The sequence below is a fragment of the Microtus pennsylvanicus genome, chromosome 3 (genome assembly GCF_037038515.1).
Source record: "Microtus pennsylvanicus isolate mMicPen1 chromosome 3, mMicPen1.hap1, whole genome shotgun sequence".
NCBI lineage: Eukaryota > Metazoa > Chordata > Mammalia > Rodentia > Cricetidae > Microtus > Microtus pennsylvanicus.
Window position 1 is genome coordinate 65,987,702 of NC_134581.1, and position 288,358 is coordinate 66,276,059.

Here is a 288,358-nt window from a genome sequence, read left to right on the forward strand (position 1 = left end):
GTCACTCAAGTTGCATCTGGTATGCCCAGTCTAATTTGGTGAGGGAATGCAGCCAGCCCCCTCTGACCCTCCCTCAACCCATAACTCCCAGTCTCCAAGGAAGACAAGAGCTAGTCCACCTTCCTGAATGCCATACACTGGCCAGCTCCTGAGTGTGCGAAAGTTCAGGGCCAACATCCTTAGCCTCAGATCGCAATGGACACACCCAGTCCCAGGTCTCCCCTTAACTTGGGTTCAGTGCCCTGAATGGGCGGGACCCACAGCTGCTTCCCAAGCGGGCGCGCACGGGCTCCCCTGGGTCCTAGTGCTGCCTGTCAGATAGACTGCCGACCCGGACAGTCGCTTATTCGCAGCTCCAGTGCAGGGTGACCCGCAGCCACAGGACCGGCCATGAGGGGCACACCCCTGCTCCTCGTCTTTCTGTTCGCCCTGCTTCGGTGGCGTGGTGAGTTCTTTTCGGGGAAGGAGGGAGGGACAAGGGTCGCGGTGTGGGAGGAGTGGCCCGACCGGCTGGAGCGTGGGCGGGGCAAGCCCGGTGGGGTTGCAGGCAGGCCTGGGTGGTGGTCAGGTGAGGTTTGGGGTCCCTGCCACCTTCCTCTGCACTGCAGGTCACTATTGATGGTGAGTGTCTTCAGGCCGGGCATTCAGCTCTGTCCCGGCGCTAAGAGGTCCCCACCAGGCCCGTAGAGGATCTTTTCCTCTCCAGTGAAGTGACAAACTTGCTAAACTGTAAATGTGTGGGAACAAACGTGCTGTTTGGCTAGAGAGGTCATCCCAACACCACCATCCCATATGTGGGAAGTAGTTTTTCACTTTGGGAAATCACATATTTGGCAGGCACTGCCTCCTCTAGTCCCCTAACCCTGCTTAGCTGAAGGCAGGTTAGTGAACTTGGGTCTGCATTCACAAACCTACCACTGTCACTGGAAGACAGACCTCCTTAGCCTTCATCCCCAGGTTCAGCTCAGACATAGTGAGAGCTGTTTCTTCCAGACTCAGTTGCCCCACCTAAATTCCAAGGTATTCTTCTTCGTCTCCCACCACCACCACCCCCTGCCCACACACCCTCATCTGGACCAGCTTGTCTTCTGAGCCCCAGGGGACCCTGAGGACCAAGGCTGCATCTTCTGCCCACAGAGACCACCTCCAGAAGGTTCTAGAACTGGGAATAGTGAGCCATTCAAGATTCCCTACTCTTAACCATTGGCACAGTGTGTATTACGGCTTTGCGTCCCTGCTGGGTGCCCTTATTCCATTGCCCCCTCTCAATTCCCCTATCTGCTCCATGACAACAATCTGCCTTGCCTGTCTTCGGGTGAACATTTGCAGTATTTCTGAAGTGCGGTCCCACTAGGCTGTCTGCGTCTTCCTGTACAGACTCCTGGACCTTGAGCGCGAGGGATCCGAATCTCTGGAAATAGGGCTTGGGACTCTGCTTTTGTGTAGCCAGGTGATTCCTACCTGTGATTGGAGAAGCACTGAGAGTCTACGGCAAATCTCCTCTAAGACACGTTTGGCGTTTCTAAGATGCTACCCTTTAAGAGCACACAGCCTCACCTGAGGAGCCCTGCCTTTCAGATACGCACTTGCCAATGAGATTCTATTAACCATGGCATCCCCAGACAGGAAGATAGCTTTCCACTTCTTGACTGGATATGCATTCTCAGACTGGACATGCCACAAGTGTTCACAGTTCCACTACGGTCTCTATCGGATCCTTAACCCCTTCCGTCGAGGGAGCCCTCTTGCCAAGGAAAACCTACAAAGGCAAGACCCTGGGCCAAGGCCAATGGGGCCGCTTTTTATCAGCATCATTGTATCGTGATGACCTCTAGTGGTGGCTTCTCTGCTTAACCGTTTAAAAATTTGCTCCAAGGAAAGCCCAACTGAAAGCCCTGCCAATTCCTCGGAGGCTGGGGGTGAGCTCTGTCTTTTGTCTAACAGACTCTGGTGAGCATTAAGAATAGAAGGCAACTCCCAAGCATGTAATATTTGGGTACCCCTCTACTTTGTGGGTGAAAAGAAGAGGTGCATTCCAGCTGTACCAGCCCTGCTGGTAGCCGTTCCACCCCTCGGTGTATCCACAGACATACTAACAAACATGCACTGATGATAGCCTTAGCAGGGCAGCCTCACTCCGGGGCAGGCTAACAGGGTCAGGGAGGGCCTCTGGGTTAAAGACTTCCCTGGACATGGATGGCTTTGTCTGACTTGCTAGGAGTCCTAAGTGGTCTAATGCAATGGCTCTCAATCTTCCTGATGCTGAGATCCTTTAATGCAGTTTCTCATGTTATGGTGACCACCCCCCAAACATAAAATTATTTTTGCTGCTACTCCATAACTGTAATTTTGCTATTGTTATGAATCAATTATGTAAACGATATGTTATGTAAATATCTGATATGCAGGATATCTGATATGTGACCTCTAGAGAGGTCATGGCCCACAGGTTGAGAACCACTGGAGTCCATAGCTGGTCCATGAGATGGGAAGAGTCTGTGAGTCAGGTGAATACTAAAGAGGATGAATTGAAGTTGACAAAGCCAAGTACTCTAGGTGGGCTCAGAGATCAAGCATAAGCCCCCCCCCTCATAACCCGCCAAGCAACCTGGAACCTTCTGTCCAGTTGCACCAGCCTCCTGGGGCAGCAAAGATGGATCCAACCTCCCCTGGCATTGCAGGACTGGAGGCTGGGAATTGCAGAGCCTACCCCAGTGCTGCCAGAGAGTGCCAGGTGGATCTAGACAAGTCAGATTCCTCTCTATGAGATGAGAGGTCATCCTAAATAACCCAAAGACTGTGAGAGGGACCAGGTATCTCCTGTAGCTACAGACTGACCCCAGGGGTACTCAAGCTGGTGGCTTGTGGAGAGGGAATTCAAGATGTGAGGAGCCAAGCTCAGTCTTGAGTCCAGACATCTGCTGAACAGCCCTCCCACCCGACCCCCCAACTCAGCCTGGGGGAGGGGCAGCAGGCAGCAGGTGTGCAGGGAGCATCTTTCTCAAGGCACTAAATATTGCATCTGTTCTAGATAGGCAATGAACTGGAAAGTGCATGGCACAGGCAGGGCAGCGGCTGCTCACGTAAACATGTGGCCAGCCCAGCCCCCACCCAGAAGTCCACCTCACATCTGCTAGACTGGAGTGATTCATATCCTAACTACTCTGGCTCCATCCAAAGAGGGGGGACTTTTGGAAGATGTGAAGGCTCTTTAGGGAAGATATAACCAGACTCCTGGGCTTGGTGAGACAGGCAGCCCCTCACCAGTACCGCCATCCCCGCCTCTGTAGGGCCACCTCCTCTTTTAGCCTTCTGCCTGCTCTCCTGCTCCAACAGTGTTTCCTCTGTCCACTCATCTCTTTTCCTGCTCCTGGGCCCCCTGCTCATCCAACTCCCATCTCCCACCCTATCTGACACAGTCTCCTTAAAGATACCATAGCACACAACCAAGTTCTTAAATTTCACCTTCCCTCCCAAACACACGAGGGGCAATGAAACAAAGGCCCAGGTACCACTTGGCAAGCAAGCGAGGATGCACAGGGAAGACAGGGCGTGGGCTGTGAGTGCTCCGAGGGATGACGGCTGCCTGGGGCTCCCTGCAAGAGGCTGTGCTGGAGCTGGTCCTGAATGTGGCTTAGAGCCAAGAACTCTGTCTTACCAGAAAACAGCTGCCAGCTGAGCCACTCCGTTTGGTGTCTCAAAGAGACCTTGTGTTCTCTAAGTCAAAGTTCAGATCCAAAACAGCCTCCCCTAGCCCCACCCTGTTTTCTTTCTTATTTCCTTATTTGTGTGTGTGTGTGTGTGTGTGTGTGTGTAGTGTTGCAGATATATATTGGTGTCTTTCTCAAGCATTCTCCACCTTTATTTCTTTGAGACAGGGTCTCTCACTGAACCCCAAGCTCACTAGTTTGGGCTTCCAGCCAGTAAGATTCAGGGACCTGTGTAGTTCTGCTCCCCCACCCCCAAGGCTATTTTGTGTGGGTTTGGGGATTCACACTTGGGTCCTTCTGCTTGCGTGTCAATGCCACTCAACTTACCGACAGAGCCATATTTTCCAGCCTCAGTTTGGCTTTTTATCCCCCTCTGGGAAAATGCTACCACGTGCCCAGTTCTGCAGACAAGCCCACATTTCAGGAAGTGTCCCTGGTACAAGCTACCCACACACTTCCCTTGGGGGCCGGGAACTGCTCCTGGGATTTGCACAGCACCTAGTACAGACTCCACTCAGACCTTTGGGTGTTGGTGGGCTGGGAACAGTCCTGGCAGAAGAAAGAGTGTGCTAGAAGACCCAGAAATGAGATGGGGGAGAGGCTAGCAGTGGTATGGCCACTGGGGTCAGTGGAGGTGGAAAAGTGAGGAAAAAATCTTAAGGCAAGTGAAAAGAAGCCATTGCTAAGGGCAAAGGCCTCAGGTCAAGCTGAAGCATTCTTGGTTTAACCACCTTTAGCTCAGAGAGGCTGTATTCTGTAGGAAGACTACCTGGCTACGTAGGGGTAAGCTAGGGCAGGTGATGTGGGAAGAACAGGGAGACTGCTGGGACCATCCAGGGCAGGAGAGGCAAAGGAAGGCAGCCAAGAGGGAGAAATGGGAGGGCAAAGGGGGAGAGTTGGGGAGTAGAACAGATAGGGATATGTAGCCCTATTGGGACGGTAGGAGGGTGGGGGAAGGACAGGGAGAAACAGATGCCCGAGCTTGGGCCTGGGTGTCTGGAGCATGGAACACCATTCACTTCCAGGAAGAGCTGGAGGAAGTGGCCTGGCCCAGAGGAAAGAATGACCCCGGCAAGCCTGCTGGCAACTACTCCCCCACCACAGTCCCGAGGGCTCCTGCTCTCTGCTTCTCACAGCCCCTCCCCCCTTCACAGCTGCAGTAGGGTTCCTCCAGACAAGGGCCCAACAGGTCTGACTGTATGATTTCCCAGGGGACTGCCGCCTGGCCAACGCAGAGGAGAAGCTGATGGATGACCTCCTGAACAAAACCCGCTACAACAACCTGATCCGCCCAGCCACCAGTGCCTCTCAGCTCATTTCCATCCACCTGGAGCTATTACTGTCCCAGCTCATCAGTGTGGTAGGTGCCTGTGCGACTGTGGCTTGGGACTTAGCAGAAGGGGCAGGGCTTGTTTCTGGTTGCCCTCGGAGTCTTGGGGAAAGCAATGGATGGCCGTCAGGGTACAGGACTGGGAATTAGATGATTAAAATGTTACTTCTGACCTTGCCAGATGGGTAACATCCCAGACTGCTAATATTTTCCTCTACTATTTCTTAAAATATATAGTAGTATATATATTTGATAGACACAGAGTAATTTTCTTTCACGGGATACAGTGTGACACTGCATTCATATGTGTAATAACCATGTGCATACCTAGAACTTCAGGCATTTATAATTTCTTTGTGTTGGGAATATTCCAAATTCCCCCTATTGCTATTTTGAAATATCCATTTAATTCTTACCAACCATTGGTACCAACTGTGTGTCTTGCTAGCCAGCCCCTCCCCCCCATTGCCCATCTCTCCATCCCTCCTCCCTGGCATGGCCTGTTGTAAACAAACACTCAACACTACTTTTCAGACAATCAGGCCTTTCCCTCATAGGTTTAACAGTTTACCTAAACTACTAAAGTGCTGAGCTGCCTTCCAGGCTAGGATCCTTCAACCAAAAATGTATTGCCTATCCACATGCTGTTCTTCTTGCCTGGGGTGCCCTGCCCTGTCTGTGCCCCTATGACTCATAGTTGAAGCCATTTGAAAACCCACACTCTCAATAGCAATAAAAGACGTCTTGGCATCCAGTAAGAGGACATCCAGCCTAGAGTGGCTACAACAGAAAGGGCGTCTATCACAATCACATAACCAGGAGCAGACCAATGCTTGTGGTGTTGGCTAACTCAATAGTTCAATGATGTCAGGAACCCGGGGTATTGCCAGTGATGCCAATAGCTATGGGAAATCTTCTGGATCCCTTTGGGACAACAATAACAACAACAAAACTCTGTCAGAGTCCTGCCCTCTTGATAGACACACCTCATTGACCAGGGTTAGTAACTCACATCCAAGCCTAACCAATTATTGGCCAGAGGAATAGAATTAGGCTGGTTTAGATCTGTCAGTATGTGGCAAGGAGGCTGGAGAAGGTCCATGCTGTGTAGTTGTCAAAGAGGAAAGGGTCAGGCATCCTGTGGCCCCGTCATGGACTCTGCTCACCGGGTCTCCAACACTCACTGACTCCAAGCTTGCTAGGGATAGCCTCCCACATCGCTTATTTAGTGGGGGAAATAGGAACAAGGCCAGGAGAAGTGCTGGGTACAGAGGCTCAGGGGTGGGGCTGAGAAATGTGGATGAGGGTCCGAACAAGCACAGGAGGTGCTACAGGTGTGGTAGAGAGGCTGACAGCATTCCAGGTGTTGAAAGCTGGAGTAAAGCAAGAGGGGATGCTAAGGAAGGTGAAAGAGATTGGAATTTCCTCCCCTGCTCCTCACACCTGTCTCAGAGTAGGGGTGTCTGAAGGAGCCTCCCCAAGTCCCAAAGGTTAGAAGCCTTGCCCCTGGAAGCAAGTCTGAGGAAGTGAACGCAGAGGTGCTGTGTCCAGCCATCAGGAGCTAACTGAAGAGGTGGGCCTCCTCTGGGCAGTGCCATCTGCCCTCCCCCTCCCTGAAGACCATGAGTCCTACATGCTCAGATTCTACCATCCGTAGTGCTTAGGAAGGCTTTGCCCAAATTGGTGGCTGCCTCTATCCCTTAGGAGGAAGCCTAACCCCAGAATGGGGAGGGGAATACACCCTTTCCCCACCACAGGAAGCTGAAAGCAGTGAGGGCTTCCGGCCAGGCCAAGCCAACACTACTGTCTGAGCATCCCTGACCTGCAGAGAAAGGCCTTGTGCTTAATCAGGCAAGGCAGCTGCCTGCTCTGGCAAAGGCGGACAGGCAGGCAGTTCTGGTCACACTGCTAGGCTCAGGCTGCCCCTGCCAGATCTGAGCTGTGGGCCCTGTGGAGTGATAGAGGCTTCCAGAAACAGGAGAGAATACAGCTTTCAGCTTCCCTTCTGCAAGCACCCATGTGGGCTGTCATAGTCCCAAAAGCCGCGTCTAAAGGAGACGCTCGGCTGTAGGAGGGAGGGCTCCTTTCTGGATTTTTGGGAGGTACTTGATTGTGAGGAGGGAGTTCAGAGATGGAATGTCTAGGGAATAGACGAGGGGTTTGTACTGGAAGGGCAAGCGGGCTGTCCCTATGCTTCCTTTTGTGGAGTGACAGCCAGGGTCCTACACCAATATTCTGTCACATGCAGAAGACACTAGTAGAAATGTAAGGGACAGGGCAAATGCACAAGAGAAATTTCTGGAAGATAGAAAAGTCTCATATCTTGAAATGAGGTAAGAGGCTGGGGAGCCAGCTCGGTGGACAAAGTTCTTTGCCAAACAGTATGACAACCACAATCTGGATCGCCAGAGCCCACTTAAAATCGAAGCAGACACAATGTCTACCTCGGGAAGCAGAGAGAGAGGATTCCCAGGGCAACTGGACTCCGTAGAATAGCTTGAATCAGTGAGTTCCAGGTTCAGCGAGAGACCCTGCCTCACTAAGTAGAGACGACGTCCGTTTTGAAGCCCGCACGTACACCTGCACATGTGCGCACTCATGCATGCACACACAAAAACAAAACAATGAGAGTACCCTTGATGGCAGTGTGTTCACCATGGAAACCATGGTTCCACATAAAACTGTTTTGTTCAGGGAAAAGCGCTCTCTATGCAGCCCTGTCTAGACTTTAACTCAAGAGCCTCCTGACTTGGCTCCCCGGATGCTAGGATTATAGATGTGCACTAACATGCCTTGCTTAAAAATATTTTAAAAAAATAAATTAAGGTTTCCAGCTTTCATTGATGGTAGAGATGCTGGGAGATTAGCTCTTCTGGAGAACAATTAAAAGGACTGGACAAAGTGCTGGAGGGCCAAAGGGATCAGCTTTAAGGTAATTGGAGGCCCCAGCCAGGACTTGAGTGGCTCGGCCCCAGGAGACTACCATGGCGGTCTCTGGGACTCTTCCCCACCCTTGATGACTGGCCAACAGTATCTGGCCAAGAAGCTAAGACCTAGAACAGTAAGTGGCAGCTGAGGAGCTGGGTCATCCCGGGCTGAAAGGATGCGAGATGGCGGTCTGGGTCTGACCAAGGACGTGGGACCCTGACAGGGCTTCCAGCAGGGTCACCCTAGTACTGAAAATGAGCAACAAAAACAATAGAAGCGCAGCCCTCACAAAAGACAGTGTTCCTTCCAAACTGGCTCAGCCAGACTAGATTAAGATGGTACCCTTTGCTGCCTGCTGTAGAGCCTTGGGAGGTAGGTGTAGGGAAAGGGAATGGGGAGATGGTGCAGTCAGCCACGCAAGCACGAGGACCTGAGTTCAGATCCTCTGACCCCCACTCTCATGTCATGACATGCACATGTATGAGCATACAAATAGATGAATGTAATAAAAAGTTTAAACATTTAAGTTTTTTTTTGTTTTTGTTTTTTTCTTTTTTTTTCTTTTTTTTTTAAAAAAATATGAAGGGGTACTTTTATTATTGTCTTACATAACATCTTAATGAATACACCAGGTGCATTTTCTCAGCTGGCAAATAAGACACACAGCGAAACTTCCTTATGCCTGGGAAGTCAAGAGACGTCACCTGTCTCTGGGAGGATTCGGTTTCTTACGATGTCTGTGATACTGTCCATGCGGGTACCAGCGGTGCTTCGTGGTGAAGAACACCTTGCTGAGTTGTTCTATCATGGGCCCTTGCTCAAGCTTCTCACTGTTTATTTCTAATTTAGTTTTCAGCACTTGTTCGTGTGTTTCTTCATTATTACACAAAATGTCTGGTTGAGGGATAGGCTTGGTGTGTTCGTACGGGATGTCCACAGAAGGGTGGTAGCACACTGTGGTCCGGCCATCGGATGTCAAAGCAAGCTCTACCTTGCAGTTGTAATCATCTGGAAGAGGAGAGTAGGTAGACTTTCGACAAACACTAGATAAGGCTCCATTCTGGATTGGAAATAAATGTTTCCAGACAGTCCTGCTTGATGTCACCCATTTCACCACGGCGGCCATGATCTTTAGGAGGTGACGTGAACAAAGATATCGTGAGGAGAAACCGCTTCTCACATCTGTTTCTAGGCACACAGATGTTCATTCCGCAGGACCGCCATCTTGCTTCAAACATTTAAGTTTTATGCTAAGTGTACTTTGCCATAATTTAAAATAAAAAGGACATTTTTTTTGTTTTTTGAGACAGAGTTTCTCTTTTTGTTTTGTTTTGAGTTTTTTTTTTGTTTGTTTGTTTTGTTTTCAAGACAGGGTTTTTCTGTGTTGCTTTGGAGCCTGTTCTGCAACTAGCTTTTGTAGACCAGGCTGGCTTCGAACTCACAGAGATCCGCCTGCCTCTGCCTCCTGAGTGCTGGGATTAAAGGTGCACACCACCACCACCCAGCAAAAAGACTTCTTAAAATGAAAATAGCTGTCATTAATATGTTCAAGGAATGATAATGGAAAATTTCTTCAGAGAGCTAGAAATTTTTAAAAAGAACCAAAGATTATTTCTAGAACTCAAAACATATAAGAACTTTAAAACTCACTGAAAAAAAAACTTATCAAATATGCATCTTTTCTTCCTCCTCCTCCTTCACGACAGCCTGGACCATGGGCAAGGTGACTGGAATCCCACTGGCCATATCAAACTTGTAGCTGAGGGCCACACACACCCTAGTGTGAGCAAAGAGAGCTGGAAGGAAGCTGGATAGTTTTGTAGAGCAAACACGCATATGTGTGAAAAATATCACATCATGTACCAACCTTTGTACTGATGCAGTTACCTAGTTGAATTGCTTGAGGAAGTACCCTGCTGCAAGCAGAACATCAGAAGTTAGTTATTGAAGCAGGGAAAAGTATACAGAGAGGACAAGATACAGTCAAAGAACAAAGGAAGGCCAAGAGGGCTGGGGCACAGAGTAGGGGAGTCCAGCACAGTAAAATGAGGCTGGGGAAGTTACCCTGGAGAAGAAAAGTGACCTAAATAGAGGTAAGATTGAAGGGGAAACAGGAACTTTAGCAAACTCATTCTTGCTGCAGAAGAAATTAAATGGGGGGAGTGTGTGTGTGTGTGTGTGTGTGTTGTGTGTGTGTGTGTGTGTGTGTGTGTGTGTGTGTGAGAGAGAGAGAGAGAGAGAGAGAGAGAGAGAGAGAGAGAGAGAGAGATGCAGAATGGATTTAGATCAATTAGATTGTTCAGTGGTCCAGGTAAGGGTAGATGGTACTGGACCATATTGTGATAATAGAATTAATTTATTCATCCAGAACTATTTATCAGGTATCTCACATATCCCTGTTGCTCTAAGCTTTTGTTGTCTCCTCAGGGTCCTTGGATCCTAGTGGGAGGTAGGGATAGTACACAGGATGGCCGATGGTGTCCGGGTAGGAGTATTGTGAAGACAGTGCAGGGTGTGCGTGGTGAGGGAGGTAGGGTGCTAGTTTATGTAGGAAGGCTGGAGGTTTCTCTAATAAGGTGACATTTCTGAGACTTGGAAAAAGCTAAGTCAAAGCTGCATGAGTCTCCAGGGAAGGGAAAGAGTGTGTGCCAAGTCAGAAGTGAAGAAACAAGCAAGGCCACCGTGGGGAGTCAGGTGTATCACAGATCCTGGGTAGGACTTCGGCTTCTACTCTGGGTAGGAACTTGGGAAATAGTAGATTTCCCAAACACAGAATCCTAGTCTGAGAAGCTGAGATTCAAGGGACTATGAGAATACCAGCTGGGAAGCTATAGCCGTTATCCAAGCAACAGATAATAGCAGCAACGGAGACAGAGAGAAGTGGACAATTTTGAGTTGGAGGAAATACACCTGAAAGGTTTGATAGACCAGGAAATGGTGTACCAGAACTTCTGGGGGCAGGAGTGGGTGGGTCATGAGCTTCGTCTATGATGTGCTGGGTGTGAACTATCTTTGAATTATCTAATATGGTTGGAGTGTGCAATGGTCATGTGTAAGAACACTTGGTCTCTAGCTAGTGACGCTCATTTGAGCATTTGCAGGACATGTAAACAGTAAGGCGTGCCTGGCAGAAGTGGGGCACTGAGGTGGGTTGTTTACAGATGTTAGCCTGGCTCTCGCTGTGCGCGTGAATACCTATCATCCATTACCACCACATCCGGAACCAGCCACAGTTTCCACAGGAAAGCCAAAGCCCCAGCTGTTCCGCCTCCCTTGCCATGAAACTGTTCTCCCCTCTTAGCCACTTGTCACACATTTGGTGACAGTGATGAACAAAATACCTAATACAGAAAATTGGAACTGGGAAGCGGGCTTATTGCTGAGATAAACCTGACCAGGTTGTTCATAAGCCCTTGGAACTGAGTTACACGGGGATTTGGGGGCGGTATGCATAGCTACAGAATGAGAGAAGCCCTAGCACGCTGTAAGAGGTTAGTGGATCATTTGGGTGAGCTTGTGGAAGACCAGAGGAGGGAGGGCAGGGGGAGGGAGGGAGGGAAGGAAAGAGTGGGGGGACTGACAGGAAAAACTAGGTTCATGTCAGAAGGGAACAAAGACTCAGACTCAGTTGGGAGCTAGACTGCAGGCTATTTGTGCTATATTCTGGGGGGGGAGGGGGAATCTGGCCTGTTTTGCCCGTGTCCTAACAATTTGAATTTAGCTACGTTAAAAAGTTATGGGCTACGTTGCTTGGCAGAGGAAATATGGAGGTAGTATAGCCTTCCTATCATGGCAGGGTTATTGCTTACTGTGTTTAATGGGCTTTATAATGAAAATTCAAGCCAGGAAGATCTGAAAAACATACTTGGGAGCAAGACTCCGCCCACTGAAGGCCCCAGCAAGTTCATTTGAAAGTAGAGAGCATGAACTAAAAATGCTGAGAGATCATGAAGCCTTGAAGAGGTGAGGAGATAGGTTGTCCTGAGCAGGTTTGTGGGGATCCCTTCTTTCCACCTGCCCCTATAGTATGGCCAGGCACAAGCTCCACATGAAGTCCAGAGCCCCAGCCAGCACACCACCCTCACCAGGAAACTGCAAAAATCAACTCCTCCCCCTAGGCTTCTTGTCAGCATATGGTTGCAGCAATGCAAAAAGTCACCAATACATTATCTAAGAGATATTTCGGTGACAGCTGGTCACACAGGCCAGGACCTCAGAACCTTTTTGTCTGAGCAAAATTGTTGTGGGGGCCTCTCTTTCCACATGAATTGATCCCCATCCCCTCGTTTCCCTCCCCAGAATGAGCGAGAACAAATCATGACCACCAACATCTGGCTGAAACAGGTAAGCGCCTTGGAGGGTCCCCAGTCTAGGTGATGTTTCCTCTGGGGCTGCTCTTTGGTGACAGAGCGGACCCACAGGTGATGTGGCCTTGTCTGTGTTCTCAGGAATGGACTGACTACCGCCTGGCCTGGAACAGCTCCTATTATGAAGGGGTGAACATTCTGAGGATCCCCGCAAAGCGTGTCTGGTTGCCTGACATCGTGTTGTATAACAAGTGAGTGGTGGGGTAAAGTTAGTGGGGGTCAGGCCAGAGCAGCAAGCCAGCTTCCAGGGCCATCGTCCATACCTGAGTTCAACTCCGTCCTTCCTCGTCTACACTGCACTCAGACTTCTAGGCCATGGAGCTAGAGGACTAGAGTCGGTGGAGACAGAGACTTCCGAGTGGGAGGCTGGGTAAGGAAGCCCAGAGACGAGACAGGCCTTGTCCTGCTCAGGACAGCAGGGAGCGAGCCAGCCTTCAGACCCTTGGGCCAGTCCCTTACCATTCCTGCCTAGCTGTTTTTTCTTTTTGTGACTGGGTGGCTTTGTCAGAGTTGGGGGGTTGCAACATTGACTTGTCAGATCTCAATACCGCTGGTACACTAGTGAGGTAGCAGTTATTTGAGAGGCTGAGGCAGGAGGATGAGGAACCCAGGAGTTTGAGATCAGCATGGGCCAAAGGCAGCAAGTGTGAGGGAGAAAGAATAGACAGCCAAGGCTGGAACAAGACGAAGGTTCATAGCTCATCTCTGCTGCTTACTAGTCTAAGGAGCTCGATAACATCCTCCAGTTTCCCCAAGCCTTGCTTTCCGAGCTATAAAATGAGGAACACAATAGAAGCGTTGCTTCCTTGGACTCTCATGAGGCCTTTGGTGCCTCATGGTAGGGAGTCACTGAGAAAAGCAGACCTGTTTCAGTGAGGACGGCAGATAACCCCCAAGGACTCTTTGGGGCTTTTGAGAACAAGCCAGTCTTCTATAGATCGGTGACGTTCTCCTCTGTGCCCTGCCCCACCCCAGTGCCGATGGGACCTACGAGGTGTCCTTCTACGCCAACGTCATCGTGCGGTCCAATGGCAGCATCCAATGGCTGCCCCCTGCCATCTACAAGAGCGCCTGCAAGATTGAGGTGAAGCACTTTCCTTTTGACCAGCAGAACTGCACTCTCAAGTTCCGCTCCTGGACCTACGACCACACAGAGATCGACATGGTCCTTAAATCGCCTACGGCTGTCATGGATGACTTTACCCCCAGTGGCGAGTGGGACATCGTGGCCCTCCCGGGACGAAGGACAGTGAACCCACAGGACCCCAGCTATGTGGATGTGACCTATGACTTCATCATCAAGCGCAAGCCGCTCTTCTACACCATCAACCTCATCATCCCCTGTGTGCTCATCACCTCGCTGGCCATCCTGGTCTTCTACCTGCCCTCCGATTGCGGGGAGAAGATGACGCTCTGCATCTCCGTGCTGCTTGCCCTCACATTCTTCTTGCTGCTCATCTCCAAGATTGTGCCTCCCACCTCCCTTGACGTACCGCTCATTGGCAAGTACCTCTTGTTTACCATGGTGCTGGTCACCTTTTCCATCGTCACCACTGTGTGTGTCCTCAACGTTCACCACCGCTCACCCAGCACTCACACCATGGCTTCCTGGGTCAAGGAGTGCTTCCTGCACAAGCTGCCTACCTTCCTCTTCATGAAGCGCCCAGGTCTCAAAGTTAACCCAGCCGGGATCCCTCATCCCAGCCAGTTGCATCTGACTGCAGCTGATGATGCCACTACGTCTGCCTTAGGCCCCACCAGCCCATCTAACGTCTATGGGCACTCCATGTACTTTGTGAACCCCGTCCTTGCCGCTCCCAAGTCTGCAGTCGGCTCCCACACAGCAGGCAACCCCAGGGATGCCCGCCTGAGGTCCTCGGGGAGGTTCCGGCAGGACCTACAGGAAGCTTTAGAGGGCGTCAACTTCATCGCCCAGCATCTGAAGAGTGACGACCAAGATCAGAGCGTAAGTCACCAGCCCTTCCCCCATCACCCGAGTAAGCCACTCCAAAGGGAAATGCTTTATTATAGCTTCATAGGTGAGGAAGAAACACCGATCTTTCTGTGTTGCGCCTGGGTTCTCTCAAAGCCAAGTCTGAGATGGGGTTTAAGTATAGAGAGCTTACTTGTGATGTAACCCTAGGAAGAACACTGAGGGTGTAGAGAAAGCAAACCAAAGAGAAAGAGGGGCCCTGCTGTAGGGTATCAGTGAGCCTGCTGCTGTGGGTGCAGCATAGAGACCCCCAAGGGCCCAGACAACTGGCCTCAGGATCATCTGGATGGAGGCGGGAGTCTTTATCCCCCAGCTCCCATCCCCCTCCAGCTGACTGGAGCCCTGGAATGTGATCTTCCCTATCTTCCAGTCATGCCAGAGCAAGCACCCTCTGTGGTAGAGAGAGCCCTGAGGCGGAGCAGAGAAGAGCTGCCTGCCCTGGAGACGAGGGTTCTCGGTGGATGTGAAGGCGCTTCAGCCATCCTAAGAGCACAGCTTGGGTTGGGTGGCATGGGGCATCTGCTCCCACCTTTTCAGACTTGCAAAGAAGCCCTGTGAGAAGCCCAGCTCCCTTTCAGGAGCATAGAGACATCAGTTAAAGTGTTACTGCTACCAGGCTAATGCATTATGATGTAGGGCGACAAGAATTACAGATTTTCTAAACTGAGGTTAAGCTCTCCTTCGCAGGACCCTTTGAGTTCTGGTGGCTGTGCTTCTCAGACAACTCCTCTGAGCCAAGGGCGTGTGTGTTTTACTTTCATTCTGTTGCTGTGACAAACACTACAATCAGCAGCAACTTCAGAGAGAAAGGAATTTATTTGGCTTATATTTACAAGCCATAGGAACTCAGGGCAGGAGCCTGAAGCCAGGCCTGCTTGCTATTCCAGCAGAATTACCCCTGGCTCACTAAGAAGAATAACAAAAAACCTTGGAGGAAGGCTGTTTGCTGGCTCACTCAGATTCATGCTTAGCTAGCTTCCTTATACATCCCAGGCCACCTGCCCAGGGAATGGTGCTGCCCACAGTGGGCTGGGCCCTCCTCTATCAGTTAACAATCAAGACAGTCTCCATGGACATGCCCACAATCCACTCCGGTCAGGCCAATCCCTCAGCTGAGACTACCTTCTCGGTGATTCAAGGTTGGATCAAGGTGGCAATGAAAACTAACTAGAGTTGGGCGGTGGTGGCACACGCCTTTAAGCCCAGCACTTGGGAGGCAGAGGCAGGCGGATCTCTGTGAGTTCAAGACCAGCCTGGTCTACGAGAGCTAGTTCCAGGACAGGCTCCAAAACCACAGAGAAACCCTGTCTCAAAAAAAAAAAAAGAAAAGAAAAAAGAAAAGAATACTAACTAGAATAATGTATAAAGGAGATTTTTATAATAAAAAGCTACACGGAGACCATCATGGTTAGACCTTCCTATGCATTTCTCTACCTAAAAAAGCACGCATCATAAGCCCGAGAATGTTTCCATTTCAAGGCAAATCCTCTCAGATTCTTTAAACATTTTATGTTGCAACATTGTGTCTCCCCACCGGCAGCTGCAGGAACAGAAGAGGACTTCTTCCTTCTTGCCCTTCTGCAATCTCTTCCCACCAACTAGACTCTCAGGAGAGAACTCTGGTGTTCAGTTAGTCAGCACCAACTGTAGCGCAGAGTCACACTGCGAGGAAAGAAGAGAATGGCGAGGAAAAGGGATAGCGGGCCTGTGGGTCACCAGCCTGCTGCTCAGAGAGGAGCTCCCAGTCCTACAGCAGCCTCACCTAGAACATGTTAGACACCAAAATTCCTAGCAGGCCTCCAACTCGGAATTTTAACCAGATCTCTGAGGCCTCCTGGGCCTGTTGCAGTCAGAAGCACAAATGTAATTAATAATGCTAGTCTTTCCTTCATTCCCCCCCCCCATCTCTGTCTAGCCTAGGCTGGACTTGAACTCACTACATAGCTGAAGGTGACCTTTGAAAACAACATTACTAACTCTTTACCCTTAGAGCCAGCCTCATTGTCAACGCATGTTCACTCCGAGCTGTGCTGAGCATCGCAGTCCTTCTTGTGTGCATCAAGATTCATGCTGAGTCCTGAGTTCTCACCTGTTTCTGTGTCCTCTACCGCTTCAGTCAAAAGCACACAAAGTGCTAATGTGCTTTTTGTTTGTTGTTTGTTTGGTTGGTTGGTTTTGTTTGTTTGTTTTTGAGACAGTCTTTGACAGACCCCAGCCTGGTCTCAAACTCACTATGTAGCTGAGGATAACTGTGAAGTTAATTCTACTCCTCCTGCCTGTGCGTCCCCAGTGCTGGGGTTTTAGGCTTGCACCCCCACCTAGCTTTGATTCTGGTGCTGGTGATCAAACCCAGGGCTTTGTGCATGCCAGACAAACAGCCACCCCTAAGCCACATCCCCCGGACTGACCTTGGACTTGATCTTCCTGCTCCCGCCTTCCCAGTAGCTAGAATTATGTCTTCGACTGAGACAGGATTTCTGGAGGAAGCTTTAGGAGCCACCTCTCAAACTCCTGTGGGGTCCTGAGCACATCCTGGTTGAGAGGCACTGGTCTCTTGCACTCCTGACTGAGCGAGCAGCCCCCACCCTGAGCTCTTTCCCTGAGGACCTCACCACCCGCTGGCACTGGCAGGCCTCCTCAGTTAATACGGAGCCCTGAGAGGGAAGGAGCCAGACAGAGCTCGGTGGGATTATAACCACTTGTGTGCCTGCGGCGCCAGTCACATCAGGTGCTCTGGTAGGAGTGGGCAGACAATCCCAACTTCCCCAGGAATCCTGAGAAGTAGCTTTTACTAGAGCCCTTATTTCGCTAATGGGAAACCGAGGCAGAGAATAATCCTCTGACTTGTCTGGTCACATAGCTGCCATCCTGAAACTCTGGGCCCCCTCTGAGGGTCTTGCTCTGCCCTGTGAAGAGCTTGCTGACTAAGTGATTTCCTCATGTGTAGTTAGAGATCTGTTTTTCCTCGCACGGCAGGCCCACTGCTAAGCCATCCCAGGCATGGTTTCTTATCTCCAGCATTTCTGCTCTCCATAACGACTAACTGGTCACTGTAAGTAGCACAAAAACAGGAAAAGATGGGAGCGTGCTTGACGCGAATTCCTCCAACCCTAATATCACAGTGTGCAGTGGCCCGCTTGCCTTCCCGACCTTAGGAGCAGGAACAATCCGTGTTTGAGGGAGTGGACTTTGATCTGATTTAGGATTATCCTGGAATGTAACACACAACGTTGATGAAGCCCTGGCAAATTGGGTCACTGACGTCAGCTTGCCCGTTGCTGTGGGTTTCTAACTCCTGAGTCTTTACCTGAACACTCTCAGCCTGGAGTGGAGGAGGGAGGGCAGGATGCTGGTCACATGACCACTCTCTGGGGGTCTCAGCCCACCGCTGGGTCTGAGGAGAGGAAGTGTGTGCAGAGCGAGAGGGTGGGAATGCCAGAGAGTCAGATGATGAGGCCAGAGGAGGCGGAGCCTTGATCACAGGAAACAGCAGGTGCTGCTGGAAATGAGTGGAACTCATTAAACTGCGGGGTTTCCAGGTGTTCTGCAAGCTCTTGTCAGGCAAGTGGACCCTCATCTCCCTCTCTCCAGAGCCAGCCAAGATAGATGCTTTGGGGTAAAAACAAGAAAAGGAACCTAATGATCCCTAAGCCACAACCTCCTTTACCCATAACCAGATTTGGCTTTAAATTCACCATGTGTGATGTCTTTGGGTCTCTGTTTCTGCATCCATGGATTCCTCTGACGGTGGTAAAAATAATGGGTAGAAAATGTGTCTGCACCAACATGTGCGTTCCCCTCCTTGTCAAGTCCCCCAAATACAGGACACTGACTACTTACATAGCATTTACATTACGTTAGGCATTCACATGGCCTATAGGCATTGTAAATACAGGGGAGGATTTCTTGATGTCTTAGGTTTATATTGCTGTGATAACCTCCATGACCAAAAGCAACTTGGTATAGAAAATCTGGCTTACAAATTCTGAGTCATAGTTCACTGAGGAAAGCCAAGGTTGGAACTCCAGGTGAGAACTGAAGCAGAGCCTTAGAGAAAAGTAGCACTCTCTACTTGCTTGCTCCTCATGACTAAATCAATCTGCTTTCTTCTGTGACCCAGGACCACCTGCCCAGGAGTGGCCACACCCACAGTGGGCTGGACCCTCCCACATCAATAATTAACCAAGAAAATACCCTACAGACTTGCCTGCAGACAAATATGATAGAGGCATTTTTTTTTTTCAGTTGAGATTCCCTCTTCCTGGAAGACTCTAGCTTGGATCAAGTTGTCCAAAATCTAATTAGGATGCCTGAGCTGTGTGCAGATATTGCACCCTTTCTGTGAGGTCTTGAGCAGCATCAGGGTTGCGGCGTTCAAAGGGGATCTAAGGAGACTGAGAAACAACCGTCCAGCCCAAGTTCCATGGTTCTGCTACTCCCTCCTCCAACCCTGGTCAGGTAGGGTGGGGTTGGAGAACACCAGGAAAAGCACCACACTTGCCCGATGGAGGCCAGCCTTGGATTCAGAGGCTGCACACCTGTGTATGATTCCAAGCCCCGTATCACCTGTGGGGGCCTAGCCAGCAGGTGAAGGTGTGATTCGGAGGGAGGACGTGCTCTGTGCTTGGCACCTGTAACCAGTCCCCTTCCCCCCGTCTGTCTGCAGGTCATTGAGGACTGGAAATTCGTAGCAATGGTCGTCGACCGCCTGTTCCTGTGGGTGTTTGTGTTCGTGTGCATCCTGGGCACCGTGGGGCTCTTCCTTCCTCCCCTTTTTCAGACCCACGCACCTTCCAAGGGCACCTAGGCTCCCCAGCCTGCCAAGGGCCCCTGGGTTACAGTAAGATGATGTGAGAAGCCAAGTGGGCAGTTTACTGCTTCCTCTGGGTCCCAGCTAATGAGACCCCAAGTAAAGACGTGACCACTGGCAGTCAACCCCATGAAACAAGGCACGGCCGTGAGAACAGGATGTCTAGCTGCACTGCCCCCTCTGATGCCTTTGAGTAAGTCCCCGAAGGAGCAGATAAGGCTGTGGACATTCAGCCTGGCCTCCTTCCTTCCCCGTGTCTGGCCCTGGAGTCAGTCATCCGAGCAGCACCTGCTGCGCCATGTACCATGGCATCATACGCCAGCCTGCTTCCCATCCATCTCCCTCCACCCCCAGCTGCCCAGTAGATTCCTGCCTCTTCCTCCATCTCCTCACACTTCCAGATCCCCAGGTCAGAATCTCCATATCTGCTGTGGTTCCTGCCCAAATCCTCAGACTCTTCCTTCCCAAGCTTTTCACATGGCTGTACTAGTCAGGGTTCTGCTCCCATGATCCTCTGCTCCATTATCTTGTCTTATAGAAGCCTTCCCTACTCATGCATTCTGAAGTAGTGTCTCCCATAACTGCATTAAACTTCCAGCCTGCTTGAATGCCCCCATCAGTACCTATGGCTTTTAGTTGGTGGCACACCAGTCACCTATACCTTGCCCGTGAGAGTGTATGCTCCACAAGGCGAGGGCTTGAGACAGTGCTCTGCACACAGACGGTGAAAAATAAATGTTTGTGGAATGAATGGGTGTCTCCTGTTTTCCTCCAAACTCACGTGCTCCCTCTGAGTAGCTGTCCTTGGTTCCCACCTCTAGAAAGAGTGTCCTCCTCCAGACAACACTCTGGCTGCTTTCTGCCTTCACATCGTGGTTGGTTCGGGCCTGTCTCTGTCACACACACACACACACACACACACACACACACACACACACACACGATTGGTTCAGGCCTGTCTCTGTCACACACACACACACACACACACACACACACACGATTGGTTCAGGCCTGTTTCTGTCACACACACACACACATAGTTGGTTTAGGTCTGTCTCTGACACACACACACACACACACACACACGATTGGTTCAGGCCTGTTTCTGTCACACACACACACACACACACACACACACACACACGATTGGTTCAGGCCTGTCTCTGTCACACACACACACACACACACACACACACACACACACGATTGGTTCAGGCCTGTTTCTGTCACACACACACACACACACGATTGGTTCAGGCCTGTCTCTGTCACACACACACACACACACACACACGATTGGTTCAGGCCTGTTTCTGTCACACACACACACACACACACGATTGGTTCAGGCCTGTTTCTGTCACACACACACACACACACACGATTGGTTCAGGCCTATCTCTGTCACACACACACACACACACGATTGGTTCAGGCCTGTTTCTGTCACACACACACACACACACACACGATTGGTTCAGGACTATCTCTGTCACACACACACACACACACACACACACACGATTGGTTCAGGCCTATCTCTGTCACACACACACACACACACACACACACGATTGGTTCAGGCCTGTTTCTGTCACACACACACACACACACGATTGGTTCAGGCCTGTTTCTGTCACACACACACACACACACACAGTTGGTTCAGGTCTGTCTCTGTCACACACACACACACACACACACACACACACACACACACAGGTTGGTTCAGGCCTGTCTCTGTCGCACACACCGATCTCACAGTACTAGCCCCATTGTTGGCACGCAAGATATTTCTGGAATTAAGGAGAAGATTTAAAGTTTTAAAATTTGAAGTTTTAAAGATGTTTTGTCTTCATGCATTTGTGTGAACCATGCACATGCCTGGTGCCCCTGGTGGGCAGAAAGGGACTCTGGAATCCCTGGAACTAGACTTACAGACATGAGCCACCATATAAGTGCTGGGAATCTAACCTGGATCCTCTGGAAGGCCAGCCAGTGCTCCTGACTATCCCTGAAGGAGAATATTTTAAAGAATTTTGTTTTCAGAATTATCATAAAGTTGACTTCCTTGTATATAATCCTTTCAATTTTAACAAAGTATATATTTGCCTAACCATCACTGCCACTAGGGCAAATGAAAGGTGTCTCACTCACCTTCCCTACGGTTCTGTAGTGTATCATGTCCTGCACACTTAGCCCTGGCACCCCATACCTTCCCTCCATCACTCTAGTTCAGAACCTTCTAGCCTACTGTTTGAATAGAGACCTTCAGAGACTAGCTTCTTTCTGCTGCATCTTTAAAAAGAACTTCCTGGGGCCAGTAAGACAGCTCAGTGAGCGAGGGTACCTGAATCTCATCCCTGGAAGCCCTGTAAAGATGGAAGGAGAGAACAGACTCCACAAAGTTGTCCTTCGGCTTCCTTGTGTATGCACACCCACTTACCCGCGTGCGCACCCATGTATGAGCATGCGCAAACACCCATGTATGAGCATGTGCAAACACACACAGTAAATAAAAATCTTTTAAAAAGAAACACTTTTATTGAAGTATAATTTACACACCATAAAATCCAGTCATTTTCAGTGGACAGATCCGTGCGCTTTAGTATGTTCATCATCTCTCTTTCACACTAACAAGGTCCCTAATAACCATCAAGGAAGCCTCCGAGTTCCAAGCCATCCCTGGTGGGTGGCCAGAGAGGCCAAGGGACCCCAGGGCACCTACCTTGTCACTGCCTATTCCTGGGACACCCAGGCTAGCAGGCGGCTGTGAGACAATGGAGGGTCTACAAGGGTCAGGTGGAAAGCCAGATGCGCTCTCTCTTTCTCTCTTTCTCTCTCTCTCTCTCTCTCTCTCTCTCTCTCTCTCTCTCTCTCTCCCTCTCTCTCTCTCTGCTTCACTTTCTTATAAAAGTATTTATTTGCTATACGGGGGATCAAAACCTGGGCTTTTACTAGGCAAGTCCTCTCCTGCTGAGCAGGAACCTCCAGCGTTGTTCTATGTTTTATTAAGGAGCATTCCTAGCATAGTCTAAATAAAGAGAAAAATATAAGACCTCCCGTATGTCATCACCCGGCCATAACTCATCGCCAATATTGTTTTGACTCCAGCCCATCTATTTCCCCTTAACTATATGCTGTGTGTATGTATTACACACCAGTATCATACTGAAAATAGTTACTTTAAGAACATCAACTTCCACAGTCTCCTTTTGAGTTGCGCTAGAGCCAGCACCGCCTTGTGGTGGTCCCCCCAGCCGTCCTCGGAGCTGCACGTGCCCGGGAAGCCCTGGTCAGAGATTTGGTCCTTTTATCCTGCCACGGTGACAGTGCCTGCTCCAGTCTGGTCCTTTGCCTAGCGGTTTCCAGATCCAGGGCTGCTCAGGGCGAGGCAGGGACCCGACGCCCCTCCCACCTCGGCGGGTGCAGCTCCCGCCTCGGCCTCCCCGCCCCGCGGCAGCTCGCAGTGTTTAGCTGCCCGGGCCTCGTGCGTTTCGGGGGCTCAGGTGCACCGGAGCTCGGCTACCCGAAGCCGGGAGGAGCCCCGCGGTCCCCGCGCCCGCATAGCTGGGCGTCGGCGGTCAGCACCCGAGTGGATCCCGCCCTGTCCGCGAGGTCTCCAGCCATGGACGCTGTACCGCTCTGGTCGCCGCTGTCATTGCTGATACTGCTGCTACTGTCAGGTACTCGCGGAGAACGGTCGGGTCAGGAGCCCGGGCGGGTGGTGGGCCAGGGGCTCGCACTGCAACCCTGGCCTCTGCTTTCCCCACACCGCTTCGGCCACCAGCCCCTTAGAAGTCTAGGCGCCCATCTGCCTTGGGTCTCAGCGTGGTCCCAAGCTTCTGACAGTGCACGCGCATCCCAGTCCCTACCTCGCTGAGCCCCTTGGGTACTTCCTTTGTTCCCAAGCCTCTCAGTTTGAGGAGGCGCGTGGCGAGCCCAGAGCCGGCCCTCTAGGTCTGAGCCGGAGTTAGAGGTTTGCGTCGCGGTCCCGAACGTCCCGAATGTCGCCCTGCTGCAGGGACCCGCAGCCCCGCTTCCAATATCTGCCTCTTGCTCACCGTTTGGTTTTGTGGACCGTGGGAAAAACTGTGCCAAAGAAGAGACTTGTTTGGAGCTGGAGCTGGACCAAGGCTCTGGTTCTGGTTCTGCACAATGACAGCGTTGCCTAGAGATCTTCGACGTGATTGTTCCTCCCAGGCCATCGCAGAGGCTCTAGAGGAGCCTGTTAGGAGGAAGCCCTTCCAGAGACCCTAGGTGGATGAGGCAGAAAGCAGTTACAATGTCCCCTGAAAGCGGGTAGGACCAGCAATTTAAGCGGGGTGGGGGGAGCTTGCATCATTATGGTCTGCACTTCTGTGAGGGGCCCACCCAAATCATGGCCTGAAGAACGTGGGTTATACTTCCCCAAAAGACTGTCCCTCGACTGACACCCCCCCCCCCCCCCCAGTACTGTAAGTAGGAAGCAGCCGACAGCTTGAGCCAAGATGTCTCACTTAGTTGGAATGGGCTTGTGAACAAAAAGGGTGCCCGGGAGCCTCCGAGGTAAGGAGTTGGAGTGAGGACGTGAAGACAGCACTGGCAGAAACCCGTGGGCACCTTTGCTCCTAAGACGTTCATAACCAAACCCCTGCAGATTGTGGGAGGATGGAGGAAGGGGCTGCAGTCTTCCACATAGTGGGAAGCAGGTCTGGTCTAAGGAGACCCTAAGTGGCCCCGCCCCCGCCCATGGGTTGGGTGAGTCATCTTTCTACCTGGGCAGCAGGGGTACCTTCCTTGGAGTAGCAATAAAGGTTTGAGCCTCTAATAGTTCTTTCATTATTATTATTATTATTATTATTATTATTATTATTATTATTATTATAGAAAGCAAAGTTGGGTGACTTATGTAAAGAAAGGTTAGAGTTTTACTAAGAAAAAAAAATATCTGGTTCAGCTAGTAAAGACACTCGCCACCCTGCCTGATGTCCTGAGTTTGATTCCCAGGACCCTCATGGTGGAAGGAGAGAGCTGAGTTTTAAAGGGTGCCCTCTGAACCCCACACACATGCACCCCTCTCCTGTAATGTAATAAAAAAATTAAAGAAGAAAAAAGGTAATCTTTCCTTAAATTTAAGAGAGAGGAGGAGAGGGAGAGAGAAAGCTAAGAAAATGGCAGTAACACACACACACACACACAAGTGTGGCTGTCAAGAGAGTCCCACCAAGCTAACAGTTCTTGAGCGCCTGCCACAGGTCCCTAAACCAAGCACTTTAGCCCCATTCTTGAGGTGCATTCATGCATACTCTTTATTTTGGTAGATTCAAAGAAAAAAAAAAACAAGGTTCAGAGAGTTTAAGTTACTAGCCTAAGCTTACACAGATTCCCACGTTTGCAGGGCTTCTAAGCCCCTGAATGTGTGTGACCTGGTAGAATTCTTGTCCCTCCTGAGCCCCAGTTCCCAGTTTGTAACTGGAAAGCATCATTAACCTGGAAACCCGGGTTAGCAGAGTGCCCTGGCGGATGGGAATTTGTAGGCAGGATGTCTTTGCCGAGAGAGGTAAGCAACCATTTCCCCAGAAACTGACAGGAATGCCTCCCTCAGTGGCCAGTGCCTCAGAAGCAGAACACCGCCTATTCCAGTACCTGTTCGAAGATTACAACGAGATCATTCGGCCTGTGGCGAACGTGTCCCATCCCGTTGTCATCCAGTTTGAGGTGTCCATGTCTCAGCTGGTGAAGGTGGTAAGTGCTTGGAGCCACAAGATGTGGCCGTGGGGATCTCTGGAGCCTGCCTGGAGTCAGCCTTATTTCTATCGTTCACCTGTCAACTTCAATCTCACTTTCTAGGATGAAGTAAACCAGATCATGGAGACCAACCTGTGGCTGAAGCAAGTACGTGGGCGCAGATTCTGTGTACTGCTGCCCCCTGGTGGTAATCGCTTTATTTGCTGATGGGAAACAAAAGGAGCTGCCCTCTTGCTGAACCTGGAGCTCGATGATTCTGCTGGTCTAGGGAGCCAGGTTACCCTGGGAATTCCTTCTCCACCCCCCTGGGATTGTGAGATGGGAAGGTTGTGTGGGTGCTGGGGGTCCAGTTGTCACATTTACACAATCATTGCTTTATTCACGGAGCAACCCCCTCTTGTCCCATTTGAGACATTGTAGCCCAGGATGGCCTGGAACTTCCTGTACAGCTTAAACTGGCCTTGAACTCATAACCCTCTTGCCTCCACCTCCTGGCCCTCTGCCTGGAGTGGAGAGTGAGCTCAAGGTATGTAAAGAATAGGAGTTTAATGTAGGGAGCTCTCAGAAGTCCCGAAGGCTGAACCTTGGTTAATGTATTCAGAGAAGGCACCGATGAATGGCTCCTGATTGGTTGACAAGGGTTGAACTCCCCTAGCCGTGAGGTCTGACTTCCTAGGACAGGGGCAACCTTCAGACTTAGCCCATGCTGTCTGCCCTGCTACCCCCAAGTTGCTCCCTTGGTCCAACATACTTTGCTGCAGGGAAATGGCTCAGTGACCCAAAGCAGAGGTGACCTGCCAGCCCGTCACTGTGATGGCCATGATGCAGTGTCAGGAGAAAGCCTGGCTGGTCCTTCCACTACCTTCTACCTCCCCGCCTCCTTCCACCAGATCTGGAACGACTACAAGCTGAAATGGAAGCCCTCTGACTACCAAGGGGTGGAGTTCATACGTGTCCCCGCGGAGAAGATCTGGAAACCAGACATTGTGCTTTACAACAAGTAAGGAGCTGGCTGTCCCAACCTCTGGTCGGGCAGACTGGGCTCTGTGTCCTCCAGCCACTCAATGGCCAGCCTTCCTTGGCCTTTCCCTCTGCAGGCTCTGGGCATCCGTTGTGTACTGGGTACCATGGATGCCAGCGAGCCACAGAGCGGCAGGATGCGGAGTGGTTCCTAAGAGAATGATGTGTGGCTGGAGGAGGGGAAAGGTCACCAGGGAAGCCGCTGGGAAGAAATGTCATTAAAGTGGGCCTTGAAGGTCACATGGGATCTGGAACAGGGGAACAGCAGCAGGAAGGTCCAGGGAGGCAGGAGAATGTGTCATGGGTAGCTGCTGCACTGTGGGGTAGAAGGCTGAAGGATCAGGGAGAGCCCAGTCTATGGGGGTGGGGATCTGGGACGGCAGGGGAGGGCCTTGCATGTGGCACCATTACTAGCTCCTTGGCAGGGATGGGAGTAGATGGCCGTCTCGCCCTATTTAAAAGAGGATACTCATGGGAGGAGAGAAGGGCTGGGCAAGACTCATAGATTGTCTTAGGTTCCCGAGCTAGCAACCAGCTAGCCACCGAGGAGCCACTAAGCACACAGCTGCTCCGAGGTTAGACTATTTCCTTTTTTGTGGCTTGTTCTTCAGCATGGCTACGCACCGGATTTTTACCTGCCTCAATTCATCCCAGTATCCGCCATGGGCAACTTCTTCTGCATGGTTCTGAAAGAGAGTTTTGGGGGAGGGGGTGTTGAGAGTTCTGAGAGCCCCAAAAACTGCCCCTAGCCTTGGCTCATTTCTCCACAACCCTCTGTGCGTTCTCACTGTAAAGTTTGATTTTTTTTATGTTTATTTATTTGTGTTGGTGGTGGAAGGAGGTAAAGATGGAGGGAGGGGGGAGGGAGGAAGGGAGGGAAGGAGGGAAGAAAGGGGGAAGGAAGGGAGAGAGAGGGTGAGCCTATGTGGAGGTCAGAGGACAATTGCAAGGGTCAGTTCCCGGATTCCACCATGTAGGTCAGCGGTCTGAGAACAGATCCCAGGCCATCAGACTTGGTGGCATCTTTACCAGGTGAACCACATTACCAGGCCTCTGCCATTGTTTGAAAAATTCCCAAATGCAAATTTCAGTATTGAATCAGGTCATCTTTTTGAGACAGGGTCTCACTGTGTAGCCCAGGTTGGCTTCAAACTCATGATTCTCCTGCCTTGGTGTCCCATGTGGGATTCTAGGGCACGTATACCATACCTTCCACATATGATCCTTGTCTTTGATGGGCAGGTATTTCTTCTTCGTTTCTGACCCTAAGATTAACTCCTAGGGTGCTGGAACCCCATTTCCTCCTCCCCGGGCCCCTCCAGTCAGCGGCCATCCCTCTGGCCTGCAATTCTCATGGTTCTCCAGCTCTGTGCTCTTGTGTGCTGATGTTCACGGGACACTGAAACCCCCACTGAAGGCATGGACAGTGGGCTTGTTCTGCTATCCGAGGTGCCCCATTTTTCTGAAGGAATCTTAGTTTTTCCCGAGTTTCTGCTGTTTGGAGGTTTTTCCCACCCTTGCCCCATTTCCACATATAATTTTCTGCATATGCATGAGCAGCATGTCAGCGGGAGGGCGGGGCGCCCCTCTGCATATTCATGAGGATCGGTGGGTGGAGCCTCTGCCTGTTCATTAGGGTTAAAGAGGGGTCAGAGAGTTCACAGAACCCTGGGGCTGGGCGTGGTGGCGCTGGTACTGAGTCTGAGTTCCCCTGGAGGCTGAGGAGAGCTCTCTTTCCTCGTACCACTCCTTTCCTCTGGAGTCGTCAGGGATTAAGGTTCTGGAAACCCAGGAAGGAAAGTCAGCCAGCTGAAGCAGACACGGGTAGGGGCTCAGGCTCTGAGTTGTCACGTGCAACAGCTGTGTGCCCAGTGGAAGGACAGAGACCAGCAGGGAGCAATGATCTCCACAGAGCGCTGCCTTTCCAATAGCAACACAAGGCCATCCTGAGGCTTTAGAATTCTGACTCTTTCAGATTTTCACCTGGCCACCAAAAGGGCCATGAAACCCAAGGATGCCTCCCACTGTTGCAGGCTAAGAGACCCAGGGAGTTGGTTCCAGAGGTCAAGAGTCTTCAGTGGGGATGCATGCTTGTAATCCCAGCATTCAGGAGGCTAAAGCGGAAGGATCGTGAGTTTGAGTCTAGCCTGAGCTACAGTAGCAAGTCTTTATCTACAAAGGAAGAAATCCTTCAGTGGGTGGGACGCTTGTGAGAACCACGTGACCTTGCTATCAGCCGGCTTCCGTGGGTCAGAGATAGATTGCTGAACGCAAGCTCTGCAGGGAACTGAGAGTGTCACCAGTTCTCCTGTGAAGACCTCAGCATATAGACATCAACAGGACGACCCTCAGAAAAGTGTGTTATCTAGAGAAAAAGAAGCGAGGTGCATAATAAGGCTAAAAAAGAGCAGACACGGGAGTAAGTGGAGACAGACAGGGAGGGAAGTGAAGGCCAACCAGTTCGCTGAGTTTTATTTGAAAGTGTGTTCTTTTTTTTTTTTGATTTAGTTATTTATTATGTGTACAATATTCTGTCTGCATGTATTCCTGCAGGCCAGAAGAGGGCATCAGATCAGATCAGATGGTTGTGAGTCACCATGTGGTTGCTGGGAGTGCTCTTAGCCACTGAACCATCTCTCCAGCCCAAAAGTGTGTTCAATGAAATCAGAAAACTTGTTTGTTTTTATTGGAGAACAGTATTGGGAGGAAAGGGGGCAGTAGAAGAACTGGAGAAGGGGGCAGGGGTAGAACTGGAGGAGGGGGCAGGGGTAGAACTGGAGGAGGGGGCAGGGGTAGAACTGGAGAAGGGGGCAGGGGTAGAACTGGAGGAAGAGGGGGCAGGGGTAGAACTGGAGGAAGAGGGGGCAGGGGTAGAACTGGGGCCTGATGGAAGAGGTGAGCTTCCTTGCAAGGGTGAGTTTTACAGCATCAGCACCCGTGGCTGATCCATGAAGCCATTTCTCCATCTGCTGTGGGCTTCCATACATGTATCAGGTAAGGTACCCCGCGGAGACTGAGAAAGGGATGTTGACAAGGCCCTGCCTGCTAATATCCCCAAAGGCTGCTGAAACACCCACCTCCAGGATAACATTCATCACAAATTCAGAGCAGCAGTGGGTCCCATTTTTGGCATTTAGGAGTCTCTATAACCATCCACCTGGGAAGTGTACACTGTGGAATGTACTGACCATATGACCAGCATGGCAGAGTGTGTGATGGAGAGGTCCTGGAGGTGGTGATGATGTGTGGGCAGAGTGTGTGATGGGGGGTTCCCGGAGGTGGTGATGATGTACTGATGCCTAGGCCTCAGTATCTCCCCTGGAGAATGGGGTAATTGACCCAGTGACCTCTTATGGTCCTTTGAGCTCTCATATCCCACTGTTGACAAGTCATTACTTGTCATTGTCCTGGTAACCACGTGGGAAGCCAGGCTGAGTGGCCATATGGTGGTGATGGCGAGTTGTGTGCCCCACTGTGTCTTCACAGCGCTGACGGGGATTTCCAGGTTGGCGATAAGACCAAAGCTCTACTCAAGTACACGGGAGAAGTGACTTGGATCCCTCCAGCCATCTTTAAGAGCTCATGCAAAATCGATGTGACCTACTTCCCATTTGACTACCAAAACTGCACCATGAAGTTCGGCACCTGGTCCTATGACAAGGCAAAGGTCGACCTGGTCCTCATCGGCTCCTCCATGAACCTCAAGGACTACTGGGAAAGTGGCGAGTGGGCCATCATCAAAGCCCCGGGCTACAAACACGAGATCAAGTACAACTGCTGCGAGGAGATCTACCAAGACATCACCTACTCGCTGTACATCCGCCGCCTGCCGCTGTTTTACACCATCAACCTCATCATCCCCTGCCTGCTCATCTCCTTCCTCACGGTGCTCGTCTTCTACCTGCCCTCCGACTGTGGCGAGAAGGTGACGCTCTGCATCTCCGTGCTCCTCTCCCTGACCGTCTTCCTCCTAGTGATCACCGAGACCATCCCTTCCACCTCGCTGGTCATCCCCCTGATGGGGGAGTACCTCCTCTTCACGATGATCTTTGTCACCTTGTCCATCGTCATCACGGTCTTCGTGCTCAACGTACACTACAGGACTCCGACCACCCACACGATGCCCACGTGGGTCAAGGCCGTGTTCCTAAACCTGCTCCCCAGGGTCATGTTCATGACGCGGCCAACCAGCGGCGAGGGAGATGCTCAGAAGCCAAGGGCCTTCTACAGTGCTGAGCTCTCAAACCTGAACTGCTTCAGCCGCGCAGACTCCAAAAGCTGCAAGGAAGGCTACCCATGCCAAGACGGGGCATGCAGCTACTGCCACCACCGGAGGGTGAAGATCTCAAATTTCAATGCTAATCTCACGAGAAGCTCCAGTTCTGAGTCTGTCAACGCCGTGCTTTCCCTCTCTGCTCTGTCACCAGAAATGAAAGAGGCCATCCAAAGTGTGAAGTACATCGCTGAAAACATGAAAGCTCAGAATGTAGCCAAAGAGGTAAATATGTGGTTTTTATTACAGCTTCCTTGTGCAGCGATGCATGGGACAGAGGTTAGGAGATTAAGACTCTTGGGGGCTGGCAAGATGGCCTAGAAGTTAGAAGCACTTGCTGCTCTTGGGGAGGATACAAACTTGGTGTATCCACATCGGATGACCCCCAATGCCCATAACTCTCACTCCAGGGAATCCAACACCTTCCTTTGGCCTCTTCAGATACCCACGCACACAAAGAGAGAGAAATTATTTAAAATTTTTTTAATTTTATTCTTCTAATATGAGCAATTTATTTTTCATAAAGAATTGGACTCTTGAGTCAGCAGCTCCCGTTCAGGCCAGTTGGACGTCCTTGGGTATGATAGTTATCTCACTTGTAGTCCAGGCTGACCTTGAACTCACTGCCTCAGCTCCCTCCAGTAGTGGGACTTCAGGCCCATGTTGTCATTGTATCCAGTCTCAGATTTATCCAGGGATAAGGGCCACTTCTTAAGTCAGCATCGATAGTAAAAGTATTCACTAAGGAGTCTGCAGAAGCAACCCTGAGATTGCACTATCTTTAGCCCCATTTTTCAGATGAGGACATTGAGATGAAATTTACTTAGATTCTTTTTTTTTTTTAAGATTTATTTATTTAAGCCGGGCGGTGGTGGCGCACACCTTTAATCCCAGCACTCGGGAGGCAGAGGCAGGCAGATCTCTGTGAGTTCGAGGCCAGCCTGGTCTACAAAAGCTAGTTCCAGGACAGGAATCAAAAAAGCTACGGAGAAACCCTGTCTCGAAAAATAAAAAAAAAAAGATTTATTTATTTATATTTATTTATTTATGTACAATGGTGTTTTGCTGCATGTATATCTGTGTGAGGGTGCTGGATGCCCTGGAACTATAGTTACAGACAGTTGTGAGCTGCCATGTGGGAGCTGGGAATTGAAACCAGGATCTTTAGAAGAGCAGCCAGTGCTCTTAACTGCTGAGCCATCTCTCCAGCCCCTTACTCAGATCCTTACGCCTAGAAGGCGCAGAGCTGGAGTAGAAACAGTTTGTCTCCAGCTGTTTCCTACCTGCCGCCTCGCAGAGTCACTGGAGTGGCGGGAGTGGTGTTATGTGTCCTGCAGAGGGGCGGGTAAGACTCGGGCTGCGGACTTGAAATGCTTACAGACAAGCCTTGGATATTCCCACAGAGTAACATGTCAAACAGCGCATGAGGAGTCTAAGTTTACCATGACTGTGACTTTCAGGGTGCCACGGAAAGAACACATTTACTCAAACTCAGAAAGAGGAAATAAAACCCACATCTCCCAGCCCCTTTTCAGGGTGTGTAACTGAATTATAAATTACGCGCTGCTTCTTCATTATGTGATTATTGCTTCAAGATCATGGGCTCTCTCTCAACCCAGTTGCGGTTTCTTTGCTTTCCGAATTGTCTCGGAGTTTAATTACCGTAGATTCTCCTTCCTGTGTCAAGCCTAATTTGAAGCTCATTATATATAATTATTCTTGCTCTTTCACTCCATTGTCAGCCATTACGTCTGCTGTTTATCCCGTCTGGCCTTACAAATGAGGATGACATTTGGTCAGGTGGGCAATTTTGAAGGGGCGTGCTGAGAAAGAAAAATGTCAGACTCACCCGCCATGCTTACTCCACTTTGAAACCGATGTTAAACAGAAATTAGTATCCCAAAGCAGACATGAATGAGTACTTTTAAACAATGTCAGACGATGTTGGAGTGTAGTCGCCGTCCTAACAAAGACTCCAGATCCTCCCGTAGAGGCACGCAAGCTTTAGTCATGGAATTCAACTCAGAAAAAAAACAAGAGATATATATGCATATATTTAGATGTGTATATACGCATGTATGTACATATATACATACATACTTCTGAGTGGTGATACATACCTGTAATCACAGCCCTCAGGAGGCTGTGACAGGATGATCAATAATTTGAGGCCAATCTAAACTGTTTGGACATGAAGACCATACCTTGCTTTCCTCAAACAAAAGTTCTCATTTGAAACGGAGCTAACATGGCCATATTTTACACCTGTTTCTCCAAACACAACATTAGAGGTTGTTCACTGTACCAGTACTTCTTTAACTGCTGTGACCATCTGCCTGGAAGAAGCAGCTTGGGGATGTCTGTTCAGACTCACAGTTGCAGGAAAGAAGGTCCATCGTGTGGAGAAGGCATGGCGGCAGGAGCTGCCAGGCTGCATCCACAGTCAGGAAGCAGAGAGATGAATGCCACATCTCCACTGACTCTCATCTTTACTCAGTCTAGAGCCTGAGCACACGGAGTGGTGCCGTCCACAGTTGAGGTGGGCCTTTCCACCGTTAGCAGTCCAGGCAGTCCCTCAGAGTCACCCCCGGAGGCTAACCTAATTCAGATAATCCTTCACGAGCATGCTCGGCAGCTCATCTCCCAGGGTTTCTGGATCCTGCCAAGTTGACAATCATTATTAATCATCACCATAGATTTCCTCGGATCACATCCGTAAGAGTCCCTATCTATGACATCAAATGGTTTCTCTACCATAACAGGATTTAATACTGAAAATGGCCTCTCCTTCATGTTCTTTTCTTTCATCGTTTTTTGTTTTTCAGATTCAAGATGACTGGAAGTATGTTGCCATGGTGATTGACCGTATCTTTCTCTGGGTTTTCATCCTGGTGTGCATATTAGGGACAGCAGGATTATTTCTACAGCCCTTGATGGCCAGAGATGACACATAAATCGTGATTGGTGTTCCCCGAGGCTCGCGGGTGCTGATGCGGGGCACCGTCTCCATAGCACCACACTTGACCCAGTCACCAGCTTTGGGTTTGCTATCTCAAGGGTTAGTTACTCAACTCATCTTGATTTTTGGCAAAAAGAAAAAAAAACAATGTAGAAGAAAAATGTCTAGTTATTTACTATGGATAAATGAACACTTAACTAGCCTTGCTGGTAGAACATGGCAGAAGACTCCTTTTCTTGTGGTTGAAAATTAACTAGATAGAAAATCTTCCCATTCACAAATACTAAATCCACTAGCTCAGTATCTCTCTAGATGTCCTCATTTCTTTAGCCCATAGTCTCCTTGAAATTGTAGGCTATTTCAGCAGTGCCCACACCGATTCCTGTTTCTTACTGTCTCTCCAAGCCCAAGGGCTGGTCTTCCATTTCAGTGTTTGTGTTGCTGTTAAACTGCATGGTATTGCACCCTGAGGATCGCGCCCGCTCTCACCCTCATTTGCTAATAGGCCACCCTCATCTATTCAAGTTGCTAATTTAGGAGAACATCCTGTAGAGCCCTGCATGGCTTTAATCTCAGCACTCAGGAGGCAGAGACAGGGGCAGGTGGATCTCTGTGAGATATGAGTTTTGACGCCAGCCTGGTCTAGACAGTGAGTTCCCAGCTAGCAAGGGCTGCATAGTAAATGCTATCTCAAAACAACACAAATCCCACAAACTGGACAACTTAGACACAAAGATTTTTCTCACAGTTTAGGAGCCTGAGAAGTCTAAGACCAAGGCTCCAGGAAGACTGTCTCGGGAGGAACCTTCCTCATAAAACGTACCTTCCAGTGTGTCTCCAAGTGGCTGAAAGGGCTGGATTTTCTGGAGTCTTTTACAAGAGCACTAAGCCCACTCATGGGGGCAGGACCCTAGAACTAAGAGCCTCCCAGAGAGCACTGCATGGGAAGTTCACATGTGAGCTGTAAGGAACCATCCAGACCACAGGAGGAGCCGTCAGAGCAGGGCTTCACCACTTAGCACAAGGCTTTGGGTTCAGAGTTGTGCCAGGGACTTAGCAGCCCTGTGGCTTCTGCCCCTGGAGCCAATAGCAAAGCTCCCACCTTAGCAGTGGGGATGCCTGGAATGTAGAAGGGTGTCATCAGAATTGGTTCTGCTTAAGGAACTGATTTGCACCAACTGAGTTTCCCGTATTAACACTTCTGACTTGGAACCACAACTGGGAACAATAATTCACAGAGACCATTGGAGTATTCTCATTAGCTGTGTTTTTTCTCTATGCAAAATAAAACCTGACCATTTCAATTCACTGTGGCTCATATTTCAATAAATCAAAAGGAAGAGTTCTATAAAATTTGTTGGGTTAAAAATATCTTAACAGGGCTGGAGAGATGGCTCAGAGGTTAAGAGCATTGGCTGCTCTTCCAGAGGTCCTGAGTTCAATTCCCAGCAACCACATGGTGGCTCACAACCATCTATGAGATCTGGTGCCCTCTTCTGGTGGGCAGGCATACATGCAGACAGAACATTGTATACATAATAAATAAATTTAAAAAATATATTAACAGTAATGAAGATATAAGAGATGATCAATCTATACAAACTAGGGTAGCTAACAAGAGATTTATCTCAAACCAGATTTTAATAGCATTCCCTCATGATAACAAAATGCCTGAGATAATCAACTTAAAGAGTGGAAACCTAGCTGGGTGGTGGTGGTACACTCCTTTAATCCCAGCACTGGGGGGGGGGGGGGGCAGAGGCAGGTGGATCTCTGTGAGTTCGAGGCCAGCCTCGTCTATAGACTGAGTTCTAGGACAACTAGGGCTACACAGAGAAACCCTGTCTTAAAAAAAAAGGAAACAGATTATTTGGGCTCATGGTTTCAGTCCACACACACTTGGCCGTTTATGATGAGACAATACATCGTGGTGGAGATGATACAGTTCATCAATGACAATCCCCTAAAAGCAGCCTGGAAGCAAAGTGAATGGGGAAGAAGCTAGGCTTTGTGCTTTCCATGAAGGACACATTTCCAATAACTGAACTCCTACCCTCCTGAAGGTTCCACCTCCTCCTCCGAGCACCAACAGGCCGGTGACTGAGCCTTTAGTATGCTGGCCTTTGGCACTTATTCAGAGTGTGACATTCTGCCCCTGCCCCTAAAGGCCTATGCCCATTTCATAATCTATTTCTGCAAGAGTTCCCCAAGTCTTAACTGCTTCAGAGCCATTCACAAGCCCATGCCCAAAGGATGCTTTGAGACTCAGGGCAAACCCAGCTGAGAAGCTGTAAAAAGTAACAAGATTATCCATGTTCAGAGTACAAAGATACAAAGTAAACATTCCTGTCCCACAAAGGAGACATGCGTAGAAAGGATCAGATCAGCGCCAGATTCAAATGAAGCAGGGCAAACATCAAACCATACATCTGCACATCAGGCGTCTGGTACAGACAGCAGCAGCATGTGAAATCCCAAGGGCTCAGCGGTCCTGCTCCTACAGACTCGCTGACTGCAGCCCACACGCCTGCACTCTGCGGCTGGTTGTACTCACCTCATGAAGCATCCCTTGGTGGCTGTCACCTCTTGCTGGGGTCTCCATTTATGGGTTCGGCTTTAGTCTCCTGTTTCCCACACATTGCCAGCTGGAGAGCTGGTGATGGAGACTCCTGCTCAGCCACACAGTGCTAAGCATCCCAGGCCGACTTCTGAGATCTTGACTCCGTAACTCTTGCATTTTGAATGGCTGTAAAACCAGCATGTTGTGAATGACGCCAAGGCCTGCCACTGGCACAAGCCGTACAGGGTCCACGTGACCTGCAGCTGCAGTCATCTGCGTGTCTGGATATGAGGGAGGCGTTTGGGGGCAACATTTGCCAAGTGGCCCTGTGGAAAGAGGCTGCCCGGGGTCTCTTTAAGAAAAATGTCTGAATCCTATGAGGAGGCAGTCTGACCAGTTCGTTCTTGAGGTGCCTTCAAGGTATTCTATTATTCTGGTGCCAAGTACTTGGCTTTACTTTTTAAATATATTTTTATTCATTCTTGGAGAATTTCAAGCACATTTTCGTCACACCCACCCCTCCTCTACTTCTTCCCAGAACCACCCTCCCTTCCTGACCCATTCAACTTGGTATCCTTTTAAAAATAATAATAATAATAAATACATCTATCAAGACCAATTTGTGTTGCCCAAACTATCTTGGAGATGTGGCCCCCCACTGGAGTATGATCAGCTTCACAGGGGCTACACTCTTCGAGAAATATGACTCTCTGCCAGCGGCTAACAGCTGCCAACAGCAGCTCATACGGGAGTGGGAGGGACTTCCCGCCCATCACTCCTCTTCATGGTAAGAGCTGATCTGTCTGGGGCTTGCACGGGTCTTGTGCATGCTGGCACAAATACTGTGAGCTCAGACGTGCAGCTGCCCTAGCCGTCAGAAGCCACGTTCCTCATAGTCATCTGCTGCCTCTGGATCTCACACTCCTAGCCCCTCTTCCGAAGTGATCCCTGAGCCTTGAGCCCACTGGGGCCTGAGCAGCCTGCAGCCTCTCATTCCCTACACCACGTCCAAATGTAAACCACCATCTACTGAGCATGGAGGCTTCTCAGATGAGAGCCGAGGATGCATCATCTATGGGTGTAACGGTAAATCGCTAGGTGTCAGTTTAATATTATGTCCATTTAGCAGAGTAACAGTAATAGATTCTCCCCTAGAGCCTATGACCTCCCTATGACCTGTGTAGCCATGGTTCTTGGTCTTCTGATAATGCCAGGTGTAGGTTCTATCTCATGGAACAGGATTTAAATTCAATCAAAAGTGGCTGGCTATTCCTATGATGTTCACGTACTATCGTGCCAGAGGGCATGTCTGGCCAAACCGTCATTATTGTAGCTCATTAGGCTCACAGCCAGCCAAGACTGATGACGACTTTGCTCCCCATAGCGTGTTTAGCACCTCTTAGCACCACGAAAGCCAGTCAGCAGGGATGAAGCTTCCAAGTCAGCACCAGCTTCATTTTCCCATGTCCGATGACTCAAGTATATGGTACTTCAGGAACAGGGTCTTACCCTCAGGCTCTAGACGGTGGCCAAAGCATAGGTAACAGCCTGGGATGTCTGGCCTTAGTCCTTACAGAAGATCCTATTAACCCATGCTGACACACCCTAGGCTTTCTCTAGCTTGCTTCTTCAGACTTTTCCAGATTCCTTCTACAAATTGATTCTAAGGGCTTCAGAGCTACACTGCCAATCACAATAGCTACCCTGCTGTGTGGCTTCAATTTCATCCAAATTGAAACATTCCCTCCTGGAGGGAAGAGGGAAGCTCAGCAGATTCATGAAACCCACAAGAGACTAGTGGACTCCCAAGGTTCACTCCTGAGTTTATAAAAACAGAAACGACGGCCTGGGAAGAGGAAACTTCCCGGTACTGTGTCCTGCAAGTTGCACAGGTTACCCAGGCTAGGGCAGGCTTTCCATGATGTAGCTTCCCAAGTCACCCATGGTCCTGGAAGAAACCCCTCCCCCATACTCCTGTAAGTAGCCACAGTGAACTCACTGGTTCTCCAAGCTGGATTCAGGCAGAACTGTTTCTTTGTTCTATTCCTACCCTTTTATCTAGGATGACTAGAAGCAGACTCCCTGGAAAGGTCACACAACAGATTCCACTTTGGGGAACTGATAACCTATTAGCTCTCTGTTCTTATGCGAAAATATTCGAGATAACCAACTTAACCAAGAGAAAAGTTTGTTGTAGTTCATGGTTTCAGAGGCCATGGTTGGAGGGCCCACCGCTTTGAAGTCAGTGGCAAAACAGCACATAATGCTAGGGAAACACAAGGGAGCAAAGCTGTCTACCTCATGGTGGCTGAGAAGCAAAAGGAAGGGCTACAGTCTCAAAATCCTCCTCAAGGGCACACCACTAGGGACCCAACTTCCTTCTGCTAGGGCCTACTCCTAAAGGTTCCACTGCCTCCCAAAAGCACCTACGTCCAAGCATCCAAGCTTTCAACAGATGGGTCTGTGAGGGACATTTATCTAGAGCACAGACCTTCACTTACTCTAACATTATTAGAAAATGCAAACTCTTACAGGGTCCATCCTCCAGAGAATGCTTACTTGAGTTTAAGCAGTGAATATATTAGCAATAAATGAGGATTTTGCTAACTTAACAGCTAAGAGTTTGAAAGCAAATGCAAGGTTTTGGGAGATAGGTGAGTTGGGGCCTTTGGGATGAAGTTGAACTGCTTTATCCATGATACAGTATACTGTCCTGACTGATGACATACCTGGTAATAGGCTAAAACTAGATTATAACTAAAGCATCCAGCATGTTGTGGGATATTATTTTAAGATGTGTTACATTTGTTTATGCTGTGGAACATTTGTTTAATGACGCACAGCTGTGTTGCATTCTTTTATGTTGCATTTGTTTAACTCTGTGAAGCTGTGATTCTTTGCCTGCCTAAAACACCTGATGGGTTAATAAAGAGCTGGATGGCCAACAGCGAGGCAGGAGCAAGGATAGGTGATGCTGACAGGCAGAGAGAAGAAATAGGAGGAGAAATCTGGGAGAAGAATGAGCAAAAGAGATCAAGGAGTAAGGAAAGAAGGGGCCAGCCGTGGAGTAAGACTGAAAGTAAGATTACAGAAGAAAAGGAACAAACTCAGAGGCAAAAGGTAGATGGGATAATTTAAGAAAAGCTGGTTACAAACAAGCCAAGCGGAGGCTGGGCATTTATAAGAATAAGCCTCCGTGTATGGTTTATTGGAGCTGGGTGGTGCCCCCACCCCAAAAGCCAAAAGAGTAAAACAGCCAACAATACCAGCTCTAAGATTTTATGATTATAATCGCTAGGGTGAAAGATAATAAAACATTATAAGATATGACAATGTGCTTACCTCAACTCAGAAGAGCAATTTTTGTTAGCTTTTGAAACAGGGTCTCATAATGTAACTCAGACTGACCTAGAACTCACAGCAATTCCCCTGCCACTGCCTCCTAAAAGTAGAGACGACAGGTGTGAGACACCATATCCAGCTGAGAATACACCTTTAAGCTTGGAAGATGGTTCTTCCAAAGAATTATCAAAGCAAAGATATGCCCCCTTTGAGATGGGATCGACGTAACTGCAATCTGCTGTTCTGGGGTCAGGGATAAACCATGCACACAAACAACTCTATTAACCAGAGAATGTCATTACGAAGGATATGTCACTGTGCATATGAAGTCATTACGAAGGATATGTCACTGTGTCTGCAGGAGTTACTTACCTGTTGTAAGTTTACAATGGAAGATAGCTTCAAACTTAGATAACACAAGAGCCATTCCACTTGAGCATCTAAAGAATAAAGTGACCTAGGGAGTTTCTAGTCACTCTTTTTCACTTATGAAAAAGAAAACTGTTGGTAAAGAGCCAGACAGTGGTGGCGCATGCCTTTAATCCCAGCATTTAGGAGGCAGATACAGGCAGATCTCTATGAGTTTAAGGCCAGCCTGGTCTACAAAGCGAGTTCCAGGACAGCCAGAGCTGTTACACAAATAAACCCTGTCTCAAAACAAAACAAAATAATAGCTTCGTATTAAGTGTGGTGGTTTGATTAGGAATGGTTCCCATAGACTCACAGATTTAAATGTTTGATCACTAGGGAGTGGCATTATTAGGAGCTGTGGCCTTATTGGAAGAAGTGTGTCACTGGGGATGGACTTTGAGGTTTCAGAAGCTCAGCCAGGCCCAGTAGCTCATTCTCTCTTCCTGCTGCCTGCTGATCCAGAAACAGAACTCTGAGCTACTTCTCCATGCTGCCATGATTCCCGCAATGACAATAATGTATTAAACCTCTGAATCTGTAAACCAGCCACAAATAGATGTTTTCCTTTATAAAAAGTTGATGTGCAGGGCTGGAGAGATGGCTTAGCAGCTAAGAGGACTGGCTGCCCTTCTAGAGGTCCTGAGTTCAATTCCCAGCAACCACATGGTGGTTTACAGCCATCTATAGTGGGATCTGATGCCCTCTTCTGGCATAAAGTCATACATGCTGATAAAGCACTCTATACATAAAATAAATAAAGAAATCTTTTTTTTTTTAAAAAAAAGTTGCTGTGGTCATGGTGTCTCTTCACAGCAATATTAACTAAGACATTAAGCCATTATTAAACCAAGTAATTGGCTTAATTCATATAGAAGTATTATGTATCACACATCCATGAATACAGGACAGATAGAATTTTAAAATATATATATGAGTTGGGCAGGGTGGAATGCACCGATAGTCCCGGCTACTCAGGATGCTGAGACAGGAGGTTCACTGGAGTCCAGTTTGAGGCCAGCCTGGATAATTTAAGAAGGCCCATTCTGAAAATACAAAACCACACAATTATAAGCTTTTACTAAATTTGGAAAAAGTTCTAAACGGTCTTCAACTATAACTGTATTTGCCAACCTCCAAAGAGGAACTTCCTCATGGATTCCACATTAGTAGGCGCTCACCAGTGCAACTGGACAATGTTCTGTTGCTACCTGCAACAGTTCTAATGGACAATATTAAGCCAGGTTAGAAATTACTAATCTGTTACAGCCTATATCAAATTGAAAATAATTTCACATTTTCATAACTGTATACATGTCCTAAGGGATGTGTGGTTGCTCACTAAACCCATAGTAATTTCTTGGCTTCACTTGATTGTATTTCCGATGTGAACCGGGACTATGATATTGGCCCATTTATAAATAACAGGAACAAAAAGCCCCAGAGTCCCAATGACCGAAACCAGAAGAAAAGTCCACAGAAACATCCGGTCAAGAACTTGTGCTATGAATTTCCAGTCTTCAACAACCTGTTAAAAAACAAACATTAAATACAAATATCAAACTTGTACACATTTTAAGAATAAAAAAAACACAGAAGATAATCATTTGCTGTCTTCAAAGCATAAGCAATCCTGTGCCCAGGTCTCTAAGATAAACTGGTATAACTTATTAAATTCCATTCCAGTCTAAATCATTAGCTGACAAATATTCTCACCTTTTAACAGTCCACTAATAGTTAAAACCCTTATAATGATGCTTTAATTATACCACCACCACCACATACTACAGCCAACAAGTTAGTTAGAAGTGAACTAGGCAGGGTGGCACGTGTATATGGTACCAGCTACTTGGAAGACTGAGGCAGGAGGAGCCTGAACAAGTGGGACCACATCTCAAACAACAACAAAAAGTTAACTCAAAGTTATTCCCTGGACATAGTGGTGCTTGCTGTAAACCCAGCATTCAGGGGGCTAAAGTAAGAGGATTGAGAGTTCAAGGCTAACCTGAGCTACATAGCAAAACCCTGTCTAAAAAAAAAACAGTCTAGGGGAACAGGGGATGGGGGTTCTCAGTGTAGAGGTGGTACGAGCCTTTAATTCCAAAATGTGAATGAATTTCTGTTAGTTTAGAGTCAGCCTGGTCTTCACAGCAAGTCTCAGGCTAGCCTCAAAAGGGGGGGGGTAGGAGGGAGGGAGGGGAAGAGAAGGAGAGGGTAAGGAGAGAAGAAGGAAGAGAAGGAAAGAGAGAGAAAAGAACAGAGGGAGGGAAGGAGGGAGGGAGGGAGGGAGGGAGGGAGGGAGGGAGGGAGGGAGGGAGGGAGGGAGGGGACAAAGGCTGTCAGGGCAAGGGAAGCTGGGAGCTTCAGACTATGAAACAGTAGTAAAGACTGCACTGCTATTTTATCAGATTCATTGCATCTATGACTTGCACCTGATAGAAAATCTCCATTTAAAAAACTTTAGAAATTAGAATTTGGGAGCTGGTGAGATGGCTCAGCAGTTAGGAGCATTTATTGCTCCTGTAGACCAGGGCTCAGTTCCCAGCACCCACACCGTGGCTCACAAGCATCTGTAACTCCAGTTCGAGGGCCTCTGAAGCCCTCTTCAGACGTCCTCAGGCTCCAGGCACACATGTGATGCACATACAATCAGGCAGAAAAACACTCATACACATAAAATAAGGAAATAAATCTGGAAAAGGATTAATAGAAATATATTAGAATTTACATAATCTTAATGGGACCATTAAATATAAATTCAGTTATAAAATATTAATAGGCATAACTTTAAAAATATCATATAATAGAAAAAAGGAAAATAGTGGCCATTGAAAATCAGAAAAAAACCCAGCAGTTCAACACTATAAATTGATAAAACACATGTCCAATATTTGTATCTCAAATGTCAATTAACCTTTACAAGCCAACCAAACTTATTTTCTGTAAGGCTTTAGACAAATTTTGTTTTAAGCACATTAGATACTATAATTGCCTCACAGGAAAACCTTGACGTATGAACATAACACATGAGAACACCTAACTCCTTTTCTCTTTTTATGGTTTTTAAATTTCATTTTGCTTTTATGAGATGTAGTCTCCCTATGTAGTCTAGACTGACCTTGAACTTGCTAAGTAGCCCAAGACTTTCTCAATCCTCCTGCCACAGCCCCTGAATGGTGGGATTACAGGTATGCACCTTATTCTTTCAATTTTACTAATGAAAAACTTTACTAATTTTGTAAATGAGCCACAATAAGATGTTTTTCTAGAAAAGTATCTTGCCTGTACTTATAAAACTAGATTAGGCTCTTTCTTCAAAAAAAAATAACTTTTGATAAATTATAATGCCAAAATTCAGAAACAAAGTTACTAAAGAGAAATCCAAATCAGTAAATCATCCCATTCCAGAGCCAAAAGTTATGGCGAAAAATTACTATCCCCCCCCCCAAAAAATTACTATCCCGTCAAATGCATAGCGAAGCTTTCTTTATAGTCATTCAAGATGCTCTGGGGAAATGGAAAAGTGAGACGGGCAGATGCCCCATTTTGGCTTTGCAGGGCAGCAGACTGAATACCCGCCACAGACCTCTCGGACGTCGTTCTCCTTCCTGACATGTCTCGTGATGTAGCGGATGCAGCCGAGCGCAGCTTCCAAGGTGTTCCTAGACTTCGGTCCGCTGCCATCCTCGGTTTCTTCCCTCTGAGTGAAGTACCTGTCGACATGACTTCTCATGCAGAGCAGTTTGGGGAGCTTGTGAAGAAATATCTTACGGACCCACGGTGCCATAGCATTGTGTGTTGAGGAAGAGCGGTGGTGGATGTTGATGGCAAAGACAGTCACCATAATGGAGAGTGTCACGAAAATCATGGTAAACACCAAGTACTCCCCAATCAGAGGTATGACTTTGGATGACGAGGGTATGATCTCTTCAATAACCAGAAGGAAGACGGTCAGAGAGACAAGCACTGACGTGCACAGGCTGATCTTTTCACCTTCGTTTGACGGGAGATAGAAGACTACCACAGTCAGAAATGAGAGCCCGATGCAGGGGATAATGAGAAATAAGGTATAGAAGAGAGGCAGCCGTTTAATCACAAAAGAGTACGTGACGAAAGGGTACCAACAGCAGCTGTCTGTTCTGTTCCCTTTGATCCCCATGGCACTCATGATTTCCCATTCTCCGTTGTCAAAAAAGTCAGTTCTGTCTACATTTTGGTCCTCTAGGATTATATCAACCTGGGATCCATCATACGTCCAAGAGCCGAATTTCATGGAACAATTCTGGAGATCGAATGGGAAAAACGTGACATCGATAGTACAGGAACTTTTGTAGTTTGCTGGTTGTGTCCAGGTGACAGTGCCATTGTACTTGACAATCGTCTTCGTACTGGCCCCTTCAAAACGTCCATCTGCACTAAGAGAAACACACAGTAATGGTGCCTAAATCAAACAACCCGAGCACACATTTTATAAGCCCAATATAAAAGGAAACCTGTGGGTAACAGCATGAAATAAGTTTGAAATTACTAAGTGCCCAAATGCCTGCTCCAGCCACGGGTCGTCGCTTTCTGGACATCTTCCTGACATGTATGATTCTGCTGGAACTGAGCCTACTCTCCCCTTTGTATTGTGAGATGAGCAAATCCATGTTTATCAAAATGCTGAGATTTTTATAGTTGAAAAGACCTTACTTGACATACAAATAGAATCAGGCTGTTTCTATACCAGGCATGCACAGAGGCAGAGCCTGACTCTTTATCTCCAGACTTCCTCTTCCACCAGAGAATTTGCACCAGGCAAGGCCCGCCTGGACCTCCTGCACTAAAGAGGCACAGCAGCAGGTAGAAGCCCCAGCCCCCGAGTCCTTCACAACAGTCCTGCTGTGTATCCTCAGGTTCAATTACAGAGAGCAGCCAATGCTCAGGGAGCCGCCCCGTGCTACATTATAAGCTTTCTTCATCCTCCCACATTGAGGAACACGGGTGTAAAAGGATCCAAAAGATCGTTTTTGCACGGCATTTGCTGTCCTTATGCCAAGGCCTTTGTGCAAACAGGACAGAATGCTTTCAGCTGCTGAGGGAGCTGATGTACAGGGAGCAGCCCCGTGCTACCTTTCACGCTTTCTTCATCCTCCCATATCGAGGACCATGAGGTAAAAGGTTCCAAAAGATCATATTTTGCATAGCATTTGTTCTAAAAAGCCTTTGTGCAAATAGGAGAGGTGCTTTAGCATAAATGCAAGCAAGCTCTCCCATTTACTCTGAGAGGGCCCTGGGTGGGGAAAATGCAGCTGGTACTGGCAATTACCCTCAAAACACTCCTAGAGAGGCTGCCCATGCATGGGTTAAAAATTAACCCCGAGCTCCTCACCGTGGGAAAATGGCAATATTGTGCTAACGGACGGCATCTCTAGAAAATATTAGAAGACAGTGTTGAACATAAACTGTAACCTCAACTAAAAACAAATCCCCGCAAACGTGGAAGTCTGACTTGAATAAGGAAGCAAATGGGGACATCACAGTGTCTTGGGGTGAAACCTCTCTCTGCCACATGAGAGCTTTGTGACCCTAGCAAAGCGTAACTGCCATAGGTCCATGTAAGACAGTCGGCACACCCAGCATTTAAAACTGCTGTGAACACACCGCCAAGCACGTAAAAGTTTCCTGTCTATGTAAGCTAATCACAAGCATGACCTCTCTCCTCACCCTTCCTTATTCCTTTCTATGTTTGCCAAGTCCTTTTTTCTTATTTCAGAAACCAGGTGACATGTTTCTGATAAAAATAACACACTAAAAAGACAAAGGATACACAGCACCCATGAAACAAATAAGCACAAATCCAAGTCATTTGATTTCATAGCTAAACAATTTGCAGACGTGAGGGGAAAAGTTACTAGTGCCTGGTAGCAGCGGAAGTTTTCTTTTGGAAATGTAAGGTAATATTTAGAACATAACTTACTTGTCAAACAAAACGATGTCTGGGATCCACAGAGAGTCTGAAGGGACGCGTATAATTTTTATTCCACCATAGTCATCAGGATTCCATCTTAATTTTACATCTATCCATTCCTGTAAAATGAGAAAGTCAACTCCATTTCAATCAATACATTATAAAATAAGTGAAAGATATACTTCCTGTCATATCCAGAACCTTTAGACACGAATCATTTCTGTCCCCAATTCAGAAAACCTTCTCAAGAATAACATCCTGCCCCTCTGTGCACTGACTCCAGCTGTGGTCCTGATGAGGCACAGGGGAGGACCCGTACTGATGCATTCACGGTTCTCTACTTGTCAGGCACAATCAGAGACAGAGAAAGAATAAACAATGGAAAATATTCAACAACAGCTGGAGACATACGTATCATGGTCCATAATTAAAATAATTCATTACAGAGAGATCACTAGGGAATGGGAGGGGTGCTGGAAGAGGAGGGTCATAACATAGGGATGGAGGGACATACATGCTGTATGTATGGATGACGCTGTCACAGGGAATCCCAATAATGTGTAGTTAGCATGCTAATAACTATAACAATGACTAGTTGCATTCCTGTCCATTCCTGTTGCACTCAAATTAAAAGCCAAATCCTGGGGCTAGGCAGACGGCTCAGTGGCTAAGAGCACTTGAAGCTTTTGTAGACAGGTCCAGTTCCCAGCCTCTGCATGGCAGCTGACAACCCTCTATAATGCCAGTTCCTGGTGATGCAATGCCCTCTTCTGGCCTCCTTGGGCATTTCATGTACATGTATATTTAGATGCATGCAGACTAAATGCTCATAAATAAAAATAAACATTTTTTTTTAAATAAAAAGTAAAAATCCACATCCTTGCAGGGTCCTGTAAGTTACTATTCTACTGGCTTCTCATTGTTCCTTTGACCCCCCATCTCCACGGGGCTCCCCATGGCTCACACACCTTACCCACAATTACTAGATACAGTTCAGCCTCTGGACCTTTCACTTGCTGGTCCTTTACCCAGAACACTCTTCTCCCCTAGATGCCCATAAGGCTTGCTTATTCTCCCCTGAGACTTTCTATGAGCTTTGCCTTTTTGGCCACAGAGGACCTAAAATAAGGAGTGGGCAAGCTGCTAGCTGGGCACCTGCTTGATTGGCATACACACCTGTTTCAACCAGACGTTTGTTGTCATTAGCTGGTTTTTCTCATCCTATTTAAAAAGAAAGAGAAGAAGAAAGGTTGGTTGTTTCCATTCCACAGCAGTAATTCCTTAAGAGCTTGAACACGGTGGCAGTTGCTGACTGTCACTGCTAAGCCTGAGCTCTAACTCAGAAAAGGGACCTATCTTACCCTTTTATTTCATCTTTGAATATCAGCCGAAACCCCAAGTATGCTTTTCCAGACACTCTGGCTTCTCAGTTTTTCTGAAGACCATACCCACTTTCTATAGCGGCTGCAGTCTTCCACGGCTGCCCCTATCTCAAAAGGGGTGGATTCCGGTTAATGTTCCTCCTCCTGCACTCGCTGAGATTTACAGCTTCCTTGCCTAGCTTGTTTGTGCGCTGGCGCTCTCTCTCTCTCTCTCTCTCTCTCTCTCTCTCTCTCTCTCTCTCTCTCTCTCTCTCTCTCTAATAAGGTCCTTAAGGTTTAAAAAGTTAAACATTTCGATAAAAATGCTCCTTTCCATATAGAATGAACACCTGCTAATTGTTCTCACTCTAAAAAACAAGATTAAGCTCATATTATTACTCTAAACATTCTGTCGTTCAGGTAAACTTCTCCAAAGCTTATCACTTGTGATTCTATATTTAGTTTTCATGGCCTCAACTACTACAGTTTCTCAATTTTTTTCTTATTTTCCGAGACAGGGTTTCTCAGTGTAGCCTTGGCTGTCCTGGAACTCACTCTGAAGACCAGGCTGGCCTCAAACTCACAGAGTTCTGCCTGCCTCTGCCTCCTGAGTGCTGGGATTAAAGGCACACACCACCACTGCCTGGCACATTTCCTCAAACTTAAGAAGATCTAAGATGTGAGAACAACATTATTCACTTTGCCCTAAAAGGGTGTGAAGACACACACCATGTACTCAACCCGCCTTTCTTAAAGGAGGGAGAAATTCAGACATTTGTGCACAAATGTCATTAGAAGAAAGCTGGACAATTTTCTGCCAATAGAAATATGAATAAATTATATGAGGATTTTAACATAACTAGGAGAAAAAGCAGTAAGCAAAATGATATCAAAAATACATTCCAGGGACTGGAGAGTTGGCTCAGTGGGGATCGCTTGGTCCTGCCTCAACTTGATAAAATGTTTAATATCTTTGAATTTGATTAAGGACAGACCTAGCATTAGCAAATGAAATAAGATTATTTACTACACAACAACATAAAAACAAAGTATCACTATACCTGTGGCACACTAGTCACTGTTCCCTAGTCAGCTCCTTGTGGCAAAGGGCTACGTCTGGTCACCTTGGTAACCTCTGGTGTCTGACATGCATCTGGGAAAAAACTGACTTTACCTAAAATCGATGTGAAATGGACTTCGTAAGAGCAGGCAGACTTACCACGTCCACCAACTGAGATATTGCAAGGCCAAACTTGATCTTTATTTTGTCACTCAGGTGTTCCACAGGACGAACCCACCTTTCGTAGTCTTCAAATAAATCCTTAAATAAACGGTCTTCGTGTTTTGCAGCAGAGGACAGTTCAGGCAATCCTGCATAACAAGTTTTAAGAAATTAGTACGCTGGGCTGGTCTCCGTAAATACCTATACTTTAAGAAATCAACACTGTTAATGATCCAATTAAAATTTAAGTTATTATTGTTTTAGGTTTGTTTGTTTGTAACAGGATATCATGTAGCCCTGGCTCCCCTTGGATTCCCTATATAACCAAGTAACCAAGTACAGCCTTCAACTCCTAATCCTCCTGCCTCTATCACCCAAGTGCTGAAATTACAGGCATCCACCACTGATTTCATCCAGCTAATTTTTAAGATTTATTTTTATTTTAAATTGGGGTGTGTGTGTGCACCCCCATGAATGTAAATGCTCCAAAAGTTCAGAGGTGTCCGATTTCTCTTAGAGCAGGAGTTATAGGCAGCTGTGAGCTGCTTGATGTAGGTGCTAGGATTCAAACTCAGGTCTTTTGCAGGAACAGCATGTGCTCTTAACAGATGAGCCATCTCTCTAGTCCCCTGATGTGGCTTTCAAAATGAAATATTAACACAAACGCTATTAGAGATACTCTGGGTCAGATATAATTCTTAGTTAATCATATTACTCACTATAGAAATATGCTGAATTTTTAAATAACACTCAGTACTTAATACAGAGCAACTTAATAACATTTAGGTACCAAGGGCTGCGGGGTGTTTTTCTGTGGTGGACTGCAAGAATCAGCCCCGGGGTCAATCCCTCACACTGACAAAACAAAGAGTAAATGCCTTTCAATTGTCAGGGCTATGGATGGGGTCGATATCAAAATCCTAGAAAACAAACACATCTAATAAATTCTAACTGCTTCATAAAAAGAAAATAGATATACTGAAGTAAAATTCATCTATTAACTGGAAATATAAAGACATGTACTTTACTTGACATAATTTTATATATAAAATATTGAATGAATTATTTAGATTCATATTGCTGTATATTTGTATAAAACTACTTTAGGCCCTAAGTCTTAAGGAGGCGCTGCAGTGTTGGAACTTCTACTCAATCTATTTATAGAGAGAATTCCATGAGATCATTTCCAAGAGCATAATCATAATCCCCCCCCCCCGGTCAGTTTTTCCCATCACAGTGAGTGGCTCTATCGCCTGTCTGGTTCTGTCATCTAAAAATTATGACTCACACTTGACACCACTTTCTCCCTTACAGCTGCATACAATCCACAAGCATGTTGTTGGCCTTGCCCCTAAAACTTCATGCCCCTAAATGCATGTATTCCCTACTTTCTCTGTTGTCACCCGCCTACCACAAGCTAGCTGAATCCCTCCCCAGGACTAGGAAAAGTCTGTCGCTAAAAGTAATCTCCAGGGGCTGGAGAGATGGCTCAGCTGTTAAGAGCACTTGTTACTCTTGGAGGAGACCTGAGTTCACTCCTCAGCACTCACATGGTGGCTCACTCCCATCCATAACTCCAATTCCAGAGGCTCCTACGCCTCTTCTGACCACCCAGGACACCAGGCACACATACGGGACACATACATACATGCAAACAAAATACTCATAAACATATTATGTAATAAATAAATCTAAAAATAACCAAACTGTACTCTAGTTGTTCCAAATGAGGGGCCTCCCCATGTCCTGGGGCACTGAGCGGCATTAAGTGCTGTTAAAGTCAGTTACCACTATTAGTTAGGGGCAGGGTCTTCAAATGTATATTGTACGCATCCCTTCTGCTCTCATTGTCGGATGAAATAAGCACACACTGGGGCATGGGGATAGAGGAGGCCCTAATTAGCAGCTCCTGGATGCTGCCTTGATCCTCTGGATGTCTTAAACGAAAGAGCTAATGGGACTGACAGCTAACCAGACTGCTCTCAACACTCTACAGATACCTCCAGAACACAGCTGGATGACGCAGCTGATCACTGCGGCTCCTGACAGCACTGTTTGAAACAATTTGTACCAGATACTTTGTTCCCATAAGCCTCAGAGAACTCTAGCCCACCCTTCTACCGCTTCCACTTTGGCCAGAAGGGGAGAACTCCCACTGTTACTTTAGCAGAGGGATTTTGTGACTGGTCAGATGGCCTGGGAGGTAAAGGCACAGGCCACCAAGCATAATGGCCTGAGCTCCATCCTTGGGTCCTGCACAGCGGAAGAAGACAGACTCCTGAAAGGTGTCTTCCTGAGTCGCCTCCACAAGCATCCCAGACAGCATCACTGGAAACAGGCACCATGAATGGTCCCAGCAGAGGCCGAGCTGTGGCAGCCAAACTGGAGTAGCCAAACAGATCAAGAACAGCCAGTAAAGAAAAACAAACAAACAAAACAAAGAGAGGCAGAAACAGAAATAGCAAGAGAACAGAAAGCTGAAATGAAGAATACAGGCTGTAAGGGGCCGAGAGGAGAACCTGCAGGCTCTGGTTGGCAGAAGAGGTCCAGAGAACTCTCAGGTCTCAGAGCTAAAGTCTGTCAGCCCCTAGCTGAGAGCTGTAACCACAGCCATTGCCAAGGGCCAAGAGTTCCAATGTCTGAAGGAGGGAGCACTAGCGGATGGCGCTTGATATCTGAAGGATGGAGCACTAGCAGATGCCACTTGATATCTGAAGGATGGAGCACTAGTGGATGCCGCTTGACTACTGCTGCCAAACATTGCCAGGAGTGAAAGCTGCTCGATGCCAGCATTTGAGGAGTTCTCTGCCTGCTGCAGGCTTCTGTCCAGGTAGAGAAGAGAACCATGAGCCAACTGAGATGCGACAGAGCCGGCTCTGCAGCTCCTCGCCTGCTCACCATGGCTTGGTTCTCTGCAGAGATCCAGGCAATCTTTTCAAAACATGGACTGACTGATGCTAAACGTTGGCCTAACGGATTTCTTCAGCTTTCCAATGTCCCTGGCCCCTGCTGGCATTGCTCTCCTTGGTTCCAACTGTACTGAAGGATCAGCTTCTGCCACACACGTTCCCATCAACGAGGCACATGCCCTCCCTTCCCCTGCCCTGGCCAAGTCACGCATTCTTCAGACCTCAGCAGACAGGTTTTCCTGAAAACCTCTTTCCTACTCCAGTTCACACTGCATTAGCGCCATGTCCCTCGTCTTTACCGTAGCCATGTGGATCTTGTGTGGTTATGATTAAAGTCTGTCTTCTTCGCTGCTTTTCTCACCACTCTCTCTAGCCCTGAGTAACAACACTTCAGGGTTCAGTCTATTCACTGAGTGAATATATGGCTGGATAAGTGATCCGGTATTCACTTATTGCCATATGCTAACCCTCATCTTTTTTTTTTTGGTTGTTTTTGGTTTTTGAGATAGGGTTTCCCTGTGTAACAGTCCTAGCTGTCCTGGAACTAGCTCTTGTAGACCAGGCTGACCTCAAACTCACAGAGATTCACCTGCCTCTGCCTCCCGAGTGCTGGGATTAAAGGCATGACCCACCACCACCGGGCCGCTACCCCTCATTTTTCTCTAATGATTTTAGAATGTTATCTTTGGTTAGGGAACAACGGCATGAGAGCCGTCTTCATTTTCTCTGAAGTTCACTAGACTCATCTTAAAATTAGAGACGCTGCCGTACTCAGATTTGAACATAAAGAGCAACGTAACCCAGCCGATAAGAGTTGAGAATGGTATCGTGGCATTAGGGACTCAAGGGAGAGATTCTCAACCTTCCTAATGCTATGACCCTTTAATACAGTTCCTCAGGTTGTAGTGAAGCCAGCCATAAAATTATTTTCCTTGCTACTTTGTAACTGTAATTTTGCTACTCTCATGAATGTAAACATCTGATTTGCAACCCCTGTGAAAGGGTCATTTGAAGCCAGGCGGTGGTGGCACACACCTTTAATCCCAGCACTCGGGAGGCAGAGGCAGGTGGATCTCTGTGAGTTCGAGACCAGCCTGGTCTACAAGAGCTAGTTCCAGGACAGGCTCCAAAACCACAGAGAAACCCTGTCTCGAAAAACCAAAAAAAAAAGGGGGTCATTTGATCCTCAAAGGAGTCAAGACCAACAGGCTGAGAACCACTGCTCAAGAGGCTCAGGCAGGAGGATCACTTGAGCCCAAGGGTCATCCAGACCCCATCTCAAAAGCAAAACTTGGAATTTTAAAATGTCCAGGCTAGATTCTATTCTGGTTCCTAATATTTATGAAGTGATTCAAGGCAAGTCACCTAGCCTGTTTGCATCTCGGTTTCTATGCCCATGAAAACAGACACAGGACAGCAGCACCTATAGGGCTGCTGAGAAGGCTGTGCGTGTGTGACAGGCGCCTGCACCAGCTCACTCTTAATATTCTGACGAACAATTGCTACGGCAGTGGAAAGTTCTAGGCCTGCAGAGGCAATCACACAAAAACACTGTAATGAAAGCAAGCCACCCCCGCAGAGACTATCTGAAGCCTGCCGTAGTCCAACCAAGATAGTTTCCTGGCAGCCCAAGGCAACAGAACCTTGCAAATATGCAGAGGAAAAAGTGCCTGTGGCACAAGGCACTCTCAATGTACAATGACAGAGCTTTCTCCAAGTCTCCTGGGTGAGGGTGGTTGCTTAGGGGTTTTTTTTGCTTTGTTTTAAATTTTGAGCCAGTGTCTTACTCTGCAACCTACGTTAGCATTCTTGTTCTAGCCGACTCTACTTCCTACCATTAAATGAGCCTCTACTCATTAAAGCTAACAAGTATATTATCAGTGTACTAATTGCTCAGAAATCACATATCCTGGAAAAGAACAGGGAACCAAGTAGTTAAGCAGACTAGAAGGACATAAACATTTCATGGGATAATTCTCCTGAAGTCTTTAAGAGAACAACAAAAGAAAAACTGAGCTGAACAGCTAACACGTGGAAATCCACGTATCACTAACACCTTGAAAGATTTAGATTTTGGTTTTATACAGTCAGTTTTAATTGTGAATACCAACTGTGTCAAGTTGGAAGAATTGGAATAATATTTAAATTTTTTTCATAAACCAGGGATGGTGGCACCTGTAGGCACTGGGTAGCTAAGGTAGGAATATCAAGACTTCCAGTCCCACACAGTCTACACAGCAAGTCCAAGGTCAACCTGGGCTGTCTAAAAGCAAAAGACAAAGTCTCACAATTCAGTAGAACTATATTTATTTTCAAAGAAATGGTCCTGCTCCTTAATTTTACTATGGTGAAGAAGAAAGAACACAGAGCTGCAGAGCTGAAAGCCTCCACGGAAGGCTTGGCATTCCTCCAAGGCTTTGACCTCTGCATGCTACAACTTCTGATCTATACAAAATAGGGACATCTCATTGGCAAAATAGTTAATCGTGTACAGAAAGAACTCTGAATCCATCACACCAGACCTTCCCTTTCCCTCAAGCTGGCACGCCCCAGGTACAGAGACTTGATCTAAGACCTTCTACCTGCTAGAAAAGTGTCTGTCTACCACTGAGCCACACCCCGAGCCCTCCTCTTGCTTCCTGAGACAGGCTCTCCGTGAATTACTCCCACTGAGCCTTAAGACTCACTCTGTAGCCCAGGCAGGCCCAGCCCCACGAAACCTCTCAGGATTCAGGAGGATTGCTACAGCGGGCAAAAACTGGCTAAAGCTATCTGAGGGTGAGCAAATACAATGTTAGCTCACATACGTCTTTTTATCATGTTCCATTTACTCTATGCTCTCTCGATATTCCCCTTATGATGGTCCTGGCTGTTCTTTCTCACTGCTGTTCCTCTCGTCCCACAAGCTTTCCAGTTTACATAGACATACAGAGAGAGCTAGCAATTCTATAGGCGATAACAATAGTAACAAGCATGCTTTTTTTTTTAGAGTTAACTGGATGAACAAAGAACTAACAAGGTAGGTGCCTTATGTCTCAGAATGGGAGCAGCTGTGAAACGCCCCAGAAGATATCAGAAGGATTAGAATGGAGCATGCCCCTGGGCCAAGCATCCTGTGCTGTGTCTGCTGGCACCCAGGTGAGAAGGAATTTCTTTCTCTGGAGCTGGTTTAGCAACCCAAGCTTTTTTCCTGTATATTTTAGGGGTAAAGGCACAAACAGTTAATTTCCTAGACTAAGACCTCATGTCAAATGAAAGGTAAAGGTAAGTGCAGAATATTAATAGCTTGTTAGGGCAGAGCAAAGACCAGCAGGCTATACTCTCCTGACTCGGCTGTGAGAGAATTCAGGGCCTCCCAGACCTGTGTAGGAGCAGACATATTGTCTCTCTGTTCAGTGCCCCCTGCTCAAGGCTCCTTTTTTGTCAATAAGTTCTGTCAATGAGGACAATTGGGGTGGTCCAGCTTTTTGTAGATTTGACCATTAGAACAAGGGTTTGGCTGAGTGAATGCTTTCACACCATGGCCCCATGGTGTCAGGGAAGGCATACAGTTGCCAGTACAGGAGAAGTCAGGTTTAAAGAATGATTTATACACTGCTGGGGTATTTCAGGATGAATGCCATTATGGAAGGGAGAAGTGCCATGATTCCACAATATTTCTACAGAATTGACAGTGACTATCCAAAAGACAAGTGTTCCCGAAGCTCTGCAAACCGGGTTGCTCATTAGAGTGGACACTCCCGTGAGTCTGTCCAGTGCTCTGTCAGCTGTACTTCTGCTGTATAGGACTTGTGGCTCACATCAGCCTCCTGCCAAAGTTTCTCATACGGCTGATACTACAGGCCTGGGCTACTTAGGACTGACTACACCAGACCAATTTTTATAAGTTTTAATTTTTATTATAAAATATTAATAAGCTGGAGTGGTGATACACACTTTTTACTCCAAAATGAGGGAGGCTGAGGCAGGAGGATCATGAGTTTAAGCCCAGTCTGGGCTACAGTGTAAGACCCTGTCTCTAAATAACATTAATTTGGGCTAGAGAGATTGCTCAGTGGTTAAGAGCATTGCCTGCTCTTCTAAAGGTCCTGAGTTCAATTCCCAGCAACCACATTGTGGCTCACAGCCATCTGTAATAAGGTCTGGTGCCCTCTTCTGGCCTGCAGGAATACATGTAGACAGAATATTGTATACATAATAAATAAATAAATTTTTTTTAAAAAAAAGAGCCGGGCGGTGGTGGCGCACGCCTTTAATCCCAGCACTTGGGAGGCAGAGGCAGGCAGATCTCTGTGAGTTCAAGACCAGCCTGGTCTACAAGAGCTAGTTCCAGGACTGGCTCCAAAACCACAGAGAAGAGAAACCTTGTCTCGAAAAACCAAAATAAATAAATAAATAAACAAACAAATAAATAAATAACATTAATTTAAAAAAGGATAACTTATGCGTAGCTGTTTCACTGTTGTGCAAATCAAATAAAATTAAATACATTTTCTTAGTCTATCGGGTATTAAGTAGTTTACATATTTATTTAATTAGTTTTCTATATGGCTACCCAAGTGCACAGCTGTGAAGTGTGTGCAGTGCCTACACAGGCCATACGAGGGCAGTAGATCCCTGGAAGCTGGAGTTACAGACAGCTGTGAGCCACCCTGTGGGTGCTGGACATCAAATCCCAGTCCTCTGGAACAGCAGCTGAGCTCTTACCACTGAGCCATCTCTCCAGGTCCATGTCTGAGAAATTTCTTAAAGTTATATCTTTTCCTCTTTGAGTCTACATAGTCAAAAAAAAATGGTAGTAGGATTTTTAAAAGCCACTTCTAGGAAGGCTTGATAGTATTCTTGACTGGCATTTTTTTCATAAAGAATAATGATTTTTCTCATTAAAAAGTAAGAATTCTGGAAAAAGTTACCAAGATGTTCTGCAACTAAATATGGGTTTCACCAATTTTTTTCCAACTTCCAGGCAGAAATGAAGACATCTGCTGTCATGTTTAGTTCCTTCCAAAGGTTCTTACATCGTCTACATCTGCAACAAATTGGAAATCCCAGAGCACAAGGTGGTACCTCCCTCAGTGTATCCATTCAACAGAGGCTGCGACCACAGTAGCCTTTGCACTAGGGGCAGAACAGAACACAAGGACAGGGGGCTGGAGAGATGGCTCAGAGGTTAAGAGCACTGATTGCTCTTCCAGAGGTCCTGAGTTCAATTCCCAGCAACCACATGGTGGCTCACAACCATCTATAATGAGATCCGGTTCCCTCTTCTGGCATACAAACATACATGGAAGGAATGTTGTATACATAATAAATAAATAAATCTTAAAAAAAATCCAAAAAAAAAAAAGAACACAAGGACACAGTACTTGCCCTCCTGGGACATGAACCTGTACATGTCAGATAAAGGTCTGTTGCCATGCAGAAAGCACCCACAATGAGAATGACACCCCCTGACATTAATCCAATAGACAACCTGCAAGGTTAATCATGGCTATAACCTTCTAATCTAAACACATGACTTCTGAACTTGGCATTACTGACATTTTGAGACAAGTGATTCTTTGCTGTGTGGGAGCTATCACGGGACCTGTATATGTGTGTTTGTAATTAAAATCTGTACACCTGAAATTTACCAATGATTAGCCCTCAAATCGGGAAGAGAGAAGGGAGGACAAGATTCCCTACTAAACGAGCTTCTGGGTTTGTAACAGTGATGATGCCTTATTTTTATAGTGAAATCATCATTTGGAGAGCGAAGTACCAACAAACTGGGGCCAATTCTGCCTCTGCTTCTCACTCAGTACTGTTAGAGCAGCGCTTCTCAGAGAGGAGTGTTTTGATGCATGTTCAGAGGAAGAACAAACGCTGCCCTTTTAAAGTTCTATGGCTTTTTTTTCCATGCAAATATGTTAGTGGTTATCCATTCATCTCTTTCCTTTCTTCATAAGCACATAGTACATGGGTAATTTATGGACACATGTCATACTTGAAGCTTTCACAGATGAGCATCTATGTGGTGTCCATTTTGGATTATTTTTAATAACGGTACTATGGAAAATGCCGTAGCATCCTTGTCCATTTGTCTTTCCCTTCTTGTGCAGGCTCTGACTCTCAGAAGTGGGACAGCTGAGTCAAGGGTATGCACGCTTTAAATTGGGAGAGGTACTGCTAAGAGCCTTCCCTAACCTTTTCACAGGTCACCATAGGAGTAAAATAAACCATGTATCTAAAAAGATTTGTAAGAATGATAGATGTATCTCCGATCTACAATGAAGGCATTCCTGGAGTAGTTAACCCTCCTCTAAGTCTCCTTGTATCGTTTTCTACGTTAAGGAAAAAGTGACTTTATAACCTTTAAAAGTTCTTGCTGCAGTCCTACAAGAGCTATTTTAGGAGACGTCAAGATAAAGCAGTGAACAAAACCATTTAGTTAATTCGGGGAAATAAATAAGTTCTCGCTCAGCACTTTCCGTGTGACAAATCGGGAAAGGATGCTTACTAATCGCTACTGCAGAGGGCGTTGTTCTCGCTCTGTATTGATTCCTAATGGAGAATTACAGCACAGATACGCTGCAGCTGCCCTGCTTTCCCTGACTCTCAGAACAGGAGGAGCAACACACCGACCGTAGGCAGCATTAAATTTAGGCCCAGTCGATAGTCCTCAAGGAGTTCAAAAAAAGTTTAAGCATTATTAAATCAAATAAATGCAGAGGTCACTGTTTTAATTTGACATCAGAGATCTTTCGGTAGGTAATAAATACACCTTTAAGTCAGTACATTTACAGCATTAGGAAATATAACAGGTAATAGCGTCAAGAAGCCGTGAAGCCTACATGACCTTGATAAGACTCTTGCAAATTTCTTGCCTAGAGCCAAGGTAGGGTACAGCCCTGTGACCTCAGCATTTCTGAGGTAGAGGCGGGGCAGTCAGGAATGAAAGTCATTTTTGGCTACAAAGCTGAGATAGGTCTGGGTGACAGCAGACCTTGCCTCATAGATATTTTTCAGAATTGTCCAGTTATGACAAATAATGCCTCAAGGAAACACAAAAGGTTGCAGATAAGAACCAAGAACAGTGGCATATGCCTACTACCCCAACACTCATGCATGGGGCTGATGCAAGGAGATCTTTCAGAGGTTTTGTGGTTGTTTTCTTGGAATTTAAAATTTTATCCGGGCAGTGGTGGCACAGGCCTTTAATCCCAGCACTCGGGTGGCAGAGGCAGGCTGGTCTCTGTGAGTTCGAGTTTGAGACCAGCCTGGTCTACAAGAGCTAGTTCCAGGACAGGCTCCAAAGCTACAGAGAAACTCTGTCTCAACAAACCAAACAAAGAATTTAAAATTTTATTTGTATGGGAATTTTGCCTGCATGCATGTATGTGCACCACATGAATGCCTGGTGCCCTTGGAAGTCAGAAAGGAGAACTGGATCCCCTGGAACTGCAGTGTGGAGGTTGCAAGCCACTATAAGGACCCTGGGAGTTGAACCCAGGTCATTTGCAAGAACAACTGCTCTTAATCAATGAACCATCTCTCCAGTCCTTGAGATTGAGGTTGGCCTTGGCTACCCAGTGAGTTCAAGACCAGCCTAGGCTACAAAGTCACAGTGAGACCTTGTTTAAAGAAACAGAGAAAAGAAAAGGGGGGGTAGCAGCTGATTTGTGTGAATGGGGGTTGATGCTTATTTTCTGGGTTTCTATGAGTTTTTTCAGATTTTTAAAACAATCTACGTGTAGGTGTGTGCCACACTGTGAGGGTGTCTACAGAGGCCAGAAGTGAGCACTGGATTCTCTGGAGTTTGAGTTACAAGTGATGACTACTTGATGTTGGTGCTGGGAACCACAGCCCCAGGTTTATCCCAGTTTGTTGTCGTTGTTGTTGTTTGTTTGTTTTCCCCAGACAGCGTTTCTCTGCCTAGCCCTGGCTGTCCAGGAACTCACTCTGAAAACCAGGTTGGCCTTGAACTTACAAGTACCACCACCTGTAGCTACCTCCCTAAGCCCCAGGTTTGTAGTACTCTTATGTCATTTAGGAAGAAAAAGCTACTTGCATAATTACTTTCCTCAGATCCTGCAAATGACAATAATTGACACGAATGGGGGATTACCTTCCTGCTTAAAGTGTGTTACTTTCAGCAACAGTGGCTACATATACAAACAATGTCAACCTGGGCTACCAGAGACCTGACCCTGTCTCAAAAAACAAGGAGGCAAGCAAGCAAACAAAACCCAAGTATAGCCAATACACCATGAATTTCAGACTTCCCTTAGAAGCATCTGAGACATGAGAGCCTCAGGCCCTGCCTCTGACCTTCTGAATCCCCATGTATCCTTAACAAAACCCCAAGGGATCCCCTTACACAGTCAACTATGAGAGGCTCTGCCACAAAACCACAAGGACCCTACATAAAGTGGGAAAGAATAATCGGTCCCATGGGAAACACTTGAAAATCTCTGGAGGTGTTTTCAGTGGGGTTCTGATTGTAGCTCACAAACAGAGGTCAGGGACACTGTAAAAACAGTAGAACACCAGAACCCCTTTCTACAGGGATGCTGTATGTTAACACTAGGTGACCAGGACCTTTTCCTTCAGGGATGCTGTTAACACTAGATGGCCAGGACCCCTTCCTACAGAGATGCTATATGTTTGCACTAGATGGCCAGGACCTTTTCCTTCAGGGATGCTGTGAACACACTAGATGACCAGGACCCTTTCCTACAGGGATGCTGTAAGCACACTAGATGGCCAGGACCCTTTCCTACAGGGATGCTGTAAGCACACTAGATGACCAGGACCCTTTCCTACAGGGATGCTGTAAGCACACTAGATGGCCAGGACCCTTTCCTACAGGGATGCTGTAAACAAACACACTAGATGGCCAGGACCCTTTCCTCCCAACAACAAATACTTTCCGAGCCCAAAGTTTTAGAGGTTGAGAAACTTCAACACAGAAGAAAAGTTCTACCTAATTCAACACATATCACTAGCAATTTTAAAGGAAATAATTTTTAGTTAAAAATTTCATAATTATCCCTCCTGTCAGATCATCTGAAGTCGCATCTGTTTCTACTGGTAAAGGGCTTATCCCCTTCTCCTCAATCTTGCTTTACAGAAAAGCATGTAAGGTTATGGAATTCAAGGCCATTGGCAAAAAGATACCATGTTATCTTAAATTACATAAAATAAAACTTAAATTAAAATCATAGCCATGCATGGTGGCACAAGCCTTTAATCCTGGTACTCCCAAGGCAGGTGAATCTCTGGATTCAAGGCCAGCTCTGTCTATAGTTTCAATTCCAGGACAACCAGGACTACACAGAGAAACCCGGTCTCGAATAAAAAACCAGAACCAGGGATTAGTTACTTGCCTCTCTTCTAGAGGACCTAAGATTGATTGCCATCACCCACTTGAAGGCTCACAACTGCCCATAGCTCCATCTCCAGAAGACCTGACACCCCTGGCCACTTTAGGTACCCACACTCATCTGCACATACACAGACAGACAGATACACACACACACACACACACACACAGACACACAGACAGACAGATACACACAGACACACACACAGACACACACACACACAGACAGACACACACACACACACAGACACACACACACACACACAGATACACACACACACACACAGACACACACACAGACAGATACACACACACACACACACAGACAGATACACACACACACACAGACAGACAGATACACACACACACACACAGATACACACACACACACACACACACCATTAAAACTAGATTTAAAACATGATTTTTTCCATCACACTGTTTCCACTGTTCCAGAGAAAACTCCAAAAGAAACAAATTCTAACTTCTTCCTAAACTATTCTAACCTCAACATGTCTGTGTCAACTTGCTTATTTAATTTTAAACTAAAAATACCATTATCTAAAAGAATTCAATTCTGCTATAAAAAGAAAAACAATTGTACAAGAAGAAAAATGTTATGCTGAAATTACTCTAGTGAAAGCTCAGCCTAATTTTTAAAAATTGCTTGATATAATTTGTAATTACGGATGAAAAGGAACAGTCTATCTGACAATCATATCAGAGTCCCATCAGCAGCCCTTTAGTAAACCCAGGCACAAGCACAGTGAAGCACAGCTGCAGTCCCAGCATGTGGAAGTGGAGGGAAGATGAGCCAGAGTCCGAGGTCATCCTGGACCATACGTCAAAGTGAGGCCAACCTGGCCTCCAGGAAACCTGTCTCCATAAACAGATACTCAGGTACAACGGCACTCTCCAGTGGATCGTGATCCCCACCTTCCAAGAGTTCATACTCTAGGTCATAGTGCATATTCAGCATTTTCAAGAAAACTGTTTTCTTTTTCTAAGACAAGATCTGCCAAGCCCAAGTTGACCATGAACTTTAAAAAGCATTTTACTGGTGTACAGTCACTGTGCAAACATTTCCATCCAAGTATATCATGTGCATCGACCACACCCATCTCCAAAGCCTTGTCCTCCCCAACCCCTCTTGCTAGCCCTTTCCTTACCCCAGACAATCTCACTTCTCTTTTCACGGCTGTCTTTCTCACACACACAATTTTAGGTAGATTTTATCTATATAAAATTGGGAATAACAATGAGAGAAAACACGCTACTTGTCTTTGTGAGTATGAGTGTATTTCAATGTGCTCTCTGGCTCCACTCATTTTCCTGCAAAGGACACAGCTTGCTTAGTTTTTAAGGCTGGAAAAAAAATGAGACATTTTCCTCATTCATCTGTTGACTGAACACAGGCTGATTACATAACAGCCACTGAGATCAGAGCTGGAATAAACACAGAAATGAATGTTTCTCTGAGATATGTTGATGGAGAGTCCTGCAGTAAACACCTAGGGGGATCTGGATAATATGGAAGTTCTATTTTCAGGTCTCTTGAGGAATGTCCACATTGATTTCCACAGTCATTGGACTAAATTCCATTCCCATATAGGGTCCCGTGTGTGTGTGTGTGTACAGGTACCTGTGGAAGCCAGAGGAAACCATCATATCCTTTGGCACCAGAGTTACAGGTGGTTATGAGTTTGCTGGAAACCCTGGTCCTCTGCAAGACTGCAAGCATTCTTAACTGCTGAGTCTTCTTGCCAGCTTCCAGCATCCATACTTTTCTTAACAACTCCCTTCTAAATAGAAAGGGTATCAGTATAGTTTTAATTTGTGTTTCCCTGAGGAAATGTGGAACATTTTCATATGTGTGCTGGCAATTTATTATTTCATCTTTTGAGAATTAAATGCTCATTGAACTAGCCCATTTATCAACAGGATTGAGTTTTTTGTATTTACTTTTTTTTTAAGTTCTTTGTACATTTTTGGTCTTAATCTTCTATCAGATGAATAGCTAGCAAAACTTTTTTCCATTCTTTATGGCCTTGAACTCTTCTTGCCTCAGCCTCTCAAGTTCTGGGAATACAGGCAAGTATCACCAAACCTGGCCAAAAGAAATTTTACTTTAAAAATTAACCGTGTGAAAGGTTAGATATAAGCATATGTACAAACATGACAAAAGTGGCTCCCACCCTGCATCCCTGGGTCTCTGCTAAACCTTGGTGCAGACCAACTACGCTTCTCTCTTCAGACCTTCTCAGCCCTCCCCTCTAGTTCATTCCCATTCCTCTGTCAGCTCCATTCATTGGAGACTCCAGCTCTTGATACAGACCCAGGAAGCCCCTGCCTCTTGGTGTGGACAAGATCCCCTTAGCTCTTTCCCAAGGACCCTCTCGGGGCTGTTCCCATAAACCACCTCCATTCCTCTCCACCACCCACCAACCGCAGAAGCACTCTCTATCAGGGAACCCACAGCTACCACATTTTCCTGAGATCTACATAGAGCAATAGAAACCAAGGAGTGGAATTCCCAACCAAAACACACACACACACACACACACACACACACACACACCCCAGATATCAACACCTAGAATCACCTCTATCATTTTTATCCCATACAAGTATGAAAGAAATCTAGATAGAGTCACTAAATAACAGATGTTCATCTAATTGAGTCACTGGCTAAAGGGCCATCATGGAAATCCCCAACTATCTCAGGCTATTGCCAAGGCTGCGGGTTGTTTTCCACAAAGCGATAGTAAGGTCTTACTGCTGAAGACAGCATTTACATAACTCACCGAACACAGAGAAGTCCAGCTGGTGCCTAATGAGAGCCTCACCCCCACTGACTAATGTTCACGGTACTGGAAAGTACTCTGCAATCTACCAGGGGAGAAAGATAACCACACCCTGCACTCTGCAACAGTGACCTGCCTGCATGATATGCTAGTACAGTAGGGCACAAACATTGTAGGGGTTACTAATCATTCCCCTGCTCCACAAAACAGAAGCCATGCCTAATACTTGCTCTGGTAGCCAAGAACCTGAGACTGCACAGGACACTGGCCAGGACAACACCAAATACTGTAATTCTGCTAAAGGAATGTAGCAATAATGATTCCTATGACGTTCTACCATACCCATAGATCAGTGTCTCACTCTGCTATCATCAGAGAAGCTTCCTTTTGCAGTAGATGCGAACTAACACGGGGACCCACAGATGAACAGTGTACAGAGACAGAGATTTGGGGACATTCAGTCCAAACTGGGATGTCTCTGTCAAGCTCCTCCTGTGGTAGTTTGAATATAATTGCCCCCATAAGCTCATCAAGAGTGGCACTATTCAGAGGTGTGACTTTGTTGGAGTAGATGTGGCCTTGTTAGAGGAACAGTGTCACTGTGGGGGCAGGCTTTGGGGTTTCCTATGCTCAAGATATGCCCAGTGTCTCAGACCACTTCCTATTGCCTGCAGGTCAAGATGTAAGAACTCAACTCCTTCTCCAGCACCATCTCTGCACGCATGTTGCCTTGCTTCCTGCCACAATGGTAATGGACTAAACCTCTGAGCTGTAAGTAAGCATTTTCCTTTAGAAGAGTTGTCATGGTCATGGCATCTCCTCACAGGAATAGGACCCCTTCCCTAAGGGCTCAGGGAACTATACAGAAGTGTAACATGAACGGCCAGGCCTTGCTTGTTGTTGGGGAAAATCATATACATAGTTTGACTGCTTCATCCATGTTGACTGATTAAAATACGGAGAATATTGCTTAAAAGCAAATCCCCAAGCAGACTACCCAAGTTCAAATCCAGATTCTTTCATCCACTAACTGTTGCCTAGATCAAATCATATAAATTACTTGTATGTCAACCTCATCATCTGTTAACTCAAGCTCTAAAGGGCAGAGACCTGTTTACTGTCCTATCACCAACACTTAAAACATTGACTTGTCAATACCACTCTTGGGAATATACCCAAGAGAGGCCTTATCATACAACAAAAGTATATGCTCTACAATGTTCATAGCAGCATTGTTTGTGATAGCCAGAACCTGGAAACAACCTAGATGCCCTTCAATGGAAGAATGGATGAAGAAAGTATGGAATTTATACATATTAGAGTACTACTCAGCAATAAAAAACAAGGACTTCATGAATTTTGCATACAAATGGATGGAAATAGAAAACACTATCCTGAGTGAGGTAAGCCAGACCCAAAAAGAGGAACATGGGATGTACTCACTCATATTTGGTTTCTAGCCATAAACCAAGGACATTGAGCTTATAATTAGTGATCCTAGAGAAGCTAAATAAGGAGAACCCAAAGAAAAACATATAGGCATCCTCCTGAATATTAACCTTCAGCAAGCAATGAAAGGAGACAGAGACCCAAATTGGAGCACAGGACTGAAATCTCAAGGTCCAAATCAGGAGCAGAAAGAGAGAGAGCACAAGCATGGAACTCAGGACCGCGAGGGGTGCACCCACACATTGAGACAATGGGGATGTTCTATTGGGAACTCACCAAGGCCAGCTGGCCCGGGTCTGAAAAAGCATGGGATAAAACCGGACTCTCTGAACATAGCGGACAATGAGGACTACTGAGAACTCAAGAACAATGGCAATGGGTTTCTGATCCTACTGCACGCACTGGCTTTGTGGGAGCCTAGGCAGTTTGGATGCTCAACTTACTAGACCTGGATGGAGGTGGGGGTTCCTTGGACTTCCCACAGGCCAGGGAACCCTGATTGCTTTTCGGGCTGGGGGGAGACTTAATTGGGGGAGGGGGAGGGAAATGGGAGGCGGTGGCGGGGAAGAGACAGAAATCTTTAATAAATAAATAAATTAAAAAAAAAAACATTGACTTGTCCTAAATAAATCATGCAGGTGGAGTCAGTGGGAATACTTCACACATTATGGTTGTTTCATGGGAGTCAAAATACACAAAGCACCGGGCAGTGGTGGTGCATGCCTTTAATCCCAGCACTTGGGAGGCAGAAGCTGGTAGACTCTGTGAGCTTGAGAGGCTAGCCTGGTCTACAGGGCGAGTTCCAAGACATGCTCCAAAGCTACACAGAGAAACCCTGTCTTAAATAACAACAACAAAAAAGACAAACATACAAAGTCAGAGCACTGAGAGCATGGCCAATAAATGTCAAAAGTGAATAAATAGGGGGCTGGAGAGAAGGCTCAGAAGTTAAGAGCACCGACTGCTCTTCCAGAGGTCCAGAGTTCAATTCCAAGCAACGGCATGGTGGCTCACAACCATTTGTGATGAGATCTGATGCCCTCTTCTGACCTTCAGGAATACGCGAAAGCAAAACACTGTATACACGCAGGCAGAACTATACACAATGTCTTTAAAAGGTGAGTAGCTGACTTTCGTGAAGTCGATGGCCACCTTATGCATCTCTGTTAGTGTCAGGGAGTGTAAATGAGAGAACTAAAGATGAGAAGAATACGCATTTAGAGCTCAAACTCTCTATGGATTATTTCATCTTCCTTTGACTGAAGATCATACACTAAAATGTCACACAGCTAAGAAGTATACCTAATGACTGACTAATTTCCATGAACGTCCTCGTCGCAGGTCAGTTCAAAAGGCCCATATTATCTTAATGTCTAGCAAATTATATTCCACTGCAGACGAAATTGCCTTCCAGGCTACTTTCCACAGCTCTGTGACCTTCAGTCGGCCAAACAGGTATGGCTGGTGGCTGACTAGACAAGACTTTCTGTCTGGGAACTGGTTCATAGGAAACCATAAAAGTCATGTTGAGACTCTAAGACGAACATGAAAACAATAAAACATAAAATCAATTTCCAAAAAACATCCACCTCTACTCTACTATCTTAAAGGGAGAGAGGGAGTCAGCCAAGTTGAATATGCCCCAAAAAACAAAGCCAGTTAATAATAGGCTTCTCCTCTCCACACAGCACATCAGCCACTGTGAATTCAAAGGCGGCAGAACGCAAAGGCTTATTATTTGCCAGTGTGCAGTTATATCAGCCCGTATCACTATCTTCTTCACGATGCTTACACAGAACTTAAGATTAGAGCTGGAGACAGGAACAGTTAACGGCCTTTTCTTATAAGTGAGAAAATATCCAGGGAGATTATGGCTCTATTCATTCACTTATAAACATCACCAGTCTCCTATAATAAACTAGGTATTGAGGACACATAAGGCATCGCAGCTCTTGGAGGCTGGAAGCTAACCTGTAAGATGCCTGTGGCACAAGAACAAAGACCTGCATTTGACCCCCGTAAAATGGAAAAGGTCTAGCAAGGAGCCTTTTCAATGTAACAGATGCCCTGGTCATTCGACATTAGGAAGGCAGAGACAGGCAGATCTCTGAAATTCAGCAGGATTGTCAGCAGCCTATCCTAATCCATGAGCCCCAGGTCACAGTGAGAGACTGTCACAAACAAAAACCAACCAAAGTGGATGGCCCCGGAGGGACAATACCCACGGCTGACCTCTGGCCTCTTCTAGCATATGTGAATACCCACACACAAAGGAAGCTCTTAAGGCGCTCACATGGTACAAACAAACCAAAAAACTGTAACACAACAAGATGGTTATTATTAAAGAAATACCACTGAGTGGCAGCCGAAAGGAGAAGGTCATCCACCTTGGCTAAAACCCCAAACCCTGCACAAGAGTTAGCTATGTACACCATCGGAGACTCAGCAACAATGATTTATCTTAAAACTGAGAAACCTGCTCAAATTCCCAGCACCGTCAGAGAGACAGGGACTACCATCTTCTAGGCTGCCAGACACTGCCTGGCATTTTATACGTACCAGTCAATCCTGAAAACGGCTGGGGAAAGTAAGCTGTGTTGTCCTCAGTTTCCAAATAAGGAAAACTGCGGCGAGAACCATGTTCTAAGGCACATTGGAGACATGTTCTGAGACCGGGACATCCCTCTCTTTCCCTAAACTGTAAGGCTCTTTGCAAAGATTTCACTGCTTCAGTAGACCCACCCTGAAATCGGGAATTCTAGTCCACAAAGTTACCACTTCCTAAAGAAAATCAGGACTCACAGTTTAAGAATCTTAACGAAGCCTGGGGCACTGGTGTCCCATGCCTTTAATCCCAGCACTCAGAAGGCAGAAGCAGGTGGATCTGGTGGTTCTCTGTGAGTTCGAAGCCAGTCTGGTCTGCAAACCAGAACAGCCAAGGCTACACAAAGAAACCCTGTCTCAAAAAAACAAAAAACAAAAAAACAAAAAAAACAACAACAACAAGAAAATCATAACGAAAGAAAGACAGGTAAAGGTCCTCCAGTCTTCCTCTTCTCACTAAAAGCGAGCTTCAGGTGCAGCGACCCTCTGTCGCCCCTGCTCTAGTAAAGGACACATCACAGGAGCTCCAGAAACAGCATTTTTCTACAAAGTACTGAAAGGGGCTAACTAAAATATGTTAAAACACTGGAAATTCAAAGTACTAGGCTCTGCTTGTTTGTTTGTTTCTTTTGTTTGTTTGTTTGTTTGTTTCTATCCCAATCCACAACATCTTGAAACACTGACGGGGTGGGAGGAAGGGAACACCATGCTCCAAAGAAGCGAAGAACCCAAAAGTCAAGCGATGAGTCCGGAAGCCAGGGGTGTGGACTACCTAGCATTTCTTCAGCAAACGTTTGCATCTCCTGGCAAAAGGAAAGATGCTGCAGAAGTGAGGTAGAAGAGGGTGGTCTATAAAGTCTCAAAGACCATTAAGCCCCTAGTCTCCACGCCGTGAACCATCAGGGAAGCGGGAAGCCCTATGACAGCGGCTCGCTCTAAAGAGAAAGTTGTACCGAGGCACACCCTACACCAGCCGCCCCAACGACGCGAGCCACCAAGCCCCCAAACTGGCCTTTTCTTTGCATCGAGATGAACAGAGCTGGGCGCTAACCTGGAAATCCGCACCCGTCCCCCCGAAGAAAGGGCAAGGCGGCGGAGCCCCGCTGCGCGACCCCGCGGCCCGCGACCCCGCCCGGGCTCACCTCCCCGCGCGCCCCGCGCCGCCCCGGCCGGCCACCAGCGCCCCGCCAGCAGCTGCACCACCAAGAGCAGGCGCAGCGCGCGCCGCCGCGACCCCCGCGCCGCCATCGCTCGCCCGTCGACGGCTGCCTTTCGGAGAACGCGGGCCGCCGCCGAACTCCGCTCGTGCCTTGAGAGCCGCCAGCTGCAAGTTCTGCTCCTGAAGGAAGCCCACCTCGCAGCACGGCGGAGGGGCGGAGCCCGCGGCGCTTGGCCCCGCCCCCGGGAGGCCGCACCCAGTTTGCCTAGGCTCCGCCCCTGATCCAGCCCCATCAACTCGTAGCTCCGCCTTTTCCACACCTGGCCCTCTTTTGTCAACCGGCGCCCCCCGACACACACACACACACTCCAGCGCGAATTCTGACAGGTGCGAAGGCTGTCCTGACTTTTGTTTCGGGGCAGTTTGTTTTCGTGTTGTACTGTAACTCAGTCAGGCTTCGAACCCACGGTAGCCCTCTTGCGGCAGTCTGCCGAACGCTGGATTCCCGCGTGAGCCAATAAGACCATCCCTACCGCTGCCTCTCACGCCCCTGTTGTAGATTCTATATGATCTGCAAGGCCACCCTGGTCGAATCATCCTTCCTTGAGGGTCTATTTTTCTCTTCCTTTTAAATGAGATGGATAACTAGAGTTCTCTGAACGACAGTTGTGACAGACAGCTCTGGCATTCATTCAAGCCACCCAGCGAAATGATAGACAGTTGCTTCCAGAGTAGTCTACGCTGTCCGTGCTGTCACTTAGCATTGTAAATATTAGTGCCTTCGTAGGCCACAGCCTCCGAGCAATTTTGATGGCGATTGATGCTGACTGGGTCTCAAAGCCCTTCGCACCCTTACACTGTATCTCATTGCTTCTGTTCATAATTGATTAGAAAGCTTCGTTTGGTTGAAGAGATTCAGGCAAATTATCTTTCAACTTCAGTGGCAGAGTGTGCCAGATTTTTCACAGAAAATTATGGAGTTGGCACATCTACAATTCATTATAGGCAGAAATCTCACTCCATGCTTCAGCCTGCATCAGTCTGTTAAAAGTGAGATCTGGTTGAAAGAATCTCAGAGGCAAAATCCATTTAAGACTTTTTCCCTGGGTCCAAGTATAACAAGGGAAATGGAAACAATATTCAAAGGAGTTCATTGGATTAAGCAGGTGGGCGAAGGAGCCAGAAAATAAAAGATGTGCATGGTGCTAATAAGGCAAGTCGCTAAAGAGACCTGCGCAGAAATGGGACGGTGCCTAACCCTACACTGCACATTCACACTTTGAGGAATGTATGGAACTTAAGGCCACATCTACCATTTGTCCTAGCCAGTGTTTGGATGACTTGAAATTGTTGATTCTACTTTTACGGCGAAGGGATTTGGAGACAGGAGTTAGATAACTGCACAATACCTGTCAGTGGTAAAACTGGGATGAAATGGTTGTTAGCTCAGCCACAGGGAGTGTAATTGGAACTTCTGGACCGTGCCAAAGTGTTACATCCACAATGATGAGAAGACAGTTAGCTACATCATCTCTGCAAAATGCCGTTGTCAGGTGAGCAACCGCGCAGCGTGTAATGTCTTGGACACACGAAAACCCAGGCAAATAGTCACAAGACATAATGCATTCGTCTTGGATGGTTTCCCTCCAGCAAGGTGCGCTGATTCTTCACACTTGCCAGGTGTGTGGCTGCCGCTAATTGTTGACAGGCATCTCCACATTGCTAGGAACGCTGGCTGATCAAATGACAATAAAAGCTGCTGTTGTTGCCAAAGCCATCACCAAAGTATTTATCCACCGAATGTCTAGGATTTAGCTAAAGGATATCATACAGCTTATTCTTTTGTTTTGTACTGCTTTGCTTTTATTTATGTCTATGTCTGTGTGTATTTGATTGTGCATATGGATGTCCAAGGAGGCCAAAAAGAGGGAGTTGGGTACCTTGGAGCTGGAGTTATAGGCCGTTGTAAGCTGGGAATGGATTTGGCTGCTGTTGAACTCTAGTCTTCTGGAAGAATAGCAAGTTCTCTTAAGACCTGAGCTTGAATCCCAGAAGCATCATAAAAAGCTGATGTGACTGCATGAGCCCTCCTAGAACTCCAGAACTGTGTGGGATGGAGACAGGGGAATCGCTGAGGCTTTCCGGACCCTAGCCCTAATCTAGGTTCAGTGAGAGACTCTGTCTCAACAGAAAAGGCTATGGGTGATAGAGCAGGACACTGATCTCCTTCTCTGGCTTCTGAAACTCTCAAGCATCCACACACAGATTCACGTGCATATACCCAGAGCCCAGAAAAGACATGAAGTAGAACTTAATAATTATCATATTGACCCAGCTAAGTATGAGGATGTAATAAGTATTTTTAAATATGCAAGAATTTACTGTCAAGGGCTGGAGAGATGGCTCAGTGGTTAAGAGCATTGCCTGCTCTTCCAAAGGTCCTGAGTTCAATTCCCGGCAACCACATGGTGGCTCACAACCATCTGTAATGAGATCTGGTGCCCTCTTCTGGCCTGCAGACACACACACAGGCAGAATATTGTATATATATAACAAATAAATAAATATAAAAAAAAAGAATTTACTGTCAAGCAGCACTACTGGGAGGTACAATTATTACCCCCATTTGTCTTGATTAACTCTTTATCCCTTTGCATGTTCCTCCCATTCAGAAGCCTGTTGGTGTCGGAGGCCATGTGAGGGGACCAACGAGCAGCTCTGGACCTCATAGAACACAGCTGGGCTGTTGGCAAAGCCACACCTGAGTGAGCCTTGAGCAGGCAAAGCCCTGGGGACCTCATGCTGTCGGAGCATAGCTCTGATTGCTACCTTCATGCTCATCATATCCCCATGGGTTGTATGAAAATTCTCAGGGGGGTTTCTAACTCCTCAGTGGGCAGTGTTACTGGTACTTACAATAATAGTGATTGACTTTTTCTGAGCATTGCTGCTGGAGCAGATTAAGGATTCAATCACCACCCTTATAAAGAATTTAGACACATAGAATTGTTAGTGAGGTTAGGTTAAGATGGTTTTGTTAATGACTTTGAAGTAGAAAATGTTGAGAAACCATTTAAAGTTTATAGAGACACACTTTTAATAGTGGGACAAGGGACTCGTTGAGGTCAGGGAACAGAAACAATGGCACCCTGAGGATTGCTGGCTGCTGTAACTTTCTTGTTAGGATGGATTAATGATCAAGGGTGATATTAATTGCCCTCAGCTTCCTGATATAAAAAATAAAATGTTGATAAGTAGGTCTGCACCCTCAGGATTACAATAGAGCTGACTGGTTGTTTTTCATATATAAAAGTTTATATTTGTGACTTTTTTTTATAATATTACCTTTTGAACCCAGGTGTGATGGCACAAGCCTTTAATCCCAGCACTCAGGAGGCAGAGACAGGCAGATCTCTGTGAATTTGAGGCCAGCTTGGTCTACAAAGCGAGTTCCAGGACAACCAGGGCTGTTACACAGAAAAACCCTGTATCAAAAAAAATAAAAAAGAAAAAAATAAAAAAAAGAAAGAAAAGAAAAAAGATTACTTTTGGAGGTAAATAAAAGTGATTGATCATTTCTTTGTAACCACAAAATGCAGTCTGCCAGTAAAATCTGGCTGAAAAAAAAAATCCCTTGATTGCTTACACTCTGTTAATCAAGTTGCTTGGGCAAGAATGTGTGTAGGGCTGGGCAATGGTGGCGCACACCTTTAATCCCAGCACTCGGGAGGCAGAGGCAGGCAGGCGGATCTCTGTGAGTTCGAGACCAGCCTGGTCTACAGAGCTAGTTCCAGGACAGGCTCCAAAGCCACAGAGAAACCCTGTCTCGAAAAAAAAAAAAAAAGAATGTATGTAGGTTCTTGGAGATAGTTTGTTTTTCACCTGTAATACATAAATGCTTATTCATGTAAGGGATATGGAAAACATGTTTTTTACTTGTATTCATTGTAATCATTCACATAAAAATAGATTGTAACCACACTGAAATTTTTATACTGCTTGAAAGATTTTGCTGAGGTATATAAGCTGTAAGGAGAAAAAGTTAGAAGGAAAAATCAAGAAAGATAGAAAGGATACATCTGGATAGAGGGAAGAAAAATAAAGGAGAAGATGAGGGAGAGGCCCTATGTATATTTGTTTCTTCCCTTTTGCTCTTTCCCCAGAAAGTTAAGTTTTGCCTCCTTCACCAGCCCCAGAGTTGTTTCACTCCCTCAGATAGAAGAGTCAAGTTGAGTGATTAGCTTGCCCTCTCCGTGGCTCCCCCCAGCCCCTGCGCTGCTGCAGGCTGGTCCTTATAGCAGCAATACATTGGCTTCAGTAGTCTTCTCTGTTTTCCTAGATAAATGCCACTACAAACATGCTGGGCAGAGCGGTGCATGACGACTGTAACCTTAGCACTCAGGACTGGCTGAGGCAGAGCCATCGTGAGTCCATACTAGCTTAGGTTGCACAGGGAGAAACACACACACACATACACCAAAAGAGACCAGATCAATAATTACCATTCTCAGAAAGACAATGCCTACCTAGATGCACACTCAGGTGTTGATCTTACCTCGGGCTCCAGTGAGCCTGAGTACACTTGAAATCATTAATGTTGAACATCACTTACTGTATCCCAAACTGTTCTTTCCTGTTGGTCTTCCCATTACCACCTAACTGTCACACTCAGAACCTGGGAATCAACCTCTCCCTCCCCTGCTTCACTTACTGAGTTACTCTCAACCTTAAGTGCAGGGGGCAGCACCAGAAACATCTGAGAAACTACATCCTAAATTTTTGCTGTGACTTTTGAGAGAGTCCTGCTGCCTTCGATAACTCTGCATCAATCCCTTTCCCCTGCTCTAAGCTCCAGCCACATTCACTCCTTCTGTGGCCAGAAGAAGCAATCCTGATTCTGCCAGGGGACGTCCACAGACGCTGGGAACTCTGCCTGGACCTTTCTCCTCTTGTTCTTCCTGTTCCCTGCTTTGCCTAATTCCTAGTCCAGCCTCCACCCTGGCATTACCTGCCATCCCTTTAAAGACAAGTCAGCCTGTCTAAGTTGAGTCTTCTGCTCCCTCTGGCTGACTGTCAGTCTCTATCATGCTCCCAAGTTCCATTCTTCACTACTGTGTGAGTCAGACTGCCGTCCTTGTAAGGAAGAAGAAAGAAGGAAGAAGAAAAGAAAGGAGAAAAGGAAGAAAGATGAAAAGGAAGAAGCAAAAAAGAAAGAAGGAAGAAGAGAGGGAGCAAAGGAGGAAGGAAGGAAAGAAGGAAGGAGGGAGGGAGGGAGGGAAGGAAGGAGGGAGGGAAGGAAGGAAGGAAGGAAGAAAGGAAGAAAGGACAACTTGAAAGGAAAAAAGATGTGTTTTGGCTCCCGGGTTTCAGAGGCTTTGGCTATACACGCTGCATTAGGTCTATGTCAGCACATCACACCACAATGGAAGCAGCGCTGGGAGAAAGCTGCTGAGTTCTGATGGCTGCAAGCAAACTGAAAGAGAGGAGGGGGCCAGGAGCCCAGCATCCTCCTCAACAGAATGCCCTCAATTACATAGCTTTCTTTAATCAGTCTCCCTCTCTGAAAAGCACTGTGAGGTAGGGACTAAACTTTCAAGAGTCTTTGGGGGACATTTAGGATTCAAACCGTAAAATCCACATTTGTTACAATTTATAATTCTCTGAGCTCTTGAGTGTCTGATTTCCCCTGATGCCTCCTGATAGGAGCAGCTGTGCCTGCCTTAGTCGCCAGCTCATGCCCAGCATATTGAGCACATGCTGGATGCTCCAAATGTTCATTGGATGAATAAATGAATGCTAATTGGTTGATCCGCTGTTTCAGAGCTGGGGAGCAAGAAGGCTGGGTAGCAATTCCGATCCAGGTGACCTGAGTTCAAAGACTTCACAGTTTGATGAAGTGAACTTGATCTCTCCCCTTAAGACCTGTTAATAATCTTTAACATGGTCCCTTAAAATGTGTTCTATGAAAAATAAAATCTGTAGGGTGTTTAGCACAGCATCCAAGGGTTCAATAGATAGTAGCTATAGTAATTTATGTGACGATTGTTTTCAGATGTGCTTTTACACTTACCAAAATCCTAAGCAAAGGGAATTTGGTGCTTAAGAGTTAAAATAAAATGGAAATGGAATTAAGAGGTCAAAAAATTAAAAATATAAGAAGTCAAAAATAAACATTGTCATATGCAAATGGTATGACCTAATGAGTTGTCTTTTATATTGATGGTATTGTTGGCTTTTCCTCTCTATAACAGGGTCATCTGAGCTAAATTCAGAGCTAAGCAGTGTCCTCAAATCTTTCATTCACTGCTTTCATTACAGCTTGGTGATAAATTCTGCTGTGAACCTCTAAAATGAAAGCCAAACTGAGAAGTTAATTAAAGATAAAAATGGATTCTGTCTACTTTATTGCTGAAAGTAAATGAGTTGTCTCAGATTAGAGAAAAGAAGATCAAGAATTGATAGGATATTAAAATTCAGCTCCTCAAAACAAATGCTGTAGGAAGCAAAGGCGAGGGTTATTTCAATACCACAGTCAAATGTTAGATTCCAAACATTGATTCATGTAGAGATCTTGATTTTATTATATTTATCCTTGGTTTACATGTGTGTTCACACAGCATAGATGGAAGTTAGAGGGCAAATTGTCAGTTCTCTTTCTAATATGTGGGTCCCAGGGGACAAACTTATACTTTTATTAAATTGAAATAACTATATTTAATTATGTTTAATTAAATATAAGTATACTTATATGATTAAATATATAAATTAAATAAATATACTCAAATATATTTTATATATAAACCATCCATAAAACCCAAGTATCCTACTGGAATAATAATCACATAGCATACTGTCATAGATTTGATTGCCATTAGAAAAATAAGTATTAACAAGCAAATGGTAACTCACCTAATAGAACAGTAAGTTATAATGTATCTTGAACAGAAGTCAGCTCTTGCTTACAATGAAGAGACTGGGGAAGTGGCTAAGTGGGTAGAGGTCCCCTGTGCAAGAATGAAGAGCTGAGTTTGGAATTTCTGCCCCACAGAGGAAGCTGTGCGTGGTAGCACAATCTGTAAGTCCTGTCTTGGGCAGGTAGAGACAGGCAGGTCCCTGCAGTAGAGACCCCAGATAGCTGGCCAAATAGTCTAGCCAAAATGTTAAGCTTGAGACATAGAGAGACCATCTGTCAAAAAAGAATTTGGAGAAAGAAAAAGAGAGAGAGGAAAGAGACCTGACATGAACCTCTGGCTGCACTGTGTAATGAGCACACGTGCACATAGATGGCACCCACATAAAACACACACACATGAGTGAAGATGTTATTCCCACATTAGGACAATACAATATTCCAATATTCCAAGTGTTAGGATCCTTTAGATTGGCAGTGATGAACCATGTCATGAAAGAGTTTTTCTTTTAAGATCAGTCTGGTTTCCTGTAGCTAAAGTCTCTCAGCCGATCTGCAGTCACAGTCCTGCGCTGCTTAACCACAAAAAGCTGTTCCCAGGAACGTACTCCTAGGTAATTCCTTTATCATGCGAGCACCATAGAGTGCGCTTTCACAAACGAAGGCAGCCATGACACCTTGACATCATCTTGAGGGATTAATATGTCACATGTGGAGTCCCTTGTTAATGAGGACATTGCTTTACTCTGGGTATGTTGTCTGAGGTTTTCTGTCCTGTCCAGTCCTTGTTCTGCCCGGTTCCTGCAGTAGTTAAGTTCCAAAAGATTCACACAGAGGTCTACATTAACTATAAACGGACTGGCCCATTAGCTCAGGCTTCTTATTAACTCTTATAACTTATATTAGCCCATTATTCTTGACTATGCTAGCCACATGGCTGGATACCTTTTTTCAGCGAGGCAATCACATCCTGCTTCTTCTGTGGTGGGCTCACAACTTCACAAAGAGCTTTTTTCTTCCCAGAATATTCCTGTTCTCATTGACCTGCCTCTACTTCCTGTCTGGTTGTCCCGCCTATACTTCCTGCCTGGCTACTGACTAATCAGTGTTTATTTAAAATATAATTGACAGAATACAATTGTCCCACACCAAGGGTATGAATGGGTTCAGTATTTAAGAACCCAACATTTATTATTATTATTATTATTATTGGATTTTCGAGACAGGGTTTCTCCGTAGCTTTTGGTTCCTGTCCTGGAACTAGCTGGAACTAGACCAGGCTGGCTTCGACTCACAGAGATCCGCCTGCCTCTGCCTCCTGAGTGCTGGGATTAAAGGCGTGTGCTACCACCGCCTCGCTCCAGCATTTATTATTAATAAAGACAATTTATTGCAAATATTTCGGATTAAAAGATGGTTCTCCATCAATGATACTGTTATAAATTTAAACAAAGATATCAGTCTGTTATTTTAATCTGTACAAGATGCCAGTGTAAATATGGAGTCTGTGTAAAGGATAGAATTTAAGTATTCTTACCAAGTGTATACCCTGTCTCTTTCTCCATCTTCTTTTTCTAGAGAGAACATTTATCTATAGCTACTACTATGTATGTGAAAAGTGAATCCAAAGTAGCCATTATACTGCGAGTGTAACTACAGATGTTCCAGTTGTTTGCAGTTGCACACCAGAACTGCCATCTCAGGATGTAACTCATGGAACCAGGCATGTGGGTGCATGCCTGTAATCCTAATGTGTGGTAGGCAAGAAGATTAAGAGCTCAAGGTCGTCCACAGGCTTCAAGATAGCCTGGGTTGCATGAGACCCTGTGCAAAATGAAAGACTGCCTGCAAGGTGACTCAGTGGGTAAGGACACAAGCCTGGGAACCCGAGTGTGATCCCTGGAGCCACACCCATGTGGAAGAAGGAGAGAACTGCGCCCACAAAGCTCTCCTCTGATTTCCACGGGCACACTGGCACACTTGCTCCCACTCCAACAATAATAAACAAAAGTTTTTAAATTAATTTGGTTGCCAGTTTAGTTCCCAGAGTATTCCCATGGTATTGATTTACTTATTTATTTACTTACTGTTTTAGCGTTTATTTATGTTTGTCTGTGTTTGTGTGGGCGTACGGTGCCACCACAGCACATGTGGAGGCCAGAGGGCAACTTTTAAGGAGCAGCTCTCCTTTTCCACCTTGTTCGGAGGCTGGGTCTCTCTTGTTTCTGCAGCCTGTTGCTGGATTTCTGATACATACTGTTGAATCTGGCTTTTTATGTGGGTTTGAGGATTGAACTCGGGCCTAGCCCTTTAAGTTGCTAACCTATCTCCCTGGTCCTAAAATCTGATCTTCAAAAGGCCACAAAAGTTACAATTAAACTTATTTCACTTACATGTGCAATGTGTAAACTATCTGTATCAACTCTCCTTGTTGCTCTCACCAGATACAGAAATGAGCAGCCGCAGGAAAGATTCAGTTAGGTGCATTAGATACAGTCCAGACCGGCGGGGAAAGCATGGCTGCAGGCAGCCCCAACAGCCAGAACCCATCCCTGGGACGGCTCGCCCACTCAGCAGATCAGGAAGCAGCGAAAGCCGAATGCTTATCAGGCTCTCTCCTTTTCTCCATTGTATTTGGCCCCGGCTTCCAGTCTCTGCAATGGTGCCGGCCATATTTAGGGTGAATCCTCCCGCCTTCACTTAAGCCTCTCTGGAAATGCTCGCACAGATGCTCTCAAGAGATGTCTTCTGTGTGGTTATAAATCTGGTCCGGCTGATGACGAAGTTACCATCACATCACACTGTAACTCTTGCAGGGAAGTCAAGATAAGAGACCCAAATGCACCACTTCCGGGACCTGCTTTGAATCTCCTCTCGTCCACTCCTCTAATTGATTTAGCCAGGGTTCCTTTCCTATCTAGCTTCGTTTCCTGTGGAATAGTAATTAACATCAAAAACAAACACTCCCTTGCAAGGTTGGAGTAATGGATGGCATTAATCGTTCCGGTGAATTGATTATCTTTAATCCAATTCAGCCACCTGATCCAACGATCTTAAAATTGGAAATTAGTTGGTAATTCCCAGTCCCACAGCAGCCTCGTGGAAGGCAGGTCCCACCCCCCACCCCCCCGCCGTCTTCTGATAACCTGTCCCATTAATTTGAGGTGTTTCTCATTATTTTTTGAAAAATGACAATTTCTTGAAGTCACCTATAGGAAGAAGGTTATTTTAATATTTATTTTTATTTGGTCTTTTTTTTTAAAGATTTATTTGTTTATTAAGTATACAATGATCTGCCTGCCTGCAGGCCAGAAGAGGGAACCAGATCTCATTATGGATCGTTGTGAGCCACCATGTGGTTGCTGGTAATTGAACTTAGGACCTTTGGAAGAGCAAGCAGTGCTCTTAACCTCTGAGCCATCTCTCCAGCCCCTTATTTGGTCTTCTCAGTTGTTGGTGAAGCAAAATAACAATTGTTTCACACACACACACACACCACACCATAGTCTATATCTATTTATCTATCTAATTCATCCATTTATCTCTCCATCTGTCCATCCATCCCTCCATCTAGCTAGCTAGCTATCCATCTATCTTTCCAATACTCTGTGGGTTGATACATTGGAAAAGACAGCCCTTTCTTGGAGTATTAGGAACTGTTCAGCCTTTACTCTGACTTCTGATAAACCTGAGTTCGCATCTTCACTCTCTCACGTTCTAGCTATTCATTCACTCAATAAACATTTGAGGACTACCCACATGACAAATTCAATGGAGGACACAAAAGCGAACAGAAAATGATCCTGCCTTCATAGGACTATTGCCTAGGGGAAACCAAGCCACGCTGGTGTCCAAATCTGATAAACATTGAGGAAACACACATAACGCACTGAAGGGAGAATAAATAGCCCTTGTGTGGGGTGGGGGTAGGGGCGTCTACTAGAGACTGCAGTTTTTAAAAAGCCTGCCTGACAAGGTGACCTGATCTAGAACTGTAGACGGAAGAAGTGCTGTCCACACAGAATCCAGACGGAGGGAAAGGAAGAAACTTAATAGGAAGAGCAGAGAGGGGAATCCGGTGATGTCCGCTTGCAGGTTCAGGTCAGGATGAAGAGAATGAACTCTAGTTCAAGGACAGTTGGAAGCAGGTAATGGTTCAGGTTTACATGGAAGATTGTGTTATTTGAGGGTCCACACTGCCACTGACTGTAAAGGGCAAAGGCCAGAAAGCCACTTTTGCGGTGGTGCCAATGACTGCAGACTCACAGTTGAGACACAGAGGCTTCTGGGACAGCCTCCCCACCCCCACCAACACACAAAGAAACAGTTTAGACAGGACGCCATTGAAGAGAACTGTTAAAAATTGTGATAAGGAATGCTGAAGTTTAGCTCTCCACACTTGACAGCTTCTGGTGGGGATGGGGAAAGGACTCCAGTTACTTTAAGTGCCTGACCACTGAGAGTTTGACCGTGCTCCAGTGAGAATATGGACAACATGGACTTCTTCTCTTACCCCTTTTTCTTTTTTCTTCTTCTTCTTTTTATTCTTCTTTTGGGGGGAGGTCAGAAGGGTGAGGGTGAGTCTGGGAGGACTGGAAAGTAGGCATGATGGGTGCATTATATGAAATTCCCAAATAACAAATAAAAATATTATGCTGAAAAGAAAGTTGATTATTGTGTTCTTCAGGACTTAGGAGACACATGCCCTTGGATTCTCCCAGCTGTGTGACTGTGAAATTTTCAGAGAATGTTATTACATAAGGTTCTGCCACTGAACTACACCCCCAGCTACACAAGGTTCTTTGGTGCAGAATCAAAGACTTGGCTTCCTCTAGTGCCAGGTATACAGGAACCTGGAGAAGGAGCCTCCTGCCAATGGGAAAGGAAGTGAGAATCCTCTCCAGAGCTGAGAACCACTCAACAACTGTCAAAACTTAGATACTTAAAGAACCAGGCTACTTCCCATTTTTATTGGCTACTTTAGAAACAATAGAGGAACACAAATTCATATTATAAACTGTAACCCTTACATGAGTGTAAGACAGACTAAAATAAACCAAGACAGGGTGAGCATGGTAGTAGATACCGCTAATCCCAGCATTTGGGTGACAGAGGCAGGAGGATCTCTGTGAGTTCAAGGCTGCCTGGTCTACAGAGTGAGTTCCAGGACAGCCAGGGCTATGAAGGGAGACTCTGTCTGGAAAAGTAAATAAATAAATAAATAAAGATAAAACAATAAACCAAGATGGGCCTGTGAGATTGCTCAGCATGTGAAGTTGCTGTCGCAGGAGAGAGGGACTCCCACGAGTTGTCCTCTGAGTGCTGAGTGCCACTGTGGTACATGCACATGTGCCAAACACACACAATGTGAGTTAAAATGCAATAAAAATGTTATTAATACCAACATAAGACTCCAATTCCATTTAGGGATATTCTCCTAAATAAAGGAAATATATGTGCACATAAAAACTTGCACCTGATTTCATGTATATGAAATATCTAGAATAGACATCTGGAGAGACCGACGGTAGATTAGTATTTGCTCAGGGTGGGCAGGGGCGGGGATGATGGCATAAGGTTTCTTCCTGCAGTGAAGAAAACATTCTGAAGTTGGCTATGGTGATGATTATTCAATTCTGTGACTATTCCAAAGGAGACTGAAGTGCACTCTTTTTTTTTTTTTTTTGATTTTTCGAGACAGGGTTTCTCTGTGGCTTTGGAGCCTGTCCTGGAACTAGCTCTTGTAGACCAGGCTGGTCTCGAACTCACAGAGATCCGCCTGCCTCTGCCTCCCGAGTGCTGGGATTAAAGGCGTGCGCCACCACCGCCTGGCTTGAAGTGCACTCTTTTAAAAGTCAGAGCTGCATCTATACAGTGGCCTTGAACTCCAGATGTGGTATAGGATAACCATGAACTTCTGGTACCCCTATCCCCACCTCCCAATGCTGGAATTATAGCCGTGTGCACTACTCTCAATGTTGTTTGGTGCTGGGACTGAACCAAGGGATTTGTTCATGCTTAGCAAACCATCTGAGTTGTATCTCCAGGCTGAGCAAGACATGAAGAACAGTTAGCAAGCCACCCCTCCATGGCCTCTACATTAACTCTTGCCTCCAGGTTCCTGCCTTATCTGAGCTCCTGTCCTGATTTTCTTTGATGACAGTGACCTGGAAGTGCAAGATGAATAAACCCTTTCTTCCCCTTACTTTTTGGTCATGGTGTTTCATCATTGCAATAGAAACCCTAACTAAGAGCCAGGCAGTGGTGGCGCACGCCTTTAATCCCAGCACTCAGGAGGCAGAGGCAGGCGGATCTCTGGGAGTTCGAGACCAGCCTGGTCTACAAGAGCTAGTTCCAGGACAGGCTCCAAAACCACAGAGAAACCCTGTCTTGAAAAACAAAAAAAACCAACAACAACAACAAAAAAGAAACCCTAACTAAGGCAACATGTATGTCAAAAAAAATAATAATAATTAAGAAAAAACAACTTCAAATGATTGACAGTGTTGCCTATACAAACAAAAACCACTTCAGTATGTCGGCATATAAAACTAAAATGCAAAAACTAAAGTAGGGAAATACTTGTAACACAGATGGCAAAGGGGTCCTTAAAAGAGCCTGGAAATGGCGCTCACAGCCGGCATGATAGAAAGATTAGTACAGTCCTGCACAGGGCTGGCATGCACATCCATCAAGCCTTACATACTTCCGTAAGGGAAATGTGCTCCGTATTCACAATGGATCTTTCTCAGCCATAAAGGAAAATGAAATCAAGACATATGCAGGAAAATGGATGGAATGGAACTGGAGAGTATCAGGTTAAACAAATTAAGCCAGACCCAGAACAATACCTTCAGTATTTTTCTCATATGTAGAATCTAGATTTAGGTGTATGTATGCCATTCCTGAGACTGCAAACTAAGAGCTGGGGTCTCTTTATCACCCTCCACATGTACCCCGATACCAAGAATTAACCAGAAATGTACTTGTTCAATAATTTAGTTTCCCCCACTGTGAGAGCTTTCTTTAAAGATTTATTTTTTAAGTGGATATGTGCCTGAGTGTATTATGTGAACCCTGTGTATGCTGTGGCCACAGAAACCAGGAATCAGCTTTCATGGAATTAGTTATGGGCAGCTATAAGTCACCCGAGTGGGTACTGGGAATTGAACCTGGGTTCTCTGCAAGAGCAACAAGTGCTCTTAACCATTGAGCCATCACCTCTCCAGACCAAGGGGATTTTTAGCTCTTGCTCTTTCTTGTTTTTTCCTGCTAAAATAAATGCTTTCATGGAACTTTCAAAGTGCTAGACTAGAAATTCCAGATTTATTTCTGATGAAGAAAAACACCAGAAGTGGAATTATACACAGGAGCATACAATTTGCCACCACATCGCTATTTTTAAAAGCATGATCTCAAACTCTCTAAAGTGAAATCAAGAGTTTTGATTTTAAAGTTTGATTCATAATTTAAACCTGAGCTGTCTTTGGGTTCCTAATCGTTTCTGTCAGAGGGCTGCTGTGTTGGAGGTGCCCCGTGAGAACCATCCAGTTCTGCCCATATGAGAATTAAATAATTGCTATTGGTGAAGGGTGCCTGTTAGGACGGGGGCAGCTAAGGCTACAATTGGGATGCATCAGGCAACCCTCTAGAACCAGAAAGCCCTGCAACTGGGATAAAAATATGCCATAGAGCAGCTGAAAGGAGGCTGGGTGAGATACGCTAATCCCAAAGCAGGGGAAAGCATCTCTGTTACAGCCTGGGCTGCCCCCACCACCCTTGGCTTCCCAGTATAAAGCTGTCAAGAGAGTCTTCCCCAAACTCGGCAGATGCGTTCCTAAGGTGGTGGCAAGTGCCCTGGGCTCTCTTATATACTGGTCTATGAGGTGTCCTAACTTCTGGGATGTGGTAGGGGTTTGTCACAACATGGAAAACCCACTGGTCCTTCTAACCTAAGTAGGAAAGGGTTTTTCAGAATTTTACATAGCATATCAAGAAGGGGCACTATTTATCCATTCATCGGTGTTTATTTGTTGCTTTGAATGTGCCAGTTCCTGTTTATGGAACTAGGATATGGCTACTGAAAGAAAACGAAGTCCTTTCTCTAGAGATGTATCCGGGAGATGGACAGCAAATGTGACCACAGCTGGTGAAGAGCGCTGTGGAGAAAGCACGGCAGGGCAGGTGGCTCTTCCAGAGGCACCGAGTGAGAAGGGAGCAGACAGAGGTAACAGGGGCGGGGGTGTGGGGGTTCCAAGGCAGAACTGGCAAATGTATGAGCCGTGAGATAAGGACCAAGGACCGCCAGATCATTCGGATGAACTGGAGAGGGGAACACAGGCGGAAAAGGCAGCAGAGGGCCAGAGTACAGGGTGCTCTCATGGGCCAGTGTAGAGAACTGGACTTTTACAGAGGCAGTTGATTATGGGGAAAGAAAACCAGTTCAGGCTGCCGCAACCCAAATGAGAGATCATTCCTGATCCCTACAGTGCTAACTGGCTGGACTCTGAGCACAAGCTGGAGATACAGCCAAGACAGTTTTTGGACTCACTTTTCTACCCAGTCCAACTTTCAAGTTTAACAAGACAGAAGAAACAGGATCGTTTAAGGATAGACAGCCAGTCCTATCAAGATTTGGGGGACTGTCTACTTACAAATATGTACTTATGACCCCAGTATCCTGGCTAGTTTTACATCAATTTGACACAAGCTAGTCACTGGAAAGAGGGAAACTTTCAAATAGGAAAAAAAAATGCTACCATAAAATCAGGCTATATAAGCAAGTCGTTGGGCATTTTCTCAGTGATTGATGTGGGTGGGACCAGCCCATTGTGGGTCATGGTATCCTGGATTGCTGGTCCTGAGTTCTGCAAGAAAATCAGGCTGAGTAAACCATGGGGAACAAGTCAGTAAGCAGCACCCCTTCATGGCCTCTGCCTCAGCTGCTGCCCCCGGGTTCCTGCCCTGACTTCCCTCAGTGATGGACTATTGCCTGAAAGTGGACAATGAAATAAACCCTTTCCTCCCCAAGCTGCTTTTGGTCATGGTGTTTCATCATCAAAATAGAACCCTGACTGAGACGCAGTGCTTCCCCTGCAGTTTGTGTAGCCTGTTTTGAGTAGTTTGAGGAGTATGTTCCTAGCGGAGGGCCACAAGGTGACCCTTGACCTTCTCACATCAGCTCTACTGATGCTGAGCCTACTAACCATCTTGCATCACGTTTTCATGCATAAGTGATTTTTGGTTGAAAATGACCTTCAGACACAGCGCTTGCTCATCTGCTAAGCGCAAGAAGACTATGATGTACCTTGAGAAAAAACATTTATCCCTAATGCTGTTGGTTGGGCCTTTTACAACTGTGTATAGTGCACACACCTGCTATTATCTCAGCACTTAGAAAACTGAAGAAAGATGGCTGTGAGTTCCAGGCCAGCCCGGGCTACAAAGACACAAAGACACATATGTCACATGCACATACACGCACCAAAAAAGGTGTCTCTTAAGTAGAAACGTGTATAAAACAGGTATGAACAGATAAACACTATATATAGTTGATCTTAGCTAACAGGCTCCAAAGTGATAATTAGCTGTATGAACAATACAGTAAATGTTTCAGAAAAGTCATTATTAAGACATCTCGAGGACTGGACAGACGGCTTAGCTGTTAAGACAGTGTAACTGCTCTTGCAGAGGAATGGAGTTCAGTTCCCAGCATTCACGTGAGGCAGCTTGCAACAACCTGTAACTCCAGCTCAGGGGATCTTGGATGCCTGGCCTCTGTCCGCTCACACACACGTAGATATATATAAATTATTAAAAATAAACTAACACACATCCTGCAAGAAACTGCTATTTCCAATGTACTTTGGAGATTTAAAACTGGGATCCTGTTGGGTGGTGCACATCTTTAATCCTAGCACTTGGGAGGCAGAGGCAGGTGATTTCTGAGTCGAGGACAGCCTGGTTTATAGATCTAGTTCCAGGATAGCCAGGGATACACAGAGAAACCCTGCCTCAAAAAAAAAAAAAAAAAAAAAAAAACCAAAACACTGGACCTTGTATTTGACAGACACTAGCTAATGAAATCAGTTCTCATTCTGCCGTCATGGAATACCCCAGGTTTTTAAAGCCATGCCTATGTCTGGATCCCCTGGAGCTAAGGGGCATGGAGTTCAGCTTGTGCCCAAGTTTGAAAAGCCAATCAGGTGATCCTAGTGTGCCAAACTTACCTCTCCAACTTTAACAAGCGTAAGAATCCCAATCTACGGCTTGTCAAACCAGGTGAGGAATGCATCTTTGTGCTCAACTGTGAGTTCACCATGCCCAAGACTCTAGGTCCAGTGCCCTAGGGTGGAGGTGGATGCAAGTGCAAGGACACAGGATGGGACTGGGTTTCAACTGCAGAGACTTAAAGTCAGGTTCTACTCCTGTGATTCTATTCCTGCTGGGAGTCCATGAACCACATTTTAACAACTGCACTCCACTCCTTCTGCCAAGCCACAGAAGAGCGGACAGAATGAGCTAAACCTAGCAAGCGCGCTCCCTCCGGCCTCACTGGAGCTGCTCTTCCTTGTTGGTCCCACTTCTCAGGCTGCCACTCCTCCCAGGCTATCTTCGATGAGGCTGGGGCTGCTGACTGTGGGCAGCCTCAGTTCCAGTGTCAGGACTCAGTATTCCTTACAGACATGCAGATATACCCTAAGGTGCTGTTTAGTCTAACTGTTCAGTCTCAAACCAGTCCCTGGAGACAGCAGGTAGCCTGCCCACTTTGTAAAATCCGGGTAAGTCATAGTATACATACTTCATCACTCTAGCAACCCTGGTGTTCTTCTGTTTACTCATTTTTATCATATGTGTCTGCATGTGGGTGGGCTATGCGTGAGTGCAGACACCAGGGGCACTGCATTCCCCGGCAGATGAAGTTGTGGCTGTGACCCACCAATATGGGTGCAGTGAATTGAATTTAGGTCCTCTGCAAGAGTAGTGTGTGCACTCTTAATTGCTGAGCTATCTCTCTGGCCAACTGCGGTATCTTCAACAATTATTGCTACAGAGAAATTTTTCCTTCACCATAACCAATCTTTCTAAATTTTATTCCAAAAAATTATGTGTTAAGATTAAGATGTCTATAAAGATGTCCATCATTACAATAAAGATCCAACTGGACAGATACGACAAGGACCCAATTCAGTATGTAATGTCCTATTTCCCCGATGGGCAAGTTAAAGAAGAAATAACAAAAAACCTTTCCAGGGTGGAAGGCCAGGACCATGCCTAACTGAATTGGTGCCTCTAAGGAGTTATAAAATCCGTGACTTTGTTTATTTATCCTTTTCTTTCTGTTCTTTTTCCTTCTTCTCCCGCTCAGCTTTAGCTTCTTCCTCCTCGTGTTTTTTGATCAACTGTTCTACTTCCTTCTGCTTGAGGACTCTGATCACGGTCTTTCCACTCTCTCTTGTTAGTGTGGCGATTTCCACTAAAAACACAAACACACACTTGTGTCAGAGGCAGAATGGCTTACTCTCTCTTTACCTGCATCTTGACCTTTTTCTTACTCTCCCATGTTTTATACTTTTAACGATACACTCACATTTTTACAGGAAGAGAATACCTTTGATCCTGTGATACCCTGATTACCATTTTTACCTAAGGATCTTTTCTTCCCCCAGTAACTTTCTCAGCAAACATCTGTGTTACCCAGTAAGGCCAGGTCAGAAGTTGTTCTGACCCACAAGCTGAGCTGACCAGAAGGAACAAGCCAGAATATCCAAACAATACAACACTATTTTTAATTAACTTTCCTAATTTCTTTTTAAAACAATGACCCAAAAAGCAGTTTCCATCAGGCATGGATGCACACCTGTAATCCCAGCACTCTGGAAGCACAGGCAGGGATCACTGCTAGCTTGATACCAGCTTTGGTCTAACAGTGAGGCCAAGGCCAGCCAGAAGCACAGGATCTCCAAAACAGGAATTACATTCAGGCTCAAATCCTTAAGTCTGCCCTATGACAGTGGCTCTACAATTCATCAAGGCTAATCTTAGTCATTTAACAGCATGGAGTCTCCAGTATCCCCTAAGGTGACTGCTCCAATAAACTAAAACTCATTAAAGACCTAAGGCTGTAGCTACTCAATGAATCCCCTCACTCAGTTAGACAAATCAGGAGGACTGGGCTTACCTTTCTCAGCTGACAGTTTACTAACATCCATGGTCTTATTTAGCACCTTGATAGCGAGAGCAAGTGCCGACTTCAGAGTCATCTCTCCTTCTTTGTAGTCTTGTTTCAACATTGACACGGCTGCCTACAAAAAAAACAAAGAATCAACACAGAGAGTTTCCTTCAAATTTCTGCATTTAGGGGAGAGTACGACGGACTGGCCTAACACATCAACTGCCTAAATTCATATCAGCTTTGTAACCGGTACAAACAATGTTGACAGTGGGAAGGGTAACATGGACAGGGAAGGGACCAGGGTGACCAGTGTTCTGAAGGCCTTGAACCTGTGACCTCCACCGAAAGAGTTCAGAGGTGAGCAGGACGGTGGTAATGCACACCTTTAATCCTAGCTCTTGGGAGGCAGAGGCAGGTACAACTTTGAGCTCCAAGCCAGCCTGGTCTACAGAACAAGTTCTAGGACAGGTTCCAAAGCTACACAGAGAAACCCTGTCTCTTAATGGGGAACAAACAAACAAACAACACAGGGTTCAGATGTGAATTAACACATAAGAAAAAAGTTCTTACAACTTATAATTGAAAACTATCACTTAGCTATAAATATCATCAACAAACTACAGCATATAGCACACACTGAGACCACACTGAGGCCGCGCTGACACTGGTGTTAAATGCTGTTAGACACTCTTGCACTAAATGCTACTCCAACAGCACAGACCTTAGCCTTCCCTGCATGTCAGCATCACAAAGATACTCACCGCACTGTTGTTCCCGATACACGTGGCTTTCCATCCCCCGTAATTTCCACTTGGGTCACTCTGATAGAGCTGAAAGCCATAGTGTTTATCCCAGCCAATGTACAGTAGAGAAACACCAAAGGGACGCTTTCCTTTAACAAAGAAAAAAATCAATAATCTCAATTTTAAAACCCAACCACCTCAATTTAGAGCTGCCCATGGATGCGGCCCAAGCCTGTCTGTGGAGTTAGGCAAGCATAAATTGCTTTTGTGTTCTGGCCACCACAGATAAGCTTAGTCACAAATGCCACTTGTTTCCAGGAGCTGGACTCCGGCTAGGGGGGAAATGAGGAAACTGAAGCCCCCCACCCCCGTGCAGAATTTCATTATGTAAAAATAATCGGTTTCCAGACTTGAAAAGGCTACTCTGGCCACGAAGCATCCTGTTGTGGCATATGGAAGCATATTTTCATGAACAGGCGGTATCTGCACCCCAGGGTTCAGGAGGCTGTGGCAGAAGGATGCAGAGAGCTCCAGGTGAGTCTAGGCTACACTGTGTGAATGTCTCACAAACAAAACATGTAGAGAGTAAGAGACTTCAGAGTGCTTATCCCTAAGCTGGGCATTGTCAACACCTAGTGATTGCGGAAGGGACAAAGATATTGTAAGAGCCAGAGGTGGCAGATGACAGGACAATGTTTTCCAGATACAACAGGGAATTCACAAACGAGCTCGCAGTAGTTGTGACAACATGCTCAAGACCCATGCACATGGGAGGAGGGTTAGGGGGGTGGGAGGGACACCAAAGGAGGAGGGATACGGGGGGGGGGGCAGGAGGGAAGGGATGGGGATCCGGATACTGAGGGGAGGAGGGATACCGAGGGAGGTGGGCATGATGTCCCACCTCCAGCTGATGAGTTTCTAGAATTGGCAGCTGCTGGGAGAGGAAGTCATTTTCTTTACAGGTGTGGCCCTTGCTAAAGTGACAATGCTATAGAGCAGGTCCCACACCCAGAGCGTTTGTTTAGCACAAACTGGACTGCAGGATTTAAAAGAGGAAAGTGGCAGGGAAAAAAGAACATAAAGTCAGGCAGGTTGGCAGGTGGGGGAGAGATTTGGAAGGAAATGGTGGGTATATATTATCAAAATTCACTGTATGGAATTCTCAGAGAATAAAAATATATTTTTAAAAATATATTTTAAAACCCCCAAAAGAAACCCAACAAAGCCAAAATATCAACCTCAAAAAACCTTAACACAGAACAAAACAAAGCAAAAGTTTATTCCTTATAGAATGTTTTAAGTTTTCAGAGTATTCCCAAAGAAACTCAGTACCTCCAAACTGTGTATAAGCCTGTTTGATATCGCACAATGCTGTAACCAACTGCTCACACGGAATTGGCTCCTGGTACTGTAATAAATACCTATGGTAAAGAGAATGACATATTAACAGGCTTCTCGAAAATATATACAATGCAAGGAAATGCCCTCTGGGGGGAGAACATATATATGTGTTGTAATAAGAGCGGTGGGGCTGCGACCCGCCATCCGGCTAGCTTTACCCAGAGTAATTACACGGAAACTGTATTCTTTTAAGCACTGCCTGGCCCATTAGTTCTAGCCTCTTATTGGCTCTTTTATATTGATCTAACCCATTTTTAATATTCTGTGTAGCACCACGAGCTGGCTTACCAGGAAAGATCTTAACCTGTGTCTTTCTGGAGTGGGAGAATTATGGCGACTCCTTACTAGGCTTTTTTCTCCCAGCATTTTGTTCTGTCTACTCTGCCTACCTAATTTTCTGTCCTATTAAAGGGCCAAGGCAGTCTCTTTATTTAACCAATGAAATTAACACATTGGTTAAAAAAATAAAGAAACTGCTTGGCCCTCATAGGTTAGAACAGAGGTGGGTGGAGTAAACAGAACAAAATGCTAGGAGAAAGAGAAAGTGAGGTAAGACGCCTCAGACAGATCTCCCGGGCGTAGGCTAAAATCTTCCCGGTAAGCGCACCTTGGGGTGCTACACACATTATTAAAAATGGGCTAGTCCAGGTATGAGAGTTGACCGAGAAGAGGCTAGATATAATGGACCAAGCAATGTTTAAAAGAATACAGTTTGTGTGTTGTTATTTCGGGGCATAAGCTAGCCAGGTGACCAGGAGCTGGGGCGACAGGAACACAGCCTGCAGCTCTCACAACATATATGGGGTAAATGTAGCAGTGACTTATATTCTGAAGAGGACAGAGGGAGAAAAATACTAGTATTCTCATGTGTACCAGTATTTTATAATTTTATAAGTTTGTTTGATTAGGAAGAATACACTTTTCAATTAATGGACACCCCCCACACACAGGGTATCTCTCTCTGTATAGCTCTGATCATCCTGGAACTCACTCTGTAGAGCAGGCTGGCCTTGAACTCAGAGATCCGCCTGCCTCTGCAGGGATTAAGGTGTGCACCACCGCCGCCTGGCCAATTAGGGGGTTTTCTAAACAACTTTAAACCCTTCCTTGGAGCCACGGGACGTGCTGGGTGTCCCACTACTCCATCCGTACCTTTGAGCAATGAGCCTTAGTTCATTAGTCAGGACGTTAGCATCAGATGTGATGCCTGCCACACTGCAAGCCATGTCCCTTGAAGGAAAAAAAAAAGACCAATGTAAGAGGAAAGATGCTTGCTAGGGCATTTCTGAGTGTTAAGAAGTACCTAGATCTATGAAGGATTCCCCAACTTTCCTTACAGGACCAGCCTCAGGGAAAAGGCTAGAAGATCATGATCTTGAGAGATGTTTAGCTAATGTCATTCAGCACAAATGATAAACAAACGCAGTCTCAGTTCTTCAGCAGACACATTTATTATTGCCCTCGGGGAGCAGGCAAGAGAAGGAACACTAAGTAGCTAAAGCAAGGGCGCCCAAGAAAAGGCTATGTTGAGTGGACAGACCACTCCACTGGGGTGTAACTCTCACTGCCTGGCCTGACAGGTGTGAGGGGAAGAGACACAGGGTGGGGGTTCACGGGCTGTCTAGGCATGCACTCCCTTTTCTGCCAGTTCCCAAAGCTTTTCCTGGGTCTCCAGTCTAGCTACCTGCTGGGACTATGCCTCAACAAGTGCTCCAGTCACTGAGTAGGGCCTAAAGTGACTGTGGGGGAAGGACACTGTGTCAAGTGAGTGTGCCAAAGGCCCGTGAGAGCACAAGGCCCATGCAGGAGTGTCTTTCTGGTGCTATGTAACCTGGCACAGAACCCAACTGCCTTCTAAGTACCTATACCTTTCCTCTTAGACAAAAGTAGACCCCAGCCTTAATCAGAGAAGCCTCAGCTTAAGTGCTGGTAAGTGCATATCATGGATGTCTATGACGCTGGGGATAAGTGACAGTTGTGGGACAGCCCTAAAGAAGTCGCTTACACCACTGCCTCTCTAAGGCTTTCAGACAAGGCCTGTGGGAAAGGGGCTGGGAAGACAAAGAGTGGGCTGTAGACTACACTAAAACCATCAGTTCACAGCTGCTTTGGGCACAGGCAAGACCGGATGCTGTGGGATATCTGTACACTGTGTGAAGATGAATACAGGACTGGTGTAATACAAAGCTGAACGGCCGATAGCTAGGCAGGAGGTACAGGCAGGATTTCCTAGGAGACACCAACAGAGACAGAGAGGAAACAAGAGGGACAAGATGGAAGAGAGGTAACACCATGTGACAGAATGCAGATTAATATAAATGGGTTAATTTAAGTTATAAGAGCTAGTTAGGAACAGGCCTATAGGCTATAGGCTGAGCTTTCATAATTAATACGACGTCTTCGTGTCATTATTTGGGAGCTGGCTACCAGGACAGAAAAAGACTTGCCATAATCCTACCAATAATCAGTCGAGAAGGGGCTCATAGGATCCTGTCTTTATACTGCAACTCTTAGCTGCTGACAGATTCTGACAAAGGAAGGATCACTGTCCTTGGTTATGTGCCAACTGCTAAGCCCACCGGCCTCCAATAGCTTTCAGCCCACGGTTACACAGATGGCCCTGGGAATGTCAGTCAATCTGTAAACAGACTAAACGTAAGAAAGATTTGTGGGGAGGGAGAAGGAAGACGGGGAGGGTAGGGATAGGATGTGAAAAGGGTCAGAATGTACGGTATACACCCCACAAGGCAAAGTCTCTATGAAGCACGGCCAATCCTCCACGAAAAACAAAGTCCCAAGTACTCAACCTGAACAGAAACTAGATGTACTATGTGGCTGACTGTGCCCGGATCTCCAAATCCCAGTTCTTTGGTAAAGAGTCAATATAATTCTCCAGGATCTCTACTGTCATTCTAAGCAATACCACTAGGGCTTGCTTTATGCTAGGCACTGTGTGAGTTTATTTCGCTCATTTATTTTGTTTCTTTAGATTTCTATAACCACTCTGAGTCCCCAAGAAGTCAAATAATTGGTACAACATCACACCTTGTATTGATGGACGTTGAATTGTAAACCGAATCTGTGTGACCAGTAAGTACATACTTTTATCACTGCACAATGCCTTTTTGCACTGTTTAGCTTTGCACTCGAAGTGAATTACACACATACTGAACATACTGAGACATAATACAATAAATGGGCTTCGAGGAGGTTTCAAGCAAAATAAAGCAAATACACATTTTCACAAGAAAAGAATTAATCTACTCCCTTCAGTTCTACCATCTCACACAGAAGACTCCTTTCCAGACATACCAATCCCACTTGGGCTGGGAAGTGAAATAGTGCAAACTCTCCCCCAAGATCCACTTACTCATTAAGTTTGTAGATTTTTTCAGAAAAAAAGACTTCGTCCAGAAGCTTGTGGATGTTGCGCCGCTCTGCGGCAAGCAGGACTCCATCATTGGCTAAGATCCCCAAACAGGTGCCCGCGTGTCCGATAGCTTCCATGGCATACTCCACCTGGTATAACCGACCTGCAAAACAGCGAGACCCAGCGTCCCTCTGTGTTCCTACAGTGCTGAGTCAGAGAATCCAGCAGAATCCAGCAGACACTAGCGGGGCACAGTCACAGCCTTAGTTTCACTACTCAACCTAGGGACAACAGCTATTTCAAAGTACAAGAAGAATGAGCCTAACACCAAAAGACACACGTGTAGCTCCCCCTCTCCCCCGCTAAAAGTATAATACTTAAAAAAAAAAAAAAGCTAAACAAAAACTTTCTTTGAAGCAAGTTAAATTTTCTAATTTACCTTCTGGAGAAAATATTGTGGTCCTGGAGTCATATCTTCGAGACTGCAAAGGAAAAACAGAGCGATGATGCCTGTCACTGCAGTCAGTCGGCTTCTGGAAGCCCACAAACCTACAGCTGTGTCCCGGTGCTGAGTTCAGGGGAGGAAGCCACCATTCCACCCCACCCCACCCCACCTCCACCTGCTTCTGCTTCACTTCTCCTGTCAGTCTCTTGGCTGCAAACAAGCCGTAGCATTCAACAGGCACGAATTAAACGAAACGTGTCATGAACTCACCATGGCTTCTGAACTTTATGTAACTCCTGTGAAAAGAAAATAGGATCATTAAAAAAAATCATAATTTAAGAAGTATCTTCTAGCCAGGCACACGCCTTTAATCCCAGCACTTGGGAGGCAGAGGCAGGGGGATCTCTGTGAGTTCAAGGCCAGCCTAGTAGACAAGAGCTAGTTCCAGGACAGGATCCAAGGCTACCCAGAGAAACCGGGTCTCAAAAAGCGAAAAGTGTCTTCTACCTTTTAAATAGTTTGCTCCACACCCTCATTCAGCTAACACTATGCATCAGACAGCCATAGGGAACTATACTGGATGCTGAAGGTGAAAGCCAAGTCTGTCTTAAGAACTCAAATCGAGAGGCCAGAGGAGAGGGACACAGCGGAAGAGGCGCCGAGGGTGGGGTGGGAAGAAGGGATGGACAGCAAGTAAGTTTTTGTGAAACAAAAATCAAGAATGAGAGTGAACCACAGATGGGAGAGACAAAAGTAAGTAGAAAAGCCTCAAGTCGAAGGAAAATTGGCAAAGGGTGAAGGGAAGGACATTCTAAGTAGAGCGGGATGAGAAAGGTTAATGAAGTGGAAGTGAGCGGATAAGAGACAAGACAAATTGCCTAAGCCTGATATGGCCCTAAATTTCAGGGTGTAGGGGCAGGTGGTAAACCTGGGCCTCATATCTTCGAAATACAGCAATGGAAGCTCTGCCTTTGTGGAAAAATGGCACCCTGAGTTCAGTTCCTATACTGCCAAATAATGGGAAACCAGGAATCGTGGCTGAAAAGTTAGACAGACATCTGAAGGGTCTGGGTGCTCAGGTGAAAACTTAATCTCTTAATTCCTGACGGCTCCGTCGAATGATTGGGCGCAAGGACCCAAGAACTGACATTTTAGGAAAGTCATCGGCAAGCTAACCTGCCAGGAGTCGATTCCAACGTGTAGGAGAAACAGAAAGGTGGCCCCGAGCACAGCAGCCAGGCCACGCCGGGTTTCGATTAGGCTGCGAACACAGCTCTACGTCCACGCCCCGCGCCGGCGCCACAAGCGTTGGACTTTCCCCGCCGCTCCACTTTCCCGAAGGGACTCGCAGGGCCGCCCCACCCCTCGCACCGACACGGGGGGTCCCAGAGCCCGGGCCCGCCGTCCAGACCGCGCGGGGATGCCCGACGGCGGCCGGCGGGGTCCAGTCCCTGGCAGGCCGGTCACCGAGGAGGCGGGTGCAAAGTCATCGTGCCCACGGCTCCTCGGTGGCGGCCGCCCCCGCCTGGGCCGTCGTCTCCACGCAGATAGCCCCCGCCCAGGACACAGCGACCACGCTTCCGCGGGCCGTAGGGGACCGAACCTCACCGGAGGAAGACAGTGAGGGGTGCAGATCGGCGTCGCTTTACTCAGCTGGAGAACCAACCCGGATGGCCAAGCATCCGCGGCGAATATGGCTCCCGAGCATGCGCAGAACTGCCAGGGGGCGGGGCGGCGAGGACGCGGAAGTCCTCCTGGTGGCGGGGCGGAGACAGGCTGCCCCCACGTGGACATTGGAGGAGAACAGCCTTGTCTTAGGCTGGGGTCGGAGTTAGAGGTGGATTGGAGGGAGGAGGGAAGAGCATAGTCTGCGGAAAGTGGAACCAAGTTCGTCGTACACTTTGCTACACTTTGCGCTCCACTTTCTGTTTCTCTTCCGGACCATCCTAACGAAGCCCAGCGTAGCAACTATAGACAGAACCGAATCACTTGCTATTCCAACCTTGCCCCTTAACAGCTTTTCCTTCATCCTACCCTGAAGCCTCATTTTCTCCTCTCTCTGATCCAGCTCTTTCATTGGGAGAATTTCTCTTCATCCATCCCGCCTTTCTTACGTGGTTTCTGTGCTCATGTTGGGGTTGACTGTGCCTGGTTTAATATTGAAGTCATCTCAGCCCACTGGACAGGGCTTTATCCTCTGTGTAGGGTGCAAAATGATTTGGATCTGTTTTTGTTGTTGTTTGTTTTGTTTTTAAAGGGGGGAAGCTTAGAAATTAGTGGCATGTAGTCTGGGCCTGGCCAGTACTCAGCAGGCAGAGGTAGCAAGTTCAGGGCCAACCTGGTTTGCCCTGTGAATCCCAAGTCAGCCAGGGTTGCATAGGGAGACTGTCTCAAAAATGAGAGAAAAAAATAGTAAAATATCCATACAGTGCAGCAGGTGTTTATTATAACAGAAATCAGCAATATTTACATTAGGAATTTAGTGAAGGGAATCCTCGTTAGCAAGAACAATCCAGAAACTGCAGGTTCCACTGTATAACAGGATGAACGCCGAAGTTTCAGTCCGTTTTTCTGGTCCCTGGTTTCCTGATTAGCCAAGTAAAACAAAAATCTTAAATGTGAGAATCCCAAGTGTTTCACATGTGAGTGATCTCATTTGTTCTCGTTCTCTCCGTCTCTCTCTCTCTCTCTCTCTCTCTCTCTCTCTCTCTCTCTCTCTCTCTCTGTGTGTGTGTGTGTGTGTGTGTGTGTGTGTGTGTGAACAGGAGAGGAGAGGCAAAAGAAGTGTGGGATTCTGTAGTAATTAGAGCAAGGGTCAAAATCCAAAGACCTAATTTAAGATCTAAGCCTGGGCTCTCTTTTGAGTCTATTAATTCAGCTTTTAAAGGCTCTATTTTCAGACTATCTGTATGATTCTGTTCTGGATTAAATAATGTTCAATAAACATCGGGTGATAATATATATACTGAACAACTAATGGCGCAGGAAAGAGGGCTGCTTCAGATTGTTGACCTAAGATTCTGATTTGTTAAAGCAGCAGGGCTCACTGGATATGGCAATGAGAAAAGCAAGCAGCATGTCACACCAGGATTTTGAGCTTGGGTAACCTGGAATCTGATCCATTATTTAGTAACTATTTATTGTGCCTCTGCTATGTGTGGAGTCTATGCTAAGAGCTTGTCATATTCTCTTACAAAACCTGAACTCTCTGGCATAGGTACAACCATTACCTTGATTTTACAAAACCCTAACCCTAACTCTCTGGGATAGGTACAGCCATTACCTCAGCTTTACAGAAAGGAAATCACAACATAGAGAAGTTAAAAATGAATTCCAAGTAAACTCAGAGAAATGCCTAGCTTGGGAAATTTAGACAGGTCAATAGGCAGACAGACAGACAGACAAGCAATTACAGTATCGTGGCCTACTCACACAGACAGATAAGCACTGATGAGGTGTGTGAATGGCCAGGGTTCTGACCTGAGCCATCTGTAGAAAGCGTGGTTAAACCCAAAAAAATGGACCGAGTGTGGTGGACACGCCTACAGTCCCAGCTACTGGCTTGGTTGCATGAAGCAGGATTATCACTTGAGTCCAGCATGGACAACACAGTGGAATCTGGTCTAAACATAGAAAAGAAGCCCACCCTACAAGAATAAGTAAATAGCCACTTACATTAGACAGTCATGGAAAGAAACCATTTCATTTCACTAACTCTACAGATTCCTATAAAAAGACAATCAGTTATAGAGAATGAAGAACATTTGGTGTAAGGCTAGGGGCCTACACTGGGAGGCTGAACAGGACTGTGAGAACCAAGGGGCTGAAGACCAGCCTGAGCAGTGTAGGGAGCACCCATCTGCTGAGGATCCTTGCTGCTGTCAGGGTTTCCATTTGCTTCCACGCAGTTCCACTGTTGTCTAATGTCGACCTCTGGTTCCAGCTGCAGCTACTCTCTCAATGTTCTGAAGTGTTTTCCCATGACTCCCACCTGTGTTTTCTCCTACGGCACCATAGCATCTTTCCTCTGGCGTGCGTTCGTCTTGTGAATGTGTCCAAAGACTCTTCTGTGGGAAAGGCACTCTCACAGGTGCAAGGAGGGACACCCAGACATAAGTGTCTCATGGCTCTGCCATGGTCATATTGACAGGCTAGATGAGCAGATAAGACAGTGAAATGCTACGGAAAAGACAGAATCCCATGGGATGCTAGGGAGGTGAGGTCAGAGTACGTACAGTTAGTGTTGTGTAGACTAGGTGTTTAAAATATGTGGATTATTTAAAATATATAAATATAGTTTACATATGTATTCCTTTCACAGTTTAGTTATTGATTTGCCGGGTGGTGGTGGCACACGCCTTTAATCCCAGCACTCGGGAGGCAGAGGTAGGCGGATCTCTGTGAGTTCGAGGCCAGCCTGGTCTACAAGAGCTAGTTCCAGGATAGGCACCAAAGCTACATAGAAACCTTTTCTCAAAAAAACCAAAAAAAAAAATTATTGATTTAAGGCCTGGAATAGACTTTGAGAAACTGATTACAAATCATATATAATCATGCATGATTGAAAGAAAAGACAAACAAAGCCCACAGAAAGACATGCTTACTTGTGTGTTTTTCTCTTCTAGTGCTGAGGTTAAGCCCAGGGCCTTGCACACTAGGAAAGAGTTCTATCTAAATGTAGTACTTTCTTAAGAGTAGAAGGTAGTCCTAAGGTTGCTGTAAAAACTAGACCTTCCTTCGCCTCTTCATATTCGGCATGGATTTGTTTTACCATTTCATTTTTAATTCTGCAGGAAAATCCTTCATGAATTTGATCTGGGCCTAACTGAGTTTTGATTGCCAAGGAAATACAAACTTGTCTCCGGTCACATGGAGATCCCGGATTCATAGGACTTGGCAGTTTCGAACCAGATTTCTTCTACGGCCTTCTGGCCCATGTCGAACATCTGCTGTAAATGCTTCCACCCCGTTTTTGCTGTAATCATGAGGTACTCTCTGTTCTCCGGGTACAGCTGGCAGGAGTACTCAGCCATGACAAGAGACTGACTGAAGCGACTGCAGACAAGGAGAAACAGTGCGCTCCTCTCCACAGCCGTCAGAGGGATCACGCTTTCAAACCCTGCAAGGATGTGGCCTCCGACTTGTATGGGGTTTGTGCTTTCAATCATCATGTACATAATGGTGATTGCCACTTCAAAGACATAGTAGCCATAGCTCATGTCACCAAAGTCTAAAATCCCAGAGATTCGATACACAGCATCTCCAGAGGCTGGCTCGCTGGAGTCTACTAAGATGTTATGGTCGTTAAGATCACCATGATTGATACCTGAAATTAGAAAAATCACATAAAAAGTTATTTCACATGCCAACTCATTCTCTTTCTATCTAAAGCAAAGCCATCTAAAGAATTTGATGAGAAATAAAAAGATAAAAGAACAAACTCTTATTTTCTTAAAGCCATTTTCCCTGGAAAGGAACAGGCAGCGTTTTGGCTCCTTTGCTCTTGCTTCTCACCAGTGCAGAGGGTAAGGCTGAGACTGCAGTGCTCGCAAACACGCTGGAGGACTGCTCAAAGCCAGAGATGTTTAAAAGGAACAGGAGCACATTCATATCATTACAGGAAGCAGAGTCTTACACGGAACATATGCACCTTTATTTATATCTAGGCTTCAACACGTCCTTATGGCCCTCGTGTGATGATGCACACCTTGTATCCCAGATTCAGGAGGCAGAGGCAGACAAATCTCTGTGAGTTCAAGATCAACTTGTTCTACATACAGAGTTTCGGGCCGGCCAGGGCTGTAGAAAGAGACCCTGTCTCAAAACCAAAAATAAACCAGAAACTGAAAGTGTTTAGAAAATGTTATAGCAATTTGACATCCAAGAACATGATACATGGCCTGATTGGTTATATCTAGTGTAGTTAGCTGCATGTGGTCCAAGCTCTGACCCAGGCATACACAGCAGAACCATGCATCAAACTTTAATATGTTGGGAAAACAGAAAACCCCTAACTTGTCTTTATCATGGGCAGTTTGAAAAACACTGATTTAAGCTACTGTCTAGAATTTCGATACTGTCAGTTTGTTTCCAGCAACCAAGCACTGAGACCCAGATACCTTATAACTAGGTGATACAGAACATGTCTTTTTAACTTACAAATGTATTCTTGAAGCGGGATCTGAATCTGTAGCCAAAACTGGCATAAATCTCATGACAGTCTTTTTGCCTGGGTCTCCCATGTGTGGGGAGTAGAGGTGTGAGCCACCATGCTCAGCTTAACTTCCATATGGTTAGGTTTACCTAAATTACGCTTAATTAACATGTATCACAGTAATACCAATGAACAATATTGTAAACCATAGATTCTATTTATTTGTTTATTATGTATACAGTGTTTTGCTTTCGCGTATCCTTGCAGGCCAAAAGAAGGCAGCAGACCTCATTACAGATGGTTGTGAGCCACCATGTGGCTGCTAGGAATTGAACATGGGACTACTGGAAGAGCAGCCAGTGCTTTTAACCTCTGAGCCATCTCTCCAGCCCCTAAACCATAGGTTTTAAATTAAACATTTCTGAAATAGGAATGCAGCATAGAATTAATTCAAAATATAGCAAAATTAGACAGAAATACAAGGGACAAACAGAAAATCCACACCACAGGAAGAGATTACAGCAAGTTTTACTTAGTGGTTGTGAGGAGAGACAAAAGTGATCGGAAAAAGATACCGAAAATTTCAACAACCTGGGAGACAAACCTGACTGAATGGCCATACACCCCAAAATTACAGATACAGCTTCACTTTAATCAAACATGGAACTTTTATTTTATTTTAATATTTATTTATTTATTATGTATATAATATTCTGCCTGTGTGTATGCCTGCAGGCCAGAAGAGGGCACCCAACCCCATTACAGATGGTTGTGAGCTACCATGTGGTTGCTGGGAATTGAACTCAGGACCCTTGGAAGAGCAGACAATGCTCTTAACCTGTGAGCCATCTCTCCAGCCCCCAACATGGAACTTTTATAAACATGTAACAAACATCATATCATAAAGTATTTAAGATAAATGTCAATGACTAAAATCATATAGACTTGTCCTGTTCAAATTAATAGCCACTAACCACAGATGGCCATTTCAATTCATGAGATTTGAGCCTGGAGAGAAGGCTCAGCAGTTAAGAATACTGACTGCTCTTCCAGAGGACCTGGGTTCAATTCTCAGAACCCAAACGGTAGCTCATAACTGTCTATAACTCCAGCTCCAGAAGATCTAACACTCTTATACAGACATTTATGCAGACAAAATACCAGTGCATGTGAAATAAAACAAATAATTATTTTTAAAAAGATTAAATAACGTGAAATGGCCCAGTTCTTTTGTTACACAAACCATATTTCAAGTATTCACTAACCACATGAAGACTGTTTTACTGAACAATACAGATATACTTTTACTTATTTATTTATTTATTTGTTTGTTTGTTTATTTATTTATTTATTTATTTATTTATCGTATTGGCCAATAGTGATATGTAGTGTGTTTTATTTCGGAGTGTTTGTTTATTGGTTTGTTTGTTTAGAACAGAATTTCTCTATGCTGTCCTAGAACTCCCTATGGTGACCAGGCTGGCTTCAGACTCACAAAGATCCTCCTGTCTTTGCCTCCCAATGCTCAGATTAAAGGCATATGGCACCATGCCTGACTAACATGTTTCTTAATCAAAATGCAATTACAACTGAAATCAGCAATAAAAAGATAACTAAAAACTTCATCATATTGTGGAGGAAATAACTTATATCTCTAAATATTATGAAAAGAAGATGTTCAAAAATGAATTACAAAATATCTAAAACTAAATGAAAATTATGTATTAGGACTTGGTGCGCACAGTTTCTCTTATAGCTGCAGATAGCTATATTTCCAAAAACAGTTCAAATGTTCGCTGACTAAGACACCCAGGCAGGCTGATGAAAAGAGGCTTCAGCAACTGTGGAGATCACGTAATGGGAGCGGCAGAAAACAAACAGCACAGTAAGAGACAAAGCAGGCGGAATAATCTAATATCGCCTCCCCGCTTGGACAGAAAAAGAGCCAAACAAAAGCTGGCTCCCATATTTTCTAGTTTAAAAGCAATAGAACTGACTGCTACCGGGTACAGGATTTCTCACTGTGGAAATGAAATGTCCTATAATTAGATAGTCAACGTCTGCGCAACCCTGTGGATATATAAAATCGTGGAATTGTACAAATAAAGGGATACGTTGTGTCTTCAGTGACTCATATCCCAATAAAGCTGTAAAAGAATAATGAGAAATATTATCTTCAATTTTAAAAGGACTAACAACATATTCTTTGATAAATAATAAATATCTCAAAATAGAATAAACTTTGCTTTTTGAAACATGCTCTTACCATGTGTCCCAGGCTGGCCTCAAAATTCCTATCTATCTTCCTGTCTCAGCCTTCGAAGGACTGGAATTGAGGTTGTGGCCCACTATCCCTAGTTAGAATAGGTTTTTATAAAGTCTTAAGCCAAACAGCGCCTTTTCCAAATAAACAAACTAAATTTGAATATCAGTATAAAAAGAACTGGGCATGTTGGCACACGCCTTTAACCCCAGCACTGGGAGGCAGAGGCAGAGACAGATGGGTCTCTATGAGCTTGAGTTCAGCCTGGTCTACATAATAAGTTCCAACACACACGCGCGCACACACACCCCCTCACATGCTCACACACATACGCACACACGCTCACAAAAAAAGAGGAGGAGGAAGGAAAGCTAAGGAAAACAGCTTCCACATTTGTAACAAAATGGGTGCAGGTCATCACAAATCAAGTCTACACTTAGTTAATTTCATGTCTGTAGTCCAAATAAGGGCAAAGAAAAAAACACAAAAATACCATGAGTTAAGCACCCATTTCAAGAAAATTTTTTAAAGGCAAACAGAAACATTTAGAAAAAAAAAAGATAATAATATAAGTTATTTAGTATGCAATAAAGAGGGCCTTGAATATGCCCTTCCCCAGAGGATGGTCTGGGGAGAGAATCACTGGGGACACACAAGAAGAGTTGCTGGGAATCTGCATTCCGGACAAAAGGATCAGTATTATTAGAAGCTCTGTAAATAGGGCTGGGAAGACGGCTCAGGGTCAAGGGCCCTGGCTGCTCCGCCCAGATTCCATTCCCACCACCCTCTCGGCAGCTCACAACTGGCTCTAACTCCAGTTCCAGAGGATCCACTGTCCTCTTCTGGTTTCCTTGGGCACTGCATGCATGTGCTGCATGTACATATATGTAAGCAAAACACTTTTACATATAAATAAAAATAAATAAAATCTCAAGAGAGTAGGTAATAATAAATGATAAATACAATTTTTAAAAGGTATGTTAAAAGCTTATAGCTATGAATACAAAATTTTAGTTGAATTAGGTAAATCTCTATAAAAATACAACTCATTAAATATGGCAAAAATCTAAATAGTCCTATGTATATTAAAGAGATCAAATTTCTAATTTTAATAATTTTCGGGACTTTTTGTTAGAGACGGGGACTTGTGTAGTTAAGCTGGTCTTGAACTCGCTATGTAGCTGAAGATAAGCTCAAATTCCTCATCCTTCCATATTCACTCCCAAGTCCTGGGATTACAGGTTGGTGCCATCATGCGTTGTTTGCTGACTTTAATACTTCCCTAAAGAAAACTACAATGCTAAATTGACTCAGTAAAATTACCTCAAGCAGTACAAAAAAGAAAATGTCATACTTCTAAAAATATATGTATTTACTTCGTAAATTTGTATTTGAGTGAGTGTATGCCACATATGTGTAGGTGAATGCACAGGCCAGGAGAGGGAATTGGATCTCCTGAAGCTCGAGTAACAGGGGTTGTGAGCCACCTACCATGGGTGCTAGAACTGAACTCCAGTCCTCTGGCAGAGCAGCAAGTGCTCTTGATAGCTGAGCCATCTGGCCATCCCTACTCTAATCTTATAGTAGCTAAGATAGAAAAACTCCCTAAATAAATTTTACGAGTCTAAGCCCATACAAGGATATTATAAAGGAAATGTCTCTTAGGAATGTAGATGTAAGAAGTAATAAAACATCAGCAAACTGAAAAAGATGATACATAATAAAAAGAGAGAAATGAAAACAATACAGTGACCACATTGGGTTTACATTAGGAATGCAATGTTGATTTAATGTTAGGTACAAACAATATAATTCAACATACTTACAGATGTAAGGAGAAATAAGCATGCATTTTTATATGAATTCTCAGTGAGCCAGGAATACACGAAAGCTTCCTTAACCATATAGACGGTGTTAACCACAACAACTAAAGCAACATCACCATTAACAGGATTTTGAGACAGACTTTCTCTGTGTAGCCCTAGCTGTCAGGCTGGCCTCAAACCCACAGAAGTCCGCCTATCTCTGCCTCCCGAGTGCTAGGATGAAAGGTGTGTGCCTCATGCCTGACTATCACAGCCAAGAGTTAAACACTGAGGGTTAGCAAGAAGGCTCACAGGGTTAAAGTGCTTGCTGTGCAGTCCTGATATCCTGAGTTCTGGAAGGACAGACCACTCTCTAAAGTTATCCTATAACTTCCACTCAACATGCCCTGGTACGTGCATGCCCAAAACACACACACATGCGCCTACACAATAAATAAATAAAATAATTCAACACTAAAAATGGATTATACACTTGTAACCTGAGTTTGGAGACTGAACCTAGAGGAATGTGGGTTTGATGCCAGGCGGGTCTATATGCTTTTTTTTTTCTTAAGGAAAAAACATTTCTTCCTCTACAGGACATTTCAGATGATTTTGTTATACACATGTAAGTTCTGAAGCATCTTGAGATAAATTACTTAAGTAATGTGTTTGATGTTGAGAGCTTGAGAGATAGCTCAGTGGTTAAAAGCATTTCCGGCTCTTCTACAAGACCTGAGTTCTCAGCACCCACATGGGGTGGGTACTCCAGCTACAGGATCTGATATGCTTTTACAGCCTCTATGGGTACCTGAATGTGGCTTACACACACACACAATTTTAAATAAAATGTACGAATGTGTTCAGAGCACAGCATGAAGATCCTCGTGCCCATAGTTCTCCAGAGAAACCAGGAATGTTAAACATGAAGGATTGTTTTTCCAATGGGAAAGATATAAAACCCGTTATTCCATCCAGAAAGCTGGGACTTGGAAATGATTAATAGTCTGGTGACCTGTGTTATCTGCTGGGCCAGGCCATATCTATCAAGCGCCTATAATCAGGACTGGAAGTGGCTAGTAATCTAAATGACCTTACACCCAGCCTTCCCCACCCCTGGCAAGCTCCCACAACCAGGATCTGAGATACCTAATAGTCTAAATGACCCTTACATTATCTGTATAGCCAGAAGCTCTCCCAAGCTCCCCAACCAGCACCAGAGGTGCCTAATAGCTCAAACGACTTTTATGCTATCTGTATGACTGAGACCAGGCCAGACCCTTTGTTAAGTCCTTAAGCTAATACAGCTGTAAGCCAGTACAGGTGGCCCATCTCCAGAACCCTTCTTTTTAGAAGAAATGACATGTATTCTGAGTTAAGTTTTGATGTAATAATGTTTCCTTGTGCACTGGGGATAGTATTACACCAGAAAACTTTTTCCAAATTATACGGTGTTTAGATATACTGACAACAAACTGCCTGGAATCAGACTCCCATAGGTTTGCTCCAATTTGACAAAGCCAATCTCAACCGAATTTTCATCCTCACCTGTTGTGGCCTGTATCCCTGCCTGACCCCTGCAGAGACCCCCTCATGGATACAATAACATATCACTTTGAAACATCAGCAACACACAAGAAGTGGAACATGAAATACAATATTAGTACGTTTTAAATTTTAAAATTGAACACATTAAATGAAGAAAGGAGTGTAGTCGCATAAGCTCGAGATGTATAGTTGAATGATAGAGTAACTTGTCCGGCATGTGCAGAGTCCTCTACAGCACTGTCGAAAACATATACAGGGCGAGTGAGCTGGCTCAGTGAGGGAAGATGCTGGTGCCATGCCCGACGAGCTGAGCTCAACCCAGGCATCCACAAAGCAGAAGGAAGAACAAACCCCTTCAAGCTGTCCTCTGACCTCCACGTACGTGCTATGGCATGTGCATCCCAAAATAAATGAGAATATTCTAAAATGTTTCATGTGTAGCTCCTCATTAGGGACATTTATAAAACTTGATGTCTATGTGTTTACTTGTCTATCTACACCTTAAGGATAAAGATCTCCTATGGGTATATGTAAATGGAGACACTGAATTTATTCATAGATTAGATTAGTTTCATAAACATAAATATACTGTAATTACCATTTCTTTCAAACTTAACTACAAGCAATTGAAATCCAAAGTATCAATAGACTTTTTTTTTTAAAGAGGTGGCGTGGCATGTGATCTTTCTTGGTTATTGGCATGTGAACATAAATGATTAATACTTCAAAGCAACAGTTTCAAAACCAGTGTACACAAAGGTACTCTCCATGTTTATTGCTGAATTATTCACAATAGCTAAGACATATGACTGCCCAAGATATCCACTAACAGATAAATGGATAAAGGAAACATGGTACACATAGATAATGGAATTTTATTTGTCTATAAATAAAATGTAATCATGATATTTGCTAGGAAATGGATGCACTGAAGATTGGTTTTGTTTGTTTGTTTGTTTTTGAAACAGGGTTTCTCCGTACAACAGCTCTGGCTGTCCAGGAACTCACTCTGTACACCAGGCTGACCTTGAACTCACAGAGATCTGCCTGCCTCTGCCTCTCAAATGCTAGGATTAAAGGCATGTTATGTTAAATTAAAGTAAACCAGACTCAGAAAGATAATACTGCATGTTTTCTCTCATGTGTAGACTCTAGATTTAATGTGTGTGTGTGTGTGTCTCTTGAGAGACAGAGTCAGGCAGATCTCTGTGAGTTCAGGGTGTGGTGGCACACACTTTTAATCCCAGCACTTGGGAGGCAGAGGCAGGCAGATCTCTGTGAGTTCAGGGACAGCCTGGTCTACAGAGTTCCAGGACAGCCAAAGATACACAGAGAAACCCTGTCTCAAAAAGCCAAAAATTAAAAATAAAAGAAATAGAGTTTAAAATAAAGCCACATAAAGATGAAAAATATAGGGCTGGAGAGATGGCTTAGCAGTTAAGAGCATTTCCTGCTCTTCCAAAGGTCCTGAGTTCAATTCCCAGCAACCACATGGTGGCTCACAACCATCTGTAATGAGGTCTGGTGTCCTCTTCTGGCCTACTGACATACATGCACACAGAATATTGTATGCATAATAAATAAAAAATATTTTTAAAAAGATGGAAAATATACAAAGAGTCTGGATACTGTATGTTATTGTCTTTAAATTGTTAGATGGCTGAGGAAGGAGCAAAAGCTGCTAAAAGATATTTGATTATAAATGCTGCTAGATTAATTTAACATATATATTTTGAAAATGCCTTGACTCCAAATTTAAGTCAAAAGATATGTTACTTTGGAGAAGGGGTTTTGCTTTTGTTTCCACAGGAAATGGGAAGCTGTGGATTCATTCTGAGTAAAGAAAAACCAGGTTTGATCAAGAAAGACCCCCTGAGAAATCGCTGATAGAAGGAATGGCCCAAATATCTGAGTTCTACATCCAGAACAGGTTCAAGACTGCTGGATGAGATGATCAAACCTCACAGGATTCTCCAGTCAGGACTTGACCATAATTCTAAATTTTCTTTAGGTCCCCATATAATTATCAGTGCCCCCAATCAGCAGGAAGTAGCCTGGAAAACTACACTCACATTCCCAAAATATGGATTATGGATGTTTGCCTTTGTTTAGATTGTTGGTTACAAGTTGTTATAGATAATGGTCAGTAGAAAAGCTAAACAAAGGAGATTCAATTCAGAGTTCTTGTTTAAAAAAAAAAAGGGTGTGTGTGTGTGTGCTGTGGGACAATGGTCTGTACCCTGTCACTTGTCTTTTAAATAAACGCTGATTGGCTAGTAGCCAAGCAGGAAGTATAGGTAGGGCAATGGAGACCAGGCTGGAAGTAGAGGCAGGGCAACAAGAATTATGGGAAGAGGAAAGTTTCAGTCCGCAGTCATCACCCAGGCTCAGAGGAAGCCAGACATAGAGCAAGCAAGATGTGTCTGCCATGCTGAAAAAGGTACTAAGCCACGTGGCTAATATAGACAAGTATTATGGGCTAATATAAGTTATAAGAGTTAATAAGAAGCCTGAGCTAATAGGCCAATCAGTTTATAATTAATGTAGCTCTCTGTGTGTTTATTTGGGACTAAATGGATGTGGGACCTGGTGGGATAAATATCTTGGACAAGTATGTTTAGAACTTTCATCTATAAATGAGACAAAAAATACCAACAGAAAAATAGGCAAAAGACTCGAATAGGCACATCCAGCCAAATAGAGAAACTACAATGTATTTTAAAACTATAATGAGAAACTAGAATGTGAAAATAAGATTTAAAAAAATGCATCATCACAAAGTCAAGATGTAGTGCAGTGAGGACATCTACACCCTGGTAACAGCACGAATTCATACAGCCTCGTTTGGAAACTGGCATTATTTGATCAAGCTGAATATAAGGAGATTGATGCAGGAGGGTTTCTGTAAGGTCAAGACCAGCCCAGACTACACAGTCCAAATGACAACAAAAGCAAACTTCAAATATGGCAATTTTAAGAATAGTAAAGATACTATTCTTGTAAAAGTAAAAGGAACAAACAAGAACATCTTATAAGGTGGAAATCTAAGTTGTACCTCCATGTTTTCCTGACAGTATGAAACTTGCCAGTTTAGAGGTTGAGAAAAATAAGTACTTTGATTGGGAAAATACTCACATTCTCGAAAATGACTTAATTTGGTCATTACTTTTTCCTTGAACAACTGAATGACCTGTTCAACAATCTCCCGGTTTTGATTCTGGCTTAGAGCACCCATGTATTTCTCCAGAAGAGGGATGTTTTTCAGATTCCAGATGAAGTTCTCCCGATGAAGAAGATTTAACTTCGGATGACGAAATTCCTAGATGAAGAGCAAGAAACAGGAGAGGATGTAGCTTAGGCGGTAGAATGCACAACGCCCTACCTGGATCCAGTAAAAACTAGGCATGATAGCATTTGCCTGCAAACCCAGCCCCTGAGAGGTGGATACAGGAAGATCAGAAGCTCAGAATCATCCTTGGCCACATAGTGAGTCTGGGCCTGCCTCAAAAATAGAAAAAAGTAAATAAATAATTTTTTTAAAAGCAAGAGACAGCCTGTTGACACCTTGACACCCTATATCTCTATGGAGAGATCAGTGTCTTGCCACACTCTCCTCTCAAAAGGTGCCTACAGGAGGCAGATGGCACTCAGTTATGCCAACTATCCTGCCTCATTTATGGTAACCCATAAAGCAAGGTGGATGAAGTGACACCTCTTAAAATCCAGCCTCATGTGGGGTTCCCCTCTGTATGCTGTGAATACCATTGGTGAATAAAGAAAACTTCCTTGGCCTACTGATAGGGCAGAATTTAGATAGGTGGGGAAAAACTAAACTGAATGCTGGGAGAAAGAAGACAGAGGCAGAGAGAAGCCAAGTAGCTCTCCTGGAGACAGATGCTGGAACTTTACCCGGTAGGTCACAGTCATGTGGCGATACACAGATTACTAGAAATGGGTTAAATTAAGATATAAGTGTTAGTAAATAAGAAGCTAGAGCTAATGGGCCAAGCAGTGACTTAAATAATATGGTTTCTGTGTGATTACTTCAGGTTTGAGCTGCTGGGACAGTCAGGAAACAAACAAGCGAACTTCTTACAAGACCAGCCCTTGGAAGGTTGAGGTCAGATGACCTTTCTTTTAAGGCTAATATCTCTCTTTCTTTATAAATCCACAAAATATTAAGTCCCTTTTTATTTGATCAAGACCTTACAGTTTTAGGATCATAGTTTCATTTTACTTGATCTTCATTGGTGTGAAGACAATTTTTTCCTTGTTTTAAGTTTTTTTGAGACAGGGTCCTACATAGCCCACTCTGGCCTTGAACTCCCTATGTATTTAAGGGAGACTTTGAACTCCTGATCCTCCTGCCTTCACCTCCCAAATGTACTAGAATTAGAAGCATATGTCACTGTGTTGGGTTCTTAGAAAGGGATCTCTAACTAGTGTTTTATGGTGGTTTGAGAGAAAATGGCCCCCAAAGGGAGTCGCACTATTAGGAGGTGAGGCCTTGTTGGAGGAAGTGTCACTGTGCAGGTGGGCTTTGAGGTCTCTTCTCTCAAGTTTCACTCAGTGTGATCGTCAGTTGACTTCCTGCTGCCTTCTGGTCAAGATGTAGCCAGCTCCATGTCTGCCTGCATTCTGCCATGCTCCCTGTCATGATTATAATGGACTGAACCTCTGAAACTGCTGTGAGCCACCACCTCAATTAAATGTTTTCTTTGTAAGAGTTGCTGTGGTCAAGGTGTCTTTTCACAGCAATAAAAACCCTAAGACATGCTTACAAAAGGAATTGGAGGCTGCTCTCAAGATCATGGTGCCTCACACCTGTAATCCAGCATCTAGGAGGCTGAGACAAGAGGATCACTGCAAGTTCAAGGCCACCCTGGCTACATGTAATGGTTTGAATGAAATGAATGAAAATGGTTTGAATAAAAATGGTTCCATAGCCCCATAGGGAGTGACACTTTTAGGAGGTGTGGCCTTGTTGGAGGAAGTGTGTTACTGGGGGTTGGGTTTGAGGTTTCAGAAGCTCAAGCCAGGTCTAGCGGCTCACTGTCTCTTTCTGCTGTCTGCTGATCCAGATGTAGAAGTCTCAGCTCCTTCTCCAGCTCCATGTCAGCCTGTGTGCTGCCACGCTTCCCACCATGACTATAATGAGCTAAAACTCTGAACTGTAAACTAGCCCAATTATATATTTTCCTTTATAAGAATTGCTGTACTGGGCGGTGGTGGTGCACGCCTTTAATCCCAGCACTTGGGAGGCAGAGGCAGGCAGATCTCTGTGAGTTCAAGGCCAGCCTGGTCTACCAGAGTGAGTTCCAGGACAGCTAGGACTGTGACACAGAGAAACCCTGGGGGGGGGCACAGTGAATTCCAGGCCAGCTTGGAAGAGTCTGTCTCTAAAACAAAAAATAGGACCAGTAAGATGACTAACTGGGTCCAGGTGCTTGCTATTAGGTCCAATGACCCCAGTTTTGATCCCTGAATCCCACAGAGTAAGAGAGAACTGACCCTAGAGAATTATCTATCACCTGACCTCTACACTTCTAACACACCACACACACACACGAGAGATGGGGGTGGGGGATAAATACTTTTGTTAAGTATCCAAATCAAGAGATCTGTTTTCACCCACTCGTCTCGTCTGAGCCTGGCCCCTCTGTTATTTCTCAGTGCATCTTCACTCACTTGGTTCCACCACTCTGGCCTCTCCGGAGTCCAGGGGGCCTCAAGGCCTTGGTATATGCTGTTTCTCTCCTCCAGGATGCCCTTTCCACAGTGATGCTAGAGTCTTGCTTCCACTAGGCAAAAAGCACCTCTGTACAGACTTCCTGACCACTCTTAAAATTTCAACCCCTTCCCAGCATTTCACAGCCCCCTCTATAGGAATATATTCATGGGAGGTACTGTCCCTTAAGATGATTTCTTGCCTCTCATATTCCCAGCAAATATAAACAGATGGGATTATATCGATCAAAGCTTCAGCATAGGAAACACTCAACAGTCCCTGGGGCTGGGGAAATAGTCAGTGCGGTGATCTGATGATAGGCACAGGTCTGTAAACACTAACACTGGGGCTTGCTGGCCAGACAGTGTAGTCAACTTCAGGCTTAGTGAGAGACCTAGCTCCAAGAATAAGGTAGAGGGCCGGGCGATGGTGGCGCACGCCTTTAATCCCAGCACTCAGGAGGCAGAGGCAGGCGGATCTCTGTGAGTTCAAGACCAGCCTGGTCTACAGAGCTAGTTCCAGGACAGGCTCTAAAGCCACAGAGAAACCCTGTCTCGAAAAACCAAAAAAAAAAGAATAAGGTAGAGGGCAAGTGAGATGGCTTACCTAGAAAGAGCATTTGCCAAGCCCCATGGCTTGAGTGTGAGTCCCGAAATGTAGGAAGAGAGAACTGACTCCTGTAAGTTGTCCTCACCGCAGATTTCTACACATGCACTATGGTACGCATGGCCACACACACAGACATGCATGAACGCATGCACACACACAACATGAAAAGTTAAATAATAACAAAAAGATGGAACGCAATCAAGAAAGACATTGACGTCAACCTCTGGCCTTGATAGGCACTTGCGCAAGTGTAAGTGCATACCCACACAACATTACATGTATGTAATGTTGAACATAGTCACACACAAAGTCAGCGATTTTAATTTTTTTTTTTTGATTTTTAGAGAAAGGGTTTCGGTTTTTGTTTTTTGTTTTTTTTTTTTTTGAGACAGGGTTTCTCTGTGGTTTTGGAGCCTGACCTGGAACTAGCTCTTGTAGACCAGGCTGGTCTCGAACTCACAGAGATCCGCCTGCCTCTGCCTCCTGAGTGCTGGGATTAAAGGCGTGCGCCACCACCGCCCGGCTCGAGAAAGGGTTTCTCTGTGGTTTTGGAGCCTGTCCTGGAACTAGCTCTTGTAGACCAGGCTGGTCTCGAACTCACAGAGATCCACCTGCCTCTGCCTCCCGAGTGCTGGGATTAAAGGCGTGCGCCACCACTGCCCGGTTCAAAGTCAGCGATTTTAATCTCAACCAATAGTTCAGGAAAAGGGTGTAGGGAAAGGGCTAGTGTGCAAGATTTGTAAAGAATTAGTAAACTCAAGAACAAGAAAAACAATATAACTCAATTAAAAAATGAACAAAAGACTAGAACAGACATTTTTTTTTTTTCCCGAAGACAATACAAAAACAGTCAATGGGCACATGAAAAGGTGGTCACGACCAACAACCATCAGGGAACTACAAACTGGAAGCACCATGAGCTATCACTTCACACTCGTGAAAACAGACACGATCAGAAATATGAGTGGTAACTAGTGTCGGGAGAGTATAGACAAAGAGAAGCTCTGTATACTGTTGACAAGAGTGTAGTTACTACAGAACAAAGCATGGGAAGTTACTAAAGAAATTAAAACCCAAACTACCATAAAGACCATTATAACCGTTACAAAGTTTTTTCTGGATAAAATTAATATATGGAGAAAAATCTTCTAAAAATACACTTAAGCCGGGTATGATGGCCTACACATATAATCCCAGCACTCAGGAGGCAGAGGCACAAGGATTGTTACAACTTTAAGGCCAACTCAATCTACACTGTTTCAGCCATTGAAACAGAGCAAGACCTTGTCATGGCGGCTGGAGAGAAGGCTCAGTGGTTAAAAGCACTTGCTCCTCTTGCAGAAAACTGGAGGTTTTTCCCAGCATTCAGGGTATCTAGCTCCCTCTTCTGGCCTCCTCAGGAAACGGCCCATGCGGTTCACACAGATGTAGGCAAAACACTCACACATAAACTAAATAAATCTTCAGAAAGACCCTGTCATAGCAAATAAAAGTAAAATAACTACTTAAATTCCAGGTATATTGCTATCCATAAGTGGATATTGTGTGTGTGGTGTGTGTGTGTGTGTGTATGTGTGTACATGGGTACATGACTCACGTGTGCACGTGCATACCTAGACACCAGCACATCTTCCTCAGTTGCTCTTCATTTACTTTACTTTTAAAATTACTTATTTACATGTGCATGTGTGTGCGCATGTGCGCATGGATATATATGTTGCACATATGCATACAAACACCCATAAGAAAATGTGTGTATTTATTGTGCCAGGGCATGAGTGTGGAGGTCTGAGGACAACCTGTGGGAGTCAATTCTTTCCTTCCACCACGTGGGGCTCAAGCTTGGTGGCAAGAATCTTCACTGCTAAGCATTTTACCAGACCCTCTATCTTATTTGTGGAGACAAGGTCTCTAAGTGACCCTGGGACTTCCCTATTTGGCTAGACTGGCTGGCAGAGAGCCCCACAGGATCGCCTGCCTCCACCTCCCCAGTGCTGGGAGATACGCTGCCATTCTTCTATGTGGGTATTGGGATCCTTATTCATATCCTTGTGTTTGTGACAATGGAATCATCTTCGTACGCCCATAAATGGGCATTTTAGTGAACAAGCACAAATGGAATTGCTCACACTTAACTGAAAGTGTTTGGATTGACATGCTTAATATGTGTATTACCCAAAGTTCTATGCAATACAATTTTTGTTGAATATGTAAACAGAGTGCAGTAGAAAAAGTTTATAAACACTAAACATCAATTCCAGCGAATGGGATTACTGATAACTTTTAATTTTTCTTTGTAACTTTGCTGGTTTTTTAAAATGAGTCACTAAAGCACTTTTGTTTAACTAGGAAGTAAATGAATTATTTCTGCTTTGGGATAGCAGGGTCAATTATTGCTGTGTAGATGGTCATATGGCCTTGACATCTGGCCAAGAGGAGTAACAGTTATAAAAGCTAAAGCACTAAACAGAATTTAAATCACTGGCATTAAGTAATGAAAACAGACAAAGTAAAATGAGTTTGTCCCCACTCACTACCTTGACAGAGGACTAAGTGCAGAGAGAAGACCCAGGAAGAGCCCAGAATGTTCAATGAGTTGAAGAAACGGAGATGAGAGTCCAGGAAGACCAAGGCGTCTAGAGTTTGCAGGACAGACTTCCAAGGTCAGGCTGCAGAGAGAACACCAAGTCCTCCTTGAGAATTTGAAGGATTGGTATATACCCCACGTGCTAAGTCTGAGGAATGGAAGGTCTACAAGGGATTTGATTGGGCACAGAAGTGAGGCTGGGAGCAGTGTCTGCAGCTACCCACCACTCTGGATGTTATAGGATGTTGGGTAGAGAACTCAGAAGGGGCTTGCATTACATAATTCTTAGATTTAAACCCCCACCTGTCAGAAGTTACATTCAAGATACAAAAGAGTCAAAAGGTTTACAATCAACCTAACTGTGTCTACTCCGGAAAGTTCAGTGAGTACCAAACATGAGAAACATGGAAGCTGGACATGATCACACATACCCCAAAGGGGAAAAAAGTAAAATGGCCTAAATATGTCAACTAAATGGCAAAGACTCTCGGTTTCTGCTGGGCAGTGGTGCATGCCTTTAACCCCAGTACTTGGGAGGCAGCCGCAGGCAGATCTCTGTGAGTTCGAGGCTACCCTGGTCTACAGAGTGAGTTCTAGGACAGGCAGAGGTGTTACTTGGAGAAATCCTGTCTTGAAAAACAAAAACACAAAAGAAAAAAGAAAGACTCACAGTTTCTTTGTTTTTAGTCAGGATGTCAGAAAATAGCTATGCTTGAATTATCAGCAATCCTCCTGCCTTAGCCTCTTAAGTGCTGGACTAGAGACATATACCACCACGCCTGGTAAACACCGTCAGATTGCATAACAAACAAACGAAAACCCCAAAATAAGACACTAAAATTGTTTTCCTGTAAGGAACATTTCAAGTGTGATGACTGCCCATGGAACAGCACTGTTTTCTGTTCGCTAACTTCGAGCCGACTACAGATACATTAACTGAAGCCCTTGATCAGTTTTCATTAATTATTGATTATCCAACTGCTGAACTAGCGTCCTGGATGTTCCCCACCTTTCTGGCTCTCGGAGTGCTATAATCTGGTTTTGCAGGTTAAGAAACCCTCCCAAGGATCCTTACTGCCTGTAAGTTACAGTTCCGACTGCTTACTTTCACGGGAGCAGGGGGGAAAGGCCAGGTCTTAGAATGTAGTCTAGGTGGCCCAAACTGAAGAGATTCCTGCATCTGCCTCCCAAGCGTTAGGGACAAACCAACTCCTTACTGTCACAGAACATGTGTCTTAGAATCTGACTCCACCTTATATGTTCAGTTTTATCTCTTGTGCGCCTCATTTATAATCCTTATATATCACAGCCGGAGGTTCCTGAACATGGTCCTTCACTGTACTTCATGTGCTCCGTCCTTCACCTGGAAGGTCCTTCTTTCACCTTTCCTATGGCCAATGCACTCCTAACTTTAGAACCAGTTTGGAGTTACTTTTGGACCCTCGTCTTCCAGTGTGTCAAATGTGCAGTGACAGATGGATGTCAGAAATAAAAGCTGAGCAAATACGCTGGGGAGGCAGCACCGTTAGCAGGATGCTTGTCTAGCAGGCGTGGAGCTCAAGCTCCAGGGCCATATAAACGAGGCGTGGCACATGCCTATGATTCCAGTACTCAGGAGATGGAGGCAGGAGGAGCAGAAGTTCAGGTAATCTTTGGCTACACAGTGAGTTTGGAGCCTGTACTGTATGAGACCTGCCTCAAAAAGCATGAATATATGAAGCACATTGTTCTTAAGAATCTCACTGGCCGGGCGATGAAGGCACACGCCTTTAATCCCAGCACTCAGGAGGCAGAGGCAGGCAGGCGGATCTCTGTGAGTTAGAGACCAGCCTGGTCTACAGAGCTAGTTCCAGGGCAGGCTCCAAAGCCACAGAGAAACCCTGTCTCGAAAAAACAAAAAACAAACAAAAAAAAAAAGAATCTCACTGCTAGCCAGACGTGGTGTGTGCATATCTTTAATCCTTTAATCCCAGCCCTTTTAATGCAGAAACAGGAGGATCTCTGTGAATTTGAGGTCAGCTTGGTCTACATAGTGAGTTCCAGGCCAGCCAGGGCTACACAGTGAGATTCTTTCGCAAAGCAAATAAAACAAAAATCATAAGATAAACAAACACAAATTCCTCACAAAATAAGGCCCCAAATCTTACCTCCAATGTCTTATCCAGCTGGGCAGCTAGCCTTCCTATTTCATATAATTGCTGGTGGCTGATGGCAACCTGGGCTATGGGTCTTCCTGGGAGGTAAGTGAGCATTCTCACCAAGTAGCTTTTGATTTCAGATCCACTGTCTAGATTGAAGGAATGACATATTCTGTCAATCAGTCTTGAGGAAACAATAAAGCTACTTTTTCTTTAGAATTACTATTGAAAGGGAAAGGAATTTCACGGCAAGAGGGAAAGTACACAAAGCTAAGACTATGCTGGAATGTTCTGCGAGGTAGGGCAGAGGGGGTCAAAGCAAACAGAAGGATAAACCATTTACACACGCAAACAGCCCCAACTATGCAGGCCTTCCTTAGCTCCAAGGAGACATTTACTTACGAGGTAAATGAATGCCTTGAACCCGCATTTTCATATACACTTGCAATGAGGAAAACAAGGTGTAAAAAAAGGGCCGTTCCATAAGTCATAGGTTCCTTTGTGGCAAATTGAAGCACATCTTGTATCTGTAACACAGCTCTACTGTCTATTCCTCAGGGACTGGAGTGGGTCTTTGTTGTTAGGAGCAATACAAATTAAAAACTAATAGATAAACAAAAGAAAAGATGATGGTGCACCTCATACTTAAAAAAAAAAGTTCCAAGAAAAGGGAACACTACTGCATTGCTGGTGGGAATGCAATCTGGTACAGCCCCTTTGGATGTCAGTGTGGCGATTTCTCAGAAAATTAGGAAACAACCTTCCTCAAGACCCAGTAATGCCACTTTTGGGTATATATCCAAAGGATGCTCAATCGTGCCACAAGGACATGTGCTCAACTATGTTCATAACAGCTTTGTTTGTCATAGCCAGAATCTGGAAACAACCTAAATGCCCCTCGACCAAAGAATGGATGAGGAAAATGTGGTACATTTACACAATGGAGTACTACACAGCAGAAAAAAGTAACGACAGCTTGAATTTTGCAGGAAAATGGATGGAGCTAGAAAACATTATTTTGAGTGAGGTAACCCAGACACAGAAAGACAATTATCACATGTACTCACTCATAAGTGGTTTTTAAACATAAAGCAAAGAAAACCAGCCTACAAACCACAATACCAGAGAACTTAGACAATAATGAGGACACTAAGAGAGACTTACATAGATCTAATCTACATGGAAGTAGAAAGTAGAAAAAGACAAGATCTCCTGAGTAAATTGGGACCATGGGGACCTTGGGGGAGGGTTGAAGAGGGGAGGAGAGAGGCAGGGAGGGGAGCAGAGAAAAATGTAGAGCTCAATAAATATCAATAAAAAATATATAAAAAAAAGGAAAAAAAATCTAAGAAACTGATCTTGAGCTCCTGCTGGCTAAGCTAGGCATATCTCAGCACTCTTTAAAGGAAAGGGGTCCAGTCCCACAGAGGAGAACCTGCAGCTTTGCATTCAAGCATTGTACCCGAGGTCACACATGTAGCAATGACAAACCAGGGTTTAAAACGCCTGAATGCTCGTTTCATGTTCTTTCTACCACACCACAGCACTAGTGTGTGCAGCCAGTCTAATAAACAAAAAGACGTCCTGAGGCTGGAGAAATGACTGGCGAGTGCCTGCCTAGCATTTGCAGGGGCCTGGGTTCGATCCCTAGCAACACATATAATCTTTTTGCGTTGAATAAGAACAGAAGATATTCTCCGGATTTTCGCAGTTCCCTTAGTCACTATTTAGTGGGACATCTCTAAACAGAAAATTTTAATTTATACTGGCTCTCGACAAAAACCATTTCCAAACTATATCTCCAATTGGAATTGTCTTTGATACCACGCTTCTACCTGTAGCCAAAATGCAACAATATGACCGCATCAGGAATCGCTTACCAATGGACATGAGCGAGATCGTGTTGCCTCCTTTAGTTCGGCACACGGAGCCCGTTGGAAATCCAGCCGCTCTCAGAAACATGATGACATGGTTCTGCATTTCAATCAGGTCTGGAGTTTGACTAGACTCCGCGTTGCTTATTTTGAGGACATAGTCAGCGGGGTCATCGGTAGTGTCTGTGGTTCTTGAAACGTGAACATGAAAGTTTTGGTCGTCATAGCTAGGGAGGGGCCGGATCTTAGAAACTTTGAACCCAAATACTGATTCTACCAGAGCAGAGGCTTGAGCCTCAGTAAAAGTGGGCTTGGTTAAGGCGTGGGACTGCTGACCGTCTTCACTTGACATCATGTCTAGAGGAAAAATGACAGTCAGAAGAGAGACATATTACAATGACAGTTATTTGAATGATTATTCTTAAGACAGACCAGTGTTTCTTTATAGTGAATCCATGCTTCTTGATTTTTATGTGTAAAGTTTTTTGTTTTTTGTTTGTTTGTTTGGTTGGCTGATCAGTTTTTCGAGACAGGGTTTCTCTGTAGCTTTTGGAGCCTGTCCTGGAACTAGCTCTTGTAGACCAGGCTGGCCTCGAAATCACAGGGATCCGCCTGCCTCTGCCTCCCGAGTGCTGGGATTAAAGGTGTGCGCCACTACCTTCTGACTTCTTTGTAAAGTTTAAAAAAATCAAATTAGTGAATGAGATCATGAAGATGTCCTGGGGATCGAGAGGTGACTCCGCAGCTAAGAGCACTTGTTTCTCTTTCAGGAGACCTAAGTTTGGTCTCCAGCACTCACAGTAAGTGGCTTCTAACACCTGTAACTCTGGTTCCAGGAGGATCTAACACCCTTTCCTGGACTTTGTAGGCATCTGAGGATCTGACACCCTTTCCTGGACTTTGTAGGCATCTGCAGTTACACGTGCACCCTAGCCACGCAGAGACATTTAAAAATTAAAACAAACTTTAAAAGAAAAGCAAGTTGATGTTCTGTCAGGGCAAAATGGTCCATGTGTAGAATCCCGGCACTTGGAAGGCAGGGGCTTGGAGGACTGTTTCAAGTCCAGGCCAGCTTGGTCTACCTCGTGAGTTCTAGGCTGGTCAGGCTGTCTAGGGAGATGTTGTCTCAAACAAAACAGAAGTGGATGTGTTGGCGAGTCAATCCTTGTGTCGTAAATTATTTTTGAACTCCCCTCCCAAATTGAAGGGACAATTCTAAGGACAAACACGGTTCACAGAGGCATTTTTTTTAATCATCCAATTCAATCCTTTCTCTTGTCTATCAACTTTACAGGGAAATTTAGGTGAAACAGAATTAAGAGATGGGTCAAAACTAGTACTATGTTCTAAGAACCCAGCTCTGTGGGCTGTGAAGATGGCTCACAGGGTGGCGGACCAATATGTGAGCATGAGGTTTGCATCCACGGCAACCGTAAAAAGCCAGGCTCGATGGCACATGCCTGCAATTCTAAGTTATTGCATTCTTTCATGTTTTCATTTTTTGGGAAAAGGTTTCGTGGCATCATATAGCCTGGACCTTCTGATCCTTCTCCTTTGCCTCCCAAAATGCTGAGATTACAGGGAAGTACCATTATGCTTGGTTTATTTGGTGCCGGGGATCAAACACAGGGCCTCATACACGCCAGGCAAGCACTACACACACCAAGTGAACCACGTCCCCAGCCAAGCTGTGGTATTCTTGACAATCACGTCTCACGTTTACCTTCGACCGTGATATTTGCTTTCAGAAGCAAGTTAAGCCTTTCAGGTTTTGTTCGCTAACATATTGTCACAAAGATTAAACAGGGTTTCAAAACAATCTTTGCACCTGAAACTTCTGGAAACTAATATATTCTGTCACATTGCCTTTGGCCTTAAGACTTAACAAGGAATTTTAAACATTCCTTCTGAGTATATATATAACATAAGGCCAGTGTTCATAATGTAATGTGAACTGAAGCATTAATTCCAAGGTGCAATCCTTTCCAACTCTGAAAGTTTTTACGCGTTTTAAAGCAAACATGATAGGAATTTGATAGGGAGCTGGGTGTGGTGGGGCACGCCTGTTGTCCCACCGACCCAGAGAGAGCAACAGAGAATGCTACTTGCTGAGAGCCAGTCCAGACTGCCTCTCAGTTCCAGTCTAGACCCGGCTACAGCGGAAGACTCCTCTGGAAAAGAAAAAGTTCTTAGAGTTGAAAAGACTGTTAAAGGCCACTAGTGAAGGCCAATCTCCAGAAAACGTTCCCACGACCTTAAATGGGGTTTGTTAGGCATCTTTTTGCAGAGCCTTGCTTGCTAAAGCAGGGCAAGGTATTATTGGCAGGTCTGGTCACAAGACAACCTGGTGCACGACACAGGTGCTAAGTTGCAAAAGTTGTCCAAGTGCCAGCTGCGCTAACAACCTCTGAAACTTTAGCCACGCGGCCTCTCAAAGAGCTCAGCAACGCCTTCTCTAAAAGTCCCTTCTAGCATTAATATCTAAGCTGTTTTCGCTGTTGTTGTGTACCCGAAGAAAAGGTACACACTGAAACCTGCCACGGCAGCAAATACACGCAAAGGAAAGTCTTTATCAGAGATTTCCATCTTAACCAAACGTGCCCCGTGTGTGGAGAGGACGGAGGGCGAATCCAAATCCTATGAAGGTGTTAGTGTACTTCTTGCCAACAACATTTAGCTCCTGAAAAGACTCAAACGGTACGGGCTTCTAACTGGGAGGTTGGCGCCATATTCATAATTTTTGTTGAACGAAAGGGGAACGAAGAAGGAGTGGACTTACACTCTGCACTTTGCGCAAAGTACACCAGAAAAAAACCAACAATAAAACCAGAAACCAGCGTTTCCTCTCTTCCTCTCCTAAAGTGTTACAAAGTCCCGTGAACTCTGCGCTAGCACTTCTTCCAAGTGGGTGGGTCTTCAGCGACCCTTCTGCTCTGCGCTTCCAAAGCTGGGAAGCAGGCGCTTGCATTCCCTGCATCTATTTGGTACACCAATGGTTACCACCACTCGCAGTACACAGGCTGCAGGAACTCTCTCTACACGGTCATTTTCCAAGGGCGATTGGAAGCAGCAGCACCAGCTGCTCCAGTGGGTCTAGCTGCGGAGAAAGGACAACGATGGGAGGGGGGGCGACCCATAGCTGGGTTCCCACCCTGTGTCATGTAAGTCCAGGGGAGCATATAGGATGGCTTCCATCCCGCATCGTGCAGGCCCGCGAAGGGTGAAAACCTCGGGATTGCGCTCTGAGATTTCAGCCCAGTTGGGGCTGGACAGTGAGCTGCTCGGTCAACAAGCAGCGAGTGTGAGGAGCACCAGGGCGACAGGAGCCACCCGCCCGATTTCAGCGACGTCCCCTTCACGGAGACCCCGGGCTCGTCTAAGCCTCCCCCAGCGCCGCTCACCCGCCGAGACCGGTCGTCCCAAGGCAGACCTGCTCTCCTGGTTCAGCAAGCCAGAAGCCACGGTGCTGGAGGTGGAGGATCGACCCGCGGCCGCAAGCCCCGCTCTGCTATTGGTTCCGCCCACATTCCGCCACCCAATCAACGCACACTACTGACCGCCCATGCCCAACCCTTTCCCCGCCCCCATCGAAGGGACCCGGCTTATGATTGGTTGTCTGCAATTCGGCTCTCTAGTTAGGATTCAGAACTCTTGCTTATGATTGGTCCCCGAGTAGCCATTTAGTAGACTTTGGGCCCTTGGGCGGCGTCTGTCAATTCAAACCCGGTCGGCTTAGTCCCGCTTCGACTTAGAGCGCGCCCGTCTGGAAGCTGCCTCTTGAGAGAGCTCACTTCTTGGCTTTCTTTCCTCAATCCTTCCCGCTCTTCCTGGAAGCGCGTCTCCTGGAGGCCATCTTCATAGATCGCGGCCAGAGCTCCATTCTCCCCAGAAGGGAATCCCTAGTCCTGAAACCTCAAGGGTCGGTCCCCCTCTGTGAGGCAAGGGGGCTCGCTGTCTGGGTACTGGAATGTTCCAACCCGAAACAGCTGTATAAGCAAGCCTATGCTGTCTGTGCTGACGGGAAAACTAAAGTCTAGAGTGCACAGAACAGTCAGACTGTGGGTACCAACTCTCAGTTCAGGACCTTGGCCACAGCGCTCGTTTTGAAGCGAAGTAACTCAATACAACAGAGGGAGAGAGAGAAAGCTGTTAGCACCACAGTTCAGAGCTGGGGTGACAAGCGATTCTTTCTTTCACACCGAGGAACAGAGATGGCAGTTGGGCTAGAATCCCTACTTAGGTCAACGGGAAAGTGCTCAAGAGCTTGCCCTGGATTCTGGGACAAGAAGTTAGTTGGACAATCTTAATTTTTAAGGACACAAGACCACATAGCTGGACGTCCTTCTCCAGCTAGTTCGACTCCTCTGATCGGTCAGAGTACTCTCCTGGAAGAGCCTTGTCCGTCTCTCACTCGGGTTGGCAGTTTGGTCTCCGTCTGATGTTTTGGTGTGTGCAGTTCTCATGTTTTTCCCGTCATAGCAAACTCACGGGTGCGATAGCCACTCTGATTTATTTATTAACTTGCCCGTTCTCCCCAATTCCCACCAACCACCTAGCGTCATGAGAAATTTGTTCCCTCCTTTAGATATAGGATTCTTACCTGTTTCATTTCTAATCTTCAAGTAGCAAGGGTGTTTTCCCTACACGTTAGGATGTCAGTGACTTTGACTTGGATTTCCTGTAACCAGAAATGAAACACTCTGCGTTCTAAGGCCCCTCTGCAGAATCTGAATTCTTCTCACCTTCTCTCACCAGTCTGCTTCTACTGGCCATTTTCTTTCTCCTCAGCACTAGGGTTGCAGAAAAGCACAGTAATGTCTGACTTTTTACGTGGGTTCTGGGGATCTGAACTCAGGTCTTTATGTGTGGGCTGCAAGGAGTCTAACCCACTGAGCCATCTCCTGTGACATTCTTCAGAAATGCATAGTCTGGTATAGTGATGGCTGTGCAATCCTAGCACTTGAGACATCGAGACGGGATTCTGAGTTCAAGGCAGCCAGGCTGGGCTACATAAGGAAGCCCTGTTGTAAAGGAGTAAAAAAAAAAAATGCTTTCTGTAACTTGTCATTTTCACTTTAAGTAGATATTTTCCCATTTTAAGGGTATCTTTATACATAAACTTTTTGTACATCTTAAAATTTTGGTTGAGACAATCTCATGTAGCCCAGATTGGATTCCTGTTGTCACCTCCAAGTGCTGAGATGATAGTGCACGCCACCTTGCCCAGCTTTTGTGTACTTCAGATTGTCTTTAGGATGAACTGTTCAGTATTTTAAGATTTCTAATGTGTGCTGCCAAACCATTTTTCCCTCAACATTGGAGATTTTGTGTGTGTTTGCATATGATGTATCACACACACACACACACACACACACACACACACCCCTCCAATTTGAAACAAAGACAATTTGTAGTGTCAGGGCTCAGTGTCTAACATGTATAATGTTTTGGGTTCAACCTCAACAGAAAATGTGTTCTAGAAAACAATCTTGTAGTTTAAAAAATATATTAAAGCTGGGCATGGTGGCATGCACCTTTAATCCCAACACTAGGGATACAGAGGCAAGTGGGTCTCTTTGAGTTTGAGGACAGCCTGGTCTACAAAGCATGTTCCAGAACAACTAGGGCTGTTACACAAAGAAACCCTATCTAGAAAAACCAGTGTGTGTGTGTGTGTGTGTGTGTGTGTGTGTGTGTGTGTGTGCGCACATGCGATCATAGGCAACATTGTAGCCTCAGTTCTCTCCTTCACCTTTGCATGGCTCTGGAGACAGAATTTGTGTGACCAAGTGTGTCCAGCAAGCACCTTCTATTGCCCTGGGGCAACCATGCAGTTTTGTATTTCCTTTATATAACGGACATTCAGAGTTTAGTGCTAACACAATGAATACATAAAATTCAATGGTCATATGAGCAGACTATGAGGATTGTACATATACATCTGTTTTTGCTATAGATGACTAATTTTTAGGTACTAATATGATACTGCTGGTACATGTTCTGAGAAATGCATCCTAAGGTGATCCCATGTGCAAGTGTCAATGAATTCATATAGACTAAAATGGCTACTAGGAGACATCTTAGAAACCAGTTCTATGTGGTCTGTAATTCACTGGTAATCTCATTTTGCAAATGTCAATGCAATTACACAAACTAAAATGGCTTGCTGTAGGAAATCCTACAGCCAGTAGCCCTTAAGTTAACTGCCCATTGGGGCGTGGCCTCTTAAACTATTTATGCCAATGTAAAGCGTGCATCTGGCCTCTTTTCCGGCTGCGGGATTTGGTTGCTGTTCTCCATTCCAGCAGAGAATATTGATTTGTGAGTCTACCCCCATAAATAACCATCTATTATTCTCAATTCTGAGCTAGTGTGGGATTTCTTTCAAGTGTCCTTCTTCAATGGCTACTGAGTGACATCTTAGAAACCAGTTCCATGTGGTCTGTTATTCACTGAAAAGTTACTATGTGGCCCAAACATAACCTGAACACCAGTGGATAGCCTAGCAGTTGTAAAACCTATCCAAACAACTCTCATCAAAACAGCAAAACTAGCTGTAACTGGTAATTAGGAAGCAAAACTGAAATCAAGTGATAAATGCACCAAGGCTGTTGTTTCCATGAAGTCTGAATATCCCAACTACCAGGATGCACTTGTGTTGGTATTTGCTTTTGTGACACTACCCTAGAATCTGAAATTGTAATCACTTTAGTCTTTGAATGTCAATGTTGGAGAATATTATTTTAAAGTGTGATGCATTTTTCCTACTACTTTTGCTAACAATTCAAAGGTGTTTGATTAAAGAAAATTAACCTGTGAGCAGGAGGATGTGTCACCAAGTAGCTGACAAGCAGTGGTAAAAAGGGACCATGTGTAGCAAGGCAGAGAGAAGGATGGTGGGTTTTTTTGTTTGTTTGATTTTTGTTTTTGGAAGATGCCAGCAAAAGGAGGTTAGCTACTTGCTATTCTGTTTGCCTCTCTGAGTGAGCAGAATCCCACCTCAAACCTTGAATTCTGAGTTCTTTAGATTTAGATAGTTTCCCTTAGTGGCTTTAAAAGATTTGAGACCTGCGGGAACAGAATCCCCTCAGACTGCAGGCCTTGCAGCTGAAGCAGTGCTTAAGGGGCAGCCACTGCAGATAATTAAAAAAAAGTCAAACAAACATAAAAAAAAACCCAATTGGCACCCAGTGGGTGGTAGAACCATACAGGAGGGGTCACACCAGCCAGCTCTTCTGGACCTCCCTATGCTAGCAGTCCACTGTGATTTGCCTGGAGAAGTCAACAGAATTGGGGAGAGATTTGGGAAATCCTTTAGAAAAGTAGGAGAGAGTTAAATAATATTAAAAACAACTTCTACATTAAGAATGGGAAAATAACAATGCAGGATGCTAGGGATCTCTATACTGTACTTTAGAAGGCTTGAAGTTAGAAGCAGAATATGGGAAGATCAATGATTTAACCAACACTGATTTAATACTGTCAGTATGGTATTTAATGCCTTATCAATAATAGCCTTAGTGGTTTTTGTTCTAATAATGATGAGTGGATGGATAGGATGCAGACCTTGGAAAGATATACTAATGAAAAAGAAAAAAAAAATGCTCAGACATGGGCAGAGGAATTTAGAGCAGAACTTACCACACAAGTACATTGTAAAAACTGGAGAGGAACAGCCTAAGGTTATTAGAACACCAACTTTAATATATCTGGTTACTTACTATTCAACAACAACCACCAGATGATATGCATCCCCAAAGCTATGCAGAAGTTAATTGGAATTTTGTAGATATATTAGAATTAAAGAGATTTAAGGAGCAGTAGTTTCATATGACATGCATTCACATGCATTCATGGGCAACTGGAACAGAATTATTCCACAAGACTGGAAGGACTTAGTTACCGCCATATTATAATCTGGTCCTCAATTACAATAGAGAACTTGGTGTAAAGAGGAAACCAGGGCTCTAGAACAACGAGGTAGGGCTAGAGGTCATGAGATTTCCCAAAACCAAATTATTGGTGAGGGTCTGTATGCTGGTTTGCAAAGACAGTGTATATTGAATGATAACACCCTGATTCTATGTTGTATAGCAGCTTTGAATGCTTGGGACAGGATTGAAGAATCAGGAAAGAGGACTGAGTCATTTACTAAAATTTTACAAGGCCTGAAAGAAGCTTTCACTGATCTTTTTTTTTTAAAGATTTATTTATTTATTATATAACATTCTGCCTCCATGTATGCCCACATGCCAGAGGAAGGTGCCAGATCTCATTACAGATGGTTGTGAGCCACCATGTGGTTGCTGGGAATTGAACTCAGGACCTCTGGAAGAGCAGCCAGTACTCTTAACCGCTGAGCCATCTCTCCAGCCCCTTCACTGATCTTTTATACAGATTAACATCAGCTTTAAATAGAAAGATTCTGATCCAGATGCTTGACAAATATTAATTGAAACTTTGGTTTTTGAAAATGCTAATGCAGAATGTAAAAAGGTGATAAGGCCTTTAAGGGCAACATCAGCACCTATAGAAGAATGAATCAGAAATAAGTCAATATTGATTCTAATGATGATACCTGGATAGGAGCACTGCTTTCTAAAAATATGAAGAAAAATCAAAATATTAGGTGTGTTAATTGCAGTAGACAAGGTCATCTGAAAAAGGAGTATAGGTAAGGTGCTCCTAGAAACAATGCTTATTCTAGAAATAATTCAAACAGAAGGCCCCAGCCCTCTGGAGTATGCAGAAAGTAGGGCAAAGGCCAACATTGGACTAATGAATGCAGATCAACAAGTGATAGGCAGGGTTACCCTTTGCCATTGGGAAATGTCCTTTGGAGCCTCTCCAAGGCCTCAATATCAAATGTAGTTTAATCTTTGCCTGCCAGCATTGGGAAAATCTTCCACAAAATGATTAATGGCCTGTTGTTAAAAAACATACTGAACTGGATGCCAGAACAGCTTTAGAAGATAAAACAAAATGTTCACAAGATATCATAAAGCAAATACTTTGGCAAACTTCTATAAATGACCAAAGGTAGAATTTGAATAAACAGCATAGAAATTGAGGGTTTAGTAGACACAGGTGTAGATGTAACAATAATTGCACTAATTATGGCATCCAGGTTGGCCTCTTCAGGAAGTAAATGTTCAGCTTTTAGGGCTTGGCAGTTTGTCTCAAGTAAAACAAAGCGTGAGATGGGTTGAATGTATAGGGCCAGAAGGACAAATAGGAAAATTGAAACCAAATATGGCTAACATAGCAATGAATTTATGGGGACATGATTTACTGCAGCAATGGAAAACAGATTAACATTCCCCCAATCTCAGAAAAACACTATAAAATAAGGAATGCTTATGAGAGAAATATCAAAAGATACTACCAAGAACAGTAACAGACCATTCAAATCATAGATAAGCAGGGCACCACAGCTGTTGGTATTCCAGAGGTACCAACAGCCCTACCTTTAAAATGGCTGATCGACAAACCTGTTTGGGTGGAACAATGGCCTGTGACATCCAAATAATTACAGGCCTTAGGCTAGTACAGGAGCAGTTAAATGCCCAACATATTGAAGAATCAACCAATCCTTGGAATTCTCCTATATTTGTTATTTAAAAGAAATCAGGAAAAAGGAGAACGGTAAACACATCTAAGAACTGTTAATAAGGTGATTCAGCCAATAGGCTGTGTTTGGAATTTCCCTGCCTTCTCTATTACCTGAAGGATTGAATATTATAGTTATTGAATTAAAAGACTGTTTCTTCACTATACTTTTACAAAAAGGATGAAAAATTTGCCTTCACAGTGCCTACTTATCATGATTCTCAACCCATTAAGAGATATCAATAGCCGAGCTAGCTCCAGGACAGGCTCCAAAGCCACAGAGAAACCCTGTCTCGAAAAACCAAAAAAAAAAAAAAAAAAAAAAAAGATATCAATAGAAGATTCTCCCTTGAGGGATGTTAAATAGCCTAACCCTGTGCTAATGTTTTGTTAGATAGTCATTGGAAATAGTTTGTGTACAATGTCCTCAATCTCTTATTGTGTGAATTCATTGTGCCAATAGCCTTTTGGGTACCAGCCCATAAGGGCATGGTCTGATAAGAGCTGATGAAAACCATGCTTGCTCTCTTGGATGGTGGTCAGAGTTCTGTTCTCAGCTTCCGGTGCCCAAAGAGGACCACAGCTCTCTACCATTAATGTTTTTCCCAAATAAATACTTGGTATACTTTATTCTGGGCTATCATGGACCCTTGTTAATTACACCTACAATCTGTAATTTTTCATTATATAGAACATTTTACTAGCTGGTTCAAATATAGATACTTCAAAAAATGTTTGAAGAAAATTTTGCCTTGGTGTGGATTACAAATTGCTTCTGAAAAAAATACAAAGGGGATATTCTATTAATTTAACTTAGGATTTAAAATAGGTTTACAAAAAATTCAACCACAAAAGGTACGAATCAGGAGAGATCAATTTCAGAATCTTAATGACTTTCAAAAATCGTTGGGAGACATTGCCCATGTAGGGCCCACTATTAGAGTAACAAATAAAGAACTAAGTAATTTGTTTCAAACCTTAGAAGGTAACATGGACTTAAATAGTTCAAGAGAATTATCTGATGAAGCTGAGAGAAAGATGACTTTGGCGGAAAGGAAATTACAGGATGCTCATGTGGATCGTTTGAATCTGGAGTTTGATTGCATTCTGGTTATTTTACCTTCTACACATTTCCCTACAGGAATTTTAATGCAGAGGGAAGATAGTATCTTAAAATAGATATTTTTTTTACCACATAAACAGAGTAAAAAATTAAAACCTGTTACATTAGAAGTAATGCTCATTGTGCAGACAATATACAAATTAAGACTGACAGCATATGTATCGAGTAAAGTGGAACAGTTTTGGCTCAGCCTGCTCTTCCCACAGGGATTTGAATCCAAAGCTTGATCCTGCTAGACACGTGACCTATCATTGCCCTAAACCCTAACTCCTGGACTATCCTTTCCAATCAGTGGAAAGCTGACCATATTTACAAAACCTTGATTTAGGCAGAGTGCTGTGGTCCTAGCTCCTGGCCGTGGAAGACTTGCTTTGCAAAAACATCAATAAAATTGTAGCACAGTGAGTGACACCATTAGTAGGACCTGCAGTGTGAAGTTTCCAGAGCATATGACACCACTGTCCTATAACAAAGCCCTTTCCTCCTGTAATAAACAATTCATATCAATGAGCTTTCCAAATCTGTCCTAAATGTTATCAGTTACCGTAACAAAGATCTATGGTATAAAGGAAACATGCAATGCCATTCTAGTAGCTTCAATTTATAAGTAACTATGTATTTAAATTAGTTATTAAAATGAGGGACAGATTAGGGAGAAAGAATCAAGGAATATCAGCTACGAATAGGAGATTTCAGCTTGAAAAAAAAATTTGCTTTGGGACAAGTAGTTGGCCACAGTAGCGGCCCTCAACTCAACCAATCCTCCTTGTTTTAGCTCCATAGCACTGAAATTACAGGCATGCAACACCACACTTGGTGAAATAGTTTTTAAACATCCAAATGTCAGCTCAGCATTGAAATTGCCTGGTAGAATAAACAGTCTCCATCCCTTGAATGTTAAGTTGCCTGCCATGCCTTAAGTGCATGTACAAAAGATCCTGGCTTAGGTCAGGTTAGTCCTTTCACACTGAACTGATTCTATTACTTGACTATGTTGGAACACTCCCTGAATTAAATCCATTTACTATTTCTTAAGTGGGTCCTAACCATATTTCAGACTTTCGATTAAGTCTAAGCATAGAAAGGAACTTTGAGATATAATGGTGAGATTAGCTGGTTCAAATGCTGGATGGGAATGAACAAAGGCCAAACATTACAGAACATATTTAAGGAGAAATTTATGGATAGCATTTTATTTCATAAGTCATGCTATTTTATTCTGTTATGACAAAATACAATGTGAGTCAAATGTGGTAATACAATTTCTTTATTAAAAATAATTTACAGCATCAATAACATATACACAATTTCATTAACTGAACTTTACCTCCAATATATTTCTATACAATACTTAACATTATTGAACTTAAAACTGTTATGCTATTTTGTTGGCTTTAAATAACAATGATTTGTAGTTACTTAAGATATATATATATGGTTTTATAGCCATGTATTATGCATAAAATTGATAAAACAAAAACAAAACAAAAAGATCACATCAGCACAGTCACAGTTCCCCTTGAAGGGGAAAAAAAATTCCATTGAAAAAAGTCAAAGTCCACTTCCTTTCCCTGTTTTTTTCCCCAAAATCAAATCTAGTATCATTATCCAGTATCTTAGTGTCTTCTCCCTAGACTCAAAAGCAAAAAGGAAGCCGGTTTTCAACCCCTGAAGAGTGTCAATTTTTCTCATCTTGTCACTTACCACTGAGAAGAGGAATGCACACTACATTGTTATCACATATGAAAATAACTGGCTCTGGCTTTGCAACATCTAGTTCAATACCAGTAAAACCCACACAGTCTGGTGAAGAGATACCTCATCCAAGTGCTAATACAGAGACAGGTACCTGCTGGAAGTCTTTCCTTCATTTGCACGAGCAGCACAACTAAGGCACACAACAGCATGGAACACAATGTTCTTGAGATTAAAATGCTGCTGTTGGTAACTGCACTATGTTCACAATACTGATTGCTTTTTTGTGTTCACTTCCTTTCCCAAAAATTGGTAATGTTTAGAAAATAACACAAAAATACTAAAAATAGTCAAAATAAAGGAAGTAACACATTAAACACAGACCATCACATTTTTGCATCATTTGGCTAGAGGCAGAATTATAAAATATACGCATTGAGACATGCGCTTAATTTCCTTCCCCCATTTAAAACCATGCTTATCAAGAGTTTAGTTCACTGTTTATAAGCAAGAGATCGAGAACCTTGACTTTGTTTCTGAAATACAATTTTTTACACCATTCCTGGAGGGTGGACTGGAAATGTAAATGTTTGATTCACAGCATCTTAGATGTTTATATCCACACCTTTAACTCAGATTATTGACAGAGTGTGCCTTCAAAATAAGACACCCCCCATATAAACATCCTGAATTACCATTTCTTCAAAGCATGTACCAGTATTTTAATATTCAACTTGTAACTTCCCCATTCCTAACTCAGGATTCCACCAGATGAACACAGATGCACAGACAGAAGACACATGGCTTCTACCAGAACACAATATGATTTCAAAGTAGCAAAAAACACTAATAACGAGACTTTGTTTTGTCAAATTCTAGTCCAAGTAGATATACATATCTGAAAAAGACTTCAACAGACTGTATGACTGATTATGTGCAAAGTTCAGTTCCCAGTGCTCCTTACTCACTACTGGTTTGGTAGTTCCTGAATTTTAGCATAAAACAAGTACTTTTTGTTTTGTGCTATGCTCAAAACCAGATCAGAAGAAGAAAACATTTTAAAAAATCATTGCACTTAATTAACATTTTGCTGCTAAGTTTAATTTCTTAATTAAAAAGAGGTATAGGGCCTTTTAAAAGTAATTACCAACCCTTTTAAAAACGATTTAAAACATTTAAAACATGGACAAAAACATGTGATGTGGTATAACAGATATAAATGCAACTGGGGGAACACATGACGTACAGACAGCAATGATCGCCAAGTGTCTTATCCTCATGGTCAGTCTTGATTAAAAACAAACAAATCACAATGAAATGAACAGAGTGATGTATCCCAAATATTCAAATAGCAGTAAGTCAACTTAAAGGACTGTAAAAAAAAAAAACTTTAAAAATACTTTGGATGTATAGCCAAGTAATTTTGGGTAGATAACTTTTAAGTTTAGAGGAAATATAGAATTGATTCAAAGTTGTTTTCAGCATTCATAAAAGGAGTGTGGAATATCAGCTAGTAATACCTAATTGAGGTTACAGAAGTTACAGCATCATGTAAAATGAGTAAAATCTAGCCCAAATTAAAACACCAGAATTTGGGGCTTGCCAGAGGGGTCACAGTGGCAAATTACTAAAAAATTAAAGAGCTGTATCATAGCATATATATTTGACCTAACACATGGTATCATACAATCATCTATATTTTGCAGTTTTTTATCTTCAGGCATGGAGCAAACTTTGGTTGGACTGGTCAGAGGAACTGTGATCTGGGGCAGGTTCTAATCCTCAGACATATTGAGACTAAGGGTAAATCTGACTTATATTACAAATTGGGAATACCAACTGTGTCCAACTCAATTCTGGAAAGAAACACACTTAAAAATTCACTTATAAATTAGGGTCTAATCTGGATTCTTGTATTTCAACTTGCTATTCTTAAACCAACAAACAGCAATCCAAGTTTATAGGGCAAAACAAAACAAACAGCTTCAGAAAGGCTACTCATATGAATCTTCAACACAAGTTCAAATTCTATCTTTATTTACAAAATGTTCTGATAAAATATAACCCCCATACTTACAGGTCTCTTCCACAACACACTTCACACGTTGATTTTTAGCAATGTTAATAGCACCATTCGTATATTATTTAAGATCAAGATTTCATTTCAGTTACTACACTGATTCATACTCATTTACATCCATGGATGAGAAAAACGAGTTTACTGGAATTATCTGCAGCTCCATGGCAAGGGTTCCTGGCTCCAGCACAAAAGGCTTTGCAGTTACCAGTCACGGAAGATACCACGGTGAGTATATACTATGAGAATTTTCGAGCCACAAAGTTTAATAAGCCTCCATGTTTGTACAAAGTTATCTCCACATCATTTTCAAATGATGCAATCACGCGGAATTCTTTTCCAGTACTCGTCTTCAAACAAACAAAAAGATGTGTGAGCGTCAGAGTTTCAAAGTGTTACTTGGTTAAGATCATTTGTATCCACATCCACTAACTACCTGATTTATTGCCTCACTTTCCCGGTTCTAATTCCTACATTTCATTGCCCCAAACCCTTCCGATATTTAAAAACATGAGACCCCTCCCAAAGAGCTAAGGGGAAAACCAGGTAGTTTGCTCTCTAATTCTAAAGAACTCTGCAATTCCACAGCATGACGCGGATGCTGCTTCCCTTAAGTCATTACTCATTATAGACATTTACGAGACATAAGTGTCGGACCACATACAATCTCTACTGTCCCTGACTTTCTTCCCTTAGTTATAAAGTCTTACTATAACACTGAGTGATGAACTTTTGCTTCTCTTTGGAATGGATTATTGCCTGGGTCAAATTTAGATAAAAACACAAACAGCTGAAAATCCAGCACAAGGAACTGAGCCTCAGTTCTCTATCAGGCATCTTTTCCTAGACTAACCAACCAGTTCCTTCTACCTTTCCTCAGACACGAGCTCTATTAATAACACATATTAACAGGAGAGAGCTACAGCTAACATGCACTGACATTAACATGCAATGAGAAACAGTTCTTACTCAACTAACAAAAGCCCATTTGAGTACAGAGTACACAATTGTGTATTTGGAAATCTTCAAGATACCTTCATATTTAATGTAATTCCAGGAGAGAGTTCTTCAGGAAATGATAAAGAAAATACTTCTCTACCAGAGAGGCCCAAAGTGTCTGCATTTTCTCCAGGAAGGTACTCAAGTGGAGCGATGCCAATTCCAATCAAATGATCTTTGTGTATTTTTTCATAACTTTCAGCCAAAACAGCCTTTACACCCTGTAACAAATATGCATTTTATTTCCTCACTTTAATTTTCATTTATCACCACCATCATCTTTATTATGATTATTTCTGAGACAGATCTTGGTTTGTAGCCTATACTGGCTTCAAATTCATAGCAATCTCCCTGCTTTCTGGCCTGGGGTGCTAAATTTGCAAGATGTACAATCATGCCTGTTTTACAGGGAATATTTTAAAGAAAAAAACTAGATCTTTGGGCTTTGTTTTCTATAGTTATTTTTGATGGACTATACTATTACTGAGATTGTAGTTGTATATGGTATCTACAGAAATCTTTTCTAGATTCTTCTTTAAACAAAAACAAAACCGAAAACAAAGAAATCCTACAACACTCTTAAAACTGAGTGGTGATGGCACACCCCTTCAATCCCAGCAGTATGGAGGCAGACCTCTGAGTTCAAGACTAGCCTGGTCTACAGAGACAGAGAGTTCCAGAACAACCAGGGCTACACAGAGAAACACTGTCTCAAAACAGCTCAAGGGTTAACACTCTGACTCGAAGTAGAACTCTGGGGGCCTTTGGAGAGGTAGAAGGAAGTGGATCTGTGAGTCTTAGGCCAGCCAGAGCTACACAGAAAGATTCTGTCTTAAAAATAATAATAAAGCAGGGCGTTGGTGGCGCACGCCTTTAATCCCAGCACTCGGGAGGCAGAGGCAGGCAGATCTCTGTGAGTTCGAGGCCAGCCTGGTCTACAAGAGCTAGTTCCAGGACAGGAACCAAAAGCTACGGAGAAACCCTGTCTCGAAAAATCAAAAAAAAAAAAAATAATAATAAAAAGGTAACTGACCTGTCAAAAGAATAAACTAGAAATAAGACACTGCTATCAGCATTAAGGTCTGAGTCAGTCTGCAAACTGAGCCCATGAGTTTTGAGATCTAGAAGAGTGAGGACCCAGGAACACTGGAGAACTAATATGCAGTGAACTATAGCTCTACTCTGAGCTAATGTTTATTCTCTAGAAAAAGTGAGCTAGAGAGGCAGTTCTCAAGCTGTGGGTCATGACCTCTTTGGGGTTGAATGACCCTTTCACAGGGGTCTCATATCAGATATTAACATTACAATTCAGAACAGTAGCAAAATTACAGTTATAAAGTAGCAATGAAAATAATTTTATGGCTGGAGGATCACTACAACATGAGGAACTATATTAGATGGCTGCAGTGTTAGGAAAGTTGAGAACCACTAAGCTAGAGGTTCCAGGCTTAAAAATAAGGTTTCTTCACTTAAAAAAAAAAAACAAAACACTGCCTCAAAGTCTTTTAGGACATTTCCCCCACCTCCTTAATCATGCATTCTTCACCATCTTTGCTCTTCCAAAATTTGAACTGCACAAATGTGCTGTATACTTGTTCAAGTACTGCATGTTTACCTTGTACTTATACAAAAATATAACTTGTTCTGAGACAGGGTCTCTACATAGTCCTGGCTGTCCTAGAATTCACTTTGTAGATCAGGGTGTCCTCAAACTCACAGAGATCCTGCCACTGCCTCTGGAGTGCTTGGATTAAAGGCATGTGTTACCATGCCTAGCTCAAGAAAAAACATTTAAACAAAAACGAGGCACAGTGGGGTACTGGGGGGTGCATGTGACATGAGACAGGGATGACAGATGAATTGATAACACCAGACTGAAAACAGAGACGGTGCTAACCCATGCCTCCTGTGTAGGTCACTGTCCTGGAAGAAAATGATAGACTCACAGAAAATATAGACAGGTTTCTTACTTGGTCAAGGAGTATGATATTTGGCTACCTGAGTCTCTTGACAGAAACGAAGTTAAAGAGGGGTATTACACATGATAATTTTTTAAGACAGACTTCTCCTTTCTCTATATTGCCCCAAGCAGATTTCCTTACATATAAAAAGATTTGAGGTTTTATCAAATTCAGAGTAGCAAAATATCATCTAAAATTATTGAAAAAATGTGAGATCCAAATAAGCATATAAAATTCAAATAAACCAAATAAACTTTGAAAATATGTTACCGAGAAAAGAAATATTAAAAATTCTTTTAAGTTTAAGAATATAAAATGATATCTTGCATATCACCATAGAACCTTCATCTGGCGATGGATGAAGACAGAGACCCACACTGGAGCACTGGACTGAACTCCCAAGGCCCAGATGAAGAACAGAAGGAGGGAGAACATGAGCAAGGAAGTCAGGACCGCGAGGGGTGTGTCCACCCACGGAGACGGTGGGACTGATCTAATGGGAGCTCACCAAGGCCAGCTGGACTGGGACTGAACGAGCATGTGATCAAACTGGACTCTCTGAATGTGGCTGACAATGAGGGCAGACTGAGAAGCCAATGATAATGACACCAGGTTTTGTTTCTTCTGCATGTACTGGCTTTTTGGAAGCCTAGTCTGTTTGGATGCTCACGTTCCTAGACTTGGATGGAGAGGGGAGGGCCTTGGACTTCCCACAGGGCAGGGCACCCTGACTTCTCTTAAGACTGGAGAGGGAGGGGGAGTAGAAGGAATGGGAGGGAAATGGGAGGAGGTGTAAATTTTTAATTAAAAACAAGAATATAAAATTTGAGAATCAGTACCAGCAAATAGGGTCCTTTGGCAGCCCAGTCTCTTGAATTTCCTGAACCGTATTTTTTCCCTGCTAAGATTATCAGTGGGATACCTTCTTTCTGGTATAGTTCTGCAGCTTCAAATACATCAAGCTGTAGATTAAACAGACAGAAAAATATTTAATAGAGAAATTGATCCTGTGAGCAATGGCCAAGGCACTCTGTGTACACCCTTACCGTCTGTCCTGATGGAAAATGAATTGTTTTGGGAGCTGGCTTCCCAATAAACTTGTTAAAAAGCTTAATGTTGGCAAAGGTGCCTCTCGTCATCACAGCATCGTTACCTCTTCGGGCTCCGTAAGAGTTGAACTCTCGAGGAGTAAGGCTACAAAAGTTATAAAAGACAGTTTTCATGCCAGACAGAAAATAAAACAACTGAGTTGTACAAAACTGTTAAAGGCTGTTGTCCACCTCCCAACCTTAAAATATCTCCAGTTAGTTTAAAACTTGAAAAGATCTCACGAGTTTACCACCAATCTACAAAACCACACAGTTTCTTAGGTAACTGCCCCCACTAATCTGAAGCAAATCTCAGATCTCATTTTCTTTTTAAAAGGCAAGGTCTTAGGTATGTAACCCAGGCTGATCTCAAACTTGCAATACTCTAGCCCAGCAAGCAGTTTTAGAACAAAACTATCTCAACAATCAACAACTGATTTTGATTAGCCTCTGATTTTATCTTTTATATAGAAGTATCAATGCTCTGAACTTGTACATTTGTTTTTTTCCAAGGCAGGGTTTCAGTGTGTAGCCCTGGCTGTCCTGGAACTTTCTCTGTGGACCAGGCTGGCTCGATCTCACAGAGATCTGCCTGCCTCTACCTCCCAAGTGCTAAAGGCATGCACCACCTCTACCTGGTTTTAAAAGAACTTTTTACTTCAGGATATAGTGGTGTAGACTAGCGGTTCTCAACCTTCCTAATGCTGAGACCCTTTAATACAGCTCCTCTTATTGTGGTGACTCCCAACCACAAAATTATTTCTTTTGCTATTTTATAACTATAATTTTGCTACTATTATGAATCATACTATAAATATCTGTGTTTACTGGTGGTCTTAGGTGAACCCCATGAAAAGACTGTATGACCCCCAAAGTGGTCTGGACCCACAGGATGAGAAGCACTGGTGTAGATTCTGGGTGTCATATTTTCAGGAAACTTTAAAGTGATGAGAACTACTAGATTAGTAATACAAAACTATATATTTAAAAGAAGTGGTAACTGGCTTTCTTTGTGGAAGATACATCACCAGGATGGAAATCATAGTCAAAAAATATTAGGAGGAGAGGGCAGCCAGATGGCTGAGTAGGTAAGGCACTCGCTGTGAAGCCTGACTAGAGTATGGGTTCCCAGGGTACAAGGAAGAGAACTGACTTGCACATTTACACACAAATATATATTAAATAAAAATACAGTAAGAAATATTAGAAAAAACTTTGTAATAAAAGTTATAGCATGAATCTGTCAAATCAAGCTTCATAGCTCCAATTTTTATAAAGCATTTCAATAAAAAACCTTATCATTTCAATCTCTCAACAAATAATGTCTAAAAGCTAATCAATACAGCAAATAAGTTTTCTATCTGACACCAAAATAGTTGTTCAGTGAGAGCAACTCCACATTATTTCTCATACAGAAATGAAACAATACCTTTCTAGTTTTAAATTTTATCTCTGTGGCTCAGTAGTTAAAATTGCTTGCTGTTCTTACAAAGACCTGAGTTCAGTTTCCAGAAGCCAAGTCAGGAAGCTCACAGCTGTAGTTTTCAACTCCAGCTCCAAGGGATTCAAAGTACCTTTTTCCTGACTTCACTGGCAATACATAAGTGGCTCAGGCATAAGCACGTGCACGCGAGCGCACACACACACACACGCGGGCGCGCGCGCACACACACACACAACAGCTTTAAAAAAATTAGCAATTCACATTTGATTCTGACAGTCTTTGTTACTGATACACGTCAATCCTAGCCTCACTACTCCATAGCTTACAGCCCCACAAAGCACGCATTTATCACACTTTAATGATGGAAAGTTGTTTAGAACCAAAAGGTCAGGGTCCATTTGGTGAGTCAAACTAAGCTTGATTATTGTATCTAATCAGTTATGTCTTTAGACTATAAAGGCTTTGTTTGTCTGAATAAGGGCTCAATTAAAAACAGTGACTTCAATTTCTAACAGTATAAGGAAAGAGCTCCTGCTGAAGACAATGTGCTAACAAGGAGGTCCTTAAGATAGTATGTTATTTACAGGACATAGGAATAGGACCAAAAGAAGTCTCTTGCCGGGCGGTGGTGGCGCATGCCTTTAATCCCAGCACTCGGGAGGCAGAGGCAGGCGGATCTCTGTGAGTTCAAGACCAGCCTGGTCTACAAGAGCTAGTTCCAGGACAGGCTCCAAAACCACAGAGAAACCCGGTCTCAAAAAACCCAAAAAAAAAAAGGAAAACAAAAGTCTCTTAATGACTGAGTAAGAAGGTAAAGCAACACAGGGGAACCGTGGACACACATACCCTCTGTTTGTTAAATACTTAGCGGCAGCACTACTTCTAGCAATACTTCCAGCAGGTGATATGTGATCTGTAGTGACAGAGTCTCCCAAATACAGTAAGACATGGGCATTTTCAATAGGCTGGAGTATAGATGGCTCTTTGGTCTAAAAAGAGAAAATTCAAAACTCTGAACTCTTCTTCTTTTAAACTGTAACAATCTCTAAAAGCTCGAGCAGTACACTAGTACTTACAAGTTTATCAAAGAAGGAAGGGCATCTGATGTAAGTAGACTTCATGTCCCATGGAAACAGCACCGACTCTGGTGCTTCTAAGGAATTCCATCGTTTATTTCCCATCTGCAAATGAAGTTTGGATGAATGGATCAAATTAGGAAAAGAGACTTTAAAAATATTCATAGATAAGACTGAAGGAAAACAAGTCTTGTCCACTTGAAGAATCATGACATTTTTGGACAGAATAAACAGACTTCCTTTAAAACTTTCAACTCACCAAATTTTCAGGAGCAATTTTGAGAGATAAGTTTCAATGTAAACAAATATAAATACTTCATAGAACTGCCCCATCCCCACTAAAAAACTGAAAAAGACATATATGTGTATGCATATTCACACTCTGCAAAAAATTTGTATGTACGGTATAACGTTAATCTTTAGAAATGTCACAAAAAAAGGTTTTTTTTTTTATTTTGGTTTTTTTACTGTTTAAAGGCAAGACTAGCAGGTAGTCTTAGTATTTTTTTTAAACTCCATTTCTCATCAATCTCCACTGCTACCTCAATGATTCATTCAACCAAAAGCTTTGACTATTTGACTTGAACTTTCTGATACTACATTCCTTATCAACTCTCTCTCAAAATAGTAGGCTGAGTGGGTTAGAGACAACTCAGAGGTTAAGGGCACTGGCAGCTCACAGCCATCTGTAGCTCAGGTCCAGGAGCTGAGAGCCCCATCTTCTGGCCTTTACAAGCATCAGGCATCCACATGCTACACAAACATGTACACGGGCAAACACTCAGACATAATTTCCTTTTTCTATATACATTTAGCATAATGTTCAATTTACATAATTCTTTTCTTTTCTTAGAGACAGACCTCTGCTATGTAGTCTTGGGTGACCTGTAGCTAACTCACTACATAGAGCAGGATGACCTCAAACTCACAGTGATTCACTTATCCCTGGTCCAATACTATGAATAAAGGTGTAATTCCAGCACGTGGGAGGCAGATGCAGGTGGATCTCTGTGAGTTCGAAGCCAGCCAGGTCTACAGAGCTAGTTCCAGAACACCAAAGGCTATACAAAGAAACCTTGTCTAAAAAAAAGAGTGTGTATCACTACATCCAGCTTTCTTTTTGAGTCAGCCTCTAGCCGAGGTTGGCCTGGGAACTAACTCATGATGTATGCCAAGCCAGCTTGAAATTTATGGTTATCTTCCTGCCTCAGCTTCCTGAGTGCTAGGATTACAGGAATCTGCATAGCTGGCTCCCAAGTATTCTTTCTACAGTTCACTGCCTCTCTGCTGGGAAAATTCTTTTCTTTGTTCAATGATGTGTCTAAACAGCTAGAAGAGGAACTGCCACACAGCAAGGCATTTTCTGAATGTTTATATACTACTTTGAACATAAAGTCTGCATAAATGTATTTGCTCATTTGTGCACAAAGGCAAGACAAATCTCAAAAAAAAAAGTTAGTTGTAGGACTAACTTTTATAGTTATAGGACTGCTCTCTGTCCTATAGAGGTAAAGCAATGGCCAGGATTTTAGTGACAGCAAGGTCCATTATTTGTTCTTGCTTATTTTGATTTTTGAACTATCTGAATGGAATGACAAACATTTCCATAAGTAACTCAAAATCAATTAGAATATTCTAGATATTCCTCTTCATAATTAGCAATTCCAGATATAAAATAGCATTCGAAACTATGAATTCACCAGAGATATTTGCACGTCTATGCTTACTGAAACAACAGTAGCCTGTTTATAATAGAACTAGCCTGGATGACCATCAACAGATGAAGAAAATAGGCTTTTTATAACAGTTGTATTTTTATTATGGCGTTAAAAAAATGGTTAATTGTGGGGAAAATGGATGGACTGATGATCATCATTTTAAGTGAAATAAGCCAGGCTCAGAAACGGTAACTAACTTATTCTCTCTTACATGTAGAATCTAGATTCAAATATAATAGTAGAAACAGGGCTATGTGAAGGGGCTGAATACGAGATGGTGATATGAGTAAAAATAAAGACAAATATCACACATGTGAAACAGACTTATGTGCGTGTGTGTGTGTGCGTGCGTGCGTGCGTGTGTGTGTGTGTGTGAGGGGGAGGAGAAATTGTTTAGAAAATGGCACTAGAGCTGGGCGGTGGTGGCACACACCTTTAACCCCAGCACTTGGGAGGCAGAGACAGGCATATCCCTGTGATTTCGAGGCCAGCCAGTCTACAGAGCAAGTTCCAGGACAGGCTCCAAAGCTACAGAGAAAAAGAAAAAGGAGCTACAGACCATTAAGTTAAGAAAAGTAAGCCAGATTCAGAAACATATATATTTCACATTTTTTGTCTTATGTGGAATCTAGATTTCAAAATAAAATACATGTCAAAAGCATGACATTCAGCCTAGTTTGAGGGGTTCAACAGATAGAAGAACATGCTATAGTGTCTATGTTTAAAGCTCTAAAAGAAAAGGCAGAGGTAAGAGTAGGAAGATAGATTAGTAGGTACGTCACTTGACACTGATTCTGAGTTTGGATCCCCAGAAGCCATGTAAAGCAGGACACAGGCTGCAATCCCATCAGTCTTATGGATCAAGTAGGAGGTGGAGATTAGAGAATCCATAGCTTGTGGGTCAGTTAGGCTGGCAGAGGCAGCAGCAAATCATGAGCTTTTCTCACTATGGTGGAAGGTGAAGACGAACACCCACGGTTGTTCTCTGACCTCCACACGCCGTGGTCCACACAGGCTCACATTCATACACACGAACAAACAATCACCATTCACACGCAAGATTTTAAAATGTCTGCATGAACACATATAGATATGAAAGAGGGGGTACTGTGTGGGGGGAGAAAGGAGACCAGCAGGAGACAGTGGGGACAAAAGAAGAGTAGTGCACGAGTAAAGTCCAATGATACAAACATGAAAACATCATAAAGAACATTAACCCCTTATGAAACAGAGTCTCACTGTGCAGCCCTGGCTGGCCAGGAACTCAGAGATCCTCTGACTTTGTCTTCTGAGTGCTGGGATAAAAGGCCTGGTGTTTTTTTAGTGGTACACACGCACACACACATGCTTTAAAAAAAAAATTCAACCATAAAAAATGAATGTTCAAAATTTAAAATTTTCATTCTGCTTAGAAAGCAAAGACACATAGCTCATGCCTATTATCCTAGCACTGAGGAGGCTGAGGATTGCTGAGCTCACAAGTTACTGTGGGCTATTAAGGAGTGGGTTCCCAGCTAGTATGAGTTAGTGGACCTTACTTCAAAATAAAGAACAAAACTAAAAACAAAGCCCCATAAGACTCTTACCTCTACCTTCTCTTTTAGAGCTCTAAACATGGACAAAACAACATGTTCTTCTTCTATCTGATGAACTTCTTCTCGACTAGGCCAAATGTCACGCAGGTAAATTTCCTTGCCCGTAGAGTCAGTACCTGCTCAAAATTTTAACATGGTATTCAGTATACATATTAGAACAACACAAAACCAATACCTCAAAGTACTTCTATTTTTTCATAGACAAGTCACAGAAATCAAGTAGTTAACAGGGTGTGCTTCAGGGTTAAATATCGAGAACTAATGACATACACAGCTGAAGTTCTCCACATCAACATATGCATTAATAACAAGATGGATGGTGAACGGAAGTAACAAGCATTGCATGTTTTCTTTCATATCAAGACTCTGGTTTTAACAACTCTGGGAGGAAGTACGCACAGAATACATATAAACACACAGATAATATATAGGAAAACACACCTAAAGGCTCTGTCTGGAAATCTATATTCACTGTGCCTGCTATGGCATAAGCCACCACTAAGGGTGGAGAGGCAAGATAATTGGCACGAACACAATCACAAAGTCGACCTTCAAAATTTTTGTTTCCAGATAAAACTCCACAGGTAACCAAATCACCCTGAAGGGAAAAACAAATATGCTTGATTCTGAGAGCCAGACAATCAAAAAACAAATCACTAAGCTTTAAGTGCACAACTATAAATCTTATAAATTCTAATGATTCTTTACACTACTAAAGAATTATTATAAAAATATAGAAGTAATTCTTTATATCAATTTAAGATCCACAAGTTACTCATTCCAAGAGTTGGAAGTATAAATATCAACACACACACCAATGCACACTTTCTCTAACTTACTAACAATATATAGTAAAAACTAGTTGGGGCAACTCTCAACGCTCATACCCCTGCTCTTCAGTGTGTCCTAATTCTTGTTTCTTTTACTTAGCACCTCTTTCTTAATCTTGGTGCTTAAGCAGATATTAAAGTATCTTTTTAAAATTAAACAAAAATAAAAAAGCACTTAGATGTGCTAATCCACATTTTACCTGTTTTACTGCACTCAAAACAGCTTCTGATAAAGGTGCTGTATTTCCCACACATGTTGAACATCCATAGCCAACTATGTCAAATCTGCATTTAAAAAGTGAAGCGTGAGTGGAGAGCACATCATATTTGTAAAGAAAGGACAAGATTACTCAAAAATTACTTGGAGTAGAATAATTACCATCAACACATTAATTTCACAACATTTTGAACATTCAAGCCTCACTATTTCATGTTCTTTGTACTGAATACAAATCTTAGAAGAGCCAACATATCTACATCACCTGTACTAGATCCAAAGTATTTATCACACACCAGATAGCTCCTATAAGTATGCTGTGTTTCCACTTGGAAGGCATATTTAAAACTCTAAAGTGTCAATATGAACTCACTATAGCAGGTCCATCACAGGCCCGAAAGGGTAAGGAGGCCCTCTAGTAGAGTAACTTATTCAATTCTGAACCAACTAGACCTAAAAAAATACCTGACTCCAATTCCAACATAAGACAACAAACATAGTCCTCTAAGTTACTTTAGTTGCTGTTCTAGAAGCAAAATAAAGAAATCTAAAATTTATAAGGCTTTGAAAAAAGCCCATAATTTACATAAGAATATTATGTTCTAAAATTAGACTACTGTCAATTTCTTTATAGAAGAAACATAAAAATTAAGTTTAAGATTCACAGACAAATTACCCAACATATTGTAGACCCAATAACTTTGTAAAATCTGAATTAAAGCAATCTGTTCAATTTTTTTTTTTTTTTGAGACAGGGTTTCTCTGCATAGCTCTGGCCATCCTGGAACTCGATCTATAGACCAGGCTGGCCTCAAACTCAGAGATCTGCCTGTCTCTGCTTCACAAGCGCTGAGATTAAAGGTGTGTTCCAACCACCGCCCAGAGACAATCTTTTAATTAAAATCAATGCAACTTGTATTATTTTACTCTTTTCTGAACTGCAGATGACTCATGAGAATTAGGCATTCCTCACTGTGACTTGGTTTCCCCTGTCCTGACTTCCAAGTGTCTTGCTCATCAGGACATATTTGCAATGAACATCTGAGTGGCAGGCATGAGACTGTGATAATGGCAAGGTAAAGAGTGAAGCGCTCTAGACGGGCCTGAGCATGGCAAACATGGCACCGAGGTTTTGCCTTTCATCTTTCCTTCTCTCCCTTGCTAAACACCGTTAAACTACACTCTAAAACCTAGAACCCAAGGTCTGTTCCCTTTATAATGGCCACTGGCTCATTCTAAACACCAAAGTCCAACAATCGAAATTCATTATTTGTCTAGTACATCTAATCAGGACTTAACAGCTCACCCAAGCACAGACTCCCCCTTTTTCTCCTTAAAAACTCACTTTTGCAATAAAATAAAATAAAATAAAAAAATGCTTGCTTACTGCTGCTTGCAGTCTGCCTTTGCAGCCCTACCCCCACCACTTGCCCCTCCAGGTAATAAATCTGATGACTTGTCTGGATGTGTCCTGTGCTGACTTAAGAGGGCCATCTTCTCTTACAAGTAATTTTTTTTGTCTTTATCTTCTCTTGTTGTTTCTTAAACACATTTAATACCTGGTGAACACCAACAGTAAATGTAACTTACCCCAGCTTGCTAAGATAGGGTAACACTCCACTTGAACTGAGGTAATGCGTAACCATCCCACTGCCTGGAGATAAACTTGTTCTTATATAAGGTTTAACTCGCAAGCCAGTTTCAACAGCCTTCTTAGCCAAAAGACCTGTAAAATCAACAAACAATGACTAAGACAATATACCCTTTCCTCCTTCACATTAGAATAAAAACCAAGAAAAGGGTGTGATTACTCTCAGACTACAATTTATAGTAAAATCTCAAACTCATAAACTTTCCATCATTACTACTGTACATTTTAATCACTGAAACCGAATTGAAATTTTTAGTAGATAAAATAGTCACCACGTTGTTAAGTTATCGGGATGGGCAGACACCTTGGCGTCACAAAAAAAAAAAAAAAGAATATTCACATACAGCAATTGACTGAATCAAAAATGCCATAATCATAGTAAATAAAGAGCAATTTAATATCGATTATACATAGTTGTACAGACATTAAGAATTGTCACTGTAAGCTGGGCGGTGGTGGCACACGCCTGTAATCCCAGCACTCGGGAGGCAGAGGCAGGCGGATCTCTGTGAGTTCGAGGCTAGCCTGGTCTACAGAGCTAATTCCAGGACAGGCTCCAAAGCTACACAGAGAAACCTTATCTTGGGGGGCGGACGATGACTGTCACTGTGTATACAAACTGACATTAATTGCTAATGATCCCTCACTTGCATAACTTTGAGTGGGATCAAGTATACTGTGATATTACGTGGTAGGAAAAAGTTCAAGCAATACCTGTGGTACTTCTAAATTTACTAAAGACAGATACAATTTAAAATTAGTAGATATGTAAACTACCGTTTTCAAAAGCTACCTTTTGTGTAATAAAAAACACTATACATCAAACTCAAGGTCCTAACAACTTAATTAAAAATTTCAGTGCCTCTCAATATGGAAAACAAATATGGATACATCATCTAAGGAAGAGAAATAAATATAACAGAAAAACAAACAGTAGTTTACAAGAGAGAATAATTGCGGTCATAAATACCAACCTACCTGCAGCAAGCATGACAGATGGGTTACAATTATTGGTACAACTGATAACTGCAGCAATGACCACGGATCCATGGGACAGCTTATACTCACTTCCATCATAATGAATAGAGACAGTGTCACTTTGTTTTTCTGCTGCAACTTGAAAACCTTTAAATCCAACCTATAAATTTGCATGTAGATATTATTGACTTTGCAGAGGAAAGAGTGACAGAGAACACAGCGTGGACACCTGACACCTCAGCGTTGTAACAGTTGAAATTCTACTATGACACAGAAAGTCTACACCACTCAGAAGTGCAACTCATCTTAAGATGATCTGAATAGTTACAAGAGGAGCCTAGTGATGTTCAGAAGCAACACTTTTATATCAAGTGACTGCAGCCAATCTCCCAGAGCCAGTCCTAACTCGCATGTTCCCTATTCATTCCTGTTTACAGGCGTTCCCAAAACATGGTAGAAACTCTTCCTATTCTAAAGATCTGCACCAGAGGACTCAAATGTGTGAGTGCAGAAGAGAGGAACAAGATTTGCTAAGTTAGTAAGTACTGAAGCTGCCCAACTGGAACACATCAATTCATCAGAGAAATTTCTTCTGAATGAGTTTAATATATTCCAAATAAAAAGTAAAGGAACTATAAAACAAGGTGTGGGAGACAAGGCCAACCCTGGCTTTTCCTAATAAAACAGAGCAAGACATAAGACCAAATATGTAACTCTCAAGACAAAAAATAGAAACCCCCAAAGCCAGGTTATTCAGTTTTTGTTTTTTTGTCAGATTCTATGAGAATAATTACAGTGTGGTGACATCTTCCTAGCACTGACACCGCCCAACAAAATGTCTTTCACTGATGGAGATGGTCAGACTGTGCTGACAGACTCAAGGCAGGCCACATGTAGCTGATTGATAGTGAAAGGTGACTACTGTGACTAAGAAGTATAACTTTATACACTTTTGATTACTTTCAATAAATATAATCCAAACTCCAACCCTCAGAGCGGAGTTGAAGAATAAGCTCAATGAATGACTGACAGAAGAAAAAAGAGGTTGTTGGCATATGCCATAATGTACACTGAATATGAAATAGTCCCAAATCCTGATGGTCCTTTACTACTTAGCACACAGCATAAAAGTAACAATAAATAACTTACCTTTTCATTTAAGCAAGCCTGAAAATCACTTTTCATATCTGTTATAGCAACTCTATCCTGAGGCCTCTTTGGACCACTGACAGATGCAACTATTGAATTCAGATTAATCTGTATCACCTGGGAAAAGAGAGATTGTAGGGACAGAGATCAGAATTTCTAAGTAGAGATATAAAAGCAAACGCTACTTTTTAAAATAGATGAGTACATTTACATTTTTCTTAACACAGCTTATGAAAATCATGGTTCCTCAAATGTCTTTTTTTCTCCTACAGATATAAATAGTGTCAAAGGGGCTGGGGATGCAGCTCGGTTGCTGGAGGGCTTGTCTTAGCATGCGTAAGGCCCTGGAATCCACCTGAGGACCACACGGGATCAGACTTGATGGTGCACTGTCTGTAATCCCAGCACTCCAAAGGCAGAGATAGGATGATCCTAAATTCAAAGTCATCTTCCTATATAACGAACCAGCCTGGGCTACATAAGACTGTCCTAAAAGAACAACAAAACCAAAACCACTGTCACAGCGGATGCCTGCACAATACTGAAGCAGAAGCTCTGCTAATCACCAACTCACTGCTTCTGAGTTCTGACTCCACACGTGCCTTACTCTGAGATCACAAAGTTAATGGTGAGTAAACATTGCCCCCAGTCACCTCACATGTGATGGCTGGTCAACAGAATGTGTGCAGGACCAAAGCACAGAAAGGTTTTTTTTCTCTCCGGTTCTAGATGACCTTGCTGTTAGGTTAAAAATCATTAGTTTTGTTAACATCTCAGTTGCACATTAGCTATTTCCTTCTCCAAATATTTATCGTTTCTTTTGTGTACTTTATTGTACGAGGTTAGATAAATTTGAAACTTCCTCTTCATGACAGCCTCCTCACTGTTTAATAGCCAAGCTTATTCTGACTGATCCTATTTTGATTTAAAGGATTCAAATAATCCTAGTCTTTGATCTAAGTAAGCACCAAAGGAATTTATTATTTTTTAAAGATTTAGTTTTATTTTAAATGTATGACTATTTGCCTGCACTGTATGTATGTGAATCACATGTGTGTCTGGTACCTGCAGACATCAGTAGAGGCTGTCAGATCCCTTGGAACTGGAGTTACAGTTACGAGACATCATATGGCTGTAGGGAACCCACTTGGGTCCTCTGTGAGAGCAGTAAATGCTTCTATCCACTAAGTCATCTCTTCAGCCTCAAGAAGTTCCTTTTGAAATCAACATCTTGATGGATTTTAGCTTTATTTCCAACTACTGTCAAGAGTTTACATGGTGGAGGAGTTTATTTTTTTAAAAATGTTCATGCTATGCAGCCCAGGTTGGCCTTGAACTATGTAGCCCAAACTGACTTTGAATTTACAATCCCCCTGTCACAGCTTCCAGAGTCCTGGGATTCCAAGTGAGAGAACCAGTACCTTCTGCACAGCTAGGTTTTTTTTTGTTGTTGTTGTTATTTGTTTGAGGTATGGTCTCATGCTGTGCTGGCTGACCTTAAACTTACAATGTCTGAGGATGGCCTTGAACTGATTCTCCTGTCTCCAGCTCTTTGTAGGTGTGGGTAACCAAGTACTGGCGACTGGACCCAGGGCTTCATGCATGATAAACACTCTTATCTTATACTAACGGAGCTGCATCCTGCCGTTAGCTAGAGTGTTTTTCAGTAAACAATCAATACAACTTTACTCTACTTGTCATTTTTCAGAACTGTGGACAATGCACCAGATTTAACAGAAATCAAAGGAGAAAGAAAATGTAAGAGAAGTTAAAAGATTTTTCCAGAATCTTGAAAATTCGATGTCTAAGTCTTTTATTCTGGCTTTTACGGCTGTTCTAAAAAAGCCAGCTGTGGTGGCTTACACTTCAAATCAAGAGACCATGGTAATAGAACAGCCTCAAACATGAGAACAGCCTGGGCAATTAGTGACTTCCTGGTCACTCCAGAGGGAGACCCTTCTGTAGACAAACCAACTTCCTCATGCATACTTGCATATTCTGCTCTCCCCCATCTGACTTTTTCTCCATTCTACAAACTAGAAAAACAAAGCTCCTGCCTTCATGGAACTGACTCTGCTCTAGTTAGGGGTAAGACAGATATGTAGGTATTCAAATTGTGTAAAATAGCAACATGCTGGGAAGAAAACAAAGGTGAGTGAAAAAGATCCCCACCCCAGGAAAGGCAAAATCATAATGCCAAATTGTTATAAATCCTTGGTATATTGTCCTTAAAAATAATTTTATTAAAACTAACCTTCCTGCACAAAAAATATCCAATAGATAAGAATTAAAAGTATCTTTAACATTTAAGACCATATAGCAATAGAATAGTACAAAATATTCATAAACTAGACAAAGACATCACAAAAACTGAAATTGGCTGAGCAGTGGGAATATTAACAGTGTTCATCATGAAGCAGAAAAAAAAAGAATTAAGAGTTGATATTTTGAATACTTAAAAAGTTAGACTGGGAGCTGGAGAGATGGCTCGGTGGTTAAAAGCATATACTACTTACTCTTTTATAGGACCCAAGTTCTGTTCCCAGCACCCATGTAACTCTAGTTCCAGGGTATCTGGTATTCCTGTGGGCACCTGCACTCAAATATATATTTGCCCCCATAATTAAATATAAATCAAAATGGTAGATTTCACAAAATGTTGCAAAATTTACTACCACCAGAATCTATGTAAATGTCATTATAAAATAAAAATGGGTCACAAATGGGATTTCGTATTAACAGCTATCACTCATTGAGTCACAAGTGGCATTTCTTATTTGCAGTTAGCACTCGTCAAGCACTTACTACATGACTGGAACTGTTCTACAAATCTGCATTTAACTTAAGAACTCTAAGGGGTACAGCACCCAGTTACCTAGCTACTAAGTACTTAGAACTAGGATTCAAACGGAAGTGGTTATGCACAAACACTCATCCTTCTTATTACTCCTAGGAAAGTCACTTTCATATACCTGAGAATATTCAGGTTCTGAAGAAGTCTCATCATTTCGAAACAATTTCACAGCTTTAAGGTATTTTTCCATTGACTCAAGTTTGGTTTTGTCAAAACCTAAAAGAGAAAACAGTCAAATAAGATGTAGTAAAGAATCCCGAGACCCTAAAGATAGGATGTGAAACTACACTGGTGGGCAGGGGCCACTTACTTACCTGTTTACTTGACCTTGTCTTCTGCTCTGCTTACCAGAGTCCAGACTGCATGAGGGAACCGCATGGCACACTACACGACACACATGAACGGATGGGCTGACAACCCTCCCTGAGCCCACAGCTGACATTCATGTAAGTAAAGTCTTCAGGATTCCAGGCCTCAGCTTGTGAACTGGGCAGCTGAGGCCCTAGACACAAAGCAGCAAGTTCTTCCTGCTGTGCCTTGTCTGAACTCCTTGACCCACTAAAACCATGAGGCAATAAATGATTATTGCTAAGTTTGTTTTTGAGTGGCCAGGACCCCGTGGCATAAGACAAGTGCTCTACCAGAACCAAACAGCCTGACCATTGTTTTGTAAGCCACAAAATTTTAGGCTTTGTTTGTTTTTTTAACTATTTAGCAAACAAACAAAACAGTAGTGTCCTACCTCAGATTAGTAAGTGAATAATGAGGTAAGCAGAGCTGGGGTGCAATGAGACAGTTCAACACTAACAAGGGTCAAGGGAGATGTGCTCATAAGGAACACACCTGAGAGTAGGGTACCATCTTTCCCAAATAAAGCATTGCTTTTCTCGTGAATGCTCTACATCAAATCCTGATGAAAAAGTTTTGCACTTTCCAGAAAACCCTCTTTTCAAGGGCCTGTTGATCCACTCACTGTATCATTCTGAAGGTAGCTTCTATAGTCATCAGGGTGACCAAAGACCCTCGCCAAAGATCTTGAACCTGAAACCCTACCCTAATTCACACTCGAAAACTCTAGTCTGGTTGCTCCTCTACTAAATATAGATAGCAAGGTTGTTGTTTGTGAGGCAAAGGTGAAGTGAGCATCAATGTTTAAGTACTTCCTTTACCATGTTGTCTGTGGCTCATAAGGGACTAGGGTTTGAGGACTCTTTAGAGGTATCTATTGAGATTTAAGTGTTACTGTTTCAAAACAGGACAGTTTCATAAACACTCACTAGCACGTATGACTGTAATTTGTTATAAAGTACTGTCAAGCAGCTATTGTGCAAATACAACCATTTTATATTCTCTTACCTGTATGTTCTAAATGTCGTAGTGTCACATTGTCAACAGGGAAAAAGCTGAGGATAGCACCATACTCTGGACACATGTTTGCTATAGTAGTTCGATCAACGATAGATAATTGTGAAACTCCACTTCCAAAAAACTCAACGAACTTTCCAGCCACTCCTACTTGCCTGAGGTGCTTTTAGGGATATACAGAAACAACACAATATCAGCAATGATAAAATCAGCATGGATTTCTAACCAATACTAATGATAAGGTCTTTTATCGTATGGAACAAACTCATTTCAGTTTACTGGTATTTTAAGATAAGCAGTAAATAGAAGAGTGGTCTGTGTTTAAAAAAAAAAAAAAGAGCTGGGTATGGTGGCCAGGCACACCTTTAATCCCAGCTCTTGGGAGGCAGGGGCAGGTGGATCTCTACAACAGCCAGAGCTACATGGTGAAACATTGTTTCAAAAACATAAAAAAAAAAAAATCCCTAAATGCTCAGAAAAACAATTTTAATATTAATGTCTCTGAAATCAGAGATATCTTAGATTCCTCAGGATGCCTACATAGCTGGCAAGCACTTTTTCTTCATAACAGTACATAAAACAATGGTGTTCTAACCACTGCTGGCATCCTATAAAGTTTATGAAATAATAATATACTTACGAGAGACACCATATAGTGGACTTAAAACTGTATGCTGCTATACAAAATTCTTCAAATTATTAGTATTGGATCAAATATTTACAGCAACACTATTATAAGTAAATTCATTTTGGTCAGATTTAACATGATTTAAAACTGAATTCCTCCAAAAATTATTCTTCATTACCACCAAGTAACTAAAACAACTTCTAATCTTAGTTTGCTTTTATTATTTATTTTCTTTTTACAAGTGTGGACACTTTTGCCTGAATGTATGTTTATGAACCACATTTATGCCCTCTGACTGCAGAAGCCAGAAGAGGGTGTTGGATCTCTTGTAACTGGATTCTAGGTCCCTGATCTCAGTTTTAAAGATAAAAAGAAAAATTAGGGGAGCTGAAGAGATGGCTCAGTGGTTAAGAGTATGTACTTCTCTTCCAGAAGATCTGAGTGTGGCTCCCAGCACCCACATTAGGTAGCTCACAATGGTCTTTTAACTACAACCCCAGAGGCCCTGACACCCTTTCCTAGCCAGTGTGGACACAGCATTCATGTACACAAATGCATACATGGACTCAGATATGCAAAATTAATATAAAAAATAAAATCTTTGAAAAAGAAAAGAAAAATAAATTAGCTAAATGTTATCATCTTTAAATATGTACTTGGGAAATGAGATGGTTAATTCTATAAAGACCATAAAAAGAGAAGAACCTCAACAGAGAAATAATATATCCAATAAATACAAATAGATAAGAATTCTCTCACAATAAGCTGTCAAATCACACAAACAGTAATACTGTCAAGCAAGAACAGACAAAGGGATTGAAAGTAGTGTGCTTATAGGACCTCTGAAGAACTAGTTCCTTTAAAATCGAAGTTAGGAATAAACTGTGCACTGCTCCTTTAGAGAAAAAGAATCACTATCACTACTGAGAAGGTGGCACTGCTCTTTCACCTTGAGGAGCAGCTCCAAAGCTGTCTCATCAATAACTTAGACAACACTGCTGAGGAGAGCAGCCCACACTGCAATGATGAGAGACACATGTCTCAAGTGCAACTATTTTTCAAATGAAACTTAGTGAAAAGTAGAAAAACTAGACTGCAATATCACAACTTAATATTCAGCATACTAAACATATACAGCCAATACTACTTCAAAGTATGTGAAAACAGACAATGGAGAAGTCTGACGCTATCACATTTCTATCACAGACTGTTCCAAAGCATTGCTTAATAATTTTTGTCTTGAGCTTTTTTTGGGGGGGAGGAGGGTAAAAGATGGGGAGGAGGGTCAGACAGCTCAGGGTGTTAAGGTACTTCCCACCAAGGCTGATGAGCTGAGTCTGGTTCCTCAGACCCACATAGAAGAAAGCCAACTTCTGAAAGTTGTCTTCTGACTTCCACATGTAAGTCACGGCACCCATATGTACCCACACTCATACACAAATATGTAATACAATAAAAATACTTTTTAAAACTGGGGATAGACACTGGAGAAATGGCACAGTTGATAAAGTGGTAAAACTGTTGGCCAAAACTTGATACCCAGAACCCGACTTCAACAAGTCAAGCATGGCAGCATGTGCTGTGACCCCAGTGCTGGAAAGGCAGACAGGTGGATCCCTAGCCAGCACAGCCTACTTAGAGAGATCCCAGCCCAGGCCAATGAGGGATTATGTCTCAAAACAAAGGCACCAAAAGAACAACTATGGGTGATGCCTCTTGCACTTGCAAAAGCATGAACATGGATATATACATACACATGCACACACAAAAATTACTTTTTGGAGTCTGGCCTCTTATTTTATGATCCTCTTGTCTTAGCCTCTTGAATGCTGGGATTATAGGCATGTGCACCACACCTGACTTTTTTTTTTTTTTTTTTTTTTGATTTTTCGAGACAGGGTTTCTCTGTAGCTTTTTGGTTCCTGTCCTGGAACTAGCTCTTGTAGACCAGGCTGGCCTCGAACTCACAGAGATCGGCCTGCCTCTGCCTCCCGAGTGCTGGGATTAAAGGCGTGCGCCACCACCGCCTGGCCACACCTGACTTCTTAATTAAAATGCCAAGTATTACATTTTGTTGTTGTTTGGTATGTCCTGGAACTTGATATATTGAACGGGTTAGCCTCCAATTCACAAAGAGCTACCTCCCATGTGCTGGGATTAAATGCCTGTGCCACCACCACCTGGCTTAACATAACATTTTAAAAACCCAAGTGGTCAACAAGTTATTTATTGAGGCAATAATGCATAACTGTCAAGGGCAAGGACTCCTGGGTCTGAAGCCTTGGTCTACTACTTAGTATTGAGCCCTGTGCTCCTTTGATAAATGATGAGGCTGTATGTATTTTCTGCTCAATTAAAATAATTACAACAGTAACTCACCCATAAGCTTATAATACAGTTATTTAATAAATGTGTTGACAGGTAGCAAGTACATAATGACCTTTTATGTACTTCCAAGTATATATTATGTTACATTTAATGTAATTACTATGGTAACTTTATGATATAGCTAGTGATGTGAGAACTAAGGATGGAAGCATAAATTCAAATCCGGGCTCTCGTGGGGCTGCTCCACTTACATAACAACTAATACAGCTTACCTTTGTAATGCCAAGGACAATATCTATGGATGTAACAAACGTGTTGGACGAGCCAGTTAGCTCACATCCAACCACCTCTGGTAAAGTAAGAGTGACTGGCAGGCCAAGCATAACTGCTTCTGTTTCAATGCCTCCAACTCCTGTTAAGAAGGACAAGTACATCAGCAAAGGACATTTAACGACAATTCAGATTAGCCATCTTCCGTTTTCAAATCTCCCACATCTCACGAGTGTGACTCACACGGCATCTTACAAGGAGCTGCCACATTACTATCACTGTGGACTTTGGACCTGAACCCTTTATAAAGGATGACTCCACTTACTTAATTGAAAAAACAGGTATTTTTATCCTAATATTAAATTTAAAAAGCATTTTCTGAGAATGTTATGAACTGTTCAATGACCAACAAAACACCTGGATAAGAATACAACCCAGCTTGTGCCTTAGTATCATGAACTGAAACTAAGAAAAAACCCAAGTTATAATACTCTAATACTCCATTAAAAAAAAAAGTACAGTCTGGGGTACTTTTAGATTGATGAGATTCTACAAGGATTAGGGATTTCAAGAAGCAACTGTGCTTAATCTTGAAACAGTTGTAAATAGGGATGGTGGGCAAGGCTGTGAGACATGAGAGGTCATGAAAGACTGAACAAAGCGACTTGATGGATTTGGGGTTTATAAAGGCGGCAGGGGATGTGACACCACAGCCACCATCAGCACTGCTAGACCTCACCATTACCCAGTGCGGGAATGCCTGACAGGGGTGCTGGGCTGGCAGTATACAATCTTTCTTTTTCAAAAATCATCTTTACTATAATTCAAAAAATCTTAAGTCTGTTCCTTTGTTGCTATTATGAGAAACTGTCTCAAAGAGGCTCTCTGCCCTCTGATAATATTCTTGGTATTCCTTCTTAAAAATAAACCAAATTATACTGAGGTATTTACTTACCCCACCCAAGAATTCCCAATCCATTCACCATGGTTATATGAGAGTCTGTGCCAACTACACTGTCTGGGAAGAGTAGGTCCTTTTCTTCAAAAACTACTCTTGATAAATATTCTAAGTTCACTTGATGAGCCATTCCAGTTCCAGGAGGGATGACAGCGACATTCTTAAAAGCTCCTGAGCTCCACTACAATTTGTTTGGATTTAAGAGACACAAGTGTTAGTACATTGTGTAACTTTGTATTCACAATCAAGATACAAACAAATACTGACACTATAATGTTCAATATGGTCTGCTCCAAATTTATAATACTAAAAATACACAAATATCGAGCCTATGCATTTTGAAGATCATTAAAACCAAATTAAGCTGGGCACGGTGGTGTTTACCTATAATCCCAGCACTTGGAAGATGGAGGCAGGAGAAATCAGTTCAAGGCCATTCTCAACTATGTATCAAATTCTAGGCCAGGTACTGTGCTCTAAGACTCAAGGAAAGCCAAAGAACAAGACTGTGGATGGCTCACTTAAATATGGCCATTATTTTCATTATTTTTTATGCCAAATATAAGGGTTTCCAAAATAATATGGTAAAAGAAAGTTTCATGATTATAAAGCTTTTATTAAATACAAGTTTAAATATTAAAAACTGTACAGGTTTAGTATTTTATAAATGTTAATCAAAAATTCTTCAAATCATTTATACCTTAAAAAACTGAAGCCTCTCTCGATTTCTGCCGAATTCTATTTCTTGATTTTTTAACACTGTCTCAGGTCTAAAAGGATGAAAAGCTGGTATTAAATACATGTACTAGTAAAAACTCATTTGCCTTATGTCTAAGTCTTCATTCTCACACATTTAAAAAATGCCCATAAGTATTTTCAGTTCCTTTTTTCCAGAATTATTTTCTCTCTCAACAAGAAAGTCCTTTCTGCCTGACCCAGGACAGCTATGGAATTATTATCTTACTGAGTACAACAGGCAGCTTCCACATCAGCGCTCAGACTGCTGTGGGAAGCCAGTCAGACCACGATAAAGGAAACTAAGCTGTGCTAGAAGGAACAGGGCTGTGAGCGTGGTCAGAGAAAAGTGTGCACATTCTTACCCCCTTGGCTTCTGTGCCAGTTAAAACAGATAGATGGGAACCGAGGTGCATCCTTAGAAATAAAAATACCACATTAAACACTTTATTCTGCAATTATATAGAAACAACTTTTAAAAATAACAGGAATTTGTGAGGATGGATGGCTCCGTAAGTAAGACAGCTTACTGCTCTTGCAGAGGACCCAGGTTCAGTTCCCAGCACCTACACTGTATTTCACAATCACCTGTAACTACAATTCTAGGAATTTGGATGCCCTCTTTTGGCTTCCGAGGGCTCCTGCATGTTTGTGGAGCATTTAAACTTACACAGGTATAAACATTACATACAAAATAAAATAAAATAAAGATTTTGTTGTATCAGTCATTTTGAATCAGTAAGCATTGTCAGAATGCTACTTTGTATATAAAAGTCAACACACCTAGCCATGGCGGGAAATGAGTATTAAGGAGTTATTACACAAAATTATTGAAACCATACAGCAAAGGAATTAGAATACATCTAATCCCTAGAAAGGATGTAGGATATCACTATAACCTAAAGTTTTATAAATAATACTAAACCAAGATTTTATTTTTTTTAAATATTTATTTATTTATTATGTATACAATATTCTGTGTGTATGCCTGAAGGCCAGAAGAGGGCGCCAGACCTCTTTACAGATGGTTGTGAGCCACCATGTGGTTGCTGGGAATTGAACTCAGGACCTTTGGAAGAGCAGGCAATGCTCTTAACCACTGAGCCATCTCTCCAGCCCCTAAACCAAGATTTTAGAACTAGACTGAAGTTGAAGATTCAAATCAGATTCAGTTCAAACACAGACAAAATTACTGCATCACTTTGGCATTTACCATGCATATGTGTGAATACTTTTTCTAGCTACTTACAACTTTAAATGTTTTAATACTTCTTAAGCCAAAAGTATTTTTATTATATTTGTTTTTATTTTACTTTTATGTGTATGTGGGTGACTATATATCTGTGGACGATATGTATGAGGTGACCACAGAGGTCAGAAGAGGTATCTGATGCCCTGGAATTGACGTTACAAATGGATGTTAACCACTGTAGCTTCTGGGAATCAAATTCCAGTACTCTGCAAGAGCAACAAGTGTTCTTAGCTATGAAACCATTATCTCTCCAGCCCTGTTTACTAATTTTTTTTAAAAAAGCTAGTAACTGACTAGTAAAGAGCAACAAAAAAAAATTTGCAACTTTATAGCAGGTAAAAATGGTGGCACACATTTTTAATGACAACACCTGGAAGGCTGGGGCAGAAAGAATGCCTAGAGCTCCGGGCCAGCCTGGCTCTAGAAAGCAAATGAGAAGGTAAGTTGTGAAAGCAAAGCAATAGGAATCAGACATGAGAAGTATGGTATTAACTGAAAAATAACCTGGTAGCGAAAATATTAACAGAAATAACGTCATACTCAGGCACTGGCTGCAAATGAAAAGGACACAGGATGGGCGTATTCTCAATTTGTGAAGAAAATGTTCCTGAGTTTCGGCTTAGTTCTCCAGAATCACACGATCCTCGGCAGGTAGTCTGGCCTCGGCACGGAAGCTTCTTAGGCTGCACTTTAAGTGGAGAGAGCTTTCCCGCTTTCTGTAGGTCACCACCTCCAGGATTTGGTGCATTCTGTATTGCACTATTATTTCAAAAAGGAAACAAAATAATAATATACATACAAGTGAAAGAAACTTGAGCTTAAAAAAAAATTTCACATCAGCGAGTAAATGAGGTCCAAATGCTGAGTAGTAGTTTGAATGTAACTGTTCCCCATAATCTCATAGGGAGTGACACTATTAGGAGATGTAGCATTGTTGAATGGGTATGGTCTTGTTGAAGCAAGTGTGTCACTGTGGGGTGGGCTTTGAGGCTTCCTCCACAAGACAACATCCAGTGTCTCAGTCAACTTCCCAGTGCTTACAAGATGTAGGACTCTCAGCTACTATCCAGCACCATGTCTGTAGGCCGCTAATGCTCCCCATCATGATGATGATGGACTGAACCTCTGGTGGTAAGCAAGCCACCCCAATTAAATGTTTTACTTATAAAAGTTTCCATGCCATGGTCATGGTATCTTTTCACAGCAATAGAAACCCTAAGACAGGCTTAATGTTAGAAAAGTATTTCAGGTTATAAAAGAGGAAAAATAAGGTAGGACAGTGGTACACTTGCCATCTGAAGCAAGGGGACTGACAGGAATTCAAGGCTCACCGTGGCTGCACAGTAAGATACTGTCTCAACTCTCTCCACAACCCCAAACCGAAGTAGTTTATGTTCATGAAGGTAAAAACATAATCCCAAACACCTCATATAATCAATCACACACCTCCCCAAGAGCGGATGTAAATTTCTTCTAATTTGACATGCTAGAGAAAAGAGTTCTTTAAGACAGAATCTCCCCATGTAGTTGTAGCTGGCCTGGAACTCCCCACTACACCAGGTTGACCTTGAACTCAAGAGATCCACACCTATCTCTGCCACACCAGTGCTGTGATTAAAGCCACACCCGACAATCATTTTTAATGTTCTATACCAATATGAGTAACTCTGAGCAAATACAATATACTTTTTTGACATAAGGTCTTAAAGAACATACAGTTTTAATACAGGGTATTGATTTCTTTCATGAGTTAGAGTAAATTTCAGTATTATTCCACTACTCTAAGAAATATAAAAGACTACTGGCAGAGACAAGAAAGCTTCTCTAGCCTTCCCTTGGCCAACTACGTTAGAAATACACGAAACTTACTTCAGTGGAAGGAAGACAGCATTTTCAATCACCAGTTAAAGGAAAATCCTTAGATTTTCTCTAAAAGGTAAGTAAACTAAAACCAAAAAGGAACTGAAGCTGGCTGTGGTGGTGCATGCCTGGTGTTCTACCGCCCGGGAGAGGAAGAGGCAGGAGTTTGAGGATGCCTGGTTTATAAATAGGGTTCGAGGCCCATCAGAGCTAAATAGCAAGATCCTGACTCAAAAACAAAAACAAGAAGAGAGAAACAAAAAACTTAATTCAGATATTCAGATACCCATTCCAAAAGCGGGTTATAAGCATAAACATTTCCATCAAAGATGGTAACAGCAATACACAAATATGAAAACAGCTTTAAACTCAGAATAAGTACAGAAAATTACACTTATCCAAGTCCCATTGTTTTTTCTTTAATGTACAAGTCAGTTCTGAGCACAACAGGCTTTCCTCTGTGCCAGAGCCATTACTCCTCTACCTCCACACTACCCACTCCCAGTTAACTAGGGTGACTTTCCACACATGTATGTATTGCAGTACCATTTACTGAAGTCAATCTGTAAAGAATGGTCAACGGTGAGATCTGTTGGACAGGCAGGGTGGACTTTCTTAGGATCACCTCCAAGACTTTTTACTGCCTCCCTCATAGCAGCAAAATCCACCATCGCTGGTATTCCACTGAAAAATAAAGAACAATCAAATTACAGGTCTAAATGCTTAATACTCACTTGCTTCCATTTTTAAAACCATCTCTTTTTAGCTGTGTGTCTATTTTTGATAATGTACTTCTGATTTAAAGTTAGATGCACCCCCTAGTTTAATGAGAATCAATACCAATAGTATCTGAGAACTTTAGGAGCAGAACTGCCAACATCAGAAGAGATGACTTTTGGAGGTCTAAGTGAACACCATAATTGGCTGTGCAATTCTCTCCTCTAGGCCCTTCCCCCACAGCCCTTGCATTATCTCAAAGCTATCCATAATAGCCTTTTTACCATTTTATATTTGCCCATCTGCATATATATGTAAAACAAAAATGTACCAAATGACTTCAATATTTTTCATACTGAAGATACCACTCAAACATTTAGTTCAAGATTCACACTTCCATAAATATCCCATAAACAGAACAGGAAGGGCCAGTCTTGCAGGGTGCTGTAAAGAAACGGTACTTGATTCTGAGATGGAAGGCTGCATATATGAAGGAATGAATGATATAACTTAAGAATTTTAAACAAATCAGCCGATACTGAGGATTCTACATGTGGAAATGAGGCCATCAAATTAGAGGCAAATGCACTTACAATACAAAGTAATATAAAAATGAGGCTGTCACTCACGTAAAATCTTGAAGAACAACACGGGCAGGGAAAAAGGGCACTTCAACATTGCTTTGTTTGGTCTTCCAGTCCAAAATGTTCATAACATCTTCCTTTTTCATTAAAAAGCCATCACAATTTCGTACAGCAGCTTCCAACAGGACCCGTATTGAATAAGGCAGAATATCTGATTACAGACAAAAATACTACTATAACCAAGAGAACAGTCATATCTACACATTGCAGAAATTACAACAGCAAAATCTTCAGTATAAATATAGAAAAAGATAGAGTATCAACTAATTACTTGAGTATTTCATACTAAAGAATGAAGACACCCCTGTTGTCCCAATTAGTCTTAAATGTAAACTTGACATATGGTCTGGAATAATCAATCGAGAAACTCCCTAGATCAAAATAGCCTGGGGGTTGTGTCTGGATTATCAACTAATGTCGGAGGGCCTAGACCACTGTGGGCAGTACAAAGTCCAGGCAAAGCGGTCTTGGTTTGGAGAAGGAAGTAAGCCAGAGTGCAAGCCAGAAAGCAGCTTCCCTCCATGGTTTGTGCTTCAAGCTCCTGCTTGGGTTCCCACCCTGTCTTTCCTCAAAAATGGGCTGTGACCTGGAAGCCTAGGATGAAATAAATCCTTTCCTCCCTTAAGTCACTTTCAGGCATGGCATTTGTTATAGCAATAGAATAAAACTAGAATACCTAGAACATCTTCAAGTGCAGGCACCAAGCAGACAGAGTGAACTGGAAGGAGGGTGAGGCTACATACTCTCAAAGTCTGACTTCAGTGACATATTCCAATGACTCCAGCGAGACTGAGCCACCTCCCTCAACAGTGATAAAACTGGGAACCAAGCGTTCAAGTAACTGAAACTATCTATGGGAGACATTTCTCATTCAAACCAGCACCACACACAAAATAATACATGGATAAATACATTATTTTAAAAGAATTGCAATGTTTATAATTCACAAGAGCCAACAGAAGGAGCCGAACCAACATAATTTTGAACAGTATGACGTGTATCTGGTCTTGGGCTAAGTAGACCAACCACCCGAAACACACTGGCAATTAGACTGCCGGGGGCTTCTGAGCTGGCACAGGAGAAACTGGAAAACTATGTAGTAATGCTTCAAATTTTCAAGTCAGAATTATTTTTGTTCCTCAAATTTATAAACTGGTGAACAATGAATAAATCCATTTTATTTCCCAAGTATCTTCCTTTCTTAAGTAGCTTATGAAAGATATGCTTGTAGAATTTTAAGTAGAAAAAAGACATATAGATACTATTCTCCACATTAGCAAGATTTGACAGGAAAATGTGAAAAAAAATGGAGGATAAGATGAAGTGTTGGCATGCCCTCTTACAGCTGGCAAGTAAGTGGCATAAGAAAAGCTGGTATTCCTAGGCGAAAAACTGACAAGAAGTCAAACAGTACTTGTGAGCCTCTGGACAACTTTAAAACCTGAGCAACAATTTATCAAGGAGTTAGGGTACGTGTGAAAAGACTCAGTTCATCTTAGGAGCATACTTAAATTATTTAAGCTGGTGGTACAGCATATTAAGGAGTGGAGACTGATCAAGAGTCCAACTATAGCAGAAAATGCAGCAGACAAGAGTAAGTTCCGCTCTCCCTTTCCCTGGGCAGGATGAACAGAAAAGCCAACACCATCCAGTTCATGAGGCATGGGGAGATACAGACGCCCAATGACAACATCCAAGGTGAGAAATTAGGATGGTTCTCTGGATTACAGAGAGATAAAGGAGGTGCTTCTCATCCATCATGCTGAACCCAAGATTGCTTTTTTGAGGAAACAATGGACAGAAATAATGGGTATTCTTCCTTTCTTTCTTTAAATAATGGATAATATTACACAGGATCCTGGAATTTGCTTATGTTAGTGTCTCTTTAGATGCTGAATCTAGAAGCAAATTGCCAATTTCTTGGAAAGATCTAAGATATTGGTAGAGCTTTAGAGACCCTGTCTACAGTCTCTGAAAAAAAAAGAAAAATAAAGAAGTTTTACACAATACTATTCCCCAAGTATCTTACAGTTTTGAAAAAGCATCAGGAAAGACAGTAAAATCAGCAGAGACAAAGTTTGAAGAAACTATGTGGGTGGAAAAATGAATGTCTAGAAGCCATAATTATTTAAAAATAAGCCACAGGCAGGTTACCTTCCTATATGTTGCTGGTCAGAGAGGCCCAAGTCATAAAAACTATTACTGCTGCTTTTGTTACATGCCATAAATAGATGGTAAGTTCTTGTTGCTGCTTTAACTGAACAAGATGAAGAAATAAAGATGGAACTGAAACAAATGTTCCTTCCCTGTCTCTGACATTATGCAGGCTCCTGTGGCAACTGTCACTGATGTACCTGCTTGAGTATGAACCCTGAGCCCTGTACAACCAACATGTCACTAGTGAACAGTGGCACTGGCTGTCACTGATTTCCGATTTAAAGGCCACTCCAGGAGAGGGCCTGTGTTTTTTTTTTTAAATTTTATCTCTACTTTTTTCATTATATACACCAATCCGAGTTCCCACTCCCTCCCCTCCTCCCATCCCCTCCACTTATCCAGCCTGTGTTTGGTTTGTAAGCCAGGGCAAAGACCTGTAGCTCTGGAGGCCATATGCCCTGGTGGGAGGCTGCTGCTACTGTTTTGTTAAACAGATGTTATGTGCCTGTCAAATGCCTTCTAGACATCTGTATTTACTCCTGCACTTACTACTGCTGTCTGTTGTAGAGGGAGTCTTTTATGTTTTGCAGTGGGTGGTAGTTACTGTAGAGACTCTACAGTCAAACTCCTGAGAGTAAGTGACTATTCCTATAGCATAGTGGCCCAGTGCTAAGCTATAAATGGGAGAAAACGAGACATGTACATTTCCCATTTCTAGTCAAGGTTCAGGGAATAGTTTTACAGAAGGCACAGAAGAAATGGAAGAGATGGGAGTGTTATGTAGCTGCATTCTTCATATTGAGACATTCTCTTCTGTAAAGAGGAGGGGGGCTGAGAAGACTCAGGAAGGGTCACAAGGCCTTTCCTCTTAGCAGTAAACAATCGCAGGGAGAGCAGAGACTCTATCAGCTGTTATGAATATCCCATATTCCTGTAAGTAACTCAAATAACCCCCTGGTTCACCAAACATGACTGAAGTAATCTTTCTGGTCTGTTGTCTGGAGAAAAGAAGCATTTTTTTTTTCAATTTTCCCCAAGAATAGCCACATAATACTTAGCTTTTCTGCATTTTCAGTTAGTCTGTATTACTTCCCTTATTCAAGAACTGCTTTTTTAAACAAAATCAATTAAATTGAGACATATTTTGCATCTTATATTTTACCCTTTCCAAATGAGCAATTTAATATTTTTTTAGTTCATCCCTATTACATTATGTATCCACAGTTAATTTTCTTTTATTAAGTGGTACTCCATTACTCACCCTTGTGCTTCAGTTTACCAACTGTAGGATTTAGGGTGGTACAATTTTTAGCTCATATGAACAAGGGTTCCTATTTTTCTTGTGCACATACATAAGAACACTATGTACAGAGGTTTGGCAGTTAAGAATACTGGCTTCTACAGGAACCGAGTTCAATTCCTAGGACCCACAGACGGTGGCTCACAACCATCTGTGACTCTAACTCCAGGAGACCCAACACCGTCCTCTGGCCTTCACAAGCATCAGGCACACACATGGAGCACAGACATACATGCAGGCAAACTACCCATATATATAAAATAATAATAAAACATAAATACACATAAATCTTTAAAAAAAGAACACTGTGTACATACAATAGCTAGGTCATATGATAAGTTTATGCTTATCCACTAGTTCATTCATTCACTGGTGCTATTAAGAAGGGTTGAGACCTGGGACTTGTAGATGCTAAGCAAACATGCTCCCACTGAGCTACATCCACAGCCCAACTATCTTCCAAAGTGGTGGTATCCTTTTATATTCCCACCAGCAATGAATGAGGCTTCTATTTTCCATATCTTCCCTAATACTCATTTTGTCTCTGGCATCACACCCACCATGCCTAGTTAAGAATTCTAATAGCCTCTCAGCAAGTTAATAAAGTTAACAATTTCTCCTTTCAAACTTTTTCTATAGACTCACACAACAGCTCTCTGCAATTTTCTCCCCAGCATGTCATTTAAAGACAGTTTTCCATGCCTTCCAAATGATGTGCCAAAAGGCACTAAATTCCCTTTCTTTGTTTTCAACCTGTAGGTTGAGACCCCTTTGGCAAACCTCTATCTCCAAAAATACTTACATTATGATTCATAACAGTAGTAAAATTAGTTATTAAAAGTAATGAAAATAATTTTATGGTTGGGGTTACCAGAACATGATGTATTAAAGGGTTGAGAACCACTACTTTAGAGCAAAGAGTAGACAATGTTTATTGCCCATTTTAAAGATTCAGGTTCCATTAGTTCTCAGTTTCACATAGCCAGCTTCTATTACAGGTATTACGCAGCCCTATTCAACATGCCTGTTAAGAAACCAACACAGATATTGTCAACTTCTTCAAATGTAGGCTTACTTCTCACATGTGAGTGCTCTCCCTAGAAGTTCTAGTTGCTACTGTAGCTTCAATCATGCCTATCTACCCACCCTCACTCACTCCAGATCTAACCCATTCTACATCACCAATAATCCTAAAATGTTTTCTGCAGATCAGATTGGTCTTCTAAACTCCAAAACTACATACCTAGTTGCCTCCCGGTAAGTTCCCACTCAAGTGATTTCCACTCTGCCCTGGCTCCTTACTGCCACCTCTGGTTTTACTTCCTGTCACTATCATCCATTCAGACATCTATGTCAGCACAAGCATCGCAGCTGGGCTTGGGCACAGGCAAGATCAGAAGTTTAAAGGCTGCTATGGACTAGAGTAAAGTTCAAGGCCATCGTGGTCAACTTATTGAAACTTTATCTCAAAATGAAAAATGAAGGAAGGGTTGAAGATAAGAGTTCAAATGAGTGCTTGCCTAGCACGCTCAAGGTCTTAGGTTCAATGCCCAGTACAAGGAGTTTTTAAAAAGAAGCACTATCCTTTCTTTTTGGTTTTTCAAGACAGTGTTTTTTCTGTGTAACAGCCCTGGCTGTATAGGAACTCAATCAGTAGACCACTGACCTCAAACTCACAGAGATCCATCTGCCTCTGTCTCCTGAGTACTGGGATTAAAGGTGTGCACTGCCACACCTGGCTTTGAAACAATATTCTTTTTTGTCTATCATCACTCACAGTCCAAACTCCCACTACAAATTGTCAACCTTCAAGCCTGATCCACACTAGTATTTTCAAAATGTGGTCCCAGGGCTCCTGAGATTCAGAAATCCTTCCAAACAACCAATGAGGTCAATTGAGACATTGTTTTCTCTTTTCCTTGTTAACATTTTGACCTTTCCAGTGTTTTGTTTTTCTTATTGTGGTGGTGGGAGGGTTATGTGTCACATTATGATCGTGGAGAAGGCCAACTTGCTGGAGCTGGTTCTCTCTATCACCTGAGACCCAGGGATCAAATTCAGATCATTTAGGCTCAGCAGCAGTTCCTTAACAAACAGATATTTTGCATGCCCTTCAATGATGGTTTAAAACCAATAGTGAAGCCCGGTAGTGGTGGCACACCCCTTTAACCCCAGCACTTGGGAGGCAGAGGCAGGCGGATGCCAGCCTGGTCTACAAGAGCTAGTTCCAGGACAGACTACAAAGCTACAGAGAAACCCTGTCTTGAAAAAGCAAAAACAAACAAAAAACCCAACAGTGAGGCCAGGCTTTTAACAGCTCATGTCTACCATCCCAGCACTCAAGAAACTGAAATAGGATTTCCTTGAGATCAAAGCTCCTCTGGCCTAGAGTGAGAGCCCCATCTCAAAACAGCAACAGAACAAAAGCCAAAACTGAGTGCTTGATGACTCAAGACAGTGGCACCAAACTGTACTAGTATTTATATGGTTTAATCACACAAAGACCAATTTCATTTAAGAATGTCACTGAAGCAAAGTGTTGATTTTTTAACATTTAGCTGCTAAAATTTTTTCTAATTCTGTGTGATGAAGTACATACACAGCCTTTCTGCTTAACATCAAAGTACAATGGCTGCAATGGATGAAAAAGCTCTAAGGAAACTTGCTACTTGTAAGCTAATTAAAAAATAAACTTTAAGCTGGGTGGTGGTGGCCCACGCCTTTAATTCCAGCACTGGGAGGCAGAGGCAGGAGGATCTCTGTGAGTTCGAGGCCAACCTGGTCTACAAGAGCAAGTTCCAGGATGGGCTCCAAAGCTAGAGAAACCCTGTCTCAAAAAACTAAAACCAAACAAACAAAAAACACTTTAGAAAAAGTACAATAATTGCCTAATTGCCTGGAGAAAAACATTTGTGATACTATTAAGAGTTTCAAGTAAAATGATTTTTTTCAAGTTTTCACTTGAACAACTCATAAACCACAGCTACTCAAATGTGGGCAGTTAGCAGACATTTCTCAAATAAGTGCCAGGAATAATGGCAAATGCCTTTAGTCCCAGCACTTGGGAGACAGAAGCAGGCAGATCTCTGTGAGTTCAAGGCTAGCCTTGTCCACACCGTGAGTCTCAGGACAGACAGAACTACACAGGGAGACCCTATCTCAAAACAACAACAAAATAAACTTAACTATTAACTGTCTAGCGTTACACTGTCTGGACATTATATTTATTCATCTTTGAAATATTAATGTTGCAATGAGTTATGCAGATTGTGGTGGTTTGAATAAGAATGGCCTCCATAGGTTCATAGATTTGAAGGCTTAGTCACTAGGGAGAGGTACTATTTGAAAGAATCCAAGGATTAGGAGGTTTGGCCTTATTAAAGGAAATCACTGAGGGTGGATTTGAGATTTCAAAAGCCCATGCCAGTGCCTGCCTGCCTACCTATGGTGCAAGATACAGAATTCACAGCTACTTCTCCAGCAACATGTCTGCCTGTATGCCACCATGTTCCCCACCATGATGATAATGGACTAAATCCCTGAAACTGTAAGCAAGCCCACAATTAAATGCTTTCTTTTAGAGCTGCCGTGGTCATGGTGTCTCTTAACAGTAGAACAGTGACTAACACCTTCCAAATGTATTACACAACTTGTTAAAACAACAACAGCCGTTGCCAATTTCACTATGGCCTTCTCCACATGGAACTGGTGCTTCAACATTTTGTCAGCACTCCTTTGAAATAAACTCAGGAACCATAAATATCCTTGTGAGCAGTAACTTTAGGTCTAGTTCTGAAAGACCGCTATCATATATGAGAGGAAGTTGATGAAAGAAACCCAGGCTTCCAAGACAAGGCTAATTGGCTGCTATAAGACTAGGCAATACAGGGTTGAGGATGTGGCTCAGCTGTAGTGATGGAATGCTTGCCTGGCATGCATAAATCTTGGGCTTGATCTCCAGCATGCCTATAATCCCAGCACTCAGAAGAGGAGGCAGGAGGATCAGGAGGAGTTTAAAGTCATCTTCAGCTAAATCAAGAGTACAGGGCCATCCTGGGCTGAGTGAGATCCATCCTAGGAAGGAAAAACAACAAAAAACTAAGCTAAGGACTGAGATTTCTTATTTGGGATTTAGGGATATGTATAAAGTAAGCACACCCAGAAGACCTGTCTTCAAATGATCTGAGTAGAAGGGACAGAAAAATCAAGTCCCTGGGAGAAAAACAAAGAATGCCATCAGTACTGGCCCACTGCCTATTTTCTTGACAGTCAGCCAGATTTAACTGGTCTGAAAGTGTATACCATCACAATAAATTCTACTTTGGCTGAGCCAGCAAGTGTCACTCACTTTCTTTTAATCAGAGGCTAATCAGGAACAAAAGATGAAAAACAAAGCTAAAGTCAAACTCTAGAACACAATGTTCCAGGTTAAATGTGTAACTGTACCTTGAAACTACAGAGTCCCGTTATGTGATCTTTAGAAACATATGTACTGTGCATAGTTTGTAAGTAAGCTGGTCACTGCTTACCCAACCTAAAGCACTTTCCAGAGTTCAGGGAAGATACAAGATTAGAGAATACATGTTTACCCATTCAGCAGGATTACTGGGGTCAGCAAAGGAAAACCAACAAGCCCAGCTAAAGCAATAGGTGAAAGTCACTCAGAGATATCACCTTGACTGGATGGCAAGCCATTCACAAAACACAAAGATGGTCGAGTGGTCACGGTGGGGACTTACTCATAAGTACAGTGAGTTAGACAGACAGAAGACTCAGGTAGACAGAAAAAAAGAGAGAGATCAGTCTTCAAATGGCAAATAGCCTCTGCCTGGTTTTGTTAAGACTATATTTTTCCTCCGCTATCTTTCTGTGTCTGGAAACTGTATTGTATTTTCTATAAAAGTCTTTGTTATTCATAGACCATGATAGAGACTGGGACAGCATATACTAAGAACATAAAAGTACAAGTGTGTGATGGAGGTCGAGGAACAGCACACTTTCAACCTACTGTATCAATAGCTTGAATTAAAAGTGTGTGTGTCGGGGCTAGAGAGATGCCTCAGAGGTTAAGTGCATTGCGTGCTCTTCCGAAGGACCCGAGTTCGGTTCCCAGCAACCACATGGTGGCTCACAACCATCTGTAATGAAGTCTGGTGTCCTCTTCTACCCTGCAGGCATATATGCAAACAGAATATTGTATCCATAATAAATAAATAAATATTTTTTTAAAAAAGTGTGTGTGTCTATGTTAGAAGCCAGGGATGTAGACCAGTGGTATCACATTTGCCTCGCATGTATTAAGGCCCTGAGTTCCATCTGCAAGGGAAGAGGGGCTAGAGTAACCACAAAGAGAAAAGCCAGCCGGGCGGTGGTGGCGCACGCCTTTAATCCCAGCACTTGGGAGGCAAAGGCAGGCGGATCTCTGGGATCCTAGCCAGTCACTTCATTCACGCTTCTCTAAAGCTGCTCACTTAATTCTAAGGTTGACCTCCTTCCACATGCCCTTTGTCCAATGGCAATTCAGCTGCTTCAGAATGCAGTCTCTACTACAAGCAAGAGAGACTGTTCTACCTTGGGAATATGTATATTCTTAATTCAGAGAAGAGAGTCACCAAGCCTCCTCAAGTTTCTGCTGAGCATACTAAAAAAGTACCCAATAGACTACTCAGAAGTTTAAAAACATAGTTTTCCATGAAAGTAATCAGGTCAAAATATTGTCAAGATCTCATGAGTGTCCACTTCCACAACCTGAATAAAAATTTGAAAAGCAAAAGGTAAAATGGCCAGAGACTAGCTCATCTCTGTGATTAAGGCTACTGTGGTCTACACAGTGAGTTACAGGACAGCTATGACTATAGAGAGACCCTGTCTCCAAAAATAAATAAATTTTAAAATAATTTTTATAAAGATAAATGACATTAAAAATAAATAAATTTGCATTACACCCTGTCTAAAGACTAAGAAAGGGCATTAGGAGTGGTGCACACTTTTTAAAAAAAATATTTATTTATTATGTATACAATATTCTGTCTATATGCCATTACAGATGGTTGTGAGCCACCATGTGGTTGCTGGGAATTGAACTCAGGACCTTTGGAAGAGCAGGCAATGCTCTTAACCTCTGAGCCATCTCTCCAGCCCCTGGTGCACACTTTTAATTCCAGCACTTAGGAGGCTCAGGATCTCTGTGAGTTCGGGGCCAGCCTGGTCTACAAGAGCTAGTTCCAGGACAGGCTCCAAAGCTACAGAGAAAGCCAATGTTGAAAAACCAAAAACCAAAAGAACATTAGGTTAGTGAAGCAGATGGTATAGGCTGGTTTACTCATCATTTATTCTCAACAGTTCTATCTTTTTCCTTACCAAGAAATCTTAAACTGTTTTTAAAGGTATTTTATTTATTACAGTTATAATAAATATAACTCTGGTAATTATGACAAAGTAGTACATATAGATGTCCATGACAGCTTATCTTCTATCAGATAAATTAACTTTTATATTATTATTCATCCCCTTTCATTACAATGGCTTTTGATTCCCTACTGATTACGTTTCTAGGTCATCTTCAAGTGGGCACATTTCTAAAAATTATCCTGAGAGATTATTTATTCTCAAGTACAAAATACTACCCTTATATATATGGCTTTTATAAATTGTTCAAATTGGGTTCAAAACACTTTTATAGAAAGGAAGATGTAATTTGGATGGTAAAGTCCTTGCTTGGCGTGGGAGAGGCCCCAGGCTTGACCCCCAGCACTGCCTAAATCATGTGTGGTGCCACATACCTGCAATCTCAGTATTTGGGAGATGGAGGCAGGAGAATCAGAATTTTGAGGCCAGCCTGGGCTAGATAGTGAGTTCCAGAATATACTGGACTACATAAGATTCTAATTCAAAACCAAAACACATCAAAAGCAAAAATCCTGTGAGGCCAGTGTGGTGGCTTAACTGAGAATGGCCCCCATAGGCTCATATACTTTAGTACTCGGTCCCCAGTCAGTGGGACTGTTGGGGAAGAAGCGGGCACTGTGGCTTTGTTGGAGGTGGTGTCACTGGAGGTAGGCGTCCAGGTTTCAAGAGACCAGAACCAGTTCCAGAGCTCTTTCTGAATTGTAGTTGTGTCTCAAGATACGAGCTTTTCAGCTACTGTGCAAACACTGTGCCTGCCTGCCTACCAGCTGCCATGTTCCCTGCCATGATGGTTTATGAAGACTAAACCTCTGGAATGGTAAGCCCCAAAGAAACTGTTTTCCTGTTAAGTTGCCTTGGTCATGGTATCTTGCCACAGTAATAGAAAAGTAACCAGACAGAGAGAATCACGTATTTTGGAGAAAAGAGTTTATAAAGAAAACCTATTGTGCATGTGTGTATATGTATGTGTGATATATGCCTGTCTGTGCATGTATGTACAACAGAGATCAATGTCAGGTGTAGTTCACTATTGCTTTCCACCTTATTTTCTGAGAGAGATAGGGTCTCTCACCTAGAGAGCTTGCCATGTTGGCTAGACTGGCTGGGCGAGTGAGTCCCAAGGGTCTGCCCGTCTGCCCCCCAGAGCTGGAACTACAGATACATATGACTGTGCTGAGCTTCGCATGTGGGTTCTGGAGATCTGAACTCAAGTCCTCAGGCTTATGTGGCGAGCACTTTACCACTGAGTCACTGCCCCAAAGCCGAAGACCCCTCTTCCTTTTCTGGTAAATAATTTTCTAAAGCCAACACAAAATCATTAAGGGATAGAATAAATGAAAGACAAGTAGTACAAGAAATAAACTAACCTCTCTTATCTACGAATTACTGCAACAGAAGGTATCAAGGCTACTGCTTTCATTATGGGGGTTATTTTTTAACACAATCTAATTCTAAGATGGGGATCTTCTAAGACATTAAAAATTATCCATATTGTCTCACAATGAACCCAGACACACTCTATGTGACAATGTAGAATACTTAAATTCATAAAAATCTACATTGCTTATAAAAGAGAAATAAAAGGATTAAAGAAAATCTCCAAACTGTAAGGCCGGTCACATATTTTTCATAAAGCTTTAACAGAAAGTTCACCAGCAGCCATGCTTCCTTAACAGGTCTTTGGTCTGGCCGAAAAGTTACTCAACTTTCAACTAAGTCAAGAGCTGGGCTTGGTGGAGCATTCCTTCAATTCTAGCACTTGGGGGGCCAGACAGGAATGACAAGAGAGTTCAAGGCCAACCTTAGGCACTTAAAAGACCCTGTCTCAAAACACAACACAACTCAAAGTCAAGACTCCACCTATCCAATGCCAACTAACTTTCTTCCGAGAACCCGATGAAAGGTCTGACCTCAGTTATGAAGGTGCAAATGTTTATCAAAGTGTCAGAGAACCACACTGTGTAGTGAAGAACAATTTAAACCAGTGGACTCACTTGATGATCCTATTCAAAGATGGTGTAAAGAATAATCAGGGGCTCTGGGCACTGGTGGCACACGCCTTCGCACTCAGCACTTGGGAGGGAGAGGCAGGTGGATCTCTGAGTTCTAGGTCAAACTAGTCTACAAAGTGAGTTCCAAAACAGTCAAGTTCTACAGAGAAATCCTGTCTCAGAAGCAAACAAACAAACAAATAAACAAAAACCATACAAATAAAAAAAGAATAACTTGAAGCACTGGCCACTTGAAAAAGTTAATGTATACTTTAAGTCACTATAGAATATTGCTATGCTTTCTTTTAAAATAAATTAGCTTCTTGGGGGTGGTGGTGGGAGAGTCCATTTAATTAACTAAACTCTTTAAAGGGGAAATTAATGTATGGGTTTCCATTTTCCTCAACCAGATGTCCCAAGGGAAGTTTTGTAAATAAGAGATATGGGTAGGTGTACCTGTTACCACATGGTGGAAATAAATTTAAAATGTCTTCAGCTCTGCTTGACCAATGTGCATAATTATAACTGTATTATTATTTACATATAATTATAATTACCAGAAACTGAAGACCAAGAAAATGTAAGGCAACATTACCATATTTGGTGCCTCCAAGTTTAGGTACATTGAAGAACTTCTTATGTGAACTGTCATCCAATGTTTCAAGAAGGTACTCAAAAGTGTATCCTGGAAGAAGAGAGAGGAAAAAAAGAGCAAACTTTTCACCAAATACAGTTACGAGGTATTTCTTATTCTTTTTTTTGTTTTGTTTTGTTTTTTTTGAGACAGGGTTTCTCCGTAGCTTTTGGTTCCTGTCCTGGAACTAGCTCTTGTAGACCAGGCTGGCCTCGAACTCCCAGAGATCCGCCTGCCTCCCGAATGCTGGGATTAAGGGCATGCGCCACCACTGCCCGGCTCTTATTCTTATTCAAAGAGAAAACTCCCCAAAATTTTGTTCTGGAAAATGGAAATGTTATATTTGCATTGTCCAGCAAGGCAGCTACGAGGTGCAAGTGGCTTTAAGTGTGGCTGCAGTGTTGGAGGAGCAGAGCAGTCCACATTATAGACACAGGCTAGTCTCCACCACATTGGGATAGCTTAATTCTAAACTATGGCTCTTGTCAAGTAGAAAACTGGTAAGAGAATTTTGTCCATTGAGACACGATATGCCACTATAGCCCAGGTTGGACTTAAGCTCATTGGCAATCCATGAGTGCCTCCAACCAGAGGCACACATCCTTTCTCTGTCTCGTGAGTGCTTGGACTACAGGCAGGAGCCACCAAGCTCACTCAGTGGCTTTTCACTCTTAAAAATGTTAAAAGTCCAGGAGACAATAAGGATAGTTTAAAAGATTAAACCATTAAACCAAGCATTTGGAAAACATGCCCTGAAAATTGCTTAAGTAGAGAGAGAATGTTTTGAGAAAACTACTGTTAGGTTTTTAAAAGAGTCCAAAGACAGTTAACAATCCAACAATAGTTAGAACACTATAAAGATTTTTTTAAAAAAAATAAAGACCATCAAAATATTTAGATAAATTGGTACATTACATTCTCCTAAGAGCCATACCCTTATGGTTATGCACTAATTCAATATGCCCCCTACACTCAGGGTTGTGGGGAAGGGTGAAGCAACCTTGGGGTTGAAAAGATTTCATTGTGCAGACTCATTACGGGGATGGGCGGGACCCCTAAACACTGCCACTATCTTCCTCCAAAAGGAGAAAAGATAAGTACAGTCCACTCGGAATGGATAGTGTTTTTCTTTTGCGGAGGGAGGTGGATGGGGGAGGAGACTCGGCGCTGCAATAATCTGGGAACCGGTTGACTAGCGTTCAGCCTCGACGGCAAGCCCCTCACTCCACTTCCAGAAGCCAAGAAAGAGGGAGGGACTCCAAGCTGCTGAGTGCAATGAACAACCAGCGGCGTGAAACCCAAAGGAGGGGACCCAGGTCTTTCCCACCTCAACGTTCACAAAAGGGGGGCGGGTAGAGGAAAATGTGGGCTTGTCCCGATACCAAGAGTTATTCCCGGGGGCCTGGAGGCTGCCGATATCAAGCAGCGGCTCCCGACCAGGGGCGGAATGACCGCCCCGCTGAACAGCGGGACGCGAGCGGGGAGGCCTGGCTTTGGCGGCCTCGGCCCTGAAGGGGGAACAACCAAGCCCGAGCGCCGGGGAGACCCCCGGAGGACCGTAAGCAAAGCAGAGCGAGGGCCACGGCGGACGGCAGCGCACGCCTCCAGCCGCCAGCGCTAAGGCGGCAGCCGGGAACTGACCTGCACTTGGGGAGTCCATCGCCGGAGACCATATTATCCCTGCCGGGAGGGGGCCGGCAGGGGAAGGAGGGGGAGGCCAGGCCGGGAAGCTAGGAAGGAAGGCAGGCGGACTGGCAGGGGAAGGAGGAAGGAAGCAGTCTCGCGCAAACACCGCGAGAGCCGCAGAGCTGGCCCAGGGTCGGAGCTCGCGGGACCTGCCGGCTAACTCTCGCGAGATCTTAGGACCCGGTCGGGGGGGACACAACAAAGAAAGAGAAGGGCGGAGCCAGCCAGTAGGCGGGTTCCTGCGCAGTCTCCGCAGTTCTCCCAAGCGGGAGTGGGCGCTGGGGGCGGAGACTCGGGAGGTATATAGGTTTGGCTCCGGGGCGCCACAGGGTCCGTTACTTTATTGTAACCAGAAGTGTCTTGTGAGGTTTTGAGGTCCAGCGACGTCTTCAGGGTGTCTTTTGGAGGAAAGGGTCAAGACCGGAAGAACAGCTTAAGGAGAATTAGCTCTGCTCCCTACCCCCACCATGGGCCTTGTGTTAAGCCGTGATGTCTGGGGCGCCCACTTCCGGATTCTCAAGAGAAGACGTCCAATGAATTAAAATTGCCTTACTCTCCTATAACTTCAACTTTTCTCTTCCTAGTAGCAGTTAGTTAATCATGATGGTGTCTTAAGTCCCTTTGCCCCAGCCAGGGAGAGTCCTTACATTTTCCTGTCTGCTGCTTTGTGCCTTGGTTAGCTGACTCTCTGTGAAAAAGTTAGGGATAACTACTTGCTAATACATTTCCCACACCTTGCTTTAACTGCTCTTTTTCTTTTGTTGAGACATAACTCCCAACTATTCTCTACTTCCTGCCTCTGAGCCAGCTTCATCTCGGTGGTCTCTGCCCAGCCTCAAAGGTACTGACGCGGATACTAGCTCATGTTTTGCACCAGATCTCATTTTCTCTGGCTCACTTCGCCTCTCCATTGGCTACAGTTATTCGTTCATATGTTGATGCTTCCTAGCCTACCTGTAACAAACTCATTTCCCAAGCTTGGAAAATACCCTAATACTTGTTACCCCAAGCACCTCGTGTGCAAAAACCTCTCCAAAACAATCACCATAACCCTCAAGCCCTCTTGTGCTGCAGGTTCCAGTGAATGGCACTGCCTGAGCTCACAACAGCACATTGGTCTTGACTACCCCCTCTTCCACCATGACCGATAGACGTCCACTTGATCTGTTTGCTTTCTAATTATTTCCCTTGTTACCACCTTGGTCTAGACAACTATGACAATCTCCTGAAAAAAGTCTCTGGGGCATGACTATTCTAACCATGTCCATGACACTGAAACAAACTCAAAAGAGCGAGCTGACTGATCTCAGATACCAAGAAACTGACTTAAGATTTGAACTCCATTCAGATGGGAGCAAGAGCTCATATTTAACTTAGATGCTCACGATCTGGTGTCCCATACCTATAGTTTATACCCTGACATGCTAAACTTCTGGCTGAATTGCCTCGTACCTCTAGACTATCTCAGTTTCTTTTTCTCTTAGAACACATCCGTGCATTGTCAGGCTAACCCTTACTAATTCTTCAAGACTCGATCGGGTTTTTTTTTTAAGATTTATTTTTGTGTTCTACATGTTACGTTATGGCTTGTATGTATGTCGTCTGTGTAACTGCCCATGGAGGCCAGAAGATAGTGTTAGATCATCTAGAATTAGTTATACACAGCTGTAAGCAGCAAGTGCTCTTAACTGCCAATCCATCTCTCAAATCCCATGGTTTTTATTACTTAGTTGGGCTTTTAAGAATTTTTTATTGTGTTCCTGGAGATTGAATTGAGGTCTTCTATAAGAGCAGAGAGAGCTGAGCTATCTCTCCAGGCCCCCAGGACAGTCTCTTTCTTATACAATCACACTTTGACAACTAAATTCAAGAAACGTGGCATTGATACAGTACTATGCACATTTACATTTTATGAATTTGAATAATCAAGCCTTATTAAATTCTCTAATCAAACATTGACACAGTTTACAACCAATACTCAAATTTTGCCAGTTTTTTCAATTGTCTTTATTTTTCTTTTGTTTGTTTATTTGTTTTGAGATACAGTCTCGCTGTGTAACACAAGCTGATCTGGTGCTCACCACATAGCCCAGACTAGCCTCAAACCCATGGCAGTTTTCCTGCCTCAACCTCCCACGCACTGGGATTACAGATATTTGGCACCATGCCCAACTAATCCTTTTTTCTATAAACTTTTTTCACCTCAAAATCCAATCCTATCTAGTCTATAACTTAGAACAGTTTCTTATCTGTTTATTTTCCTTGGAGCTGTTGGTATTTTCCAAAGCACGCTAGCCAGTTCTTTTGCAAAATGTTCGTTAGTTGGAGCTTGCTCAGTTGTTTCTTCATGCTAAGGTTTGTTAGGGAGTCCAGCCTTTTGGCATTGTGTCACAGCGTTGTGATTACAAAGTTCATGAAAGTTGGTGCAATCAAATTAACGACAAAAAAATCATGCTTTATTTATTTACAATTTAAAGGTTTTTATGGCAAAAAAAATATGAACTGGCACAGCCACTTAGGCCACTGGAATGACATCTACTAAGTATGTGTCAGTAATGTCACTCATGACTCTGCCTATATGAAGATGTATGTAGGAAAAGCACTAGATTACTGCTTATAATAAGATCTGAAGCAGTTTCAATGCCGACCCCAGGAACATAAAGGTGTGCTACAAGGTGTTAAAAGTGACTTTGAGCCGTGTGTATTAACATACAGGTTTTAACAACTATACATGTGTATAAATGTATGCCTCACTAATACCCCAACTTCCTCTGAACATTCCCAACACGTCTCCCTCCTCCCTTCAATAATTCAGTGAGTTTAATTAGAGTCACTTGGGGCTGGAGAGATGGCTCAGAGGATAAGAGCACTGGCTGCTCTTCCAGAGGTCCTGAGTTCAATTCCCAGCAACCACATGGTGGCTCACAACCATCTGTACTGAGATCTGGCACCCTCCTCTGGCGTGCGGGCAGAATGTTGTATACATAATGAATAAATAAATCTTAAAAAAAATTAGAGTCACTTGCATATCCACAAGGGTGGGCTTATGTACAGGATCAAGGGCAACGTACCTCTGGCTATACCCCTGAAGAAAAATAGCCACCCCCAAGCAGCTATTACTCATAATAAAACTCATATTACTTTATGGTTTTGTGTTGGGCCACATTCCTAGTCATTCTTGGTCATGTTTCCTCAAGGCTTGGGCTGGACTCACCTGAGAGGTGAAGCATTTGGGGCAGGAATGCTATGGAAACAATGTCACCACGACGCTGTGCTCTTTCTGGTTCACTGCTCAGGGAACCACCTGATTTCACTTAGTTCCCTTTCTGTTGGTAATCAAGTTGCTTCTTGGGGTGGGGGACAAAGAGACTTTTGTTTGGTTTGGTTTTAGTAAGGGTGAAGCTGGAAGCTCTCTCAGACTTTGGAAATCTAGTGTGACCATAGTAGCTAAGCCCAGAGGTCTGCCATGTTCAGCCAGGGTATAGTTTAGTTCCATTGTCAAAGCCTGTTTGATTGTTGATGTTTCCACAATACATAGTGTTGAATATGAGGGAAATAAAAAGCAGGATAAACACAAGTGCTGCCATTCTGAGGATCACTTTTAAAGCCACTGCTGCATCTGACCATGGATAAGATAAGAGCAGCTGGTTGCCAGCCCTGGATGTGTGAAATCAAAGAGAGCCATTGTGCAATCAAAACACGTAGCTGTGTGTTCTGCCCAGCTAGCAGGACGAGTGCAAACTCAGGGTTGTTTTTTTTTCTTCACTAATAACAACTTTTAACTTTTTTCTTTTTTAGAAAATAAAAAAAAATACAAAATGAAATCTTTAAGTTTTTAGAAATGGCGGTTGCCAGGGTTATGCTTGGGCAGCTGAGGAAGGAAGATTGCCCCAAGTTCCAGTCTAGCCTGAGCTATAGAGTGAGACTTTTTCTTAAAAAAAAAAAAAAAGTGGGGGAGGGGGGTTGGAAAGTGACCGAAATTTCTGCTGAGAGCAGATAGTAAAGAATGTTGATGCAGGCTTATGGCAAAGAATACCTTCTTGGATGTGTTCTAAGACAAAACACAAAAGCAAAAGGTACAGAGAAAAAAATAGAAGAGATCTTTACTCCCCAGGCTCCTACAGCTCTTGCTCCTTTTTTAAAGAAAACAAAAACAAAGCAAAACACAGACCTGCTATTAGCAAAAAGAACAAGAACTTAAGATTCAAAAGTCCTGTTATGTAAACAAGGGTCTGGGGCTGCGGTTCTGTTGGTAGAGTGTGAACTGGATCCTAGCACCACATGAAACAGGCATGGTGGCACACACCTGTAATCCTAGGACTAAGGCACAGGCCACTGCACACAAGTGCACAAACGTGCGCACACAAACATGCAAATAATATAACTCTTTAAAAACAAGTTCAGAGTCATCTACTGCCACAGACCTGGAATATCTGGGACTCTGTCAAAACAACAGCAAACCCCACCCTTGCAGATTTAATTGCTCCACCCCCTCTGTCCATGCTATACTGGAGCAGGATTGATCATAACTCAGCAAAATGATCCATGTCACCTGTAATACCTGCACTCAAAAGTGGAGGCTGGGGCAGGAGGATTTTAAGTTCAAGAACAGACTGACAAAAAAAAAAAAAAAAGAACAGACTGACCTAGTATCAAGACCCTGTCTCAAAATAAAGCAAGAGGAAAAGAGGAAGAGAAGAAGAGAAGGAACAGAGGGGAGGAGAGAGCAAGCCTGTAGGCACAGAGGGAACTTAGCGCTGTAAGAAACAGATGGTCCGGCATGAGGAATGAGCATGAGACCAGGTGATCAAGCTACAAGCAAGGGCAGGCCTGACTAAATCCTTCCTGCAGCCTTCACAGGGAACCAGCCCTACCAACCTCCATCTGGCTACTAGCCTCCAGAACTATGTGAGCGTCTATTGTTTTTGCCACCTACTCTGTGGCACGGAAACCCCGGGAAACTTATACTAATATCTCCTTTGATTAGCCAGGATATAACAGAGACAGACAGTACCGTCAAAAGACCTGGGGTTAATGCCAACTTAGGACTAAACGTGGTTATACGATCATATCCAAATGGATCTATCAGGCCTCAAGCTGTGAAGTTCATCAAACTAAATAGAAGTAAAATGCCTAGGTTCAGGCATGATTTCCTGTGACCTGTAACTGTGTTTCTATTGTCTCACATAGACCTTATGTTTGTCTGTTTCATGGAAGATACTGCGCTGTCATAGTGGAATTCCCAAATGTTGCTTGAGCTCATCCATCAGTACTATAGTTTAGGTTCTGGTCATTTCTTACCTGGCATTAGGATGAGCCATCTCAAATTGACGGCTCCAGGCCAGCCGCATGCCTCCGTGGATAAAGAAACTTGCCTGCATGCCTGGCAACCTGTGTTTGCTTCCCAGAATCCATGTAAAGATGGAAGGAGAGAACCAACTCCACAAAATTGTCCTCTGACCTGCACACACATGCTGTGGCACCTGCACTTTCACATATCATGTGCACGTGTACAATCACACACACACACACAAACAAAAATTCATCACCTTTGGCCACTGTGGCCTAAAAGTGGTGATTCTATATAATTCAGCTTACTAATTTTCTAACAAGTCTCCCTGTTTCATCCTTGACTTCTTCATCCACCATTTCTCCAAACACCCTTCCAACCCCACCCTTAAAGGCAAAACTGATGTCTGCTTAAAACCCTTCAGAGTTTCTACACATGTCTGTCTATCAAGATCAGACTTTTCAGCTCAAAAGCCGAGGTCCTCTTGGGCATTGAGTTTTTGGGTTGTTGTTGTTGTTTTTTGGCATGCATCAGTGTGTGGGTGTGTGCACAAGAATGTGTGTTTTGAGATAGGGTTCCACGTATCCCAAACTGGCCTCCTACCTGCTGTGTAGCTGAGGATAACCTTGAACTTCTGATCCTTCTGCTTCTGTCTCCTAGTGTTGGGATTACAGACATGTGCTACTACTATGCCTGGTTTCTCTAGGCTTACCATTGACACAAGCTTCTCTTCCTTCCTATGTCTCTGTCTCTCCCCTTCCCTCCTTTCTTCTGTTGTTGACAAGGTCTTATTTTATAACCCAGTCTGCTCTCTAGCTCATAACCATCCTCCACCTTCAACTTCAGAGTGCTGAAATTATCGGCACACACCATCGTGCTCAGCCACAAGCCCAATTCTTACCTAGAACTATGACAGAGTTTCAGATCTAGTCCCTGGACTCAGGAATCTCAAAAGACTCCTCTAGCCAATATCCCAATATACCAGTTAAACAATAAACTGAAGTTCCCAGAAAAAAAAAATAGCCACACCTATGTGAAAGTATCTACAAGGCCGAGCAACTAGGCCAAACGTCCTGATTGTATAAAGCTGGAATGCCGGGCTAGTTTCTGTCCCCTTCATAACTACCCATTGCCTACTCCAAGTCTGACCTGACGTCCTCCTGACTGTCAGGTGATCTCTGGAATACATTCTCAGCAGACTATCAGCTTCCAAAAGCTGTGGCCTTTTCCCTGCTCTGCTGGGACCCACCTGCCTGACGTCCCTGTCAGTTTGTTTGGTAAGTGCCTTGATTTATAACTCCTTCGTTCTATGAAAAGCTCATGAAATCACTTCCACATGGGAACACGTCATTCAGGACGCCCTGGACCCATGCTCTCAGGCCGTGGTCACTCATCTTTGGCTAAGACTTCCTTTGGACAAGAGGTCTGAGTTTTTGTGTTGATACGTCAGTACTTACAAAAACAGAGAAAAGAGATCTAATTAATCACTGTGGCCACACTGGGCAGGAAAGACAGAGATTCGGTGGCCCTGGGTCCTCCATATTTAGGGCACTGAGATGAACTTTAGGTTTAGACAGTGGAGTAATTATGGCAGGGGGAGAGTGGTACCTAACTACGCAGGCGTGGCCAAGCCGTATGTGGTCTGGTTACCAAAGTTCTAGTCCTGTTTGACTTCCCAAGACATTGTTTTCCACTTGAGGGAAAGCAGGTTGATTCCCACAGAGACCATCAGTCCTGCGCCAGGCTGGAGCCTCACCGTGATAGATTAATGCCCTCACGTGGGAGCCTTTCATTGTTTGAGTGGCAGTTTCAACCCTTGTCATAGAGGTGCCTGTTGGTCCTGTGGTTCTTGGAATCTGAGGTGAATGCAGGTCTAGGACGATGACTTGAGACATTTAGTTCTTTTTTGGACATCTGGAGCAGGACAGTGTAAAAGCTGATAGTAACATCCAGGCAAGGATAAAGGTAGGAAGAGACTCTTTTAGCTCCCTTTGATTATCAGACTTTTGAAACAATGGACATTTGCCCTGGAGTCTCATGCTGAGAGAATGAAAAGCCAGAAGTCTGATACTAGCCAAAGGAGGACTTGTCTCTTGGAAGGAGAGCTTACAGTTATTTCCTGTCAGACCACCTTGCAGGAGAGATTGAAGGGGAGACAGGGATAGGTCACTGGCGGCTGACACCATAATTTGGACTTGGACGACTTGTTTATACACACCTCTTATCCCCTATTTAAAGCTTGAACTTTATAGCAGGACCAAAGAACACCCCAAGAGATGTGCTGGTTAGTGCTAATTGTCGCCTTCGTAGGATCTGGAATCGCCTAGCCTCTGGACACATCTGTAAGGACATGCCTGTAGGGAGGACCTTGATTAGGTCCCTGCCATGGGGATAACCACTCACTCTGACTGGCACCATTTCCTGGGACGGAATCCCGGACTGTATAAAAGGGAGACAGTGAGCTGAGCATAAACGTGTGCTGCTTTCCGCTTTGCAATTGTGGATGCGACATGACCAGCTGCTTCACACCCTGCTGCCTCAACTTCCCAGTTGTTATTAGTGAGTACTCTCCAGCAGCAGCAAAATAAACCCTTTGTCCTCTGAGTTGCTTTTGCGAGGGTCCTTTATCAGAGCAGCAGGTAAAGAAACTAAGACAAGGGACCATTGCGCCTCTTTATCTGTTCTTCTCAATGTGGCCACATACTTTTACCATTCCATGTCTGCATATTTGACTATTTATGGGTAGCCCAGCTTGGTTTATTGGGCATCTAAGCCTCACGGTGACTAAAGAAAACAGATGCAAAATGAAGGCAGAAGCGACGGACTTTTAGCCATTTCTGAAACAGGTACTTAAAGGTTGCTTCTTTTAAGCATTGTCTCCTGGCTTGAACCCAAAAGGCAGCGAAAGGCAAAGTGACATTTCTGCCTTCATTTTGTATCTTTAATTGTTTGAAGGCATGGAAATAAATAATTGTCCTAAGTCAGCAGTCACCTTGGGTTCCAGGAATAGCAAAGCCCATCAGAACAGGCCACCTCCCACTCCCCATGGAGGGCCGTTATCCTGGAGCAGGAGGATGTCCTCTAGAGCAGAAGCAATCCCTCTCTGAGAGCCACCTTCAAACATTAAGGACTTCTCAGGACCACCTTCCAGGGTGAGCGCTCAGGCCACCCATGATGCATATGCCTGCACCTGACCAGGACTGCTTAGTTGCGCACATGCCTTGCTCTGTGCTTATTCGTCCTCTAAAGCTCATGCCACTATCTTAATGCTGACATGACCTGGATCAGGAGTTGGCTTGGTTCCCTAGTCTCTGCGATCACTATCACATGGTCTGGAGATGAGGCACGTAAGAAAGTGGGGTAAAAGATAGTTACACACTTCCTACAAACAGAGCTGGCGCACTTTCCAGTCCAGGTGAGAGGACTAAATGGCCGAAGAGAACATTGTGTGATATACATTTCATTATTTCTAAAGCCTCTAAACCGGAAGAGCATTTTCCTGTCCAGATGACTGACTAGTTCACTTGGGTTAACTTGGAAAAGAGGGACAATGGTATGTCTTTGTTTTTTATTAGGAAGTCTCTGGATAGATAATAATCTTATCATAGCCTTCTGGGCAGTTCAGAATACCATGTTTCCATGCAGAGTTAACCACACTTAATTCAGACCAGTAAGCAGAGCCCTGCGGTTTGACTTCCTGATTTCATAAGCTGCTGATATTGAGGGAGGGATCCATCCCCATGACCTTTAACCCTGCTAATATCTAAATAGCTACCCTTCAAGAACCGGGACCCTTTGATCACTTTTCAGGCTTGTCCAGCCTGCATCATACCTAATAGGAGACGGGTGTTGAGGCGGTCTGATTGTTTCTGGATGAAATAAGGTGGGAAAGATTTAGGGTCTTCATTCTTGCTAATTTGCAGACCTCAGATGATGATCAAAGGGACTAAGACAGATGAAGTTAAGCTGCCTTCTACCCTACTACTCAGCTAAGTACATAAAGTTCAAAGACTAATAGGATCAACCCATCTCGACCATGAAAACCGAGAGATCATAGCCAGATGTGGTGGCTCCTCTCCCCTCCCCTTCCCTCCCAGCTTCCTGGGTAGAAGAAACTGGGTATAGAAACTGATTTTGCTCTATGTAGTAGGCCATTGATGGGAGCCTCAAGTCCTAGTGACAGTTTTGGTGACTTCTTTCTGATTTCCGAAACAAGTTGAGTGGTTATTTGTCCCAGAAGCGTACACCTCTACAAAGGAATCAGTAAGAGTGGGCATTTTTATGACCTCGAGTTGCTAGAGAAAGGCAGTAGGATCTTTATTAGGTCCCTGGTCAATAGTCGCCAGCTTGGCATGACTCACAAGCTGTACTTCAGTCCTTTGAACTCACCGATATTGAAATGAAGGCATTCCTGGGCAATGGGGACACTAAGTGTGATAAGCCTTTTGTGGGACATCTACCATGGGCTACTTAAGCTCTATCATCTATAACTTATTGTACATTACCTCCTTTTAAATCATTAAAATTATCTCAGACACACAGATGAGGTCAAAGTTGCCTGTTGAGATGATGAATGTTTTCCTATAGGTTCTCAATGATAGAAATTAAAGACAATAAATAAAGTGTGCTTGCTTAGGGCCAAAACGATCTATAACCTTGAGTTTTTAGTATCTAATTCTCATTCTTAAATCTAAACAATACACTTCATAAATCCACCTTATAACACTGTAAAATAAAATTATGTTTTTTTCTCTCTCTCTTTTTCTGTCTCTCTTTCTGTGTGTGTGTGTGTGTATGTGTGTGTGTGTGTATGTGTGTGTGTGTGCATGTACCTGTGGAGGCCAGAAGTTAAGTTTTCTTTCCACATTATTGTTCTTCTAAGAAAGGGCCCCTCGCTGTACTTGGCACTCACTGATGGGCAGGAGGCTGGCTAGAGAGCTCCAGGGGGCCTCCTGTTTGCTCTTCCCTGCGCCAAGGTGACAGGTACACACTGCCTCTGGATCCAAACTCAGCCATGCCTGCTTTCACAGCCTGTTTGTTACCCACGGAGCCCTTTCCCCAGTCTTACAAAGGAAAAGTCTTTAACCTTTATACCCCGCTGTAAATTACACCCTGTGAGAAAGTCACAGGATCATGTACCGCAATTACAAAGATAATAAGGCATAGTTTTCCCTTAAGAAGCCCCCGCCCATGTGTGGGTGTGTCCTAGTCTCTCCCTGAGCGTCTGGTTCTATTAATCCTTCCTTCTAAGATGCACATTAAAGAGTCTGTTAACAAATCCTGGCTCTGCTACACACTGCATTCTCTGAAAGTCAAGAATCCCAGTCTTGCCTTAATGGACGTCTTTAAGGAGAGCAGGAATTCTCCAGGCTGTGGGTGACACTGAGGAGCTGTGCTTCTGTCCTTGCCACTGCTTGTGGAAGGACCACTTGAGATGGGTTAGAGGTGGGTTAAAGACAGTACTGTTAATCCCTTTAACCCAACACAAGAAATGCTTTATCACAAGGCAAGAGGACTACATGAGAAACATTACAAGAGCAGAGTCACCTTCCTTTTAAGAAAGACACGTAGGTTAGGTTAGCAGGGATGCAACAGGAGATGGGAGTATACAAGAGGATGTGACCCAAGGTGTATAATTCTGAAACTAAAGGAGATCCCATAGTCAAAGGAAGTTGCACATGTAGAGGAACAGGAAATTCCATGGTCTAAACCCAGAGAAGGGAAGTCCCCACCTTATCCTGATGAAGATGAAGGAGTTATGACGGTAACCAAGCAGGAACACCAGATGTTAGATTATTTAAGGTTGCTGTAGAGAGACAGAAGGAGGACAGAAAGAGAGGCCTTTGGCTCATCTTAGGCAGAACCAAATTTATTCACAGCATGGGGACATGTTACTATCCACCTGTGTGAATGAGCAAAATGCCCACAGAAGAACGGAAATTACTACTACACTATAGTATGTTCATTCCTGTAGCCACCTTACCTAGCAGCAAGGAAAGTTGGGAAGTGTAGTCTTTCTGCCAGAAACTGGTTTTCTTTTTTTTGTTTGTTTGTTTAACTTGGGGGTGTTATAGCTGCTTCTGTTGAGGAGAGTATTTGTCAGAGGAGTCATTCTGGGTCCATTGAAGAGGGGGGTCCTCTAGTCACATAGTAGGGGGAAGAGTCTTAACTTGATCAGTTGTAATGGATAAAGCAACTGTCATTCTGTATTTCTGAAGAGACTTGAAAACTAATCAGTAGAGGGTTGTAAGCAGACAATCTGGTTACCCTACTGAGTAAAAACTGAGACTCCCCAGGAAGATTGAGGGAGAGGGAGCAGCAGAGGTGGAGAGACGGAGTGAGCGGGTGAGAGGAAGTGGGTAGAGTTGATTCAAGGTGGTAGTGGCAGTGACAGGTCCCATTGCCTGGACTGTGGCACCAAAAGGAGCTAGCGGAGTAGCAGGGAGCCACCGAGCATCAAAGGAGGGAAACAGGAGAAAACAGAGGACTTATGAGAAAACCGTATCTGGCCTGAGGTGAAAGGGATGAAGGCCTTTTAGCCGGTTTGCCCACATCATCTAACTGGTCTTTTGGCAGATGTATCGGGAACAAATGTAGGATGAGAACTGTCGGGAGAGCTTATGTGGAACATTTTGTTTGGGCATAGAGTGAAGTTCAGTAAGTTCAATACGCAGGGAGCTGTTGAATGACATGACTGGAGCACGGATCTGGAGCCCGTTTGGCCTGTGATGGGTGCATTCAAGCTGGGACTCCCTGAAGCTTACATGAATTTTTAATTTACGAAAAGAGATCAAAGTTTCAGATATAGTAGTACCACTGTTTGTAATCTATACTGAAATCTACATTGTAGCTTTTGCTACAATGTGTCTGTAAAGCAGCTGGAGCAGACAGACTCCTGCCTTCAACACCTAGCAAAAGCTATGGCTTTGGGTTAAAAAGTACTCTTTTCTCTGTCCAGAGGACTGTGATACACTTGGACAGAGATACTTTTGGTTTGATATGAAGCACCTTAAGACTATACTTAGAAGAAGATGGCCAAAGGAAATTCATGTCTTGAGCTTGTGATTGCTAATAGCGGTCAGTGCTTTGCCAGCCTATGGGAACTCCATGGAACTCCATCCATCAATGTTGAAACTCTGACCTTGTGAGATCTTAGCAGACCAGGAAAGGAATCGGAAGCATTCCTCACTTTTCACAGCCCTTAAATTACTTCCTTAGATCTTCGCAACTACTTAAGCTTTCATGTAAATTTCTCTTAGACCCTGGCAACTTTAAATTTTAAATCTTCCTTTCATGGAATCATTCACCTCCAGACACAAGGGGTCGATTTCTGAGAGCAGTCCTCCCAGAGCAAGTTCTTTTGCGTAAAGGAATAGGAAAAAGTTAGAGCTGAGCCTGTTTATCCTTTCATATGAAGCCTGTTAGCAAGGCAAGCCTGTCTGCCTTTCTCAGCAGGAGACCTGGGAGTGCCAGAAAAAGCGAGGCCTGATGTCTTTATGTATGAAATGAACTAACATGGTAGCTGCAGCCTTGGGGGAGAAGCTGGGTGCCTACAGTTGCCATAGTGACAAAGCTACTGTTTGCTGTCATTATTAGAGATCTGAGAAGGATAAATTACAGCAGGAAGTATAAACCAAATGGCCTCTGTACCAATTAAAATGGCAGAGACTTAGTAGCTTCCTGGACTCCTGTGGTCTCGATGGCTTCGCTGCGGGGGGCAGAGGTCATAGGTCTATGGCTATCACATAGAACAGCATTATATATTTAACTGCTACACAGGACAGCATAGGCCATCAACAGCCAGCCCCAAAAGGTCTGAGAGATTTTTCTGTGAATGAAGAACTTGGGAAAAGTGACTTTCCTGACTTACGCGGGGTAGAGCAGTCACCTGAGTGGCCTAATAAAAAGTTTAATTGCCAATAGCTAGGCAGTAGAGTGATAGGTGGGGCTGTTGGGCAGAGAGAATAAGTAGGAGGATGAGTCTAAATTTAAGAGGAGGGAGAATAAGGGAAGAAGAGGGGGAGATGCCCCAGACCAGGCAGCCACCAGCCAGCCAGCCAGAGATGAAACAGGAAAAGTAGGTAAAAGTAGACTGAAAGAAAGGTAAAAAGCCCCAAGGCAAAACGTAGATGAAGAGAAACAGGTTGAATTAAGCTGTAAGAGCTAGTGAGACAAGCCTAAGCTAAGGCCAAGCATTCATAATTAATAAGTCCCCGTGCCTTTATTTGAGAACTGGTTGGTGGCCCAAAGGAAGCCTGCTACACAGGGGAGACTGGCAACTTTACTTCCCTGATCCTTTCATAGTGCACCGTTACAGAATATCACAGTCACTTGTGTGACTCAGCTTATCAAAATAGCTAAGGCTTAACAAAGTTAACAAAGACAAGGCTAGACATACACTCTTAAGTCAGTCTCTGTTAGTCTGAATAGACCTTATATAAGGAGACACATTCTATAGGCTCTTTGCCAGACTTCTTGGACCATTGTCTTGCTGCCTGGTAAGATAGGGACATCCTAGTTTCTGGTGTTTAGTATTTGGTGCTCACAGCTGTGACCCTAAATCTTTAGCTAATTAATTAATTATGATTATACATTAATAAGACATCATAACATAACTTAAAATGTCCCAGAGTCTTATAACTTTTAATATTTAAAGAAAATGTCCTTTATTTATTTTTGCAAAACTCTAAAATGTCTTTTAAAAACTGTTTAAAGTCTATCAACTGTGGGCTCCTGCAATATCGAAAGATAAATTAAGTATCTTTTTTACTCCAAGAGGGAAGAAACAGGGCACAAGTACAGTCTGAACAAGGCAGAACCAAACTCCAACCATGCAAACAGCTCAGTGCTCAACATCGGAGATTCACTCACAAGCTCTGGGCTTCTCCAGGGGGCTCAGGTCAGCTCTCCAGCACACACAGCCTGTCTTCTAGTCTCCAACCAGCTCCATTTCACTGTGGCTGCTGTTCCTGGTGGCCATCACGTGACACTGGCATCTCCAGAACTGCTGGGACTCTCCTTAGGAACTCTAGCCCTCCCTCACAGCCAAGCCTCTGCTGCTCTCTATGGCTGCTTGTCTTTAAAACCAATACCACCCTGTTTTGGCTGCATGGGGTATATTTTTGTATATGAGCATAGGGAGATGCAACTTTAACCCCTGATTAAACACTCATTGTTTTTAAATCCTATCTTTTATAAAACTTGTTTTTAATGACTATTTTCAGGACAAGAATTATACAAGAATTCATCCTAATCCAAAATATTTTGGAGACCTGTTGTTGCCTCCTTGGCTGATTTATACCATGTGGTCACCTTTAATCAAATGGTGATGAAGTCACATGACATCCACCCTCTCCAGTCCTAGCAATGTTTGTTGCCAGTCACATGGCTGTCTCTATACAGAGTTTACAGATTTTTAAGCATACCCAATAAACTTACAAATCTTTTTTTTTTGTTTTTTTCGAGACAGGGTTTCTCTGTGGCTTTGGAGCCTGTCCTGGAACTAGCTCTGTAGACCAGGCTGGTCTTGAACTCACAGAGATCCACCTGCCTCTGCCTCCCAAGTGCTGGGATTAAAAGCGTGTGCCACCACAGCCCAGCTAAACTTACAAATCTTGAGGTGCAGAAAGTTCACATAATAATCTTAAAGAATCTTGAGATAGGGTCTGGAGAGATGGCTCAGTGATTAAGAGCATTGCCTGCTCTTCCAAAGGTCCTGAGTTCAATTCCCGGCAACCACATGGTGACTCACAATCATCTGTAAGGAGGTCTGGTGCCCTCTTCTGGCCTTCAGGCACACATGCAGACAGAATATTGTATACATAATAAATAAATAAATAAATAAAATATTTAAAAAAAAGAATCTTGAGATAACGTTTATATCTTAGAAATGTTTTAAACAATTTAATGAAACTAATAGTCTATTTTTCTTTTTAGCTGTTTCATTTTGCTCTTATCTTTGCCACAAAGTCAGGTGGACAGATTTTGGAATAGACTTCCAGGTAAGCGTGCTTGGGTCTAGAGAAGGGGGAGCCAAACCTAATTATGGAACCAGTTTTCCAACAAAGTGGACAACATAAAACAACTATAATGTTATTCATTCTCAAAAGACATTTGAATCCTTGCTAAATTGAATCTAGAGACCAGAAATCTTGGAGATAAATCCCGAGTCCTGATTATCAAAGCAACCATGGCAAGCAGCCTTAGTGGTGGTGGCTGGCAGCCGGCAGTGGCAGAGATAGCAAAAACAAAACTAGTAAATGTAGAACGCAGAACACTCACATACTCAAAGGGGACGACCAGTGAGAAACTAAGTATGCAGTGGCCATCATCATTCATACATTCAGCTGAGCCTGACCTGTTTCTGTCTAGGCTTCCATGTCAGCAACAAAACTTACAGAAACACCAGAAAACACAGACCTAGCCACATACACAAAACAGACATACACAACTTCAGGACATTTCATGGGCCTGACAGACTGGCTTAGTATCCAACAACCGGAACCAGGTGGATGTGTGACGTATCACTATTGCCCTGGGATGGGAGAGTATTGGGTACAATTGAACCTCTCCATGTCCCAGATCGTGATCCCAACAGACCAGATGTCAAGGGAAATTACTACGACTTACAAGGAGAAACTTCTATAGATGCTTGCTGCTTTTTTCAGCCCAGCAGTTCATTCTGATAGTTCGCAAAATTGAGAGCATACCTCGGAACTTTGGGATGTCTCAAGGTGCATACCTCTTGAAGCAGTCCTTCAGCCCCGGAGTCCTAGGCAGAAGTTCTAGCTTTAGAATTTGGGTGGGTGGCCTGCCCTCACTGGGGGTATCCAGAAAATGTTAATCCAACTGGGTGAGAATAAGGTCACTGCCACAAGTATTGAACCAAATCTGAAGCAAGCTTTATTGAATACTGGCCAGGGCAGCTGACACTAGCTAGGTCCATACCTGGGATTTCTAGGGTCATGGAATTGAATTACACTAGCTAGGGGCTTATAAAGGCAAAACACACAAGGCTATGTACTTCCTGTCTTCATCCAATTAGGGGCAAGCACATATCCTGATGTACTTCCTGCCTATGAACCGCCTGCCTACATGTGATCAAGTACATCCTGTGCAGCTGGGGCAACTGAGCTTGTTTACAGTAGCAAAATCTCATGGCTTGCAATCTTACATGAACATCAGCCCCCAACATTCCAGGAAGTCATCTGTCCTTAGGCAAGTGGACTTACAGGTTAGAGGAGGTTTATTTTATAAATCTCTTAAGCATGGTAATTTAAACTTAAAACATAATTTTAGCAATCACAGGGTCCCTCTGCAGTGCCCTCCAGGCCTGAATATCTAACTAGATACTGAACAACCAGACCCCTTTAACCCATTTCTCTTCCCACTGTAGCTAAGTTGAAGCATCTTTCATAAACACCCTGGTATTACTTAAGATAGTCTAGAGAGACACTATGCCCCTCTGCTTAGTTATCAGGCTATTGAAACAATGGTACTTTTGGACCCCAGAGTCCAATCACCGAGGAGGAGTCGCCCCAAGAGACCATCTCTCACACCACAGCTGATGTAAAAGCATGAGGATTTTATTAATTCTGTCATGATAGGGTCCCTCCACATTCGGGAAGCTGAGAGACCCAGAATAGCTGGTACAGGCTACTTTTAAATGAAAAAGCCACAGAAGCAGGGGGATGTCTGGGGGTTGTTCTTTGACTATTATGATTGGCCTATTCAAAAGGGCTATTACCAATAATTGGCTGGAGTGCGGTTGCCAGATCAGATGACGTAAGAGGCCACTTTGACCTCGTTTCCCAGGGACTAAGTCAAAACATACGTGTGTGGGTAATTGTTCAGGAACTGAGTCAACATCTTAAAGGTTATCTTGCCCCAATTTCTGGAGAACATACGTGCATATGTAGCTGTTAGGTCTTTGGTTCCCAGGGGGGAAGGGAGGGCATTACTGCTGAGACTGAGAGGGCTCAGAATTGTCAGAAATGGGTTCAGAATTGTCTTAAAGTTCTACAGTACCCAAGAAATTAAATTTTCATCAAGAATCTCATGCTGAGAGAAAACAAAAGGCTAAAGCTTGCTGTTCAGATGGAAACTTCCCCCTCAGCCTTTGGCATCCATATATCCAAAGAGTCTGGAATGTTTCGGTGGAGGTTCTACCCCAAGCTCCCTCCCCAGGGAGTTGCCTCAATCCAGACTCCACCCCCAAGAAAGCCTGCCAAATTGTGATCCTCCCTCCCCAGAGATGCTCAAGACCATTCCCACAGGGTATTTAAACTGCCCCCCATAGAACAAACAGGCGGTTATCTGGTCTTCTTTTCCAGTTTTGTCTGGGAGCACGCTATAAAGTTATCTGTGAGTGTTTGTATCCACTAAACCTGGGCTTTTTCTAATTCGGTTTGATTTGGTCTGATTCGGATTATTGTGTCGGTGGAGAGGCTTATTGGGGTACAGAAACTTTTCACTTGTTATTAGTCAGAAGCAAGCCTGTCTCCTGAAAAGCCATTTCACACAGTTCTGATTTTCATAGTCCTGACAACTCGCAAGAGAGACTCTAGCCTAGACAATGATGATGGGAGGGACCACACTTTAACCAGCACTGTTTAGTTGCGTATGCTTCTCATCTTCTATTTAAACCTAAACCTAAACCTCATGTGAGGACCTCAGAGAGAACTTGAGAAGGTGTAAGAAGTATCAAATGTGAGTCTTTTCTATCAAATACTATAAAACTTTGTGTTTAGGACAAGGGCTTAGAATCTTTTTGTCTCTCTCACCTTGTAAAACTTTTAATTCCCCAACTCAGTAAAACCTTTGTTTACACCACGGCCCAGTGTTGTATTCTAGGGATTTGATGGACTAGCGACCCCCCCTTTTCCCTTGGGAGCAGTAACCTCTTCCCCTTCCTCCTTTATTTCCCATGCACTAAATATTTTCAGACTAGCCAGCTAAGATTTTGAGTGAGGTCAGACCCCAGCCAAGGGAGAAAAACAGAACCAGCACATGAATTGTAATAAAAACCAAAGGCACTTCCTGTCTTGGTTTGTCTCTCGCCAAGCACACTCTTTTGATCAGTGTTTCATGAGTCTTGTGAAACTCTTGTTTACATGCCTGTTTGCCCAAACTCTGAACATTCCTGAGGCCTGACGCTATCACACCCTAATGCTTTGCACAGATTATGAATTAACCAATTGTGTCAGATTGTGAGGCCCAGCCCTCACCAATGAGACGAGATGCTCACCACCACGTTAGAATAAAAGCTAAGTGAACTTTCAGCCCCGGTGTGCTTGTTTTTTCGCTTTGGAAAGATGCACACCTTCTGCACAGGAACAAATTGCCCTGCCAAGTCACCTTTGCTTTATTTACATGTTTGTACAATACAGGAAATATTCTTTTCGGGCACTTGTGAATTTGAAAATGTCTTGAACTTAAACATGCAACAGGCAGGGCCAGTCGAGATAGGTCATACGTGTGATTCCCACTTAGGAGGCCACCTTCCTAAACTCAGGTATGAGCCAAGCATGGCGCTTGCAGTCTCAGTGCCTGGGAGACAGAGGCTGCAGGGTCAGGACCATGATGTCAACCCTGGCTACATAATGAGTTTGAGGCCAGTTTTGGTGACAAGAGAGCATGTCTCAAACTAAAACAAAGTAAAATTCAGCTGATGGCCATGTGACTCTTGTGAAGGGGTAATCTTCACATTTGAGGTTAGTTCATTCCGTTTATTACCTACAACTGTCACAGGCATCCTATGCCAGAATCTGATTGTGCCTTCCCATAATGTCAGAATTCGATAATAACAAATCCACAAAGCACAAAGGTCTTGTTGGCAGCAATTTGCCTGGTAGTACCTCTTTCTTAGTGAGCAAAGAAAACACATGATTTTTTTTATTCCAATCCTAATTACTAATATTAACTCTTAGCTATCTTACACATACACAGTAAATAACTATATAGCTGTCTATATGTACATGTATAGGTTATCGAATGGCCACAGAGGGTTAGATAGGCCACGGTATGACTCAAGGCATTTCAAATTCTAGAAGCTGGGAAGCTGATAGAAATGCAAGACAGAGTCTGTGTTGTGTGTCAGGCCATTGTCCAGCCACAGAGTTCAGCTGTAGAAGGAAGGTAAAGTCTTTAGGGGTGGAGGACAGGACTGGGTCCCGGCAAACAAATGGGCTGATGGGTGGATAGCAGGTCCAGAGGGACCCACAGGTGGCTAGATGGATGGTGATTGACAGTCCATGTCAGCAGTGAAGACTGAGTCAAACTGAAGCCTCTGGGACAGTCAAGAGTTCTCTGTCTATCAGTTCCCTAACACACACACCAGGTGTCAGATGGGGCCATCAGCACCCAGTGCTAGGTGTCCCCTTCTCTATGAGGTACAAGTGAAGCACACACACACCCTGGGTGTCAGGGCCATCAGCACCCAGTGCTAGGTGTCCCCTCCTCTATGAGGTACAAGTGAAGCAGTTGTTCCTTCCCCCAGTCTGCTAAGTCAGATTGGTTCTTCGGCCTGGTTTTCCTGAGATGGTTTTTGTACTTCCGGGAGCTCCTACAGTCTCAGTTTACTCGGGCGGTACCCATTCTACTTTTAGGAATACAGTCAAAGCCTTGTGAGTGGTGACTGACTAATGATGCTGTTATGTATCCACCATGGTGCGGATTTGCCCTCCATTCTCAGAATGGAAGAAAAAGCTCATTATGAAGGAACAGTCTGAAGACTCACCATTTTATGTAGTAGGGCACTTTAGAGCAGCACGATCTAACCAACATTCTAGAACACGGGGAAGACCACTGAAGCCCTTGAGGATCTCCCAAGTAAACAAGGCTAGTGAATGTGATAATAAATATAATACAGGCTGGGTGGTGGTGGCGCACGCCTTTAATCCCAGCACTTCAGAGGCAGAGGCAGGCAGATCTCTGTGAGTTCAAGGCCAGCCTGGTCTACAGAGCTAGTTCCAGGACAAGCTCCAAAGCAACAGAGAAACCCTGTCTCAAAAAAAAACAAAAACAAAACAAACAAAAACCATAATAACAAATACCTGTTAAAGCTGATTAAGTACTTTATGCATATTACCTCATTTAAGGTCTTGCTTTTGTAAGGAATCATACCCAGTTAGGATGTGTTCAGCTGCAAAAACAAAACAAACCCAACAAAAACATGCAAGTAGAGCACTGGAGAGATGGTTCACTGATAGAGTAGTTGATGTTTTTGCAGAAGAAAGGGTTTCAGTTCCCAGCATCCACAACTATCGGCAGCTCCAGTTCCAGGGGATTCAATGCCGTCTTTTGTCCTCTGCAGGCCCCAGACATGCATGGCCCAGGACTGCAATTCCAGGTGCTTGGGAGGCTGAGGCAAGTTCAAGGACTGCTTATATCAAAGAATAAGTTCAAGACTAGCCTAGGCAACTTAGTGAAAACCTGTCTGAAAAAGTACAAGGGGGAGGGGTGGAAACGATTAGGACTAGGGATGTGGCTGAGCGGCAGCATACTTGCCTAGCTTAATTCAAGCCACTGATTCGCTAACTGAAGTACAGCCAAGCCTCCAAACCCAGAGACTGAAACTATCTGGGGAAGATTTGCATTTGTATTAAACACGTACATTTTCTCTTATCATTATTATCATTATTTGCTTGGCAGCAGGTTTGTGAAGGTTTGATATCCAGTTCCCTGTGTCTCCTACCCAAACTACGTTGCATTTTGAATTCAAAACATTTCCCCAGTTCTCACTCCCAGGTCCGCTACTGGACACGGGCTTGGCTCAGGAATTGGGGCTGTCACCTAAAGAAACTCAGTAAGTTGTGACAAAGCTCACTGGGGCTGCTGGGGAAAGAGTCCATGCCTTCTTCCTCTGCAGCCTGCAACTGGAACCTGAGGCCCTTGAGCTAAACCACGAAGCTGAGTCTGGAGCCGTGGGGGCCCCTCAGACCTGTGGAACAGTGGAGACTAGGAGACAGATAAGCCAGAGAAACACTGGATCTCGAGTGTCGCCTTCTGACTTTTGAATCCAGGCTAGCCTGTTCTCTTTAAGAGCATCTTGTTTTACGAGTCAACAAATTCTTTATAGCGTCTAATAAAAGCCTCTACCTTTAGACGGCTCAGCGGGTAAAGGGCCCGATGACCTGAGTTTGATTCCCAGGGCCCACGTGGTGGAAGGAGAGAATCAGCTCCTCTAAGTTGTCCTCTGACCTCCACATGTGGCCGCGGCATGCTTTTGTGTTCATACACACATTAATAAGTATGGAACAATGTTAATAAACTCCTTGAGGCTGCTGGTTCAGGCTCTGCACTATGCTTAACAGACCAAACCAAAGTGGCATTGTGAAGCTCCAGACCATTGTGCCAAAGCTAAATTATTTGACCATCTAAGAAATCAGGCCATGGGGAGAGGTGACAAAAACACCAAAAGGCCAGTTTTGGTTGTCACGGTGTGAAGTGGCCCCCTCAGCTTCAAGTTTATAAGGAAAACAAGCTGCAAATACGTTTTGACGACAGTCAGCCAACTTATGGCCTGTTTTTCTCTGTGTAGCCCAGGCCATCCCGGAACTTGCTCTGTAGACCAGGCTGGCCTCAAACTCACAGAGATCCTCTGCCCCTGCCTCCTGAGTGCTGGGATTAAAGGTGTGTGCCACCACATCCAGCTCCCTTCCTTCTTTTCTTGTAGCCCGTGTCGGCCTTGAAATCACAGTGATCCTCCTGCCTCCACCTTTCAAATGCTGAGGTTATAGACTTATGCCACAAAGCCTGGCTCAGTTTGAAAGTATGTGTGTGTGAATGTGTATGTATGAGTGTGTGTGTGTGTGTGTGATGAGTGTATGTGTTTTCAGTGTGAGGGATTGACCTCATGGCCTTGTGCAGGCTAGTTAACTGCTCTACTACTGAGCTACATCCCCCACCCCTGTGTTTTGTTCGTTGTAATTTGCATCAAAAGACTGTAACTGGTGAGCGGTTAGGATCATTGGCTGCTCTAACAGAGGACCCAGATTCAACTCCATTTGTAATTCCAGACCCAGGGATCCAATGCCCTACTCTAGCCTCTGTGGGATCTGTACACAAGTGATGCCCAGTCTTACATGTAGACAAACCACCTAGACACCTATACACACAAAAATTAAAATAATCTAACTGATACTTTTAGTAATTAATACTTATAATTGAATAATTAAATTAATTTTAATAATAATTCAACAATATTAAAAGCTCAGACACTGTCTAGAGCAGTGGTTCTCAACCATCTTAATGCTTGAATCCTTTTAATACAGTTCCCCATGTGTGGTGACCCCAACCATAAAATTATTTTTATTGCTACTTTACAACTGTAGTTTTGCTACTGTTATGAATCATAATGTAAACTTTTTTTAGAGGTAGAGGTTTGCCTATGAGCTGTGACCCACAGGTTGAGACCACTTTTCTAGATGGGCAAGGATATTATTTGTATCCTTGAAATGACCTTAAAGACAAATGTGTTTATTAGCCAAGATAGCTACCCCATTAGCACTTGTCAGTTGGTAGAACTAGAAGTAAGTCTTTTTTCTTTTTGTATGCATGTATTTATTAATTTTTTGTTTTTACATCTAGAAATGAGCCTTAATGAAATATGAGGAAGACTAAATCTCCTAAAGTCAGGGCCTGAAGGCCTGGGAAGCCCAGAAAAGACCTCAAATTGTGTTTTTTCAAAATGGCCAGAGGACTGTGCCCAGGCACCAAGACAGGGTGTTTGGTGAGAATGAGAGTCATCTGGAAGGAACTGGGGGTGATAGGAAGCTGTGCTCAACTTAATTTACAGATTCCATAAAGACTGACATGTGAGCGCCCAGAGACTGCGACATCAGGAATGGTGGGATATGCCTGTGATTCCAGCACCAGAGAGCTGATGGCTGAGGATGGCTCGAGTTCCTTTGGGAATACCCAGCTAACTATAGCTTCAGAGTAAGACCATGCCGAAAAAAAGAAGAGGGAATGGAGAGAAGCATCTCCCTGAAGGCTCTGTATATTGGTCTGTCCCCTCTCCCCGAAATCCCAGAGTCACCCCCAGAGATGATGGCAGAGCAGGAAGGGGAAGGCTGGATTGCCCAGCCCCCACATCATCTCTGGGATCCCAGGCCAGTATCCAAATTAGACAGAAACTGAGTCATCTCAATTCTCTTAGGGCTTCGCTATGGGTTTCTGCAGGGATTACAGTGTGGGCTGCTTTTAGGAATAATGGCCTCTAGGGGGCAGCAGCACAAAGCATTTGCCTTTGGCGAGCTCAGCTATTGTGTCTAGGCCTTGACACCAGTGTTCAATGAATGAAATACTCAGGGAATAATACTAGCATAAAGTTCTCAGCTGTATCTTCTAGAAGTGCAAGAAATTCAAATAGTCCTTTCAAACACACTGCCCCAAAGCCAGCATGGTGATGCATGCCTGTAATCCCAGAATTTGGGAGGTGGAGGCAGGTCTGAGAAATATGATCCTGTCTCAAAACACCAAAATACAAAAATACAAACAACAACAAAAAATAGCAAAGCAGCCCTATCACAAAAGAGCTGCCCTTGCTCAGAACACTTGAAGAGAGTCAGTGAGATCGTGCTGTGTGATAAAACTTCCTGAGGAGATGCAAAACACATCTACTCACTCCAGACAGGGAGCCCGTGAGAGACCAGCGTACAGACGCCACCAAAGTCCAGCTTGGTGAGCTATGAGTTTCACTGGGGGTACTTACAGGAATATGGGCAAGGGGTGTAGGCCCATATTTCTATTTGCTGTGGCAGCCAGGCTCTAAAGCCATAGGCCACACCTGAGATGGTCACGAAGCCTTCTAGACAGGCTGCCGCTGCCCTAACAAAGGGTCAGAATGTCGTTTTGCTCCTTTCTTTGTAATTTGGAGGATGCGTGATAGAGATGCTGATTCAAGCCTACGTGCCAGCCAGCATACAGAGAAGATACGTAGATGTGGACGTGACTAAAAGCCATTCGCCTGGTTACCTAGGAGACAGAATGTTGGTGTATTTCCCACTCAGTTTATGTTTTGGTATAAAAGCTGTTTGGAGAATAAATGAGAAGGAATTCTTCAGAATGTGAACTCAGGACTTCAGGAGGCACCACTGAGAATCTCCCTCCCGATAAAGCCATGTGAGTTGTGTCTCTATTCCTGCGCCTCCACTCTGGTCCAGGGAGATAGTTTATGTTGGGATCTGGTTCAGGGAAATAATTTACCGGACCCCAACAGAGGGGTTACTTACAGGAGTAGAAACGACTCAAGGACAGCAGCATCACCAAAGTCCACTCCAGCGTGGGTGAGAGCTCACAAAGATGGGAACCTGGAGCACACTGCACAGCCTGCAGGCAGCGAAACAGGTTGGAGGGCATCCTCTCCACTTTCGGTTGGTATTACGTCTCTTCTAGGCAGCTCAGGTGGTCTTCTTTTCAGCTTGGCCCTCTGAGAGTTTTCTCTGCAGCTTGGTTTATTTGATGGTCCGTTTGCAGCTCTGTTAATCTGAGACGAACTCTCAGCTTTTATTGCTTACTCAGTAAAGGAGGGCCTAACGAATCTGGTCAGTTTCAGGGACTTCCTGAAGCCATTTTGAGTTCTTTATCTTTCTGTTGAAGGCTTCCCTTCAACATGGAATGTTTCAATCCTGAAGGAAACTGTTACATAGCAGGTGGCTCAGAGGGTAAAGTGCCTATAGTCAAGCCTAATGTCCCGAGTTCAATCCCCAGGACCCTGGTGACCTCCATATGTGCGCCTTGGCACCTGCACATGCTTGTACACACACACACACACACACACACACACACACACACTCACTCACATCGGTAATAAACTTACGTACCAGAGGGCGTCACACTTAGTGAAAGCCCCAGATTTGGCCGTCTGTTCACTGAAAGCCAATGAGATTAAAACCTGACTCTTCCTGGTCCACCTCCTAAAACTAACAGGACATGTTATCCTAGGCTAGTATGGAGATGCTTTCCACTAGTCCCAGAAGTCTGGAAGAGGTGGAAGAAAGATTCATGGAACCTGGAAGCATCCAAGCATCCAACCTGGGCAACACAGTAAGACTGCCACCTCAAAAAACAAAAACCAAAAAACCCACAATAAATTGGAGCCACCATCATTTTTGTCCTGAATGAAAGCAGCCTCTAAAGTAGTCTCAACACAGCCACCAGACTGATCCTGTTAGGGTGCAAGCCGGTGCCAGTCCTCTGCTTAGACAGCCACAGAGGCCGTGCCACTCAGTGTACAGCCATGGTCCTCCCCAGGTCCTCCTTGTTCTGGATCAGCCTCACTCTGCTCTTTGCAGTTCCTTGAACAATAAACACAATCTGTTTTCTAGGCCTTTGCACAGTAGTGGTCTGCCTGGAACATTCGTCCCGAAACACAAGGGCTTCCTCCTTCACTCAGCCTGGGTCTGTGCTCCAATTTTCCCTGCCCAGAGACACCATCTCAGAATACTTAGCACATATGGCTATAATGTGAACCATAGCCATATATATATATAAAAGGACGCTATGGGGAAACAGACTCATGGATACGAGAGAAGGCATAACCAGTTGCAGAGTCCTTTGGTTTTGCCCAAGGGAGCTGGGAACCGACCACCTGCTGCTTTATGCCACGCCCCTGACCCAGTCTTCCTAACCTAAAAGCAAGCAAGCGTGACCCCCTCTCTCTTCTCTTAAGTACTCACCTCTGCAGACAAGAAGCCACACCTAAGGCGAGTGCCCCAAGGCTATTGCGGAATGAGTCCTCACTAGGACGCGGCATAACCCAGCTCTCCTGCATATTCCCGCTTCCTTCTTCCTGATACCACTTACCACTATCGATCAAGTGCAGAACATATCAGACTGGCTTGACTGTTGTCTGCTCTTGTTACAATGTGAACTGCAAGGCTGAGGGCTTAGTTGCATTGTTTACTGCCGTATCCCCAGTGTTGAGAGTTAGCGTGTGGTAGTTCGATGTGGGTCAAATAGAAGTGCTCAAAAAGAGGTTTAACTTGTCTCTTTGCATCAAGGGCAAAATGTTGATTCCGGTCACATTGGCCTCTGTGACTGTAGTGATCACTACATCATTCCTTGGGGTATGACCATGACTACTCTGCTGACAGCAATGATGATGGAACTTGTTAAGGCAGAGAAAAGGTAGAAGCCGAGAGCAGCTGATCCCCAAATCCCCAAGGGAGAGAGTTCTGTGTCTCCAAGGGATGCCATCTCATCCTGCGGCCAGATACCACATAACCTCCTGATTTTTCGTTTACTCTTACAACCCAGAGTGTCTTTGTGCACTGTTAAAGCAAGAAGCATTACCTCTAAGAATGTGAGGACAGTCCCGACAAGCAGAGAGAACTCTGGGAGATTTCACACCACGTTTCATAAAAGGAATTGAAGTTTACGTCCCAATCCCAAGGCTTAGAGCCCTCTAGACTGTTCCTTGTCTCTTGGCTGGCACTCCACTGCCCAGCTAGTTTCTGGATACACCAGCTGCAATCCTAGTTGCTTTCCTGCCCCAAATGTCTAGTCCATGCACCCAAGGCCAAAGTCCAAACTCTCTAGCCTGATATTTGAGCTTCCTGGCACCCTACTTTGGGTTACCTATTTCCATTCTCGTTGGCTTCTCAACTCCTCGGGTCTTTTGTGTCATCTACCTTAGCCATCCAACAGGTCCTGAGCCCCATAGTTGGTGACAGAATGCCACTCCCACTTCCTCCAGCTACGCAAATCTGCCTCCTGTCACCCAGCGCCCCGCTTGCCCTGAAGTCTTCCATGTTTCACATACCTGTACAGCACTGTGTCTCTGCACACAGATGTAGCATCTTCTTTGGGTCTTCCTGTCAGCAACCCTTCAGACCCAGAGAAAGCCTGAGCAAGAAGCTGGGTCGGAAGAACTCCCTTGGGCTCCAGGGACCCTTCAGTAGCACTGCTTCACACCAGTGGCACCTCTGGAGTGACGTCACTCGCTTCCCACTCACCTTTGACCTGCTGGAGCTCCAGCTTACTCATTTTGTCTGTTCTTCATGTCATGGTTGACACCGTCCTCTTGCTTTTGCCTCTGAGCCCCTTTCCTTTTAGCAGAGTTCACTTTTTCATAGTGTGAACATTGGCTTGAGACTCCAGGTCTGTCTGTGCATCTGTGTGCTGAAAATCTTTTCTTTCTTTTCTCTTTTCTTTCTTTCTTTCTTTTTTTCTTTCTTTCTTTCTTTCTTCCTCCTCTTCCTCCTCTTCCTCCTCTTCCTCCTCTTCCTCCTCTTCCTCCTCTTCCTCTTCCTCTTCCTCTTCCTCTTCCTCTTCCTCTTCCTCTTCCTCTTCCTCTTCCTCTTCCTCTTCTTCTTCTTCTTCTTCTTCTTCTTCTTCTTCTTCTTCTTCTTCTTCGATCTGGTTGTCCCAGAACTGTAGATAAGGCTGGCCTCAAACAGAAATCTGCCAATCTCTGCCTTCTGAGTGCTGGGATTAAAGGCGTGTTCTATCACCACCCGGCTATTTTTATACATTGTACAATCTAAGTCCAGGCCTGATGCTGTCTAGAGCAGTTACAGCTTCATGGTCATTGTCATCTTTTTCTTCTTCTTACAATAGCTAGTGACTGGGCAATATGATTAAGTCAATAACTTCCCTCTTTTGTGTCTTTTATATAGGCTCCAGCAGAAGATGTGGTCCAAGTAAAGGTGTGTCTTCCCACTTCAAATGATTTAATTTAGCAGAAAATTGTGCACTGATATTCCCAGCCACTTTTTTTTTTTGGCTTTTAGTTAATTCCATATACAGCCAAGTTGCCAACTGAGAACAGCCATCACACCACTTCTACTAAAGGGCACAGACTCCTCACCTGAGTCCACAAGGTAAATGAAAGCCTGGCATCTGTCCCCATTCTGTGGTTATCTGCTTTACTTGATTGATCACCAAACCAACCTCAACCCCTCCAGGTTGAAGATACATAGACAAGTTATTGACCTAAACCTGCATTCACTTTGGGTTCCAGAAAGAACCAAAGTCTCAGGTGAGAGCAGTTATCCATGGGGGCGAGGCCAGAGGTGGAGCAGAAACATCTCCTGGAGTCAGTTGTCTCTTTAATCAGTGAGGACAGCTGCAGACTCCTCAAAGGCTCGGAGCAGAGACAACGATCTCACAACTAGACTCGGAGCAGAGACAACGATCTCACACCTAGACCAGGGCTGATACAAAAAAACTTCTTGTACTTGCCCCATTTCTTCCTCTGCTAAAAAAACAAAGCTCCTGCCAGTCTCCTGAAGGTGGACTTGGGGCAACTGTACCCCTTTATCTGTTTCTCTTACTGATGAGGCACACAAAACTTCTGTCTGTCTGTTTCTCTGTCTCTCTTTCTGATTTTCTGCATTACCAGTGCCTTTAACTGGAATATTAGGGGCTGGTGGCTGAGCCTAGCCTGCTGGAGTTGTCAGAGTCCTGGAGTTTGCCCTAAAAGCTCCAACAACACCGCTATTACACACTCATTTGGTTTTTTTTTTAAAGATTTATTTATTTATTTATTATGTATACAACATTTCTTCCATGTATGCTTGCATGCCAGAAGAGGGCACTGGATCTCATTATAGATGAGCCACTATGCGGTTGCTGGGAATTGAACTCAGGACCTCTGGAAGAGCAGTCAGTGCTCTTAACCTCTGAGCCATCTCTCCAGCCCTACACACTCATTTCTGTCACAGGTGACTAGAGGAGATTCAGATGAGTACAAGCCAGTACTCCGACAAACACGGGTTCTGCTGACGAGATGCTCACCATCTCCAGGTGGAACTTATCCCAGTGGGTGACAGTTTCTGCAGAAGTTTTCTTTCACTTGGACCTGGAACTGTGTTCCTCTCTCAGCTGTCCCAGTTTCACCTTCCGGAACCACACTGAATGAGTCCGGTACTGTTCCCATCTAAGCACACGTTGGAGACCAGAGAAAGATGTCTGGCATCGGGAGTAAATGCAGTTACCAAAACTCCACCCAGCAGCACCAGGAACTCTGGCTTCTGACTGAAAATCCCCTAAGGACGGACTGTCAAGCACCCACCCATAAGTGGAGAGCCCAGGGTTAAGGAAATACTGGGGCATCTGGTCGTTGTCTCTCACTGGAAGAAGAGAACAAGGGGCTGGAGATGTGACTTCGTGGTTAAGAACACATGTTCTTGCTGAGGACCAAAGTTCAGTTCCCAGCGCCTAACTGGGTGGCTCACAAGCACCTATAAACTCCAATTCCAAGGAATTCGATGTCCTCTTCTGGCCTCTGTGGGAATCCACACACAAGTGGTAATACATGCACACAGTCATATACATACACACATAAAGTTAAAATAAACCTATTAGGCCATGTATGGTGGTGCAAGCCTTTTAATCCCAGCACAGGATGAAGAGATAGGTCTCTGTGAGTCTGAGCTCTACATAGTGAGACCCTGTCTTGGAAAAAAAGAAAAAAGAAAGAGAAAAAAAAAGAAAGAAGAAAGAAGAGGGAGTCTTGACAAAGGCAAAACCCACAGCTAATCTACAATTCCCAGACAACTGAGAGGCTATAAAAGCCAATTAATTCAAAGCATATTCCATACAGTGTGTTAAACTGGTCACCAGAGGCAGTCTAGAGAGAATGGCATCTTTGGTTACAGCCGTCACAAGAGTTTGCCTCTAAAGAGCTCTCTCCTCTCAAGGGAAGCTCCCAGCATCCCACCTCCACCTTTATTAATTAATGCGCAGAGCCTCAGCGAGCTGGGCAGGTGGCCAGTTTCATTATGCCACTTTTAAAAGAGGTCAAATGACTTTTCCATATCACAGCAATTAAAACCTTCTAAGACGCTTATTTGTAAGTTCATGGCCTTCTTAAATGCTTGTCAGGGGTTTCAAAACCCCAATTCATTTACTGGTTGGTTTGACACGGTAAGAAGACGAGGTAGTTTTGTCCTCATTGGGGTTGTGTTTGAAGGTCAAATAATTTGATTAAAACGTTAAATGACTCCAAGAAACAGGATTTATCTATTCACATACTTCTTGATTTCCTATCTTGGGTGAGTATTATGAACTATATAAAGAGAGGAGGGCTAGAGGAAGATAGGACCATTTCTGGCTGGGGTGATGTTGAATGCATCTCATAAAGGATGTCAGAGGACCGGAAAAAAAAAACCCAGACTGAAAGGTGTCCTTTTTCTCCTGGGAGACATCCTGCTGGGTTCCCTACTCTCTGCCCTGCCTCCTACTCTGTCCTAACTTTTCTCCAGATGCTGGCACAACCCCACCCTCACCTCTTCACATCTTGCTACTTTTTGTGAGCTTATGATTATTTCAGAACAAACCTTTAAAAGTGCGCTATTGTTTGTGTGACTGGTACAGGCAATGTCTGAATCATCATCCCCTATACCATACGGGGTGGGAAAGTTCCAGAGGCAGGAAGAAAAGGGGAGAACACCAGAGGTTGAAGCTGAGCCTAACCACTCTGCAGAGCTGGGAGTAGGTAGGGACAAGAGGGACATCCAGAAGTCTAAGATAGGATCTACTGAACTCAGCGTGCTAGGCATTTGGAGCCCAGACAAGGAAGGAGGGAGGGAAAGGAAGGCACAGTTGGCAAAGATGTGAGGATCTGTCTCCTGGGCCCTGTTGACTGGTTTGTGTTTATATATGGTATATGATATGATGTATGGTGTGTTGGCCCCAACTGAAAGGTGCCAGGGTAAATACAAGACGGCAGCGGCAGAGTCTGAGGGGGCCTGCATGCTAGTTCATAGGCAGTGCCTTCTGATATTGTCCTTAAGCAACCCAAGGGCTGCTTTGTACAAGACAGTTCCTCCAGGGCTGTTGAGAACAGGCTACACACCACTCTAAGCTACTGCAATTGTTTTTCAGGCTGTGCCTTGCCCTAGAGACTCCATTTTACAGTCAGGTTTTACCTCCATTTTGGAAGAAAAGAATGATTGCAGCCTTGGGGTAAACCTAGAAACTGCCCTATCCGTGGAGCACATAGACTAATTCCTGGGAATAGAAAGGAAGCCACCCTATAAATGTATCGGGGTCAGTTAAAACTATAGGGCACATGGGGATATGGGGATATTAAAACCATTTCAGGGGATCCAGGCCTGACCAAGGAAAGGGTGAACTCACTCACTTGGGCCCCATAAAGTGAAGGACACCAACATTGTGCTGGCAGTGTTGGCATGGTCACACTGACCAATCTTCGGATATCTGTCGTGTGCACATCAAGGACACTACCCCAGTCATCCTTGGAGCCTTGGTTTCCCCACCGATGTGGCCTCCCTGACTGTCTGTCAGTCCATCTGTTCACCCATCTGTATCTGAGCTCCTGTCTCTCGCTCTGGACCGTTTCCTGGTTCCATCCCGGTTTGGCCTTTGACTCACAACTAGAACATCTTTGCTCTCAAACCCTGACCCCAGCGACTCTCTCCATGTCATGTCTGTTGTCCTATCAATACAGACTCTAGCAATTCCTCAACCCCCCTGGACTCTGCCACAGCCTCTCAACTTGGGTTCATTCTGTATCATGCATACAGATATAGTTACTGTGTGCTATAACTTAGTAGCAGTAATTACTGTTTGAATGAAAAAAAAAACCTGAGAAAATGGTTTACTGGTTCAGAGCACTTGCTGAGGATCGGGGTTCAGTTCCCAGCACCTACATGGTGGCCCACAACCATCTGTAACTCTAGTTTCAGGAGATCTGATATCCTCTTCTGGCCTCTGCAGGCACCAGGCACACATGTAGTATGCATGCACACTTGTAGGCAAACACTCATATACATAAAGTCAAAATAAATACAACTTTTGAAAAACTGGAATAAAACATTTTTGTATTTGTCTCACTGTGTTTCCAAGATAAGAGAGATTACATGAAAAAAATGGATGTCATTGAAACTGATAAACCTTGTGAATTTATTGTTACCCAATAAATCCTGACATGGTGGGAAGATACAGATGCGTTCCACTGTTTCAGGCACAGCGTGCTCACAATGGGCCCTTGCATAAGGGCACTGATATTATCCCTGAAGGCTCATCTGTGTGGTCTGACCATTTCCCCTGCTATGTGAAATGGTGAAATATGTCAGAAGAAAGAATTTTCCAGGGGAATAAAATGGTGGAATTTGTTGAAACACTGCAGAGAGGTAGCTGGTGAGGTCACTCAGTTGAGGGGGTGGGAGCTCTCTTTGTAAGAGCTGAGGAAGTTAGTTGGTTTTAGCTCACTGACCATTTGTTCTGGCCTCACAGTTGGATAGAGAGACAAGCACCTCATTATTGTTTTAAGCAGTAATAAGAGGAACTGACACCAACACCCCTTGAAGTATTCCATAAAATGACCAGGAAAGGAACAGTACCAAACTCATTCTACAAAGCCAATGTTATCCCAACACCACAACCAGGTAAGGACAAAAACCCAACCAAACAACAACAACAACAAAACAAACTACAGATTAATTCCCTGAAGACTAGAGATTGCTTGTTTTCAACAAAATATTTGCGATCTAAATTTAGTAACATGTGGAGAGGATCATGTACCATGATCAGCTTAGTTTCAACCCAGGGATGCAAAGTTGGTCCAGCATAACACTAATCAATAAATGTAGTAGAACACTTAAATAGGATTGAGGGCACAAATCAAGCGATCCTATCAATAGACAAAGGAAAGATTTTTTGACAAAGCTTAATATCTTTTCCTCATCAAAGCCCTGAGGAAATTAGAAATTAGAGTTTGTAGGACTTTGGCCCCAGAAGTGTGGTTAGATGTAAATTACTTAGGAACTTCTATTATGATGAGACAAAGATCGTTGGGCCTTGCAACCATCCTCCTCTCCGGAGAGGCTGTGAAGCCCTGAGATATAGAAGTACAAATCATTTTTATTACATGAATGAGTGTTTGCATGTATGTCTGTGTACCACATGCATGCAGTGCTTACAGCTAGACGATGGCATCAGATCCCCTGGAACTGGAGTTACAGATGCTTGTGAGCCACCAAATGGGTACTGGGACCCAAACCTGGGTCCTCTGGAAAAAGTCAATGTTCTTAATCACTGAGCCATCTCTTCAGCCCAAAGCACCAATCTAAAGTCTGTTAAGTTTCCTGAGAGATGGGCTGTGGATGTGGGAGAGTGGAAAGAGGAACTAAGGGAGCCAGGAGCAGAAGCAGAGTGGCTTGTTTAGCCTGTTGTCATCCATGGTTGTTCCTCTGAGAAATACGGGGTAGTCTTTTTGATGGGCCTTGAAATGTATAATGGCTACCTTGGTTGGAAGTCATATAGCTTCTTGTAGGACCCAAATCTCAGGGTCATGTTTGTTTTGAGACAGGGTCTCACTATGTAGTTCTAGCTATCCTAGAACTCACTATGTGGATTAAGCTGGCCTTGAACTCAAAGAACCACCTGCTTCTGCCTCTTGAGTGCTTGGATTAAATGTGGGTGCCACTGTGCCTGCCTCAGGGTCATGTTTAATTTGTGGTATCTCACCTGCATGGACATGGGTCACAGGAAAGCATAGGCTGCTCCTGTAAATGGTAAGTCTCGTTTCTGTCCCTAAGCTGCAGACCCTCATGTCGGTTATTAGCCTGATTTTTGGAGCTGAAGTCGAATTCATTGGAGAGACACACATTCTGTTATCTCTGTAAGACTATTGTACACTCCACCCCAAATGTCCTGGCACTGTAAAACTGCTGCCACCTGTAGACCAGGTAGCCTCAGGCGAGTCTGTTAGATTTGATCCAGCATTGTAGGTAAGATCAATTGTCTCCACCCAAGAAGGGTGTAAAGATCAGGATTGGGTTTTATAGTAAAGTCTATAGTTTGTAGGGAAAGAGCGTGAGATTTTTGGATTTTATTATCAGAGGTCCAGTAGAAGGTCCCCCCTGAGTTGAGTCTCAAGGTCTTGGTGGGGTACGTAAGATGTTAAACTGTGTACCAGGGTTAATTTGGAGGCCAAGGAGAAGAGCTGTGATTGCTAGTTCCCCAAGGCAGAAGGGCCAGCCCATGCCACCAGATCCGATGACTTGGAAAGTTAAGCAGTTGCGGGGAGGCCCTAGGGTTTGCTTTAAATCTTGCAGGGCTATTTCTGTTTGTTCAGGTAGGTATAGATGAAGGGCAGCTGAGGCTAGTGCAAAGCTGGGTGCTGTTTTAGGACAACTAGGGCTGTGTCATCTCAAGGGTTTTATCTACTGACTCTTTTCTGGTCCCATTAAGAATAAGCCTCGTAGTGGTGGTTAGCTATAAGGTCAAGTTGGGGCACTCAGATTTATTAAAAATATGCCATGCCCAGGAAGGTCCTTGGCTGCTGTGTGATGGCTAGAATTCTCATAATTGAGATCCTTGGGTAGGCTTGGTGGCTCACACCTGAAATCACAGCACTAGGAGGCTGAAACTAGGGGATCATCATGGCTCTAGGCCAACCTAGGCTACGGAGTGAGACCCTGTCTCAGCATTAAAAAATACAATAAAATAAAATTCTAGAAATGCTTGCTGTGCCCAGGGTTAGTATAAACCTCAGAAGATAGGCCTCTATATAGGAATATTTGGACCCTTGAAAGTGAAAATTTATAAGGCCAGTTTTTGAAGATTTGGAGTAATATTTTGATTTGAAGTGGGTTTGCCTGGGCTATAGATTAATAAATCATCTATGTACAGAAAGTCTGATCTTGGGGGAAACGTAAGAGGGGCTGAGTCTTTGGTTATGGCCTAACCAAAGAAGTGGAGGCTATCTTGGAAACCCTGAAATAAGATGACCCAGACGGGATATTGAGTCATTTGGGTGGAAGCCTCCTGCCTTTTGAAGACAAACAGGAGCTGGGAAGTCTGGGTATGCAGCTATGGAGAAGGAGGAAGAATCCTTAAAGATCTAAGATGGTGAACTAGGAGGTATTGAAGGAGATTTGTCGCCAAAGGGCACAGAACTACAGGGACTAGAGGGTAGATATCCTGATTCATGACTTTCAAGTCCTCTGGCCATTCTGACATAGGTGTAATGACTCAATGGATAGGGTTTTCCCTTGGTACAGGCGTAGGTGTGATGACTCAATGGGATTTAATAAGAGAGAACATGTAAGCCTCAGATTCAAGGTTTATGGAAGTTGAGTTTGTGGAATATTATTTTAATTGGGCAAAGATGTGTCACAGTTGTTTATGCTGCAGTTGTTTATGTTTAACTGAGTAAAGGTGTGTTACATTTGTTTATGCTGCATTTGTTTCACCTTGGCTGCCTAAGGCCCCTGATTGGTCTAATAAAAAGCTGACTGGTCAATAGCTAGGAAGAGAATGGATAGGCAGGAAGAGAGAAAAAAAAACCAGGAGGAGAAATCTAGACTCAGAGAAGGAAGAAGAATGAGAGAAAAGAAGGAAAGAATGAGGGACACACTCTGGGGCAAGAAGCCAGGCAGACATAGAGAAGCAGTGACAGAAGATATACAGAAGTTAAGAGAGGTAAAAGGCCCCGAGGCAAAAGGTAGACAAAGAGAAATAGGTTAGGTTAAAAGAGCTAGCCAGAAACGCGCCTAAGCTAGGTTGAGCATTCAAAACTAATAAGTCGGCCGGGCTATGGTGGCGCATGCCTTTAATCCCAGCACTCGGGAGGCAGAGGCAGGCGGATCTCTGTGAGTTCGAGACCAGCCTGGTCTACAGAGCTAGTTCCAGGACAGGCTCCAAAGCCACAGAGAAATCCTGTCTCGAAAAAACAAAACAAAACAAAAAACACCCAAAAAAACAAAACAAAACAACAACAACAACAAAAAACCAAAATCAAAACTAATAAGTCTCTGTAACATGATTTGGGAGCTGGTTGGTGCCCCCTACCCCCAAGAAAGCATGGTATAGTTGGACTTCTTTATTAGAGTCCTTAAGGGTTATTGTAACAGGAATGACTGGGAGTGAGCATTTGGGAATGAGATGTTCCACACTGTGGGGGGAACTTGTTGTCCAACGCTGGTGTAGCTAATAGAGATCATAGGGAGGTTCTTTTTGGGGGGGGGGGAGGCGGGGCATCATTAGTCACAGGCCTTTGTATGTTGGGAATGCCTTAAAGGCCTCTGGAATTGCAAAAAAAAAAATTAAGTCTTAGATGGGCTTGGAGAGTGGATATTATGGCTCTACCCAGGAGGGGAATTGGGAAGTTGAGGGACCAGAAAGGAATGAGTGAGACTGTGTCTGCCTATCATATAGATTAGGAGGGAAACGTTTTGCCATCAGTGTCATCAGGAGGCTCAAAGACTGGATGGTCAAAGCAGGACAATCCAGAAAGAGTGGTCTGGGCAGGAAAAGTTGCTTCCTGTTGGTAAGGGGCATAATCTTGATCCCCGACACATTCAGGGCTACTCACGGCTCATGCATAAAGACAGCCAATATGTGAGCCTACCTAACCCCTGGACTCCATCAGTCATCAGAACATGAGGGACTTCTTACCTCATCGGGTTCCTCATGGTCCAGGAACAGAGTTAATGGTGTTTGTCTTCATCAGGTTTGAACTGACAAGGAGATCCTTGAAAAGTGGGTGGTTCACACACAGCAGCGAGGGCTCATTCTGCCTCTAAATGCTCTTCATTTTTCAGTTCGGACCTGATCCTGGTGGAGGTTTGTAGACTGGTGTCTTTAGGCACTCCTGACTTCACTGTCCTGCGTGGCCACAAGAGCAGCCAGGGAGGAGCTTTCATCCTGAGGCCCTTGTGTTATTTAAACTGAGAAAGCAAGCCTCTAGATGGAGCTCTAGTCTTTTTCAGAATAGGCAAAGGCCGGGCACCTTCAGGGGGGTCCTGTGTTGAGCCTGGTGGGTGTCCTTTTGTTTTTGTTTTGGCTTTCATCTTGATAATTAAAGACCTTGCAAGCTACATCTAATAAAGCGAGGGAAGGAGTTTGGGGATCCCTGCTTTAAGCTGTGATGCCTTTGTCTACTACCTGGGGAGGCCTGGTTTAGAAAAGGTACAGGCAGCACAGTTTGACTCTCTCTGTCTCAGAGTCCAGACTAGTGTGTTTGTGCATGGTTTTAGTAAGGCTGGACCGAAAGTGAGCCAGGTTTGCAGAAAGCCCTTTTCTGTCTCTCATAATGTACTCTAGGTAACTGGTTTGATAAGAGCTGTTTTCATTCCTTCTAGGACATGGGCATGCATGGAGTCCCAGTGAGTGCCTCCTTCCTCGTCTTCTTCCCCCGCCATTGCGTTTGGCTAGACCAGACTTCAGAAGGAAATGCATGAAACTGGACTCAGTGCATATCGGTGAGGAGAAGAAGTGGGAGAAGTTTGTCCTGGAGAAGAAAAAGCCTGATGACCTGTAAGTCCCTCTGACTAAGACTGGCTGAGAAGGGGGCAGCAGACAAGCAAATGCCTAATACAGACAGACTGTAGCCCCACATACCAAGAAGGTTTAGCCAGGTCGGTGCAGAACCTGGCCTCACAGAATCTACTTCCTCTGTGGGGGGACGAGTGGGGAGAAACCCTCACAATATGTGTGGTTACACTCTGGGTGAGCGTCGCATTGAGAGAGGATCCAGAGTGAAGCATAGATCCTGACGATGATGGACAGGGCAAAATGTTCTTTGCTGCCACCTCAGGTCATACCACGGAGTTGCCCCAGCCAAAGATGTTCAGCTGCAAATGGAACGTAAAGATTTCCCTGGTGGAACACAGGACCTTGTACCTTGAGGCCACCATTTGTATCTTGATGGGTGACTGCGGTCTAGAGTCACAGCCAGGGGCCTTTGGGTCTCACTGGAGAATAACCCCAGCTAGAGACATTGCTACTCATGGGTCACTCAGCTGACCACAAGCATCAGAAGGAAGAGAGGACAAGAGAGGCAAGGAGAGAGTCTTTGTAGAGGTCACCGAAACACCACACAAACTGGTCCCTCCAAGGGGGAGAACTGGGCGGCTGAAGGACAATAAATCAGTGAATGAAAAGGTGTCTGCGTTTAGGTAGCAAAAAGGACTTACCAAGAGCACGAAAGAGAACTCATTTATTGAAACACACTGTAGAGAAGCAGAGAGTAAATTCTCAGAGGGATCCCACAGATTGAAGGGTTTGTTTTTATAAAGGTGAGGGGGCGGACTATGTGATCTGATGCAGGGGCGGTCTGTCCAGGCATCTCACTGTCTTTCTTTCCAAGTTGTACACTTTTTAGATCAGTTGTCTTTCTTGAGATTATTCCTTTGGGTAGGATACCCGGGTCCTTAGGGGTGAAGCTCTAAATGTTTGTATAAGACATCGCAAGTCACGGAGTAGGGCAGGCTTCAAGTAGTCATGGCCTGATTATGTGACATTTTGCTTTTATTCTGGGCCTTTTGTCTTCATGTGACCTCCTACACAATGCCATGATATGAATTTTAGTGTTCTAACACAAGTTAGAGCAGTCAGGAAGAGCAAGAAACAGGTAAACAAGAGAAAAAAACCAAGGCTGCTTATCAGCCATATCCTAGATACCAAACCCAAGGTCACATGTGGGCTTCATTTAATTCTCATATTATCCTCCATGTTGGGTGGTAACATCTTTTGCCTATAGAAGATCAAAGAAGCGAGCTTGAGAGACAGCTCCACAGTTAAGGGCACCGTCTGCTCTTTTAGAGGACCAGTGTTAATTCCCTGAACCCACCTAGCAGCCCATAACCATCTGTAACTCCAGTTCTAGGGGGCCCAGCGCCCTTTCTGGCCTCGGTAAACACCAGGCATGCACACGGTGCACAGACATACATGCAGGCAAAACAGCCATACACATAAAATAAAATCAAAATAAAAGAAACTCAAAGGAGAAAAATGGCATCTTCGATCACACAGCTTCAAGGGATAGAGCTGGCTTAATATTAGTTCCTGGCCCCTGGACTCTCTTCCACTCTTACCCAGACCCCATCCCCGCCTCCAACTCTAATGTCACCGCTTGTGAGATGTTTTTTGTAAATGTTACCGTGTCGCCGGACCCACATTCCCAAACCTTTCTAAGTGAAGCTGCCTCTGCTCACATCCCCTTTGAGCAGGGGTGACATACATTTGTGACACACATATAGCACAGGACTCCTCCCTCCTGGCCACAGCTGACCGGGTCCCGGGTCAAGAACCAGCAGTTCTCAGAGAGACTGTGCTGCTGGACGGTGCCCCTCACCCGCACCCTTTGACTTCATCCACCCTTTCTGATCTTCGGTGATTCCAAGCTAGTTCTTTAAAAACTCAGCTTTTTTGAGGCATTTACTTATTGCTGGGATTTTGAGACAGGGTTTCACGTAGTCCAGCTTGTTGCGAAGTTGAGGCAGACATTGTGGAACTCTTCATCCTGCTTCTACCTCCCAAGTGCTGGGATTACAGGTAGGCACCATGCTCCCTCCCACCCCCCAAGAGACAACAGAAAGATCCAATGAAGAAACCTCAGTGCTTCGTGTTGTTATTGGGACCAATCAGTGTAGCTCAGGCTGGCTGGCTGGAATTCACTGTGTAGCTTATAATGGTCATTCGAAACACATGACCATCTTCCTGCCTCGGCTATCTGAGATTATGGGAGTGAACCGCCGCCACACTCAGGGAGGTATAGTTTGTGAGACCCAGGTGGTTTTGATTCCTATCTTGCTTGGTATCTTAGGTAAGCACAAGGCCCTCCTTAGTGCAGGGCAGAAGCAATACCCTCTCCATGCCCATCTAGACCCCTTACTGTTTAAGCTTCAAACTGTGTGAGGTTTATGTACAGTGTCTGTTCACTGCACATGACAATCCTATGGGATGAGTATCGTCTCCTCCCTAAACACGAGGAGCTGGGAAGGCACAACCGGCAGCGGCAACACTGGCTTTGTCCCAAGGTTGTTTGAGTCGGCACCACAAAATCTTCCGAGTTCCTTGCTCCTGTTGTTGAATTGGAGTTGCATCCCAGCCCAGTCAGCAGCTGCTGAGGAACTTTGAGAAAATCCACGTTTCTTTCTGGGTCTCGGGAAGCTGGGTAGGAAAATAAACAGAATTCTCTAGACGCTGGTGTTTTCTTGGTTTATCAGTGAGTGAGCAACAAAGTGGAGGGGACACAAACAAAGGATCTTTCAGTCCGGATGCTGGGGAAGGGTGGGAGAGGGAGGGAGGTCTGGATTCTAGGCAGCTGTCAGAGGCAAAGGGCAGGCTAGTCTCACTCTGGGGCTCCCCTCGTCCCAGGAACAAACTGCTGCGGCAGAGTGGTGTTCCATAGTAAGAGAACAGGACCCCGGAAGTTACTCAAAGTTCCCGAAAGATGAAGCTAATAAAAACCCAGATGGCATAGGGCTTAGACAGGAAGGAAACTAGGGCTCCTGTTTAAGTTTTAGAAACTGGGGTGCAAATTTTACAGGAAGAGGTGATGAGGCATAGACAGTCAAGTGACTTGTTCAAGGCCATATAAAGCTTTAAATCTTGAACACAGGTCTCTTGATTCCCTATGGATGTGTCCCCTCCCCCACAGTTGGCCAATCTGCTTTACCTCACAAGTCACAAGGCAGGAAGGCCCTAGAAGCCCCTGATGCTACAGAAGCCACGGCAGGTTGGATTAAAGTCTTGACACTAATGGGATCCATCTGCTGGGCTTCCTAATTTAATTGGGCTTTTTATTACTTGCACATTGGCTACTCAGTTGCACGCGTTTACCTTGGGTGTTTGGTTAAAACGACGCTGTGTTTGTGCTCCACCGTGTTTTGGACTCTACAGACAGAAGCTCTACTATGAAGGGGATAACGGCTAATTCCAAAAGTGTGTTTCAGCCGGGGAACACCTTCCCTCCCTCAAAAGCTTATTATAAAATATCCCCATCCTTTTAAGGCCCTCTCAGATGTCAGGGCACATGAACTGGATTACCTCAGGGAAGGTGGCAGGCACCTGCGCTGCTCAGGTGTGGTACTCAATGTTGATCGCCTTTCTGGCTGTGGCGCATGGTCGCTGGGGAGGGGAGGTGCATGGTGGAGAGAGTTCAGTAGTCCTGGGAACGCCGGAGGCCGCAGTGAGGAAAGCCCACCTGTGGCTGAGCACGGTCTCAGCTGCCTTTTGTCCTTCCATGCATGTCCTCATTGTTCCCTCTTCCTGTTGAGAAAAGTGCTGAGGGCTTTGGGCTGTGGTTCTAAACCCATACAGAAAGGTTAAACATTGTAGCTCGGGGAGTCAGCATAAATTGGCTGAGTGTCAGCTCTGCTTGTGAGCTGCTACCTTTGGGCCAATTCTCTTACCGCTCCGAGTCTCCATTGGCTATGGGCAAAGTATGAATAATATGTAAATGATATGACCGTTGAGAGGATTAAGTGAGACAATACGTGGTGGCTGATTAGATCAGTTATGAGGACTCAGTGAACGGCAGTGAATATGATGATTGTTATCCATGGCTTGTCAAATATGATGCTGTTGAATTCCAGAGGCCCCATCATGCCATGTGCTATTAAAATGATGAAGAAGACACACTGCCAAGTAAGTCATGAGTATTTACTTATTGCGTAAGTACTTATTGTGTAGGATTTTTACCATGTACTTCAAAAAGAGAGCTCTTGTAGACTTATTTAGATGTTGGTGTTTTAGAATATGTCAAATAAAATAGATATAAATTTCATAACAGGGAAATGAAAACAAAAGGAGCGCATTTCAGAAGGGGTGCCGCTTCTGTGTTGCACCGTTGCTGAAACAAAAAATGCCCAAGTAACTTTACTTACAGAAGGGAAGGTACGGTTCTGCATGGAGGAATAAGGCTGCTCACTTTACGGCAGCTGTTGGAGTTTGGATGTACAATAGGTTCAGATGTTTGAATATTTGATTGACAGTTGGGGCACTCGTTTGGAAGGCTGTAGAACTTTCAGGAGATGGAGCCTCAGTGGAGGAAGAAGGGCACCACGGGCTGGGCTGGCCTCTGGGTTTCTAGCCTGGCCCAGCTCCTGCCAGAGTTGGTTCTCTCTTTCCATCGACGGGTCGGTCCTGGAGAGTCCACTCAGGTGGTCAGGCTCGGAAGCAAGCGCCTTTACCCGAAGAGCCATCTTGTTGGCCAAACTGGATCTTTTTAACAGCACGAACAAAAACCTACTCTACCTCCCTCAAGTTGCTTGTCAGGGCAACAAGAAAACCATCTCGGCAGCGCCAACGAAAAGGGGGCAAGGAGTCATAGCCCCAGGTGTATGCTCCCCAGCCTGGGCTCACCTCCACCGTGTCTCAGCAAGGGCATTGGGTTATAAAACCACCAGTGGTGCAACCCCATGGACTAGTCAGAGCTTTTGTAAACCAGTCACCCCCAAAGGGAAACCAAGACTTCACGCAAGTCTTTTGGGGCAATCTTTCATGTCTGACTTGTAACACCCCTGAATCGTTTTTTCAGTCAGCATCACTAAAAACCATTTTCAACATAACATTTCCTTCCAAGTTACAACAACAACAAAGAGTGATTTCCTATTTTTCTCCTCCCCTCTCCCTTCCTTCCTCACTTCCTCTCTTTCTCCATCCCTCCCTCTCTCTCTTTCTCTCTTCTTTCTCCCTTCCCCTTCCCTTCCTTTCTCTCTCCCCCTCCCTCCTTCCCTCTCTTTTCTATTTCTCAAAAAAGGATTTTCCCAGCTAGACATGGTGGCTTATACCTATAATTGTTGCATTTGAGAGGATGAGGTGATGTGGGAGGTGATTTATGCTTTGAATATGTTTATTACCATTGGTTAATAAAGAAGAAACTGCTTTCAGCCAATGGATTAACAGAGTAAAGCCAGGCTGAAAGAGATGTAGAGAGAGAGCAGGCAGAATCAGAAGGAAGCTGTGTAACCGCCCACAGGAGACAGACAATGCACCAGAACCTTGAGAGTAAGCCACAGCCAGGTGGGGATGCACAGATTAATGGAGAAGGGTTAGTTTAGGATGTAAGAGCTAGCTAACAATACGCTTAAGCTATTGGTCAAACAATATTGCAAATAATATAGTTTCTGAGTGATTATTTTGGGTCTAAGCAGCTGGGAACGAATGTGCAGCCTCCGCCAACAATGAGGCAGGAGGATTATGAGTTCAAGGCCAGCCTGGGTTACATAGTGAAACCCTATTTCCCAAACCCAAACCAAAAAGTACACACAAAGATCCTCCCTGCTGTCTCCACATTTTCTTCCCACTGGTATCCATCCCCAGGGTTTTACTCACAGCCACATGCCAGCACCAGCTGTCAGACACATCCTGAGCTCAGACACACCCAAATGTGAAGCCGTGTGTGCTAGATTCAGTAGAACTCTCAGTGACAGCGTTTCTGCTGGTCCAGCATATGCTGACAAAGTGTATCATGGAGATGTCTAGCCCTTGATAACTAAAATTCTGAAGCCTGTGAAAGGCTCAGTGTAAGATGTATGGCGTTCGGGGATGGGGATGCAGTTCAACGGCAGTGTTTCATTACTAGCTTGGTTGTTAGGGCATCAGCCGCTGTACTAGTGACTGAGGCAGAGTGAATGGTCACATGTTCAGGTTACAGGTGAACTGAGAGTCCAGGTGATGTATCAGATGGGCTTATGGGAAATACTATCACTTTTGTGCTTTAGACTGACCTGCTTCTGTTTGCTCATCTCAGGGATAACCGCTCTCGAGGATATTGTATGTGTCCTTTCATTCTGATGTCTTTTCGTTCTGTTCCTATGCTTTACCTTTAAGCATCATGGATATAAACCTACGAAAAATACACAGAATTAACTTTTCTATTTGGAAATTTATAAAAGCAAAAGTTGGGGTACATGTCGTTCAATTGGTTAAGTGCTTGGCTAGCGTGGATGAATCCCTAGGTTTGATCTTTAGCATCAAATAAACTAAAAAAAAAATACGAGCAAACAAAACAGAGAGGGTAGCACACGCTTAAAATCCTAGTACTTATGAAACTGAGGCGGAAGGATCAGAAGTTCAGTCATCCTCAAGTGTATACTGAGTTTTAGACCAACCTTATCTAATATATATGAATGGCATCATATAACAATGTATGTATGTATATATGTATTATAGTAGTATGGGATTGAATTTAGGGTTTTGTGCATGTTAGGCGCACACTCTACCACAGAACACCAAGTTCTAGCCATCAGGCCATGCTTTCAACAGCACATTAAAAGTTTTTTCTACATTTATTTAGTGTACATGTGTGTGTGTGCATGTGCGCGTGTGTGTGTCACACACACATACCTGCATATCACAGTGCACATATGCATACTACAGAGCTACAGAGAACATGTAGATGGCAGAGGACAACTTCCTAGAGTCATATTTTTCCTTCCACCATGTGGGTTCTGGGTGTTGAACTCAGGTCATTGGGCTTTCGAGGCAAGTGCCCGCCCGCCCCTCATTCCCCCCTACCCCCCCGGCTTTCTAACCCTCCGCAGTAAGTATATTTTGAAGTCTATCTATAATGACATATTTGGGTTTGGGGGTTGGAGGCTGAACATAGCTTTCATATTTGATGAATGCAAACGCCATCCTCGGGTCCGCACATAGCTTTAATTCATTACGATTATTGTTTTGCCTTGCCATTTTCCTATTGGATACCGGAGTAATTTCTAGTTTTGCATAGTCACTAACACCCTTCAGGGACAAACACTTGGATGTGTTTGTTTTGCTTATCCCAACAGGTGGCATCTTAGGCTTACAGGGAATACAATTGAAATGCAATGTTCTATCAACCATGGTGGCTTCTGCCTACAATTTCAGCACTTGGGAGATTGAGGTGAGAGGATTGCCAGTCGATGACCAGCATAGGCTACAGTGTGAAAAAAGAAAAGAAAGTTCCATTTCATTAAGACTCTGATTGTTCTCTGTTGGGTCTGTATCGATTTACCCATTTATCCCTCACCAGTAACACACAAGAGTTAGCTGCTGGATTTTCCCACACACCAATGTTATTGTTCTTTAAAATATTTGCCTGTCTGAGGGAACCTATACACTCGGGAGAGGGTCAAGCACGTGTGAATAAACATTGTCAGTCCTGGATGCCTTAGAGGGAAAGGCTTGAGTCGGTGGTCTGTGAGAACAGACCGGCCTGACCTTCGGCATCACTCCGAGGTTGGAAAGTTGATGGATCGCTTAAGAATGCCTCCTGGTGATGCACCTTGACCCGTGAAACAGAATCCACTCTTTAAACAGAGCAGTCATCAAATTAACTGCCGTGATGAAAACCTTTCCCTGTGGACTTCAGTGTGGTCCGTGGGCTGCACTCAGCAGTTCCTTCCCGCATGGCCCTCTACATGACCTGGAGGTCTGGGACTTCCCCAGTGACTGCTGGAGGAGTAGGTGGGTGGAGGTCTGAAGTCTGGGTGGTGGCTGGAGGGATTGCCTGAAGAGGCGAGTTTTGCAGTTACCATCCCCCACGCTAGGGGACACCAGCTAGTCCAAGTCTTTTGGACTTTTCTAAGTTGACTTGTTTCAAGCCATGCACACTCCCTGCCTGCCAGAGTGGCGTACTTCCCGGGGAAGTTGGGGAACCCCTTCCACTGCAGTTTCTAGGGGCTCATGTGAGGCATGTGTCCAGACTCAGAAGGCTTTTGGAAACTTTTTACTTGTTGCTGTGACCAGGGTTCCTTTGGGCTCACGGTTTAAGAAGGCATACAGCCTGTCCTCACTGGAAGGGCTTTGAACCCCAGGCATGAAGGAGCTGGTTACATTGAGTCTGATGTAAGAAAGCAGAGAGTAGACAGGAAGTGGTGTGAGGTTATAAACCCCAAGACTCATCCCTTAGTGACCTACTTCCTGCAGCCAGGCTCCATCTCCTCCAGGCTTTGTACCGCTTCAAACCAGCACCCGCAGCTGGGACCAGTTCACACACATGAGCCTGTGGGTGTTGTTTCATAGTCAAACATTGTGAAGACATGATAGACATTGGTAAGTCGAAGCAGTGTGGTTCAGTGGAGGGGTCCCGGTCTGGCTGTCCAGTCACCATCACTTAACTGGCTGAGGAGCTTCTGGAAGTCTCTGTCTCTTTCCAGCCTTCAGGTTACTCATCTATACAACCAGAGCATTGGGCTTGATTAGCACTTTTACAACACTAATCCACAAACTCTCAAGAGAGCCCATGGGAAAGACACCCCACTGCGTACTTCACAGCGAAAGACTGAACAGGAAGAGTGACGCTGGAGATTGGATAAAGACAGCTTTGAAAACTTCTGAGCTGGCCGGGGGAGCTGGCTCGGTCCCTAAAGTATCAATCACATAAACACCCATATAAAAGCCACATGTAGCAGTGGGGGTTGAGGAGGTGAAGGTAGGCAGACTCCTAGAGCTCATTGGCTAGCCTGTCTAGCTGGATCAGTGAGAGACCCTGTCTCAAAAAAGTAAGATGGAGAGGACCTGATATGGACCTCTGGCATAAGCACGCAAGTCACACAAGTACACACGCATACATGCAACACACACGCACACACACACAGTTCTGAGTGGGCTGGAGTGGTGGTGTAGCATGTACAAGGCCTTGGTCTCCAAAAATGCACACACACACACACACACACACACACACACACACACACACACACTTCGAATGATACTGAAAACGCTGGTTTGACAATGACAGTTTAAGAAACAAAGGCATGGGTGAGGGAGAGCCCAGGCTCTGTAGGAACCCAGGTTCTCAGGATGTCTGGGCCTCTCCTTTCTCGCCAGCTGACTTCTGAAAAGTGATTTGACTTTTCCTACTCTCAGTTTCTGATAATTGCTTGAAGGGGCTCCGGCCAGCTTGAGCATGATGAGCTTGGCTTTGGCAGGCCTTGCCATTCTTTCCCATTCCTTCTACTTTGCTAATAACCATTAGATTGCATTCCTAAAGCTAGCCACCGAGGTCTTTCCCTTCATTTCCTTCCTTCTCCTGAGGCCGGTTACTACCAAAGTCCAGTAATCAAAAGCCCCTTTTGCTTCACCTAATTAGCATGCCCAATTAAAATCAAACACCTCATTGTAACGCAGGGTTTCTCATTTTAACCTTTATATTCCGCCTTTTGTCTATGTCTCACATCTGTCTCCCCCTATCCAGAGGCAGTCCTTTGTCTCCCCGGGACAAATACTCCTCTCTTTCCCTTGTCCCCTCCCTCTTCTCTCTCATTCCCTGTCTCCTTTACCACTGCATCCTAGCCCATCCTAACTCTGACCTCCCCATCTTCTCTTAAAAATTATACCTGCAAGATTGTTTGCGGCCGTTTTCTGCCCAGATCAGAAAGCAACCACTTTAACTTTCCTTCCCTGCTTAATAAAGGATCTCTCTGTGAAAACAGGTGTTTGGGTGTGGTTTGTACCTAATCCAGGGTCCAGGATGAAGCCTCCACTGTTCAAGGGTCTCCTTCAATGCTTATTGTCAATTAATAAGTGATCTAATTGTTAATATGTATAGCAGTGATGCCTACCTCATAGACCTGTGAAAGGGTTAAATGAAAAAAAAATTTACACACACAGTGCTTAACTGGAGTCTTGCGTGGAGCAAGGCATCCCTTCATTTCCTCGGCAGTTCTGATGAAATGAGACAAGACATCTGGTCTGAAAGAATCACCTATCAGGAGGGCAAAAGTCATTCTCAGCTCGTCTTTGAGCTCCCGGAGGGAAGTCCTCCTTCTGCCATTCATCAGTGAATCCCTCAAGTCTTTCCCTGGACAGAGACCTAAGTTATGCTGGACAGATGTGAGGTAGGTCACAGGTCCATAGGTCCTGTCTCCTGTCTCAGCAGTTCTGTCTTCCCAGGAGAGTCTCTGCAGGTTTTACTTGCCTGCTAGGACCGTCAGCCACTTCCTAAATCACCCGGTATCGCAGAGAGCTGGGAGCCGGCGTGCATCTCGGGGCTCCAGCTGTCTCCTGTGGAATATGAACGGTGCCTGTCAGGCTGTTTGTCTTTTTTCGCCTTCGCAATCGGCTTTCTGCACGCCATCTAGGTTGAGCATGTTGCAGGCTTGATGAGACCATTACTTTTCTTGATGACATTTTCTGGGAACAGTCTGGATTCATCAGTGCTGAGGAAGGGCCTTGTCTGTATCTGGAACTGTGTGGCCCAATTCCTCCTATGGTCGACATCTATTTGTTACTGGCCCTAAGGGGGCAGGCCTATCTCCACTCACACCAGAGAGTGCCAGGGCACGAGAGGTCAGGCATAACTCTTGTCACACTCTAAGCCCACTGAGCTCTCTAAGGTCTTGGTGAACTTCAGACAGGAGTGGGGGAAAGCCTGAGATTTTTAATACATTTTCAGGTATTCTGATAGTTGGCCTATGGTCTCAAGTGGGGCTTAGTAATCTGTGTGCATGTGTGTGCATGTTTGTGTGGGTACCATGTATGCACATGTGTTTGGAAGCCAGAGGACAACGTTGGGTGCCACTTCTCACAAGGCATCATCCACCTTACCTTCTTAGACAGGGCCTTTCATTGTCCTGGAGGTCTCCCCAATAGGCTAGGCTGGCTGGCCGATAAGCCCCAGGGATCCACAGTCTCCCCAGAACTGGTTACAAGCATGTATGATTCTACACTTTTCTCAGGACTACATGGGTCCTGAGGCTCAAATTCATGTTCTCATGCTTGCATGGCACGTACTTCATAGACTGAACTAGCTTCCAGTCCTGGTCATCTGCATCTCTTTACGTGTTGTGTGTATGCTGTGTGCATGAGCATTTGTGCGTGTGAATTCAAGCCTGTGCTTCCCATGATATGTGTGTGGAGGTTAAATGACCTCACCTCCCACTTTAGATCAGGGTCAGGCTGGCAAGATGGTGTGGAAGGTCGAGGCACTGGCCACACAAACCTCACAGCTTGCGTTCAATCCCCAGACCTCATGGTGGAAGGAAAGAACCAACTCCTGACAGTTGTCATCTGACCTTCACATGTGTGCAGCGACACACAATGTAACTGCCCTCACACATGCATCATACACGCACACCCACAATAATTATGATAAAACACACAAGCAGATCTGCTCTCTTCCTGTTGCTCTCTGCTGCATACTCCAGGCCAGTTGGTCCACAATCTTCCAGGGATTCCCCTAGCTTCTGGTCTGGTCCCACCACAGGGGAACTGGGATTATTGATTCATGCTGTCATAGGCTTGGTTTTTTCATCGGTTTGGGGGTCCAAACTCAGGTCCCCCATCTGCATGTCAAACTCTTTAGCCGCTGAGTCATCTCCCCAGCTCTGCTAGTCTGAATATCTAAGACATTCCCTGGTGGTAGCAAAGCTGTTGGTCCAGGAGCCACACTGAACTAAGCTATTGTGGTTTCTGAATATTTATTATGTATTTATTTATTTATTTATTGAGCCAGTTCTTGGACTTTTCCCGGTGTCCTCCAGAACTAATGCCCTGGTACAATTCAGGCCTGCTGAGGGCCTTCACTGTCTCCTTTCCATAGCGGACAGCATCCCCCATTGGCCACGCCTCCTGTTGATGACTCCCCTGCGTTCCTTACTTACTCTGTCTGTCACCCCGCCAACCTGCTAGACTACTTCCTCACCTTCAGACTGGCCTGGGCCTTTGTCTTTGTATTTCCTCTACAGGCCCAGACTAACTTGCTGCTCTCCGCTGGTCCTCCTGTCACCCTAAACTATACCGTAGAGTCTTTCTTTTCTTTGCCTGGCTTCTCTGGGGACAACAGGCAGCAACCAAGGGTGGGGTCTGGGAAGCCATGCCCAGGGGAAGCAGGGATCGCAGTTAATTAAATCAACATGGACACAAGGCCCCGGAACTCAGGCGCCTGCCTTCTCCTGTTCCCTCCAACCAGAGCCCCTTAGAGGCTGGAATGAGTTAGCTTGACCTTCTGGGTTAATGCAATTAATGGGATGGTTGTGTAATGCTTTGTTTAACAGGACTGGTTTCCAGTCTAGCCCAAGGCTGAACAGGACTCTGGCAGCGTCCCCGGGCCAGTCCTGCCTGCCCTCTTGAGCCTCACTCTGGCCAGTATCCCCTAGAAGCCTTCATCTGTGTGTTGTTTCCGATTTCCCTGGGTCTCCCTGCCTCCTCTGGCAGACCTATGAACAAGTCCCTGGACTGTGCCAGCTGTGTGGCTGGGAAGCTCTCACAAGCTGGTATTTCATGTGTAGAGATCCATGTTTTTAGACAGAGTTAAAAAGCCAGAGCTTGAAGGCTCCTCCTGTGGCAATTCAGTGGCCATCAGAGGGTCCAGTAGCCACACTGCTCAGATGGACAGTCTCTAAGATATTTCAATATTCATATGTACATATAATACATTTTGGTCAAATCCACCCCTATTCCCTCTTCTCCAGTCCCTCCCCCTTTCCCTCACAACTTCACGGGATCTCTCTCTCTCAGTCTCTCTTTTTTAAAATACCTACTGAGTCTGTTCAGTGTGGCCTGTATGTGTGTATGGGTGGCCGGACAATCTACTGGAGTGTGGTAGGCTCTTGGGTTTTCTTTATCATTGAAGGAAAATGACTCATCTTCTCCCAGAAGTCATCAATGGCCAATAATTCCTCAGATGGTGGTGGGGCTTGTGAGTCCACCCTTATCTATCCTGGGGCTTTGGTTGGTTTGATCTCATGTAAGCCTTGTGCACACAGTCTCAGGCACCATGAGCTCATGTTTGACAAATACTATCTCCCTGCGGATGTCTACTATCTCTGCCTCAAAGACACAATATTCTCTCTCTCTCTCTCTCTCTCTCTCTCTCTCTCTCTCTCTCTGATATGTAGTTCAGGTTAGCCTTGAACTCACTGTGTAACTAAAGATGACTTTGAGCTTCTGATCCTCCTGCCTTCAACTCCCATGTGCTGAAACCATACATACACACTTTACAGTTCTGGGAATCCAACTTGGTGCTTTGTGCTTGCTAGACAAGTATTGCACCTATGGATCCAGATGCCCAGCCCCCTTTCTTAATTGATTGTGTACCTGTGGTACAGGTACACACATGTTTGTGCACATGTGCAGAGGCCAGAAGAGGATGTCAGACACCTTGCCCCTCCCCTTCAGTCTAATTCCCTGGAGAAAGGATATTTCACTGAAAAAAGAACCAGAAGCTGGACGTAAAATAGCACACTTGCAATCTCAGCACTTGGGAGGCTGAGGCTGGAGGATTGCCTTGAGTTTTGAGGCAATGTGTTAAGTTCCAGGCCAGCCAGAGCTATATAGCAAGACCCTATCTCAAAATAAAAACAAAAAACAAGAAGAGATTGCCCTCTTCTACAGAATAGCTGCATGTTCTTGGCTAAGGCACTAACCTTTCTGTGTTTTAGCGATGTCTTAGTTAGGTTTCTATTGCTGTGAAGAGACACCATGACTCCTATAAAGGAAAACATTTAATTGGAGCTGGCTGACAGTTTCAGAGGTTCAGCCCATTATCATCATGGCAGGGAACATGGCAGCGTGCAGGCAGACATGATGCTGGCTACATCTTGATCAGAGGGCAACAGGAAGTGAACTGTGTCGCTGAGGGAAGCTTAAGCAGAAGAGACCTCAAAGCCTGCCCCACAGTGACACACTTCCTTCAGTAAAGCCACACCTACTTCAACAATGCCACACCTTCCAAAGGTACCACTTCCTATGAGCTTACGGGGGGGGGGGGCAATTACACTCCAAGAACCACAAGTGCTTTATGGATGCAGTGGGGAGAAGACAGAACGCTCCTGAGAATCCTCTGCCCTCTCTCCTTCCCTTCCTTTCTTTCATGACCAATGGACAGGACCATATCCTTTCCCTGGAGGAGCCAGGAGGAAGGAAGACAGGAAATGATAAATGGGAGGAGGAGTCATAAATGCTCTGGAGAAGAATGGGGAGGGGTGAGAAAACAATCTAATACAAGTTGGCCAAGGAAGGGGTGACTGATCAAATGGCAATTGATAACTGTTTGAAACTCTGTGGTCCTCTGAGCATAAGGAATATCCTGTGCAAAGGCCCTGGGGTAATTGCAAGCTTCTAAGGTCCAGCAAGAAGGCAGCATGGCTAGAATGAGGTAAATCTCCATGGAAACTGCTTCCAAAGGAAATCCCACAGGGTAATCAAAAATATCAGGAACCTTGCTCCTGGCATTAGCAGGGGGCAGAGTGCCTGGGGTGCCCAGTGCACCTGAAGGCCATGCTTGACTGGGCCAATTGGCGGTGACACAGTGACCGCGAGGACTCTTTGTCACACAGGCCTTGCAATTCTCTTCAAGCTTAACAGGGTAATGCACGGAGTTGACCCCACACTGCAGTCACGGCACTAATGCTGCCATCAGCCTTGTGCAGAGCCCTCAGTAAGGGTGGAATTCAGCACTGGATAAAGCATCTGCTGCCTTACCTCCCTCCAACAATTCCTCTGCCCTGACCTGGGCAGCTGCTCTTCCCTGATTCTACCAGCTCAAAGACTATTCCCTTGCAGCTTGAGGGGAGGGATGGCACAGCAGAACCCGGAGAACATACGGCAGGTGGCTCTGGAGTCCTGAGTGCGAGGTCCTGCAGACAGGTACTTACTGGCTGAGGACTGAGGGTGAGTGCAGGTGGGGCTCTCAGTTCCCCAGAGGGGAATTATGGTGGCTGGGAAGTGGGAAAGGAGACTGGTGGGCAGTGTGTGTGTGTGTGTGTGTGTGTGTGTGTGTGTGTGTAGCACGCTATGGACTCCAGGCCAGGGGCAGGAACTTACCCAAGCCTTATCCAAACTTCTTTGGTACAGCTTGATAGTGCCACCTTTGGGTCCTATCAAGGATCAGGATCAAGAATGACATGGGTGTGTCCCTGTGTCCTGGGGTTCCAGATAGACAAGTCAGGGGTCTGGGGAGAAGGACTATTACTGCTGCTGGATGGAGGAAATAAGCATTTTTGTGTGTGTGCTTGTGCATGTGTGTGTGTGCTTGTGCATGTGTGTGCATATGTATGCATGTGTGTGCATGCCTCTGCATGTGTGTGCTTGTGCATGTGTGTGTGTGCTTGTGCATGTGTGTGCATATGTATGCATGTGTGTGCATGCCTCTGCATGTGTGTGCATATGTATGCATGTGTGTGCATGCCTCTGCATGTGTGGGTGGAGGCCAATGGAGGACACCAGGTGTCCTGCTCTGTCACTGTCCACCTTATTCCCTTGAGACAAGGTCTCTCCCTGAACCCAGAGCTCTGACTAGTCTAGGCTGACGGCTCTCTGCCCCTTGCAGCGCTGGGGTTACAGGCATGTGCAGCCATGCCCTGGCTTTTTAGGGGATTTGTCTGGGGATTCAGGTCCTCACGCTTACACAGCAAGTCCTCTTATCCACTGAGCCTTCTCCCAGGCCTGGTGAGCAGCATGGCTGTGTAAGCAGTCATCTCAGAACCTGATTTCTTTACAACCCTCCCTGGAGTTCAGCACAATCCAGGATAGAATGATACCAGACTGGCCAAGATTATATTCCTCCCGCCCTCTACAATGGGGGTCCCCGTAAAACTGAGTCCACTCAGGATTATTGAAGAATGTGTGGGCTTCGAGTCTCCCAATGGGATGATTGCTCAGCACTAAAGAATTTTTGCCATTGTTCCCTCTCAAGTCACCACCATGAGGTCACCAAGCTGCCACACCTAGGCAGAACAACGATGTACAGGAATGGGCTTTGGGGGGGAGTGTGTCCTCCTCCCTTAGCCTGAGGCTGGGCACTCCCTCCTGACCCCTCCAAGGCTCCTTGGATTGGCTGCTGATCAATCACCCCACTCCTCCATCCCGCTAGGCCTGCCAGTCTAGCCTCATCTGGAAAGAATAAAGGCAGAAAAGACAAGACCATGGTCCCCTAATGCAAACCACTTGTGCAGTCAGAGGCAAATGGATGTGATTCACAGGGAGGTGGCAGAAGAGAGGCAGCTTGGGTTCATTGTCCCCTGGGCATCCTGAACCTCCCTAGAAGTCGGTTTTTGGCTGCTCTCGATTCCTTGCAGCTGGGCTACGTATACGGTGAGAGGTTAGTGGTTTGCGGAAATTCCAATTGAACGGGTTTGACAGTGTTTGAATTTCTTATAGGCCATGGCCCAAGATGCAGTAATAGACTTGACACACCCAAGAATATTAACAGGAAACTCAGTAGTTATCCCGTTGGGTGAATCATAAGCTCCTTGGGCTGGAGGCATATATAATTGGTTTGGCCTTTATAACCCAGCACACAGTTTTAGCTCAATTCCTTTCTGGGCTCTTCTTGCCACATGTCACCTGGTTCCATCATCTAGACCCACTGATACTCCGGGCTGCCACATCCTCTCTTGTCACACACCTTTGTCTGTCCCGTTTCTGGAGCCTAGACTGTTGCCCCTATTTTATCTGCCTGGTAACCCCATCACTTCTGAGCATCAGTCGCGCTATGTTCAGGGAAGTCGGCCTCCCTAAGTTCCTCTGCTGCAGATTCTCATTACGTTCTGTTGTTGAATCTGTCATTGTCATTTTGTACTTTCTCATGTGACTCACTGACTAGTATCTGTCTTCCTGTCGACACAGTCCACTTTGTGAGGACAGGAACTAGGTCACCGTATGACCAGTGGTATCTAGTAAATATGGAAGAGTTATAGCACCAGATACAGACAGACAGACAGACAGACAGACACACACACAGTGCACATCTCTTCTATTACATCAAAGTAAACTGAGACCCAGAGGGGGCAGAGACAGGCTCAGAGTCACGAGCTGGTGAGGCTCGGATTCCAGCTCCTCCTCCTATCTCCGTGTTCTTTCCATCTGAAATGCAGCTGTGGACCCACAGTTGATTGGAGTCCATGCTGATTTCGTGTGAGGGGCAACATCACTGCCGCCTGTAAGCTAGGCCAACTTGCCCTTCCCATGTGAATTAACAGAGAGCCCTTGGCCGAGAAAGTTGCCTGTGTGCCTGGGTCAGCGCCAGTGCCAGCACTTGGAGCCGGCAGCTCCCCACCTGAGGGAGAACTGTCCTTGGGGCCAGTCTGCTGAACTGAAGAGCAAGGCGTGCCTGGGCCTGTCCTGGCTGTAGTTATGCCCCTGCCTCTCCATTCTGTGCTCTCTAAAGCTAGCCACAAGCACAGCAACTGTGCTCTGGGAAATTGCCCCCAGGCCCTGGTTCACAGAATTGCCTGGAAAATGACAGCTCTGGGTCCACATGAAAGGCATTCTTGGAAAATGTCTCTCCCCCGCCTCCCGACTTCCCCAGCTGGCGAACTTTCTGCTAGGAGCTGTTGCAGCAATTGCAGGGCCTCGGATCAGTTTAAGAGAAAGGAGCAGGGCCTCGTGTCTTGATTGTTCCAATCTGTGCAGAACTGACTTAGTTCTCAGGCAGTTTCCCTGCTCCCATCCCCCACTGTGGGAACGACACCGTGGTGGCAGTTACTCACCGAGCTTACTGCTGATGGAGTGAATGGATGTGAATAAGGAAATGGAGATTAACTGTAGATTGAGCACTTCCCATGCACCTGATGCTATATTGCACCAGTATGTTACGGCCAAATGGAGTTTTGCCTGTTTTTATTTTTTGTATGTGTGGAGGAGGGGAGATTGAGATGGAGTCTCCTGAAACCCAAACTGACCTTGAACTACTTAGTTGATGGTGACCTTGAACTCCTGTCCCTCCTGCCCCCACTTTCTAAGTGCTGGGATGACCAGCACTGAGTTTACCCAGTCCTGGAAAGCAACCCCAGGACTTCCTGCATCGGTGAGCACTCTCCATTCTCACTCCCCCTCCTCTGTGACATCATCACCTAAGGGGCGAGAGTCCCAATAGCTTCCCTGCTCTGTGGAAGCCTTGGCCACTCCGCGAGCCACCAAGGGCTGTGGAGTACTCAACGTGGGGCTAGTGCCAGTGAGGAATGAATTGCATTTTCAGTTTCCCTGACGTTTAGTTACACAGGCACATGAAGCTGATGGCTATCCTACTGGATGGTGTGTTTCTAGCAGGGTGCTACTCTGAGTGTGGTCCATGGTCGGCCAGCATCAGGCAGCAGCTTGCACAGGCGGTGCTCCAGTCCAGGCCCCGTGGAATCAGACTCATTTTAACAAGATCCCCAGGTGATCCCCAGGTGATCCTCAGGCATGCTCACATATGAGAAGCGGCTCCTGGAGCACAGCCAAGAACAAAGACGCGGGGAATTTTAAGAAGAGCGAAGAAAAGAGGCCCGTGGGCAGGGAGAATGAGCCCTTGCAGTTTCCACTCTGTTCACACAGAATTCTCTTAGGACTCATTTAGGGCATTCAACATTGACCTTGGCTTTGACTACAGGATTTTTCTCTCCCACCTACAGCAAAGAGAAGCAGCTAGGACAGTGAGAACTATCCACACCATCTCTGCCACACGCACGCGTGCGCGCACACACACACTCAGAGCTTTCTGACAATCACTGCCATGTCCACAGGCCAGGGCTTGGACATCCACCATCCCAACACCACACTACATCTCTGCAGGAATTCAATACCATCTAGAATTTCATTTTCAGATACATGTTAGCGTCTAGTATAATGAGACACATGCTACACCGTGATGAAACGCAATGCTCAGACTGAATAATAAATGCTTTACGGATGGGAAAATTTTATGTCTCCCTGTAGGGGGATAAGTTTAGAGCGACAAGCCCTTCCTGTGGTGGAAGATTGGCAGGCGGTGAATGAATTCACCCTAGTTAGACCAGCGAAGAAAGGCTGAGTTTACTTTATACGCTGCGGGAGTGGGGTGGGGGACAGAGGCAGTGACAGAAGTCCAGCCCACCGGAGCGGATGGGTCACGGTGGCTTTCGGTTCCCATCATACAAATGAAGACCATCCTGAATAATTGATGTTGGGGCGTGGGTTGACAGGGAAACAATTCTGTGATACTTGGTCAGGTTTGATTTTGATTGGTCATGCTTAGTCATGAAATTCCCCCGCTGTGGTTTGGCTGGAAAGGAGTTGTTGTGTCTTGCAGTGTTATCAGGGATGCTTCCTGGGCCAGATTTATATTGTGTCAATTCCCTGAAATTGATTCACTCTGTTTCTGGCCTCTGTTTTGTATCCACTATTGACAAAGAAACAAACTCAATGCAAGAAGCGGGAGAAAGGTTTCTTCTTCAGTAGTTCATCTGAGGTGGGCAGGTGTGACTTGTGAGCCCAACCTTCTGTTGATCACTCTGGCAGGGCCTCCTTGGGGTACCAAGAGAAGGAGTCATATTTAGGGAAGGTTTTGGTGCGTCCATTGCCTGGTCCAGGGGCTTCAGGGAGATGGAGTGTCCAATGGAGGAGTTGAAAGATTGGAGGAAACATCATGTAGGAACTATAGAATTTATAAGACATGAATTTGACAGATTAAAGTGCAATCCAAAAAGCAGGCAGACAGCAGCAAGTAGTCTCAGGAAGGAACACAGCTAAGACAGCCATGAGTAAAAACACCGCCAGTCCTCCCCACTTTCATTCTTTGCTCCCCCAAAGTCCCTGGCTTATCTGGTGGCTTATCTGGCTTTCAGAGGGTGTTGTGTCCGTTCAGATCCATAGACAGAATAGCAGCATCTCTCCTTGAGTAGTGGCCAAACAGCAAATCCGGGGTCTGGAGGTTCAGAAGTACAATTGATACAAGAAATTCAACTGAGCCCGCACGAAGGAAAGTTCTTGGGGGTGGTGAATTTACTTGGTTTGTGAGATATAAGGATAATATTCTAGCAGGAAAAAATAGGGATCCCAAGATTCCTACTCCCATAGCTATGGTTAGGGGAAGTAAGCTCTGTGCCTTGGTCTGCACCAGGCAGGCTTAGCAGAAGGGGCATGCGGTCCTGATGAACTCAGGGAAGGCAGGATGCCAAGGTTCATGCTCCTGTCTACTTGTCGATCAAAGAGACAGGCATGGGTTTCATAACAAAAAACATGTGGCCCTCAGGATTAGGCAGGTGATAAAGAATGAAATGTAGAGTGTTTCCAATATTCCCAGAGAGATGGAAGCCATGACTGTCTCTGTAAGGGAATTAAGGAACCATATAGAAGAAGGGGGCATAGAAACTGTTTGAGCCTACATAATGGAATTTGAGCAGGTCTAAGTCTATATCTCTACTGAACATGTTTCTGACCACTTGAAGTAGAATCGGATTAATTTTGGAATAAGTAAACCGCTGAAAGAGATAGAGACTGAAAATGTGAAGTAGAATAAGGAATCCTACTGGATGGATGAGAGGAGCCAGTCACGGTTACAGCTAAAGAAGAGTTAGAAAGAACAAAGTGAAGACCTGGCGTGAAGAAAGAGTCTGACCCACTAGGGAAGGCAACAAGAAGACTAGAGGTTGCCATGCAATGGGACCAGAGAGTGTGTGGCTTGGGGAAGAGAGAATTGCATTAGGAGGCAGGTTTAGATCTAGCCAGTGAGCATGTACTGGCTACCGAAGGACGTCCTAGGCCCTCCATGGTGTGAGGTCTGTAGAGATGGTCATGGGGGACGCTTAGAGGGCTGTGGTGAAGCACAGACAGCGTGGATGGAGCCTGAGGGCAAGCGTGACACACCTGTGATGGAGACAGTCTCTGGTGGTAACGGAGGAGACATTGACCAGAAATTCGAATTTTTATTGACTCAGAGCCACCCAGACTCATTTTCATGGAAGACAACATCTAAATAAAGATTTATTTTATATGCATATGTATATGCCTCGGTATATGTGTGTGCACCATCTGAGTGCAGGTGCCTGCAGAGGCCAGAAGAGGGCATCAGATCCCCCACCTGGAACTAGAATTACAAGAGGTTGTGACTCTTCTGGGAACAGAACCTAGGTCTTCTGCAAAAGCAGCAAGTGCTCTTAACTGCTGAGCCATCTCTTCAGGCTCAGAAAAGAGAATCTTAGATGGATTTTTATGTAGTTCTGAAAGGATTCCTCTGGTGGGACACAGATAGGGCGGGTTTGAGAATTATGAGGTCACATCTCATGAGGAACATTCCAAAACCCAGGAGCTGAAGAAGCTACAGGATCTATGGGTCCTGGGTTTCTAGATTTACTTATTTGGAGCTGCCTTTTGTTTTGTTTTGTTATGTTTTGTTTTAACTTGGACTCTCTTGTAGCCCAGCTTGGCACTGAACTACGCATTCTCCTGCTTCCTCCATTTCCCAAGAACTGGAATAATGTGTGTATCACTATCCTTGCATCATCTCACACTTTAAAAAGGAGTCTTTAAAAAAATTAAATATAATATTTTGAAAACTTAGAGAATCTTATGTTTTGATGATACTCACCCTCCACTTCTCCCCCTGCCTCCTCCCAGATCCACTTTCCACCCTCCCCCAAACCAAGATATATTTCTTAATTGAGGGTCTCTCTTCCCAGATGACCCTAGCCTATGTCAAGGTGACAACAAGCTAAGCAGCACCTGGGGACGTGGGAGGGTGATGGTCTTTCATTTTACTGTACACTCTTTGGAGCGCCTTTCGTACTGGACAACAGGCACTTATGCAGAATAGCAGAGAAACAGAAGGTGGTGGCAGCAAACCTTCTCTGGAGACATCACAGCAGGAAAAGCAATGGAGAGAAGGTCGTGTAGGGTGAGAACAGGCTTTATGAAAGACACTTGGATGTCCCTGAAGAGATGGAGTGTGCGCAGAGGAGACAGAGGAGTGACTGCAGGAGGAAGACTCTTCAAGAGGCCCAGATGAGGCTGACCTTCCCAGGAGCAAGGACGGTAACCGATCTCAAAGGACAGAGGAAGGTGGAGTTTGTAGCATGGATAGGTGGGAATACTGTGGTCAGTGGGCATCAATTGGGGGTGTTTGGGGCAGGATATTAGAAACTCAAAAAGAGTGTACGAAATGTTTATTTCAGAACACAGATTTCCAGGAAAGCGTGCTAGGTTTGCTGGGGAATATTAAGGACCTATTGATGCTTGAGGTCATGAACTTGGATGGTAGTGCTTGCAGTGGGGGAGTCTCTGGGAGAAAGGAGGTTGGGATATGTTCTTTCCAGTGGGTCCCTCGGCATTTAGATGCTGCTTTGTCTATTCTCCATCTGGGAGCATCTTTCCTCAGTGGTCCATTGGCTCCTTGGTGGTGGCAAGGGAAAACAGTGAATGGGGAAGAGCTGAGGGTTTGCCTGGCTTATGTGGTTCTCAACCTTCCCGATGCTGTGACCCTTTAATACAGTTCCTCATGTTGTGGTGACCCCCAACCATAAAATTATTTTGTTCCTAATTCATAACTGTAACTTTGCTATTGTTACAAATAATACTGAAAGAATATGCAAGATATCTAATAACAACCCCTGAGAAAGGGTTGTTCGAACCTCCAAAGGGGTCAAGACCCCCAGGTTGAGAACTGCTGCTTTAGATGGAGCTGGGAAGGCAGCTCAGTAGGCAAAGCACTTCTGTGTAAGCATGAAGTCCTAGGCTCAGACCTGGCACCCATGTAAAAAGATGGGTATGGTAGTTATTCTGGTGCTGGGGGAGCAGAGACTGGAGGATACCTGGGACTTGCTAGCTGGCCAGCTGTGCAAAGCACCAGCCTATGGCCTGTTAGCAATTAGGATGTCCATGTGAGATTTGTCTTTCAAATACGCTAGGTCTATTCAAACAAACATTCCTTAGACTATCATGCTAATATAAAAGTTGAACAGACATTTCCTCCAGCAGGGAACGGTTGTTTGGGCAGAAACACTGCTGCAGGGTTCCACTGGGAAATCTTCCCCGGTGACGATGCTTGCAGGCTCAACCCATGTCTGCTGTGAAGTCCTTCAGCTGTGGCAGGCTGGAATGATGGCACTGATGGAAGTCCAGGAGGTTCTTGAGAGCATAGGCCAACAGCTAGCTGACACTCACCCTGTGTGGGCTCAGAGACAGTGTCAGAAGGTCAACGGTCACTGAGGCCAGGACCATGCACAGTCCCGGGTACTCTTACTGACAGGTATCAACAGAGAGGCAGGGGACACCGTGCCTGTGGTGAACAGCAGTGTGATCCTAGAATCTATTCCCAAAGTTCCAATTTTGTAACATGTTATTGGGCAGTAGCTCAGGCTCTCAGGGCTCAGAGCCTGAGGCTGGTTCACGAGCACATCAGCACCGCTTTGGAGTTAATTCACGAGCCTATCAACACCTGTCCTAGGCAGGGACTGAGCTGCCTGGTGGAAAACGTCTATCTTACATGCATTACATGCTTCCAAATCACATGAAATTTAAATTATGCTCCTTACACCAGCATGGATGAACTGGTGAGCTCCAGGTTCAGTGAGAGACCTTGTCTGTTGTAGGAGTGGCGGGGCTGCGTCCCTGGCACCCGGCCGCCCGCAAGGCTAGCTTATGGCCCGAAATAATTACAAGGAAACTGTATTCTTTTAAACACTGCTTGGCCCGTTAGTTCCAGTCTTTTATTGGCTAGCTCTTACATATTGATCTAACCCATTTCTAATAATCTGTGTAGCCCACGAGGTGGCTTACCAGGGAAGATCTTAACCTGCGGCTGTATCAGGTGGGAGAATCATGGCGACTCACTGAATCTGCTTCTTTCTCCCAGCATTCTGTTCTGTTTACTCCGCTTACCTAATTTTTTGTCCTATTAGGCCAAGCAGTTTTCTTTATTAGTTAACCAATGAAAGCAACAGATAAGCTACAAGACCCACCTCCATCACTTGTCTCAGAAAAATAAGGTGAAGAGCAATAGAGGAAGACACACACATTGACCTTTGACCTCCACATACATGTGTAAGTACTGGTTCACACAGAAACACACACACACACACACACACACACACACAAAAGGAATCCAAATGCTAAAAAAGGAAGCTAGGTCTTAGAAGCATTGCTGCTAATAGGAAATGGGATGTCAGTGAGGAGATTGAAATAGGGATTTTTTTTTAAGTGTTAGCTTCTGGCTGTCATCTCTAGATTAGTGATAATAGTATACCATTGATATTGGGCTGTGTGGTGGTTTGAATAAGGATGGCCTCCAAAAGCTCATATATTTGAAAACTTAGCCACCAGGGAGTAGAAGCATTCGAAAGAATTAGAAGGATTAGGAGGTGTGGCCTTGTGGGAGGAAGTGTGTCACATCTGTATGAGAATTAGGTTTTAAACACAGACCCAGAAAGACAAGTATCACATGTACTCACTCAGAAGTGGTTTGTAAACATAAAGCAAAGAAAACCAGCCCACAAATCACAATCCCAAAGAACCTAAACAACAATGAGGATCCTAAGAGAGACATACATAGATCTAATATACATGGGAAGTAGAAAAAGACAAGATCTCCCAAGTAAACTGGGGACCTTGGAGGAGAGTTGAAAGAAAAATGTCGAGCTCAATAAAAATCAATAAAATAGTTATAGGATAATAATGAGAACAATTACAAAGTTAGGATTATATGACCACCCTGAATGCATCTCAAATCTGATGGTTCTCTTCATCTTCTCTGCTCCCCTAGTCTAATGTTCATCATTCCTCTGTGAAACTATTACAATTGCTTTAAGAATGGATGGTGCCAAGTCAACTAAACAACTAATAAAGTGAAATCATAACTCAGTGTCTATTTAAGGAAAAAAAATAAAAGTTTGAAATTTAAACTTTACTATGACCTTTGGAACATATTAGAAGTATCTGTGGTGCTCATGAAGCACACTTAGGGACCCAGCATCTCCTTCAGCATTTGGATATAGAAGGTCTGTGGTGAGGTTCTGGTGTCTTTTTGTTTTTTAACACCCAGAGAATTCTTTTTATCTATTTGATTGCTTTGAGACAGTTTCAGGTAGCTCAGGTTAGCCTTGAACATCAGATCTCCTGTTTCTGCCTGAGAGTTGGGGGTTATAGGCATGGACAGTCATTACAGGCCCCCCTCTCATCCTTCCTTTCTCTCCTTTTCTTCCCTCTCTTCTTCCTTCCTTCCCTCCCAACCTCCCTCCATTTCTTAACAAATACTCATTATAGTGGTAGGTGTGTGTTGTTTTGAGACAGTTTCAGGCCTGTTTTGAACTCATTGCTTAGCCGAGGGTGACCCTGAGCCCCTGATCTCCCTGACTCAGCCTCCCAAGTACCTGGATTACAGGGGTGTGCCCCTCCCCCTCTCTTCTTTCTCTCATTCCTTCCTTCCTTTCTTTTTTCTTTGTCTTTTTGAGACAGGGTCTGACTAACCTGAAGCTTACAATGTAGACAGACTATCCCTTTCTACACATTCTGGAGACTTGAGTGTGGGAAATCTCCAGAGCCGCCATGCACCTTGACCTCTGCTTAAAAAAAAAAAGCTCCTTCCCTTACAGCTCACCTCTCTTGTACCTAAGGAGCCTGACTGTATCCTAACTAGATGTTATTAGAGAGGACAATGAGAAAAAATTTTGAAAGCACAGCTAAGGTTTTGCACTGTTGGTCTGGAGTGAGAATCAGAAGGCTGCTTTGGTAACTGGGCTGCCTGTGAGATACACTCAGCGAGTAAGGACATGCAGCGAGGTCACCATAACCTCGCCAGAGCCATCTCCCCTCTGGGCTCCAGCTCCACACACTGTTAAATGAAGCTTTTAGCATTCCTACCCACTCCTTATTAATTCCTTGGATGATGGAAACCAGCAAAGACTGCTGCAGCGATGTCTCCATTAAGTAATTATGGTCTAAGAGCCCAACAAAAGCCCATTAGAGAACAGGCAGAGGGCCTGTTTCCCCTCTTTGTGCGCACACGGCCCCAGTCTGCAAGGGCAAGCAGGGACACGGAGAAGGCATGCCTACCACAGCCCCACACAAGAGTGATAGTTTGGCAGGTGGGATACATGCTACCTGTCTGGTGCAGAATAGGGAGGTCAGATTCCTTCAACAGGGAACAGCCTGCATTTCTGAACTCTGCAGTCTTGGCCATTCATATTCTCTCTTCTACATGCGAATTCAAAGCACAAGAACTCGGTGTTTTCCAAATCCCCGAAGTAATCCCCATGACTAACCAATCCTCAAAATTCTTTGTGAGACTAGCCAAGATGACTGAGGCTAAAAGATACAAATGATTTGTCAGGGTCATCTGCAGGCCAGTGGTGGGGCCCTTGGGGCCCTTTCTTGGCATCATTAACTTTCTTACTATCACCATAAAGTTGCCCTGGGTTGAGAGATGGGACACATTTTGTTGGGGCGAGGTTCCTATATTGTTCCTAGATCTTATTATGTAGTCCAGGCGAGGCCTCAAACTTACTATGTAGCAGAGGCTGGCCTGAAACGGATGATCTTGTTTCAGCCTCTTGAATACTAGCATTATAGGTTCATGCCACCATGCTTAGGAAACCCCAATTTAAATCCTTTTTTTCCCTCAATTTGTGTGTGTGCACGGGTGACCACGCACACATACCACAGCATGCGTGGTGGAGGTCTGAGGACAACTCTCAGTTGTCACTTCCCATCTTGTTTTGAGACAGAGTCTCTATGGCGTCTGCTGTGCTACATGACTCCTCTGTAGACCAGGCTAGCCTCGAACTCAGCCTCACCTTCCTCTTTAAGGAAGATCTCCACTGACCCTTGTAGGTCAGACTGAGGGTGACCCACAGTGGGGTGGGGGCTGCCTTTTACTGAGCATCAGGAATCTAAAGCAAACAAGCCTTGGTCTCCACTCAGGAGAGGACAAGTAGCTGCACCGAGGGACTTGCAAAACATTTGTCACTTAATTTTTTTCTTTTTTAGGCAGGGTCTCATGTGGCCCAGGCTAGCCTGGAATTTACCAATATCAGAGGATCATCTTGAACGCCTAACCTTCCTGCTCTGCCTTCCAAATACCTTCTCGGTCAGTCTCCCAGGACACTGCTGTACAGAGACTTTTCCTGGGGAGATACTATACACATGTCTACTCACCCCAGACCAAAGTATGGACACCACCAAAGTCCAGCTTGGTGGACCAATGTGTTTTATTTGGGTTACTTACAGGAGTATGGGGGAAGTGTTACAGGATCAGAAATAATTCAAAGACAGATGCATCACCAAAGCCCATGCCAGCGTTGGTGACAGTCCTCCACAAAAGCCGGGAAGCTGAAGCACACTGCACAGCCTGCAGGCAGCTCAGCAGGTTTGAGGGCATCCTTTCCAAGTGACCCCGTTGGTCCAAACCTCTTCTAAGCAGCTCAGCTTGTGTTCTTCCCAGAGTTGGTCTGGTCTCAGAGCCTTCTTTGCATCTTAGCTCTTCTGAGAGTGACCCTCAGGGATCTTTATTGCTTGCTCTGGGAAGAAGCCTACAGAGTTTGGTCAGTTTCAGTGACTTCCTGAAGCTATTTTGAGTGCTTAACTTCTGTTTTAAGGTGCTTTCCTGGAATGTTTCATTCTGGGAGGAAACTACTTCACAGCAGGTAACCATGATTTATTTAAAACCTTCTGCCTGGAGACCCACATTGGAGCACCGGACTGAAATCTCAAGGTCCAAATCAGGAGCAGAAGGAGAGAGAGCACGAACAAGGAACTCAGGACCGCGAGGGGTGCACCCACACACTGAGACAATGGGGATGTTCTATTGGGAACTCACCAAGGCCAGCTGGCCTGGGTCTGAAAAAGCATGGGATAAAACCGGACTTGCTGAACATAGAGGACAATGAGGACTACTGAGAACTCAAGATCAATGGCAATGGGTTTTTGATCCTACTACACGTACTGGCATTGGGGGAGCCTAGGGAGTTTGGATGCTCACCTTACTAGACCTGGATGGAGGTGGGTGGTCCTTGGACTTCCCACAGGTCAGGGAACCCTGATTGCTCTTTGGGCTGATGAGGGAGGGAGAATTGATCAGGGGAGGGGGAGGGAATGGGAGGCGGTGGCAGGGAGGAGGCAGAAATCTTTAATAAATAAATAAATTAAAAAAAAAGAAAAAGAAAAACCTTCTGCCTGCCAGGCGCAAGGTGGTGATGGTGCGCTCCTTTAGTCCAGCATTCGGGAGGCAGATTTCTGTAAGTTCGAGGCCAGCCTGGTCAACAAGAAGAGCTAGTTCCAGGAAAGCCAGGGCTGTTACACAGAAAAACTCTGTCTCGAAAAACCAAAACCAAACCAAACCAAAACAAACAAACCCCTTCTGCCCCAGGCTGACAATAGAGCCTACAGGGAGAGCCTCCTTACCCAAGGGACCTGCCACAGAAAGCTCCCACTGGGACGGGGGCTCCCAGGAAGAATTCAAGGGGTCGGTGGGCTGAGACAGGTCACAATAAAAAGACACCTTGTCAATGAAATAGCTCAGCAGGCAAAGTCACTTGGCACAAAGCCTGAAGATGCGAGTTCACTCCCTTGGAAGCCACACAAAGGTGAAAGGAGAGAACTGGTTTTTTAACGTCCTCTGACCTCCACCTGCACACTGGGACATGCATGGTAATAATCAATAAATATTTCTTAGAAGGTATCTTTGTTCTCCCAGCCTCAAACTGAAATCCACCATTGCCTTCCATCATAAAGACAGATAACAAACACAACACTATTGGATGCTTGACATCCTATACTAACAGAAATCACCAATAATGTTAGGCATGGTGACCCGCACCTGTAATCCCAGCACTTGGGAAACCGAGGCAGGAGGATCAAGTACTCAAGATCATCCCTAAACTGGGCAGTGATGGCGCACGCCTTTAATTCCAGCACTCAGGAGGCAGAGGCAGATCTCGAAGTTGGAGGCCAGCCTGGTCTACAGAGTGAGTTCCAGGACTGCCAAGGCTGCCTAAAAACCAAACCCAACCCAAAACAAACTGAAACAAAAACTAACCCAAAACAAAAACAAGGTCACCCTCAGGTAAGTAGTAAGTTTGAAGGCAGCCCGGGCTACTAGAGACCCTGCCTGAAAAAACAAAAACAAAAATCTGCCAAAAAAACAAATATAAAGAAGCCAGCAATATTTTCACATATTACACCTATCCTGAGATGTGGATTATGACCCTCAGTGCCTCAAAATTATTGTGGTTAGTATGTGTGCTACTATATCTTGATTAATAGTGTAATAAAAACAGAATACTTACTATTTCACAGCTCAAAACATATTTTAATAACCATATCTCAATATAATTGGTTTTCCTTGTAGTCCTATATATTTTCTTGTATGTGTTTAAAGAGATATTCTCAGAAAACATCCAAATGAAAATGCCACACACTCATGTACCCCGAGTCACCTTCACAGAGGCTCCAGGTTGATGTCACCTTGAAAACAGGCACCCTAGGTCCTGTCCCAGCCCAGCCCTCGGGGCAGCAGGCTCTGAAATGGAGTCTAGAGTTCGATTCTTGATCTCTAAGTACTCCGGGATAAGTCCCCGTGGGCAGAGGTGAAGGAAGCAGGATTGTGCAGAGAGAGACAGTGTGTGTTCCATTGTGGAGCCACCATCGCCTGTCACCCAGCAAAGGAATCAGGCCTGGTAGGAGGCTGCTCTCTCCAGCACAGAGGCCAAGGCCCACTGAGAAACGCAACTGGCACAGGCCCATAGGGTCCAGTAATGATCTCTCACAGCAGATTCTTCTCAACTAAACACTGAATAGATTTCTGTATCCGTTTGTCTGTCTGTCTTCCCCCTTTTTCCCCAGACAGTCTGCTGTGTTACCCAGGCTGAACTTGAACTCACATAGTCTAAGCTGATCTTGAATATGTGATCCCCCTGCCTCAGCCTTCTGAGGGCTAGGGGCTAGGGTTGCATTGTGCACCATTATGCCTGGCAGCAGCTGCCATTTTTAAAGTTCTCTCATGGTTTAGGATGCCCTGCACAGTTTGAAAACCTTTGAACCCAGGTGGGGAGAGCTAGAGTGACCCCGTGTTAGAGTCTCTACTGCTGTGACGAAACACCACGACCAAAAGCGAGTTGGGGAGGAAAGGGTTTATTGGCCTACACTTCCACATTGTAGTCCATCATTGAAGGAAGCCAGGAAGGGAACCTGGAGGCTGGAGCTGATGCAGAGGCCATGGAGGGGTGCTACTTACTGGCTTGCTCAACCTGCTGTCTTATAGAACCCGGGACCACCAATCCAGGGATGGCATCACCCACAATGGCCTGGGCCCTCCCCCATCAATCACTAATTAAGAAAATGCCTCATAGTCAGATCTTATGGAGACATATTCTAGTTGAGGTTCCCTCCTCTCAGATAACTCTAGTTTGTGTGCCAGGCCGACACAGAGCTAGCCAGCACAACCTTATTCAAGTCTTTTGTGTGTGTACATGTGTGTGTTGGGGGGCGGTGCACATATGTACGTGTGAGTGTAGAGAACAGAGGTTAACATCTGGTATCTTCTTTCTCTACCTTATTTTTCATTTATTTGTGTGTGTGTTTGCACAGGAATGAGTGATGCTATGATATACACACGTGAGTGTGCAAGCATATATACCCTGGCCCACATGTGCGGATCAGAACAAGATGCTAGGTGTCTTCCACTATTACTCTTATGCTTATTGCCTTGAGAAAGGGTCTCTCAGCTAACCAGAAGTCTGCCACATCAGCCAGGCTGGCTAGTCAGGGATCTGATTGAGTCCCTCTCCCAATGCTGGGGTTACAGGCACAAGCAGCCTTACCCAGCATTTTACATGGATGCTGAAGATTTAAACTCGAGCTCTCAAGCTGGCAGAGCAAGCACTCTTTCCTTATGTTTGGGGACAGTGTCTCTCACTGAATCTGCTAGACTGGCTGGCCAGCAACCCCTCTCCCAGCACATTTACCTCTGCCGTTTGTCTCATTCCAGGTAACTCCAGGAGCTGATATTGGCCTGAGCTGGATAACTCAAAGCCTCCAGAAACCTTATCAAATAAAAATGGGCCTCCTGAGATCCAGAGAGAAGGGGGATGGTGAGGCAGCGAGAAGGGTGTTGCAAGTGTGATGGTGTCTCTCAAGAATAAGTGCCTGTTCATAAAATGCAAAGTATTTCTCAGGAGCCATGTAAGAAATATTAATGGTAGCTGTAGGAGCAGCAGTCTGGGAAGGAGACATAGTTTATGCCAGGAACTCCCCCCACTGCAATACCCCTTCTTTTGAAAAAGATGAGGTTATATGTAGTCCACAATGGCCTGGAACTGCTTGTGTATTCGAAGCTGACCCTGAACTTCTGATCCTCCTGCCTCTCAAGCGCTGGAATTGCCAGTGTGCCCTACCATGGCAGGGCTATATCGTGCTGGGTCTCAAACCCAGGGCTCCATGCGTACTAGGTGAACGCTCCGGCAACGGAGCTGCTTCCCTAGCCCACCTTTCGACACTTCACATATTTGTACCCTGAGCACATATTGCCTATTTGATATCAGATTCTTGCTTGCTATTCATAGTCAGTGCCCTAATGGGAGCGATGCTTTTATCTGATCTCATTAGTAAACATCCTCTTGGGGAAACAAATGCCAGCAAAATCTCCCCAGCAGTCCCTGTAATTACAAATCCAAAGACAGTGTGGCTTTTTTTTTTAAGTGCCCTCTTCAAGCCTCCTTTGCTTGCCTTGTCCCAGAGAAGAGGAAGCACAGCCCCAGAAGAGGCTGGTTCTGCCGTGTGAGTTGGAGCAGGATGCTCACGGCTCGGCAGCAGCCGGCCTGCTGCATCATCTCATGCCACATCTGCAGCCACTTAGAGACTGTGGGCCGGAAGGCCTCAGCTTGCAGTCCCAAGTCCCGGCTGCTTGCCAGGGCACCAGCTTGCCGCCTCCCTGACGGAGCTGGGGCTGCACTGTGAGCTGCCCAGCTTTCTGGTCCTCAGGAAACGGTTTATGCACTGGCTGCCACTGGCCACCGCCCCAGAGGTATCCAAGGAAGGAAGATTTAGGTCTCCTGGCTCTGTCAGCCTCCACAAGTTCTCTAAGTCCACAAAGAGGGCAAGGGGTAGAAGTTGGGGGCTACCTCTCCACACTGCAGACCAGCCTTGTCTAGTTCTAGGAAGCAAAAGGGGGAGTGTGGGGTGTCTAACCAATTTTCCCCAAGCCACACTGCTAGTTACAGGTGGGACTCGACCCAGGGTAAGATCCTGAGTCCCAACCTAACACTGCATCATGGAGGCGCTCCCACGCAGCAGCCCATGGGGTCCCGCCTTTCATCTTGCCCCCCCCCCCCCCCCAGTCAGGCTGCTGGAGGCTCTACTTTCTTGGCTGTGAGGTGGGACTTCACTATCTTAGGAAGTTTGAGGCCGTTGGTGACAGTAAAGCACAGGGCACAATATACGTGGCTCCCATTTCTTGTTCTCTAGAATCACCTTTGTCCTGGACACTCAAAGAGTCAGTCACCCGAGGCTGTGCAGACGCCCGGCATGCATGCCCGGGAGCTAGGCTCTGGTTCCAGGGCTCCTTCTGGCCTGACATCCCCGCATCCATTCATGTCCTCTGACTCAAGCTGGCTCGCTGGTCCCTGCTATTAATGTTTCCGTGAATATTTTTCCAGCGATTTCCAAGTTCTGAGCAATTTTCCTAAGCAAAGAGAAGAAACGCCCTCCTGGGAAGCCGCTTGCTCCTCAGAGAGAGTCTCGCGCTCCTCCGGCAGGTGAACCTCGGCTTGCACATCTGGGGCTCTGCTTCGCCCCGACACCTGTTGTCCCCAGTGTGGAACTCTCCAGAAGCGGCCGCCCCACTGCCCTCGGAGTCTGCCTGTTGCTTTGTTTCAGAGATTAATCTCCAGGGCAAGAGTCCCAGGTCTGGCCCTGTCCTTGGAGACCTCTTCTCTGAAGAGCAAAGGTTATGTGACCCTTTTTGGTTACTCGATGCCACCCATGGTTGGTACTGAAGTTCTCATTGACCTTAGTGGCTTAATTTTGGATCATTTTGGCTACGGGACTCCTTGTGACCTCAAGTGTAGCATAATCCCCTCTGATTTGTGCCGCCTTAGGCAAAGTCCCGTGGTTGACTGATTTCTTATTATGGGGGGGGGGGGGCTGGGCAAAGGCTTCCCCAAGAATCATCTCCTCATCTGCTAATTCTGCTATCTACCAGCTCTGTGTTGGAAATAAACAGACAAAGGCACAGAACTCTTGGCCTGTTATCTCTCCAGGATCTCAACTCACAGCACAGCACAGGACACAGGGTGCTCAAGTATATTTCAGTTACTTGTTGCTCCAAGGTTTGGTGACATAAAACAGCCATGTGCTTTTGGAAAGTCTATGCCTAAGCAATTTGGTCAGGGTGCTGGAGACTGTCTTTCCTTCTCTCTGACACCTGGGGTCTCAGCTGAGTGACCTCAATGGCTGGCAGTGATTTGAAGAGTTGGGTGTCTGGGTTGGGCTGGAGAATAGGCTCAGCTCAGACTGTCACCGAAGCACATACCTGCGGCCCGTCATCCTGACATGCACGGTGGACTCAGCATAGCTGAGCATTTTCTTTCTTTTCTCTTTCTTTCTTTCTTTCTTTCTTTCTTTCTTTCTTTCATTTTTTGTTTTTTTAAGACAGGGTTTCTCTGTAGCTTTGGAGTGTGTCCCTGGAACTAGCTCTTGTAGACCAGGCTGGCCTCAAACTCACAAAGATCCGCCCACCTCTGCCTCCCGAGTGCTGGGATTAAAGGCATGTGCCACCACTGCCCGGCATAGCTGAGCTTTTTACAAGATGCCTTGGGGAGCAGGATTGGCCCAAGAGTTTTGTCCACAGCGAATGAGTCAGAAGTCACATATCCTTGTATGACTTCACCTCCGAGGACACACAGGCATCATCTCCAACATGCCCCGTCACTCACAAGGCAAACCAGGCCCGGGGCATGGGAACAAACAGCAGGCCTTTGCAGCCATGTCTCTCTGCTGCCGTGGAAGGGCGCCCAGGAGCACTTACCTTTAGTTGAATTTTGAAAACAGTAGAATGAAGGATTGGCTGAGAGCAGGAGATCAGGAAGCAAGAGTGAACTGCATTGCATATATCAGCACACTAGTCTTCCCAGGAGTTGAGCAGGGGCCTCCTTGCTGCCCCCTCACTGGCCTTCCATCCTGGCCAGGCCTCTCTCCAGAGTGTCGAGGTCTTGTTATAACTTTGGCTTTGGTGGTCATTCCTCCATAGAACACAGCCTGGCTGGGGGCTGAGCAGCAGATTCACACACCAGTGGCCCTGGCTGGTACTACCTGACTTCCAGCACTCTGGGGGCACTGAGAGAGAGAGGCTGCCCGTGAGCTGGATTGAACAGAGTACAGTCCCATCTTCTCTCCAGCTCTAGATTTAGAACCTCCAGTGTGAGCTCAAAGTCTTGGTTTGGTTTCTCAGAGCACGAAGATCTCCCTGTCAGTTGGCTTGTATCCCAGCCATGTTTTCCATAACGGCTAGTTTCTTTTGATTATAGACATAAAAATTCAGAGTAGGTTAAACAAAGGGGGGGAAATTATGGGTTCTTGTAACTGGGTTGTTCCAGGAGTAAGTCCTAGGGTCTAAGCAGGATTAATTCTGTCTCCATTTTTGTTTTTTGTTTTTGTTTGTTTGTCAGTTGTTCTGTGTTGGCTTCATTTGCAGGCAGAGCTCTGGCCCTATCCTAATACCCAGACCACAGTGCACCAGCCAAAGCAGGCACCGAAACCCTTTCTAGAACCATTACCCTGACCATGGAGCTAAGTACGCTGCTAAGCTGTGACTGTATCAACTGTTACTGTCTACTGCAAGAGTTCCATATCGAGAGGGGGAAGAAAGGTGACAAATCAGTCAAATCTGGCTGCCAGAGCCCAGGACTGCTAGCATTAGCTGCAGTTTGTGCACTGCGCAAAAGGAGGGTAGGGTGCCTTTCCCACGCAGGCAGCTATATGGACCAATGCCAAGCCCTGCAAAATCGGCCACTTTCCTTCCTCTAGCATGTCAGAAGTGTCTGAAGTCTCCCCCTGCCCCCTCTCTCTCTCCTACTTCAGGTAACTGCTGCTCCATGAAATGGCTAGGGTGAATTGTGAGTTTGCCACGCACCCACAGAACCGTGGCTCCTTCCTCTGTCCTGGCTGTCCAGTTGTCCATTGTGATTCTTTATGTGTCCCCTCGTCTGGCTTTGGACCCTTTCATGAGTCTGGGGCGTGTCTCAAACTGCCCTCAGAGGCCAGGCTGAGGAGACATGTAGGTTGGATGGATTCTACAGGTGGGAAGCTAATCTTTCCGTTCTTCTGGCTGCCTCAGCGTCACTCCCCGTAAAGTTCCCAAAGTGATCACGGCCTGGAGGGGGAGAGGCAGGGGGGAGCTCTGACATCTGCGATGAGCTGGTCTGGTCCATTCATCTCCTGCCTGCCTCGCCTTGCCTCATCCAGTTCTGAAGACATCTCCAAGGAAGAGACCTTAAATGGAACACCCTTAAAGGCTGGCTTTGGAGATCAGGAGCCTTCTCCAGGAAACCTGGGAATGAAAAGATGCCAGGCTCCACTTAGGCTCCCCGAGGCTGCCAGGCAGCTGCTTGAGGGCTCAGTAAAAGTGCCTGATGCAAACCAGACCCCAGAGCTGAAGGCTCTGGTGAAACTGGATACCTGTCAACATCAGCAAAAGAAATATATTGTGGAAGGAAGGCGGGAGACAGCTCAGCAGTGCTGGGCTGGGCTGTATGACCGCCTTTTCCTTCTAAAGGCCCCCAGGAGCGTTGCCATGCTGGTGATGACAGCTCTAAGGGTCAGCAGCCCTGAGGTGACCAGTGGGGTTCATCTACCCCTTTACCACTTCTTTCTTTTCTCTGCTTCTTTTCTGCAGATATAAGGCCTGAATTCAACCCCATCGCAGCTTTTATTCACATGTCATAAATTATTTAATCTTTTGGACCCTCAGTTTTATCATCTGTAAAGTGGGCCAGCAAATAGAACCTACTCAGTTGGGCCAGGCGGGCCTTGAACTTACAGAGATCTGCCTACTTCTGTTATTCAAGTAAGGTTGCTTATTGGTATGTCATTTGATATCACTAAACCATCGGTATGGTCCTTGATAGTCACAGTGAGGAAACTATTTCAGGACCTGTATAGCTGGGGAGGTCTGGACCACTGCGTCTTTTATTCCTTGGGGGCAAATAACAACTGCTGTTCATAAACTGAGAGATTTCCTCTGGGAGCCCCAGTGTCTCCTCTGCACAGTGGGAATACTAACAATGTTGGCAATGGTCAGGATTGCTGTGTGGCTCACGTGGGCCACGTGACCTGGCATGGAGACTGTAGAGAACCTGGGTCTGTGCATCCCACACAGGCCACATGACCTTGCACGGGAAACTGCAGAGAGCCCAGGCCTGTGCGGCTCATATGGGTCACGTGACCAGACACGGGAGACTATAGAGAAAGCAGGTCTGTGTGTCAACACAGGCCACATGACCAGACACGGGAAACTGTAAAGAGCCCAGGCCTGTGCTCAGATGGGTCACGTGACCAGACATAGCGCCTGTAGAGCCTCGGTGATCATTCTCCATGCTTCCCTATTGTACTCTCTTTCTCCTGTCTGCACCTTCTCTTTCTTTTTTCAGAGCTATGAGTCTAACACACCCATGGGTTCATACAGAGTCTTTGTGTTCTCTGGCGCAGCTGTTCCTTGGGAGTGGGTGCTGATTCAGGTCCCAGGCCATCCCAAACTCAGACAATCAGAATCTTGTACTTTTTGTTCATTTCTTTGGTTTTATTTCATCGCTTTTATTTATTATTATTATGTGTTATGTGTATGTGCATGATGTGTGTGTGTTGGGAGGGTGCACATGCCACGGTGCACGCGTGGAGATCAGAGGATAGCTTTCGGGAGTTGATTTTCTACTTCCACTGTGGGTTCTGGGGACCAAACTCAGGTTGTCAGGCTAGTATAAGGAGCACCTTTACCCACCTAGCTGTCTTGCCATCCCTGGTTGTGCTTTAAAGACGGGATCTTGTTATGTAGCCCACACTGGTCTCAAATACAAGGCAATGCCCTAACTCTGCCTTGCGAGTCCTGAGATGACAGGTATGTGCTACCACATCTAGCTAGGATCTTCCAGTACTTTATTTACTTATTGGTACTGGAATTGAACTCAGAGTCTCAAACATGCTTAAGCAAGTGTTCTCCTGCTGGGTCCACTCCGTCCCAGAATCTTTCGCTTTTTAAATTAAATTTTTTTAAAATTGTGAAAGCGACATATGTTGGCAACGAATGAATCCCACAATGTAAAACAGAGTAAAATGATCCTTCCTCAGAGGTGAGCGCTATGAATGGTTTTGCCTGTGGTTTCTAGGGCTTCGGGGTTTCATGGCTCTGGGAGGGGCTGAGCAGATCATTTTTACTTTTTACACTAAACTTGATCATCGCTCTATTTAAAAAAACTTCATAAAGCTTGGACATCTTCCCATACCGAGCTAAGTGTGCCTACCTTCCCCTGTCTGCAGAAACTCCAGTGTGTAGCTTGTGGTGGGGACTGAGCCCTTTTCCTGGCAGTGGACCTGGTGGTCCTGGTGCCTCCCATGCAGCCAGCTCAGCTTGGCAAGCTTCCTCAGGCACAGATGTGAAACCGGAGGCTCCGGGAGGACTGGGGCAGCCAGCGCTCTCAGAACCAACCCACACCACCACATCCATTAAAGAAATAAACAAAGAAACAAGTGGGGCCTAATCACAGTTTCTGAGCCTGTTCCTGCCCTCAATCTCATCTCACAAACTCACAAAATGTAAATTTTACATCCTGTCCCCCACGGTCCCAGGGTTTTCACTTGTCAGAATGGTTTTGTCTAGGAGTTCATGATTCAATGGGTTTTTCTGTCTGGTTTTTCTTTAACCATTTTTTTTTTAAAAGCTAGAATCTCCAACTCCCACTTTCCTCAAACGCGGCTGTTCTGGAACCTTGGTCAAATTCCACTTTACAAGCCCCGCCTCCCCTCACTCAGCCTAACCGATGAGTTTTCCTCCTTTACGGAAACACGTGGTAATGTAAAATTGTAACTGTCACCTACTTTTGATTAAGTAAATTTTTTCAAGGCTGGTAGGTGACTTTCCCAGATAGATAAACTGCCTCACCATCACAAACACAGCATATGGTATTTCCAGAATCTTCCTTAGGATTTGTTCTTCATCTACAGAGATCCACCCACCTCTCCTCTTATCTCAGGAGCTGACCAGGGTCAGATCTGGTTAGGTCTTGGATGGGAGAATTTTGTCTGGAATTCATACTTTATTTTGCTACCAAAGATGAGAGCCTTGGTCCCACCACCCATGTAGTGCCAGAGGTTTGATTGGAGGTGACCACTGCCCATCAAGTCACATCTTTTATTGAGGCAGTTGTCCTCAGAGGTCAGTGTTAAGTTGCAAACAATGTTTCCATGTCTTCCAACTGCCCTGCCTTCCCATACTCCATTCCCTGCCACAAAGGGATTAGCCAAAAACTGCCCAGGTTTTTTTGGAAGAGACCTCAGTGGGGGACAGCTGAATATGGTGTTGGCAACAATGGAATGCTGTCTGATTTCATCGTGGGCAGAAGAGAACAGGAAAATGGAAGTACAAAGCCACTCTGCACTCTGCAAACTGCTTCTTAAACTTCTATCTTTAAGACTTCTATCTTAAACTCAAAAGCAGGTACCTGGGCACAGTGGTAGTGCATGCCTTTAATACCAGCACTCAGGAGGTGGATCTCTGTGAGTTCAAGGACAGCCTGATCTACAGATCAAGTTCTACGACAGCCAGGGCTACACAAAGAGAAACCCTGTATCAAAAACCAAAAACAACCAATCAAATAAAAGTAGGTACCTTTCAGGGGTTGGGGACGTCACTCAGTTGGCAGAATACATACATAGAATTTATGAAGCTGTTTAAAAATTATTATTGTTAGTAGTAGTATTTTAAACATGTGCCAAGAACCCCAGCATACTACTACTACTATTATTATTATTATACCACGTACCTATAATCCCAGCACTGAGGAAGCAAACGCAGGGAGATCAGAAGTTCAAGGTCATCTTTGGCTATACAGTGATAGCCTGGGATACAGAAGACTGTCTCAAACAAACAGCAAATAAAAAGGCTAGACGCCTACGGTGCTGGTTGTCCCAGTCACTTGGGAAGCTGAGCTGAGGTAACCCAGGAGTTCAAGGCTAGTCTGGGCAACACAGCAGGGTCACTTGGATTACTTATTATTATTTTTAATAAAAAAAAAGGAACAATGAAGATAAGCTCCCCTCCACTACCACCATCCCTCACTCCCCCCATCCAACCTGAGACTTCTCTTCTAGTTCCTAGATTGTGGCTCCTTTTCTATTTACTTAAAAAAAGTTTTTTCAAGACAGTCTTTCTGTGTAGCCCTGGCTGTCCTGGAATTCACTCTGTAGACCAGGCTGGCCTCAAACTCAGAGATCCACCTGCCTCTGCCTCCTGAGTGCTGGGATTAAGGCATGTACCACCACACTGGAGGTATGTATGTATGTATGTATGTATGTATTTCTGAGACAAGGTCTTACCTTATAGCCCAGGCTGCCCTCAAAGTCACAGCAATCCTGTCTTAGCCTCCTGAGAGCTAGGATAACAGGTGTGGCCACCATGTTAAGTTTTTATTGTTGTTTCTTAATACCACTGTCTCTTTGTGTTTTTTGTTTGTGGTACTCCTTGCCAAAAAATTAACCCAGAACTTGGCTGAGTTTCTAGATATAAATACCAATTTACAGTTTGTGTGTGTGTGTGTGTGTGTGTGTGTATGTGGTGTTAGGGATTGAAGCTGGTACCTTGTACACGGCAGGTAAACACTCTACCCATGAACGTTTCTAGTCCACAGCATACCAATTATTTTAAATAATACTTAAGTATTATTTAAACTTATTTAAAGGCATTATTTAAACTGGAGTATTATTTAAACATCAAATCCAGACTGTGAAAACTCTATGCACAACCAACCAGTGTCTCTAAAGAACAGAACAAGATGAAACAGAGGTAAGGGGAGATTAAGAGACCAATGGGACATAGCAGATTGCCGGATGTGGTTATTTCTATCTCAGATTGAACAAGCAGGAAAAATAAATCTTGAGATAATCAAGAAAATGTAAATATTGCTAAGATAGTTGAAGATAGTAGGACTTGCTAATATTAGTAACTTTTAAGGCGCCATGGTAATGTAGCTATCTATTGTCAAGGGAACTGGTAACTTTTAGAGATAGTTACTAGAAGATTATAAGTGAAATCTTAAATGTCTACAATTTGCTTAAAAATAACTTAGAAAAGGAGGGAGCGGATAAAGCAAGATTGGCCATAATGGTGCAGGAGCCGGGTGTGGGCACACGGGGAATTAGATGACTGAGCCCTTGTGCACGCTTCAAGTTTTCAATACAGAGTCAGAAGAAACTCCCTTGGCCTTAAAAAGTACCTTAAGTGAGGACCAAGGGTCCCCATCTGCTCACAGTTGGAGAGGCTTCAAAGAGAAGAGGCTCTGATGGTTCGGGATAAACATGGCTGCCCATGACTTGAAGTCTTTGCAGTCACAGGTGATTTCAGATCCATTTTGATTTTGATTTTATCTAGCCCTTTGGGAACTTTATGAATATTAATTTTCACCCACCGACAGCCCGCATTTCTTTTATCTTAGAGCGCAATTTTCTAGACATTGCATAGATGCAGGCGATGTTTTTTTTTTGACAAGATCTGAGAATTTCCCTGACACTAATGGGTAGTTACTGTTAAGTGTGGAGAAGGAAGGGAAAAATCCCTGGGGGTACCTCCAGAGGACAGGTGCCTCTGAAAGGAGTGGGTGGGGACCAGCGTGGGGGAGTGAAGGCTGCATCTGTAGACTTGCTACCCCATCTTTTCTCTGGTAGCATCCTGACTATCTGCTATGAAATATTGGCTACCATGGTGATAAAAAGGAACTGAAGAGGAGGAGCTTTTGAAGGATGTTAGGATGCATATGAATAGGGCTGTAACATCAAGTATCTTAACATTACTTTTCCCTCTGTCTAGGATGTCAGTCCTAGTTTGCTTCAACTGACAGCTTGACACAGCCCAGTTCCCCGCGGGAGTCTCATCTGGGAGACTGCCCAGACCTGTGGCTGTACATGAGGAATTGTCCTGATCTCTGATTGACGTGGGAGGGTCCAGTGCACTGTGGGCAGTGCCATGCCTGGATAGATGGGCCAAGGTTGCATTAAAAAAAGCTTGCTGAACCAGCAAGCTTCCTCCTCCATGGTTTCATGGTTTCTGCCCTGACTTCCCTCAGTGATGGATTATGACCTGGAAGTGGAAGCCGAAACAAACCCTTTCCTCCCCAGATACTTTTGGTCGGTGTTTTATTACAGCAATTGTCTAATTGCATGGTGCCAGTAGTCACCATGAGGAAAAGATTCTTGGATGTTTTTGAGACTTAGTCTGGCCTTGTAGACCAGACTGGCCTGAATTTATGGCCCTCAGTAGTGCTGGGCTTATGAGAGTGTGATACCATGCCCGCCAATGTTCTCTATGATACAACGTGTATCAGCTGGAACTATGAAAGTTGGAATATCTGAATAACTGGCTTAAATGACCAGAGCCATCGTCTTCTTTTTTTAAGTCACATGGATATGCATTTAAAGAGAAGCAGGGGCTGTGGTGTTCGTGTCTCTTGTCTGGCACCTCTGGGAGTCTAATGGCCATCTCTTCATGGGCCTAAGATGGTTGCACCAGCTCTTGGCATCACAACCTTGTGGAAGCAAATGACTTTAGGGGCAATAAACAACTTAGCTTCTCAAGCTTTTCTCTCTCAGCAAGGAAAGTCTTTCCCCGAAGCTGCTCAACAGACTTCTCCTGGGTTCTCAGTGGGCAGAACTGGGTCACAGGGTCAATAGAGTCACAGTTAAGGCTGGGAAAATAAGCCATGTTTGCAAGTCTCTGCTGGGGTATTTGGGCACAATAAATGGGGGTTGAGAAAGACATTGGGCCAAGCAGCCCATCGGCTTGGCATTTCCAAGTCGTGCCGCTCCTGAGCAGAGTTTCCTGTATAGCCCACATTTCCCAGTGGGGCTGGGATGCTGTCTGATAGCTTGTGACTCAGTTTGATGCTGTGTCTACCTGGGGGATGACTCCTGAATCTGGTGATGCTGTTTGCTTCCCAGGTTCGGTTCCCTTGAGAACATCCGGTCACAAAAGTTTGAATCTCAGAAAATGTCAATGACCCAGGAATTTTTAGCCAACCTAATGGTGCCATCTGATGTCAGATAACCAGGTAGCCCCTTTCCCCAGCACTACAGGGTGCAGGGATGTATAAGCTATCATTCCTAGATGCAGGGGTTGCAGTCTATTGCTGCCCCCCAGGGAATATGGAGAATGCCATAGGACCACACCAGAAATCACAAGCATAAGACAGGCTATGATCATGAGTCCAGTGTGGAGGCTAACAGGAAAAACTTCCACTTCCAGGGTAGGAGGATGGACAGACAGACACAATGCCCTAGGCAGGTAAAGTCCTGGGGAGCCTTAGAGATTTGTACATAAAGCCAAAAGGGTCTGAATCCTGAACTACTTCTTAAGTTCAAGGCCCATATCTACCTGCCAACCACGCCAGCTACACGTGTTCTTATTTATTATTATTTTGTTGTCGTTGAGACATGGTTTCTCTTGTAATCCTGGCTGTCCTGGTGCTCATTCTGCAGACCATACTGGCCTTGAACTCAGGGATCCTGCCTGCCTCTGCCTCCCGAGTGTTGGAATTAAAGGTGTGCACCACCACCTCCCAACCAACGTTCTTTTTTAAAGATTTATTTTTGTTTTGTTTTGGTTTTTGGTTTTTTGAGACAGGGTTTCTCTTTTGTTTTGGAGCCTTTCCTGGAACTAGCTCTGTAGACCAGGCTGGCCTTGAACTCATAGATATCCATCTGCCTCTGCCTCCTGAGTGATGGGGATTAAAGACATGTGCCACCACTGCCCAGCTAAAGATTTATTTTTATTTTATGTGTATGAGTGTTTGCTTGTGTGTATGCATATGTATGACAAGCATATTTCCCTGCCCACAGAAGCCAGAAGAGGACCTTGGATCCCCTGGAAATGGAGTTAACAAACTATTTGAGCTGCCACGTGAATGCTTGGAACTGAACTTGGATCCTCTACAGAGCGGCCAGTGCTCTAAACTCCAGCCCTATCATTGTTCTTTAACATAGAGCAAGAAGTCAGGACTCAAAGTAGGGATTTTTAGCCGACCCAGCGGTGCCAACCACACTTCATGCACTCATTTCCCAGCCCACTTCCACCCCTTGCCTGTTTAACAGACTCTAAACCTGTTAGAGATACGGTCAGATGACTAATACCCTATTATTCATTAGCTGTGATTGGCACAAGGGTGGTCACATGACCTAAGCCAGCCACGTACGGAAATCAAGCAGGAGGGTGATGCGGATTGACAAGAGGAGTGTCAGGGGACTGAGTCTGGCTTCTTAAAAACCCCGTTCTTGTGGCTCTTCCCGCTTTGCTGAGAACTCCTGTATTGTTCACGAGCCGAGAAGTCGGTGCATGACTTCTGTACTGAGAAGTTTTTCCTTTAGAAACACTCAGCGGTTTTATGGACTATAATTCACGTTAGTGTGCAATCTCTCATTCAGGTCAGGCATGTTCAGGGTGGTATGGCCATAGACCAGTCACTCATTAAAGTGTTCAACTCAGTGGTTTTTCATGCATAGAATTATGCAACCGTTACCACATTGGTTTTAAAACAGGTTTATCATCCCAGGAAGAAGCTAGACCCAAGCAGCTCCAGCCTTAGACAACCACCTTGTTCTTTAGACCTCCATGGATCTGCCTAATTTAGACATCTCTGTTTGACTGGAATCCTAGAGTACTGGCCCTTGGCGATCCGCTCCTTTCACCACATTCTTTGTTCAGCCATGCCATGGCAGAGAAGTTTCCTTTTGCTGGGCTTGGCTGTGGCTGGGTTTCTAGCACTTGTCCCTGAAAGCGTGCCCAGAAGTTGAAGTCAAATCTTACAAACCTGTTTTCTCTATTTTATATGGTGAAGCCAAATCATGGAGGATTTTGGATGCCACACCAAATAGTTTGACCTTCCTGCTATAGACCCTGGAGACTGCTGAGCAAGAGAGAGGCAAGTCTGGGGTGAATTTAGACTGACAAGTTTAGTGAGATTATTCTCACCACAATATTTTTATTTAGATGAAATCATCTTGTGGGTGGGCTCAATGTGTGATGGTGCTTGCTGTGCAAGCCTGGCGACCTGTGTTCGATCTATGGAACCCATGAAAGGGTGGGAGGAGAGAACCGACCCCTGAAAGTTGTCCTCAGACCTCCACATGGTATTCATGCTCCCCCAACAATAATAAAGATTTAATCTTGTGTCTTGTGGTAGTTTGAATGAGAATGGCCGTCATAGGCTCGGATGTTTGAATATTTGGGCTTTAGTTGGTGGAACTATTTAGAAGGATTAGGAGGTGTACTGTTTTCCTGTCGGCTTATCGGCCACACCTACTGGTCTACGGATAATTCTCTCTGTGCCCCTCGCCTCGCAGTCAGCACCCTGCCCCTCAGACCATGACCTAGCGGGATTTCCAGTCATGCAGGCACCAGCTTGGCTGCGGCCTCCAAATGTAGGTTTTAATTAAGTTTCCATTGTTCTGTTTACCAATAAAGACTCAGGAGTCAGATGTTGAAGTGAAAACTTGCTAGATCGGAGACACTGAGAAGCGACCAGGTGACTTCCATTTTTGGCTGGAGACCCAGCAAGAGAAACGTCGCTCAGCCTTTCAATGATGAATGTCTAAGTCCCTCCCTACTTCCTGTGCATCTCTCTATCCGTATTTGTGGATCCTCCATATTCTCTATGGCTAATTCCTGTCAACTAGTCGCTGGCTCTGCCCCCTGATCCAAGGTTAATTTTATTAGCATAGTCTCGGGGGTTCACAGTGCCATCAAATATCAAATATCCTTAAACAGAGGTGTGTCACTGGGGATGAGCTTTGTGAGGTCAAGACTGGTGTCGTTCCTGTCTGCCTCTCTGCCTCCTGTTTGCCATTTGAGATGTGAGCGTTCAGCTGTTCCTGCCTTTGCTCTAGCATCATGGACTCTAACCCCTGAAAACATAAGCCCAATTAAACGCTTTATTTTATAAGTTGCCTTGGTCATGGTGTTTTATAATAGCAATAAAAAATACACATAAATGTTATATATCATATGCACTTCATTTACATCATCTGTGACAATCTCAAAAAAGAAAAAATAGAAAAGAAATCTCGGTTCCTGTTTTTATAAAAGAGGAGACTGGGGAAATATGACATCCTTGGTGTACATCCCTATAGAACTTACCGAATAAGAGATGCTCCATAAGGTAAGAGAAACATTGTACCTTTGTCTGGAAAATGTAAAACCAATTATGTTGTAAATCCAATACTATTCAAGAGACACAGCCTACAGCGGGTACTCTGTGTGATCTCTGGTCCTGTTATCTCATCTTGTCATTCAAATGTCCCTACCCAGGCCTGCTGGCTGTCAAGCCAGTGAGGGCTACGACCTCCTTCACTCTGCTTCTTTCTTCATGCCCCGTGGAGGTTGCATGTGCTCCACGTGACATTTGTAAAAGGCCGCGATGGAAACAACCTGATTCCCAGGGTGAGGAATAGGTGGGCCTTTCCGAACTTTCTGCAGCCAGTCCAGCCCTTACGGAGCAAATCCAGGTGTATAGGAGACCGTGCAGAAGCAGGAACCAGGAAGAAGAAGAGGCCAGCATCTGAGACCTTGCTCTGCCCCTCCACGTTGGCCATGAGCAGCTGATACCCAGTGGGCAGAATCCTCAAAGCAGTCAAGCACACAAGCCTGGTTGTCTCTTGTGTGGCCAATTGATCCCTGCTCGGGAGAGCATGCTTTCTATCCATTGCATGTCAGTCTGGGACCTCTCCATCTTCAGGGGTCTCCCTAGCTCTCCCCTAAAAAGCCTGATCCTACTCCATGCTTTAGGGCACTGGGTGTGGACTTGGCCAGGGTCAGAGAAGACAGGTTAGCAGAGCGGAGGTGATGGCTCGCTGAGCAGGAAGGGAAGTTGTTTGTGTTAGGGACTTTAGGAGGCTCTGGACACAAGCATAGGCACTTCAGGACCCCAGAGACAAAGTGCAGCTCAGTGCCAGGGCTCTGACCTGGCCAGCACCCAGCCCCACTTGACACAGCGCCTGATGGCATCAGGGTTGTATGGAAGGATGTTTTAGGGAAGGCCATGAATGGCATCACAGGAGAGACCTGAGTGGGCTCAGGATGGGAGCTCGTGTAGGTCTCATGGCTTTTGGAGCATAGTCTTACAGGAATAAACTAGGGCTCTGGGCTGAGGAGGTGTGAGGGTTCCTGTAAATGTGTCCCCATTCACATGCATGGTCCCCCTGAGCCTTAGGCATCTGCCCCAGCACAGTGTGAACTCTGGAGGATCTTCTGGCCTTTTCCAGGCCTCAGCACTCTGACCCAGCCTTGCTGAGAGCCCATGGGCTTTGGATGGGAAGAGAAGCATGCCAGGCAAATGTGCATAGGGGCAAGAATGGAGTCTGGGGAAGGCACAGGGTACAGGCAAGGAAGCCTCTGAGCCAGCCACTGCCCTGCAGGGATGTCAGCTATCAAGCCATCCACTGCCCTGCAGGGATGTAGGCCCAGGGATGCCAGCTGCCGAGCCAGCCACTGTCCTGCAGGGATGTAGGCCCAGGGATGCCAGGTTTCCCAGTCTCCTCTCTTAAAAAAACAGAAACTCAGATTTTTTTTTCTTTTCTTCTCTATTTTAAAAGATTGTCTGATGTGCCTACCCCAGGCCGGCCTCCAAATTTGCTGTTGTTGAGGATGACCATCAGCTTCTCATCTTCTTGTCCCTCCTTCTCAGTACTGGCATCACAGGCATTTCCCAGCGTGCCCAGTTTATACTGCACTGGGTATCAAACCCAGGGCTTCGCACATGCTAAGCAAGCACTCTACCAACTGAGCTACTTGCCCAGTCCCCAAGCCCAGGTTTTTAAGATGAAATGTACTTATTTTCAAATGTAAACATTGGCAAGTGTGAAGTTATTGTCTGTATTTGCCTGTTGAGCTCCACTGTCTGCTTGACTGTGGCCTGGGAAGGGGAATCTCTAAGTAAGATCCTCTCCCTGGCCCTGATCACTCATCCAGTTGCATTAGAAAATGGACAAAATGAATAGGATTGGGCAGCAAGGTCAGGATTCTTACTCCACGTTCAAAGTCAGGTCTTCTACTGCCCCAGAGTCTGTCTATGTCATCCTGACTGTCCTGGAACCACTCTGGAGACCAAACTGTCCTCAGAACTCACAGGGATCCTCCTGCATCATCCCTCAGAGTGCTGAAATGATAGACAGATGCCCCCACCACACCTGACTTTTGTTCATGTGTTTTGGACAGTAGCTGTGTTCTCTGTAGTCCCATAGCTCCTGCAGAACCCCTCCCCCAGGCTGCAACTCTCTGAGGTGTGTTAGCCTCTCTTCCCTCTGACTCCAGGTTTAGGAATAGTGAGTTAGTCTCTATTTGTCAGTCTCTGAGGGTCCTTTGCTTGTTCTCCTTATCCTGGCACTATAGATGCCCACATAAGCTGTCCCTTCCTTACATGCTCGCCTAAGAAAGCCCTTGGATTGGGCCTGTTTTCCTACTAGGAGCTACCATTCATGACCAGTTTAGCGTGTGCCCGCTGATGGATGCTCAGTGCACGATAGCTAAGCAGGCAGGCCAAAACTGGAAACATGACACAGGCCCACACAACGCTGCTTTAACCCCCACACTGCAACAGAAGCAGCACCCCCTCCAAAGAAAAAAAAAGAGCCTTGAGATGCGTCCAACCAGTTTAGTGACTGGTACAACCATGCAAACGCAAACCAGGGATGCACAGGCGACACGGGGCTGAGGGCAGGGCACTATAGCAGTGTCACAGGGAAACGGGGTTGCCTAATGTTTACGGGGAAGGGGCTGTAGGAGGAAAGACCCACTGGCTGTGCAGGCCGATGACACAGTCCTCAGGGGAACTCGCATCCCGTCGTGAAAGCAGGAACAAGCCAGCCACCTTTACTCCCGGACATAAATTCTTGTGCACACCACATCATCGGCGCCAAATGTCTGCCCGGAGAAGAAAAGGAAAACCGATCAGTACAGATGCCTGTGTGAAAATGTTTAAAACACATCACCGAGACGACAGACTGCCCCATTTACAACTCTCCCTATCAGCCTTCAAGCTTCCTGAGCTGTGTGCTCAGGCTGAATGCTCAGGGCAGAGAGTAGGCATTCTCCCCTGAGCAAGCTTCTGCCCAGCAAAGACGCAATAGGGCACGGAACTATGTTCTCCTTTGCTTCCAGCACCTGGGGGCGCTGACATAAGATACACACATTTCCTGGCTCTAGTTTAGAAACGGGACTGGAAGGAGATGGATGTCATATCAGGTATTTCTGAAAGGCTTCTGTGTCCCTTCAAGTGACCGTGCAAGAGTGAGGGGCTTGGGCAGCTAGAGCCGGATGGAACTGTGGTTTGGAGATAAGGTGGACCTGCCTTCTGGGAAGCAGCCATCGAGCCTGGGAAATGACAGCCCGATGTAAGGATAGCCAGTCTTCTGTACTCATGGGTTCTACACCCTCACAGTCAATCGAGCACAGATTAATAATATTTGCTTAAAATCTGCATACATCCTAAAGGTAGCCAGCTTTTTCTTACATGCTATTTATTATTCCCTAGACAATACAGCATGACACATTTGCATGGATTCATATAGTATCGGGTATTATAAATATGGAATGGCTGTAAACTAGGAATGATGCAGGAGGCTGTATGTAGGCCAAAGGCTACACCCTTTTATTAGGGAACTTGAATATTGGTGTCAGCAGGGGTCCTGTAACAAATCCCTTATGGATGTGGAGGTATAGCTATAGTACATCACCTCCAAACTAAAACATCAGTCTCAGATATAAGAACTGGCCTTCTGATCTAACTCTGCAACCCACAGCTGGGCCAGGCTCTCCCTCTCTTGGCCTGCGCAGGGTGGGCAAAGGGTGTGTTGAGAGGCAGGGTGACTTTAAACAAGATGGGTCTGAAGGTTCTTTCCCGCTAGGATTCTATGACTCTTTGTTGGTTAGAGGGAGGCTATAAATCTTTCCATGGACAGGAAGGGACATTTTTCTTCTGGTTCCTGAAGTGGTAGCATCTGTATAAGTAAGCTGTCTCAAACCCCCACGAACTGCCAATTACTCACAGGCCTGCTCTCCTGGGATTCTCACAGTCAGAACAGGAAAACAAAGTGTGTGCAAAAAACAAGGACAAAAAGGGCTGCAGAGATGGCTCAGTAGTTAAGAGCAGTGGCTGATCTTGCAGACCAGGGTTTGAGTCCCAGCACCCATGTGGTGACTCACAAGAGCCTGCAACTCCAGTTCCAGGGGATCCAACACCCTCCTTTGGCCTTCATGGGTACCAGCATACATGTGGTACAAAGAAATACATGAAGGCAAAACACCCACACACATAAAATAAAAATTAAAACAAACACACACAAAAAAGATAAACCCTCCTCAGTTGGCAGCCTTGATGAGGGCAAGTATGTGTTGATTTATTGCAGGGCCCTTACCTTCCAGATTCCCCAGATGCTGGCAATTCAAGAGAAGCTAAAACTATTGTGCTAAGCATTTAATTACTTTAAGGTCTCCAGAGTCTTTTTTAAAATCTATATATTTATCTTTCCATGCTGGGTCTTACCCACACTAGGCAAGTCTCTTATCAGTCCCATTGTTTGATTTTAGTCAGTGTAAGAATGGGATGTATTTCCGATTCTTACCCTTGGGGCCCTTAGTGATCAGATGCTCTTAGGATATTTGCTAAGGCATCACCTGCTTCCAAGAAATGGTTCTTGCACACAGTGAGTACTAAGGAGGTCCCGACAAGATGGGCAATTTAAGGGCTTTGTGTCTGCACATTAGTGAGGAATGCAGATGATTCTGTCCTGGGCATGTGTTGGGATGGGGTAAAGTTCCCATTGTGAGTCTGCTTTTAGATGCTGCATCCCAAGAACTATGCTGATTTCCCAGAATTCCTTGAGCTCCATAGCCACATAGGCCTTTGGAGCTCACCCAGGCAAAAAAAAAAAAGAAAGAAAAGCTTCATGACATGGGAAGAAATCCTCACATTTCTCACTCCAATTGAAAATCCCTTTCTAGCCTCCCATTGCTTACATTTATGCTTAGAGGTTCCAGAAAGAAACTCTACAGAGTATTCCAGCCCCGTGTGGGGGAGTAGACTCAGTTTTCAAAGGACGACAATTTACAGCCCATGGCAATTTACTGTTGGCTCTGGGGACACTTATTTCAACTCAACTAAAGTTACTTACCTCTCCTTACGTGAAGATTACATCTCCCAGCGTTTTAGATTTATTAACGATAATAACCCTTGAAACAAAAGCCCACATTTCACATCCCAAATGCCAAGAATTAATGCTCCCTTTGAGGCTTGTATATATGTTTTCCGAGCCAGGGAAGGATGTTGAGGAAGAGCTGCAGTGTGGGGGTAGTAAGGGACGAAATGTGGCGGAATTCTTCACTGATATTTAGTTTGTGACTCTGGCTGCTCAGTATTACAGAGGTTACCAAAATTCCACTTTTTCGGCATATACTGACCAATCCTACTTAATCCTCAGCTAGGTTCAAGAACTCTAACATCATCCCTCCTTATGGCCTCTGATCCCCATAAACTACATGTGTCTGTCTCCCTAGATTTCCAAGTCTCAGCCTCAGATTGCTCTCTGAGTCCATGAAGTGGCCCTCTGCTGAAAACATTAGCCAGGTTGCAAATTAACCCTGCCCCTTTTGTCCACGAAAGGAGAAGAACTAGTTAAATCATCCTAGCAAGGGCCAAGAAGAGAGGAATGGGGAGAGATCAAACAGTCTCAAAGTAACAGGCAGCTCAATTCAGGGTCTTCTTGCAGGCTAAACATGTAATTTTAGGGCTGAAAGGAATCTCAGGGGCCGCAGCTCAATCTCATTTTACAGCTGGAGGATGGGGCTTGGGAAGGACAAAGAAGGTCCAAGCCATAGTCATACGGGACATCTCTCCCCAGCAAACTCTTCAGAGTTCAGTATCTAGGCAATGGGTCAGGAAGTCAACAGCGGTAATGCTAAGGACTGCCCAATGGGGAACAAAGACACAGGTCCTGGTCACTGGCAAGGGCTCTTCCTTTCTGCCCTGGGGTGGGAGGTAGCAGTCAGTTCTGAAACACGGAGGGAGGGAAAGTAAGTGGAGCTTGACTGTCCTCTCAGCCTCCCCGGTTTCCTCAGCATAAAACTGGGAAGGTGTGAGTAAGTTGAACCATTTGTTTTTCTTCTAGAGATAGGGTCTTGCTCTATAGTCCCCACTGGCCTGGAACTCACGATCCTCCTGCCTCAGCCTTCAGAATGTTACATTACAGGAGAGGGTTAGATATAAACTTGGCCTCGTTAGGTAAGGTGTGCTTGTCTGTGAATATTTAAAATGTTTCAGTCTAGTCCAGGCATGGTGGCGTGCACCTTTAATCCCAGCACTCAGAAGGCGGAGGCAGGCGAATCTCTGAGTTCGAGGCCAGCCTGGTCTACAGAGAGAGTTCTAGGACAGCCAAGGCTACACAGAGAAACCCTGTCTCAAAAGTAACAGCACAAAACAAAAATACTAAAAACAAAAAGGTTTCCATCTTCATAGTTTCAGACAGTGCTCTCCTCTCTAGCCCTGGAGAGTCCACCCTTCCACAGCAATGCGGCAGACATTTCCAAATTAGCATTCCTTGCCTGACTCCTGGGGGCCCCTGGATTTTTTAAGTCAGGAGTAAAAATACTCTCTATGGCACTGAATGCTGATGTGATAAGCAAACAAACACACCAAAAAAAAAAAAAACTAGGGAAACTTTTCTAGCAAAATGGGTCACGAGAAGGTGAGGATCTCATTATGTATAAGCTGAGGAATTGCACAGCGCCCCAGCATTCCAAGTCAAGAGAGGAGACTGGGTACCACTCACCACTGGGGTTCACATAGAATGGTTTGGACAAAGGTCTGGCCCTCCAGCTGCTCTGTTATGATCCTGCCCTCTCAGCCATTCCCCTCTCCCCTGCAACCACTTAACAGTGATTTCCTCTGCTCTCAACGGTCAGCCCAAGCTTTCTGCTCAAATTTTAACCTGTGGCAAATGATTTTCTCCACGAAGGAGCATGAGTACAGCACACGGCCCACATCCGGGGATCACCTGGGGAGCCCTGGGGTTGTCTCAGACTCAAAGGGCCCTTACCAGGATCAGCTCATCATTGGCCAGCTCTCGGGTCCAGTAGGTTTTGGGGCCATCCCCCTCAAGAAGAGTCTGTGTACAGTGAATCTTGTTCTCGTTCTCCCAAGTGGGCAAACTCTGCAGGGCAGGAAAACCATTAGTGATATTAATTATAGTCTCGGCAGCGGGGTGGGGAGAACACAAAGAACCCAGGAGAATAATTGCCAGGCAGAAAAGCAACACATGGTCCTTGTCAGCGGGGCACAGCATCCTCTCTGCTGAGCCACAGAGAGTGCAAACCCAGAGTGCCGGTCGCGGATTTTATGGAGTATAAATATGCCTTTTTGTCACACACACACACACACACACACACACACACACACACACACACACACACACACTCACTGGAGCAGCAAAGCCTTAGGCATGCTTTGCTGTCTAGGAATAAAATTCAGAGCATGCGAGGATTCACTTACACCAACACAGAGACCCTCTCCCAGCAAGCTGGACTTTAAAACACCTTCATGTCAGGGTCACAAAATGTTAAAACCGTTGAGCCGTCAGGGTATTTGCAATTTCGCCGGTGGCAGGCAGATGAGAAGCTGGGTCCATGTCCAGATTCTGGACTAACACAGTTCTTTCTCTGCATTCCTCACCAGACGTAGCACACAGCCCGCTCTAAAAAACCTACGTCTGTCTGTCTGTCTGTCTGTCTGTCTGTCTGTCTGTCTGTCTCTGGGGATAAAAAGCTCCACTGTCCAGGCTGCATCCTTCTAGAAATATTTTAAAAATCAAGTCAACTTGAAGGTTTTTCAGGGGGGTGGAGGTGGACAGACAAAAGGGGGAGTCCCTGTAGTTTCTCCGTGTCTATATACAGCAAAGTGAGGTGCAGCTGGGCTGGGTGGAGCTGAATGTGCACACAATCACCTTTTAACACATGGGACTCCTTCATTAGGCAGAGGATGGGGGAAGGGAAGGGGAACTCCTAAGACCTGCTCTCTCCAGGGTGTTACCTGATTCTTCTGTTGTTCTTAAATCAGAATTGCCCTTGCTGACCAGCGTTAGATGTCTCCGAATTGAGCCCTCCTTACTGCTAAGCCAGCTTCCCCACCAGGTCCCCCTTCCTCCTCCACTCTGAGCACTCTAAGTTTTTTCCTTCCTGTGAATGCTGAGGATTGAACCTCAAGTCACACTAGCTTCAAGCAGGAATCAATGCTGCCAGGCAAAGACTGCCCCATGACTGAGGCTGCTACTTGGGGCTGTGTCTCTCTGTCCCTCCAAACATGGTAACTAGAATCACAATTGGGCCGGACAGGTATGGGCTCAGGAAAGAGGAAAAAAATAATTTCCCACTCTTTAGAATGTTGTTACAATACAAAAACATCCCCCCCCCCCCCACTTTGTAGGCCTGACTGGTCTTGAGCTCACAAGAGATCTGCCTGCCTCTGTCCTTGGAGTACTGGGATTAAGGGCATGGGCTACAGTACTTGACCTCATTTGCAAAATTTTTTAGGACACTGGAAAAGCTGGATATAGTGGTTCACTTTGTGAACCAGCACTTGGCAGAAACAGGAGGGCTGAGGCAAGCGGATCCAGCCTGGGCTATGGTGAGCAAGATCCTGTCTTGAACAAATAACCAGACAAGAAACAAATACACAGAACAACAACCAACAAAGACCCACAGTGGAGAAAGGGGGACGTCCTGTTTAAATGAGCTAGCAAGGCCAGCCTTACACTCAGTGCGAGGCTTTCACAGTGATGTAGAGTCATTTGCTCCAGACCACTCACTCATCCTTTGGTCGTGTTTCCGAAATTAAAAAACAAAAACAAACAAACAAACAAAAACATCTCTTGTCTTTTGGATATAGTGGTGGTGGAAGCCTGTACTCCCAGCACTCCGGGGGGGGGGGGGAGGCTGGAAAACCCTGAGTTTGAGGTCACCAAGTCTACACACCTAGAGTTCCAGGCTAGCCTAGCAGGGCTATAATAACAAGCCTTGTGTTCTCAAACATCAATCTCAATCTCTCCCCTTCCCCTCCCTCCCTTTCTACCCGTCTCCCCCTAACCACCTCTTTCTGCCTCTCACCCCTGAGGACTTAGAAAGGACATTTAGTACATTTTCTCAGCTAGAACCTGCGTTGCTTTTACTTTCAGAAGAATTTCACCATTCCTTTCAAGACCTCTGTTGAACACGGAAGGGCAGGAAGGAGTGGCAGGCGATCCAGACTGTGCAACGGGATCCAAAGCGTCCCCCTATGGTCTAGGGACTCAGGGGATAGGACCCTAGATCAGCCACCTCACCTACGACAGGTAACTCGGCAGCCGAGCAGAACAAGAGGCAACAAGAGCTAGCTAGCGCTGAAGGCGCCACTAGAGAGGCACTAACCACAGCCAGGATCACACAGCCACCCAGAGTGCGCGCTTTATGCGCGCTTATTTGCGTACGGGGGATGGTATAGAGAGGGAACAGGGGTAGGGTTTTTTCCTGAGCCCAGAACCAGTAGGGCACACAAACCTCCAATGACACACCCTGCAACGAAAGCGCGCCCGCTATAGCGGGCTAAGGGCTGGAAGGGGTACCCGGAAAGGAAGGAAGGAGGTGCGGTCTCTGTGGCCTCACCCTGCACTTGCGTCCGTCCACTGTCTCCTCCTCGAAGCCCTCTCCGACCTTGAAGTTGATCTCCGTGGTGCGCACCGTGGTGGATGTCTTGATGTAGAACTGATCCCCATCCTGGCGGATCTCCACGTGCGGCTTAGACGCAGCCGCCACTGCCACCTTCCTCAGCATGGCGTTCACACCTGCACGAGGAAGCAAGGGCTCGGGTCTCAGGTCCTTACCCCTGGCCCCCCAGATTTGTTTGGCATTGCCCAAATCCTATGACTTTAGTCAAGGCTCTTAAATTAGTCCCACTTGTCTCTGTCCTCGCCTGGGCTTTCAAGAAGAGAAACTGAGGTTCAGAGATGGCAAGTGGCTTTCCTGAGCTACCCAGCCCTTTCATGGCGAGATCTGGTCTCAAACAGTCCCCAGCTTAAAGTTCCTGCTCCTCACTGTGGTCTAGCACGAGATAAAGATGGAACCGTCGAGAAAAGCGCCAAATGTCCAGCAAACGTTAGTTGAACCGGCTGGTTCCGGAGCCTACGCTCCTCTGCGATTCGGGGGACGCAGAGGAAACAGAGAGTTTTATTACTCCACAGACTCCCTCCTGCCTGAACCTCCCCGGACCACCCTCTTTGGGGCAGGGGTACCTCGCGGCTGCCTTCTGGCAGACCGGGCACGCTCTCCGCACCAGCTTACCCAGTGCCTTGAGGAGTTCGTCGAAATTCTCGCTGCTGCGCATCTTCCAGGTACCGGCGAAGTTGGGCATGGTGGCTGTGGCGGGGGCGGCGGCGCGAAGGCAGCGGCAGGCACGGGGACCTCTGCTGCGGAGCGGCAACACACTGTGCTGCAGGGAGAGACTGGCGTTCTGTGCCCAGCCGCACGCGCCTTGAGTCACTAGGGGTAGCGCCCCCCCCCGCCCTTCTGGGGCCCCGCCCTCAGGTCCCGCCCCTGCTCTGCGCGCGGGAGCGGGGAGGGGTGGCCCCACGAAGGGTGAGCACGACTCCCCGCCCTATGGTGCCCCTCATCATTCATTTCGCATCTTTCCAGCCGCCGGTAAGGCAGCTAGGAACCCGCTCTCCCAGGGTGCCTCCTCCACCACGCCGCCCACATCCTACTTTAAAGTGGGTGGTGGGAGAGGATTAATGAAGCCAGGTCGTCCTGGAGGAGATATATGAAGCTAGCTAGGGAGTGGGGTTTCAGGGATCATGATATCATTTCTCTACTTTTGGCTATGTTTGCAAATGTCCTTTCTGTGAGGTTGCAGTAACTAGTAAGGCCATCGGGATGGGAACCACTTTCTTCCCACCCAGCAGTACTTTCTGGCTGCCACTAGCCAGACCATGGGGTCCCCTCTGCTCTGGCTTTTGAGTTAGCACATACTCTGAGGCCCAATTAGAACAAGTGGCAGGAAAGGCCCAACCCCCACCCCCGCCAGTCGTGGACTCACTGAACTCGGGCTAGCAACCAAGGCTCGCGGGTCTTCTGTTTAAGACAGAAGGAAGTCCAGGCCAACATGGTCCCTTTGCTGTTGGCTTAAGACAGGGTAGCTGTGGAAGAGATTGAACAAGCAAAATGCAGGGAAATGCAGCAGTTTGTTTCGCCTAAAATTGCGGGGTTTGCGCTCTGCAGGCCAACTGGGAAGGCCTAGTGAGGAAGCCTAGCTCCTGCCTTTGCTTTGACAGGGGCAGATCTGAAAAGGAACGCCTGGTCCCAGAGTCTCCACTGAGGGGGTCCACACACTTCAGCCGTGCCTTTTCAGCTTTTCCTTCATACCTTCCACTGTTTCACCATTGATACTCCTCAGCCAAAATGTCCGGGTCAGCACCCTAGAACCAGCCGCACACGGCCCCATCTCAGCCTTTTGACCGTGGTGTGCTCTCTCCCTGAGTGTGTATGTGGTGGGGAAAGCTCTCCTATTCATCAAAATGCTGTTGTCATGCTGTATATGTGTAAAATTGTTTCCTAACCAGATCACTTTTCTCTGAACACACAGGGTCCTTTGGGGCCTGCTCTTATTCCTGTCTTGACTGCTGAGCATTGACCATTTAAAGCATGGTGATCAGCACTGATCAATGCATCCTCATTTCCTCAGGCTCAGCCAGGTGCGGCTCACATGTGAATCGATTTTCAAAAGATGCAAATGTCCCACGGCCTCCAGGAGCTGTGGGGGTGAGCTTGCCCCAAAGACCTGGAGGTGATGAGCACTGCGTGCTCACTGAAGAGGGGGCCTGCACTTCTGGAAGTGGCTGAGACTGGTCTGCCCAGGGACCCTGAGAGGCCATCTAAGACAGCTGAGGACAAGGGGGTCATGGGTGGGGACAGCTCGGTGCATGTGCCATCTGTGCCGTTGTAGGGGTCATAATGCTTAGAAGGACTTGGTAGCTGGGTTGGAAAATGTACAGCATCTCTGGCATTGACATCTTGAAATATTTTTTTTTAAATATTTATTTATTATGTATACAATATTCTGTCTGTGTTTGTAGACCAGAAGAGGGCAGCAGACCTCGTTACAGATGGTTGTGAGCCACCATGTGGTTGCCGGGAATTGAACTCATGACCTTTGGAAGAGCAGGCAATGCTCTTAACCACTGAGCCATCTCTCCAGCCCCCATCTTGAAATATTTTATTCTATGTCTTTATGTGTGTGGCGCGTGCATGTGCACCTATGTGTAGAGGTCAAAGGTGAACATCAGGGGTCATCCTCTAATGCTCATCACCTTGTTCTTTTCAGCAGGGTCTCACTGAATCTGGAGCTCACCAACCGGGCAAGACTGGCCAGCATGCCCCGATGCTGGCCCTAGTGATCCCATCTCCATCTCCCCAGCACCGGGATTCCAGTTGCATGACATTATGCCTGGATTTTCATGAGGACTCGGGCCCTCATATTTGTCTGACAAACACTTTACTACCACCTGAGCCAGTTTCTCCATCTTGAAATTCTTTTTTTGTTTGTTTGTTTTTTGGGGTTTTTTTGGGTTTTTTTTTTTTTTTTTTTTGGTTTTTCGAGACAGGGTTTCTCTGTGGTTTTGGAGCCTGTCCTGGAACTAGTTCTTGTAGACCAGGCTGGTCTCAAACTCACAGAGATCTGCCTGCCTCTGCCTCCCGAGTGCTGGGATTAAAGGCGTGCACCACCACCGCCCGGCTCATCTTGAAACTCTTAATCTTTCAACAAAGGGCTCTGCATTTACATTGCGCTCTGGGATCTACCAGCTAGGTATTCTGTCCTGGCTGTGTCAGCAGAGAAGAGGCTGCCATAGAATCAAACGTGACAAAAAATTTAGTGTCTCTACAGCGATGGGACCGAAAGGAGGATGTCATGAAACGAATGCAGACCTTCACCTCCGTTCAACAAAGATAAGGATGGGAGCTGAGGCTGAAGGAGCAGAGGCTGGAGCCAATATCATAGTTTATAGCCCAGGGAAAGTTAGCAAAGACAGCGCTGTGGATGAGGCAGAACAGCAATGGGCAGGTTTTGCAGCAGAGGCATTTCATGGACTAAAGGGAAAGGAGAAAGAGAAAGAAGGAAAGATCCATGATAAAGAGATGGGCGGGGAGGTGGCTCTATTGGTGAAGTGCTTGGTGTGCAAGCATGAGGACCTGAGCTCAGATCCCCAGCACCCATGTAAAAAGTCAGGCGTGGTGGGCATGCTTGTAATGGTAGTGCTGGGGAGGGGTAGATCCCTGGTGCCTACTGGCTGGCCAGTCAGGCTGGCTGTGCTGGTCATCTCCAGGTTCAGTTTGTCGTAAAATAAAACGGAGAGCAAGTGAAGAAGAGACTTAACATCAGTCTCTAGCTTCCATGTGCATGTGAACACACGTGCAAATACACATGAACACACACATACACAACACACACACACACACACCAAAAACAGAGAAAGGGAAGCCAGAGGGGGCATAAGGAGTTAAGAGGTGTATGCTCCCAGATTGGCTTTGTCATAGCAGATCTGGGGCCTGTGCTGAGGGCTTCTTTTCCACCGCAGAGAACCTGGGAATTGTACTTACCATGTAAGCTAACAGTGCCTGGTGGCAGGGGTGTGGTCCAGTCAGCGGGGAGCATGAAGAGCAGGTCTGAAGGGGATGAGAGTGTAAGTGGTCTGATTATGCAAACCAAAACTCCGTGTTTTCTAGTATGGTTGGACTATATAACCAGAAAGGGGTGAGGCAGGAGACCTGAGAGTAGGCAAAAGTCTTCCACCAAGGACAAAAGGCCACAAATGTAGTAGGGAGTTCTGTCTGTCTTCTCCTTTCCCCGAAGGACATGATGGGTGTTTTGTAGAAAACGAGGGATAGGTTGCATGATGGGGCACCCCTTGGCAGAGCCTCAGAAGAGCCTCCTCTATGAATACTAAAAGTAACTGCATACAGAGACCGGACACTGGGTACCATGGAGGCTCCAGCTTAATGAAGAGTATGCTTGTCTCTAACCTCCTTGAGACTCTAACACTTAGGGACATCATGGTGGATGTGCGGCCTGAAGCCCAAAGACAGAAAAGTAGGGCAGCTGAGAATGGTAGCAAAGAAAGTTTAAGGCGGCTGACAAGATAACTCAGCTGGTAAAGTCACTTGTGGACAAGCCCAATAACCTGAATTCAAACTCTAAAGCCTACATAGTAGAAAGAGAGGGCTGGCCCTCACAGGTTACCCTTTGACCTCCACAAGCACACCAGCAATACACCCCACACACCAAATAAATGAATTAATTAAAACTTAAAAAGTCCTTTTTAAAGGAGAAAGTATTGAGTTGAAGGGCCAGGAGGCCTGGACAGAAGATGGAAGGACGTGAAGGTGAGATGGGGCATGGGGGCTGGGGAGAAAACAGAGCAGCTGCTAGATATGTGTGTGCTTTGAGGTTGAAGGCCTCTCTGTTAGGGCAGGTGGGCAGTCAGAGCCAGAGATGCTGGGGTCTGTGGCTGGTGATGGTGAACCATCTGCAGGATGCTGAGTGACCTAGGAATCATGAAGCAGAGCAGATGGCACCCTCTAAACGTCTCCATCCTGCAGAGAACCATTTCTGCTAAGGCCACTCAAGAATAGTGAGGGCCATGTGTGTGTGTGTGTGTGTGTGTGTGTGTGTGTGTGTGTGTGTGTGTGTGTGTGTGTTGAGGGGACCAAACTGAGGCTAGGCTATGAAGGCAGAGAGACAAAGAAAGTCACCATTCTGGGCCGTCAAAGTTAGGGACTGGAGAAGGTGACCATCCCTGAGGACCTAGGACTCCAGTTATTCCCCTCGTGCCTCACCCAAGAAATCTCCCCAGCACCGGGGTGCCTGTGACGATGTCTATCTCTCAGGGGCTGGAGCTCAGGCCTGCATCCTTTCTCCAAGGCCTCTTTGTTCCTCGGCTGGCCGTTTAGCTGACTCCTGTTGCCAGCCTCTCCCGGGCCACTGACCTGCATCTCTGCGGGGACATTTCTGTTGAGCTTTGCTATTCTTACTTGGAGGCCTGCCAGGCCCCCTGCAACCCCCCTCACTTCCCTATCCCCCACCCCCACCACTGTCCTGGCCCCTGCCTTCAGGCAGACCCAATTCATGCTGAAAGAATGGGGGTCAGAGTTCAGTCCCCGAAAGCTAGGGGCTCTGGAGCGGCCCCAGGAGGAATCTTCGAAGCAGCTCTCCATAGTGGGGGCTGGGGCCACTATGCTCTGCCCAGGATAGTCTGGGAGTCAGCAAAATAGGACAAAGGGCCGGATTCTGAGGAAGAGTGGCATGCAGGCTGCACACCCTACATGCACAGGGCTGCACATCCTACATGCACAGGGCTGCACACCCTACATGCACAGGGCTGCACATCCTGCATGCACAGGGCTGCACACCCTACATGCACAGGGCTGCACATCCTGCATGCACAGGGCTGCACATCCTGCATGCACAGGGCTGCACATCCTGCATGCACAGGGCTGCACATCCTGCATGCACAGGGCTGCACATCCTGCATGCACAGGGCTGCACATCCTTCATGCACAGGGCTGCACATCCTGCATGCACAGGGCTGCACACCCTACATGCACAGGGCTGCACACCCCACATGCACAGGACTGCACATCCTGCATGCACAGGGCTGCACACCCTGTAAGGGGGCTGAAAGGGACACTGCGCTGGGAGGTACAAGGCAGGCAGCTCCAGGGTGAGAGCATCTGGGGACCACGGCATCTGCAGGCAGCATTTACTGAGCTTTTACTTCATGCCAGGCAGCACAGCAAAGATTTCACGTGCACTCACATGTTTGTCCAATGAGATGTGCTGGAGAGAAAACCAAGGCAGTGGCATGCCATGCCCAAGACCCCTCAGCTAAGAGGCAGAGCTGGAAGAGAAACTGGAGGGCGACAGGGAGCTGACCCCACATTCACGCTAGTTTACTGCACAGATGGGGTCCTGAAGCCCACATGCCTATTCCTAGGTCACATGGGGAAGCAGGGGGCAGTCTTCACCCCTTCCCTGTCATCCATGATCTCGGGAAATCATGGGAGATTTCTGGCCAGCTGAATGCTAATGAGAGCATCTCTTCTTAGGGTCAGAAGAGAGTGTGGTACTTCTCTGTCTGGCTGAGACTGCTTCTGGAGCTGACGTGAATTAATAAATGTGAAAACAGGTGGCAATCATCAGTCACTGTGCTCAACACCACTCTCATTCTTGGCCTGCCCACTAGTGGAAATGGGAGCCAGAAATTCTTTGAGCTCTCATTGATTCATTGAACACTTTTCTTCTGGATGCGCTCTCATCCGAGCCTGCAATCCCTCAGGAATTTTGATATCCATCATATACATTAAGAAACTGAGGATTGAGGAAAAATTGACCCATGTAAGACCACAGAGAAACAATCAACAAAGTCAGGGCTGGAATCTATGGTAGTCTCAAAGCAGGGTTCATAGGTGAGGTTGGGTCTAGCCTCCACCATGATGGGGATAGAGAGAAAGAAGGAAGGCAGGGCAGCAAGAGACAGAACACAAATCAGTGCAGTGTGGAAAGAGAGCTAGAAAACAAGCTGTAGTCCAGCAAGGAGGAGCCCGGAGAAGCCACGACGCCTGCTGGAGGGTGCTGCCTCTCATTGCAAGGCAAGGTCACCTCAAGGATGGCAAACCACCTGGGTACAGGCATAACATTGCAGGGACAATACATGATGTCCACACTGCAGGGACAATGCATGACATCCACATTGCAGGGACAATGTGTGACTTCAATGTTGCAGGGATATTGTGTGACTTCCACGTTGCAGGAACATTGTGTGATGTCCACGTTGCAGGGACATTGCATGATGTCCACACAGGGGTTCGCTAAAATAGCATACATTGCTGATGTCAAGATGTTAGATTTCAGGGGCTTTGGATATAGCTCACATGTAGAGTGCCTGTCTGTCATGCAGAGGGTTCTGAGCTCCATCTTCAACATTGCAAAATTAATCCTATTTCAACTCAGACTTCCAACTCCTCTTAGAAATGATTTGATGACCCAGGACCATCTCCAGCTAATAACCTTTGATGGATTAAATTCTGGCTTTGGGGGCATATGTTGATGTCCTAATGCCTTAGTTTTACAGAATGTAAGCTTAACTTAGAGACAAGCTCTTTAAAGAGGTAATCAGAATCAGATGAGGTATTTGCCATGGGCCCTAATGGTTACCGTTGGTGTCCTTATGAGATGGGAAAACTGGGGTCTAGGAAGATGGCACAGCTGATAAAGTGCTTGCCACGTGAGTGTGAGACCCCAGTTTGAATCCCCAGCACCCACATTAAAACAATGAAAACAAAAACTATACATGGTGCCACATGCTTGTAATCCCAGTGCTCGGAGTTGAAGACAGGTAGATCCTTGGGGCTTCTTTATTGGTCAGCCTTGCAGAGTGGGTAAGATCCAATCAATGAGAGATCCTGCTTCAGAAAAATAACATAGTGAGCAATTGGCAAAGTGATCCTAACACACACACACACACACATACAAATACTCCTGTACACACCCATATACATACTGAGAGGAGCAGAGGAAGGGAGAAAGGGGGAGAGAAGAAAGGAAGGAAAGGAGGAAATTTGAACACATAGAGAGCCCAGTTACAGGTCCGGTTCAGAAGCAGCCAGTCCTGCCACGCCCTGATCTCAGACTTCAGGCTCCAGAATTAAGTGCGAGTCTTTCAGGTCATGGTATTCCCTTAGACAGCCCTAGCCAATCAATATAGCACCCTTAGCAAGCCAGTCTGGATGCCAGTCAAGGGAGTCCTCTAGGTATCCCCTCCTCCAAGCTTTGATCATCCCTCCTGCCGCTAGCTGTAAAGCCGTAGAGGTGGAAACTGCCTTTTCATGCAGCAGAACTGTCCCACTGTGAGGCAGGAATTCTGAGGACCTGCTCCACAAAACCGGGTTCACTGAAGCTACAGAAGGGTGGGAAGAATTCAAGTCCCCTTGGTTGATGGGCTGGTAGCAGGCCTGCCATGGTGGTGAGGTTTGAACTGTCTGCCGTGCAGGGAAAAGAAATGCTCTTCAGTCTGAACTGGGAAAGATGCCTGATGGCTTGCACCCTGTGGGCTATAGCCAGGTGGCATCAACTTCGCCTGAGACCATGTTAGAAACATAGAAGTTCGGATCCCAGCCTGAGCTGCCGTCTGAGAATCCACAGGTACCATACTCGCCAGGATATCTGGATCGTATTCAAGTGACCACATGGCTACAACATGGGATTGCACAGGGCTAGCAATACCTAGATGACTCCCCCAGGAACTCCACTGAAATTATTCTAGGGTTTGACTTAGACACCAGATTTTGAAACATCGTCCAATGGTTGTGATGCCAAGGCACGTCTGAGAGCTCGCTCTGCTGTAGGCATTGACAACTTCTGATGGCTGAGCCATAGCCCACAAATACTGGAATAAGGGAGCTCAGAAAGCGAGTGAAGCCGGAAGACACCTGCTTGACCAAGATCCAGTGACTGTTCTTGGCAGAGATGGGACACACGGGTAGGAGCTTGGATGCTCTGTTACTGCTCAAAGTTTTTTCTATCTCTTGGGTCTAGAAAATGCTTCATGGGAGGAGTTTTGTCCTGAAGAATCCAGCTGATTTGAGTCCTTCTTGTAAAATCCAAGATGTGCCCAGTTTCTGAGAAAGCTGGGGAAGGCAACCAGGCTGCTGCTGGTTCTCATGAAGGCTGAAGGGAAAACATTCCTTCTTGGAAACCAGCAAGGGACCTCAGGAAGATGCGGGGAGGAGGGGGGGGACACGACCTTGCTCCCATGTGCTAGTCTTCCTGCCATGCTGTGGTCATCACTCAGTGATCCTTAACTGGGACTTTCAGGACTCAAATGTCGCCTCCCACAGAACTTCTACCCTCATTTTTTCACAGTGACTGGAAAGGTAGAGGGTAAGAAAGTGTAAGGACGTGATGCCTGGAGTTCTGGAACCCCATATTTGAGATTCAGCTCCTCATTAACCGACTGTGAACTTTGGGTTAGGTATAAAAGCCCTCTGAGCCTGAGCACATCTGTGGATTGGGGGGATACTGAGTGCGTCTGTGGATTGGGGGGATACTGATAGCCATGGATGCACAGATCTGGGACAGTCACAAGGAAGAAGGTATGCGAAAGTGTACCTGGGAACACTGCCCACGCTGGAGAGATGTTCCTGCTCTGTATCCTGGTAAGGGCGGTGCTTGTGTGATACACTCCATGCACACACATGTAACCATGCAATATTAGCCTGTAAATGCATGTATGTGCTCACATGTCCACCTTTCCCTACTCAAGTCTGTCAGGGCCAGGTGTGCCTCAGAAACCTAAATTTTGCAGATTCTCCAAGCCAGTATGATATCTCACAGTCAAACGCTTTACTATTATAATAGGAAATTCTGTGAACAGTCACATGAGATTGGGTACAGAAAGGCTCCATGTCTGTTCTGATCTGATTTCATTTTCAGAATATTTTTGACTTCAGAGCAAGGAAAGGGACTGTATGCACGCCTGTAACCATAATACTTGGGAAGCTGAAGCAGGGGGATCACTGTTCAAGGCACAGCAAGACTCTGTCTCCAAAAACTAAGAGAAGGGTTGGTGTGATGGCTCATCGGATAAAGGTGCTTACTGCTAAATCTCACGAGCTGAGTTCAAGATTACCAGAATCTACCTGGTAGATGAGTTGCCCTCTGACCTCCACATGAGTGCTATCACATGCAACACACACACACAATTCGTACACAAATAAGTATTAAAGTAATCTCCTTGTTGGGGAGATGGCTCAGCAGGTACAGTGCTTGCTGTGCAAGGATGAGGACTGAGTTCCACCCTTAGCATCCATTCCTAATCCTGCTTCAGCCTCCCAAGTGCTGGAATACAGACTGGTACCATTATTTCTGGTCCACGTGTGATTTTATATGTTTTGGTACTGAGTTAGAGTGCCCGACTTTCTCAGTATGCCTGGGACTAAGGAAAGTTGTAAGGACATGGGATTTCCGTAGTAACATGAGAATGTCATGGGTAAACTGGGGCAAGGAGCTGTCCTGTTTGAACTGTCAGTGCAACTATCTGGGTGTGTTCTGTGATTCTCTTTAGTGGGTACCTCCTCTGCGTACCCTGGTATGCACATCTGTGGGTGTGCGATATTTACTGAGTGTGTCTGTGTGTCAGCCTCTGCATCTGTCACATGCTTCTCCTGTGTCATTCTGGTCATGTGTCTATCTGTGTGTCCCATGCCCCCTGCCCTGATTGCATATCTCAGATTCTGCATATTTATGTCTGCAGGATGTAGAATTGTCTCTCTCTGTGTGTTTCTGCATATCACTGCTATTTCTTTGTATGTGTATGTATGAGTATGTGTTTGTATGTGTATGTATCCATATGTGTATGTATGAGTATGCATGTGTGTTATGTGTGTGTACATATGTGTTTATGTGTGTATGTGTATATGTGTGTGTCTGCAGTACTGAGGATACATCTCCTACCTCTGCCTGTGAGTCTGTATTTAGGTGGCAGAAGCTGTCCAGGGCAGCCCCAGGGTGGTCCTGGGCAGTTTAGCATATCCTTGATTTCTTCTCTTTCCACAGCTCTCACGTCCACCTCTTTCTGAACCCAGGCCCTGCTCAGCCCCAGGCCAGAGCCACTTCACGGTACCGACGCACCCTTCAGGACTCCACAGCATCTTCCTTTACCTCAGCTCTTCACATAACCGCACACCCCAGGTTCTCCTCACTCCACACCTTCCCCTCTCAGCACCCTCTGTGAGAGCTTGCCCCACCTGTCTTTCCGGTGTCCTTATCTTTTTCCTGCTCACCTCCATCTCATTTGCACTGTAAAGCCTCACCCCAACTCCCAGAATCAAGCATCTCTGGCCTCCTGAAACCCTAGATGGGCAGAGGCAGGGAAATAAACAGGGAAGGCTCTGTTTACTGAGTCACCCAGCTACCAGAAACTAGACTGCCTTGTCATACAGTCTGTGTTCTCGCGGCTGCTTTGCGAATGAGGGGCCGGGATACCAGCCCAAGGTCTCCCAGCTGAGAGGTAAGGAAGCTGGTTCCACAGTCTGAACTCTTTCACCAGGATATCATATCACTCTCTCTTTTGGGTGCCTGCCTGCCTCCTGGGCCTATGGATCCTTTGCGGCCTGAAACTGCCTTCCCAGTGCTCAGTGCAGCTGGGTACCTCGTAGACACTCCATAAAGGTTTCCTGAATGAATTTCTGCTCTTGGAAACATCCTTAGCTTTCATTAGTGTGATTTACACAAGTGCTGGGATTCTCTAGGCTGCAAGACTGGAGATCGGGTGGCCATAATTTATCAGAAAGCACGGCAGCAGCTCCAGCTCTCCTTTCAGTGCAAAGGGAGAAGGTAAATTGATGGCCAGGAGCCCAGCATGGCAGGCCTGTGCAGTGGCACCCACCCCAGCTAACGCTGTGAAGGTAAATTGATGACCAGCAGCCCAGCATGGCAGGCCTGTGCAGTGGGCACCCACCCCAGCTAACACTGTGAAGGTAAATTGATGGCCAGCAGCCCAGCATGGCAGGCCTGTGACAGTGGGCACCCACCCCAGCTAACGCTGTGAAGCTCCAACAGGGATGACCCTCCATCAGTCCCCTATGTGGCTCTGATCACGCAGGCCCTTCCACCTGCTGCCTAAGGGTGGCCACAGTGGGGTCAGCTGCCTCTCATCGATCGCGCTGCTCAGATCGACAAATGGTGCCTTTGAAAGTCCATAAAAAAAGAGAGACACTCATCCATCCCTGATCGATCACCTCTTGCTGCCCCCTGTGCGGCACGTGCGGCTGTGGCACAATGCAAGCTTGTCACGGGTGCTTGATCTCTCCAGCAGGATTAATGGCTTCTCACATGTGACTCCTACCCACCTCCTTCCCCTCGTCCTGAGCCAGGCATTTCCAGACAATACTCAGTGGCTGAAGAAGCCCCAAGCTCCCTGAGGCCCTCCTTAATCAAGATTGACGGATATGGGACACAGCATCTATAGATACCCCCAGGCTTCGGGAGAAGCCTGAGCCTACTCCTCCTGGGGCAGGCAGGCAGGACAGCTGCCTCAGCCTTCCCAGATGTCCAGGGGAATCCATTCTCTTCTGATCTCCGACGCAGCTGGCGGAGCCCTAAGAGGCCTACCTGAAGGGCCTTGGGCCATGCCAGAGCAGGCCATCAGATCAAAGGGCTCCAGCTCCGACAGGCTTTTGAGCATGGAGCTGAGGATAACTGGCTTGCTTCTCACTCCATTCCTGGTGACAAGCTAGCTCAGTGCCCTTTTCCTCCCAAGGCTGCCTCTGTTTGGCCTGTGAGTGATGAAGGAGGTTTCCTGGGCTATGATGGTGATTGCATTAGTGCTGATAACTTCGAAATTAATCATTATAATAAGACCTGCCGGGCTGCTGATGGAGACGGATGGCTGTTCCACGTTCTGGTGGCACCGTGCTCCCTGCCGAGCTGCGAGATCATGTCCCCATCTTCACAGCTCCCCGGGGCCCTGCAGGACGTGAATATTGAATTAACATCCCTCTCTTACTCTCTGGAGCGCTTGTGAATATGATTCCTGGGCTGTACTGTTACCTCAGCAGGACACTCCACAAACCCTTCTGCTTGAGGGCAAACACAGGGAACGGCATGGCAGTTCAGCACCCCATGTCTCACCAGTGCCCACCTATGACTCAGGCCATCTAGGGGCATTGAGTCTGGGCACCGCCCATGGTCCCTTCCATAGGACCCAAAGTAGAAATCAGAGGGCTGCCTTGCCTTTAGACCCACCATAGGGCAGGCAGGCAGTGAAGAGACCTTGAAAACGCCCCTTAGGACAGCCCTGTAGTAACTCAGCAGCCCTGTAGTTCACAGGGAGAAGGGAAAGACCCCAGGAAAAGGCCTGACTTCTCCCCCACCTCCACCTAGAGACAAATTCACATAGCAACGAGGCACCTTGCCCTAGTGTGAACAAGGCACACGCAGGGATCTGAGGGAAAGGCACTAGAGTGGGGGTCAGGATGCAGTTCTTGTCCCTGCGCTGCTGCTATGGTATTTGGGGAGGTGAGCTGGCCTCAGCTTTAACACCTACTTTGTGGATATGCTGATGTCACATCTACTATAGTTCACCATGCACACTGAAGACAGTGCTGGTCTGAACGTGGGCGCAGTTGAGGGGATAAACTGAACTCTCTCACAGTACAGGTGAGGAAACTGAGTCCCTGAGATGAAAAGAACCCTGCTCAGAAGCTCAGGCTAGAAGATAGCTTGTCTAGACATTCTTCTCCAGCAGAAGTTGAAAAGGAGCTATTCTCGGCCAGCAAGGTCACTCAGCAGTGTTTGCCACTGAGCCTGACTTCCTAAGTTCGATCCCCATGGCCCACAGAGGGGAAGGAGGAATCTGATGACTGAGAGCTGTCTCTGGGCACCATGTACACATGCGCTTGTGCATACTTGCAAGCACACACGCTCTCTCTCTCTCTTAATTAATTGATCGATGAATAAAACATGTTTTAAAAAACGAGCTATTAAATCATTTTTGTTTGCTCAGTGGTTATCACCACAGGGAGCCACGAGAGGGCTTTCCTCCCTCTGATAAAGTGCGAGCTGGGGCCAAGAGTGGATTTTACCAGGAGCCTAGAGCCATGCTGTTGTCTCCGGTGGTCAAGCCACTGGACCATCCTCCATGCAGGGAGTTTTCCGCAGGAGACCATGTCCAGCTGCCCTGCATCCCCCACGCAGCCCAGGCAAGCCTGGTCTTGGAAAGCATCCACCTGAAGTCCACCACAGGCCCTGGGAGACCTGCAGGGGACTGGACCTTTTGGGACCTCTCAGTTTCAACACCAGCCTTCATAAGGCAGCTCACAGCCTTGACAACGGCCTCCCCTGTCTAGTTAGGCTCTTGTGCAGAGCTCCAGTATCTGTGTCTCACTCTCTCCGGCTTCAAAGGCGGTGATGATCTATTTCCCCTTCGGCTTCCTCCTTAGACCACAGACAGCATCTACTTCTTTTGCTTGGCACCGCTCTTCCCTCTGCGCCTGGCAAAGCTCCCTTCCTACAATCCAGAATCCAGCTCACAGATCTTCAACCCTGGAAGTGTTCCCCACCTTCTTGTGGCTCCACCCCACAACATTCACCCTAGGTGGGGGTTCACCTGCCACATGCACAGAACTAGGTTCGGGGTCAAGTCTGTGCATCTCTGTGTTCAGGGGGTGGCACAGGGTGGGCACGGTGACGTCAATGGCTAGATGGTGAGTGGCGAGATTTTCCAGACAGGCTTGCCAGCTGGCCCCACACGTATGCACGTCCCTCCACACAGCAGCTGGTCTAGGAGGGCTGCGCTCGTTCTCCCTCCCCCAGGCCTTTGTCTGCACTACTCCGCAGGGCCAGGAGCCAGGAGTCCCTGGCAGATGGAGTAGATGGGAGTGGGAAGGAGAAGGAGAGGTTGAGGCTGAAGCCACCACGCATCTGTAGCCTGTCTAAAAAATGGAGCTCCTTGGGGGTCCGATGGGAGGCCCTGTGATCTGACCAGCTTAGCAGGCCCTTTATCTTCCTCTCCCCTGAGGGTAGGGCAGGGGCTTTGTCTGAAGTCTTTGATCAGACTGTGTGTCCTTCCCCCACTATGAAAGGAAGCAAAAAATATGATCCCATGATGGTCCTGTGAGGAAGCAGCTGGCTTTGGGAGGTGAGGTAGATATGGAGGGTGTGCCTGTCTTCGCTGGAAGGCTCTTCTAAGCCTAGGTAACTCCATAACTGACTAAGGAGATCGTTCCCTGTCTCTGTCTTTTGCCTGCTTTGTGATGTCACCATTATCGGCTCTACCTTTACCTTACTGGAGAAGCTCCGAGAACTCTTCCTACCTGGCATGAGCTCCTCAAGACGGGAAGAGTCACTGTCCAAGGGGAGGGGGTCTCCCTGCCACACTCATTTGAGGAACACAGATGAAAGATAGCCATGGTAGGGCTGCCAGTCTTTAGGGAGGTCAAACCCAGTGGTCATTAGCGCCCTCCGCTCCAGCCAAGGAGGAGGGTTCAGACTTTCTTAACTCATTAACGAAGGTCCATCCGTCTTGTCTCTCTGTGCTGACACGTCTATTGCCCCAGCAGCTGACACATTACGCTCTGCGAAGGGGTGGGGGTCGGTGAGCTAGAGAAGGAAGAATCTGGAAAATTTCCTTATTGTTTCACCCGCTTTGAAATCCCAGAATGCTCTGGGCTGGGTTTGATGTGAATTGCAACACTTCCCTTCTGTAGGACCTTAGGCAAGCCACTTCTCTCGTGGGACTTCAGCTTCTGCCCGTGTATAATCGGGACACCAATCTAATCCCTTGATCGGGTGTTTTTAAGGTAAGGTAAGACAATGGAAGGGAACTGTCTACCCTCAAGACACCAGGATTATTACTTGCGTGTATAATTGGTGTATGTGTGTGTCCATGTTTCTGTGTGTGCATATGTGCATGGCTCTCAATACTGGAATTACAGACTCACCACCATGCCTGGTTTTGACATGGATGCTAAGATCCAGCTCTAGCTCAGGCTGACCTGGAATTCACTCGTAACCCAATCTGCCCTCAGTCTGGGCCACTCTCTCCCTCCGCCTTCTAAGTGCTGGCCTTATAGGTGTGAGCCATCATGCCCAACATAAGCACGCATTTTTAAGTAAAAACATGTTGTAGAAAATTAAACAAAGGAAGAACCCACGATTTGCATGTTTATATTTCCCTCTGGCTTCCTCCACATCTGTTCCAGATGCTCACACGGCGACATATTTCTGAAGATTTTTCCTCCGTTTAATGACATAAACAGTTTCTATGCTGCTGTATAATATTCACTTCACCTTTTTTTCATCTGTTTATTTTACACCCTGGCTGGAGCCTCCCCCAACTTTGCTTTTTAAAATAAAATTTCAAAACTCATACATTGAAACTGGCTGTGGTAGTACGCAGCTCTTCTTCCAGCTGCTCTTGGAATGCAGTTTAAGAATCTTGTTAGCCCAAGAGTTTGAAGCAGTTTGGGCAACAGTGGTGAGTCTTCATTTCAATAACAATAACACATTATGATGATTAGGAAAACTCGCTATTGTGAAACTTCACATTCTCTCCTAAAACACTCTATTAATTTAATTCAAAACCAATCAACATGCTAATAAGATTTTTCTATTTGGCAGATTGGCACTAAAATTTTTATGGGTGAATAAATGCATAAGGATAGCTAAGGCAATTATGAAAAGGAAGAATAAAGAGAAGGAAATTGCCTCAAGATGTGGAAAACTGTGTTAATGGTTTAGTGGCTTATTTATTATTTATTTATTTTTGAATCAGGGGTTCTCTGTTATGTTCTGGATGTCCTGGAACTCACTATGTAGACCAGGCTGGCCCTTAACTCACAGAGATCCATCTGTTCTGCCTCTCAAGTGCTGGGATCAAGGGTGTGTGCTACCATGCCCAGCACTTTAGTAGTTTAAAGCCATAGGAATTGATACATAACAAAACAGAGCAATAAAATAAAGAGTTCAGAGATGTATCATGCAAACATATGTAAAAATGAAGTGTATAAAAAGGAGTTTTTCAGAAATAGTCTGTTTAGAGGCTAGAGAGACGGCTCTAGGGATAAATGGATTGCTGTGTGAGTGATGAGGACCAGAGTTTGGATCCCCAGCTCCCACATGATCCTCTATCATCCACGACGGCCCTCCTGTAATCTCAGGTTCAGACAGAATCCCTGGAGTGAGATGGCTAGCTAGACTAGCCAAGTCAGGATGCTCTGGGGTCAAGTGAGAGACTGCCTCAATAGAGGAGGTGGAGAGAGATTGAGGAAGACACCTTACATGTACATGCATGCTCATGTACATGTGCACATATATGCAAACACACACACATGCATTCAGCACCACGTATACATGCAAAAATTAATAATGTGTTTATACAATGGCCAAATATTCTAGAACTACACTAATTCCTCTGCCTCTCCTGCTGGCTTAGGTGTGGACCATGACATTATTATGAACGGGTACAAAGCCATTGTTCCCTGCTACGGTATGTTCAGGAGTCTCCTATTTATTTATTTGTGTGTGTGTGTGTGTGTGTGTGAGATGGGGATGGGAGTACATATGTCATACCATGCATTTAGAGGTCAGAGGATAGATTTGTAGAGCCATTCCTCTTTTTCCACTTTTACATGTGTTCTGGGATCAAATCAGGTCATCAGGCTTCAAGGCAAGTGCTCTGATCTGCTGAGCCATCTCACCAGCCCAATTTACCTATAAAACAAAATAAAAAACTATTAAAGACCTTGCATAGAGCAGCTATGCCTCTAAAGAACTCCCCACTTCACTTCCCCATTACACACACACACACACACACACACACCACCTGATTTTAGATTGTCTCCTTAAGACTGGGATTGCTGGGCCGGAGGGTATGGCCATGAAAAGGCTCTTAGCAAGCAACCCTGAACTGCTTCCCCAAAGACACAGCTAGGAGCCCCCCCTTCATCATTCCCTGCCTCCCTCTTTCCTTCCTTCCATTGAGCTCGTGTGCTAGGCTGCATTTTAGAGCTAGGGATCAAGGTCAGGAGTAGAACTTCAAATTGATCAGCGGAGAGACCTGGAAATGATGATCCTAATGTCAGCAGAGTCCCAAGGAAGGCATCTGAGGGTCAGGGACATTTCCACTGGCTTGCCTTTCAGAGGTGGGCATGGAAAGTGGGCAGAGGCAGATCACAGAGGGCCTTGAATGCCAGACCAAGGAACTAGAACTGCGCCTGTGGCCATGGAGAGCCACAGACAGTGGAGGAGCTGCTGAATGAATTCTCACCACATCATAGGACACCAACTGGGGCTGCCGGGAGCAGCTCCTCTAAATGGAGGGCCTGCCTAGCATGTGTGCGTACCACTGTACCTACCTGACACTCTGCAGCAAGACATCCTCCTGCACCCAGAGGCCAGCTTGGCTTCAGGCTCAACTCTGCAAGTCTAGAAAAGGACAAGAGCCCTCTCTGGCCCTTTCTTACACCCCGCCCCTACCTCTGAACCTTGTCTCAGAGTCATCATTGTGTTTGGCTGGATGTGTGCCAGGAGAGTATGGTGTCCATGGGGTTCATCACGTCAGTTCTCAGTCTGGTCCTGCTACTATTTGGAACTGGCCGTATCATGGGCTGAGTCTGAATGAACCAGTCTGAGCAGCATTTGCCTGCATTTACACCCTAAATTCAAGCATCATCTTTAGCGGGGCAGCCACTGCCACGGGGCAGGCTGAGACCCACCTGACTTGTACGACTTTCTGGGACTGCTCATCCCCACCGCTTCCTCCCAGCTGCTCTGGATCTATCTGCACAGGTGGGCACAGGCTGCTTTCTTCCCAACACCCGGCCCGAAGTCTGTTCTGGGGCCCACATGTCCCCCAGGCTGCAGAGGCCTAACGACAAGCCTCATTCATCTTCCCCACTCACCCCATAGACAAAGGGCCCGATGTGTGTGCAGATGGGCCTGCCCCTCCATCATCCCTTACAACCAGGAGTCGATAATGTGCCTTCAATGAGTCCCACGTGGCCACTGGCTGACCAAGGGTTGGCCAGGCAACGAGGCATGCAAACTCAGGGACTGGATGACAAAGCGAGCCTCCAGGGGAGGGGAGGGGAGGGGAGGGGAGGGGAGGGAAGGGGAGGGGAGGGAAGGAGAAGGAGGATCACAACCCCATGGCGGATCCCATAACTCATTTCTGACTTGGATACATTAGGCCTCTCAAAGACCACTTGCCCCTGGACACTTAGCTGCCAAATTAATTGACAAGGGACCCTTGGAGGCAGCGCTTACAGAGCAGGAACCCCTGTGCCCAGAGGCCTGGCTCAAGGAGCCATCATTTCCTGGGAAGGCCAGATTATGACTTGCCAGGCCAAAGCCCATGGCCCTCCTAAGCTAACTGAGACCATGGTCACTGCAGGGGCCTCACACATGTGATCAAGAAAACTGGATCTCAGGGACCGCAATGCACTTCAAGTGCACAGGGCTTGGACGCTGGAGCTGAGGCCGGAGCCCAAGGCTTTTTCACCCCCTGGTGGCCAAGCTGGCCAGGCCTCTCCATCCTCTGAGGCAGCACCACCGTCTTCAGCCCATTCCATCCCGCAAAGGCAGCGAGTCCCTGGTCTTGGTGCAGACATGGGGTGGCCTCTTAAAAGATGTATATTAGGGGAGGATAGGTAGGGAAAACATGGATGTGTTCCAGAGTTTTAGGGTCAGGGCCTGGGCCCTAACAACTGGTGCCCAATTAAAACATAGTTGTGAATCAGAAAGAATGGAGGTTCATTCACTGGGAGGAGAACAGTTTAAAATGTCTAAATATTAGCTTCATTTGAGTCTGTTTTTGGGGTTCTGACATGATGGTTAGCTTTAAATAGAGAGCAAGTGGTGTACCTAGCTAAGCTGTCCTGGTGAAGGTGTGGTCTCAGCCATGGGGACCCATCCTTATCTCTGCTCCAGTCTTTCCTGCAAGTGGTCTGGGAAGTGGTCAAAACTGTATAAATCCTCTCCCTGGGGAACAAGCTAGTCCTGTTTGACACCAGGGTCCTGGAGTTTCTTTCCCAGCATAAGATTCTTGGGGGAATTTTAAGAAACCCTTGAGGTCCATTGTCTCAATATCTGAAGGCTGCAGAGACGTGAGTACCTCTTTCTGGAGACTCTCCACTCCTGCCAGGATGCTTGCAGAGGGAATGCCAACAACTGGGAAATCACAGCTTGAAGGTCACTGAGCCAGGGCCCAGGCTGGAGGGTGAAGAGGGAAGGAGAGATGCTTGGTCACATTCCTGCCCTGTTGTTGGCAGGCTCTCCCATCAGCCACACCTTCTCTTTAGAACTGGGTTTGCATTTAGCAAAATGAAAGATCCCAGACAGGAGCCAGAGACGCCACCACTAAGCCTCCTCTCATGGAGTACTTTCTGTGACCCAAGTGCTGAGCAACATGCTATGGATTCTGGGGAACGAAATCTCACCAGCACCCCAGGAAAAGGAGCTCTCCATTATACAGTGGAGAGAACGGGCTCAAAGAGGTGAAACCACCTGTAAGAGGGCAGGTCAGAAGGCAGCTTTTCTTTTTTTTTTTTAAATTTATTTATTTATTAAAGATTTCTGTCTCTTCCCCGCCACCGCCTCCCATTTCCCTCCCCCTCCCCCAATTAAGCCCCCCCCCCAGCCCGAAAAGCAATCAGGGTTCCCTGTCCTGTGGGAAGTCCAAGGAACCCCCACCTCCATCCAGGTCTTATCCCAGGCTTTTCCAGACCCAGGCCAGCTGGTCTTGGTGAATTCCCAGTAGAACATCCCCATTGTCTCAGTGTGTGGGTGCACCCCTCGCGGTCCTGAGTTCCTTGCTCGTGCTCTCTCTCCTGCTCCTGATTTG

At 45.2% G+C, this 288,358-nt stretch overlaps 8 protein-coding genes and 1 long non-coding RNA gene across 12 annotated transcripts; 3 read left to right on the plus strand and 6 right to left on the minus strand.

The window, feature by feature from the left end:
• The first annotated feature begins 309 nt into the window (after positions 1 to 309).
• Positions 310 to 19,887, plus strand: Chrnb4 (cholinergic receptor nicotinic beta 4 subunit). Of its 2 annotated transcripts, XM_075965859.1 has the most exons (6): positions 310 to 445; positions 4,922 to 5,070; positions 12,268 to 12,312; positions 12,417 to 12,526; positions 13,311 to 14,301; positions 18,995 to 19,887. In XM_075965859.1, exons 1-6 carry the CDS (start codon positions 391 to 393, stop codon positions 19,133 to 19,135), a joined length of 1,491 nt encoding a protein of 496 aa, XP_075821974.1. In that variant the 5' UTR covers positions 310 to 390; the 3' UTR covers positions 19,136 to 19,887. The 2 variants fall into 2 exon arrangements, with proteins under 2 accessions (XP_075821974.1, XP_075821975.1); XM_075965860.1 differs by lacking the exons at positions 310 to 445; positions 4,922 to 5,070 and adding an exon at positions 9,923 to 10,061 and having other exon boundaries at positions 18,995 to 19,276.
• Positions 8,531 to 9,196, minus strand: LOC142847045 (large ribosomal subunit protein mL42-like). Its single transcript, XM_075967786.1, has one exon. It carries the CDS (start codon positions 9,092 to 9,094, stop codon positions 8,669 to 8,671), a length of 426 nt encoding a protein of 141 aa, XP_075823901.1. The 5' UTR covers positions 9,095 to 9,196; the 3' UTR covers positions 8,531 to 8,668.
• A 2,567-nt stretch (positions 19,888 to 22,454) lies between the features above and the next one.
• Positions 22,455 to 34,473, plus strand: Chrna3 (cholinergic receptor nicotinic alpha 3 subunit). The gene is made up of 6 exons (XM_075965862.1): positions 22,455 to 22,824; positions 24,726 to 24,865; positions 24,971 to 25,015; positions 25,759 to 25,868; positions 29,375 to 30,386; positions 32,987 to 34,473. Exons 1-6 carry the CDS (start codon positions 22,767 to 22,769, stop codon positions 33,113 to 33,115), a joined length of 1,494 nt encoding a protein of 497 aa, XP_075821977.1. The 5' UTR covers positions 22,455 to 22,766; the 3' UTR covers positions 33,116 to 34,473.
• A 4,340-nt stretch (positions 34,474 to 38,813) lies between these two features.
• Positions 38,814 to 68,440, minus strand: Chrna5 (cholinergic receptor nicotinic alpha 5 subunit). 3 transcript variants are annotated; one of them, XM_075965863.1, is made up of 6 exons: positions 68,236 to 68,440; positions 47,961 to 48,112; positions 46,557 to 46,601; positions 45,390 to 45,499; positions 43,017 to 43,845; positions 38,814 to 40,958 (listed from the first exon to the last, which is right to left on the minus strand). In XM_075965863.1, exons 1-6 carry the CDS (start codon positions 68,339 to 68,341, stop codon positions 40,797 to 40,799), a joined length of 1,404 nt encoding a protein of 467 aa, XP_075821978.1. In that variant the 5' UTR covers positions 68,342 to 68,440; the 3' UTR covers positions 38,814 to 40,796. The 3 variants fall into 3 exon arrangements, with proteins under 3 accessions (XP_075821978.1, XP_075821979.1, XP_075821980.1); XM_075965864.1 differs by lacking the exons at positions 47,961 to 48,112; positions 68,236 to 68,440 and adding an exon at positions 65,642 to 65,678; XM_075965865.1 differs by lacking the exon at positions 68,236 to 68,440 and having other exon boundaries at positions 48,040 to 48,112.
• Positions 68,441 to 86,234: 17,794 nt separating this feature from the next.
• Positions 86,235 to 95,033, minus strand: Psma4 (proteasome 20S subunit alpha 4). Its single transcript, XM_075965866.1, has 9 exons — positions 94,905 to 95,033; positions 93,567 to 93,592; positions 93,291 to 93,333; positions 92,852 to 93,014; positions 90,634 to 90,711; positions 89,413 to 89,501; positions 88,099 to 88,229; positions 87,344 to 87,467; positions 86,235 to 86,638 (listed from the first exon to the last, which is right to left on the minus strand). The coding sequence occupies exons 2-9, from the start codon at positions 93,567 to 93,569 to the stop codon at positions 86,484 to 86,486; spliced, it is 786 nt and encodes a 261-aa protein (XP_075821981.1). The 5' UTR covers positions 93,570 to 93,592; positions 94,905 to 95,033; the 3' UTR covers positions 86,235 to 86,483.
• Positions 95,034 to 97,814: 2,781 nt separating this feature from the next.
• Hykk (hydroxylysine kinase) lies at positions 97,815 to 121,499 on the minus strand. Its single transcript, XM_075967787.1, has 5 exons — positions 121,404 to 121,499; positions 118,009 to 118,359; positions 116,138 to 116,277; positions 108,202 to 108,385; positions 97,815 to 98,622 (listed from the first exon to the last, which is right to left on the minus strand). The coding sequence occupies exons 2-5, from the start codon at positions 118,355 to 118,357 to the stop codon at positions 98,162 to 98,164; spliced, it is 1,134 nt and encodes a 377-aa protein (XP_075823902.1). The 5' UTR covers positions 118,358 to 118,359; positions 121,404 to 121,499; the 3' UTR covers positions 97,815 to 98,161.
• Positions 121,500 to 129,985: 8,486 nt separating this feature from the next.
• On the minus strand, positions 129,986 to 175,122 carry Ireb2 (iron responsive element binding protein 2). The gene is made up of 22 exons (XM_075965867.1): positions 174,955 to 175,122; positions 173,275 to 173,364; positions 160,809 to 160,974; positions 160,009 to 160,146; positions 158,143 to 158,361; positions 156,316 to 156,385; positions 155,613 to 155,796; positions 154,660 to 154,799; positions 151,423 to 151,594; positions 150,185 to 150,282; positions 147,213 to 147,329; positions 146,064 to 146,223; positions 145,025 to 145,160; positions 143,418 to 143,502; positions 142,829 to 142,985; positions 142,379 to 142,503; positions 139,075 to 139,179; positions 138,845 to 138,987; positions 136,513 to 136,660; positions 136,306 to 136,428; positions 133,541 to 133,726; positions 129,986 to 132,856 (listed from the first exon to the last, which is right to left on the minus strand). Exons 1-22 carry the CDS (start codon positions 174,971 to 174,973, stop codon positions 132,746 to 132,748), a joined length of 2,892 nt encoding a protein of 963 aa, XP_075821982.1. The 5' UTR covers positions 174,974 to 175,122; the 3' UTR covers positions 129,986 to 132,745.
• Positions 175,123 to 181,479: 6,357 nt separating this feature from the next.
• Positions 181,480 to 198,315, plus strand: LOC142847047 (uncharacterized). Its single transcript, XR_012910119.1, has 3 exons — positions 181,480 to 181,566; positions 190,226 to 190,290; positions 197,879 to 198,315. It is a non-coding gene; the product is annotated as an uncharacterized LOC142847047 (long non-coding RNA).
• Positions 198,316 to 260,527: 62,212 nt separating this feature from the next.
• On the minus strand, positions 260,528 to 268,417 carry Crabp1 (cellular retinoic acid binding protein 1). The gene is made up of 4 exons (XM_075967788.1): positions 268,251 to 268,417; positions 267,576 to 267,754; positions 264,980 to 265,093; positions 260,528 to 260,810 (listed from the first exon to the last, which is right to left on the minus strand). Exons 1-4 carry the CDS (start codon positions 268,318 to 268,320, stop codon positions 260,760 to 260,762), a joined length of 414 nt encoding a protein of 137 aa, XP_075823903.1. The 5' UTR covers positions 268,321 to 268,417; the 3' UTR covers positions 260,528 to 260,759.
• Between the last annotated feature and the right edge of the window lie 19,941 nt (positions 268,418 to 288,358).

Bases quoted from the DNA above. Each gene is read 5' to 3' on its own strand.
- Chrnb4 (XM_075965859.1), top strand. From the start codon at position 391: ATGAGGGGCACACCCCTGCTCCTCGTCTTTCTGTTCGCCCTGCTTCGG. The intron at 5,071-12,267 runs GTAGGTGCCTGT...TTCCCTCCCCAG, and splicing joins TGTCCCAGCTCATCAGTGTG to AATGAGCGAGAACAAATCAT. The intron at 14,302-18,994 runs GTAAGTCACCAG...GTCTGTCTGCAG, and splicing joins GTGACGACCAAGATCAGAGC to GTCATTGAGGACTGGAAATT.
- LOC142847045 (XM_075967786.1), bottom strand. From the start codon at position 9,094: ATGGCCGCCGTGGTGAAATGGGTGACATCAAGCAGGACTGTCTGGAAA.
- Chrna3 (XM_075965862.1), top strand. From the start codon at position 22,767: ATGGACGCTGTACCGCTCTGGTCGCCGCTGTCATTGCTGATACTGCTG. The intron at 25,869-29,374 runs GTAAGGAGCTGG...GTGTCTTCACAG, and splicing joins GACATTGTGCTTTACAACAA to CGCTGACGGGGATTTCCAGG. The intron at 30,387-32,986 runs GTAAATATGTGG...TTTGTTTTTCAG, and splicing joins CTCAGAATGTAGCCAAAGAG to ATTCAAGATGACTGGAAGTA.
- Chrna5 (XM_075965863.1), bottom strand. From the start codon at position 68,341: ATGGCGGCGCGGGGGTCGCGGCGGCGCGCGCTGCGCCTGCTCTTGGTG. The intron at 48,113-68,235 runs GTGAGCCCGGGC...CTTGTTATGCAG, and splicing joins GGCGCGGGGCGCGCGGGGAG to GATTGCCTGAACTGTCCTCT. The intron at 45,500-46,556 runs GTGTGTATGCCA...CTCATTTTACAG, and splicing joins CAAACGTCTGGTTGAAACAG to GAATGGATAGATGTAAAATT.
- Psma4 (XM_075965866.1), bottom strand. The intron at 93,015-93,290 runs GTAAATTAGAAA...GCTGTTTTGCAG, and splicing joins CACAATATTTTCTCCAGAAG to GTCGGTTATACCAGGTGGAG. The intron at 89,502-90,633 runs GTACGGATGGAG...TCTTTACCATAG, and splicing joins CTAAGGCTCATTGCTCAAAG to GTATTTATTACAGTACCAGG.
- Hykk (XM_075967787.1), bottom strand. From the start codon at position 118,357: ATGATGTCAAGTGAAGACGGTCAGCAGTCCCACGCCTTAACCAAGCCC. The intron at 108,386-116,137 runs GTAAGATTTGGG...CTCTTCATCTAG, and splicing joins AGCTGGATAAGACATTGGAG to GAATTTCGTCATCCGAAGTT. The intron at 98,623-108,201 runs GTGAGTATTTTC...TTCTAATTTCAG, and splicing joins ATTAAGTCATTTTCGAGAAT to GTATCAATCATGGTGATCTT.
- Ireb2 (XM_075965867.1), bottom strand. The intron at 155,797-156,315 runs GTATAAATGATT...AACAAATTGTAG, and splicing joins AGAGGCTTCAGTTTTTTAAG to TGGAGCTCAGGAGCTTTTAA. The intron at 136,429-136,512 runs GTAAGGGTGTAC...TTTAATCTACAG, and splicing joins ATTTTCCATCAGGACAGACG to CTTGATGTATTTGAAGCTGC.
- Crabp1 (XM_075967788.1), bottom strand. From the start codon at position 268,320: ATGCCCAACTTCGCCGGTACCTGGAAGATGCGCAGCAGCGAGAATTTC. The intron at 267,755-268,250 runs GTAAGCTGGTGC...TTCCTCGTGCAG, and splicing joins CGAACTCCTCAAGGCACTGG to GTGTGAACGCCATGCTGAGG. The intron at 265,094-267,575 runs GTGAGGCCACAG...CCTGCCCTGCAG, and splicing joins TGGACGGACGCAAGTGCAGG to AGTTTGCCCACTTGGGAGAA.